This window comes from Pipistrellus hanaki (assembly GCF_964339955.1).
Source record: "Pipistrellus hanaki genome assembly, chromosome: 18".
Lineage (NCBI taxonomy): Eukaryota > Metazoa > Chordata > Mammalia > Chiroptera > Vespertilionidae > Pipistrellus > Pipistrellus hanaki.
In genome coordinates this window covers 25,936,557-26,165,771 of record NC_140520.1, presented here as the reverse complement: position 1 = coordinate 26,165,771, position 229,215 = coordinate 25,936,557, and the positions used below count along the sequence as shown (strand labels likewise).

The window sequence follows — 229,215 nt, the reverse complement described above, 5'->3', positions numbered from 1 at the left end:
AAACAATATTTAGGAGAAGAGCCCCCTCCAAGTGAAAGACAGAACTGCTCAAGAACAGAGCACCGTTTAACATGCTCTTTGGAGAGCAATAATGTCTTGGAAAGAGTTTCCCCCCCTCTTGGGTTAATAAGGAAATCAGATGCATTTGAAGAACTCCCTTTTCCTTCAGTATCACTATAGGTGATTCCCGTTATTTGTGCTAGTTATGGTCTACAAAGCTCCTGCCAACGCCGAATTAGCGAATACTGAACCATTGCTCCAAGGGGAAAACAGGGCTATTCCCCGTGAGCCATTCACTGGACACAACATGTTAGTCACCTAATCAATGCATAACCTTGTTTTATGGGTTTCGGCTTGAAGACACTTTATCTGATATATGTTTCCTATTCATTGACATCGAGTTCATGGCCATTAGCACTGTAACTCATGCCTGAGAAAAGCTTATCTACACATGCGTTTTATCCATAAGGCACCTCACAGAAGTTCTTGCACTTAAGAGCATTGGCTAGTACTTCAGCACTGCCCTTGGGGACCATTTTAAACAGAAAAATCACCAACAACAAAGCACAAAACGTGAAAAAATGTGGCACTAAATAGACTACTGTGAAGAGGATACTTGTTTATAGTGTGAGAACTGAAATGAGAAAGCAGAGCTTTGTTTCCTTTGACCTAAGTAGGGAACGTGCACTTTGGGCAACTAAATTTTTCACCACTCTACCCAGATCCATAAATGGAGATAATAGTAATTATGAAAGTGAGGATTTAATAAAGGTAGCCTTGAAGCCCTGACTGGTTTGGCTCAGTGCATAGAGCGTTAGCCTACAGACAGAAGGGTCCCCAGGTTCGATTCTGGTTGCGGACACATCCCCAGTTTGGGGGGTGGGGAGTTTGGGGATGTGCAGGAGGCAGCTGATCTATGTTTCTCTTTCATCGATGTTTCTAACTCTCTATTCCTCTCCCTTCCTCTCTGTAAAAAAATCAATAAAAAGTATATATTTTAAAAGGTAGCTGTGAAGATTCTGGTATAAGACACAGAGAGGCAGAAATGTTTTATTTTGCATCGACTTTGTATGCAAAACAAATGAATACATAAAGTTGGTTAAATAAGCCATCAGATATTGAATAGATAATACAACAGAATTGTATGCAGATCCTTTTGGAAACTCAGAGGAAACTGAAAACAAGATAAAAATGTTATAAAATAAAAAAGTAATATAGTGTAGATTCAATATATAAGGCATCTATTTAATACTTCAGGTATTTTAGACAAGAATGGGTATAATAACTTATTTGGAATTATATAATTCTTCTGTTCTTCAAGAAACCTGTACCATTGCTAATGTAAACCTTCACGTTAATGAAGTCATATAATCATATATACATGTGCCTAACATTCATACATAAATATAGAGTAAAAAATTATTTTTGCCCTTTTGCTCTTAAAGAGTAGAATTTAGCAACATGTGGACTGCAAGGAAAAGCTAAAAAATAAAGATCAAAATTCAAGTTTGAAATGTCTCTCAACACCTACACATGTTCTTATACTTCACACTCAACCTCCAAATTCTGGAAAATGTTTCTATATAACCTACTAACTCTCAGTAAAAATATCCCAGGTTGTCATGGAGACGTTGTTCTCTCCCCTGCAGAACCTTGTAGTCTGGTGCAGTGGTTTCCTAATTCCTTATGGTTGTGAAATCTTTCTTTCTCTGTGTTTCAACTTTCCAGCCTAATACTACATCTGAGCCCGCTACAGTAGCGGCAAATTAAAGATTTAATTTCTAATAAGGTAAATTTAATTAATAGTAAATCAGTCTGGAAAGCTGATGAAATCCTTTGTGGGTATATGTCCCTCAATGGTCCTTGATGAAAACATTACAGCACTCAGTCCTTGCTGGAATTTCTCGTTTATGTCTTAACCTGTATGGGCTGATTAAGTTTTTAAAATCTTGTCCAGGTTTTTAGAACAATGATGGGAAATTGGTAGTCAGGATATGAACTTCGGGTTAACCATTCTCTTTCCTTCACTCCCAAACCCTTTTTTTATTCCCATCTCTCAGGTTTGTGAGTTCCTATAGCACAGAGACTTGTGGATGTCTTGGATTTGAGCTCAATTCTGACAAATGATCCTGCTGCCTACCTTGGTCTGCTTCAGGGCTCCTAGAGTTGTCTCTCTGGGAAGGTATTCAAGAGCAAGGGCAGATCTTGGCAAGAATTCCTTGGACACGGAGGAGAATGAAGAGGCTAAGAAATAGAACAGCAGAGGAAACCAAGAGAAAGCTGCATGGAAGCAACAGCAAAACACTCTTTGTGGTTGTCTAATACCCACTTGAGGAGAGAAACCATATCTTCTGTGTGTCTACCTAATGAATAAATAAATGGCTATTTAGTGGTACCATTACCAAGTATTTTGACTTTGCTCATGCCAAAAGCATGTTCTTCACGAAGGCTAATATCAAAGTGTAAGGTATGTATCACTTTATTCTCTTTCATGAATCTTTAGTTCATAAATAGTTATTTAAACCTGGAAAGTCTCGCATCTTAGAGGTAAATTATACACACACACACACACACACACACACACACACACATATATATTTAAGGGAGTCTGAGCTATTACAATATTTTGAAAAATCTAATCAAAGTTGAGGGAAAATTTGCAACAAGGAAGCAAAGGTTTCCCAAAACCTTGAGTTTCCTTGCTTTTGGCTGTTAATACATGAGTTTAATATGGGCAAATATGTTATTTCATTTTGATCAGAAGCTCAAATCAGTAGTTATATATCAATGACTTTGGTGAAGAAGGTAAGATGAATAATTATAATTTAATATATTTAATTTTATTGGGAAGACAAACATCTTCAGAACCTTGGAGTTCAGGCATTCCACAAATACCTCTTATCTTTTACTCACTGTGGCACATGTGGAGGGTAGGAATACAAGGAAGACCAGTTCCTGCCTTTGAGGCACTCGCAGTGTAAATGGGATATCACAACCCTGTAATAGATGCTGTGGCTGAGAGGGGGAATAGAGATGTGGAGGCAGAAAGGAAGGAACATCTAATCCTCCTTGGGGGGAAAAAAGATGGGGGTTGTGAAAGAAGGCTTTGGAGAGAAATTAGTTGTTGAGAGAGCTGATTCCTGAACATTCAGGTTTTCAAAAGAAACAGAAGATGTGAGGTGCAAATTACAAAAGGGTTTAGCTGAAACACGGAGCAATGAGACTGACAGTTGACAGGACCAGACATGATGAATCCTAAAAACCATGGCAGAGAAATCATGGCAACAGGATCCACTGAAGACTTTTACAGAGGAGTAACCTGATGACATATGCTTTAAAAATGGATAATTTTAATGAGAATATGAAGGATGAATTGGATGGGGCTAGGAAGACCAGGCTCATTATTTTCTAAATTAAAAAAAACTTGTTAATTGGGTACAGCATACACACAGTAAAGTGCATAAATATTAAATGTTTAGCTTGATAAATGTTTTTATATATATGCATATATGAAATTTATGTAACCACTAACCAAATTAGGATCTTTTTCAGGATCCCAGAAGAGTCTCTCCCCTGTGCTTCCCAGGCAATACCCATTGTACCTTCCACTCCCTCACCCCACATTCTATGGAGAGCCTCTATTCTGGCTTCTATCACCGTGGATTCATTTTTCTTCAACTTTATATAAATGGAATCATGGGCTATGTAATCTTATGCCTGACTTCTTATGCTCAACATTGCGTGTGTAATTTGTCCTTGTTGATGAATGTAGCAGTTCATCCTTTTTAATTGCCATGTATATCCCATAATATGATTTTATATCACATTTAACTTATCCATTTTACTGCTGATTGACACTTGGGTTGTGTCAAATTTTTTGACCTTATGAACAATAGTGCTTAGAACGTTTTAATATATCTTTTGTTAATGGATATACCTACTCACTATTCTTGGACATATATATATGTCCAGGAGTGAAATTGCTATTATAATCAGTATTTTTACCTTTAGTCATTCTGAGACCAGACTCTTAGGTGGCATCAGGCTATTATGAATAAAGCTGCTAAAAATATTCCTATATAGGTCTTTATATGGACATATATTTTCATTCCTCTTGAGTTCAAGTACCTAGGATTGAGATTGCTGTGACATCTGTTAAGCCTATGTTTATAAGAAACTGCTAAACTGTTTCCCAATGTGACTGTATCATTTTGAATTCCCACTGGCAACTTATGAGAGTTCCAGGTGCTCCTGTCCTTGTCAATATTGGGTAGTTTTTTTTAAACTTTAGCCATTGTTATAGTTCTAAGGTCACATCTCATTGTTTTTAAAAAATTGAAATAAAATTTATATAACAACATTCATAAGTTTAACAATTTTAAAGTGTACAATTCAGTGATTTTTAGTATATGCCCAAGAATGTGCAATCATTACCATTAATTACTGATCCAATAGTTTTGTTATAGGCCTATTCAGATGTGTTTTTTTTTCTTGAGCCAGTTTTGTTTTGTTCAGTTTAGACATGTTTTCCTTTAGCTCTTTGAAAATATTTAAAATAGCTTCTTTAAAATCTTTGTCTAGCCGAAACCGGTTTGGCTCAGTGGATAGAGCATTGGACTGCAGACTGAAAGGTCCCAGGTTTGATTCCGGTCAAGGGCATGTACCTTGGTTGCGGGCACATCCCCAGTGGGGGGTGTGCAGGAGGCAGCTGGTCGATGTTTCTCATTCTCTGACCCTCTCCCTTCCTCTCTGTGAAAAATCAATAAAATATATAAAATATAAATAAAATGATAGACCGTGAGTGGATAAGGAAAGAAGATGCTCGGCTAGGGCATCCTCCCCTGCCCCCTTAATAATTGTGTACACAGGTGGGCAGGGGGGTGTGGGGGTCCCAGCTGTCACCGGATGTCGCGGCTGTCACAGCAGCTGTCACAAAATCTAGAAGGTGACGGAGCTAGCGCACGAGCAGACTCGGTAGAGAGACGTCTCAGTTCTCCGCAGGGACGGCCCTCGCCTCCTTGCCAAACCCGGGCCCGGTGGTGTGGTTCCAAATCTAAAAGAAAGTCTCCCTCCGGTCGCTCCCAGCAGCCTGACCCGGAAGCTCCTCCGCCGACCCGGAAGCAGAGCCGTGCGCCGCCCCAGGCGCCGCGGCGGAGCCACCGCCCCCCACCGCGGAGCCGCTGCCTCGCCCGCTGGGGACCCGGGAGCGCGGCGCCGGGCGCCCTGATGCTCCTCGGCCGGCGGCGGCGGCGGCTGCGGCGGAGGGAGGATGACCTCTCCTCGGGAGCGGGGTGCCGATCTGGCCCGTTTCTACACTGTCACCGAGCCCCAGCGACACCCGCGGGGCTACACGGTGTATAAGGTCACCGCCCGGGTGAGTGCCGCCGGTGACAGGCGGGGGCGGTATCCCTGACCTGGGAGACGGGGGTCTGGGGTGGGGACCCGGGAGTGGCGGCACCTGCTCCCGGCTCGGAGCTGAGGGTGGGACTGGGGGCGCCTGGTGCCGAGGTGGGGACGGGGGGAAGGCGCGGGGAGCGCGGAGTGGGCGATGCTCGGGGACTCCGCTGGGGAAGGTGGCGGAGTTGTCCCCCCACCCCGTCCCCGGGTAGGGGCACAGGTTGATGGTTTTTTCCGTGGATGACTCAGCCCCCATCCCATTGGAACTTTCTCTTCTGAGGCTGAAACGTGCAGAAGCGGTTTTGCTTGCTTCTGAGGGATGCGCAGGTGAAAGATGTAATTGATTGAATGGTTTTATTTATGTCCTAGGCCTTTCTCCTCTCTGGCATTTGTACAGCGTCATGGTTTGCACCGAGGCTCATGGACTCTCTCGAGGATGTCAATGTTAGGGTCACAGCCTAGGACCTTTTCCGCCTGTCTTTTTACCTTTTGAGTTTTTCATGGTTTACAGTAGGAGCCATAGGAGAAAGTCCACGGAGTTTGCATGGTGTACAGTAGGAGGCATAGGAGAAATTCCATGAGCTGTCTTGAGAGCACATGTAAAGGCTGCGAGTCTCCTTTATGTTAAACGGGTTCAATTTTTAGTACCCACTTTGGTGCTAAAAATCGCTCTTGCTCCTCCTTTTAAAGACAACCTGGAGCTCTCTTCTTGGAAATTAAGAATAGTAACATTAAGTTAAGTCTACATGTATGTGTGTGGATGAGTATGCATATGTATTAGGCGTTTTGTACACATCACCCAAGTTACTACTAATTTTAATGATGAGGAAACTGAGGTTGCCGGATGTTTTGTAACTTGCCCGGCTTTGCAAGTCAGTAGCACTTCTGGGATTTGAGGCCACTTCTGCCTAATTCCAAATTATATAAAAAGCTCAGAATGAACTTTATCGTTGCCATTGATTGTTTAAAAAAAGGAGAGGTACAGATAGTAGTAACACCACAGTATACATTTGGAGGATGTAGTAATCATGTGTGATAGCTCAGGAAGTAGGTCTTTGAGAGCAACTCGGCATGTGTTTTATAGAAATGGTGCACAATTGAGACAAATGTCAGAAGGTGGGATGAGCAAGTTTGCTGACAGATAAGACCAGGCCCGGCTGTACTGAGAATAGAGGGAAATTTGCTACTCCCTGTTTGCACACGAAGTTGTTATATAGGTGTAGTGTAAAAGTTTTTTTTTTTTTTTTTTTTTTTTTTTTTTTTTTTAAGATTAAGGGCCCTTATTATATAACTTTTGAAACCATTGTAGGCATTGGGACCTTCAAACATCTAGACTTAGTTTCCTAATATAATTTATGGAATTAGAACAGTTTTCAACATATATAATGTTTCCCTTATAGCACCTCGTTCATCCCTTATTGTAACCCCCTAGTTATATTGTCTTAATCTGTTATGTGTCTGTGTCTCTAGTATATTTAGGATAGGTCTTTATCATTGGTATTTGTTTCCTTTTATAACAGCTAAGGCAGTGCAAGGCACACAGTGTCTAAAAAACAATGTTGAATGTTTTCCTCTCCATTCTAGGCAACACGCTCAGTGAGAGTTTAGTTCCAGGCACTAAATGCTGTAAGGCACATGTGTCAAACACAAGGCCCACGGGCCAAATCCAGCCCGCCAGGCCTTGCAATGTGGCCCGCACCGCGCTGTCATTACTGCACTCCGCTGTCAGTTTATGACATTGTCAGTTTATGACTGTTCAGTAAACCATTCTGCCCGCGATTTAGGCTGGATTTTAGATTTTGGCCCCTTCTCTGATTGAGTTCGACACCCCTACTGTAAGGGATAGAGGCTGAATAAAGCATGGACCTTCTTTCAAGGATATTCATAGAAGAGAGTTTATAGATTTTTTGAAGAAGTCCAGTACAAGATAGAAAGTGTTAAATGCCACCAGAGAATAGAAAAGAGCTGTGGGATTTCAGACGACAGAGATTGCTTCTGGCTCAAGGGACCTGGGAATGTGTACCAATTAAGACAGGTGGTGAAAGATGAGAAGAACGCAGATAGGTGGGGGGAAAAGGGGAGGGCGTCTTAGATGGAAGGGTAGCTAGAAGGGAGAGAGCCATAAACTTTATGGCATAAAGGCTTGAAGGTATAAATGTGTTTGGAACCTGAATAGCAAACACTGTGTATGGTAATTGCTTGTATTCTTCCTTTACAAAAGGAGGGGTTAACCCAATTCAGCTCTTAAGTATCTTTTCTTAAGCTGTGAACTATTTACTGCACTAACTTTTACGACCACATAAATTAGAACACAAAGTAGCACATTGCCTCAGGACTAACCGAATCTATATAATAGGCAATGCTACGCATTGCTGTGGTTATCTGAACTACAATAGAAAACTGCTTACACTGCCTTTCTCCTTGTAAATTTTTATGTCCTCATTTATTGCTTTTGTGACAGATTGTAATGTTAATGTTTGAGGGTCAACATGGAGATATACTTAAAAAGTAACTACTTAATATTATAAAACAAGTAAAATATTTGTTATTTTTTTTGAGATTTAAGGAGGAAAAACATCTTTCCTCAGGAGAATTAACCAGGTAAGTAGTATTCTCCTGAGAGAACTTTATGAGATAAAAATTAGGAATGTTTTCGCTATGTTTCCTGCTACTGATTTACTTACAGCTTTAAAGAATAATTTTTATATTTTTGATCCTTGATTCTAATTATACTCCTTCACAAAGAATCTTCGTTGTTATCCTTCATAAAGAACGAGTAAAATTAGAATCACTAGTAGTATCTAAATTTACTAAATTTTGGTTAACATAAAAGCTCTTGCATCTTCTTAAATCTCCTTTATACTTAAAAAAAAAAAAAAAGTTTTCTGGAACCCTGTGGCCAGTTATAAGCTTGTTAACATACTTCTTAGTTAAACTCTGTTGCTTATTAATTTTTATCAAGAATAAGTACCTCTATTCAGAATTGGAAAATTCTTTTGTAGGTTTCTTTGATTCTTTAGTTGAAGAAGACAGGCAGTTTTGGGTTGTTTCATCATGCTAAGTTTACAAAATTCTCATACTGTAATACAGATTTCCCATCAACATAAGTGAATGGTAGTTCTTGCTTATATTCTTCCCATGAGTATAGAAAGCAGAAGGTATGCCTTTATGTAAAAAAGGCAGTGTTGCTTTATGACTTTATTTTGTATATATGGAGGCATACTTTATATACAATAAAATTCACCAATTTTAAGTGTACATACAGTTTGATGAATTTGGTCAAATATATACATATTGGGTGTCCCCCATAATATACACACACACTTTGAATAATTATAAAGGCAATGTGTATTAAAGTACATTTTATTTTCAAAATTGAGCTATCAGCCATAACACCCTGTAGTTGTATAAGCACCACCACAGTCATCATGGCAGAAGCTCCCTGGTGCTCCTTTGCAGTCAGTCACCTCCATTCCCTGTCTTAAGCAACCTCTGGTCGCCTTTCTGTGATAGATCAGGTGTGTATTCTAGAATTTTAAATAATTGAAATTACACAGTATGCATTTTTCTTTTTGGTGTGGCTTCTTTAACTTAGCATGATTATTTGCGATACATCTAGGTATGTTGTCTGCTTTTCTTTTATTGCTGACTGATATTCCATTGTATGGTTATATTACAATTAATCTGCTTACCTGTTGATGGACATTTGGGTCACTTCCAGTTTTTGGTTATGAAGACAGCTATTATGAACATTTGTATACAAATATTTGTATGGGCATGTGCTTTTATTTCTCTTGATAGCATATATACTTGTAAACTGTAGCTTAATGCTAAGTCTTTTTTTAAAAAAAATCTTTGTTGTTGAAAGTATTATATATGTCCCCCTTTTCCCCCCATTAACTCCCTCCAGCCTGCCCCAGGCTTTCACCACCAAATTGTCCCTGCCCATGGGTTATGCATATATATATATATATATATATATATATATATATAGTCTTTGGTTGATTACCTCCCACCCACTCGTTTTCCCCAACTCCCCCCCCCCCCCCGCCTTCCCTCCTCAGCTTATATCCTTGTAAACTGTAGCTTAATACTGTCTTTAAAAAATAATATTTTATTTTAAAATTACAGTTAGCATACAATATTATATTTAGTTGTATAACCCAGTGATTAGACATTTATATAACTTATAAAGTGATCACCCCGATAAATCCAGTACCTATCAGACACCATACATAGTTATAATATTATTGACTATATTCCCTATGCTGTACTTTACATCCCCAAGACTATTCTGTAACTACCAATTTGTACTTCTTAATCCCTTCACCTTTTTCATCCATCCCCCCAACCCTCCTCCCATCTGGCAACCGTCAAAATGTTCTTTGTATCTGTGAATCTAATTCTATTTTGCTTGTTTATTTTGCTTTTTAGATTCCACTTATAAGTGGAATCATATGGCATTTGTCTTTCTCTGACTTATTTCACTGTCTGATTTATTTCACTCAGCACAGTACCCTCTAGGCCTTTCCATGTTGTTGCAGATGACCATCCTTTTTTATGTCTGAGTCATGTTTCATTGAATATATGCATCACTTCTTTATCTGTTCATCTATTGATGGGCACTTAGGTTGCTTCCATATTGTGGCTATTGTAAATAATGCTGCAGTGAACATATGGATGGATCTGTATTTTTGATTTAGTGTTTTGGGTTTCTTTGGATAAATACCCAGAAGTGCAGTTCCTAAATTGTTTCTGAGCTTCTTATTAAATATTTGTTAAGTAGATAATATGATTTAGCACACTGGAGAGGATCTAATGACAGTTTGATCTGTTGATTACTATGGGCCTGGGGTAGGCCTAGCTATAAAGTCTGGTCTTTGTTTTAAGGATAGGCAAGAGGGCTCATTTTAAGATTTTTTTGTTTGTTTGTTTATTAGGGAACTGGTGAAAAAGCAGTTCATAGCTAGTGCCAGAGCTAGTATTCAAAACCCTTCATTCTTAATTATTTCTGTTCTGCCAGCGTGCTTCTTCAGCTTTTGATTGGCATTTCTTTATAAAGACAAAGTGGATTTACCTAACAGACAATTGGAATATTTCTCGCATCCTTGGGATTTTAAAGTTTAGGAGGGCTGGTTTAATTGTGTCCCTGAAAGAGCACATTGTTTATAATCACAGAGTTGTGAGATCAAGTACTGCCTGTTATCTATAATAATAAAAGGGTAATATGTTAATTAGACCAGATGTCTGGAATCCTTCCGAGTGTCATTCCTGACGTTCTTCCAGTTGAAGCGGGGGCTAGAGGGAAGCTAGTGCCAGCAGCGAGGGGAACGAAGGCCTACTCTTGCACGAATTTTTGTGCATTGAGCCTCTAGTTGATTAATATTATTAGTATTAGTATGTTACTATATGCTCTTGGGCCTTGATTGTCTCATCCTATGAGGCAGGGTTATGCTGAATGAAGGAAAATATTTCTTAGCAAAGTAAGAAATAGTTATCCTATTTGTTTTCCTAAATTGAGAATTTGCTTTTGACATTAATAGAGGTGGATGGACCACAAACTTCTGTTTGTGTTCAAATAGAAGTGTTCTACTGTGTTCAAAATTTAGTAGGTGTCACACTAAATAAAAAAATAAAAAACATGATAAAAATAGAAACTTGAGTGGATAGATGACCTTGGGAAATACTGTATAGCTTCCTTTTGGAGATTTACAAGGCATCATAATGTACGATGTGTTTCTTTTTTAAACAAAGGTAGATTGAGTTCATCATTAGTCTTTTGACATCACTGATTTTAAAGAATACCCGTATTCCATGCAGTGTGGTTTGTGAAGCACTGCTTTAGGGTAATACTTTTTAAGATTACTTGGCAATAAAATTCTTTCTATCTGTCTATCTATTGTATGTATCTATCAATCAATCATCTATCTATCGATGCTTCTCAAGTAAGTACTTACTGAGCCATTGGTAGTTATGCTTGCAACAGAAATTTATGAACTTTAAATGAAATTGCTTTAAATTACAACTTTTATGGAATTTGTTGGCTGAATGTTGTGACAAACTATTGAAATTCACCTCAGAAAAAAATTATAAAGTAGTAACAGTCTTTATCAGAGTGAATGTTGTATTTTTATTTTAGAGTTGATATTACTTGTTGAAATCATTGCTAATATAGTATTAACAGTTATAAATAGCTGGGTCTCAGAGTTCAACTTAGTTCATTTTCAATATGGTCAGATTCTAATTTCAGATTTCTGGTTGGTATTCTCATTTTTCATCAGTTTTGCTGAAGAGAATTACATAGTTAGAAAGAGTTGTTACTAATGGACATCTGGGTTCAGCCCATGTTATTCTAACCCCTTTGTTTTGGTGTCCATGTCAGAGGACACATTCTTAACTTATTTAAGTGAGATTACACATGCCGATCTACTGAACACCTCACAGTGAGTGTCATTTGGTTGAATTTGGTAAGGTATCTGGCAAGTGATTATGTTTTAATAGTGTAGTGGCATATACTCCATTATACTTCAGAACCTACCTGCAGAGTAGGCACTAGTATTTGTTGAATAAGTGAAAGAATAAATAAAATCTAATGGTTGACAGAGTTTTGTGGAATATTGCTGTTTTTGCTTTGGATTGCAGTAGTGTTGAGTGGATCCTTGTCCCCCAGTTCATGGTACTGTCAGTAGTTATCAAATTTTTTTCTTCCTTTCATCGATAGGCAACCATTTTTGTGTTTTATATATCTTTTAGTTTTTGCCAAATGCATATTGAAGCATCAAGCTCATGAATTTTCATTTACATAGATGTTATTATGTATTTAATGTGAGCTTTTCCCACTCTACGTTGCTTTTTGAGGACTTAGGCACCCAACCTTCCTCTTTTCTAGTTTTGTGAGGAAATCTTTGTAAATGGTGTTAGACTTTTTGGCTTTTATAATTAGAGGAATATGAAAGAATCCTTCCTCCGCCTCTTTGCTCAGAGAATGAAGATAGCATTGTCCTTGAATGCTGATTATAATCTTTTATATAAGCTATCAATACTTTTATTTTCTTCACCATTAGGAGATCAGTGATTACTTCTCATAGATATTGGTGTGTCTGAGGATTGTGGCTGTATTTTTTTTTCATTGAAATTTTTATTGAGCTGGTTGTAGATTCACTTCCAATTGTAAGAAATAATCCAGAGCAATCCCTGTATATTTTGTCCATTTGCAGCTGCTTTATATATTTTTAATTTATAGGGAGGTTGAGAAGTTTGGTAGAATAATGTCAAATGAAAGTGAAGGCGGAGGCATTCTCGTGCAAATGTAATACATGAACATTAGTATTTGTACTTTATTTCAGTTGCCTTTTTGCTGGATTTTTTAGTATGTGTTTCAGATAGTGAAGTTATATAGCTGAGTTCTGTGTAAGTGACATAATATGTTATTTCCTTCTTTTTTTTAAAAAAATTCTTATCCAAGGATATTTTTTCCATTGATTTTTAGAGAGAGTGGAAGGGTGAGGGAGAGACAAAGAGAAATACTGATGTGAGATGTGAGAGAGTCAGACACATCGATTGATTGCCTTCTGCATGCCCCTGACCAGGGCCGGGAGCCTGCAACTGAGCCTGCCCTTGACTGGAATCGAACCCAGGACCCTTCAGTCTGCAGGCCGATCGATGCTCTACCCACTGAGCAAAACTGGCTAGGACTAGTTCCTTAGTCTTTAAGCAAATTGAAATTTTATACAAATACTATTGAAAGTATACAAATGTGGAATCTTAAATTTTGATAATAATGAGATATTTCTGTGTATGTTTTGTTTCAGGTTATTTCACGAAGAAATCCAGAGGATGTCCAGGAGGTAACATGTTATATGAAGATTTTATTTTATGTATTTGACAAAAATTTAACTAAATGCCTGATTGAGCAAATTGAATTGTCAGTCTTTTTTAAAAAAAATATATATATTTTTTCATTGATTTCAGAGAGGAAGGGAGAGGGAGAGAGAGATGGAAACATCAATGATGAGAGAGAATCGTTAATAGGCTGCCTCCTGCATGCCGCATGTGCCCTTGATTGGAACCGAACCCGCGACCTTTCAGTACACAAGCTGACACTCTGTTCACTAAGCTAACCCAGCTAGGGTGTTTCTCAGTCTTTGTATTTGTATGTTTGTGTGGAGGTTGTCTTCAGCTCACAATACAGTAGCAGAAGTGTCCTAGTTCAGACCTATTAAGTATATTCTAAGTTGTCGTAGGTTTTAAGTTATATGACTAAGAATTTGAGGATTATTTAGATGTATTGTATATGTGTTAGATTTCAGTTGATGGTAAATTTTAAAAATAAGATTTTTTAGGAATTATAGTGCTATTTAATAATGTGATAATTTTTCTCATACTCATCAGATTTCAATATTAGTTAAGGGCTCCTATTTACCTATTTCTAAATTATGATGCCTATTTAATATAAACTTGAAAAGTATTTGGTAACTAGTATTAATTTTAAAGATTATTATATTAAATTGTGGGTTTCTGTCTGCTCCCATTTTTATATTGAGTTGATATGTTGACATCTTGAAAAACTGCTTTGGGTGTAGATGTTTCTTTTTTAAATTTTGTAGATGCTAAGTTTCTTTTGCCGACTCTCCCTCTCTCTAAAATGATACCAGTTTGTTATGATTTTGCTTAAAACTGTGGTTCTGTATTTGTTATTATTTTGTACTTATATACCTTAAGAATCCTATCTGAAAAGCTTAGTTATTTTAACAGTTTTAAAATTCATATTAGTGCTTGTTCATTTTCTTTAAAAAAATTTATTTATTGTATAATTACAGTTGATACAGTTTTATATGTTTAATACAATATTATATTAGTTTCAGGTGCACAACATAATGCGCCAGGGGTCTTCAAACTACGGCCCGCGGGCCACATGCGGCCCGCAGAGGAGTCTGATCCGGCCCGCCAGGTTTTTTGGGCAGTGAGCGCAGCCGAGGTGTTACAGTAGGAATTAGTAGTTCATATAGTCCGGCCCTCCAGCTCTCTGAGGGACCGTGATCTGGCCCCCACTTTAAAAAGTTTGAGGACCCCTGGCTTAGACACTTATATACCTTCCAAAGTGATCACCTTGATCTCATTTTCACTCAGATTAGAAGGACATAGCATGTTAGGGATTTTTTTTTCTTCTTACTAAAGAAACAGGATAAATGAGCAGTCTTGATTCTTCAACAGTGTTTTTCTTTTCTTTTCTTAAATTGAATTTTAATATCTTTAAGTGGGGTATATGTTTTCGATTTAGCCACAAGCCCCACTATTCCTTAAATAAAAATCTGGCTTGATTCATATATTTAAGTTGATTGTTTGGTACTGGTTGGTTTGTGTATGTGACATCAGATTTAGGATATATTTTGACTTTTATTCATTACCATTCTTACTATATCTAATATGGTATTTGTTTTTTCTCTGATGGTTAAAAATAGTTCAATAAAGGATATATATATATATATATATATATATATATATATATATATATTTTTTTTTTAAATATATTTTATTGATTTTTTACAGAGAGGAAGGGAGAGAGATAGAGAGCTAGAAACGTCGATGAGAGAGAAACATTGACCAGCTGCCTCTTGCACACCCCCTACCGGGGATGTGCCCGCAACCAATGTACATGCCCTTGACCGGAATCGAACCTGGGACCTTTCAGTCCGCAGACCGACGCTCTATCCACTGAGCCAAACCGGCTTCGGCCAATAAAGGATATATTTTTAAAAGATTCCTTATTATTTTCCTAGGGTTTTAAGATATCTAACTCCTCCCTACATCCCCTATCCTCAATAGACATGAAGATACTATTGTAATGTTATTTTGGAAGAAAAGAAGATGTATCTATATATCTATCCTTCTAAAATGGCAGAGAAAATTATTGCACCATTGATTGAAGTACTTTCTCTACTTAAGTGTCAGCTGATTAGTATGAACTGATCTTTAGGATTTAGAATTCTTTAGAATGTTGAATTAGTAGTCAATGTCAGGGATTTCTGCTTTTGAAAATTTACAACTCTGTTAAACCTGAAAATGGGTTGTGTTTCTTTTGAAATATTGTCTGATTGCTATGCTGTAGTTTGTAGCTTGATGTTCCCCTTTTTCAGGGAGAATCCTGAACCAACCTATCATGAACATACTCTCTGCCATTTCCTTAATCCTTTTTTTGGGAAAACTCTTTTATAATAACAACTGTTGGTGAACCATTCATCAGAAAACTCTTGTAAGTGTCCTTTAGTTAGATGATTGCATGGTCCTTTGTTAGAAATGCTTTAAAACACACACACACAAACACACAAAAAAACAACAACAATAAACAAACAAACAACAACAACCCAAAACAACCATGTCTTCTGTCTATCTAGCTTTTTAAAATATAGAATAACCTCAAAATTATAACAATACTTTTTAGTTTCCCATATGTTTCATTTAAACGTTGGGTTTCTCATTAGGAGAGGAATCACCTACTAAATTTGTTTCCATTTCCTTTTCTTTTCCTTTCTCTTTCTGTTAACTGATTAATTTAGTTATTGCTTTAGAATTTAGACTTTTCAAGACTATTGAGGATTAGTCAATGTATACTTAATCTAACCAAATAAAGGGCTAAAATTATGCTATTCTTATAAAATGAGAAACTTTGCTGTTTGTTTATATATAAATATATACCTACCTACCTACCTTAGCACATGTAGTGTTTTCTTCCCAATAATGCTTAAATATTAACATGGAATAAATAATTTTAAAATTATCAGCTTTTTTTTTCTTATCTGTTAAACTTTTTCTCTTAATTTTTATTTATTAAGAGCAACATAGATGAATCTGAGGGGGCACATCAATAGTCAATGTGGCCTCTTGTTCAGAAGAGTCTCTAGGGCATGAATACTTGTATCAAGTAAAGAGAGAGGTGGAAAAATGCCCTCCCTCTCCCACCCTTTAAAAAAAGTAACCTGCCTGGCTCTGTCTCTCTGTAGGTGGTAAATTTTACTGGTGTCAGAAATGTGTCAAGGGAAAGAAAATTAATAAGCAATAGTATGGTAGATGATCCAGCAGGTTCTAGTACTATGGAAGAGTAAAAAGGAAAAGTTAATTGAATTGAGTGGTTTTGTAGCATATAAGAGATCTAACGGTTTTTGATATCATTAAATGAAGTTATCTTAAACTTTTTAATGTAAAAATAAGGGAATGTTTTTAATAAGCTTTTATTAAATTTGTAGTCTATATATGATTGTCATTAAATTGCTATTTGAAGAATTTTACTCATAGCTAATGAATAAGAAATTTCTGCAGAAATGGTTCAATACAGCAATAGCTATTGTACAGTGATTTTTATTTCATTTCATTTTATTTTTCCCCATTACCATTTAATCCATCTATGTCCTCTCACACCTCCACCCACTCCCCTTGATTTTTTTCTATAATGGGAAAAATTTGATTATTAGAGAAATAATTTTTTGCATGTATCTGTTGGGCCTATGTATAGTCTAATTATAAACATTTATACTTATTGATATAATGGGAGTGTGCTTCTGTTTACTTTTCCATTTTTAAGATTTCTAGAAATGTCCAAACTTAAAAGGAGTAAGAAGAAAAAGAGTCAGTAAATGGTGACATTTTGTGATGCTTTGGTTTCTTGCATTTTTTGAGGTTTTACATTTGTTCTTAGGTCATTTAGTACTAAAGTTGTAGTGTGAGAATAAGGATTATGTGAGGAAATAAATTAGAGGACATAGTGAAGAAACACAGATTCTCACCTTGTGGAGGTGGTTCTTATTCTTTCTCTGACAATCTACTGGTTATTTACCATGGTATTATTATCATTACTAGAGGCCCAGTACATGAACTCATGCACGTGTGGTGTTACTCTGCCTGGCCAGCAATCAGGGCCAATCTGGACTGTCTTGCCCAGTCCAGATAGGCCTGACACCAGCAGCAAGCTAACCTACCAGTCTGAGCACCTGCCCCTGGTGGTCAGTGCACATCATAGCGACTGGTCAAGTGGTTGACCATTTAGTTGACTGCTCAGTTGGACACTTAGCATATTAGGCTTTTATATATATAGATTATGACTAACTTAATTTTTGCCCCTTAAATTACTCTGTTTTCATTTTACAGTGACCCTAACTAGAATATACATTTTATCTTCAGATTTGTTTCCATGAGCTCTATAGTCTTTTGAATAGCTCTAATTTCTAGTTTATATGGCTTTACATTTACCTTATGTAAGATTACTTTTACAAGTCAGTCACTCATTTTCTCCTTAAGCCCTTTGGCATAGTGGTACCACCATAATTTGATCTATTTTAAAAAATATGAAAGTAACATTGTTTTTTTCCATGGCAGAATTATGTCCATGTATTAAAATTAAAAACTATAGAGAAGCACTAAATAGGAAAATTAAAATCACTATAATTTTACTATTCCATGGACTTTTGCTTTTCAAGTATTGGGCTGGCTCTCTCAATTCCTCTTACTTTGTCTTTTACTGGAACTGTTGGTTCTTTGCCCTCAGCATTTGTCACATTCACTTCCATTTTAAAATAAAATTTCTTCTTCCATCTATGTACCCTCTCTCACGGCATAGGCAAGCTTTTTAAACACTTACTCTGCACTTGGTGGTCTTTTCCTTACTTCTGGCAGGCCCCTTGGTGTTCAAGTTCCCTATCATTCAGTTGTTAGGCTCCTCATCTCATTACAGACACTGAGCAATCTTTACTGAGTGAAATGAACACATCTTGCTTAGTTCTTGCTCTTGAACCACAAACCCTCCACCCTATGGGACATCTCCAGTTAGATGCGTCACAAGTACCTAAATTAAATGTGTCTACAGTTGAACTTCGTTCTTATCGCCAAACAGCTTTTTCTCCCTTGGCCTTTCACGTTAGGGAATAGTATCACATTTATCCAGTTGCAAAGCTAAAATTCTAGTAATTAGATTTGGCATCGTTCTCCTTTTAAAAACTTCATCTTCAACCCGTTCTTTCCATCTTTATTTTTGTTGGTCTCATCACTACTTCCCTTTAGGTCACTCACCTAAGGTAATACTTTCTGTGAAGCCTAAAGATCAAACCTGGTGGAGGTGCTCCTTACATATCGCCCTGGGCTGCCCTCTGGCATTGATCGTGCTGCTGTCTTGTGATGTGCTTACTGTGATGGCTTATCTTCCTCACTAGAGGGGAATGCTTTGAGGGCAGGGTTGTTTCTCATTTCTTCATTTTTTTGTGCCTACACAGTACCTAGCACAAAGTAGGGCCGTGGAATACTTGTTTTTTTGACTATTTTTGTTGTTGAGTAAATGAACAAAAGGAAGCATCAGGAGGGATGCTTTTTATTTTTTTATTTTTTAAATTAAATTATTATCTTTGTACATATACCATTACCCCTCTATTCCCCCCATAAGGAGGGATGCTTACTTAAATTAATTCACGTGGCAGTCTGATTAGCCCCCTAGGATTAGCCCACTGTGTTAGAAACAAGTAATTTATTTATCATGGTTGAATTTTTGGTAGCTTGACAAAGTTTAGTGAAGAATTTCACACATACATAGAGTAAATTTTTAATATTGACTTTGTTAGAACTGAGGTAAGGAGTTTTTTTTTTTTTTTTTTTTTTTTTTTTTTTTTTTAGCAAAGGCCCCAATATACTAGGTGATGGAATTTAAAATGTAGTTTACTTATTTTGTGGAGACTGAGGGGTGAATCAGTGATATCAAGGCCATGTTCAAATCCTTTTCCTTTATAACATTTTTTTCCTAATGTAATCTGAATGAAGTTAAATAATAATTAAAACTAATGAAGGTGTATTTACTTTTTATATGTTGTATAATCTAAATGAATATTGTTTTTGAAATATACTACTTTTAATGGTATTCTGATCAAGATTCACCTCGCTTCCAGAAATCTTATTACTACTTTAAATTGAGATTTATGAAATAAAAAAGTTCATGTTAATTACTTGCTACATAGTTATTTCCCCCTCAGTGTTATTCTCTTTGTTTATCCTTTTAACAAATGCTGAGTATGTACTTTGTATTTAAAAATTGTCTAAAATATTTTGTGTCTATAAATATGCTGTTTTTGAGACAGAATATATATATTTTGACATCTAGCTCATTTCCATGGCCAATAGTAATTGGATTTTGAAGAGGTTAAATGAGATTTTGTACCATGCTGAATGTTTTTCCAGTTTGAATAAGACAGTACTTACTAAAAGTTAAGACAGGACATTTGGAAGAAAAATTGCTGTTTCTATATTTTTAAAGCAAATATTAGTTAATTTTAGACAGTTAACCATATTGGTTAGAACAAACACTTGTTTTTCTTGGCATGACAATTTTGAATACTAATGAAACAATTATGTTCAGATATCTGAACCTAGATACACATTTTTTCTCTCTCTTTAGATAATCGTGTGGAAGAGATACAGTGACTTTAAGAAACTACACAAAGAACTATGGCAAATTCACAAAAACTTATTTCGACATTCAGAATTGTTTCCTCCATTTGCTAAAGGAAAAGTGTTTGGTAAGTGATTATTTTGACTTTGTGGTTTTTGATGATTAGCTAGTTATGCATATATGCTGAAATACTGTGCCATGAAGTCAGAGGCCCCATTATTTATTACAATAATTCATATCATGTAGCAAGCATCAGGTGTCTGAAGTTGTTTTCATGTTCTTGGTATAGTTTTTTTTTTTTTTTAACTCAGAGCACATTTACTCCTCTTTCCATGAAACAGCAGCACAGCAACTCCAGCCAATCAAGTAAAAAATGTGTGAGAACCTAAGAAAAGATGATGTTGAATTACTCTTCTAGTACTGACTTTTTAATGTCTATACTTTGTATGTTTCTTGCAAATGTTAGCCCATTTATCATATAATATAAAATGTTGTTAATATCGTAGATCTCTAAAGGAAATTAAAAAACAAACAAACCACAAACCCAACCTATATTTAGACTTGGATAGCAAGTCTCTTTAGTTACAACTTATTTCTCCCCACCCCCACAGATTTTAAAAAAGAAATGATCTCAAGGGTTGAGATTTAATAAATAAAATTAGAAAGTTTTCTGCGTTATCAAGTACATTCTCTCTTTTTTTTTTTTTTTTAAAATATATATTTTTATTGATTTTTTTACAGAGAGGAGGAGAGAGAGAGAGAACTAGAAATGTCGATGAGAGAAACACTGACCAGCTGCCTCCTGCACCCCCCCCACCGGGGATGTGCCCACAACCAACGTACATGCCCCTGACCGGAATCGAACCCGGGACCTTTCAGTCCGCAGACCGGCGCTCTACCACTGAGCCAAACCGTTTTCGGCATCAAGTACATTCTTAAGTGAAACTGGCACTTAAAGAAATTTTACTACGGGTGAGTGGCAGTAAAGAATATGATGATTAGTAGTAAGAGTAGTTTGGTGCCATTGTCTTGATTCCTGCTAAGAGGCCAGCAGTTTTACTGCCATTGGTTTTAGATATCAGTGCAAATGTCAGTGTGGTGAAAAATGCAACCACATTATGAAAATTGCTTTGACCTTGCTGATCTCTTTTAAGGCTCTTAGGGAATCCTCAGAAGTCCCTGGACCATGTTTTGAGAATACTTACATGCACACACAAATTTGTGCACACACATATATACATGTTCATGGGTGTGCCTTGCAGCATTTTCAATAGAATACTGAACATTGTATTTACACAATATGTGATTGTATGAATGTGCCATAATTTGGCCAATGTATAGAATTCTTCAGCTAAAATTTTAAATATACTGGTATGGAAATATGTCCAAGGTCTATTTTTAAAATGTAGGAAACAAATATTGCCCAGCAATGTGCTTAGTAAGATCCCATCTATATTTAAATAAACTTATGTATTTGTGTGAAGACACACCTACACACATTTGTTTAATGTGCAAAACCTCTCAGAGGGAGGAGGGCTACTTTTACTTTCTACCTTAAACCTTCTGAATTGTTGAATTTAACTGTGCACACATATCTTTAAATTCAATGTTGGAAGAGACACAGCCTGGGTTTTAAAACAATAAGCTTGTCTCTTGGTGAAAGGGAGTGGCTTCCGAATTGGTTCTTGGCCATTATTGTTTGTTGCTAATGGATTATCTTCAACTTTTCTCCTCATTCTTACATATTATAGAGTGAAAGTTTCTTATTAATCTTAATAAGGAAGTAATTTATCACTCTCAGTGAATGGTACAGTCCATTTGTAATACTTGATAACTGCAGTGAACCCTGCAGGTAGCAGCTGTGGTTATGTGGAGTGATTTGTTGGTTAATCACCTGTCTTTTGAACTATTCTCACATTTTAGTAAAGGAGCCTCAGCAACAAAAGACAGACCTGTTGTAATTTGCAGAACCATCAGATGTGTAATGTTCTAGTACTATAGTGAAAAGAACATACCTTTTGGAATCAAATAGCTTTAGGCTCAGGCCTTCTATCCACTATTTACTTGTAGTGTGATCTTACACAAGTTAACATCTGAACCTTCTTTCTTATTGGTAAGATAGGAATAGTACCTTCCTGTTTTGAGGATTATATCTTGTATGTGTCTAGTTCAGTGCTCGACACATTATCAGTTATTGTTAGCTCGTATATTAATAAATAAACTTATATTAATAACATATTAATTTGAACATATTCATCTGTTGTTCAGCTTACCATTTCTCTAACATACATACTCTCTTGTATCTCTTTCTTTAGTGTTGCACCATTCCACTGTGAAATGTTTTGCTAACCTTTCGTACTTTTAGATGTCTCCTCTTTTAGTAAGTTTTCTGTGTCTCCTTCAGACTGAGTTAGTTGTTTTCTTTCCAATTCTACATTTCACCAATGTAGCAACTGATTTTCCTTCAGTTTTTTTAATTTGCAAAATTTTCCAATTTATAGAAAAAAAGCCCGAAAGAATTCAGGTCTAACTCTAAAATAATTTCTTTTAGTTATCATTGTGGTTGACAGACAGACATGAGCGGAACAAAGATGGTAGGCCAGGTACAGAAAGTCACCAGGACAGAAAGACCCCGGTACTAGTAATGGGTAAACTGGAAAAACAAGGACCTTGCCCCCAGGGTAACTTTTCTTCTCCTAGCATATCACTGGTCATGTGGTTTACTCCCCCTGACCTTTCAAATAGCTGGTCATGCAGTTCGGACCCTCTCCTAATCTTTCCTCTCCTGACGTGTTGCTAGTCACGCAGTAGCCTTCCTGGGAGGAGGAACAAGGGGCTGAGGAGTGGCCTCATGTGACTCCCATCCAGGCCCTTGCACTACTACTCCCTTAAGCATTAACCCTTAGGGGTAACAGATTGGCCTCAGTTGTGGTTTAGCTCCAGGCCCAGAAAAGCAGCAGAACCAGAATGGCGATACCATGGCGGATATCAGGACCAGCTGCAGTGACCCCCTGCTCTGATGCTGATGAATCATTAGAGTCCATGACACTGTAAGGACACACTAGGTGAATATGCTATCGAAAACTTCCCCTGAGCCCTCCAGATAAATACCCTCAAGACCAGGACCCAGTGTGGCTCTCTCTCCTGGGAGCATGCCCACAGCTCCCCCGAAACCCTCTCCCTGCAGGTGGGTTACCTTTACCTTTCTCCTAAGCAACAAGGGCCTTTCTTTTGCCTCTGTAACTTGTTTCCTGAGCCTATTTCTTCTATTGCTTATTTCTTTTACCTTTGTGACTTTCTAAATAAACTTTCTCTTATACCTTGAGTCTTAGTTCTGAATTATTTCCTAGCTAAAACTCAAGTATCTTATACCAAAGTTGTTGATGCAAGATCTGGTCCGACTCCACTGGCCTAACGCCTGGTGTCATTATCGCTGCCAACATTATGAAGTAGAAATTTCCCTGTGAGCATGAGATACATTGAGCTTAAGTAGCACATCTTATAATTGGAATGATACAGAGGAGATTAGAATGGCCCCTGCATCAGGGTGACAGGCAAATTTGTGACATGCTCCATATATTTGTAAATATATGGTGATATAAAAAGATTTGACTTTGGGTGGTGGGCACACAATGCAATATACAGATGATGTATCAAGAATTATACACTGAAAATCTATGTACTGTTATTAACCAATGCTACCCCAATAAATTTAATTAAAAAATATACAGTAAAACCATTTCTTTCAATTACCAGGAAGTAGACATTTCACCATAAGCAGGAGACACGAGCTGAGTTATTTAGTGGTTTCAAATCCTTGCATTGGGCAGTATAACTAGGAATCTCTTTGTGCCTCAGTTTTCAGTTAACATTTTGCAAAGCTACTGGAAATGTTTAAGTAGGTGATGATGTTATTCCTAATAATTGTATTTTTTTAAACCTATATTGCCATCAGTATGATACATGGCATGTGACAAATGCCAAATGGTAGTCTGGTCTGAGAAGGGTAAAAATGGTCATGTTTGAAATACGTACCTCATTAGCATTCACACTGTATATATAATTAAAAAAATTGTATGAATACTTTCTGTCACCTTGTAAAACAGATCACTGGTGTTGTGTATTCTCCTTTTTCTCACAAGCATGTTGTCATGGGATCTAACAGCGTCATACATGGAGTTTGGCTGAAAGAACTTTCTTCAAACTGAAGTTTTTGACCCTGTTGATATACAGATGTTCTCATAATTTCCTCAGTTCCTTTGTAAAGCAAAAGTGGGAAAGGGAAATTATTTATGTAATTACATTAATAATTAGTAATTAATGTGTATTAAATTACTATAGAAAACCATTCTGGTTCTTTACAATTCTCTATTCAGTTTTAGTTTCAAATCACCAGCTTTTTAAGTGGTAAGTTGCTTATATTGACACACCTTAGATGATGATGGCACATTTATTTTTGAGTTGATATCTCTGTCTCTTTTTTTGTCAGAAACATTTTTTGTCAGAAACATTATTTTTCTGGTGTGACGGCTGCTGGTTCCAGTTGGGGAGACTAGATTTGACTTCTGAAGGTTGCATAATCAGCACAGCAAATAGTCCGTGATAGGTCTGCTGCTGCTTTCTGCTCTGTGAACATCAATTGTCATAAACTGGTGTTTGATCCTTCTTTATTTGTGCTAATTCTTATTTAATTGAAGGGCGATTTGATGAAACCGTTATTGAAGAGAGAAGACAGTGCGCTGAAGACCTGCTACAGTTCTCTGCCAATATTCCTGCTCTTTATAACAGTAAACAGCTTGAAGATTTTTTCAAGGTTTGGAGGTCTTTCTAAAATATTTTGTATTTTATTAAATACCTGTGTTTTCTAATGTAAACTTTTATTTTATTTGGAGGCTCTATTGGCATATACAATATATATATATATATATATATATATATATATGTATATATATGTTTATAATGGGTATGTCTTCCTGATGAATTGAATTGCTTAGTCTTATGCATTATCTCTCTCTGTCTCTGGTAGTACTTATTAAAGCCTTACTTTGTATGATTTTAATATTGGTCTCTTTCAGTCACTGTTTGCATCGTACCTATTTTTTCATTCTTTTGCTTTCTATCTATTTGTGTTATCAAATAAGGGTATCTCTTATATTCAGTGTATAGTTTGATCTTCTTTAAGCAGTCAGGAAATGACAATTGTTGATTGGAGGAATATTTAATCCTTTTTTTGTTTGTTTTGTTTTTGTTAATCCTCACCCAGGGATATTTTTCCATTGATTTTTAGAGGGAGTGTTAGAGAGGGGGAGAGACAAAGAGAGAGAAACATCAATGTGAGAGAGAGAATTTGATTGGCTGCCTCTCTCATAAGCCTGGACTGAGGCCTGGGACCAAGCCTGCAACCTGCATGTGCCTCCGCACCTCTGCCTTTACTTCCGCAGCTACTCTGAGTCTCAGTATGCTTTTCTCTTCCCTTCTAGTTGTACAATTTCCACTCAGCCAGCCTTCCTGTCATTCTGGATGATGTCCGTTTTGTCTTTTAGTTGTAGTTTTGAAGTAGTAGTGCTAGGCAGCAAGATCAGGTGTTTACCCATGCCGCCATCTTGGTTTCTCAAGTATTTCTTTTTCAGCCCCTTTCTCTTATATTGGATTACCCTCTCCTCCCTCCCCCAACCTTACATGTAAGTTGGTATGCTTGATATCATTTCATATTTCTCCCTGGTTCTCATTATTTGGTCTTTTTTTCTATGATCTTCATACTGGATAGTTTCTATTGATCTTTACATTCATTGGTTATTCTTTCTCAAATCTGTTATTGAACTCTAGTAAATTAAAAAATTTTGATACAATACCTTTCAACTGCAGGATTTCTATCTGGTTCTTTTATTTTTAATTGAGATTAATTGACATAACAAAACTCATCATTTTAAAGTGGTGTACAGTTCAGTGGCTTTTGGTGTATATTCACTATGCTACACAACCATTATTGCTACTGATTTCAGAACATTTTCATTACCCCATAAGGAAACCTCACTTCTTCTCCACCATGCCCTACCCCCTAGCAACTACTGATCTACTTTCCATCTTGATGGATTTGCCTATTCTGAACATTTCACATGAATGGAATCATACAACATGTAGCTGTTTGCATCTGGCTTCTTTCTCAGTTCAGCATTTTCTTTCTTTTCTTTTCTTTTTTTTAAAATATATTTTATCGATTTTTTACAGAGAGGAAGAGAGAGGGATAGATAGTTAGAAACATCGATGAGAGAGAAACATCGATCAGCTGCCACTTGCACACCCCCTACTGGGGATGTGTCCGCAACCAGGGTACATGCCCTTGACCGGAATCGAACCCTGGACCTTTCAATCCGCAGGCCGACGCTCTATCCACTGAGCCAAACCGGTTTTGGCTCAGTTCAGTATTTTCAAGGTTCATCCATATTGTAGCATGTATCAATACTTCATTTCTTTCTATTAAGTGGATTTTGTTTATCCATTCATTAGTTGATATACATTTGTATTGTCTCCACTCTGACTCTATGATAATGCTTCACTGTTTTTTCTTTAAAAAAAATAATTTCTACTTATTTATGTTTGCTATTTTATGAGTCATAGTCATTATATTTTCCTTTTTAAATGGATTCTTTTAAAAAATATATTTTTATTGATTTCAGAGAGGAAGGGAGAGAGAGAAATATCAATGATGAGAATCATCGATCGGCTGCCTCCTGTATGCCCCCTACTGGGGATTGAACCTGCAACCCAGGCATGTGCCCCTGACCGGAATTGAAACCGAGACTGTCTGCAGGCTGACGCTTTATTCACTGAGCCAAACTAGCTAGGGCTCCTTTAATTTTTTAATTGTTATTTCCTTCAGTTATTTGAACATATTTATAAATAGCTACTTTGAATTTTTTGCCTTCTAAATCTAACATCTTTGCCCTCTCAGAGTTAGCTTATATTGACTGTTTCCTCTCCCCTCCCCTACTGTATGGACACACACTTTTCCTGTTTCTTTGTATGTCTTATTATTTTTTGTTCAAAGCTGGAAATTTTGGTTAATATATATTACAGCAATTCTGAATTCTGATTTTTTTCCTCCCTGAGCATTGTTGCCATTGTTTTATTAGTATGTTTATTAACCTAGCTGTACTAAATCTGTGGAATTTGTTTAATGCAAAGTATGTGACTGCTGATACTTAAGGTTAGTTTTTAATCTTTCTTATATTTTTAAATCTGGTTTTGTAGGAATTAGTTCTATATCATCTTAGTTATTGGACAGCCAGTGTTTGGTCTTAGCTTATACTTAAACACTTTGTTTCTTATATTCTTCTCTTTATGCTGATGATTCTCTGTGTGTTTTCAAAGTTCAAGCAGTTTTTGAGTTTGCCCTGGGTCTTACTTCCCTTTGGGATGTCTTTCCTCTATGTATATGCACCATCTCGTGTTTTGCCAGGGATCTGTAGATAGTTTGATTCATCTCTGGTCTCTCCTGTAGGGATGGTTAGAATGCTTATTAAGAATCCCTATGGTTGTGTTATTTTCTGGATCTCCCTGGTAAATGTCTGGCTAATGTTCTGTCCTTTGCTTGCTGCAGCCTATGCTTGCTGAGCCACTCACTGTTTCTTGCCATTTGTATGGCACTAAGATTGCTGCTATTACTGATAATGCTATTTTGGGTAGATTTTTCCCCCCTGTGCTTCAATCAAAATCATGGCAACCTCATCTACAAATGAATCTGCTGGTTTTCAAGGCTTGTCTTGCTCTTATATAATTACCTTGACCACCCATCTGGGATGGAAGATGGGAGCAACCTCAGGCAAGAATGCCACCAACTCCCAGAGTGCTTACCTGGGGTTTTGTGTTTTTTCACGAGTAATCACGTCTTCACTTGCTTTATGTTTTTGATCGAGTTCCAGAATCTCAAATGGCTATTTCAACAGTTTTCTCTAGTTATTGTCTTTTGCGGTGAGCATTTGCTCATCTACTTATTTTACCATATCTAAACTCCTTCCCCTTCAGACTGACTTTCATTTTGAGAAACTATATAATAAGAGTTTCTTTTTACTCCATAATCAGGAACACTAAAAGGTTAATGTTTGAACTAGAGATTTAAAATAGAATTGTGGCATATTATTCTACTTCCCTTTAGTGCCTATAGAACACATTTATTTATTTATCTGTTTATTTATTTCTTCACCTGAGGATATGTTTATTGATCTTGGAGAGGAATGAGGGGAGGGAGGGAAGACGGGAGGGAAGATGGGAAGGAAGGAAGAAGAGAGAGAGAGGGAAGAAGAGAGGAAAAAGAAAGAAACATTGATGTGAGAGGGAAACGTTATTGGTTGCCTACTGTACTCTTCCTGACCAGAGATGGTCCTGACCAGGTATCAAACCTGCAGCCTAGGTATGTGCCCTGACCGGGAATTGAACCCGCAGCCTTTTAATGTATAGGACGACATTCCAATCCACTGACCCATCCGAACATGGCTGGCAGGAAGACTTTTGATTAGGTAAAGATAGTTGTTGAAATCTTTGTGCTGACAGAGATAGGAAATAGGGGTTTTATATTTCTCTTGGGTTTTGCTATCTGGGAAATAGTGTTTGGGGCCATAGAACTGCTGGTGGAAGGTAGAGAAAAGATGTTAAAGAGAAGAGCTATTATTTTAATTAGTTATACTTTTTCAAAGATTATAAGCCCATATATTCCTGATTGGAGCAGTGTATAAAGCCATGGCACAGAATCACACCACTATCACTTGCCTGATACTAGCATTCTCTAATTACATGTAAGTAAGAGAAAGTAGTCCTTTAGGCTTAAATTTGCAAACTTAAATATAGAACTAAAATGATTGTCACATTGAGAAATCAATTTTATATTAAAATTGTATTTTTTAATAAAAATATTTTAAACTTATTTAGTTTTACTTTATTGTATTTAAGTGGTTTTCAAATTTAAGTAACTTCTGGGTTTTCCTGAAGTGCTGTGTGATATATTGTAGTTTTTAATTTGACAAAACTACATAACTTTCTAATGGAGTTCATCATTTATCACTAATTGGAATGACTATGGATTCTGAACAATATTATTTAACTGGTGCATGTTTTCTTATTCTGTATTTTTAAATGAGTACATTTGAAAGATTTTTAAAAATTTGCTTTTATAAAAAGCCATGTATTATTATAAACATGATAGTATTCCTATTGAATTTTTAAAATAATTGACTATATTATAGAATAGTTTACAGAAAAATTGTGCAGAAAGTATTAGAGTTTTTCCATATATTTCCCTCCTTCCTCACAGAGTTTATTATTAACATATTGTATTGGTGTGGTACATTTGTAAACATTGATGAACCAACATTGATATTTCTGTTGATTTTTTAAAAAGCAATTGTAATCTTATTTAATAGATAATTAGTTTTTGTAATTCTTATACAATACCCTGTTGAGAAGTCTATAGTTCATTTATTACTGATTTTTTAAAATACTGTTATTGTGAATGACACACAATTACTCTGTTATTTTTAGGGTGGAATAATTAATGATGGTTCTGAATTGATTGGTCCTGTTGAAGCTTATTCGGATTCACTCACGGATAGTTTTCTTGAGTATAGTACGGAAGGTAAGAGATTTTTTTTTTTTTTCATTTCAGTGGTTTTTAGTGTAGAAGATTAAATCATATTTACGTTGCCAAAAAAAATGGATATAGGAATTTGGCAATACATAATTAATTCTAAGATTCTTTTTACTTTTTTTCACATTTATATCATTGTTATTGGGTGCATGATACTGGGATGATGATATCTTGCATTTAATTGACAGCTTTTTTATTTCTTAGTAATATATTGTATAAACTGATGATTCCTCCTACAATCAATGACATCTTCAATTTGATGAAATGTGGTATGAGTGTTCAGAATTTGTATTTTCTATAGTAAGAATGCCTTGGTTAAATTTATTCAGCATATGATCTTTAGACAATTAATTTTTTAAGACTGGCTTTAAAAGTTTAGTCATGTACCCAGAAAAATAATTTAAGGCAGTTTAGTGTTTTTGATATGTTTTATAATAATATGAGTAAAGAAAATCAATTTTTGTACTTATAATAATTTTAATTAAAGAATGCATAATCTCTTATTTTATTTTTCTGTTAAGCCATCCTTGATTTTTTAATGAAGATTTTAAACACTTTTTGGATTTTTGGATTTCCTTAGCTAGTTTTTTTTTTCTTTTTCCAGGGAAAACTTTGGAATTAAAAAAAAGAGATTTAGGAAATAGGGATGGGGAGAGCGTTTAAAAATATGTAATTAGATTTGGTTTTACTGTATTGAGAAGTAATTAACTTTTATTGTTTTTCATGGTGGCTCCTGTTGACTTAAAAGCAAAGTATCCATCGAGTCCTCCTCAATATCTTTGACTCCATCATGAATCAGCCAAAGTCAAAGAAAAATATTGTTGACAGTAATATTATTTTACAGTCTGTCATGTTTTTTTTGGAAAGATATATCTGTTCTCCATGACCTATTTTTATCTGAGATCCTGGTTAGGCCTTGGAAAATGTAGTGTCCGCTTGAGTTCTGAATGTGATTTTCTTTCTAGAACTGGATTCCTTGGGAGGTGACTTATGGGATAACCTGATCTGGCTATTGCCTCAGAGTTACTCTCCTCCTGAGAAAGAGGAAGAGTGTTTTCTGTCTGTAAAATGTGCTGATTTGATGATGTCCAGTAGAGGACAAGTAGGACAAATATTTGTATTCAATGAGGAGAATAGCTCTTGGAAATTGCAGAAAAGTTTCGTTTCTCCTTAAAAAAAAAAAAAAAAATATATATATATATACATATACATATACATATACATACACACACACACACACACACACACACACACACACACACATATATATATATATATATATATATATATATTGATTGATTGATTTTTTTACAAGGAGGAAGGGAGAGGGATATAGAGTCAGAAACATTGATGAGAGAGAAACATCAACCAGCTGCCTCCTGCACACCCCCCACTGGAGATGTGCCCGCAACCAAGGTACATGCCCCTGATTGGAATTGAACCTGGGACCCTTGAGTCTGCAGGCTGACTCTCTGTCCACTGAGCCAAACCGGATAGGGCTGGTTATATTTTTTTGACACCCATAATAAGACCTTGTTGCTAGGTGGGAGTCCGCCACGGTGAGAAGGGTGTTTCAGGAGCCCATTTTAGTGTAAAATAATCAGGGATGGGAGCAATACAGAGGTCTTTTGTCCCTTGCCATGGTCTAGGAGGGAAAGGAAAGTGCATTATTAGGAATGACTTTTCTGGGTAGAAAGGTGGCTGTATCCATGTTAAAAGAGACATCTAAAGCTAAGGTGAGTTAGTAATTTATTGTCCAGTCTGGTAGATATTTGAGAATTACAATAAAATAATAGGCATAAACCAAGGCTTCCTCAGACAAACTGGGAAGTATGGGCTACCCTACCTAAAGCAGTTAAGAGTTTGCCTGTGAAATTTCAAACAGATGGCTTTCCTTTGGAAGGCTTTATCTTTTAGGAATATGCTTTAAGAGAAAAATTAGGGGCAACATTTTTTTGTTAAAAACTCAGGAAAAGACTTATGATACCTGAGAGAAATTTTTATCCTTTCAGGGCATAGTTTAGTTTTCCAACTGTATTACCATTCTAAAATACTCTGATCCATTAAGAATGAAAAACACAGAACTGGAAATGTTGTTGATACTTATGTTTTTTACCTTCCCTTTAAACACCTCTATGTCTGATTGATTAATCCTGCTGAAAGACACTTGGTTGATAAATACAGATGGGAGTGTCAGACAACTTGCAAATTTATTACTATTTGAGAGGGGAAATGACTTAAAAATGTTTTAAATTTATTTTTTTAGGGAAACAGGAAGAGAAGAGAGAGGGATAGAGAAAGAAAAACATCAATTTGTTGTGTACTTCTTTATGCATTCATTGGTTGATTCTTATATGTGCCCTGTCTGGGATTGCACTCACAACCTTGGTATATTGGGACAACGTTCTAACCAACTGAGCTACCTGGCCAGGGACAGAGGAGAAATAACTTTTAATGTGTGTGTGTGTGTGTGTGTGTGTGTGTGTGTGTGTGTTTTATTTATTTTTCGCCTCGCCCCACCTCCCCTGTCGCTATATATGTATTTCAGAGAAGAAGGGAGAGGGTGAGAGAGAGAGAAACATCAAAGATGAGAAAGAATCATTGATCATTTGCCTCCTTCACACCCTTTCCTGGGGATTGAACCCACAATCGAGGCATGTGCCCTTGAGTGAAATTGAACCCGGGACCCTTCAGTTCTCAGGCTGACTCTATCCACTGAACCAAACCAGCTAAGGTATGGGAAATGATTTTTAAATATCATGAAATTGTCTGGCATACTGGGCAAGTGTAAGATTTACTTTTATACCAAAAGGTCTGCACACCCTAGAGACAGGCAAGGGAGAGGGCCTCCAGTACAAGGGCAGGGAAGCGGGCAGCCCGCCAAGCCCCGCAGGTCTGCAGGGAAATGGAGGGTTGTAGAGGGATTGTGGTTGGCAAGTGCTTTTAGAGCCAAAATGTGAGGAGGTGATTCAGTCAATAACAACTCCTCTGAGTGCAGTATTTTAAATGGTGTTTTGAAGGTGATTCATTTTTTATACTTCTGATTTAGTTTGCTGGTGGAATGAGGCAGAAGGGCACATCTTAATATATAATCTGCTGTTTCAAGGTCCTTCAGGTGGAGTTAGAATGACATGGCAAGTATATCACCTCTCAGAGAACAGATGTGGAGGCTAAGTGATCATTATTTTTATTAGTACCATAAAAATGCAATCAACAAGTTTTAAGTTACCTTGAAAGAAAGTTTTCCAAGGAAAACAAAAAGCTGGATTACTAGTAGTGGCTTAAAAAATTATTATTTTATAGTACAGTGGGATAGAGGAAACCCCTTTAAGGTTTTGTGAAACCAATAATTTGTTAATTAACTGGTAAGTACATTTTATCTAATATGAAATTGAAAATTATAAAGTTCTTCAGTAGGTTTTTAGATAAAAAGTTAATATCGTTTTATGTTTTTAAGATGAAATGCTGGTTACTCTTGATCTTCCTTTGTTCAGGGAAATTAAACTATATATTTTTTCAAAGATGAAAGGCTTAATTGATTAACATCTTATTTCCTTTTTAAACTTCCATCATTTGCTGTATTAAACTTAGCTATGAAGTTCCTGACATTTGTGGAAACCTGACCAAAACGATGCATGGGAATTGAGCTTCTTGACATGTTTCTCTCATCTGTTGGCCTGTTTGAAGGATGTAGTTTGCTTTACTGCCATGCTGGCCTTGATATTGGAGCCTTTGATGTTGGCATAGTCTCATCTGGTAACCTGTGTCATTTCCTCTTCCTAATACATTACTTTACTTCCTTTGCTGTTTTGGGAGGGACATTTTCCAGGTGTATGTAGCAAATAAGAGAAAATAATTAGGTGATCATAACCACAAATACAAATTGAGAGATCAACATCTTATATGTAGCAGATCTTAAACGTGAATATTTTTAAATGTCTCCTGGAATAGTTAAATCTGTATTTTTTTATTTTTTTTTTGCTTAAAAATTTTGAGTTAGAAGCTTCTAAGTGCTTATTCTAAAAATTGTAGATTCTAGAATGATTTATTAGGCTGTCTTGAATTAGCTATTTTAGAGTAAATGAGATGTGCATTTCAAAGATAACGGCATCTCTTGCTGGTCTATGTAAGAGAACTTGTAAAGGAACTCTTAGTTCAAGATTTGTGTGTTTACTTGATGGTAGGCTAATAATGTTTTTGCACTATGTAGATAAACATGAAAATTATAATTAATATGTGTTGAATAGAATAATGTAGATTATATTTGTCATTAAATGTAATAAACATTGTATTATGTTAGGGAGATAATTGGAAAGGCATGTAGTTATGTAAGCTTGAAAAAAATTCTGTTTTAAAATACCTTTTTTTTTTTTACTTTGTGTTATTTTCGCTTAGTTGATTTAAAGTTGATGCTTTGAGGGAGAATCATTTTTAAAAGTAATATTGTTCAGTTTATTGGCTACTTAATAACCTAAATATATTCTTAAGACAAACTTAAAGTCTATATACTACAAGTAGTGTAAATTGACAAAATATAGAAAGTCTAATTAAAAGTAATTTAAATTTGCGTAAAATTTATAGCAAATGTCCACTAGGTGGCACCATGAGAACTCCAAATCTTTTTTCTAGACAGTCTGGGTCCTCTATTATATTAGAGTATGCTTATTCAGTTTGAAGTTCCTTTTTCTTTTACGGGCTTACCTTCTTAACTTTTATTAACTGTTCTTTATTAGCTGAAATTTCTTTATCAGGGGACTTTAAAGTAAATAGGAAGAAAAGAACAGGCCATTATTCTCAAGATAACCACAAAGGAGAATGTGTCATTGTGTGTATGTGTATATGTAAAACAAATAATACAAATTATAAATATTGACTCTTAAATCCCTGGGGCTATCAAGGGTAATGCTGAACTTAGAACTTTAGAGGTTGGGTGAAGCAAATAAAGTTATGATATGTTGTGGGAATGGGTTTTAGAGTCGAAGGAACATTAAGGAACATATAGATGAATATCTTAGTTTACAATTAAAATTAGAATTTCAGAGAAGGTGAGCCATGTGCCTCTGGCAGTCAGGGCCTTCCAAGTATTTAACAGCAATCACAAAATGATTGAGATGAAGAGATTTAATTTTATGGAGATTTAATTTTAATAGCAGTATTTTATGAAATGAAGAGATTTAATTTTATGGAGAGGAAGGCTGTGGGAATGCTTATTTGGTATAGAAAGCTCAGTGTGAGCTGCTTGTGTGCTGGTAACAAACAGGTGTGATTTGCAGAGAAGATTCTGGAGAGGAGCAGCATGAAAAGTTCATTAGGTAAAAAGGGAAACCAACTCACAGACCTTTGTTGTTTGTGATAAGATAACAGTCTTAGGGTTATAACTGTGATGAATGTGTTGTTTTCTGAGTTCATTCTGTTTTCCACCAAATATACAGAAGCTATTCTGATGCTCTCTTCAAAAATTTCAAGGGTGAAGCATAGACATGTTCCAAGGATGTTATAAATGTGAATCATCAAAAGAATGGTTAGTTTAGTAACAATAGCTATTACTAAATGAGGAGTTGGTAATCAAGTACAGGAATCTTAACTGGCATCAGAATCTTAATTAGTTTTAGATTTAGGTTTTCACTTAAGTCATATTTATAAGGTCTTATTTCTTAATGGAGACAGATATATATTTCTTCTGTCTCAGGGTGACCTTTGTTCTGCTGGCTAGATCACTTGCTTTGTGTATAAAGCATGAGTCATTGCTACAAAGAAAAGCAGAAATTGCCTTTCCTTGACTCTTGCAATATGTGAACCTCAGGGCTCAGCGAAAGCTATCAACTAACAATAATGAGGCCATGTATTTTTATATATAGTCCACCATGAGGGACCACCTGTTGTTCTAAAGAAAACTGATATCTTTTTGCAGATGGTCTTCAAATACAGATTTCTGTTAGTTTATAGTATAAAGATTTATTCTGTGGCAACTCAACCTTTTCCCCTGGTGCTTGTCTTTCAGAGATGGTGTCCTAGACTATACTGCCTATCTGAGCAGTTCAAAGCGCAGAAAAGTGAGGGTAGGTAGGTAGACTAGGATCTTAAATAAAACCCTTATGTCTGTAGCTGCTTTTTAACCAGTCACCTGGGGCCCTCTAATGGCCCTGAGACTTGAATGTCTGTGAAATGAATCTGGAGGCAGAATGCTTTCATAGAACCTTTGACTCCCCATCCCACCCCCCTGCTCTCATCCCTTCCAGAAAAGGCTTAGGTTTTTGACTTGATGGCATTGGGTGAAGGTTGCACCTTTTACTCTTATGATGGACTGACTTTGACAAATAGTCTCTGTATTGTCAATTGTTGCTCTGTCTCATCCACAGTTTTCTTCCTGCTCACCTTAACTGAAAGCTTCTTGTTTCTGTTCCCTATATCTTACTCGCTAACTTTCCTTCTGGATTATAGAGAGCTAGTCTCCACTTCCTGTGATATTTAGATTTATATAAAGTAGGTTGAATGACAGGACTGATTTCCAGGACTTGAGCAGGCACTGTACGAAGTGGATATCTTAAGGATATTGGAGGAATAAGCTAGGTACTGAACATGCCCACACACGTTCATTGCTGTGGTGGTGAAAGGGGGTGTTGTTGAGCTGTTTGGGAAATACTTAATTGAGAAGAAGGGAATTTAGAAATTGCTTAAATATAGAAAAATATCAGAATATTAGAAAAAATGATTTGATACAATGCATGGGGAAGGACATATGATAGGCTTCAGCTTTTTAGGTGTGGTAGGGTGCATCCTAAGAGAGAATTAAAGGAGGAGGATAGTTTGGGGTTAGTTTGCTTTAAACAGATCTGTCTTTATATCATTTCTACCTTCTCTCTCTTAAGTTAGGAATTCCTGGGTACTGGCTGCTGGATATTTCATACAGGCCAGTACTTCATAAATGATGGCTGTATAACATAGATTTATACTCAGTTCGCAATTTTAGCCCTTACTGCATCTCCTTTGATATTCTCCATGTACAGAGCCTGGAGGGCTTCTCATACACATAAAAGATATATGATTAGCATTGCCTGTAATCCCACCATACTGAAAAAAATTACTTTTAGTGTTTATTGTACCTTTCTAGCTTCCCCCCAACCCCCCTGTGTTCTTAAAAATTGATTTTTAGAAAGGAAGGGAGAGAGATAGATATAATCATCCCGGAGAGAGAGAAACTTTATCGATCAGCTGCTCCTGACCCGCCCCCTACCGGGAATCCAGTCTGCAACCCAGCATGTGCCCTGACCGGGAATTGAACCAGTGGTCTCAGTTCCTGGGTTGATGCTCAACCACTGAGCCACATCAGCCACGTTGTATTTGTGTTTTTAAATTATAAAATGACACACACACACACACACACACACACACACATCCCATTTTCAGTTTGTCATTTTTGCATAATAGAGCATGAATACTTTAGCATTAAACATTCTTCTATACATACTTTAAAAAATATATATATTTTATTGATTTTTTACAGAGAGGAAGGGAGAGGGATAGAGAGTTAGAAACATCGATGAGAGAGAAACATCGATCAGTTGCTCCCTGCATACCCTGTACTGGGAATGTGCCCACAACCAAGGTTCGTGCCCCTGACCGGAATTGAACCTGGAACCCCCTCAGTCCACATGCCGATGCTCTATCCACTGAGCCAAACCACTTAGGGCTATATATACTTTTTAATAGCTGTATAATACTTTATTATAGAGACAAACCATACTCTTCTATTGATAGAAATTTGTTATTGCAAAATTTTCACTAATTTTTGTGGTAAATACTCTTATATAGAGATCTTTTTTTTTTTTTTTTTTTCATATCTCTGATTGTTTTGGTAAAAACTGCTGAATTGCTTGGTCAAAGTCATAAGCATTTTTTTGCATCTGATATGCCTTGCCAAAAGGTTAAACTAGAAGAAGTCTTTTTATTTTCCTTTGCTTCTCCCAGTTAGGCTAAAAAAATTCCTCTTCCTAATCTGCTTGTTTTTTATTTGCTTGCTTACTTTGAAAGATTCATTTAGAATTAGGTAGAAATTGAAATAATATGTATAGAATACTTATTTCTTACTTTATTTTGTTATCTTTCTTCCTCGGTACTTTGATGGTCTTACTTTTCTGATGTAATTTTATTTAACCATGGTTTCCTTTGCTAATAAAATAAGGTTGGAAAGGTAAGAGGAAATATGACTATGATACTAGATTTTTGTGGTCAAAAGAAACTGAGTATACATAACTTTACCCTCTTGCCCTTTGGTGTCATTGTTCTTGTAGAAAGGAAAATCAGGCAAAGCATGAGACAGTACAATGTGATCGATGATGTGAAGGTTATAGTGACAACGCACGGGAGAGCTGACAAAAGATCTCTGACAGCATTTCCTTTCTTTGTGATTAGCTGCATAAACCAGAAAAAGTTTTAGACTTTGTATTTGTTTATTAATTTCAGCGGACTACAATGACACCATTGAAGGAAATAAATTTTCATTGAAATGCATAAAATATTAAAAAATTATTTTAAAAGTCTCATAAAGTTTATATTTCTTAGAACAGTAGATAATTTTATAGATTGCTGGAAAAGATTTTGATTTTGAAGTACTGTGTACAGTTGAAATGTCATAGAAATGAAGAGATTTCTACTAGGTCTAATGAATCTCATTCCAGATTATGCATATAATGAAATCTATTATTTTTAAGGAACAAAATTAATTCTGTCTATCTTCCTGTATCTATCTATCTATCTATTTATCTATCTATCTAATCTATTTTATTGAGGCATAATTGATATAACATTAATTAATTTTAGTTGTGCAACATAATGATTAAATATTTGTATTCCTAGTTGACCCTTGAACAACATGGGTTTGCATTGCACAGGTCCACTTCTATGCAGATTTTTTAAAAGTAAATATACAGTTTTTCTTCATCTCCCATATGTGTTTTTTTAAAACATACTTTTATTAACTTTAGAGAGGAAGGGTTAGGGAGAGAGAGATAGAAACATCAATGATGAGAGAAAATCACCGATTGGCTGCCTCCTGCACACTCCCTATTGTGGATCAAGTCCAGTGGTTCAAGTCCACAACCCAGGCATGTGCCCTTGACTGTAATTGAACCCGGGACCTTTCAGTCTGCAAGCTGACGCTCTGTCACTCAGCCAAATCGGCTAGGGCCATCTCCCATACCAACTGCATATTGAAAACAGTATTTTTGATTGGAGGATGCAAAGAGCTGACTGTATGCATTATTCTGAGCCGTTCTATATGAGACTTGAGCATCCGTGGATTTTGGTAGTATTTGCAGGGGATCCTGGAACCAATCCCTCATGGATACTGAGGGACTGTAGTAAAGGTTTTTTTGGAGTCAATAGTTATATGTGCATTTTCAACTGTATGAGGATGAGGTTGGGGGTACCAACATTGTTCAAGGGTCAACTGTATATTTGATGAAATGGAAGTATACACAAAGCACTTCTGCATACTGAACTACCATAGTTGTCTTAAGGAAACATTCTTATACAGTCCCTTGAGCCATAAACTAGTTGCTTTTCTTTTCTTGGAACACCATATTTACTTGAAAGGTTGATTAACAGACAAACTGTCATTATTCAACTTGGGAATGTGGCACATATTTTTTTTGAAAGTAAACAAAGTGAATTAATACTTGAAGGAGAAAACAGCTGACAGCATGTGTTGCCCCTGATAAAATTCAGGTTTGCAGCCAACAATTAGAATTTTGGAAAACTTGTATCTTCCACTTTGAGCTTAACAGTTTTCCAATATTTAAAGAATTTTCTGGTGAAATTGGTGGTGATAAATAACAAATTCGGTTTTGGTGGTGATATTATAATATGAAATTTGTCACTGCTTTATCTAAGTAGCTATGGAAATCAATATTTTCAAAATGACCAATGTGTAATGTTACAAACTCATGATGGATAAAAAGATCCACTCAGTATGTAAGATGGATTTGTGTGTAACAAAAACAAATTTAATGCATAACCCATGGACATAGACAATAGGTTGTGAACATCGATCTGATGGGGCAAGGGTGGGCTAGAAGGGGTCAGTGGGGGGAAAAAGAGGGACATATGTAATACTTTCAACAATAAAAATTAACAAAATACACAAACACAAACAGAAATTGATTTTAATTGATAGAAATTTATTTTATGTTCTACATGGCAACTAAGCTTTAAGAAACAACCATTTGTCAAGTTTTATAGTATTATAAGACAGTCTCCACAATTATTTAAAAAGGCTACTAAAATATTTGCCCCATTTTCAATTATATATCTATGTGACATTTTATTCAAATCTTTCAACCCAAACAACATCTGACAACAGATTGAATGTAGAGAACAAATATGAGGATCTAGCCATATTTTGTTAATGAGATTTGCAGAAATTAAAACAGTGCCACTTCTCTGACTAAATATTATTTCTTTTGGAAAATAAAAATTTAAAAATTAAAATTATGTTAACTTGTAATGGGCTTTAATGTCTAATTAAAAAGATTATGTCTGTTTTTTAAAAAATATTAAGATTGGTAAATATTTACAAATAAGTACATACAGAATCTCTTTGAGGTTATCAATCATTTTTGAGAATGTAAAGGGAGGTTTTAAGACAAAAATTTTAGTAGCTGTTGTTGTAGATCATGCTCATTTACCATGATGTCAGTTATATGAAGTGGGAGAAGTAATTTTCATTACTAAAAATTTTTGCAGCACCTATTTTTCATTTTCTGTTAGAAAACTAAGATACAAATATAGACTAAAACTCCAAAAGCTGTGGAAGGGTCTGAAACAAAGATTTCTAAAAATTTAGTTCTTTCTTTTATTTAAAAAAAATTTTAGTATATATTTTAAAATATATTTTTATTGATTTCAGAGAGGAAGGAAGAGTGAGAGAGAGAATCATTGATTGGCTGCTTCCTGTACACCTCCAGTTATTGTATAACTCTAGCAATTATATAATAATTATTTAACTATTTAGACAATATATTCCCAGAAATGTGTTTTTAGATATGGATGGTGACCAAAAAACACACTTCTGGGAATATGTTGTCTAAATAGTTAAATAATTACTATATAATTGCTAAAGTTATATAATTTAATGATAGTCTATTATGCTTCTTATGTATTAACTCTGATCTCATGTAATGCCCTGCATAATAAGTAAAACTGTTAAGTAATTTGCTGTTAGTCACACAATAAGTTTTAAGAGCTGGGTTTCTAAACTTCTTTTGTACTTACTCTAAAGCTCTTACTCTTTTCCCTTCATCATAATATTATTGTTCATATCAGCTGTGTGTGCAAGCATGAGCTTGCTAAAAATGGTTTGTAAGATCTTGTGGTAAAGGCTCTTTTTGACAAGGCTAGATAAAAACATCTTCAGTTTTAGTTTGATAATTAAGGCAAGGATACGTTCTTCCAGAGTTGTTGATGATAGTGCAAAAATGAATGAACTGCCCTGGCAGGGTGGCTCAGTTGGTTGGGGCATAATCCTCTACACCAAAAGGTTGCAGGTTCTATTCCCAGTCAGGGCACATACCTAGGTTGTGGGTTCAATCCCGGTCCAGGTGCAGAGGGGAGGCAACCTATTGATGTTTCTGTCACATCTTTCTTTCTTCCTCTAAAAATCAATAAACATATCCTTGGGTGAGGACTAAAAAAAATAAAAAATACAAATATTGGGAAAAAAATGAACGAACTATGCTAAAACAAATTGCTAGACACTGATTTCATCAGTAGATTACAGCCTTCCTAATTGACTTTGATAGATGAAAAAATTATTAGCATGATTTGTATTGTTTTGATTGATTCTCAAGTTAATATGTTTACTATTATGATTGTATTTCCAGGCTTCTCCAGTGACAGTGACCTGATATCTCTTACTGTTGATGTGGATTCCCTTGCTGAGTTAGATGATGGAATGGCTTCCAATCAAAATTCTCCCACTAGAACTTTTGGTCTCAATCTTTCTTCGGATCCTTCAGCACTAGGGGCTGCTGCTTATGACAGTGAGCAGAACAAGACAGAAGAACGGGAAAATCGTAGCATCTTTCCTGGCAGTTTAAAATCCAAGCTTGGCAAGAGAAATTATTTGGAGAAAGCAGGAGAATTCATAAAGCTGGCTTTAAAGAAGGAAGAAGAAGATGACTATGAAGCTGCTTCTGATTTTTATAGGAAGGGAGTTGATTTACTTCTAGAAGGTGTACAAGGTACAGTTTTGCGTATATTAATGTTTCTTTTGTTGATATTTGGAAAAAACATGTATACATATAACTATTTGTCTTATATATAATTCTCTAAAAAAAAAAAAAGACTGAAAATGAGAAATAATGATTAAAAGGCCTAAATATAGATATGTCCTTCTGGTTACATGACAGTATCAGATACACTTAACTCTCTACTTTGATAAACTAAGCAACAAAACAGGATTAAAAAAACAAGTCTCTAAATCTCTAAAATGAATAATGTGTGTTTTCTCTGACATGGCCAATGGTCACTAGCCTTCACCTCTCTCAGGAGTGTTCACAGAGACTCTTTAGCGTACCTACTCTCAATGGCCTGAAGAGAGGAGATGAAAAGGGCTTTTAAACCAAGAGTGTAAAAGGTCCTTGGATTTGCCTACTATTTTGTTCCTCGTTAGTTGCAGTAAATTCTCAGCTAATGCATGAGAATCATATAGGGCATGAAGAGTTGAATGTTGCTGAATGTCTATAAGTAGAAAGTAGAATTTACTTTTTTTCTTTTTTCTTTTAAAGCATCAGTTTTTGTTTGATTATTTGCCGTTTCCTTATAAAACCAGAGTGAAGCATGCTGCAGTTAGTTACATGACTTCCTGGACACAATAATCTAAGGTTGATGAGACCTTTTTCCAGTGGTTTTATTTCTAGAAAATTATCATTTTCATACTTTTTTTGTGTGTGATCTTTGACTTGTTAATACCATTCAGATTACTACCATCTCCTGTATTGTTAACACTTTTCCTGCCCTCTCTGTGCCTGTGTCCTTTGGTTCAGAGCATTCTGCTGTACTCTTCCTACAGTATAGCCTTCATTCTTTTAATGTGGTGTAAAGATGAATGCTTGGCTGCATCGAGTGGAAGAAGAAGTGTGTGTAGTGGCATCCTAACTGCTTTTTAATGATTTTGACTAAGTTTCTTGTTTTTAATCCTTCACTCTCGTGTCCACAGCTACCTAGAGCCACCAGCTCCTGAACTTTGGGAGAGATTTAGTGCCATGTCAGTTGGGCAGTTTTCTGGAGTTTCCCCAAGTCTGTAACCACTCATCCATCTCCTTGTTGGCTTTTAAAATTGTGCTGCTATCTTTTCTCTCAGTCTCTGTCCTTGTGGGGTTTTGCCTTAAAAATAATTATTTTATAGTCATATAAATGGAGTTTCAGGAAGGAACATTTCTCTTGGTTTGACTGATAATATATATCATTTTAATACAAACTTGGTTTTCTAATAGTTTCAGAATCTATTGGAGTGTTTTTTTTGTTTTTTTTTGCTAATAGAGAATTCTGGTCTTAAAGATCTTCTCATTTTTCTTTTTCTTAACTGTTATTTTGGGTTGGGGGTTTAATATAGAGATGAGTTGCAAACAATCGGCTCTGATATTTTTCCCTTTTCTTTTTAGATAATTTTTGTGCTAAAACATCATTACTGTTTAATTGACATAGATATACGACATCATTGTGATTCTTTTGTCAAAGTTATTTGCATTTAACTCTAGAACACTTCATAATGTTACCACTTGATGGCACCAGAAAAATAAAAATCTTTGCTTCAAAATAAGAATTATAAATGCATATCAGGAGATAAAAAATATATCATTTAATTAGTTACTTTGTAATTATGGTGGTGAATTATTTTCCACTAGAACTAGACTTCTATCTTTTTTTTTTTTTTAAATATATTTTATTGATTTTATATAGAGAGGAAGGGAGAGAGACAGAGAGTCAGAAACATCGATGAGAGAGAAAGACTTCTATCTTAAGGAATGTTATTATTTATACATTTTTTCTATTTAACGTATGCCCTTCTGAAACCACAATAGCCATTACTGCCCTGGATTGTCTTTTTGTTGTTAATGTGCCATCAAATCCATAAAGTTATAATAAATTAATCTCTTATAGACTTTTAGTTTATTCATAATGTGATCAATTTTTGTTCATACAGACTGTGGAACTATAATCACAGAATTCTAATTTTTAACCAATGTGTAAAATAACCTGTGTTTTAGTCCTCATGGTTATACATTTAATTTTGTGTCAAAAGTAATGTCAGAGCAGTGCTTCTGGTTCATGGATTATATTTATTTTAAAAAAATATTTTTTAATCCTCATCTGAGGATAAGTGTTTATTTATTTTAGAGAGAGAGGAAGGAAGAAAGAGAAATATTAAATTAGTGAGAGAAACATTGATTGGTTGCCTCACATACGTGCTGTGACTGGGGATCAAATCCTCAACTTGGTATGTGTTCTGATCAGGAATCTAACTAGCAACCTTTTGGTATATGGGACGATGCTTCAACCAGCTGAGCCACTAGGCCAGGGGATTATATTTAAAAGTATCAGTCTCCTCTTAACAGACACATGGACATTATTTAAAAAAAACTTTCCCCTCAGTTTAATTGACATAATTGACATGTAATATCTAATTAAAGATATACAGTATAAGATTTGATATAAGTATATATTGTGCAAACTTTGCCAACTAAGTTAACACTCATCACCTCACATAGTTATACATTTTTTCTTGTGGTGAGAACTTTTAAGATGTACTTTCTTAGCAACTTCGCTAAACAATACAGTATTATTAACTATAGTCACCATGTTGTACATTACATCTCATAAATCAGAGTTTGTAACTTTTACCCATTTCACATATCCTCCACCCCCTGCCTCTGACAACCACCTATATGTTCTGTTTCTATAAATTTAGTTCTTTTTAGATTCCACATAAAAGTGAGGCCAGATAGCATTTATCTTTCTCTATCTGACTTACTTCATATTTCACTTAGCATAATGCCCCTAAGTTCTACTTATGCTGTTGCAAATGGCAGAATTTCCTTCATATTTATGGTCGAATAATATTCCATTGTGTGTATGTATGTATACATACGTTTTCTTCATGCATTCATCTGTTGGTGGATATGTAGGTTGTTTCCTTGGCTGTTGTAAAAATTGCTTCAGTAAACATGGGAGTGAAAATACCTCTTCAAGATAATGATTTGATTTCTTTGGTTATAAACTTAGAAGTGCAATTGCTGGATTGTACTATGTGGTAGTTCTATTTTAGTTTTCTGAGGGTCTGCCATACTGTTTTTCATAGTGGCTGCACCAATTAACAATCCCACCAACAGTGTACAAGAGTCCCCTTTTCTCCACATGCTCTCAAATACTTGCTACCTATTGTCTTTTTTATGATAGCCATTCTAACAGGGGTGATGCAGTATCTCATTGTGGTTTTGATTTGGATTTCCCTGATGATTAGTGATGTTAAGTACTTTTTCATCTTTGACTTCTTTGGGAAAATGTCTTTTCTGTTACTCTGCCCTTTTTTAAAATCGGATTGTTTGTTATTGTGCAATTAAGTTGTGTGTTCTTTATATATTTTGGACATTAACCTCTTACCAGATATTTGACTTGCAAATGTTGTCTCCCATTTGGTAGGTTGCCTTTTGGTTTGCTGGTGTTCTTTACTGTGTAGAGCTTTTTAGTTTGATATAGTCTTACTTACTTTTGCTTTTGTTGCTTTGGCTTTAGGTGTCAAATGAAAAACATCATTGCCAAGGCTGAGGCCAAGGAGCTTACTCCCCTGTGTTTTCTTCTCAGGTCTTATGTCCAAATCTTTAACCCATTTTGAGTTGATTTTTGTGTATGGTGTAAGGTATGGATCTAGTGTCATCCTTTTGCATGTGGGTGTTCATTTTCCCCAGCCCTATTTAATAAAGAGGCTATCCTTTCTCTAGTGTATATTCTTGGCTTCTTGTTATAAATTAATTAACCATGGGTACATGGGTTTATTTCTGAGCTTTCTGTTTTGTTCCATTGACCTTTGTGTCTGGTTTTATGTCACTATTATACTTTTCATTGCTATAGCTTTGTAACAGAGTTTGAAATCAGGCAATATGATACCTCCAGCTTTGTTGTTCTTTCTCAAGATTGTTTTGGGATCTCTTGTTCCATACACATTTTAGGATTTTTTTTCTATTTTAATGAAAAAATGCCATTGGAATTTTGATAGGTATGTTGCTTTGGGTAGTATGCACATATTAAACAATATTAATGATTCTAATTCATGAGCATGGAATATCTTTCCATTTATTTTTGTCTCAGTGTGTTCTGTTCATGATTTGTAGTTTTCAGTGTACTGATCTTTCACCTCTTTGGTTAAATTTATTCCTAGATATTTTATTCTTCTGGGTGTAATTGTAAATGGGATTATTTTTAAACTTTCTCTTTCTGATAGTTTTTTTGTTAGTGTATAGAAACAAAATTGATTTTTGTATATTGATTTTGTATCCCAAAACTATACTGAATTTATTTATTAGTTCTTACAGTTTTTTTGGTAGAGTCTAGCATTTTCAATATGTAATATGTCATCTGCAAATAGAGACAGTTTTATTTCTTCCTTTTGACTTGGCTGCCTTTTATTTCTTTTTCTTGCCTAATTGCTCTGGCTAGGACTTCCCAGTGCTATGTTGAATAAAATGGCAAAAGTGGGCATACCGTACTTGTCTTGTTCTTGATTTTAGAGAAAAAGCTTTCAACTTATCACCACTGAGTGTGATGTTGAGTATAATAGATATTATTCTTTGAGTTGGGGGAAATGGAGCTGACTTGACATTTATGAGCAGAAGAGATGTTTCCTTGGGGAAAGTTTGCTTTAATGTGGCAGAACTGTTATCGAAACATCACGGTAACCAGTAATACCTATGAGCCATTTAAAAAAAATATCTTATTGATTTTTTACAGAGAAGGGAATGGGATAGAGAGAAACATCGATGAGAGAGAAACATCAACCAGCTGCCTCTTGCACACCCTCTACTGGGGATGTGCCTGCAACCAAGGTATATGCACTTGACCAGAATTGAACCTGGGTCCTTTCAGTATGCAGGATGACACTCCACCCACTGAGCCAAACCAGTCCAGAGCCTTATGAGCCATTTTAATTTAACTCTTGCTGTAAGTTTGTTATCTGTGACCTTGGTTTAGATTGCCATGCTTTATAATAATGGGTATCTGATAATCCAGAGAAAGAAATCTTCAAGAGCTAAATAGGAGTACTTTTTATACAGTGTTCTTATGAGGTGGCAAATGTTGTTACTCTAAATATAAATTACTCATCCTAACTAAACTATTCATCCTAAAGGAGTTTATCTGGGTTGTTGTAGATCTGATAAAGAGGGCAAGATTATACTTAACTCATGTTTGCTTATTTGAGACTAGATGTAAAATACAATAGCAACAGTCTGTTTGGCCATACAAACAGTACAAATAGTGTTAACTTTGAATTCTCCTTTTGAATCTGACACTTTTCTTATTCAGACAGTCTAGAAATGGCTCTTAAAATTAAGGTGTTAAGTCCCCAGGTCTTTATGAATTTAAGAGAGAAAATCCAGAAGTCCAGATTAAAAAAATCAACTTGAATCTTTGAAGAGCATGTTTCAGTACATGTCTTTTAATTTCTACCTTGTTTGTATATTTCAGTAAGTGGCTGGTGTGATTGTTCTATATTCTCAGTGTGGAGTTACTGGAATAATTGTGATAATGTAGAGTGGCAAAAGGATGCCATAAAGCTATTAATGAAATGTTTCACAATAATTTATCATTTATTACATGCCTGTTCCTGTACAAGGGGGTTTTCCTAATGTTATTTTTAATTCTCAGAACAAGCCTGTAAGCTGAACTCTGGCTGATCATACTGGACTTTGTCTTAGGACACCAAAATTTAGAGGGTTCAAGCATTTAACATAACGATTTTGAAAGCTTGGCACCTAGTTAGCAAGAATAATTATTTAAACAGGAAGCTACCAGATGGTGAGCATTGTTAGTAACATCCATCTGTGGGCTACATTGTGAACTGCAGAGTTGATTTGAGATCTGGTTTTGTTTGTTCTAGGTGTGAAAGTTGCTGGTTTACTCTGTTTATAAGGTAGCTATTATAATCCTCATTGTACAGGTGGAGAAAACCAAGACTTAAGCAAAGTAAGCAATTTGCTCAATGACACAAGCCAGTAAGAGTTTCAGCCAGGATTTAAGTCTTAAGTCTTTCTGAGTTCAAATCTTGTCTTCTTTCCATTATGCCAAGCTGCTTCTCACACATTTATCCCCTAATTAGATTAGTGTTCATTTTAAAATGGAGAAGCAACAAGTCTTCTAGAATCTAATATTTTAAACTTTATTTTGAATAATCATTCTTTTTCTTTCTACCAACTTGTTTGTTTGCTCATTAAACCATCTATCCATCCAGTTGACCATTCAGCAAGTTTTTATTGTTTAGATATACAACGTGCTGTGAAAAGAAATATAAAATATTTCTTTTGTAAAAATATAAAATAAAATTGAGTGATGACCCTTTAAAATGAGATCCCTTCTTTCCCCTACCCTTTGGGGGAAAATATATATATATATATATATATATATATATATATATATATATATATATATATATATATATATATATATATATATATTTTTTTTTTTTTTTTTTTTTAATTGATTTCAGAGAGGAAGGAAGAGGGAGAGAGAAACATCAATGATGAGAGAGAATCATTGATTGGCTGTCACCTGCGCACACCTTACTGGGGATCGGGCCGTAACCCAGGCATGTGCCCTTGAGCGGAATTGAACCCAGGACCCTCCAGTCCTCAGGCTGATGCTCTATCCACTGAGCCAGACCAACTAGGGCTTCCTTACCCTTTCTACCTCTTGCATACAGTATGTCTCTCAAAATGAAAAAATTCGTAGGTGTTATGTAATTTTTTTTTGACAGTTTTGTTGATGTTTTTGGCCAGTAAACTGTTTCTGATATTACGTCTCAGCTAAGAGATACAAACAGTCTTCTACAATTTTCATCTTGGTAAATGCTGTAATAAGCAATACCAAGCTATGTTTTTATAGTTTACGCCATCCCTAGTTAAATATGTGTGCTAGACACTCAGGGATGTCTAGACATATTTCAAAAACTTTGACCTAATATGCTCAGGCACTACATCATTCTGGGTCTCTTACTGGGTCTTTACTATTCTTCCTCTTCCCACTAAGACTAGCTGAGAATTGTAGGGTTGGTTCTAGAACATGTCCAGGCACTATGAATATGGTTAGTTCCTGTACACTCATAGTCACATATACCAAAGTACTTTTAAAAGCAGTTTTGGGCCCTAGACGATTTGGCTCAGTGGATAGAGCATCGGCCTGTGGACTGAAGGATCCCGGGTTTAATTCTGGCCAAGGGCGCATGCCGGGTTGCAGGCTCAATCCCCAGTAGGGGGTATGCAGGAGGAAGCCGATCAATGATTCTCTCTCATCATTGATGTTTCTGCCCCCTACCCCCTTCCTCTCTGAAGTCAATAGAAATATATTTAAAAAAGCAAAAAAGCAGTTTTGGCTTATTCCTTTGAATGAATTAGTCAAATAGTAAGAAACCCAAAGGATCAACTTGTTTTACTCTGAAATAAATGTTTTAAGTTAAAATGCTTATTATTATAATCTTTAGAAAAAATACTTTGGAAATAAGAAACTCAAGTCCAGCCTTTAGACATGTCCATTTGAGGACAATTATTAATATGCAATTTTACTATTCTATATAATAAAGAGCTAATGTGTTAATTAGACCAAACAGCAGACGATTGTCCAGACGACCTTCCGGACAAAGCCGGGGCTACGAGGGCCGACCAAGGCAGCTGGGGCTGTGAGGGCCAAGCCCCTTGCACGAATTTTGTGCATCGGGCCTCTAGTATAATAATAAGTCATAATTATAATGATATTATATGTAGTTAGAACTCAAGCAGGATAAATTGAATTATGAAACTATTTTGGACAGGATGTGGTTCTTCATTCATTGGTCTCATGTCAAAGATATATGTGTTTGGTGGGTTTAGATGGAATGGATATTATACATGAACAATAGTAATGAACCTTTGAACCTTCTAAACTTCTGATATCCAGGAGGTTTAGCCTACTGCAGTTGATTGGCTTATGTGCTGTATTTCTTGCAGGGTTACAACTGAAGGAAGAAAGTCTGGCTGAATCACTTGCTGGCATATGTTTCTTGAATTGTTGACTATTTTGGTGTCAACTTTTAGGTTGAGAATTTCATGTTAAATGCCAAAAAATGTTTACTACAAAATATATCTTGGAAGAGACAGCCACTTTTTTGCTTTTGCAAAAAGCTAGGTAAAGCATTGCTGTGTGGGGTAAAGTAGCTGTGGAGTTTTTTAATTCAGATTGTATGAACAGTAAACAGAGCATCTAAAATAACCACTTGCACATTGCAACAAACACATCATCATTTGCTTAAAAAGAGTTATAATTACAGTTGACGAAGCATGGACACCATAAAAAATGCATTAGTTTGGCCTGACACATTAATTACCTGTTTTTGCAGATGTTTTTATGTATTGTTGTGTGAACAGTTTACAAAATAATTACAGGAAAGTCATATGGAAAATAAACTAAGTGGGTGGTTTCTCATCTAAATATTTTCATTCATGTGAATCTGTGTGAGGCACAGCTGCTCTATCGCAAAGGCAGAGAGATGGATGAGGATTCTCGAAGAGTGTTTTATTAGATGGGCTCTGTCATCAGTATCACCACATTTTTCTATGTTTAGCAACACAGTTTCGAAACATTAAAATGAGAGGGTTGGTTTAATATCTATGATTACTGAAAAAAACCTTGATTCTGATCAGAAGGAATGTTATCTCTGAGCATTTTAGAATAAACCAAAGGTAACTAAAACTCCCTACGCAGAAGGCTACTGCTCTTTTAGTGCTAGCAAGTTATTAGACACTTTGTGAAAGTTAATCATTATTATTGTTATTTTAAAAATTAATTTGAGAGAGGGACACACACGCAGAGAAACATCAGTGAGAGATATATGGATCAGTTGCTTCTGGTAGGCACACGAGGGGATCAAACCAGAAGCCTAGGTAGGTATGTACCCTGAGATTCATCCAGCGACCTTTCCATGCATGGGATGACACTCCAGCCAACTGAGCGACACCCGCCAGGGCTTGAATTACTTGAGTCACATGGTTCTCTATAAGGTACCTTAAATTAAATCTTAAAAATTAAACATTGAGTCTCGTATATAAAATACACAGAAGTTCAGCGTATCTATTCTCTTTTAGGAAGTTTTGACGACATCTGCTTTTCCTCAGAAACTTACTGTGTTGCCATTAGTGGTCTCAAAATATGTTTTATTTGAAAAATAATCAGATCATTGTATAGGTATACTGTATTTTTGCAAATGATTAAGAAACACATTTCCCAAGATTGTAATTATCAAATAATAAAGAGTTCATAGACTTCACTCTATTTTACACAATACTTTTTAATTACTTAAAATATCTGTGCTTATTTTCCTCATTTATATTGTTCTGACATTTAAAAAAAAAAATGAAATAAAAATGGATTCTCTTTTTTGTTTAACTATGCCACTTGTATGTTCTGTTCCGCTCTCTTTTTTATGCATTTGACCGATTACACAAATGATAAAGACAATAATTACATTTTCTGACATGAATTTTATGTAACTATTACATAAGTTAGAGAAATAGGTAATTGGAGCATCTCTAGGTATGAAGGTATTATTGTCTGACCATGTAATATTGGTGCAAAATCATTTAGTTTTCCATAAAATTTTTTTGAGGCTCTTCTATATGTAATGTTCTATGACAGCATTGAAATTAATAAACATTGAGATGACTATATGTCTGGAACATTATGCTCAGTAACTGCGGCATCTCTCTGAAAAGGGGTAGGAATAAGTGGTATGAAAACTCGGCTTTGCTGGCTTCCATAAAGAAAGCCAACTGCTGGGGAGGATTTCCTTTGTTATCCAGAAATGGACTCCTCTGGGAGTATTGCTTGACACATTCTTTGAATTGTTTAAATGTAGACACAAAGGAAGATGGGATGGATGGAGTCTTCTAATTCTGGTATTCACTAAGTCAATTTAATGTTTAAGGTAGAGCTGCATTAAAAGAATATATGAAACTTTTAGTATTGAGAAGAATTAACTGCTTATAAGCAGTAATTCGGTTAATCACTATATCCTCAAAAAAAGAAAAATATATGATTTGGTACGCAACATCAAGAAAAACAGTTGCTGGACTTTAGAGTCTTCCAGAGATTTACTGCATCTCTTAAGACGGCTCTCTTGTCCAGCTGATGTGGCTCAGTGGTTGAATGTGTCCCATACACCAAGAGGTTACCATCTGTATTTCTGGTCAAGGCACATGCCGGGATTGCGGGCTTGATCTCCAGTAGGAGAGGGTGTGTAGGAGGCAGTTGATTGATGTTTCTCATAGATGTTTCTCTCTCCCTTCTTCTCTCTCTAAAAAGTAATTTAAAAATTTTATTTTTAAAAAAGATGTCTCTCTTATAGCTAGTGAAAGAATGAGCACAACTTTTTGTGGGGGTTGGGGTCTTTCTATATTTACCAGTGTGGCAGATAAAAAGATTCTTGTTTGTGGAGGTGCTAACTTTTTATTTTATATCATAAAGTTCTCTGTTTTTAATTCTTTATTCCTTTTCCTTCATTATATCTCTAGCTTTTGAAAATATTTATTTATTTATTTATTTATTTATTTATTTATTTATTTATTTATTTATAGAGAGAAATTTTGACTTCTTGTTCACCTTTTAGGCATCTATTTGTTGCTTATTGTATGTGCCCTGACTGGAGATTGAACCCACAACCATGGTGTATCAGGCTGACCCTCTAACCAACGGAGCTACCTGGCCAGAGCCTTAAGAATTTTTTTATCTTGTTCTAGCTGGTTTGGCTCAGTGGATAGAACATCAGCCTGAGGACTGAGGGGTCTCAAGTTCGATTCTAGTCAAGAGCACGTGCCCAGATTGCAGCTAGTTCCCTGGTGGGAGGAATGCAGGAGGCAGCTGATCCATGATTCTCTCTCATCATTGATGTTTCTATCTATCTCTCCCTCTCCCTTCCTCTCTGAAATCAACAACAAAAAATATATTAAAAAAGTATTTTTATCTTTTAGAAGCCTAAAGGATTAGAACATAAAAGATTCTTAGGGGCTTATCTATTTATTTACTTATTTACTCACAGTGTTGTTTTGAAGAGACTGAATGATTAATTTTTTGGGTACTCCCCTTTAAAATTGTGAAACAAAGGAAAAGAGGTTAGGGAACAGAAAGAAATTGTTGCATGTAAGAGAAGGCTGTCTCTGTGGGCCTTTATTACTCTATGACCAAAGGGATGTGTCAGTTTTCATTTAGCATTATTGGTGGTAGAAAAACTGCTAAACAGCATTGAAAACAGTCATAATTGAGGTAATGTGTGGGTATGTATTTTACTATGACTTTGGCTTGTACTATTCTTTGGTGATTGTTTCGACTTGTGGGGGTCACATAACTTGGTTTTGTGGAAATTTATGGGGGTTTGGTTAAATGCAAATGGAGCAGATTCCCTGGCTGACCGTGCTTGTGCTTACACAGAGAGGCTCGTGGCTCCAGAGTGGTGGTAGACGTGTAGGACAATAAGTCACTGTTTTCTCAAGGTTTCCTTTTGTTGTTAGAACACTTAGCACGAGCCAGAAAGGTAGGCTATACCTGAAAAGAACAAAATACCAGTAATACAATAAGTCAGCACTTAAAAAATATAACCACCAAGGCCATCTCAAATACGCATATTTTTTCATGTGACTAAAATTGTAAAAAAAAAAAAAAAAAAAATACGAAGGGGAAGTGCCGACAAACACACACTCTAGCGGACTCAGATTGATTTGGATGTTCTTTCTATTTATTTATTTATTTATTTATTTATTTTAAAAATATATTTTATTGCTTTTTTACAGAGAGGAAGGGAGAGGAATAGAGAGCTAGAAACGTTGATGAGAGAGAAACATCGACCAGCTGCCTCTTGCACACCCCCCACCGGGGATGTGCCCGCAACCAATGTACATGCCCTTGACAGGAATCGAACCCGGGACCTTTCAGACCGCAGACCGATGCTCTACCACTGAGCCAAACCGGTTTCGGCTTGGATGTTCTTTCTAATGTGATAAATCTGAATGGAACTACGGGTGCTTGACCAGGAGTACAGTGGCCCAGGGCCTATTAGAGAGTGTTTGTGGGGTAGAACTTAAGAACATAAGATGTGACTGAGTAGAGTCTGATGTGGAGATTAAAATCAAGTACAGTCAAAAATACTTTTAAGATCCCTTAAAATTTCCCATGAAATACAGATGTAGATATACTGTCACTGAAGAGGTCTAAGGTGGTCAGTTCCTCCAGCGTTGATTTTACTTTGTTGAACCAGTGATGAGGCATCAGCTGTATTCAAACAGAATTGGAAAAACTACTTTTTATTCTGGTTTGTGCAACTGATTTTCATTAGTTCTAAGGGTAAGAATACCTCTTTGTAAATGATCAAAGGCCTTCGTTTTATTTATTTATTTTGTTAATCCTCACCGGAGGATATTTTTCAGTTGATTTTTAGAGACAGCGAAAGAAACATATATGTGAGAGAGACATCGATTGATTGTCTCCTGCACTTTCCCTGACAAGTGGAGATGGAGCCTGCAACCTAGGTACATGCCCCTGACGGGAATTGAACCTGAGACCCTTCAGTTCACAGGCCGATGCTCTATCCATTGGGCAAAACTGGCTAGGGCAAAGACCTTTGTTTTACAAGGAAATCCTTGGGTAAGGATGTTTGAGAGACTAGTTTTCTCTCAAAGGCCCATTCTCTTTTACAAGTGTGAAATTCATATGTCTTTGCAGCTCTCATTTTCCTGTATGCTTATCTGTCATCCTCAGTCTCTCCTCTCTGATTCTTCTGCTCTGCTCTGTTGTGTCTGATAGGCTCCTGTTTATTTTCCCTTCATTTTTGTTTCCATACTCATCTGTACTTGTCCTGTGCTCTATGTTTTGTTGTTGTTCTGCTCAATAACAGAAGAATAATGTCATTTAAATTCAGTTACCTGAAGTGTGGTGTCATAAGAATTGGTTTAAGTTTAGATTCTTTACTGAGAAAGGCATTTTGTATCCCCGAACCTTAGTTTCTTTAGTGATAAAAGGAAAATTGACATAGTGAAGGAGTGCCAAATCTTGGTGGCTTCTTGGTAAGTTAGCATTTCATGGTTCTGTTATCTATAGACTTTGTCTTCTGTAAAACTTCGCTTAGTAATGTGAGAGTTGGCACTCTGAGAAATGCAGGACAGGCAACCCAGTGTTTCTAAAAATTTCAGCGTCAACTGTGGTAGTTATCCTCAGTTTAGTTTTGGCTACATTCTCTTCCTTTCACACAGCACACTCAGCACCCTCTATCAGTCCTCTCTTCCGATCAGAAATTGGTAAGGTATAGAGTAAAGAAATACAGGCTGACCCAGTTTACAGGTGACATATGTTGTGCTGCACCAGAACCTGTTGACAGAAAAGTTAGTATGTAATGGAGCAGATTCTCTTTTGAATGCCGAAACCCAGTGGAAATTTTTGCTGTATCTGAATAACAGAAATGCAGAGAAACTTATTGAAGGTAGTGGTTTATCTTTAGGTAGAATGTAAAATATATATCCATTTTTAAGAGCATTTATTGCCCCAGCCAGGTTGGCTCAGTGGATAGAGTGTTGGCCTGCACTAACCGGAGGGTCCCAAGTTCAGTTCCAGTCAAGAACAAGTACCTTGATTGCAGGCTTGATCCCCAGTGTGGGAGGCAACCAATCAATGTGTCTCTCTCAAATTGATATTTCTTTCTCTTTGTCTCTCCTCCTCCCTTCCACTCTCTCTAAAAATCAATGGAAAAATATCCTGGGGTGAGGATTAACAACAACAACAAAAAGCATTTATGGATATATTACTGAAAAACAAAAACAACAACAGTCACATGACCTAGTATGAAATTAAAATTTGAATTCCAGATAACCTAGTTTTTCCTGAAGAATAATCCTTATCAGCTGTATGATTTTTAAAACGAAAATAAGAAATTAAGGTTAGAGTCGATTAACATTTTTAATCAATTAAAATCTGTTTAAAGTTACATCTATCTATAATGCTATCAGTTAGAATTGTCCAGAAATCTTGGTCTTTTATTTCTGGTTTGTACACACGAGCTTCAGTAGGTATCCAGCAGCAGAAATCTGTAAGAAGTAGTTGTCATCCTTGCTGCGGCAGCAGTGGTTGTGACCTGCTTTTTCTTTTCTAAATTTTTACTATTGATTGTAGAGAAAGGGAGAAAGGAGAAACAGATTTCTCGTTCCACGTACTTAGGCATTCATCGGTTGAATCCTGTATGTGCCTTGACCGGGGGATCGAACCTGTAGCCTTAGGGATGGGGACAATACTCTCATCAACTGAGCTACTCCACCAGGGCTTTTGGTTATGACCTACTTTTAAGATGCTGATAGGGAAGTGTTATAGTATGTATGTTTAAGGTTATGTTTTAAAAGCCTTCCAGTTTTTCCATCACTTCATTGTTGTTTCCATGGAAGCGGAATCACTATCCTCAGCAGGAGTCCATTTCAACTGCTGGCTTCCTGTTCTTGACTCTGTTCCTATGGAGACTGCCTAGAAAGCAGCAGAGATACCACAAGTTTAAAAAACAGTGGTTTGATCACATAATTTGGCGTTAACTCTGGGTTTAATTAGGTGGTCCATTTTCTTGGCATTTTTCACTCAAATTATTTTGGGAGACAAGTTGATATCTTTGAATAAAGCAAAATTTGAAGTTTTATTAAAGCTTATTTACTTCTGAATGAAAACACTAAATTGGCACATTTTCTATTAGAATTGAGGAATAAAAAATTCTAAAATGGGGATTTAAATTAGGGTTTAAAAGATATAAGCTGAAATGAGAAGAGCCAATGAAAATGCGAATAACAGCCGAGACCGGTTTGGCTCAATGGATAGAGCGTCGGCTTGGAGACTGAAAGGTCCTGGGTTCGATTCTGGTCAAGGGCATGTACCTTGGTTGCGGGCATATCCCCAGTGGAGGGTGTGCAAGAGGCAGCTGATCGATGACTCTCTCTCATCGATGTTTCTAACTCTCTATCTCTCTCCCTTCCTCTCTGTACAAAATCAATAAAATATATTTTTTAAAAAATGCGAATAACAGAATCCATAAACAGCAAACTCAAAATCAAGGGCTGGTAGTGTGTAGAAATATGGAATGTTTCTTATTTATGTGGCACACTTTATCCTCAAAATACATTACACTTAGGTGATTTTCATAGATTATGTCCATTTTCAACGGAGAAAAATACAAACCTTGGGTTTAGAAATTAAGTACATTTTTAGGACAGAGGCAAGGAGTATACTGATTATTTTAACTGAGGCTTCAGGAGCTGAAGTGTGCCTAGAAAGCAGCAGAGACACCAAAGGTTTAAAATAGATTGTTAATAGATTGCTCCGCAGTTAAAAAGCAAAAGAGAATTTTTCCCCTCACCAAGACCAGTTACATTTGTAAATTTTTCATGAAGGAGAGAAGAGATGGAATAGTAATGTAAAAGCTGTGAAAGACAAGTTATTTAGCAAAATTACAGTAACCTTATTGGAGTTCTATGTTCATTCAGGGTTCTTTGGTTTGCATGTGATAAAAATCGACTACATTTGTACTACCTTATGCAAAAAATGGCGGGAATGTGGATTCAGCTGAAATCAGGGACCCCAGTCACGCTCGGATTTTTCTTTCTTTCTCTCCTATCTGCTTCTTTCTGTCCAGTTCCTTTCAGATTGGCTTTGTGCATTGGCAGAAACTATGGCTGCTGGCAGTCCCCTCTCTTATTTCCAGTGTCAATAACAGAGAAGGCCTGATTGGCCCAGTTTGTGTTGGGCCAGTTCCTCTCTCCTCCAGCTGTGGCCAAGAGGGTGGGGTTCTGTGATTGGCTCAGCTTTCAACCCTTGGCTAACTAGTACTGACTAGAGGGACTGAAATCTGAACCAAGATAGCAGCTTTCATTCAGAGCAGTTGTTGGTAGGTAAGTGTTGCTAGTGGGAGGTGGGGAGAGGAGAGGTGGAGCAGTGTCAAGGGGAGGAGAAAGTAACAGGAGATACTGTTCCAGGCAAAAATAAGAAGAGTTTTTGCCACTAGTGATCTTTTTTGGGAAAATGTTTGCCTTACTTTACTAATTCAGTTCACTTTAATTCAGCAAAGCAGTTAACATTATTTTGAAGGATTTAATTCTGAGAGAAAAATGAGAAAGGTAAACCTTTAAAATGTAGTACTTCCTATAGTTTTGTCACTGTTGTAATGCATTTAGGTGTGTTGTCTTCCTTTCATCTTCATAACTGTTTGAGACCTATATTTCCATTTTAGGGAACGAGAAGACGTTCAGAGACTGAGATGCCTTGTCATTGGTCACATGACTGGTGAGAGGCAGAGCCAAAATTCAGATAACCAGGGTTTCTGGAATGCAATCCAGGACACTTCCCACTATATGACAACTTGCTTTTTTACTGACTTCATTCAGATGATGTATATGGTCAGTTATAAAAACAGTGCTACGTGTTAAGTGCTTTGATAAAAATGAGTCATGAAAAGTATGAAATATTATTTAGGAAAGGAACCTTAGAGATCATAAATAGTACAGTGGTTCTTAAAGTTTTTAACTTTCAGCCTTGAAATGTTCACAGTCAGGTATCACATAAAATGAACAAAAGCACAGGACCATCCTGCTCTGGAAAAGGGAGAGCTAGCTGGGTGCTCCATGGGCTGGACCACCTCTCTTTTGAGGTCTTAACTTCTTGGAGGCCACTTTGAAAACCTTTTGTTTAGGGGAACAGAGAGCCAGTCAGGGTAAATAAATGACCTGACACTTTCAGATAATTATATATTACAGGGATTTAAATCGTATTCTTGTTTTCATTTGTAAGGTGAGTGACAATGTGTTGTTAATGAAAAAGCCATGAAGCTTATAAAAATCAATTAGAGTGAATTCAGAGTTACCCTAAATAATTGTATTCTTCAGTTTGGTGGTACTTTTACAGCATGTCATATCCATGTCATAGCTCTTGTTAAACATACTAGAGGCCCAGTGCACTAAATTCGTGCACAGGGTGTGTGTGTGTGTGTGTGTGTGTGTGTGTGTGTGTGTGTGTCCCTCAGCCCAGCCTGTACCCTCTCCAATCTGGGACCCATCCAGGATTGGGCTTAAACGGGCAGTCAGACATCCCTTTCACAATCCAGGATTGCTGGCTCCCAACTGCTCATCTGCCTGCCTTCCTGATTGCCCCTAACTGCTGCCTGCCAGCTTGATCACCCCCTAACCACTCCTCTGCCAACCTGATTGATGCCTAACTGCTCCCCTGACAGCCTGTTTGCCCCTAACTGCCCTCCCCTGCAGACTTGGTCACCACTAACTACCTTCTCCTGCAGGCCTGGTCCCCCCAACTGCTCTCTCCTGCAGATCTGGGTTCCCCCTAAATGCCCTTCCCTGCAGGCCCAGTTGCCTTCAACTTCCCTCTGCTGGCCTGGTCACCCCTAACTGCCCTCCCCTGCAGGCTTAATTGCCCCCAACTGCCTTCCCTTGCAGGCCTGGTCCCTCCCAACTGCCCTCCCCTGCTGGCCATCTGTGGCAGCCATCTTATGTCCACATGGGGCAGCCGTCTTTGATCACATGGGGGCAGCCATCTTGTGTGTTGGAGTGATGGTCAATTTGAATATTACTCTTTTATTAGATAGGCTATGGCCCTTAGTACTATTTGTTGAGTTAGACAACTGTCTAAATAAGGGTAGTCTTTTATCTGCAGAGCTATTTTTATACTACATTTCTCATATCTACTATTATAAAATACGTTGAACTCTCTATATACATATTTCAATAGGAGAATTTCAGAATTTGGGTAAATAAAATTCATGTAGGTAATATTTAGACCTTGCTCAGGAATATAAAGTATAGCATAGAGAATATAGCCAATAATGTAATAAATATATATGGTGTCATGTGGTTACTAGACTTATTAGAGGATCACTTCCTAACTTTATATATGTTTAACCACTATGCTAGAGACCTGAAATGAATGTAAAATAATATTGAATGCCAATTGTAATTAAAAAATAAAAAACATTTAGACCTTGCTGATATTAATAACTTTGATGTCCATTCCAGTTTTGAATCTCTCTTCTTTTCAGTTAGAAATGTGAATAAGTGGTGCATTGGATAACTGGAAGTTAATCTTCAGATTGGATAAAGAAGAGCTTATTTATTTTTCCCCTGACCTGAGTTTTGTTTTCTCTTTGTAGGAGAGTCAAGCCCTACCCGGCGAGAAGCTGTGAAGAGAAGAACAGCAGAGTATCTCATGCGAGCAGAGAGTCTCTCTAGCTTTCATAGAAAACCTCAATTTGATGAAGTATCTCAGGTATGTCTTATGTTTCATTTGCATTTCTTTTAGCCATTTTTGCTGTCTTGTCTCTCACTTTATTTCTATTTAGAGTGTTTGAGAATTTTGGTCTCTGGAATTTTATCAATAATTTTAAGTTATTGGTGAAAGAAAAGCATTAAAACAACCACCAAAAATAAAATAAAATGGGACTTGCTTTCTCCTTCTTTCTTGGTCCTTTTTTCTTACTCTACTCCTAATAATCTAATTTATACTGAATTTTATTTGAATTTTTTTTAAAACATATTTTATTGATTTTGTACAGAGAGGAAGGGAGAGAGATAGAGAACTAGAAACATTGATGAGAGAGAGTCATTGATCAGCTGCCTCTTGCACACCCCCTACTGGGGATATGCCTGCAACCAAGGTACATGCCCTTGACCGGAATCGAACCTGGGTCCCTTTAGTCCCCAAGCCGACGCTCTATCCATTGAGCCAAACCAGTTTTGGCTTATTTTAATTTTTTAAAGTTATATTATGATTCTCCTACAATTCCTATAAACTTTTTATTGATATATGCTAAAGCTAACCATTTAAGCATAAGTCATATAGATAGCTGCTATTGGTCACCTAGAATTGTAAAGATATAATTCTAACAGTGATGTTTAGATTATTTAGGCCTACCCTTTGTCTTGTCTCAAGAGCAGGTAAATGGTTGAAATGTTAAAAACATTGTGGTTTAATATTATTGTTTTTATATCCTATCTATCTGTTTTGGCACATTTTGGGAGAAAATTGTTATTTCTTTCTTTATATTACACCAACTTAAAAAAAAAAAAGCAATTTAAGGATCATCTTCTGAGATGGGAGAAAGTATTTATTTTCTCAATTGATCTAAGAGGCAGGCTGGCTTGTTCAGACCTCAGCTCTCCATTTGAAGCCGTGAAGATTGGACAAGCTATTTAACTACCTCATAGCTTCAGTTGCTACATATGAATAATGAGGATCAGAGTAATTCCTTGCTGAATTCTTGTTAGGATTAAAGGAGTTTGAGAAAATCACTCAAAAAAACACACAAACACACACACACACACACACACACACACACACACACACTCACACTCACACAAATCAAGTGTCCAAGAGACTAGCCTATAAGCCAAACTTATAACTAGATTAATGAGTCTTAGCCTTATTTTTCATCTCTCCTTATACTGCTTTATAACTCTTCACTGTTGAATTGTATCTTTATAAAATGATATATTTATTTAAAGATTACTTTAAATTCAATTCTTACTGTCAATGGGGTTGGCAACGTTCCAGGTGTGCAATCCTAATAAATGTACATCCTTAATTTTGTTTTTGGGGACATTGATAAAAGTATTAAATAGGATAGGTTCGTATCAACTTACTTATTTTATTAAATCACCTTGTATATAAATATTCTAAAAGTTTCGGGGAGTCAAAATTATCAGTTCTTTCCATTAACAGTAATTTTGAATAATCTAACTATACTTATTCAAACTCCCTATTTGTGCATCCCCTGTTATAGTTGCTCATAATCACTTTTGTGAGCAGTAATTTATTAAGAAGGTAAACATAAAGCTAATGGTATAGCTTTTGACTTGGAGAAAGGAACCATGAAGTATATCAGTCAGTATGTCCCTTCAAGCATAGCTTTAAAAATAAATAATAATAAAAAATATATATATATTTCAGAGAGGAAGGGAGAGGGAAAGAAGGATAGAAACATCAATGAATCTTTGATGACTGCCTCCTGCCCGCCCCCTAGTGAGATCAAGTCCATAACCCAGGCATGTGCCCTTGGCTGAAATCAAACCTGGGACCCTTCAGTCCACAGGCCGATGCTCTGTCCACTGAGCCAAACCAGCTAGGGCAAGCATAGCTTTTAATGAAAATAAAACTAAAGAGGTATAATATAGAAAAGTTGATTATATTGCTATATATTAATTCCCTAGGCATCTGTTAAGACTCTGTGTATACAAAACAAACTAGATATATTCTGGAGTTATAGAAAAGATGATGACAGTCTCTTCTCTTATAAACCCTGTAGCATAATTGAGGACCCCAAATATGCACCTAATTCAGGAAATAAAATTGAGAATGGTTAGAGCCCTGTAGAATAATGGGAGTTTGCATCAAAAAGGGTAGAGAGGGGTACTATATTTGATATAGTAGGATTTAAAAAAAATATATATTTATTGATTTCAGAGTGGAAGGGAGAAGGAGAGAGAGATGGAAACATCACAGATGAGAGAGAATCATTGATTGGCTGCCTCCTGCACACCTCCTACTGGGGATCGAGCCTGCAACCCAGGCATGTGCCCTGGACCGGAATTGAACCTGGGACCCTTCAGTCCGGAGGCTGATGTTTTATCATTGAGCCAAGCTAGCCAGGGTTATACTAGGATTTTTTTTTTTTTTTTAGCGTTTAGGCAAGAAGACTGGAGGAGAGTTTTGTTTTTCTTGCTAGAGCAAGATGTTTTCTTTTTATAGTAAGCAATTGCTTTTTATTTTCATTTTGTATTTTATTCTATCAAACCTGGCCCTTATTTAGGTCAGGGACATGCTTGATTGTTTTCTTATCTAAAATTGAACTTAAATGTCTTCTAGATGTTTTTTTTTTATTATCTTGGTGAATTCATTATTTGTCTCCATTAACTTTCTTTGGGCGTCAATTTCAATGAGCACAATGAGAGGACTAGTATAAATGATTTCCAAGGCCCTTTTAACTCTTAAGTTCTGTGCAAAGCAGATATTCTCTTTTGAAACCATGTGTAAACACTTCTTTCCAGCCTGGTTGATTAAGAAAATAAAAGAATCCTTTCCAGTTTTAAATGTTTTGTTGATTACGGTTTTCCCCTGTGATCTAGGTCATGACTCATTCCACCTGAGTTTTCTGTGGTGGTTTAAGCTTTTTGCTTTATTGAATTTATTTATGAGACTCTTTGGTGGTAAATACAGAAGCTCTGAATTTCCCAGGCATTGTTGATAACATTCTTTTCAAAAAAGGATAGAAAGGAGCAAAAGCACTCTCCTTTTCTCCTTCTTCATTACTAAAAGGCCCCAAGAAAAGTACGGGTTTCAAAATAAAAGGAAATGATCTTTGTTTGAAGTAAAGGTGAAATACCAACTGAAGGAGACAGTTTTTTGTTTTTTTTTAACTTTAAAAAATTAAATTGTAGATAACCTTGAATGATTTAAGAATTAATATTAAAAGGGGATTTCCCTGGAAAAGATTGGATATAGCTTTTTTTTTCTTTCTATATTTAGCTCTAGGAATTTTAAACTCAAGATCAATGAAATTTAGAAAAAGAAAGTAAATAGTTTAAATTTAGGACATCAAAGACTGTGTAGTTTCTAGAGTGTAAATCCATTTTTTTGGTCATGCATTTACAGGGTGTGAGTGAAAATATGTAGAAAGTATACCTTTCCTGACTATAATGTAGATTTTGAATATAATTGCTGTAATAATATTAAAAATAGTTTTCTGTTGTGCATTTTGTTTGCTGGTGTTATTGGTATTTTTCAATTCTTTAGAAAAAAGTATTTTAAAATGAGTTTGTATCACCCTTAAACATGATAAAGCAGAGCTGGCATTCAGGGATATTCCAGATCAGGAATAGGACTGCAATTAAAAGCTGAGATATATTTATTTACACAATGGAATACTATACAGCCATAAAAAGGAGATCTTACCCTTTGAGACAGCATGGAGGGACCTGGAGAGTATTATGCTAAGTGAAATAAGCCATTCAGAGAAAGACAAGTATCACATGATCTCACTTATATATATGTGGAATCTAATGAACAAAATAAACTGAGAATAAAATAGACTCAGAGACATGGAAGCATGTAACAGACTGACCAATTTCAGAGTGAAGGGGGTTGGATAGGTAGTTAGAGATTAACTAACGAACCTACATGCATATGTGCATAACCATAGACACAGAAAATAATGCAGTAGGGCTGGGGGTGGGTGAGTACGACATCTGTAATACCTTCAACAATAAAGATAAATTTTAAAACAAAGTAAATAACATCATGCTTGAAATGTGATTTAAGAGAGTCTTAGGAGGCTGGTTATTGAAGGTTAATAGGTTCCTAATGCAGGTGTTGGCAAAGCCAAAAATCTACCGGTGAAGCCAATTTCAGAAACTATGTAGTTAGCTATTAGGGTTCGGAGTGTGGGTGCTGGGTAAGTGTTTTCCTTTTGCCCTTGGTTATTTATTTTCTCCCAAGTAATGGTGATTCATTCTCAGATTATTTAAGGAGGAGTAGCTAGTCCTACTTCCAATGTGGTGCTGGACCTATAGCGTCACATCACCTGGGACCTTGTTGGAAATGCAGAATCTTAGGGTCCCCCCAGCCTGAGTAAATCAGGATCTCCATTTTAACAAGGTCCTCAGGCAATGTGCATACAGGTTAAAATTTGAGACGTATCATACTAGCAAATTGGTAAGAATATATACAGATCACATTGAGAACAGGGAATCATATCAGCTGAAAAAGACGATAGGCAGGATAAACAGCAATTTAAAAAACCCATGAGACAAAAAGAAAGGTAAGCTTCACCCAGCCATTTAGAGAATGTAGAGCAGGAACAGAACATAGGTTTTGCTAGTGTGCTAACTCTAATCCACGGTGGTGGCTGCCCAGGAGCACTGTATGTGTTGTGAGACAGAGTGTGGAATTAACAGCAATGTCTGCCAAGGGCTTGAGCACCTGCTATATTTGGTTTTGAAGATTGTTGGGTCATTAGTATTCTTGCCTTTCTCTGCCCGCCTCCTGTATTTAGTTTTGGTATAGATGAATACAATTACTACTTGCTTCTCTAGGCATCTTCGGCTACAGTAACTAATACATATAATTGAAATTCTACTTTTATTTATTAAGGAAATCAGCCATGCTGCCTAAAATACATTGATCTCTCCCCACCCCCTTAGCAGTGGCTGAAGTTTCCCCAATGTCATGCATTGTTTTATAAATAAGTTTTAATAATCCCCTTTTATCTGTTACCTAGTTTTGTCATTTTGGACAAATTGCTTCACCTTGCTGCTTCATATATTTTTAAAAAAAGAGAGAATATTAGACTTGATCTCTGTCTCTTTCTGTTCTTAAAATTCTGTGGATTTACGTTTCATTTTGCTATCTGAGAAAAGGAATAGATCCATAGGGATTCTACCCAATTTAAACACTGCATATAAGAAATATAGGATTTTTTATTGATGATTTTATTTCATGATCTTTCTTTGTTCATTTCTTTGATCTTAAAGTTTTATAGATGGTTAAAGTAGAAAGAGAACTTTAATGATCACTTTATCTTTGGTCTTCTGCCATTACACCTTCACCATTCCTGCCCCCTGGTGTTCAGCGCATGTCATAGTGGCCAGTTGTTTGGTTATACCGCTGTTTGGCCTATTTGCATTTTAGCCTTTTAAAAATTGATTTCAGAGAGAAAGAGAGAAGGAGAGAGAGATGATAGAAACATAAAAAATGAGAGAGCATCATGCATCATGGATCGGCTGCCTCCTGTACACCATCCCTCCCTCTGCACCCCACTGGGGATCGAGCCCACAACCCAGGCATTTGTCTTTGATCGGAATCGAACCTGGGACCCTTCAGTCCACAGACCAACGCTTTTTCCACTGAGCCAAACTGGCTAGGATTTAGCCTTTTATTGTATATGATTATTTTTCCCCCTATACATTTTCCTCAACATTTCTTTCACCAAAACCACAAGCATTCCTTATTTTCCCTCCCTCTCTCTCTCCCTTACCAAAGGATATGTTTATTGATTTCAGAGTCAGGGGGTGGGGGAGGTTTGGAAAGGAAGAGAGAAACATTATCCATGTGAGAGAGAAACATCAATTGGTTGCCTCCCTCATGCACCCCTACCGAGGATTGAACCTGCAACCTTAGGTATGTGTCCTGACCAGGAATCGAACTGGCAACCTTTTGTTGTACTTGGAAGATGTTCTAAACAACTGAACTACCCAGCCAGTGCCTTATTCTTTCTTGATAATGGAGGGGGAAATGAATTTTTAATTGTCAGACTATGTTTTTATTTATTTTTTATGTCCTTTAATTCAGTACCTTATGAAATATTAAATAAGTATATTTTGAAGCGTATCTTAGAAGTATAAATTAAATCAATTTTAAATAATTTTCCAGCCCAATTGTATTATCATCAACATTCTCAAGTTGGGTGTTTTAAAAAAGTGGTCTGTTTAAAAATTTTAAATGTATTTTTATTGCTTTTAGAGAGGGATAGATAGATGGAAACATTGATGAGAGAGAAACATCAATCAGCTGCCTCCTGCACACCTTCTACTGGGGATAGAGCCTGTAACCTAGGCAGGTGCCCTGACCAGGAAGCTAACCAGTGACCTCTTGGTGCATATCTTCTTTTTATAATTTTTATTTTATTTTTAAAATATATTTTATTGATTTTTTACAGAGAGGAAGAGAGAGGGATAGAAAGTTAGAAACATCAATGAGAGAGAATCATCTATCAGCTGTCTCTTGCTCACCCCCCACTGGGGATGTGCCCGCAACCAAAGTACATGCCCTTGACCGGAATCAAACATGGGACCTTTCAGTCCACAGGCCGACACTATCCATTGAGCTAAACCGGTTTCAGCCATATCTTCTTTTTAAATCTAGCATTACTTCTTCAGACATATTGAAATTAGTATTTGCTTGCTGAACTAAAAACAAACAAAAAGGAGAGCAGCCTAGCCAGCGTGGCTCATTAATTGAACATTGATCTATGAACCAGGAGGTCAGGGTTTGATTCCCAGGTCAGGGCACATGCTCGAGTTTCAGGCTTGATCCCGGGTGGCGTATGCAGGAGGCAGCCGATCAGAGATTATCTCTCATCATTGATGTTTCTATTTCTCTCTCCCTCTCCTGTCCTCTCTGAAATAAATAAAAATATATTCAAAACAAAACAAAATGGAGAGCAATTATAATTGCTTTTAGAAAATTTCACAAGTAAGTTTTCCATTTGTAAATGACACCTAATTTATCTATGCAATCTCCTCTCTTTTGTTTTGCTCCTCTCTTCCTCTTCCTCTCTATTCTGTTCTTCCTCTCTCCTTTCAACTAACATGCTAGGCATTGTGAATCCAAAGATGAATAAGGCATATTTCCTCTTCTCATGGAGCTTCCTGTCTGGCGATGTTGGTCAGTATGAGGACTTGAAGTACCAAGAACGATGTCTCAGTAATTATTAATCATGACAGTTGATTAACCAGGATATTTATCTTCCTCTCATGGGGGAAACATGTAGCCTAATAGATTTTTGACAACAAAAAGACCTGCTCTGAGGATATAATAAAGCAAAACTTGTGTCTCCCGTCATTCTTTGCAGCATCACCATTTTAATATAAGGATTGATATAGCATTTCTTTCCGGTTATAAATGCAAAATGGAAGTGTCTTTGGAGTTTATCTAGTGTAATGTCTTACTTCACTGATAGAGAGAAACTAAGATCAATGGATGGGAAGTTAGGAATATTCTTTATTGTATGTAGTACTGATATGTGTTTTCCTGTGTTCCCTGACCTTTTTGGACTTTTTTTTTTGTTGCTAACAGATTAAGTTTTCCACATCATATATTTTCATATATTTAAAAAATGTTTCTTTCTCCTGTAAAACATCTTTTTTTTTTTTTTTTTTTTTTTTTTTTTTTGCTTAAACAAGTTTAGTTCTAATAATGTTTGCTTATATGATGGAGTTTTTAAGTTTTTTACTATTATTGGCAATTCTTCTGAAATCTACCAATTGCTCTTAAAATACATACCATGTATTTATATTATAGTTTCATGAAGAAAGAGAATGATTTGTGTGCCTTACTCCCCAAGTTTATCTATTTTTCCATTGTTTTTAGTTCTCTACTAGAGGTTTGGTGCATCACATTTGTGCAGGGTGGGTTCCCTCAGCCAAGCCTGCACCCTGTCCAATCCAGGACCTCTCAGGGGATACCTGACTGCTGGTTTAGGCTCATTCCTGGGGATCGGGCCTAAACCGGCAGTTGGACATCCCTCTCACAATCCAGGACCACTGGTTCCTAACTGCCTGCCTGCCTGATTGTCTCCAATTGCCCCCCCTGCCAGCATGGTCATCCCCAACTCCCCCCCCCCCAACTGCCCCCCCCCCCCTGCCGGCCTGGTTGCCCCCAACTGCCCCCCTCCCAGCCTGGTTGCCCCATACAACCTGCTGTTCAGTTGTTTGGTTGTCCCTCACTAACCTCCCTGCCAGTTTTGTCGCCCCATGCAGCCTGTGTTTGATCATCTGTTTTTTCTGTCGTGACAGTCCCTGGCTTTTTATATATTAGGATTCTAAATTACTCTTGAGCGATCTGGGATAAATATAAGGCTGTGTTAATTGTTGGCTCAGTTATCCAATTGTTATAAAGTTTCAGTATAGTTGTACAGTTTTGAACTGAATTATTGCACTAGAAACTATCAGCTCATTAATTTTTCTTTTAAAAATGTTATCATGATTTATTTACATGCAACTTTTTTCTTGCTTTTTCTTTTTGGTTTTCTTTATTTTTTATTTTATGATTTTTTTTTTTTTTTTTTTTTTTTTTTTTTTACATTACAGACAAACAGAAACTTCTTTCATCTTTCCATTCTCTGATTTATGATAAATTTAGTTTCCTTTGGCCTGGCATTTGCTTCAGCAGGCAGTCTTTCTTCAAGTACTTCCCTGATTGATGTATAATCTTTGATATCTTCCATTAGCCTCCAGGATCACTAAGTTCAAGGCCCCCTTGGAACCTAAGGAGCCCTGCCGAGGAGCTGAAGGCCTTCAGAGTCCTTGGGGTGATTGACAAGGTAATTCTTCAGTACCTCTTCAAGAGTTCAGTCATAAATCGACTGCATGCTGACATTATGTCTTTGAAGCTTTGGATCTTAAGGATATGAAACAAAAGGAGAAAATGACTCAAATGCATCTGCACTTTAAAATAACAAAAGCAGAAGAGAAAAAGCTTTTATCTAAGCAATTCATGTAAGGTCATGCAAAATATATTGGAGCAAAAGGAGAAGGTGCATATTTGTTGGCATTCAGTGGAGTAGGGGTTTGGTTTTTTAAACCTGTTATAACAGAGTAAAGATACACTTTGTTAGTTACAAAAACTTGGGAGTCAGTAGTTATTCACATTAACTGGTGTAGTCAGTATAATTAGTCAAAAAGAAAAATGGCATCTCCCAATTACTACTATTTATTGAGCACCTACTATGTGTCATATCTTAGGCATTTTATATAAAACAAATTATTTTCACAACTCTGTTATTTGCATCTTAGTGAGAAAATGATGTTTAAAAGAGGTTAAGTAACTTGCCCAAAGATCACATAGCTAATTTAGAGTAGTGTAGAAATTCAAACCTAGATCTTTGTGATTTAAAAAGCTGTGCTTTTTTTAATACACTTAAAATATGCAAACATGCCTAATACTGGGCCTCTTAGAGAATTTAAAAGTGTAATTTAAAAACTATACCTAATAAACTGTGTTTTAAATATATTTGATCAACCATTACTTTTACCTTTCAAAGTCAAAGAAAATGCTTTAGTTAATGTTAAGATGTACATTAATTTAAATCTTTTTTACATTAACCATCTTTTATGAAGCACCTTAGTGGTCATTTGAAACTTACTGAGTACTTTTTGTCTTCTAAAGTAGGCATGTGATTCCATGCTAAAACCGAACAATATGCAGGTAATTTATAGTTTGAGGTATTCCAAAAGTAACATTAGGTTGGATATTACATGAAGCTCTCAGTGTCTTATTAAATTCTTACAAGCATCATTTTCCTCAAATTCACATGACTGAATTTTGATCTTAAAGAATTCTAAGCAGTATGATTTTAGAGGCTGAAATGATGCCTTAACCATGTTTTCCCTGGCTTTTCAGAATATTCAGTTTAAGAGTACAGAGAGACAAAATAGGAATTGAGTAGTTTCCTGGTTTTTGGATTTCTGTGCATGAAAATAAGCTTTTTTGATGTACAATGTCTGTTCCCTCTTAGACTTGTTTACTTTGACAAAGTGTGTCCTTTCATTGCTTTGCTTTAATAATGAGTAAGTCACCTGACTTATTCAACTAAGAAATTTTAACAATGGAGGAATTCCTAAGTCTTTGCTGAAGCATAATTTATTACTGTTTTTACTCTATTAACTTATGTTTGGTGTTTAGAAGGTGACATTTAATTTTCTTAAGTAGAGATAAGGAATTATGTTTTGGAATTAAATAAGCTTTATATTATTTTATATTTTTATTTATTGATTTTAGAGAAAGAGAGAGAGAAGGAGGAAGGGAGGGAGGGAGACAGATTGAGACAGAAATAGACTGAGAGAAACACAGAGAGACAGGGCCATTGATTTTTTTATTCCACTTATTTGTTGAATTCATTGGTTGATTCTGGGAGTCATACCTGCAGTCTTGGTGTATCAGGACGGCTCTCTAACCAACTGAGTACCTGGCCAGGGTTGGGAATTAAATAAGTTTTGCAAGTAATCTTTAAAAATGTGTAACATAGTCTCTACTTTGCAAGAGCATCAATAGGTAAACTTTAAACAATTTGAATTTTTTAAAAATATAAATTTCTATCAATTGTACTGAGGAATACCTGAAATTTGGATTTTACAAACGTAAAGTTTGGAAGAGAAGTATTGAATAAATTCAAACAGCTAAAAAAATACACAGGATATGGTAATCTAGCCCATACAGGACCCAGTTTCTCTGATTCTCTTTTATTATAGTATTTGTTCTTTATGAGTTATTTTGAGTGTTATTGTCTATTAACTTAGGAAAATAAAATTTCCCTAGGGTAGGAGTTTATAAACTTTTATATAGAAAGTAGATAAAACAGATTACTATCTAGACCTTAAGTTCTTGAGAACAAGATTTTGTCTTTCTTGTTCATATCCATATTCTCAACACTTAGAAGCATGCCTGGCACATAATGGACACTCAATAAATACTTAATGAATTGAAACTTAAATAACTTTAAGTACTATATTATCTATAGACTGATACCTACTGGTATATTATGAGACTGCTACCTACTATCACGTTCAAGACACTCAGACGTCTTTACTCAGATGTATATTAATTCCAAAGCTGTATCTTGGTCTAGTATTCAAAGGTAAATAAGTGACTTTGTCCTTTAATTGGGATTAACATATATAAGCAACAAGAAAGTTAAGCATAGGGCTCTTGGATTCTAAATAAACTGGTGTGCATTCAGAAGCAAGAATGATAAGGCTGGTGAAGGCCCTCCAAATCATATATACAGAACAGCTGAAATATGAGTAATGGTTAACTGATAAAAACATGCACGGTGTTTATATTTTTGAGGGCTCTCCAATATAGAGGGACTGTATAATGTTTTATTCAAATCTGGGGGTGAAAAGGGATATTAATTATGCCAGAACAACATCTGGGACAACCTAGGATATCTGGTTTTCCTGGGAAAAGATAGTAAGGGATGAGACGTCAACTAGAACTAAATGAGTATAAGTTGGCAAAATTTTGGCCAATGATTGGAGATACTTTTCAAAAATTTGGTTTGACCAAAGGCAGACTAGATTCCTTCATATCCTATTTGTTTCATGTCATTAGAGATATTCAAGTAAAGGCTGAAGGATCATTGGTGGGGATATTGTAGAAGGAATTAAAGCATTGAATGGAATATTTTTTAAATTTAGAGAGTAAGTGTGGAAGTATAGGAAGGGGAGGGGAGGGAGGGAGAGAGAGAAGAGAGAGAGGGAGAAGAGAGAGAGAGAGAGAGAGAGAGAGAGAGAGAGAGAGAGAGAGAGAGAGAGAGAGAGATAAGGAATAAAGAAAGAGAAACATTAGTTTGTTGTTCCACTTATGCATTCATTGGTTGATTCTTGTATTCGATGCCCTAATCCAGAATCAAACCCAAAACCTTGATGTATCAGGTGATGCACAAACCAATTGAGCTACCAAGCTATGTATATTCAAAATGTCCAGGTTTCTATAGAAAGTTATCGAGAAAAGACAGTTCGCTGATACCAATAGTGAGATGACAGAGATGTTAGTTATCTCAAAGGATTTATAACAGCCATCATGAAAATACTTAAGAGAGCAATTGCAAACATCCATAACACAAAATAGAAAGTCTTAGAAGATGTAAAGAAAAACTAAATGAAGATTTAGAACAAAAAAAATACAATAAGAGGGGGGGAAAAAACCTCTCAATGGGCTCAATAGAATGGATGGGACAGAGAAAAAATAGTGCATTTGATTATAGAACAATAGAAACTACCCAATCTGAATAGAGAAATGGACTGGGGGGTAAGGGTGGGGGGGAGGGAAATGAACAGAGACCCAGGAACCTATGAAGCTAAATTCAGCAGTTCTAACACTCATGTCATTGGGGTTGCAGATGAAGAGGAGAAAGGGGGGAGCTAACAAGTGTTTGAAGAAATATGGCGAGACATAATCCTACAGATTCAAGAAGTGAATCTCAAACAGGATAAATCCAAACAAATCCATGGCAAGGCACACATCATAGTCCAACTTCTAAAAAGTAAAGATGAGAAAATTCGAAAGCAGCAAAAGAGAAGCACTTACAGAGGAAAAATAGTTTGAATGACAGTGGATTTCTTATCAGAAGCCATCAATGCCATAAGGCTGGCACACCATTTTTTAAGTGCTGAAAACAATGGCACTGTAAAGATCCTTAACTATCTCCTCCTGGGATCTAGTACCAGCAGCATTCTGGGAGCTCACAGGGAGAAGGGGGATGTCCTCATCAATTTGGCCTACAGGCTTTCATACAATGCTTCTGTTTTCAGTACAAACAGTTCCACCTTCAGCTGTCGGGGTTCTGATTTAGAAAATGAACCTCTCTCTAGTCTTTGGCTGGGGAGGAGAGGGCAGCTGCCTGGCTGTCTGTACAGCGGCCTAGAGTAGACATTTCTCCAGTCCTTCTGTTTTCAGGAGATTCCTGGTACCCCTCATTTCTGGAGTTCTGCAGGAAAAATTGGCTTGCTTTTTGTTGTTGTTTTCACCTGTAGACATTTGGCATCTGTTTTTTGTCTTCTAAAATTTTGCCCTCTTTTCACAGTGACTCTACATCTTTTAAAATCTGTTTACTATTATTCAGTGGGGTTTCTATGGGAGATTGTGATCTGTATTTAAGAGAATGTTAAATTTAACACATTATGTAGTCCTATCAGCTTCATGGCATCCATAATTTTAATCACATGTCTTTGATGATCTTTTTAAAGTTGTTAATTTTTACAAAAATCAAATGGTACAAAGAGTCCTGTAGGTGATATATGGCTAGAATAATTATTTCAAGTTGACCCACCACCCTCTGGGTATTGCTAGTTACATCGAATTCATCTTTCCTTCAACTGGGTTTCAAATTAAAATGTAGGTGTCCCCCTTGTGCACTGCTGGTGGGAATGCAGACTGGTGCAGCCACTGTGGAGAACAGTACGGAGTTTCCTCAAAAAACTGAAAATGGAACTCCCATTTGACCCAGTAATCCCATTCCTAGGAATATATCCCAAGAAACTAGAAACACCAATCTGAAAAGATATATGCACCCCTATGTTCATAGCAGCACAATTTACAATAGCTAGGATTTGGAAACGGCCTAGGTGTAGATGTACCATAGTTTTGGATCCAAAAACTATGGTACATCTACACTATGCTGCCATAAAAAAGAAGGAATTCTCATCATTTGCAGCAACCTGGATGGAATTGGAGAACATCATGCTGAGTGAAATAAGCCAGTCAATGAAAGAGAAACACTGCATGACCTCACTCATTTATGGATAATAAAGAACATTATAAACTGATGAACCAAAAGATAGATATAGAGACAGTAAAGCAACAAGCAGACTATCAAATTACAGCGGGAGGGTAGGGAGATCTGGGGGAGATAAGAGATCAACTGAAGGACTTGTATACATGCATATAAATACAACCAATGGACATAAAACTCTGGGGAGGGAGGGCATGTATGGGTGGAGGGGGGGCAATGGTAAGATATGTACACAGATAATAATTTAATAAAAAAAAAATGTAGGCATCCCAAACTCTTAAGTTAAAGGTGTACACTTTTCTTTTTCTAAAAAAATATATTTTATTGAATTTTTTTTATAGAGAGGAAGGGAGAGGGATAGAGAGTTAAAAATACTGATGAGCAAGAAACATCAATCAGCTGCCTCCTGCACACCTCCTACTGTGGATGTGCCTACAACCAAGGTACATGCGCTTGACTGGAATCGAACCTGGGACCTTTCAGTCTACAGGGTGATGCTCCATCCGCTGAGCCAAACTGGTTAGGGCTATACTATTTTCTTATTCCCCTTTAAAGATGTACTATTGTTTTCCTCTAGTCTTATTTTTCTCCAGTTCATCGTCAACACTGCTGGAGGATAATTTATAACAATTAACTTAAAGTGATCTTTCTAAAACTAATAACCCTTTGCTTACAATTTTTAATACCTTCACATAGCTTTTAGGGTAATGTTCAAGCTTCTTAGCTAAGCCTGTGGAGATCGTTGATTCTCAGTGTGTTTCTTCCTCCCCTTTTCCCAGACACCACAGCATGCTCTCTGGCCACAGTCCTGTTGAACCCATCAGGTACGAAAGGTGTCATGTTTAACACATGATGTCCCCCTCTGCCTGGAGTGACTTTTCCTTCTCTTTCTCACTTAATTTCTTAATTGTTGTCTTCTCCGGAAGCCTCCTTTGTTTTCTGATTTAAATATCTTTTGCTGTGTTCTTTTTTTGTTGTTAATCCTCACCCAAAGTTATTTTTCCATTGATTTTTAGGGAGAGTTTGAAGAGAGAGGGAAAGATAGAGAGAAGCATTGATGTGAGAGAAATACATCTACTGGTTGCCTCCTGCACAACGCCCTGACCAGGGCCTGGGCGAGGGAGGAGCCTGCAACCAAGGTACGGTGTCTGATCTTTGATTGGAATTGAACCTGGGACCCTTTTGTCTGCAGACTGATGCTCTATCCACTGGGCCAAACTGACTAGGGCTCTTGCTGTGTTCTTTTAATGCCTTGATCTTATGTGTGATAGCATGCATGTATAGTGTATGGAATTTTTTTCAGTTGCAGTGTATTTTGTATTTGTATGGTAACTTTTGACATTTCTATTCCTCCTACAGTAAGCCTTCATATCCCTCAAGTGATCAAGCATTTTTCTTCTTCTTGTTAAAAAATGAACATTTTTTATTCTGGCACTGTATTTACAGACATCTGTTAGACAGAAAAGATATTCTAAATCCTGTGCTTAAGATACATGTTTTTGGAAAATATGTCTCAGTAACATATCAAACAGCGGCTTAGTGACTACATCTTATTTAGTTTTGGATTCTTGGCATTAGCATAGAGATTTACTAATAGCAGATACTTAATATACAAGTGTTGAAACCATTTCTTTTAATTGGCCTGCCTCCTTGCCATTTCTCTGCATGTCTTTTCCATGTCTGTTTTCTCATTTATTCAGCAAATGCTTATTGAATTTCTGTGTGTCAGGGATGGTATTAGCCACTGGAGATACAATAGTGAATAAAACACACTTAATCTCTATCCTCTTAGAGTTTATAATTGAGTGGGAAATAGAAATGAACTGACAGTTACAATACAGCGTGAAAGTGCTTTGGGTGAAGGAAAAGTGTACACTAGGGTATTGTGAGAACATAAAGAAGGACACCTAGCTGGGGCTCTCTGGAGGCTTCGTAGAATAAGCAAAGCAAAGACAGGAGGGGTGAGTAGGATTTAGCTCAAAGAAGAGTGTTCTAGCCTAAAGGGGACCTGGGGAGAGACACTTGACTCAGAGAGGTTGCTCTCTGACTTCTTTAGCTTTTTCAGTGTATGTTTAGTCTGTTCTTTAAGACAGCTGAAAGCTTGCCTCCTCTTTAACTAATACCTACTCATCTTTTCTTTCTTTGAATTAAGTTTAGAATTCAATTGTGTATTATTTTCACTTGTATAATTTTAGTTGCCTTAAACATATTGTTAACTTGGCCAGAAAGGCAGGAACTATATTTTCTATTTATTTTTATTTTCTTTGATAATGCCCAACTGAATACAGCTCTGTCCATATAAGGATCTAATAAATGCTTGCTGAATAGTTATAAAGGGAACAAAAAGAGACAATATATGGGTTTTAAGATTTCAAATACTCAGTGAGTCTGCACCTCAAAATATACCACACCAGCAGGATCAGAGCAAGAGGGTGGTTGCAATGGACAACTGTCAGAATGTTCCACCTCCCCTTTCACCTTCTTTCACAGAGCACACCCATAGATTGTTGGCAGAGTACTTTGTTGCAGTCAATGAAATTGCCAGTTTGAGAATGAGCATTGTGCCTTGTGTTACATATATGCTTTTAAATATTTTGGAATTTTTCAGAACATGAACACATTGTATTTTTATACTAAATAAATTTTCCAGGTCATCTTAAAACACTGTTCAGTTTTAATCAATACCAGAAGTTCAGCTCCATCTGCTAAGAAAATACAAAACTCATTAAAACATTTAAAAGTAATAGCTTCAATTGCCATTGAGGCGTTTTCTTCTGAATTGCAATCAGGCTACCTTTGACACTGGCAAGTTGGATATGTATTGATGGACTTGAAGATGTAGCCTCTGTGTCCATTATCATTATAAGATATCATTTATTAACTGAGTGTACACTGTACCACTTCTGAACACTATATAAAAACTACTTGTAGACATACTTGCTGCTTTTTAAGGATTTATGTTTTCAGGACCTATAAACGATTCAGGTATATTTATAGAACACATCTAAGCAGCAGAATGAAAATATTAAATCAGAATATGAATAGACTTAGATTGTATCAGCACTAGAGTATTAGGTTTTTCTAGCAAATGCAAATAAAAAGAGATCTAAAGCTAAATAAAACAGACTCTACTTTTAATTGAATTGATTTTTTATCTAAATTCAAGTCGTTATTAAATTTTTTAAAAATTGAGTTTTTGGAGAGAGAGAAAGGGAGAGGGAGAGAGCGAAACATCGATCAGCTGCTTCCTGCATGCCCCCTACCAACTTGCAACTCTGGCATGTGCCCTGAGAATCCAACTGAGAACCTTTCGGTGTCAGGCTACGCCCAACTGTGCTAAAGAGGTTTTAACCTCTTTTTAGCACAATCTCTTTGTGGCCTTGGCAAGTAGCTTCACAGAAACCGAAAAGACAACCAAAATGAGAATGATAAAGTATAGAATGCCAACTTTTAAAGTCTTTGGATCTGAGAACAGCCTCCTAAGTGGATGTTTTCCTAGCTCTTCAGCATTTTTACTTTAAACCCAATTGTTTCTGTCTTATATTCTGCCTTCTGCTATGTTTATTTCCATTTTCCTTACAAAGACACACCATGTCCTTTGGAAGCGGGTTTTATGAAGTAATAGGTGTATAGGCCTAGGATTTGAAGATTATACAAAATAAAACTCTTTGTTGGGAGTATGTGTATAAAAGACATTTCTGTGTTAGTTTTATTGTTCATTAAATCATTAACCTCACATTCTAGTATGAGACATCATTGATATTGATGGCTTACATTCATTGACACTGACTAACAGGAATATAAAAATTTTTAAATTTGTGTTTGTGGCTGAAATAATTACTTCTTGGACTGTTTTTCTGGAGTATACAAGTATTTTGTATTGCTGTAGGGCAAGGCCTACATTTAGCTATTTGCCCAAAGATTAATATTCTAAAGGTTTGGCCAACTTTTAGATGGGAAATAGAGAAACATTTTTTAAATCTATTTTCTGATCCTGATATTAGTCTGTCAAAGAAAACAAACTTTGCCAATCATATTTCAGTGTACTTTGGAGAAATGAAACAATGTAGGCTTTAAATTTTGAGTAAATTATTTGTATTGGCAAGTTTGTTTTAGTACTACCAAAATATACTTTTCTTTTTCTAATCGTATAATTCATAATATGTTTATAACATATCTTAGAACATACACTCTGGTAGCATTTACTCTCTGTTATCACAATGAAAAGCTATGATTGTTAAAAAAAATCATCATAGTGCCCTAACTGGTTTGGCTCTGTGGATAGAGTGTCGTTCTGCGGACTGAAGGGTCCTAGGTTCAATTCTGGTCAAGGGCATGTATCTTGCTTGCAGCCACATACCTGGTAAGGGGTGTGCAGGAGGCAGCTGATCAATGTTTCTCTCTCATCAATGTTTCTAACTCTCTATTCCTCTACCTTCCTCTCTGTAAAAAAATCAATTAAAATATTTTTAAAAGATCATCATAGTTATTATTGAACTTACTAAGTATACGAAGGTATAAGTTGAATTCACATGGGGTACACACACACACAATACACTTGTATTATGTTATAGAAACCATCCCTGGTTGCATTCAACAGTTTATGATTGTATTCCATTTAAACAGAGGACAGGACAATAGGATTTACTGGCAGTTCTTATTGTATATGAATGCTTAATAATGCCCTAATTTTAAATTAATTAATAACAAATTCCCTGTGTAACTTAAAATCTGGCCTTAGATTAGAATTATGTAAACTAAATGCATCTGTTGCCATTTTCAAACCAAGAATAAAAAGATGCTTTTTGCATTATTTTCTAAAATTTTATTTTCTATAATTATTTTCTTTTAGCTGCATTTAAAATATTAAAGAAAAGCAGAAAGCAAAGCACCAGCCTGGTAGCTCAGTTGGTTAGATTATCATCCCCACACACCAAGGTTGTGGGTTCTTCCCCGGCCAGGCACATACAAGAGTCAACCAAAGAATGCATAACTAAGTGGAACAACAAATTGATCTTTCTCTCTCTCTCTCTCAAACTAATAATGAAAAATGAAAAATATTAAAAAAGCAGAAAGCAAAAATGAAGAATAAGAAAATTTCATATTAGTAAATTTCTTTTAAGATGATTATATGCCAGTTATTCAGTATCATTATCATAATTGAATATAGCAAGATTGAGATTCTCTTTTTTAAAAAATATTTTAAAACACACCACAGTATTTTGTTTCTGTATGAGGTGTTGTGGTAAATGTGATCATTACCATAAATAAATGGCATTTTTTGAGTAGGCAGAAATCAGAATTTTTAATTGGCATTTTGTGAATTTTATCAAACCTCTTCTCAAAGTACATTTTCCTTGGGTAACATTTGGATTGTGGGTGTGATGGTAACAGAAAACAAGCCTTTCAAAACAAAGTGTCTTATGACTACATAAAAACATATAAATTGTTATCCATAGACAGATTAAAAAACCTTGAATTTTATATTTTATTTTACTTGTATGCTTATTTTGAATAAAATCAGAGGGGATTTTAAATGGGCCTAGATCCCCTCCTTTTTTAAGAGAAAAATCATCACATTTAGTTAATTTACTTAAGTAAATTCCACTACAAGTAGTATTTCTCTTGTCTTTTTGAGTAGCCATTAGAGTCCCCTGTGACCTTGGGTACATATTCTAAGGGTTTGTGATGTTCTGTATTTTCTGGTAGCTTGCCTGTTGCCTGCCTCTGGGTCCATCATCCCCCTTACACTGACTTAGGCAGTATTTCTTCAGTCTCTTATCTTGGGGCTTTGATGCATCTGTTCTGAAGGTGGCCACAGTGACTTTGGGTAGCAGCAGATGGTAAACCTTCAGGCTGCCACCGGCTAGACTGGTGTTTAGTTGGAAAGTTAACGTTTGATGAAGAATCAGTAGTGCATATGAAAGAGCTTTCACTGATGAAATATCTTTTAATTAAAAAATTAGCATACTAGAACCTTTGCACATGTCTGGGCATTTAAAGAAATCTAAAATGAGTTGCTTTCTTATAGATAAATTAGTTATTTACCAGCTTAGTTTTGCTGCTTGCTTTTCCTAGTGTGGTTCTTTCCCTGCTGTCCCTGGGCCAATTTGCCTGTAGTAAAGACGGATAATATAATTAGCTAAACTTAAATAGGGGATGCTTTTTAGGAGTTAAGGTGTTTGGATAAACATTTAAAGTATACTTTGAATTATGGTATTTTGAATTTTAATAACTAGAAAGAAACGTGAATCTTGAGTACTATCTCCATGCATTCCTGTAAATTTGGCCTGTTGTTTCCTACCTTTGAAGATGTCTCTAAGCAAGGGCTGGGGAACCTTTTTTTCTGCCAAAGGCTATTTGGATAGTTATCACATCATTCGGAGGGCATACAAAATTATCACCTTAAAAATTAGCCTGCTGTATTCGGTCAAACATTTAATTAACTCACCCCTAATGCCTTGGCAGGGCCAGACCAAATCATTTTGCGGGCTGGACATTCCCCACCCCTGCTCAAAGAGATATATTTCATCTTGCTCTGAGCTGGTTGATAATTTTTTGACTGCCAGCAATCCACAAAGATTACCCTTTTTGGTTTGTTTGTTCATATCATGATAATGCGGCATATTGAAAGTTCTAGGACAAATAAGATTCCAAAAGATTTTTTTCTGTTCCCCTTAAATTCTAAGGTTACCTTTTATACTTTCCTCTACTGAAAAGAGATTCCTGGAATAGTTACAGAAAATATTTTTTAGACCAGAGTTTATAGGTATCCATCTTGAATTATACTTTTTGTATTTCAATTCTCATCAGTGAAATAACTTTTGTGAGCATATGACCACCAAGAACAGCTTGGTTTCATGGCATAGCATGAGAGAAGTGCCTCTACACAGTCTGTTCATGCTGATGATGCCACTTCTGATGCACTAAAGTTGGAGGCTCAATATCTTCTGCTTTTGCAGTTGCTGGGAACATTGCTAGCCTTCTGATGCCAAAGGAAGAGATAGTTAGACCCTAGTGGGGAGAATTATTGGTATTAAAAGTCACCTTTACTTTGTTTTCTGGGTGTTAACTTTTTAAAAGAGCTATCTTGTGAGAATAAAGTATGGAATTAATAATTAACAGTTTTAGAAATACATTTTGAATATGATAAGCATTCAAAATGAGAAGGGTATTTAGTAAATATAAATAACATTTGATTATCATCATGTATTGGGGGGGAACCAAAGGTTTGTTGTTCAAAACCATTTCTACAGAAAAATAATATTTCCAGCTCCTGTAATGCTGCCAACATGAGTTTAGTTAATAACATTTAATAACATTAACATGGTTAAGTGTAAATGATTTTAGCACAGTAAGTATAAGTAAGTATAATCTTATTAGTCTGAAACTATGTTGAGAAAAACTGTATTACAGTTGTACTTATATGTTTTCTTTGGCTTCTTTATTATTATTATTATGTTTATCTCATTCTTTTCTGGTATGTTCATTGATGTGTGGATTCCCAGAGTTATAATTTGCACAGTTGAAGTCCAGTTCGATTGTTTCTAGTAAAAAAGAATAGTGCTTTGACACCATTAAGGGAAGGCTGTGTTGGTCCAAGCTGACTCTGTCAACTTTCCTTAAAATTTTTCTAACTTTTATGAATTGTTGTGGAATTCTATGAAGTAACAAGCACCAAAGTAGAGATAGATATTCTCTCAAATTACTCAGGTAATCTTTCTTTTTATTTTTTAAAGCTTTTATTAAAAAATATGTAAATAATTGATTTCAGAGAGAAAGGGAGAGGGGACAAGAGATAGAAACATCAGTGATGAGAGAGAATCATTGATTGGCTGCCTCCTGCAAAGTCCCCCCCCCCCCCGATTGAACCCATAACCCAGGCATGTGCCCTTGACCAGAATTGAACCCAGAACCCTTCAGTCTGCAGTCTGACGCTCTATCCACTGAGCCAAACCAACTAGGGCAGTTATCTTTCTTTTTAAAGGCATTGCAGCTGAAGGTATTTTTAGAGACCTACAGATTTTGAATGTCAACATTTAAATATCTAAAAAGATTTGAAAATGGGTGGCACCATCTTCGGTGAAGGGAGTTCTCCATACTGCTTCACCACAGTCAGTGTCTTTATGGCAGTATCTCTTCTTCAAATTTATTCTTCATATGCTTAAAAAGTTATCATCATTTGATGCTTTTGATATGTTCCTCCGTCCCTCCTGTCTTTCCAAAGGTGGAATCTAGTTAAATATTAGTCCTTCCCTATTCTAGTTAATGGAGAGACCCACACTTCTAATCCGTTGGAGCTTTTCCTACCACTGTTGTGAAGAAAGAGTGGGCAAGTCTCATTGTGTTGGTGGAATTGAAGGACAGATGAGGCTAATCTTTTTTATTCCTTTTTTAAATTAAGGTATTACATGTGTATGTATCTTCCCATTCAGATGAGGCTAAGCTTTATGGGATAAGTTATCTGCTTTTTTCCCCCAGTGAGGAGCAGTCCTTCTAGATATTGCCACAGGCAAAGATGGAGTAATCTCTTCTTTTAGATCATATGCTAATATAATGCTGATAAGTAAGTGTGGAAAAATGAAAGGGAAATACATTAATTGTATTCTCTTAATAAGGTATGCTATCCAAGATAATTATTTCATGACCGTTTTAGTTATAGTACTTGTTTTATTATGAAATAAGAGATGGCTTTAGGAGCCTTTTATTGGAAAGACAATTGTATCAAATTAGTACCAAATTAGATTTTTGTCTTTATAAAGGTGAGCAAACCCATGAGCAGTTTTTAAATTGATGTGTTCTACGCTTCAAATGAACAAATTCTGTTTGAGGGTTAAAGAAGCTATTATTTTGTCCTTTATGCTGACAGCTTCATTACAGATTGGCCTACTATTGGCATTAAAAAAATGTTTGGCTCCTTATGATCTTTGTGCATGCAACTATAATATTAATGCAGCACCACAGCACTGTTCATTAAGGAATGACTTTAAATGAGGTTGAAGCGTGTACATTTGGAAAGATACAGATGTTAAATGCAGTCATTTCTCTTTGTATACAGCCGTATGGCTAATAATTTCCAAGTGGCTAAAGCTCTTGTTAGCAAGAGTGCTGGTGTGTTAAGAATGGCTCTATAAATAACTTTAAGAACTGAAGTTGAAGGTGCTTCTTTTAAAGACTATTGTTAACTAAACATTATTGCCAAACAGATGGAAAGCATTCACTGGCCTGATGTTTTTAGGTCTAATTATATTATCACCAGCCCTGTACGGCTCAGTTGAAGAGGTGTATCCAGAGGCCAATTTATAATCATTTAGCCAGCACCTGTTTGGGAGAAACTGACAGTCAAAGGGCATATTTTAAAAAAACCACATATGTTCTTGTGTTTATGGCCTCAATGTGAACGTTGTCTAGCTGCAGACAAACATGGTAGGAGAAGAAAGTAAATGTAAACAAAGCAGCACTTCCCAGGCATGTTTATCGGTCTTCATTTGGCCTCTTTATCTGATCCACTTTATGCTCCATGGCTAAGTGAGATGGCAAAGAGCTATCACGTCTGATTTATGGGCATAGAGGCAGTTTAGTCAATTCGGAAGCTTCGGGTAGAAGAAAGAAGTTCTTTCCTTTGTACAGCTTCCATACCTTTTACCCAGTGAAACATTTATTTCATAGAGATGTGTCTTGTTTAAATAGAACTGGCATTCTGGTGAGTGGCTTAACGGAGTCACAACTTGATATAAAAACAAATGAGATCTGAGGAACCCTATATGTCTTCACAGACCGGGTGTTCATTGAGTTCGTTCTGCAGAGAGAGGGCAGGACCCTGTGCCTCCTTTTTGCTCTCATGATATGTTACTTTAGCTGTCAAGGTTCATGTTCTTTGAATGTATTTCCATGCGGTGGAAGATTGGTGCAGAAGGTAGCTCAAAGGGAGATTATGGGGAGAATAGGTCTATCCTCTGAAAATAGTTTCAACCTGATGATCCTACCAACACTTCCATTTTAGTGTTTTTCCTTTTGATATATTTTTGTGTTAAAAGATTTATATATGTCACCTCCATTTTCTTATCACCCATTATTAACTCAGAGGAGTCTGGCTCCTCTCTCCACCAATTCACTGCATAATGCAATATCTATAAACAAGTTATCAGTGGCTTTCTATTGCCCTAGGCAGTAATTCCTTCTCCTTTCTCAGTCTTTGTGGCTTCTAGATGCTTACACTAATTTACAGCATTTTCTCTCCTTGACATGGTTTTATTTTTTTTTTGAACCTCTACATTTTCTGGTTTTCTTTGTACTTTTCTCACTACAATTTTGGTGGTTATTGCCTATATATATTCTCAATATAACAACTATGTATAGTATCCAGAATTTAGACACAACTAGTATAGCTTAGCAATTAAAAAGGAAGAACCCTGTGGCCCGACTGCTAGGGTTTAAATTTCACCTTTACCATTGCTTAAATTCTTGAGCATGAGCAAGTTAACAGCTTTATGTTTGGTTCCTCATCTGTAACATTGGTTAAAGTGTATCTATCTCATTGAAATAACTCACTGTTGAGTGCATTACATGATTTGATTCCTTAAAACGAAGTTTAGTGTCTAGGATAAAGTAAGCATTTTAGTGGGGCATGTTCTCCTGCCTTTAGCTACTGTCTTTATGGAGAATGCTCAAATATAAACCTTCGGTTTCAATTTATTTTCTAAGCTCCATTCCCATATGGCTGTCTACCTTCCATACTTTTATACCTGAATTCATTCACTTTGAACATTTATTATGGGAGACTCATGGACTGGAGGAGGCATCATTTCTGCCCCATACAGTTCTCCGTGGCTGCCAGAACAAAGTATTACAAACTTTGCACTTTAAAACAACTGAATTTATTGTCACATGGGATAGATGTCTGACATAGGCCATGTTGGGCTGTGTTCCTTACTGGAGACTCTGGGGAAAAACGATCATTCTGCTTTCAACATGCCGATACAAACCTTAAATTGGGAGAGAGATAAGTAAGCATAAAACCAAACTGAAGGATTAGAAATGCTGTATAGAAGTTGGTACCATATACACAAGAAGGTGAGAACAAAGGAATAAAAGACTGTTATTGAGAGATAAACATTTGGAAAGATGAACACCTGTTTGGTAAGTGGATGGGGGAACATTGAAGGGAGAAGAAGCAATAATAGTGATAGCAATAACAATAATAACAACTGGCTATACTAGTACTTTTACAGGATTATCTCTCACTAAAATTTTCACATGATAGACACCATTATAATCTAGCATTATAGCTCCTACAGATGAAGCTGTAATGCCTTCACAGTTAGAATAGAAATGGTGAAATTATCACATTGGGTTGTTGAAAGAATTAACATTGATCACACATGTTAAAGCACAGCACATAGTAAACACTTAAAGCCTGGTAGGTGAAGGACAGTAGAGGGTGGATAAGGAAATAGGAAGTGGAATTGACTGGCTTGGTCACTGGTTATGAAGGTAGGGGGCAGGGGATTTTTTATAGTGACTTAGGGAACTTTTTGGTTGGGGGGTTCAGTGGATGGTGGTATTATTCAGTTTTGTAGGAGGAGAAACAGGGTTTTGTTTTGTTTTTAGTGGGGCCAGGGCTTTGAGGAGAAAAAGGGGTGAGCTCAGGAGGTATTTGTGGGAATATTCAATTGAAACTAAATGGAGACCTACATAAGTATATCAAGCACTCAGAAGGGAGGTCAAAGATGATGTCACTATTACTTCAAATTCATCATGTTGAAAATGGAATATACCATCTTCTCAAATTGCTATCTCATCTTAACTCACCACCTTTTCTTCTGACCACCTATTTTTTTTTCATCCTTGACTCCCAGTGCTCTGGAGTTGGGGAGGGAAATCCCTGTTTACAGAGCTTGCTGATTCTGTGTTGTAAATACTGTCACTACACATTTCAAATGGTAGCTACTTTGGTGCTACAACGGTGGGATTGAATTGCTGCAGCAGAGACCTCCCTCATGGTCCCGCAAAGCTTAAAATATTTACTATCTGTCCCTTTGTAGAAAAAGTTTGCCAACTTCTGGTTATTTAATTATAAAATATTAAAATGGTAAGAGAATTTTGTATCCCTCTTTGCTCCTTCCATCCATCAAGAGGGTGGGGAGTGGGGAGTTTGGGTGGCAGTGTGTGAGATCATGAGGGGTCTTGAGATCATCTTTTGGACTTAGGTTTTTTATCTGAATGAGAAGAGTGACATGACCTACTTCGTTTTAAAAAGAAAATCCTGCCTGCTATTTAGAGAACAGACTAAGGGTAGCAAAGATGGAAGCAGAGAGATCTGCTGGGAGGCAGTTGTTTTAATCCAAGTGCCTCTTTGTTTGGACCAGGGAAATAGCCAGGAAGTGGTGAGGCACGTTCAGTTCTAGATACATTTTGAAGATAAAGCTAACAGAATTTGCTGATGGAAAAAGAGGAGTTAGGATGAGTCCAGAATGGAGAAGTGGGACCATAAGGATGCCTCAGACTGGAGCTTGAGTTATTGCAATCACATTATAATAGAAAGTGGCCAGGTAAGGGGCTTTAGAGAGAAAATCGAGATTTCGGCAATTATTGTAAAAAAAATTGTTCTTAATTGTAATGTTTCATGAGAAAAAATTCTAAAATAATTTTTCATTCACTTTGAAGAAATGTATTTTAAAATAAATCTAGGAAACATAGTAATGTTTCTAAAATATGGCATTTTTAATAAAGAAAACCATAAAAAAACCTTTTTTAGGTAAGATAACTTTAATCCTGTGATTTGGTGCCTTTAAAAAAACCTATTCAGAAATTAACAATTTTTGTGGAGTCAATTTAGCACTTTCCCTCAAACCCTTAGAGTGTAGTTTTAAAAAGCTACGAGTTAATGTTGCATTGTAATTATGAATAAATTCTCACTCATATTTTTTATGTAGGTTTTACTTGTAATGGACACAAGGACAGAACAGACATTCGTTTTAAAGGTAAGTAGACTTTGTATGTTTACTTATTTAAATATTTTAGTAATTTAAAAATTTTATTTATATGTTTAATGGTCTTGAAATTTATTTTCAAACTGTGCTCCGAAAGAAAAAAAATTAATAGTGTTTTCCTGGGTGTTTGAATGTTCTATTTTGAATGTTCATTTATATTTGTAGTGATCTGTATTTATTTTATCTTTTGTCCTTTCATTGCATACATTTAACAAGCATTTTAGATATTAGAGTATGGAGGAAATAATTTGGATAAGTTGAAGACTCATTTCATTTTGTTTAAATGTATAATATACAGTTTAAATTCATCTCTAATATTTCTTGTATAATTTGTGGAGATCATATACCATTTAACCTATGATTATGATTAAGTGCTGACATTTTACCTTAAAGTCTTTGTAACAAATATTTGGGAAAGTATTATCTACATCCCTGGCCTTTTTTATTTCTGTTTTAATTCTCTATATAACTCCATTTGTAACTAAATATATAAGGAAGGAAAATCCCTTCAGTTTTTAAATTTTAAAATTGTATTTGAAATGGATTGTGACAATACACATTCTACAAATATCCCAATTTAAGCATTTCCACAGCATCCAGAATTAACCAATTTCATATTAATTTTATATTTCTTTTTTTGATGCATGGCAGTAGATTGATCACATTGACATATACTGAAACAAATTTCTTTTTATGAATATATTTTATAACTGGCATTTCCCCAGACTTTTAAACCAAAGTATGACACCAGAAACTACACACACCTATTCCTTTGGAGAAAACTAAAATACTCTTGGTGCTTTTTTGGAATAGAATTTTAAAATTGCCTGTTTAATCTAGGAATACCTTTTGTGTCTCGGGAATTTGAATTGATTCACAATGTCTACTGCTTTAAAGATATACACAAGAAAATAAAACTTAAGAAAAGGTCATAGAGAAATAACTGTATGATCCTGATGACTTAGTTTGAGAGCATCTCTAATAAAAACACTGACCCACGTAATTGATTTTAATGGCAGCTTTGTGGCATCTTCTGTTCTCTGGATTCTCGCCAGATGCCATCAGCAGAGCCTCCAGGGACTGAGGGGCATAGAGCAGCAGATGAGTGGTTTCTCTGAAGCCCAGAGTAACTCGGATAGATTAGTTTGGTTGATAAACACAGAGCACAGCAAGCTCCAAAGGCAACTGAGGGTACAAGTGACCTTTTTGTTCTCTGTCAGGGTCTAAGGAAAAGCAGTGAATACAGCAGGAACAGAAAGACCATCATCCCCCGCTGTGTGCCCAACATGGTGTGTCTGCACAAGTACATCATTTCTGAGGAGTCGGTATTTCTTGTGCTACAGCACGCAGAAGGTTGGTTTGCACTTTAAATGTTTTTGCGAAGAATGTCACCTATTTAGCTTTTTGGCTTCTGGAATATCTATCCGTCATTACACGAACGGATAAAACATATGAAACGCACGCAAGAAACTGTTGCCTTCTTCCTCTGCCTTCCCTTCCTACTTTGAGTTGGGAGGGGAAATGAAAACCCAGATGAGCAGCAGATTTCACTGGAGCTACAGGAGCGTTCTGCTGATATACTTAACTCCTTGCTTTCTCTTAGACTTGATCTGAATGTGTGCTAAGAGAGCCAGGTTTAATTGTACAGGTTTTATTTTGTTCCCTTGTTCTCTGCTGAAAGGATACATTAATGTTAGATGACTAAAATAAAAAGCATCCCCTGAAGAATTAATTAATTACCTCCCTTTTTAGAAGGCCCGGTATTTGCTTGACATTTGACATGACCTAGTTATTCAAATGTAGGTTTTTGTGCATACAGCCATTGGCATCACATATGGGGACAAATCAGAGAGAAGCACACTACTTTGCTTTCAAACACTGTGAAATTTCAGCTCTGAGTTGAGCGAACAGGTGGCAAAAAGACTATGTTTTGATTTGTTTTTGCCTTTTAGTGCCTGAATTAAAAATTTTTTTCTTAAAGAGAACTGAATATAGCATATAAATATAAATCCACAGTATAAATATTGCCTTTTGCTTTTCAAAGGTGTTCTTTAAAATGGTAAATATATTAAATTTTCTGTATTTCACGAAGGTGTTATTATTATTTTTACATTACTGAGAATAGGGAACTATTGTGCTTTACTAATAGGCATAATATTTGAATTTAATGCACTTTCGCAGGAAAATGAGTCATTGCTTTGCAGAATGAGGTCTCTTATGAGAACTAATGCAAGATTTTTGATGGCACTAAACTATTAATATTATTTATTATGAAGTACAGCACAAGATAACTACAGATGGAGGGAAGACCTCCATATGTGGTACTTAATAGGAAATTCAGAAGGGGCTCCATGGTCTCTCAGGTATTAAGAGAGTTAATTGTGTGTGTGAATTGGATAACTAATTCACCTTTGTTCAGACATTATAGACAGCTTTTATCTGAGGATACCAGTGCATTACAGACATTATTGAATTAGAGGTCATGTCATCTGATAGTGGAATACAACCACCTCTGGTGTGGAACAAAAATAACTTGTGCAGTAATAATCCATAATAATTTAGAACAAGGTCAGTAGGATGAATGTAATTATAGTCAATGTTCTATTAACTGGGGTGGATTATTCATGTTGGAGATTATCTGTGGCAAATTTTTAATCCTATTTTACCCCTGTTATTTACAACTTCCTCTTCCTATTCTTCTCTTGCTTCTTCAACTCATACTTCAGTTTTTCTTTGGCCATTTTCTCACCTTTCCTTCTACTCTAGAGCTGATATTTGAACTGAATTTATTGCAGAACTATAGAAAGTCTTTATAATCTGTCTTAAAGACATAGACATAATAGTTTTCAAATTTTCCACTATTTTAGATTATCTTTACCAGGTCTCTTTTCCTTTGTTGTTGACCATGTCTGAATTTGAATAGTCACATGACCATAGACTTTGTCTTGGATTATGTAAACACTAAAGGCCTGGTGCACAAAATTCATGCACTGTTTGGGGAGGAGGAGTAAGTCCCCTCAGCCTGTCCAAGAGCCCTCAGGAGGCAGGAGAGGCTCCCACCACTGCAGCTGTACTCACCAGCCATGCACCTGGGTTCTAGCTGAGTGCACTGACCATCAGGGGGCAACTCCTGCATTGAGTGTCTGCCCCCTTATGGTCAGTGTGCGTCATAGTGACCGGTCATTCTGCCATTCAGTCATCTTTCATATTAGCCTTTTATTATATAGGATTGGGGGTAGGGATCTCTTTTTACTGTGTTTCTTAGGAGTCTATTGTTTAATTTTAAGAAGATTTTATAATGCAAAAATACTAAATTATAGTACAAATGGGGACTCTGGATTCATTTAACATTCAACAAATTTATTGAGTATATCTAGGTGAACAAGACAAGGAAAGAGCCTGCCCCTTTGAAACTTACATTCTTGTTGTGAAGAGTCAAACAGAAAAACTAAAAGCATGAGAATATTAGATAATAATAAGGACTATACTAATCTTTTACTTTTTATTTATTGATTTCAGAGAGGAAGGGAATGGGAGAGAGAGTATAGAAACATCACTGACCGACTGCCTCCTGCACAACCACCACTGGGGATTGAGCCCACACCTGAGGCATATATCCTGACCAGGCATCAAACTGTGACCTCCTGGTTCATAGGTCAACACTCAATGACTGAGCCATACTGGCTGGGCAATTCTATAGTAATCTTTAACAGAGAGAGATCCAGTAGATAAGGACTGGGGGACTGTTTTAGATTAGGTAGTCAGGGAAGTCCAGGTGACATTTAAGAATTCTGAACGACAAAAGAAGTAACCATTTGGATATAAGGGGGCAGCACATTCCAGGTTCAGCATCAGTGAAATAAATTGAAGGCAAAAACAAACTTGAAATGTTTGAGGAAAAGAAAGGAGATCATTTGTTTGTAGTGTAGTGGGTGAGGGTAATAGAATATGGGGCTATGGGAGAAGTAGCCAGGAGACTTCTATGACAGAGTAAGGATGTTGGCTTTTATTCAAGTGCATTGGGGTACATTGGACATCTGAAGCAGTGATCAGAACATATTTACATTAAGAAAAAAATCACTCTGGCTGTTGTTTGGGGAAAGGATTGTAGAAAGATAAGACAAGAAGCAATGAGAAGGCTAATAAAGTAGTCTCAGGCAAGAAATTATGATGGCAGGACCTTCTAGGCTTCTAGCAGAGATACTTTGAATCCATGGTACCTGTAATGAAATAAATTTTGGGAGAGAAGAATTTGGGGTAATTTCTTAGATTTGGCTTGAGCAATCAAGTGAACTAGATGATGGACAATGTGCTATCTTTTACATATTAGTGATACTTTCTTTGTTATCTCTGTGAATTAGGAAGTTGTGCATATAGCATACAAATGTCACTTTCATATGCTGGATAAACTGTTACTGAAAAAGTAAATGAGCAGTTTTTTTTTCCATAATATGAATATTTATGATTTGTGGCATTCGTTTTCCTCTGCTTACATAATTCACATGAGTCTCTTGGACTCATTTTCTTTCATTCAGTCAGAAATGTATTGCATGCTTACTGGGATACAGTCTTAGTTCTAAAATAGACAAAGACTGCCCACATGGAACTTACATTATAAAAGCCGGACAGACAGTAAATAAATACTTAAGTAAATATATGTCAGATGGAGATAAATAAAGGAAGGGATGCCAAAAGGGTGAGGTAGGGATTGCTATTTTATATAGAGTGGTCCCCTTAGTAAGAAGGGACATTTGGCCAGTAACTTGAAGGAAGTGAGAGAGGGAGCAGTGTGGATACAGGAGGGAACAATATCCTGGTAAGAGAGAATAGTACGTAGGCTTGGAGGCAAGAGTGTGTACTTGGTGGACAAGAAGCAGGAGTGTCAGTGTGGTGGAAGCAGAATGGGAAGAGTGGCAGGAAATGAGCCTAGCAAGATGGGGAGGCAGGTGGGCAGATCCTGCGTGGTCTTGTAGGCCACTTTAAGAACTTGATTTTTATTGTGGCAAGATGGGGACCACTGTGGCTGCTTTGTAGATGATAGAAGGACAAAGGCAAAAGCAGAACAGTTTGGAAGTTGTTGCAGCAATCCAGGTGAAAATGATCGAGGCTTGGACAAAGTATTAATGGTGGAGGTGGTGATAAATAGTTATTAGATTCCGAATGTATTTTGAGGATAGAACTGACCTGATTCTACCTTGCATGACTCCAGGGTTTTGGCTCAAAGAGCTGAAAGAATAGAGTTTCCATTTACTGAGATGGGAAAGCTGAGGGAGAGGCAGATGTAGAGGGAACAATCAGAGATTTAGTTTGGTCATGTGAGTGTGAAATGTTTATTAAATCTAGATGGTATATACGGAGTAGGCAATTGGATACACCAGTTGAGATTTTAGGAGAGAGGTTTAAAATGCTTGTTTTTGTTAATGAATCTCTTACTTTGACTCTAAGGAAGAAAAAGAGGGAAAACAATTGCATTCAATAAAGGCCATGAGTGTTGTTGAAACCTTTTAAGTTCCTAAGATTATGGATTAAATCATATTCATAATACATATTCCAGCATTTAGCAGAATGCTTAGTATATGGAAGGTGCTCAGTGTATATTTGTTGAATGCTGAGTTGGAGGAAAATTGAATGACTAGGTTAGAAGAAAATGTTTGGAAAAGACTTTCAATGTGCATCAAATGGATGGGAGATGGAAAGTAATTTCTACCCAAGTTATTTGGAGATCCAAGGAGTGAAATTATTATCTTTTCATTAACTAGTTTAAAAATTTATAAAACTACTATGTAAAGAAATTAATTTGAACTATGTAGAAGTATACAAAATAGAATTAAAACGCTCCCTTCCTATTCACTTTAATGCCCAGCTTCATTCTCTAGAAATAGCGGGAAATTTCCTGTGTATATAAACATATACTCCCTACCTGTCTGCTTAAAAAACAACACATAAATGAATCTTAAATATTGTTTTATAGCTCTTCCCCCTCCCCCATCTTAACAATGTATCTTGGACACCTTTCCTTTTCAGTGTATATAGGTTTGCAGTATAGTGTAATGCTTAAAAACAAGGATTCTGGAGCCGGTTCACCATTTACTAGTTGTATGACTTTGGACAAGTTACTTAACTTTTTTTGTGCCTAGTATGTTTCCCTATCTATAAAATAGGGGTGATAATAATTACCTACCTCATAGGACTGATGTGAGGATTAAATAGTTGATATGTGTAAGTACTTAGAACAGGGCCTAGTACATAGTAAACACTATGTGAATATTTGAAAGCATTGCTCTAATTTGTTTGAATAGATACAAAATATTTGGTAGTATAGATTTATCATAATTTATTTAATTACCCCGTTAATTGGTATTTAAATTGTTTCTAGTGCTTTTACTGATATATTTTTGAGAACTAATTTTAAGAGAAATTTCTTGCAGTAGAATTGTTGGGTCAAAAGATGATTTTGATCATTGGTCCAGCAATATTTTATCATACATATTAATTTAAAGTTGTAATTTTAGTCAAGCAAATTTAAATTTAACAATTTTTTTTGCAATCTCGCAAAAACACACACACAAACAACCCAAAACAAAAACAAAAAAACAAAAAAACCCCCACACATGCACAAAACCCCACAACCCCAATAGATTAAAATCTGATGAGATACAAAGAGAGAGTTTTAATTAAACCTTATGAAATACTATTTTCATAGCTTAACATAGCTAATATCTACTATTTTATATGCTTTAGTGGGACTTAAAAAGGTGTCAATTAGATTTTTAAAGTGTTAAAAATCGTAAGTATGTTTGGTATTTCTATTTCTATTTTGTGGTTTAGCCAATAATAGGATTTTTTTAAGGTTAATATTTTTTAATGTTACAACAGTAAGATTGACTTGGTGTACGTTTGTTGGGTCTGATCTTATCTCTATAGAAAATAAAGCCCAAATAGTTTTTGTGGGTGAGAAACTTCAGTAGAAATAATGTATTCTTGTAAATTATGTGATTTTCATGATTTCATAATTTAAAAAAAGTATGTGATAGAACCAACATGTTTGTTTCTATAGCTCCATAGTGAGCACTAAATATAAGTGGGCTGAAGGATGAAGAAGAGCTAAAACAGTTTATATCTTGCTTGAACATGCAGAATTTTTATAATTTAATTTGAATACTTGTTTAGGTTAAGAACAAATTCCATAAGTGCCAGCAAATACATTTAGAAATTTTACCTAAGAATGAAAGAATGGAAATTAAATAAGATGCTCTATTTGGTAAACGTGCAAATATCCAATAAAGCAAATTTCTATGAAGATGGCACCAATGCACATTGCTTGTAGGAGCAGATCCTGAGGATAAATAACAGCACATATCGGAAGCATTAAAAGTATTGATCTAGTACTGTCATTTCCGGGATTCTGTTTTGATGAAATAATCAGAGATGTCAAGTATTTGTATATAAAAGTATATATTATTTTAATTCAAAAAGCAAAAGCTGGAATAAATAAGTGTTCATTAATAGATGAGACCTGTCACATATGCTATATAGCCTTCAGGTTCATATTCTCATGGAAATTAGAAATTGTTTATGAAATGATGCTAGTCATGAATAAAATGACTGAAAATAAATGTACTAATAGTTAATAGTGATTATGCATAATTTATATATTCTGAATTTTTTGTTTTCTTGTTATTTATTTAAAAATTTTAAACACTAGAACCATATATTTGTTTTAAAATAGGAAGATTACATGATAAAAAATAATGACATTTTAAATATTTTTGGACCTTTTTCCTTGAGAGGGTTTCAAAAATTTGTAAAAGACACTATGTTTTTATAATCCACTCTAACACCTATTATTTTATATGCTAGTCAGAATTCTCTCCCTGCAGTTATAAAGGCCCTGGAGTCTGGTAAAGGAGATAATAAAAACATTAAAGTATTATTAGTATGGAATAGAATATTGTCTAGAGCAGTGTTTCCCAAACTTTTGACACATGTGTACCCCATCTATAATTTTTGTAATGCTGAGTATCCCTCGTACTCATGAGAACGTAGAATTAGGCACAGCCAAGCACTGTGCAGTGCATATCCCCACCAAACTCCAGTGCAACGTGTACCTCCACCAAACTCTTGCTGTACCCCTGGGGATGCGCGTACCACACTTTGGAAAACACTGGTCTAGAGGATAGAGAGATTATAGGAGTTGTGTCCAGTAAGGAGATATAAAAAAGAATGGTAAAATAAAACAAATTCTGAAGGACCTTCAAGAATGGGTGGGATTTTGACAAGCAGATATTGGGGAAACTAATAGGAAAGAAACTTCTAAGTGATAGGTATAGTTTGAAAGAAAGCCCAGCATGGTTATATGTAGAGCAATATGGTTCAGATGAATTTTGCAGTGAGAACTTAAGGGTTGATACTGTATTACTGAGAGTTTCAAATACCTTTATAAAGTTGGTATATCATTCAGTAGGTGGAGGGGATTTGATGAAGAATTTTTGAACATGCAGAATTTTTGAACATGCAGAATTTTTATAATTTAATTTGAATACTTGTTTAGGTTATATTGTCTAGAGCAGTGTTTCCCAAACTTTTGACACATGTGTATCCCATTCAATTTGTCATTGAATGGAAAATGACATAATAAGATCTGTGCTAAATTAGAAGCAATTATGGTAGCAATTAAGTTGTAGCTATAACTTTATTCCAAGAAAAAGAGTGGTCAAAGGAATTAAAAGAAGAGGAAGACTGTGAAAAACATTATGGATAGATCTTATAGGACTTGAAAAATTGTAGAGAGGAAAAGGAAAAGAAAAGTATCCAAGTTTGGTCTAAAGCTTCTCTGACAGAATGGCTCAGAAGTCAGAAAGAGGAAGAATTTTGGGGCCAAAAATAAAGAATTTAAGCACCTTGAATTTTAGATTTCAGCAGCTCATCCAGGTGGAATTGGCCTAAGAATGAATGAAACTTTTCCTGGAACTTGAGTACATGCTGTTTCCTGCTGATCCCTGGAGCTTCATGCTGAAGATACTGTCTGGTTTGTGATGGCATGTCTCCTGATGAGTTGCCATCTGAGTTAACAAGCATTGACTAAGTGTCTGCCATGTCCTGCGCACTGTATAGAAAGTACATATGCAAAAACGAAAAAGACGTGGTTCCATCCTTACAGTAGTCACCATCCAGGAGAATTGAAAATAGCACATTTTTTATATTGCATATAGGAATCCCAGCTGCAGGTTTAGGCATTATTGTTAGTGTACCACAGTAGAGCTATTTGTGACAAGAAGGATGTCGTTACTGTTGTCAAAAGACTAAGATGGAGCCAACGCACAGCTCCTTGTATGAGTGAGTGAGTTTCAAAGCCATATATGGATGTTTAAAATTAAGTTTTAATATGGGGACATAAGAAAAACTAAGTATAATCTAGTGAGAACAGAAAGTTAGCTAAGAAAAAATGAGAAGGTAATGTTTAAACTTCACAATGCACTATGTACTACTATTATCAAAATAGTAGTATATAGTGAATTATACAGTTTTTAGAAGACTATTAACTATGTCACTGATAGAGGAGATACATGAGTATTTTAGGATTAATACTATGACGGATACCCTTTATTGAGCAATTACTCTATGTGAGGCATATCATGAGCCTTTTATGTATTTATCAAATTCCTCTAAATGAAATGAAATGAGAAGTAGAAAAAGTGTTTTTTGGATGCTTTCATTCTAGTACTTTTTACACATGTAATTGACTGTCAATGATTATTACCCTTAAGATTTACTTACCCTTGGTAAATGATAATATGGTAATGCGTAATAACAGCATTAAAAAAGTGTTGAAAAAATTGCTTTCACCATATTAATAAAGAGTTTCATTTTTAAACCCGATTTCTCACTTTTAGAAGCCATAGTTATATCTTCACAAAGTATGCTTCTGCAATTACTGTTTTTAAGATTTCGGGATCAAATTTAATCTTGTAATACTGTTTCTAGTCAGTAGAGCTTTGGTAGGTTTTGGATGCTTATAGTTTATTTAATCAGTGATTCTAATTAGCAAAAAAGATTTAGTTTTTAATGATAAAAACAAAACAAATGAAAAATAAGGTGAAATAGCAACCTAACAAGTATTGTTAGGAAAACATTGGATTATTTTATTTCTGTGATTTTTGTGAAGTTGGTTTTTATGTTTTTGGCTTTTATATAGGTTTCTAATATATATATATATCAGAATAGATAATTAGAATTACAATAGCTTGCCTCATTAATGGCTGCCAATTAATATTCAGCTGCATTACTTAGTCTCATACTACACATGATGTGTATAAGGAGGGGAGAAAATGGGAAAATATTATTAATATGTCATTTATAATGGCATAATTATATACCAGATACCAAATCTCTCCTCTAATCTTGGACTGGGCATTTTCTAAATGCAATAATATTATTGACTTTTTTTTTTGACCAGTGAATTATACAGTTTTAAGCGTCACTTATTTATAAATTTCCACTTGACCAAGGGGCCATGCTTGAAAAAAAATTATTACATAAACAAATCAGAACACAATCAGCTATTTCTAAAGTTAAATTATATTTAACTTTAAAGCAGAAAGTCAGCTGTGAGATTTCATATTAGTATTTGTTATAACTAATTTCCCTTTAAAGGAAGAAATAGGTTGTCATTTCAGAAATAATTGATATTAGGGGATATGCTAACACTGTATTCACCAGTCAGCAATAACAAAAGACATTTTATTAAAATGCATGTCTTCCAGCATACTGGATATATTAATGGGTGGGTATCATTGACTGGCTCCTAGTTGATTATTCGAATACCTTTTGCTTTTCTAGTGACTTCAATAAGTATCTGTTAATTTAGGGATCTTAAAGTTTTTTTGTTGCACTTGTTCACAGGTGGCAAACTGTGGTCATACGTCAGTAAATTTCTCAACAGAAGTCCTGAAGAAAGCTTTGACATCGAGGAAGTGAAAAAACCTGCACTTAGGAAAGTTCACCTGCAACAGCCGACTTCCAGTCCTCAGGACAGCAGCAGCTTTGAATCCAGAGGAAGCGATGCTGGACCCACGCTTCCGGTTCTGCCTCTGAAAAGCAGTCTTACCCTGAGCTCTCAAGATGATAGCAACCAAGAGGATGATGGCCAAGATAGCTCGCCAAAATGGCCAGATTCTGGCTCAAGTTCAGACGAAGAATGCACTACTAGTTATTTAACATTATGCAATGAGTATGGGCAAGAAAAGATTGAACCAGGGTCACTGAGTGAGGAGCCTTTCGTGAAGACGGAAGGAAATGGTGTCGATACCAAAGCTGTTGAAGGCTTCCCCACGCACCTTGTTGCTGACAGCCACAGCCCCAGCACCCAGCTGATGGCACATGAGCTGAAATTGTCCCCTGGAAATGATGACCTGGAAACAGTTAGTTCTCCAAGGACATCAGATGCCCTCAGTAGATCTAAAACCAGCTCCATGGAATTCTTTAGGATAGACAGTAAGGATAGCACTAGTGAACTCCTAGGACTTGATTTTGGAGAAAAAATGTATAGTCTAAAGTCAGAGCCTTTGAAACCATTTTTTACTCTTTCGGATGGAGACAAGAGTTTTAATATTAGTGAAAGCAAAGTTATAGCTCAGGACACCATTAGCAGGGGCTCTGATGACTCTGTCCCAGTTATTTCTTTTAAAGATGCTGCTTTTGATGATATCAGTGGTACTGATGAAGGAAGGCCTGATCTTCTTGTAAACCTACCTGGTGAATTGGAGCCAACAAAAGATGGTGCAACAGTGGGACCTACTAAGTTTACACAGACTAATGCAGGCATAATAGAAAGTAAGCTATTGGAAGCCCCCGATGTTTTATGCCTCAGGCTTAGCGCCGAACAGTGCCAAGCACAGGAAGAAGAAAGCTCGGAAGAACTGAGTGACCCCTCTAGGCTTCCACCTGATGGTGTAACAGAGAAACACTACGTACAGGGGAGTCCTGGGATGTTATTTGCAGCTGCTGTTGATCATAGTAGTTCGGACATTTCCTTGATGCATAGCCCACACCCTGACTTTCAAGGACTCGGAGGGGACGAGTCGGCAGTGACTGCAGACAACACAGAGGAAAGCGTATTCCCTGCTTCTGACCCGCTCTCAGGTGCTAACGAATACGATGCAGACACGGACACTTTGAAAACTGAGGAAGTCTTGCTGTTTACAGATCAAGCTGATGATTTGGCTGAAGAGGAACAGACTTTATTTCAGAGAGTCTCTGTGACTAAGGGAGCCAGTGGGCAAGCACTAGAAGGAGACAAGGAGATACATCAGATTTTTGAGGACCTCGATAAAAAATTAGCACTACACTCCAGGTTTTGCATCCCAGAGGGCTGCATTCAGAGATGGGCAGCTGAAATGGTGGTAGCCCTTGATGCTTTACACAGAGAGGGAATTGTGTGCCGCGATTTGAACCCAAACAACATCTTATTGAATGATAGAGGTCAGGAACTTTTGCAAATGCATTTCTTTTTATTCGCTGTTGCTTCCAATTAACTGAGTAGGCGTTTTATCTTGTAATTAGTATCTTCATTTCCTATCTAGAGCTTCATTATCAGTGCAGCAAATTCACCCCCAGTAATAGCTTCTAGTACTTAATGATGCCATTATTCTTAATGATACTGTTTTTAGCTACAAAAGGAGTAATTACAGTTCACTTCTGCAGAAAATGGAAGAGAAAAATGTTTTGATTTCTCCTGTCGTTTTGTTTTTAGGACACATTCAGCTAACGTATTTTAGCAGGTGGAGTGAGGTTGAAGATTCCTGTGACAGCGATGCCATAGAGAGAATGTACTGTGCCCCAGGTTAGAGTCATCTCCTACAATGTTTTGCTTGCAAAAGTAGCCCGCAGCTCTCATTTCTTTATGGAAGTTGTATTTGTCACTAGCAGTTTACATATATGTTGGATTTGGTTTTCTCCTTAACCCTTCAAAAAAAGAAATTGAAACCATATATAATCCATAGGGGTGTGTGTGTGTGTGTGTGTGTGTGTGTGCGTGTGTTTATTTGTTGTTAAAGGGGTTTGTATTTTTTGTTAGAAATGTCTTAACTCCTTAGTGTTTAGAAAGAACTTTAGATACCCTGAGTCTCTTTAAATGGATGATTTTATTAAGATGTGAGAGGTAATTGATTAAATAGGTAAAATTCCTAAGGCTAAAAATATGGATAAAATATAGAATTAAAATTTTTTAGAGTAGATTTTAAAGAGCTCATTCCATATTTTGAGAAATTTTAGAAAGCATGTTCTTGTTTTAACACAGCCTATTTTGTTAAATATTTGACATAACAGGTTTCTCTTTCTCTTACTGTATTGTCTTTATTCTTTTAATTAGAGATTTATTTCTAGGGATGTTAGATCCTTTGTTGAATCTATAGGTCACTTGAGCATATGAATTGTATTTGAGTTAGTTTCTCTTTGTCTGAGTCCAAAGTTTGTTCACCTTTTGCCTATCAGTCAGCCTCTTTGGATAGCCAAAGCTGCTTCATTTGTCACCCCACGGGCTTTCAAAGGAGGTTCAAGCTGATTATGTTGACATGATCTGCTTAGTTGTTGATTAATACAGTATTTAAGTACTTACTAGCTAACCAGTGTATTATTGATGCTAACATTGCTTCACTGCATAATGGGAAATGATTATAATTAGGATTGAAGGAGCTATATTGTTTTAGTTACAACCTTCATTGTTACGAATGATTTCTGTAATGGGGAATTTCAAAGTTTTTCAACTTGCAGAGCAAATATCCTAAAACTTATGTTCTGAAAACAATGATTTGAATTTTCTTCTTACCTTACTCTCTTTCTTCTCCAAAATTAGGGCTCTTTGTTTCTATGTCTTCCTAGGGGCCATAGAGCATGCTTACATTTTCTTGTTTCTCTCAAATACATAATATTATGCTGTTTTTTGAAACCTTATTACAGTAGTATGATTTAGTTAATGGGATAACAAAAATGTTTTCATAGAAAAATCACTTTGTTAAGGTTATCTAGTTCTTTTTTTTCCCTTTTCTTTCTTCTTTTTATTTTTAACAGACTCTCCTCTTTTCTAATTTGGTAAGAAAATACACTTATTAGTTATAATGAATTTGAGATTTTAGAATCAAAATTAAGTCTAGGGATTTTTAAAAAGTGGAATCCTATTAAACCTTGAAGTCAAGTGCAGTGTAAACCTTAGATCAAAACCAAAGATTTATGGAGCACTGTTTAATGTTTATACCTGACTTATTATTTCCTGTTAGTGTTGTTACTTTCGTACTGGAAACTCTGTAGGGTTGTACTTTGGCATTCTAGCAGATTAACTTTCTTCAGTTTTAAGTACAGTCATGTTTTCTGTTATATTATATAGCATGTAGACCTCCTGAGAGTTTAAATATCTGTGGAACAGAATCATACCACACTCCATTAATAGATACAACTTTCAATTTTGTGTCCTGAAATACTGAATTTAATAGATCAGTATCCAAGTTCTATTTTTTAAGCTTTCCCCCCCCCCTCAGAAATCACAGTTCTTACAGTTGACCAGCAGGTGGCAGTCTACCATTAATGGATTTTTGCTCTCATCTTCCAGGTTGTCTGTCCTTCACTAACATTCAAAAAAAGCTATAGTCTGAAGAAGGGTTTTGTTTTAATTATTTGCATAAAAGAATCGTACTTTTAAGCTTTGTGAGTTGCAAAAGTATCCTAGTATTATGGCTTGCATTGAACAATGTGGAAAGTATCTTTATTCCTTGGGCTTTTTAGTTTGTTTTATCAATAGGATAAAATAAAACCAATACCCCTGTAATGGTCTTAGCTGAAAAGCAATGCTAGTGTTCTATGTTAGGTGATCTTAAATCTAGAAAGTTACAGGACTTAATGAAGTCTGTGTATTCCTTCCTCTTGCTTACAATGCAAAGGTAATTAGAGCAAAAATTTATAAATTACTGCGTCTCAAAATTGAAGGGCAGTACTACTGATAAAAACTACAAGTAGGCTTTCCTCCTTCTCTCAAAGAGGTGGGAGTAATGATAATATACTAGTATTTCGACACTCAAAAATCACAAATCAATGAATACAGGGTGACATAGAGAACGTAGTCCTCTTTTGATCTATCTACCCTTAGAAACATTAAGGGTTTAACTAATTCTTCTCCACCTCCCTGCCCTTCCTTTTCCCATCGCTGACCTTCATATTATTGTCCAAGTAACTCTAAAGCATATTAAGCTGATGATGTTTGCTTAGAAAGTGAAGTTGCCGCAAGATTACGGTGAAAACGATTCACTTCTGTTTAAACAGTGTGCAACCTCTACCCCTTCCACTCCTCCCTCCTGGGAATCCTTATCACATATTTGTCCTAAAAACATTACCCACCTGCCCTGTACTTTATAGTATCAGCAATGTATCTTTTTATCTTGTGGGTGATGTGCCTTTATATTTTGAGAAAAAATTTCCAGTAACAGATTCGGTTTACATGGACAGAAACTTGAGCAAATGCCAAACTAGCAGGGGGGCCATTATTCTGCTCTATAAATAAGTTTAAAAAAAGAAAGAAACACACACACAGAAACCTGTGAATCAACATGTTTTGGTCTAATTGAGGGGAAAAGCAAGATAGATAAATTTTGAAATGCAAATGATCACCTTCTGTTATTTAAGTATAGTTCTCTGCCAACTTTGTGATCTTAGATTTTAAAAAGTCAGTCATTTCAACAATGCATATATACTGCCAAGGATGTCTGATGTTGACAAGCTTCTATAACAAGATGAAGAATGATTTTTAAAAAGTTGCGACTTTTTATTTTAAAGAAAACAAATCTAACAACAAAAAGACAAAAACCACGGAGCATTCTCTGTCTACATCTGTGAAAAAGCCAGCAAATAAATGGCTGCAGCTGCAAGCCCATCAAGAGGGTCTTGAGAATACGAATTCACTGATCAAACCCAGCCCTGTTTTCAAAGTAGAAGCCCTTCCTTTTAGGTTCACTTTGTATCTTTAGATTATCTAGGATGACTCTCTAGAAAGGTTTTACTTTAAATAAACATCATTCATGGTAAATGGGTTCCTTTCATACCAGAGAAACAGAAAGGAGTTGAGGAAGAGCAAAGAGCAAAGAAATTGTCCCCAAAGTAGGAATAGATTACGTATATAGCATGACAATACCAATATAGCACCGTCCAGTTTCCATATTTGGAGACTTTTAGATGCTGTATTAAGAGACTTTTTGACAGGCTCCCCTATTTTCCATTGTGAGAGATTATAGAATAAAAATGGGAGTAAATTGATTCTTCTTCTTCAGAGGACTTCCTTGTAGTTTCTCTGATTTTATTTCTATTTGCACATACACAGGCAATCAAAGGATTTTGTGTGTTTTATCATTGCAACTATTTATCATAATATAGAATAATTTTTTGTTATAAAATTTCAAGTATGAAGAAAAACTAAAATGTCAAGAAAGTATTTTTCTTAGTCTTTTTTAGCAGTCTTGCTTGAGGACTTTTTAGACTTGAGGATTTATAGGTGAATATAAGTGTAAATTGACAAAGTCTAAAATGCTCTTTACTGCATCCCAGTCTCTATGCTCCCAGATGTCAAATGACAGCTTTGCTTCCTCTCGTAGGCGATTTCACACTTGGAAACAGCTCACAGCTGACAGGGAAAAGTGAAACATAGAAAAATCATGCCGAACACCATCTCTGAAATTCAGTTTTAGAGCATGACATTTATTTACTACCATCCTTTGCTCTTCTAGCCTGACTTTATCAAATAGTCCATGAATATATTTTTTGAGAGTAGCCTCCCATGCCCTTCTCCATAAACATGTTTCACACACAATTTGTTGCTTTTTAAGCATGGTGCTCTATGTGATAGTTACGTATTTGATAATTAGATCTAGGACTCAGATCATGCGTGGTTGAAAATATCATGAGGCTATCATAAGAATAAAAATTTGAGATGGAATTGAGAATTGCTAAACCTTGATATTTGTTCCCATATCAGCCATTAACTCATTGCATGACCTTTTTGTGCAAGTTACTTAAGACTTTCCAGGACTTACTTTACTGGTAGTAAAATAGATTAGTTGAGTATAAAAAAGATTACAGATGTCAAATCATCTAATTTCCTTCTTATACAAAATATAGTAAAAATTCAAGTCCATCTTTATTAAGGCAAAAGTTTTACCCCCAAGGGCAAATACTGATTTCTTGTCTAATATTGGTAGGGTTAAAATAATTATTTCACTTGGGGAACTTTCTAAGTATGTATTTTTACTCATAGAATTGTACATGAAGAATGTATTGTGGAGCCTGGCTGGCTGAAGTGGCTCAGGTGGCCGAATGTTGTCCACGCAATGAAAAGTTGCTGCTTTGATTCCCAGTCAGGATACATACCTGGGTTGTGGGTTTGATCCCCCATCAGGGCACTTACGGAAAGCAACTGACCGCCCTTCCTTCCCTCCCTCCCTTCTTCTCTGTAAGCATGTCCTCAGAGGAGGGGCTGGGGAGGGAAAATAAAATGCATTGTAGAAATGAGGGATTTATGGAAAATATTTAGAGCGAAAAAATCAAGACACTAAGCTTTTGAGTAGGGTGAAATTTGAATGCCAAGAGTCTCAGCAAACAAAATTACTTAAAGAAGAATCATTTAGATCTGAGAATTTTGGGATGAGGAGTCTAATTTTAGGAATGCAAAGTTGATAGAGAAAGCAAACAAATATTGATGTGTATTTTGCAATACTAATGATATAACCAGGAAATACAGGTATATCCCTGGTGTAGTCTCTCCCCACCTCCCATTCCCAAAGTAGAAAGAAGAAAAAGGGAAGAGGTAGCTTTTAGAAATAATTTTAAGAGTAAAATATTTGTGCTTAATACTTACACATTATAGTTTACAACAGTAACTCTTCTGTTTGATGCATCCTTAAACAAAACTTCAACAGTAGCTTTCTTGTTCATAGTAAATGTTTTAGTGTTTCCCTTGAATGATTACCAAGTACTTTTAATGTTTTGCCCTCAGTTGCTATTGTCATAAAAAATGAAATCTGTACCTTTGAAAGAGAATCATTAACTTTTCAAGTTTGTGACAGAGCAGTGAAAATTTTACACTAAGCATTCCCTGATGCAGTTCTTGTATATTGAAGAAACTTGTGCCGTGAATATAGAGCCTTATTAGGATAAACAAGAAGAGCTTCAAGGCAACTCAAGTCTTAATTGTTCTAAAGCCATTCTAAAGTAAAGAAGATTAAATATGCATTTGAGGTTCTAGACCTTAGGATCCATCCCTAGGTAGGATGTGTCCTGGAGCCCTCATAAACTGTTAGCTAGCTACTCTGACCAAATCACTAGTTTCTCTAGCATGTAAAATATTGTCATTTTGAATCTCCATGAAGTAGCCAGGGCTTACTTCTCCTAAGCAATTATTCACAAATACTTCTTCAAATAAATCTTTTAAAAAGCTAAGACTTAAAAAAAAAAAAAAAGTAAGTGAAATTGCTGAAGTTCCTTTACTAGCAGTGCTTGTAGGTCTGCCTGCCTAACAGAGCCTCAGAGCCACAGAGAGAGAGGGAGCTGCGTCTGTCATTTTCACAATGTTCAGTTAGCCTTTTCCCCATCCATCAACTTTAATGGTGTTGGCTGGGCAACACTGTGACACCCAATGACTATTCAGAATGGAGTTGTTGTTGATATGATCAATGGAAAATGGAGCATGCTGTTGGTTTTTTTTCCTACTAGAAATGCAGGATCAGAGAGAAGGCAAGATTGTATAGAGCTCAGAATTATAATTATAATCAGTCAACCAGAAGTCATATGGTAGTTACCCGTTTCTCATTTTATTTCACAAGAATACGGTATAGTAATGACACCTATAAACTATCTTGAACAAGTAATTCTTGGCCTGGAATGCTGAATCAAGTTAAATCAAGGAGTTTTGACTCAAGTTGTGAGATAATTGCAGGAAACCTCAGAACATGGCTGCCAGATCACCACGACAACAGGAAGAGTAGAGCTGGGAAGTGGGAGAAATGCAGAATTTGGTATTTTGTCAAGCCTAGACTGAGCTCACGGTGGTGTACACCTACATCCAGTTCCCCACGTATAACAAAACAGACCCAGGGTTCCAGGTAATTGAATTAATGTGGTGTCAGGAAGCAAGGCTAGAGGGTGGGATGAGCCAAAAAGCAGGAAAGGTGGACCCAGCCCACACCCCTCCCTTCACTTTGTGGCCACCTGGGCAGCAGAGCCCCAGCCTTGCAGACTTCTTTCTGCAAAGTGCTGGCCTCTGTCATTGGCCTTCTCTGAATAATAATCTAATGAATTGGTGATACAGGCCACTTCTAAACAGTCCAGATACCCTCCTTGACAAATACTCGTTTGAATGCAATGTTGGAGGACTTTATGAAATGTAGAAATGTTAATTGGGCAGCCAACATTGTTTGAAATAGGATAAAATTAGAAAATAGGAGGAAAAAGGCCATTTGAAATGCTAGGGTAGGAAATGCAAGATCCAGGTTCTAGTTAGTCTCTCACTCTGAGAATTGAGATCTGCACAGATCTTAGGCAAGTAAATTTCTTTTGCCTTTGACTACCTTGTTTCAAAGGCACAGTCTCTTTAGATGGTTTTGTACCAATACATTTTTTTTAAATTAAATTATTATCTGTGTACATTACCAATACATTTTAAAACTTTAAACTTCTAAACTTTGATGAGTTAGGTTATAGGTATTAGAGGAACAATCTAAACTTGGAATTAAAATAAAATTCGATTCTCATAGTTGGTGTGGATTTTAGTTTTGCTTTCATTCGAAACATTTAGTCTTGTTTGTGGAAACTTAAAAAAATATGTCTTTATCTATATAAAAGCCTAAGTGGCCAGCCGACTGGCTGACAGGCCTGTAGTTATGATGCGCACTCACCACCAGGGGGCAGATGCTCAATGCAGGAGCTGCCAAAGGACAGCAACTTTGTGGAGTGCCCTCTTGCACTCTGGGACTGTCGGTTGGACTTTGTTGGACTGCCGGTTTCTGCCCAATCTCCGCAGGCCAGGCCAAGGGACCCTACTGGTGCACGAATCCATGTACTGGGCCTCTAGAATCTAAAATAATATCTTTGGAGAAAACTACAGTGCACATAAATTAATTTGATTTTGACAACATTTAAGTAAAATTTCTAATGGATACTAAATATGTCACTAGGCCAGCAGCTAGATATTGGAGCCAGCTTACATCTTTTTATAGCACACTTCATGTCTTTGTGGGCCTGGATTCCTTACATTGAAAAGGGGCAGGGGAAACTTTCGGAGACGTCCCAACCCTGTCTACTTCCTGCTCCCAGGGCTTTTTAGCTCTTTCCTCTGCCATGTGCTATCCATGCCAGAACAAACTAAACGTAGGGATGCCGAGGGGAGCGTTGAAAAGGGTCCCTGCAGCACCCACTGTAAGCCACTGCCATGTCTTGCCTGGACTACTGCAGTCATCAACTGCCCGGCTCCATTCTCATCCTACTTTTGTTTCATCCAGCAGGCAGAGCACACTTTAAATCATCTCTGAAACTTTCTAGCCTGCCATATGTAAAAGTGCCCAATGGGACCTAAAGAAATGATTGTGATGAGGCCTTTTTAGGTGTTTTGAAAGCCTTGAATGAGCAGTGCTACCAAACACATGATTGATATATTTACTCAGCAAACATTTATTAATGGCTCCTGTGTCCCGGGCAGTGTGTGTAGGAGCTAGGAATAAAAGACATAATTGGTATAAGATTGACAGTTACTCTTGAAGATTTCTATAAAAAAAAAGAAAGTACCCAAACAGAAGACATATACTATAGGTTAACTAGGACATTAATAGACCTTTACAGGTGAATGGTTGTTTTTATAGAATGGTAATTTACCAACCTAACAAAAGATATGCTTAGCTGTCCCTCTTCTTGCGGTTTGGTTCCATATAATGTTGGATTCAAAAACATTCTTCTGTGTTTCTTTCTCTTTGCTCTTTAGTCATCAGCTGTAGTGGAAGACTAATGCTCGGCCCCTGCATAGAAAATCTTTATACACAGCAAGCGCTGGTGAGAGAAATTGACTAGAATTTTGTAATTCTAGTCCCTTTCAATTAGCAACAGATGCTGCAGGGAAAGGCTGTCTGTGCAGGAACACAGCACTAATGTTTCCATGCGCTAGCTGACGTGGAACACTCATTGCAGAGAAAGATGTGCTTTTCCTCCTTCCAAGTGCGTCAGTATGTCACTGACGATAGATTTTCTTTTTTTTTGATGGCACTCTACTCCAATCTAAGACTATTAATGAAGTCTGGCTCCCTTAGAAGCAGGCTAACAAATTTTTGATTACTTACAACAGTATTTTAAATCTTACTGAACACTTAGAATTTATAGAAAATTTACTCCATTCCCCCCCCCCCCTCCCCTCCCCACACACACACTATAAAAGTATACATGGTGTTTAGTTGTAAGGTTTATAAGAATGCGGCTTAATTTTCGTATTGTCTTATTCACTGAATTCCAAAAGCTACTGTATTTTGGTTACTTACATTTGTTTATTTTTTTCCAAAAGAAAGAGTTCTTAGGGTCAATTTTTTAAAATAAATTTTTTAATGTTTTTCTTTAAAAATTGATTTTAGAGAGAGAGGTAGGGAGATGGAGAGATAGAAACATGGCATCAACATCAGTCTGATGCCTCCTGCACACCCCTTGCTTGGGGTAGAGCCCACAACCTAGGGATGTGAACTGACCGAGAATTGAAATGGGACCTCCTGGTGCATGCGTTGACACTCAACTACTGAGCTACACCAACGGGCTTAAGGGCAGTTTTTAAAAGTCATTTTGGAAAAAATTTCTAGAAAGTATTTTGGGAAAAAATTCTGTGGCATTAGAAAAATGTATTTATCCTTCCTCACCAAAATATACTTACTACTGATAATTATTTTACTAGAAGGCGGTGCATGAAATTTATGCACTGGGGGCTGTCCCCTCACTCAGCCCAGCCTGCATCCTCTCCAATCTGGGACCCCTTGGGGGATGTCTAACTGCCGGTCCAGGGATTGGGCCTAAACTGGTAGTCAGACATCCCTCTCACAATCTAGGATCATTGGCTCCTAACTGCTCACCTGCCTGCCTGCCTGATTACTCCTAACTGCCCCCCTGATGGCCTCGTCACCCCCAACTACCGCCCCCCCCCCAGCCTGGTCGCCCCTCACTGCCCCGCCTCTGTCAGCCTGGTTGCCCCCCACCCCCTGCTGGCTGGTCTGGTCACCCCTAACTGCCCCCCTCAACCCCTGCTGGCCTGGTCACCCTACACTGCCTGCTGTTCTGTCGTTTGGTTGTTCCTCACTAACTCCCCTGCTTGCCTGGTCACCCCACACAGCCCTCTGTTCAGTCATTTGGTTGTCCCTTACTAACCTCCCTGCTGGCCTGGTTGCCCCATGCAGCCTGCTGCTCAATCATTTGGTCGTCCCTCACTGGTAGCCTTTTCGGTTATCTGTTCAGTTGTTTCAGTTGCGACGGTTACTTGCCTTTAAAATTGTTCTGTCATTATGACTTAGAGTGCAAAGTCATTTATGTGACAGATTCTCTCAGCATCTAAATATTGGTTTAATTTGACTATTATATAAAAACTTATTTGTAACAATTGCTGCTTTTTCATTGAGGTTTATATGACCTCTTAATAATAGTTCCACAGTTATAATTTCTTTGAAGTGGTTAAGGAAAACAGCTTAGGAAAAATATTTAAATACTTGTCCTAAATTAAAATAGAATTTCTTTATACGGGAAATTCTTGTCTAATAAATTCTAAGCTTCCTATGTGTTCTATCACGTATTGGAAGGAAGATAGCAACCGAACATACTGCCTGATAGAGGCTGTGGAATTGTCTTGAGATTTTTGGGATAGGTGTGGGCAACTGTATTGTTAGTATTAGTAGAAGTAAATTGAAGGATGAGAGGACCTGTGTGTCTCCCTTAGAAGAAGCACCAGGGAACAGAATCAAGTGACGTCACCAGTTTGTAGGTGTACCTGGACAAACCTGTCCAGGCCTGCCTGCGTACCACGAGGGTCCCTGATTTATCCCGCATTGTAACAGGAATGTCTCTTAAAGAGTGAGTTTGGGATGCCGAGGGCACCCCAGTTGCTTGAAATGTGAGATGATTCTTCTTCATGAAGCTTTGTAGAAAGGTTAGTCTTTATTTAAAGCTTGAGTCTGAGATGCATGCTCTAGCTTTTTCCATTTTCTATAAAATTCCCATCATATCAATAGTTTTAGCATTATCTTTGGTTATTTCTGAGTCATGTCTTTGACAGATCTATGTAATTTAAATCATGTAGTCCTAAAAGGCAGGGCCTAACCCTGTGGATACCCTGTATGATGTCTGTAGTGCTGAGATCACATGGTCTGTCCCGTGTCTTTCCTACTGCCTCAAGTCTGGGTGGATACTTTGTTTTTTCCCTTCACTTCTCATACAGATATAGACACTTTAGGATTTCCTGAGTGCAAGCTGTTTTTATACTCCTTTACTTTTCAGGAGTGAGGCTTATTCTAGTTACGGTTTTGGGGTCAGGTTAACATGATTATTTTGGGCTATAGGAGGGAGACTCAGTAAACTCTGATTATCATAAAGACTATAAAACTCTTCTGTGTTTTAGCAAGCCCTTTGACAACATGGGTTACCAAGGCAGCATAATTTTTTTTGAAAAATACCCTGGCTTGTTCAAGAGTGTTCTATGAGGTGTTGAACGTGAGTGAAGTCACTGTAGTCAAAGTACATTTTATGTTGTGATAGTTTTATTGTTATGTGAACTCGTTTATTCACTTGTGAAATAAGAGTATGAATCAGTAAGGTTCTTTGTTGTGTTAGAATATGATCATTGTACTAAAGGGAAGTTCTAGAATTTTACTAAACTGTTCACATGTATTTGATTTCCTTAAAATTCTAGATGGTTGGAAATTTATCCTGGAGCTGATTCTGTCTCCATTACATTGAAAGATAATAACAGGTTTAGTGACACTGATTCATTTCACTTGCCACCAGGTCTCTTAGAGAAAAGGAAGAGTGGTTGGGTCTAGAAAGGAGAAAGAGGAAAATCGAGCATTGCTAGCTCATTTTAGCATAATCCCACTCCTTGGGCATCTTAAGTTAATGGAGAGGGGAAAAGTCATGAGAAAGGCTCATGAGTACTTTTGAAAACACTTTCAGAATCATAAAATTACAGGTAGGAAGAATGTTAGAAGTCTGGCTGTCCTCATTTTCCAAGAAGCTTAGTAGCACATGGAGCCAAGCCAGGCTCACAGAGCAGCATAGCTCAAGCCCTGTCAATCAATACATTTCTTTGACTCAAAAGAAGAATATCTAGGATTCTTTGATATCACCATCGTTTTTTGAGGTTAGATGGGAAAAAATCTGGGAATTCGTTTTATTTTCTTATGGAATAGTTTATTTCCCCCCAATCATTTTGTTCGATGCCTGTAATACTGCTACACTTGTGCAGAATGAGGCCACTGGAAATTGCAAATGTAGAATGTAGTGGCGGTGAAGGGGACACGCATGGAAACTTAACACTTGGGTGTTATAAGAAAAATATTTTGAAAATTGACAAAACTGGTAGAATTTATCTTTTAAAATATTTCTGCTTTTTTTTTTTTAGGGTTTAAAAAATGTAAGGTAGGAGTTTAAAGGGATTTCTCAGCTTCACCATATTTTATTCTGAAAATAGCTTCACAAACTTATTTGGTCTTTATTTCTATAAGTTTTCTACTTTTGAAGTTAGTCACATCTACTGACTATTTGCCTGGTGTTTGTAGCAGCTATTGTGTAGCTTTATATATAAATCAGTATTCTTGGTTTATGTTTAAACTTTTTATATAGATTTTGCAAGTAAAGCAGTCTTAGAGAAGTGCTTCTGACAACCACACAGCCTCAGGCTTCTTTTTGGCAATTCAATTCCAGGGTATATCTTTACAATTTTAATCTAAGAATTAGAATTAGGGCTAATGTATAATAATATTATGCTAATAGGAAATATTCAGACACTGTGGCAGTTCACATTCGATGCAGTATGTTGGTCATTATCTATCTGTTTAAGGATTCGGGCAGAAAATTGCGAGGGATTTCAAAGCAGATAAAACCAATGAACCCAGTTCTCAGACTCCTTAGTTGAGCATGTTCACAGAAATCAATAAAAGAATATACCTTGTCTGTCTCCTGAAGTGCTTCTCAAACTTTTCTACCCAAGTACTTCTGACTGTAGAGGCAATATGATATGGGTACCCCAGGGGACTAGTGAAATATGATCCTGAAGTTCCTTTGAAGTCTTTTATCTTGCAAATCCATGTAAATTTTACATTATGTTCCATAATACAATAGATCTCAGTTTCTTTTAATGGTAAAACAATATCCAGCTCCTTTCCACACATATAAAAGGCTTTATGCTCTGGAAGATGTACTGTGCTTATTTGGTAGTTTCAAGTATCTCCCCCCCCCCCACACACACATTTCATCCCCACTCCCCCCACCTTCTCACCCCCAGACCCACTCCCAATCCCAGCAGTGATATGGGAAACTAGCATAACATATCCCCTTTGATGGTCTAGGCTGCACTGGTAATGACACTTGTACCTTTGGTTGAATTTAAAAAGATCTTTATAAATTGCTAGCCATCGATTACATTATGGAGCCTTATCTCAGTGGCCCTCTGCTCAATCCTAACAGGAAACCTTTCTGAGCAGAGTTGCATATGGCTTTAGTCTAGAGCTTTTTAGGGCATGCTAGACCCTATAAAATCATCTTATTAATTTTCACTTTTGATTGGGTCAGATGTTCCTCTTTTCCCAGGGCACTCAGTTACTATAGTCTCCAAAGGCACCCTACCCAAATAAGGTTTCCATAAACTTGCTTGGAAATGTTAAATAATGCATGCAAAATATTAGACATAGTTCCTTACATATAGTAAGTAGTCAATAAATGTTAACTGCTATTTTAGTGTTGCAATGATCATTATTGTGGTGTGTACCTACTATGAGCACAGCAACACAGAATGTGAGACTTATTGGTAGCATATTCAAAACAGGTGACTGACCGATGATTTTGGATCTTGACTAGTGAACAGATATCACATATATTATAAAACTAAGTGATATGTAGTACTTGCTGTATAATTAAAGAAAATGGAATAACTTAAATTCTTGAGAAAAAAAACCCTAAAAGATAAAATCACAACCTATGTCATTTTAGTTTCACATTATTTAACATGTGGCCAGCACATGGAGGGTTAATGCCTAGTGCCTAGCATAGAGTCTAGTTTATGCTGTTTATATATGCTGATAAGAGTGATACCTCATTGTGGAGGCCTGACTGTATACATGTGAATGTTATTTCATGGTCAATGAGAAGCCATTTCAGAATTTTGGATAGGAAGAGGATGATTTGACTGCTTAAACTGGAAAGAAATGTGCAGTGGGAGACTTGGGGATGGGTGTGGGCAGTGTATTTGAATCTTGGAGGGATACGATAAGCACTTTGAATGAGAGCCCAATGAACTTTTCTTAAAGTAAATCACTATTTTAGGAAATCCTTGAGTGTCCAAACTATAGAATGTAGAGCTACACTAACTGAGAGACCCTCAGAACTAACCTTCATATTATGAATGAGATCAAGTGAATTCCTCAAAACTCTTAGTCTAGGACTTCTGATTCCTAGTCCATTGCTCTGAAATGTATAGTAACATTCAAATTGTGGGGGAAACCATGTAGCCAGGAAAGTTTCGGGCAGGATTGACCTACTTATAGCTTTGTCATCCCTGCTTCAACAAGCCTGAATGTTTTCATGTCATCTGGTTATACATTTAAGTTGTACCACTTGTGCTGGCTAGTGTGGCTCAGTGGCTGAGTGTGAACTCATGAACCAGGAGTCCAGTTTGATTCTTGGTCAGGGCACATGCCCAGGTTGTGGGCTTGATCACCAGTAGGGGCATGCAGGAGGCAGTTGATCAATGATTCTCTAACATTGATATTTCTGTCTCTCTCCCTCTCCCTTCCTTTCTGAAATCAATAAAAATATATTTAAAAAATAAAATAAAATTGTACCACTTGGATATTCATGTAGGCTAACAAGCATGGAATGAAAGTAAAACTCTCATTAACACAGAGGCAATCCACTAAAACATTTTGTCATATTTTCTCACCAATTTTTAAAAAACAACAACATGATTTTAAAATTAGAACTCTGTTGTTTTATAGCTTGTTTTTTTTAAATTTAATATATCCAGATGTTGACTTATATAATATACTTAAACCTTGCACGAATACATCATTTTAAATGCTTATGTAGTAGTATTCTATCATAAGGATGTGCCTATATATATATATATATATATATATATATATATATATATTTGTGTGTGTGTGTGTGTGTGGCTTTGTAACTAACTGAATGTCATTAGGAAAGGGTAAAAATACATCAACATGACTTAAGGTCTAAAAGCCTCAGAAATGGTGAAATGAGGAGTTTTTGGAGATTTGAGGAGAAACCTGAAAGATGACACCTGAGAATTCCTATTACATTTAAAGAACTTGTGCTGATGAGAGAGGGATTAACACAGATAAAATTGTAATTTGTAGACACTCTAAAATTTCTTATCTTAGCCAATAGTTTCAGTTGTGGCTTAAAACAACATATCTCTCTGTACTTGTAATAACAAAGTGGGTAAATCTGCATTGCACATGCTCCTCCTTTAGTTGAAAACAATTATATAAGAGAAGGATGATACAATGAACTAGGTCTTAGTTCTGTTACTGATTTACTATGTGACATTGGACAAGGAATGTCACTTCTCTGGTTTCTATTCTGTGCAAGGATAATTAATACTGCTCTAAATGATTTTTGCAGTTCCTTCTGAATGCAGAGTCTTTGTTTTTAAATCAAAATATGACCTCTTAGGTAGAATTGACTACACTTTCTCAAATTTGAAAAATTAAGCAAAATGCTGATAATAGTATATTCATGTAACTTTTAAGTATAGTATCTTGAAGGTGTCCCTCTATCAACTAAAGAAAAAAATGTCTCCATTTAACATATGACTGCGTTAAAAAAAAAAAAAATGCAACCACAGTAGGTGATCAAAGGGATAAGTAACTTTCAGGGATTTTGAAAGCCCAGTAGTATTTAGTATTTGCTCTCTCAGCATTAAAAAGGTCACCTTGCTAATACATGTTAATTTTGAAAGTTTAATTGACCTTTGGAATTTTAATATCAACCTTTTTTGGTGTGTTTAGAGGTTGGAGCAATCACTGAAGAAACTGAAGCCTGTGATTGGTGGAGTTTGGGCGCTGTCCTCTTTGAACTTCTCACTGGCAAGGTAAGCAGTGACCTGGATGCTTAATAAGTTTACACAGATGCTACCTTGATTTCAAATTGAGACCATTTAGCCTTGTCTATAATTTTTAGATCAGAGACAAGGTAAGAAAAACTTTGATATATATATTCAGTAAATTTATCAAGATTTCAGATAAAAAAAATAGAGTTGTATTGCACTGAATAAATCAGTGGTAAAATTCTGTAAGTCACAATGTCAGTACACAATAAAATGTAAAACTAAACCTTTTTTCTCTATGATTCACTTTTAAATAGAGTTAATTCTGTAAGGTTCATATCAGAATGTATTAGAATTCTTTGGATGTTTTAAACATTTTGTTTGAAATTAGGAGGGAATTCTCATTTTAAAGAAAATTAATGTAGATATGAACGGTAACCTTTTTTTCCTCAATACTGTAAATTTTTCCTATCTGTTCTAGCTTTAGGTCAGTATTTATGCTCTCTCTGATCAATGACTTTTAAGTAAGATATTTGAGGTTAGTAAATTTTTAATAGAGTACTGTGCAGATTGCCTCCTGGGAAGCAGACAGAGGAAATGAACAGTCATAGTTTTATAAGTAGTCCTCTATCTTAAATATGTAGATAATACTGAATTCCCAAGATAGTTGTGGAATTTACAAATCACCTATACATAACATTTAAACCTTCAACATTAATTATTTACATAAAATTAATGTTGAAGGTTTTTAATACATTATAATTTTTTAGAGTTACCTAAAGTCCCTGTTTAGTTTTTATGTATCTATAAATATAAGCTCTTCTACTTATGGGCCACTTTATAACTAAGGTAAAAGGACTAGAAACATAAGTTTATGATGTGATTTATCTGATTGCCTTTATTCCAGTTAGAAGTTCTGTAGGCTTAGAGCCCTCGTTCTAAACTGCTTAGGTAGCACTGCTGATTGCTACACCTCCAGTTAAGACTATTGCTCAGTTCTCTGTACTCGCTGTCCATAAATCCTGGGTAAGAAGTGTACCTGATTGTTTCAGACGCTGGTTGAGTGCCATCCAGCAGGAATAACTACTCACACTACTTTGAACATGCCAGACTGTGTCTCTGAAGAGGCTCGCTCACTTATTCAACAGGTAATTAATTGACCTATTGGCCAAGTATGTCAAATGTGCAAATTAGCAGTCTGCAGCTCCAAAACCTTAAATTAATTTTGGGCAAGAAAGACCCATTACTGATTGCAAATTCAGATCTAGTACTGTGTATCTTCAAGTTTCTGCTATTATCTAAGCATTGGTAAGCTTATTGGTACTAAAATTTCTCTCTCTCAAAAATCTAGGCTAATATTGTATCTGTCTGTCTGTCTGTCTATATCTATCTATATCTATCTATCTATCTATCTACCTACCTACCTACCTACCTACCTACCTACCTAATATGCAAAGTGTCCCCCTAGGAGTTTTTTAAAGTATTGCGTTTAGCTTGTCTGGAGCTGCTTTATTTTTGCTATTACATTTTCTAACTATATATGAATAGCTATTTTCAATCTTTAATTCATATTTATAAACTTAGAAATAGACTCCTCAAGTTGCATAGGGGAGAAGTGGTGTTAGAAAATCTTGCCCAGTTAGATCATTCTTAATTAGCTTCATCCATTGATGGAACTTGGACATTGGTGTCAGTGCATTTTTTCGTGGCTTTGAAGAAAGAGATAGTTATAGTTGATAACTAAAGTTTAGTATCTCAGAGGTAGGCTTGAAACTCTGGTGAGCTTCTAAAATTGATTCCCTACATTTAAAATGTTCCTCTAGTTTTGAATAATGGATTTGGTGAGTACGCTGAGGATTGTCAGTGTTGTGGTATGATGGGCTCACAGCAAATCAGCAGTAACGGTCAGGCCTGGGATCTGTATGCTTCTAAGAAAATACAAAGGGAAAAGCTATTTGAAAAACCTAAGAACTAAAATTTTTGTTTAATGTACCATGAATTTTTAAAAAAAAATATTTTATTGATTTTTTACAGAGAGGAAGAGGGAGGGATAGAGAGCTAGAAACATCGATGAGAGAGAATCATCGATCAGCTGCCTCTTATACACCCCCTACTGGGGGTGTGCCCGCAGCCAAGGTACATGCCCTTGACCGGAATTGAACCCGGGACCCTTCAGTCCCCAAGCCGACGCTCTATCCACTGAGCCAAACCGGTTTCGGCATCCATGAATTTTTTTTAATCAGGGAAAATAATTTTTTTAAAAGGGGAGGAAGAGCTAATATAATATATTAAAAAGAGAAATACCTAGTATCCTCTTGAAGAGTGGCTTTGGTTCCATTCAACAGATGTAGGCAAGGCTGTAAAGGTAAGACATGAAAAACTGTATCCCAGATGGATGTGATAAAGGCTGCCATACAGGTTGAAAGAATACTTTAGCAAGTGAAAATACAGAGGGGTTATTGTTGATACAGGGGTAGTATTAGGAACATTTCGTGTAGTGGGTGTTATTTTTGTGGAGCCTGAGGTTTTCAGCATGACAAGGTGGGATGTGGGAGAAATAGGTCGGTGGGATAAATAAAGAAAAAAGTCTGAAAGACTCAATTTGGTGGGATGTATATAGTGATAAGTGTGGAAAGGTAAGTTGGGATTTTCCCATGGGGTTCTATTATCATGATTCCATGATAGAGAGATAGTATTTAATTTAGAAAAAAAATAATGAAGATTTTTGTACAGAAGAGTGAAAGAATCAGAACTGTACTTCATGAAGATTCTGAAAATATAAAGCAGCATAACCAGGTTGTAAATACTGAGATGAGAATACCCTAAGCATTTTGCAAAAGAACTAAGAGATAATGGAAAGATATATAAAACATTTAATTTCAATGGGAAAAGGACAGTTACTCATTTGATTTCATCTTATTGTGGCACAAAAAGGCAAATTTAAAATGAGGGTTTTTTTGGTAAATAATTTAAAGAAGGCTAGCAACTGCCAATTTTTGTTTCTCTTCTTTAAAGACGTAGTCATTATTATACAGTGTGGGGTAAAAGTAGGTTTACAGTTGTTCTATGGAAAAATAATGCAATACTTAATAACTAATACAAGAATAAACAATGTTTTACCTACTCACAACTATACACCTACTTTTCCCCACCCTGAATAACATCTAGAATAGAATTTCCCACATTAATTTATAAAGGTCTGTTGCTCCCATTTTTATTAGAAATTATAAAGGAGTTGTAAAGAAGTCTAAGCTTAAGGTATGTTAAATCCCCAAATGCGGATACTTACTGCTTATATCGTAAATCAGCATTCTGTCATCGCCTGCCTAAGGAAACTACCACTCAGGTTGGGGAAACATCATCAGGAAAGGGAAGAGGGGTCTCTTGGCATGATTAGCCATTTGTCACTTTGACTTTCCTCTTCCACTACCTCACAGGTCATAGAGGCCATTTAAAAAAACCCCACAGAATGATTTATATGGAAATAACTATTCTGCTTTGGGGAGATTGCCCCTCTTTGGTCTGTCACCTTCTTGCTTTTTTCCTAGCTTTCATAAAATCCATGGTTCAGTCATCTTAGTCAGGGCAATGGTACTAAAGTAAACATAGTAAATACAGTTTTTTAAAGAAGATACTTATATTTTACGAACCCTCAGAGCATGCATGTTAGTTGAAAGATTATCTTGGATTTGCCACTATTTGACATATTCTCTTAAGCAATGGAATCTTTGCATGATCTCTCTTGTGGCCTGGTATAGTATTTAAAATGGCAGAATAAACAAGATATTCATGAGTAAAACAGTTATACTTTTGCCTCTAGATTTATACTTGCAAATTTATAGAAGAATCCACGAACTAAGTAAATTGACTTCAGTAAAATGAAAATATGAACCTCTATTGGAATATCATAATTAGGTCATGTTTTAGAAAGTATGAGGGTGGACAAGCCAATTGTAACAAAGAAGAAAGGATTTACATTTTCTGAAATATTAAAAAACATGTGATAGTCATAGTTAATTTTTATTAATATTTGATATTTTATGCTAGACTGGTGTGGCTCAGTGGTTGAGCGTTGACCTATGAACCAGGAGGTTATGGTTTGATTCCCAGTCAGGGCACATACACTGTTGCAGGCTCGATCCCCAGTGTGGACTGTGCAGGAGACAGCCTATCAGTGATTCTCTGTTATCATTGATGTTTCTATCTCTCCCTCTCTCTTGCTCTCTGAAATCAATAAAATCATTAAAAAAATTTTGGAAATTAAACAACACACCTATGACATATAACCTATGAGTGAAAGGAAAAATATTCCAGGAGAAGCTGGAAAATGTTCTTAATGAACTAAAAGCAAATACAAATGTACAATATATAAAAATTTATAGGATGCACTGAATTAGTTTTTGAGGAAACTTTATGACTTTAAACACCTATGTCAGAAAAGAAGATCTCAAGTAAAAATCTTACCTTGTACCTTAAGAAGCAGAAACTATAAAAAAGCAAGCAGAAGAAAGGAAGCAGAAATCAATGAGATAGAAAAGAGAAAAATAAGAGAAAAATCAAGGTATTTACAAGTTGGTTCATTGAAAAGATCAGCAAAATTAGGAAACCTTTAGCTGACTCCAAAATGTACATGAAAAGGCAAGGGACCTAGACTGTCCAAAATAATCTTATTTATTTATTTATTTAAGTTTTCAGTTAGTAATAATGGCACCTTGGATAAACCTCATTGGGTATGATACTGCCACCGCGCAAAGCTGCAAAATAATTTTAAAGAGAACGGAGTTGGAGGACTCATATTACCTGATCTCGTCAGTATAAAACCACAGTAATTACTTATTAGAGCAAAGACAGGCATATAAATCAATGGAATGAAATTGAGAGTTCAGAAATAACCCCATACATGATTGTCAATTGATTTTCACTAAAGATGCCAAGATAATTTGATAGTGAAAAGGTCTTTTCAACAAACAATGCTGGGAAAATAAAATATTCACATGTAAAACCAAAATGAACTAAGACCCTTCATATCATATGTAAAAATTAACTCAAAATAGCTCATAGACCTTTGGAAGCACAAATTATAAAAATTGTAGAAGAAAACTGGAAAACCTTTATAACTTTGGATTAGGTAAAGTTATTAAACATGATAACAAAAAGGAAAATTGACAAGGTGGACTTCATTAAAATAAAAAACTTTTATACTTGAAGACATTAGTAAGAAAAGGAAAAGACAAGCCACAGACTGGGAGAAAATATTTGCAAACCATATAGCTGTTAGTGGATTTGTATTCAGAATTTATAAAGAACTCTTAAAATCTCAACAAGCAGACAACTCAGTTATAAAAATGGACAAAGATTTACCAAGGAAGCTATATGAAATGCTAATAAGAACATGAAAAATGCCATCACTAGTCATTAGGGAATACAAATTAACCCATAATAAGATACCACTAATATCCACTAGAAGGGCTATAATAAAATGATAGATGCTAGGAAGTATTAGTAAGGATGTAGAGAAACTGGTGGGAATATAAAATGGTATAATTACTTTAGAAAAGTTTGGCAGTAAAAGCTAAACATGAACTTACCACGTGACTCTATGATTGCACATCTAGGAATGCCCATAAGATAAATGAAAGTCCACAAGGAGACATATACACAAATGTTAACAGCAATTGTATTCATTGACCTCAACCTGGAAAGTCACATGTTCATTAACATGATGACTAGATTAACAAAACATGTTACAGCCAACAGTGGAATATTCAGAAATAAAGGGAATGGGTTATTGATACCTGCTACAACATGGATGACTCTAAAAAAATATAATGCAAAGTGAAAGAAAGCAGCTATAAAAGACAATGTATTTTATGATTCCATTTACATGAAGTATCCACAAAGGCCGAGTTTACAGATAGAAAACAGATCAGTGGTTGCCTAGGGCGGGGGATAGAAGTGAGGATTAACTGTAAACAGCATGAGGAAACTTTTTAGGGTGATCCAAGTGTTCTAAAACTGAATAGTAGTAACAGTTACGCAACTCTTAACTTTACTGAGAATCATTGAATTGTATACTACTTACAATAGGTGAATTCTATGCTATATAAATTATTCCTTAAAGCTGTTGAGACAAAAATTTGAGGATGTGTGAATGTTTCAAAACACATTCTTTCAGCATGCCTATGGTCTACAATAATTGTATATGACTACTTGTTTTTCCCACACTCAACAATTCTGATCATATAATTTTATTAACTTATACATAAATTCTAATATTGGATAAGTCAAAATATGTTTTACTCATTGGAGTGAATTATTCTATGTGGGTCAGCTATTCCAAGGAAAATAATTTTGGAATACGAATTGGCCAATTCAGACTTCAGGTAAAGTTTAGAAGTAGTACACATATAATCCACTAGGGGTTGAAAGACTTACTGTGTTGCTCAAACTTTCAAGTCAAGAAAGGAGTAACTGGACCTCTCGGAATTTGGTGCAATATCAAAATAATGTCTCACTGTACTTTTGGAATTGTAAATTCACAAGTATAACTATATGAGGATGAGAGAAACAAGGTGATCCACTCCAAGGTCATGTTTCAAATCAGTTGAAAAGCCACCACTAGAGTGATGTTAGACACCTCTCCCTTTCAAGAAAAAATAGTCAATTGGCTATTCATTTGCTGCTGGGGTTGAATTTACAAGTACTTTCCTTTCATATATTTTGTTTTCCTCATTGGATTCCTGTTAGTCACTAATCCTCTTTCTCAGCTCTTGCAGTTCAATCCTGTGGAGCGTCTTGGTGCTGGAGTTGCTGGCGTTGAAGATATCAAATCGCACCCATTTTTTACTCCTGTGGATTGGGCAGAACTGACGAGATGAACCTAATGCAGGTTATCTGCATGCATTTTAATCTTCTCTGGGCAGGCATCCCCAGCACAGAGGCAGCACAGCCTCCGCCACTTTGGAAGCACCAAAGCATTGGGATAAAGCCCTTTCGAGGAAACGGAGAATAAAAAGGCTAGCAGAGAACAATTCCTTACAAGCTGGACAAGATACCAGTACATTTGCAAGAGGTGGTTTTGTACAAATCTTTAACGAAGGTGTGACCTTTTTGTATTGACACTTAGTGTTGCAGATGAATCATAGACCCAACTGAAAGGAATGCCCATCAAGAACTTCCTCTGTTATGAAACTCCAAGTGTACAATCAAGTGCTACTTGACAGGAGGACCTTTACATGGCAGCTAACCACGCTTTCTGCTAACCAAGATTGGTTTATCTGACCAAATTAATGTGTTGAATAATATATAAAAAGTGCTTCGTGAATAATGTCATCTGTGGAGGTTAAAAACTGAGAGAAAAAAAGAATATACTCATCATGTCTGATAGAAACTTGCATCACCATGCTATATAATTAATATATGTTGAATATGATCCCAAATTTTTCATGCTTTCAGAAGTCCACATGGAAAGAAAACACTTCATGGGGTCAACTTTGTACTTGGTTGGTTGGTACTGCTTATGGAAGGATTCATATAAACACTCTCTTCTCTTTGACTATCTTTCCACTTCCCTGGCCTATTCTCTAATATTATGTTCTTCCTACCCCTACTAACACATATGCAACAAAAAAGGGAAGAGGGAGTATTTATGTCCCCACATTGTATCAACTTAATAGGGACTAAGAAATCATGATGTGAAATAAATGTGGTAAAAATTTAAATCTGTCTTTAATTTCATTGCTTAAATTTATTGTTTTAAAGAAAGGCTTCTCTCCCAATCATATTGAAAATTAGCAATTTTTATGTCTTATGCTTGACTTCATTTTAGTTTTTGACTTGGTATACTAAGAACCAAAGGATCTCATCTAAATGGAATTGAATGGCAATCTTATTTTATTACTTATAGTGACAGGATTTCCAGATTTGACCTCCTAATTTACTTGACATTGTGTAGAAAGAATCTGAATATTTGAACATATCCAAACATTTGTATTTTTTCTTTATGTTGCCAAGATAGGTCCTGTGGTTATACATTGTTTACAACTTATAAATGTTTTAAAAGTATTAATGCATGTTTTTTTTAACTTTATTGAAAGAAAAGAGAATAAATCACTATTTCCAAGTTAGCAGTTACCAGAAATAATGAAAGCTTTCTGTATGTTTTAATCCTTTGTATTTTGAGATATGTGTGAGAGCTCACCCCCATTCCAAGAGCATCTGCCATCTGCCATTGGCCAGGTCCTCCCATCAAATTAAATGGAAGCAGAAAATGCTTTAGTGAAACAAAGGAAATGTGCAAGCATTTTTCCTTCTTCTCTTATCCTACTCCCCCTTTTTCCTTTTCGGTCCCCTTATAACCTGAACCCCCGCTGAAGGGCTGCAACAACACCAGGATGGGGAACAGGTCACCAGGATCATAGCTCAATCAAGATGACATCAGTCCCTGGAACTGGATTTCAACTCACCAGTCCCCTGGCCTCATAACAGGAACTCATGCAGGTGAGACACAAGAATGACTTCCTGGGAGGATGAGTAGGAAACCTGCAAGTACTTAGAGCTGGCCATTACAGGGCTTCCTTCCAGAAGTGCCCTATGACATGAAAGAAGGGCTTCACAACTAAGGTGAAGCTCCCTGCCCTACCACATGATTTTGGTCCCTTGGATTCAGAGGACAGTAATGTCAACAGATGGTTGCTGTGTCAATATGTTGACACAATTCCACTGCTTCCATTTCTGTCTTTCTCTCTGGTTGATTGGAAACTGTGCTTAATGTAAATGTAGTATTCATAGTCTGATTTAATGGTGAACATTAATTATCTTAGTAATGAATACACAGGATAAATGGCTTTGGGTTGATGAACCAAAGTCTTTTTGTTTGATGGTGTATATTAGAAATATTAATATTTCTAAGGCTCTGGGGTTGATACTGCTTTTTTGTTGTTGTATTTTTTTTTGAACATGTGTCTTATGGGCCAAGATCATAAAAGAACTTGCTCATTAGATATATTTTTTTATTGATGTAAGATATACATATGATTAACCACTTTTAAGTCTACAATTTAGTGGCATTAAGCACATTCAGATATTTATTCAACCATCACCACTATGCATCTCAGAACTTTTAATCATCCCAAACTGAAACTTTCATACCCATTAAACAATAGCTTCCCATTCCCCCTCTCCCAGCCCTTGGTAACCATCATTCTACTTTCTGCCTCTATGAATTGGACTTTTCTAGGTCTCTCATATAAGCAGAATCTTACAATATTTGTTTTTCTGAGTGTAATATTTTCAGGGTTCATCCATGAAAGAGTGTATATCAAAATTTCATTCCTTTTTAAGACAGAATAATATTCATTGTATCTATAAACCACATTTTGTTTAGCCATTTACCTGGCAGTGGATATTTCGGTGTTTTTTTTGTGTGTGTGTGACTATTGTGAACAATGTCCTTATGAACATTGAGGTACAAACATCAGTTTGAGCCCATGCTCTTATTTGATTTTATATTTTATAATTTTAAATTATCAATGTTATTTACTATTATTTTACTATGCTTTTTATAAGAGAGCTTTTTCTAAAAGGTTGCCAATAATATGGTGTATTGTCACCTATCTTAAGATATGATAGGAAAATCTATCACAGATGGGTAAGTTAAGTTCTTTAAGATTAAAAAAGAATGCCATCATTTTAGCAATTTGTTTTAACTATGACAAGCGTTAAAACTTTTTGAGACAGATTTTTTCAACTTGTTATAATAATTGAACTCTTGGTAATCTATTTAAACCTGCCTTTTAAAATTTTTAAACAGCTACAATACCAGCTTTTCCTACCCTATTTTATTTCAGATTGTGAACCAAGTTTGAATTTTTATTTGAAATAATGCTGATACTGAAGAGTATAAAATTTATAAATAATATTAATGCTATGACCAGTAATACTATTTTAGGACCCCACACATAATATGCCCTAGTTGAAATCTCTTGCCCATAATTTATGAATCCAAACAAAGAAATCTGACTATAGTGTTGAAAGGCTCTTTGCCTCTCAAGGGGCCCCTTATAACATCTTTGTTGGACTCACCTAGGAATTATTTTATAGCAAAGGCCAAGGCTTAAGGTGGGTCATTTTACTTCTTACAAGTAGTTGATTTAACCTCTGGCGTATCTAAGTGCTCTGGTATTTCAGGCTGTCTTTTGAGGATTGTGGAATATAATGGAAAGTCTTAGAATGTCCTGATCCTATCTGCCTGACTAACTATACTTTAACCTTAATCAAATAACAGTATTTCAGACCTGTTCCTTACTTATAGAATGAGAAGGAAGGTGAATTCCAAGCTCCATAAACATATGATTAATTTTCTATTTTTCAGAGTGAACTAATTTGATAAACCAACATTGTAGAAAGACAAGGTTAATGAAAATCTAAAATTGATACTTAACTGTGTTCTTATAATTATTTTTCTAGTTATCCCAGATACTTGGGCTGCTGCCATATACCCACTCAGTAGCACAGCCCTTAGTGGTTATGTGGCTATAAAAATTATAAATAGAATGAAATATTAAAAGGTTATTTCTAAGTCAACTCTACACTGGAAAAGGAGAGTTGAAGGTCCAGATAGAAGTATGTAAAGGTGAAAGGAGGTTAGAACATACCTACCTTTGCCCACTTCTTAGACCTTTCTCAATAACTGTGATGGTATTCCTACCCTATTGCCCTCATCTATCATATTTTATGTGTTTATTTGTCTCAGTTCTTTGGCAGGCATAATCAGAGTACAAAATTGATACTTTCGGTTTGTATTTAATGCAGAACATTAACCTCTACCAGTCTAGGTAATTTGGACTTTTGAGTATTTGATGACTACTCAGTTCATTTTAAGGATTTCATATTAGGTCCTTATGTTGAAGGGTTACTAAATGGCAAAAGCTGTAAAGTCAGCTATTTCAAAATAAAGTTGTAAATAGAATAGCTGTAGGGAAATGGGAAGCAAAGTACTATAGGTTTCTGTGACTTGGCATCGCTTACTCTCTCAAGGACAGCAAACAGGAAACCAGAGCATAAGCTTCCCTTTGGGGAAGATTTATGATAGTGGTGATGCATAGTTAGTATAGCTGTGCATTTTTGTTCCTATCACCTGACTTCTTTCCTTGATTCAGGGGTCTCATTTCAGTAGAAAATCAAGGCAGAGAAAATGTGTAGAGGTGTTGTCACAAAAGTTGAGTGCGGTGGTCCAGGGTAATGCACTTGTCAGGTGTGTTGGCCCAGGTATCTGGTGCAATAGAGAGCCTTCTTTGTTGATCTAGGTTTAAAAAAAAAATTATCACATTTATTGGAGTGACATCTAACTATATATATAAAAGATTAATATGCTAAGTGTCCCTCTGCACTCCTGACTGGTTGCTATGATGCACACTGACTACCAGGGAGCAGATGCTCAACGCAGGAGCTGCTGTGACGTGCACTGGCCATTTACAGAGAAATGGCACCACGGAGCTGGTGCCCACAAAGCAACACTCAGTTTCCCCCCTGCCACCACCCCAGAGCGATAGCCCACCAAATCACATCTGACGCTGCCATGGCACAAAATGCGGCCCATAGCCCAATCCAGCCTGGAAATGGTTGCTGTGGCCACCAGGTAAGGATGTCACATAGCAACACCCGCTTCCTCTCCCTAGCAATCAGCCTCCTTGGAGTTTCTTCAGCCTAGGGACATGACTTGCTTTATAGCCAGGTGCAGATATTTTACACTTTAACCAAATATTTATGAAGGTTTTCCCATGCCTCATCTCAATTGATCCTCACAGAAGTCCTGGAGTAGGTAGACAGGAGACTCAGTAGAATCCTATTTTCTTTTCATTAGTTGGAAAACGGAGATTTATAAAGTTTAGAAACAACCCGACTGAAAAAAGAAGTAAGGAATGGTGGACCTTGAAAATGACTTCAGGATTTCTCGTTGCACAGAATATAGTCAAATAAGTGCTACAGTTAAATATTTTACCCTTTGTTCTCCCTGCATGATCTACAATAATAATCTTCGTGTTGATATTTATTTCTGTGTTGCTGACAATTACCTGAAAGAGAAGTTGGGGTGTTTCATTGGGCAGGAAAAAGGTTAGCTAAATCAGAAAGCAGGTCTAATTAAGCAAATTTATTTTATATATATATAAAAGGCTAAGTTGACTCACACATGTGCGATACAAATAAATCTCTTGCTGGCACCAGTCACATGCATGCGTCATTTTTGATGGTGAATTTGGTTGACACTTCTATTATAGAGAAAGGATGAATAGTAATATTAAAATATTTCTTCTAATTAAATTCCTTTCAGTGTGCACAAATTTGTGCACTGGGCCACTATTTGGTTAATAAAATGATATAGGTTTCAAGTGTACAATTCTATAATATATCATTTGTATATTGCATTGTGTGTTCACTATCCAAAGTCAAACATTTTGTCACCATATATTTGACCTCTTTTATCCTTTACTATACCCCTCTCCCATTTTGTTTGTTTGTCTTGTTCATTTGTTTATTTCAGTTTTATAACCCACATATGAGTGAAATATGTTTCTTAACTTTTCTGTGGTACAAATCTTTGTTCTTCTTCCAGGAAGAGTTAGGCAGAAATTGAAACTATTTCTACTATCCTAGGAAATAAGATGCTGTCTTTTTTGAAAAGATTAAGTGACAAGCTTATCAAGAGTCAGTTCTATCTCCACCCCCTTGGTGAAGACAGCTATTGGCAAAGGAAGAGGCCATGAGTGTCTGTAAAGAGATGCTGATTCTTTGGGCAGAAATATCTCTTACTGAATGTGGTAAGGAAGAATGATGAAGGAACCAGGTTTTGGTTATACTTAGAATTGCAGGCATTCTTTTGTAGATCTTAAGAATTTATATCAGAAAGGTAACTCTTCGAGGAATGTTAATCAAATTCCTCCTAAAGCTAACCCACAAGGTAAGAGTTTGACCAAACCCCCCCCCCCCCATCAATATAAAAGGAGATTTGAGAGATTGAAAGGGATCTAAGCCAGTTTCAGTGGCAAAATAATGACCACAAGGTGATATGCCCTGATTTGACTCAGTAGCAACACAGGTAGAAAGTAAGAAGAAAGGGAGGCGTAGTGTTGGCAAAACAAAAGAAATGTTGTACAGCTATTCAGTGCTTTGGGATTGTTCTGGAAAGAAAATGTTAGATATTTGGAGGATCTGTTTTCAGCCAAAAGTTTCTGAATGACCAAGAAAACTTTAAAACTGAACTTTCCCCCTCACCACGCTCTCCTACTGTTTTCTCATTTCTTCTTCTTCCTCTCTTCATCTTCCATTTATCTACTCCCCTCCCACCTATGTGCTTCTCCGGTCACTGAACAAAAGACATGGTGCCTGCCTCCAAGGACCTTAGAAAACCCAGGGGAAAGAAAGCATAAATAATAAGTAGGGCAGACTGTTGTGTTACAAGGAACAAATAGGGTATGGTGAGCACACAAAGGAGAGATCTGAGGAGCTGCAGGAAGGCTTCCTGTATTGGGGCAAAACCTTGAAGTTAGATTCATATTTTTAAACACAAGGCCGCCCCCCCCCCTCCCCCGCCCCTGCCCCAAGATTTTGTTTGGGGAGAAGGAAAGTATCCAGGGGAACAAAAACCCAGTTGTGTACAAAGGCATGGAGGTGGGCAAAGGTAAAGCTGAGTGAATTCTGTTTCGGCCAGTTCAGAGGTACAGGGATTTGAAAGATAAATTGGGGCCAGATTAAATGCCATACTGCAATATCTCTAGGTTGTGGGGAACTCGTGAAGGCTCTTAGAGAGCTGACAGTATTGCATCCTGCTGTTAAAAAAAGATAATTTTAGGGTTAGAATGGAGAATAACTTGGAAAGAAAGCAATAGAGGCAGAAAGATCAGTTAGGAATTATTACAGAAATTCAGGCAAGAGATAAAGCCCTGAGTTAAGGTAAGCATAGAGTCATCCTCCTGTCCAGGTCTCTCAAGTGTACAGAATAGTTTCCCTATCAAATAATTGCTTTCCCCTTTTCTTGAAGCCATTTTATACCAGGAGATGATGGATTTGTTGTTTTTGTCAAATCCCCCCCAAAGGAAGCACCGGAGAGCTTATACACTCCCCCATTGACTGATAATGATACTTACTATTCAGAGCTTAACTTAAAACTCCTGGCTCCCAACTCATGACACTTCTTCCCACCTCTTGCTTTTTTTAGTTGGTTTGCTTTCGAATTGGAGTGTTCCGCTCTCACTCTCAGAAGGCATTGCGTCCTGCCAGGTGATTGTTCTCTTCTTACCAGACCTCTGACATACTTTGCTTAGCTTAGTGGTTCTCAAAAAGTGGTCCCATCTGGGTCAGAAAATAAAGTGGTTTTTATTCTTCTTGCAACTTTAAGTTTGAAATTGTTCCCAATTAATAAGGTGTCAGGGAAATAGGGGGGGAAAAAAGTGATTCCCCAGACCATTACGGTTAGCATCACTTGAGAACTTGTTGGAAATGCATATTCTTGAACCCTGTCCTGAGTCTATGAATCAGAACTCTGGGGCCTGCACAACAATGTTTTTCTAGCTCTTCTAGGTGACTCTGATGTGCAATCAAGTTTGAGAACCACGGGCTTAGTTTAATGTCATCTTATCACCTCTGCCTTGTATGAACATGAGCATCCTTCCCTGTGGTGTTTTGAGTTTGAAGACTTAGCATATATTCCAGGAGGCCATCCCAAGGAATCCTCGTGTCAGTGGGAACAAGTGACGGGAGAAGATAGATAATGAGGACAAGGAGGAAGGGGAAGGGCAAGGGGAATAGCCAGTTGGATAAAGAGGGAAATCAGAGGAGGGGCAAAAGGAGGAGAACATGGGGGGCGTGGTTCTCTTCCCCAAGAGATGGCCACTTCTGTCATAGTTCTCTGAAGTCAAATAACCCATAGGCAGAATAAACATCAAGTTACAATTATAACTATCTTGATTACGTGTATATTGTTGCGTTTTTCTCCTCAAGCAGAGCTACAATGGAAATTTAGTATTTAGTCCCTGCATTGTTCAAAATCTGAACTTAAAGACTCTAATTACCTAAGTTTGGGAAAAATACCAGAATGTTCTCCTTGGATTCTGAAGTGCAGCGGAGCTGCTCTGTGTTCTCTCTGTAACCGAGGGACTGGGTGTGTGTGTGTGTGTGTGTGTGTGTGTGTGTGTCTGGGTAGCCTTGGTTTTGCCTTTTGAAAATGGGCATCAAGCTTCAGGGAAGCAAAGTGAAATGTACTAGATATTCCCTGAAGTTTAAATGTGTGTGTTGGAGGTGGTGGTGAGGGGAGTATGGGTGACCCATTGTCTTTTTATTTTCCACTTTGTTTATAAGGTCATAAGATTATTAGATGAGATTATGAATGAAATAGATTTTGAATATATATGTATATATATTAATATATATACACATTAATACATATTAATATGTATATATATTAATATATATTATATATATTCAAAATCTATTTCATTCATATATATATATATATATATATATACACACACACACACACCCTCTCTGTAAGCATCTGCAAACCGTGTGGATACTTTTACATTTTCAGTGGGTGGGATTTCAGTGCAGTTGCTTCCTCTCTCTGTGCTCTTGCTATGCCTTGACTCACCCTCAATAGTCATGTGCTTCCTTCTTCTTCTTCTTTTTTTTTTATGACATTAGTGCTTGAACCACCACCAATAGGGGCATGCTTTGCACAATTTTTTCTAATGGTGGGCAGAGGCTCCCATTAACATCCACACTGATGATGACCAGAGGCACACCCGCGTGGTTTGGCTAGGGAATACAGTGTCTGCTGAACAGAGAGAAGCCAGTTTGCATGCCGGTAAATGACCGTTGAGGCTGTTCCCTCAGTGGTCCGACTGCAGAGGCCAGGACTCTTGACTATGCAGTCTCTCATTCTCTTACTCCTATAACCTGTCTTTCAAGTGTAAGGCCCTGAGCTACTCTTGTCAAGCATGCCGTGGGCGAGGGGATGGTGGGTGAACTTGATATTTTGAGAAAGAAGAACTGCTGCTTGCTTTTCATCCTCTCCTTGACTTCCAGCCCTTAATGCCTTCAGTTCAACTCACCCCACCTGGGCCGTATCCCACCTAATATGCCTCCAGCAGGACACGAAGCCTCACGCAGGCAGGTATGGCCTTAGCATCCAAAGGCACTTCCAGGCCCAGGGCTGCCTTTTGCCTGAGCCCTGTCACACCTGGTCACACCTGTCTCAACTAAGGATTTCCGTGAGACTGCTGGTCGGGGTCTCCCTCTCACCATTTAGTTGGCCTTCCTGGTGCTGTAAATGTAGGCACACCTCCCCTTGTGCCCACACTCTGTCCCTCTGCCACAGATTTCAGCTCTATCCAGTAGCTCATCTCCTCCGGGGGCTCTCAGGGCTTAAGGGAGCGGAGGGGGAGCAAGCGCTGCCTGCTGCAGCTGTCTCCTTTTGAATCAACCACCCCCACTGCCCAGGTGCCAGAACAGCTCGCTGGTCTCCAGTGCTCCCCATCTCCACCTCTCCCGCCCATTGCGGCGCTGGGAGCAGCTTTCCAACCAGCCTTTTGTTGCGGGAGCTCTAAATCCATGGTCGTGAAATTACCAGGAGACTCTTCCGCAGGCTGCCCTCCCTCCCCTTGCTCCGTCTCTCTCTCTCCTTCCTTTGTCTCCTTTCCTAGTGAGGGTCAGAATCCCTAGCCAGACTGAGAACATGGTTGCTATTCCAGGACCCAGATGCCAATATGTGGCAGCATCTGGCTTATTGGCAAGCGTCGCCGGCAGTTGTGCTGGCTGCTCCTAGGCCTGTCATGTGGCTGAGCCTGCTAATGGGGCCCTGTCACAGAACAGAGTTTCTTTGAGAATATGGTTTCAACCAAGGAGCCCCAACCCCCTCTCCCCAGAACACAATGAGCGGCACGGAGAGGACACGGATTGCTGGACAGTGTGGCTGCAGGCTCCGACTTTGATGCTGATCCGGGGCCCGTTTTGCAAAGATCCCTGTTTCCCGTCGCTGGAGTCTGCCCCTGCCGTAACCTCCCCTTCTTGTACTGTTAGTGTTTCAGGCGCCTTAAGGCATGGAGCTCCTTGAAAGAAAAACACAAATCACTTAAAAAAACGCTGAGATAAAATCCTGCTCCTCAGAGGCGCCCAGTTGGCACGGGGAGCGCATGATAACAGCTTGCTTCAGAAAGGTGACATTTCCGCTGAAGGCTGAATAATAGAAAATGCATTTTAAAAACTCAGCCCTTGCGTGTCTTCTGATGGCTGACACTCGGAGTGAAGGCCACTCCTTCGATGTGAAGGGTGTCTCTGCGGCTCTCCTCTCCAGCCCCCACACATGGGCACATTGACTCTTGTCATCACTGATGACGCCGAGGAGCTTTTAAAATTAATTATCACATAATAGGGCTGTTGGTGCTTTTTTTTGAAGGTGCCAATAAAGAATATGTGCTGAGTGTGTGCGAGGCATCGAGGGGGCAGAGACAGATGAAGAACTCGGGGTTCCTGCCCCCATGATGCACACAGGTCATGGCCCACAGATGGCGTGTGCTTCCCATTATCTCCTTTCCTCTCCACAACCGATGCGGATGGACAGGGCAGAGGATGTGCTCTGCGCTCTGCCTGTGGAGGGACTGATGCTCCAAGAAGTTGACTCGCCCAGGCGGCACGGCAGGCCAGTAAGACCTGGGACTGGCGACTGGGTGGGGCGGGCCTGCCTCCCTGAGCGACACGTGTTGGCTTCTTAGGTCATAAGCTCCCCCAGGCAGGGACTGTGTCTCACTCTTTGCAACTCTGTCCCCCACTTAGCAACCTCACCTCTGATCCCTTTCCCACACACCTCTCCCCACCACACACAGACACACAAATATATGAACCGTACAGGGACTCGCGACAAGCCGAGCCCAGGTTTTTCCTGTGTCATCTGAAGGACGGAACCAAGACAAAGTACAGAGGAAAACCAGCTTGAATTAAAAAGAAGCTGATCCTTCCCCTGGCCAGTTTGGTTCAGTGGATAGGGTGTTGGCCTGGGGGGCTGAAGGTCCCTGGTTTGATTCTGGTCAAGGGCACATGCCCAGGTTGTGGGCTCGATCCCCAGTAGGGGACGTGCAGGAGACAACCAATCAGTGATTCTCTCTCATCGTTGATGTTTCTTTTTTCCCCCTCATTTTTTAATTAAGGTATTATAGGTGTACATATCTTACCATTGTCCCCTTCCCCCATCGTTGATGTTTCTATCTCTCCCTCTCTGAAATCAATAAAAATATATTTTAAAAGATAAAGAAAAAGATGCTGATTCTGGGAAGGTGGTGATGGCGGTAGCATGCCACCCACCTAGACGGTAAAATAAAAACAAAAATCCATAAACAGCATTACAACACAACGAGGTGACAAGATGACACGAATCCCAAAATCCAAGCAGTAGGGGACAAAATACCAACGACCACAGGACTTGCATGAGACAGGAAGACGAAAAGAAGCAACAGTGTGGCTTCTGACTGAATCTGAGCACAGGAGAGCCCCAAATAGCCAACCGGAGCACTGAAGCTCAGTGGGCCAATTTGAGATCAGCAGCCGAAGGTGAAGGCGCTCTGCCCACTCTAACACCTGGGAAGTGTAAAGAGCTCGAAATAAGAGGGATTAAAGGCTCTGGCCCTTTGAACTCTCAAAATTGACCTGCCAGAACTGCCTTCTAGGACAGGGCCCTGCGTGAGGAGAAATTGCTGGGAATGGATCAAAATTGAGCAGGGTAGGGACAAGGAAAAGGCACAGTTCAAAGGAAGGGAGAGCAGCCGGGAAATCTCAGAAAGCAAGATGTTGTACTTTTTTTCTTTTTTTTTAACACTTCACAAAAACAACAGAAGAGGGAGCTCTGTGAAGTTAGAGCTTTTTAAGATTTAACCTGTTTCAATTCTCACCGTTTAGGAAAACGAATGTCACATAAAAATGCACGACAGATAAGAATCCACATCAAGTCCCCTACACAGTTATTGGAAGAAAAATAGAATTAGGAATGAATAGAGTTATATCCAGAAAAGCATTTCTGAAAGATGTCCTTACAAAACAGATAAAAACGAATCCACCGTTTCCAAATGAACCGAAAGACATTAAGGAAATTATATAAGACATGAAAGAACAACATACATCGTAATTAGAAAACTCAGAGATGAGGTGACACTCGGGGAAGAATTAGAAATAAAAGAAGGAAATGAGAAGCGAAGACTAGGAGGAACAAAAGAGTGAACAAACAACAGGTAATTTCAATTTTAAAATATTTTAAAATATTTAAAATTTAAAATATTAAAAAAAAATTTTGCATCAAGGCTTTTAGTTCAGTTTTAGGTTCACAGCAAAACTGAGGGGAAGGTACAGAGAGTTTCCACAAACCCCTGTGCCCACAAGTGCACAGCCTCCCCTGCTATCAACATCTCTCGCCAGTGTGGCACCTTTGTTACAATGAACTTACTTTGATACATAATAATCACCTAAAGTTCATAGTTTGCATAATGGTTCACTTTTTTTTTTTTTAAATCCTCACCTGAGGCTATTTATAAAGAATGGAGGGGAGAGGAAAGAGGAGAGGGAGAGAGGGAAAAGAGAGAGAGGGAGAAGGAAGGGAGAGATCAACATGAGAGAGACACATCAATTGCATATACACTGATCAGGGCCGGTGATCAAGTGTCCAACCAAAGTATGTGTCCTTGCCTGGGAATCAAACCTGTGACCCTTCGGTATGCAAGTCAATGCTCTAACCACTGAGAAAAACTGCCAGGTCATAATGGTTCACTCTTGGTATTCTATGGGTTTGAATAAATGTGTAATGACATGTAATCATCATCCTATATAATAAAAACCTAATATGCTAAATGTCTGACAGTTTGACCATTTGACCAGTCACTGTGACATGCACTGACCACCAGGGGGTGGACACTCCCACACATAGGTTAGCTAGCTGCTGGAGTCCAGCTGCTGGGGGCTGGGCGAGACTGGCAGGAAATGCCTAGAGCCCTCCTGCAGTCCCTCTCTGGCCCTGATCATGTATCTGTGAGGTTCCCCGGCTTGGCCTGTGCCCTCTCGCGATCCTGGAACCCTCAGGGGATGTCAGAGAGCTGGTTTCGGCCTGATTCCCACAGGCCAGGCTGAGGGACACCATTGGTGCACAAATCCATGCACCGGACCTCTAGTTATGGTATAAAGAGTATTTTTACTGCCTCCCGAATCCTTTGTGCACCACCTATTCTTCTCTTTCTACTCTGCCCCAACCCTGACACCTGGCAACCACTGAACATTTTATTGCTTCCATAGGTTTGCTTTTTAAAAGAATGTCATATAGTTGGAATCATACAGTATGTAGCCTTTTCTGATTGGCATCATCTACTTAGTGATATGCATTTAAGCTTCCTAGGTGTCTTCATGGCTTGACAGCTCTTCTTTTTAGCACTGAATAATTTTCCATTGTCTGGATGTACCACAGTCTGTCATCTGCAAAGGACATCTTGTTTGCTTCTGAGTTTTTGGTAATTACGACTAAAGCTGCTATAAATATACATGTGAAGGTTTTTGTGTGGACATAAGTTTTCAACTCATTTGGGTAAATACTAAGCATGATCGTTGGATTGTGTGGTAAAAGCATGCTTAATTTGATAAGAAGTTGTCCAGCTGTCTTCTAAAGTGTCTGTACCATTTCACATTCCCACCAGCAATGAATGAGAGTTCCTGGTGCGGAATATCCTCCTCAGCATTTGGTGGTGTCAGGGTTCTGGGTTTTGGCCATTCTAATAGGTGTGCAGTGGTACCTCATTGTTGTTTTAATTTGCATTTCCGTGATATGTGATGTGGAGCACCTTTTCATATTTTCATTTGCCATCTGCGTATCTCTGATGGTGAGGTGTCTGTTAAAGTCTCTGGCCCATTTTTTACTTGGATTGTTTATTTTCTTTTTGTTGAGTTTTAAGTGTTCTTTCAATATATTGGATTAATAGTCCTTTATCAGATATGTCTTCTGCAAACATTTTCTCACAGTTTGTGGCTTGTCTTCTCATTCTCTTGACACTGTCTTTTGCAGAGCAGAAGTTCTAAGTTTTAATGAAGTCCAGCTTATTGACTCTTTCATGGGTCATGCTTTTGGTGTTTTATCTAAAAAGTCATGGCCATACCCAGATTTATTTAGCTTTTTTTCTTATATGTTATCTTCTAGGAGTTTCATAGCTTTCTTATTTATTTTATATTTAGGTCTGTATTCTGTTTTAAGTTAATTTCTGTGTAAGGTGTAAGGTCTGTGTCTAGATTTACTTACTTATTTTTGCATGCAGATATTTATTTGTTCCAGTAGGTTTAATTTGCTCTTCTTTTTCTAGTTTCCTAAGATGGAAACTTAGATAACTGATTTTAGATATTTCTTCTTTTCTAATATATGCATTCAATGCTATAAATTTCTTACTAAGTATTTTTTGGTGCATTCTACAAATTTTGAATAATTGTATTTTCATTTAGTTCAAAACACATTTCTCTTGTGATGTCTTCTTTAACTCATGTGTATTGAGAACTATTTTTGTTTCCTTCATATCCATGTATTTTATGATTTTTTAAGTTATCTTTTTGTTATTGATTTCTAGCTTACTTCTATAGTGGTTTAAAAGTAGAAATCATATGATTGTTAAGATGTGTTTTATTGCCCAGAATATTGTGTGTCTTGGTGAATGTTCCATGTGAGCTTGAGAGAAATGTATATTCTGCTGTTGCTGGATTAAGTAGTCTATAGATGTTCATTATACCAGTTGTCTGATGGTGTTGTTAAGTTCAATGGTGTTCTTATTGATTTTCTGTCCATTTCTTATAGAGGGGTTTTGTATTTTCCAAACATGTTAGTGGATTTATCTACTTCTCTTTGCAATACTGTCAGGTTTTTTTTCTTTTCTTTTTTTTCTGCCTCGTATAGTTTAATGCTCTGTTGCTAGGCACATGCACATTAGGATTGTTATGTCTTCTTAGAGAATGGACCACTTTGTCATTATGTCATGCCTTTCTCCATCCATGATAACTTTTCTTGCTTTTAAGTTTGCCTTGTCTGAAATTAACCTAGCTATTCCTGCTTTCTTTTAATTAGTGTTAGTTTGGTATATTTTTCCACTTTCTTAGTTTTAATCCATATGTATCTATGTTTAAAGTGGGTTTCTTGTAGACAATATATACAGTTGGTTCTTGTGTTTTGTTTTATTTTATTGACTTTGGCAATTTCTGTATTCTAATTGGTACATTTAGACCATTGATCTTCAAAGTGATTATTTATATTAACCATATTAATTACTTTTCTATTTTTGCTCTGGGTTCTTTATTTCTGTTTTTGTCTTTTGCTCTTTTTCTGCCTTTTGTGGTTTTAATTTGGCATTTTATGTGATTAGATTTTTCTCTCCTTTATTAGCATATTGATTATACTTTTAAAAAATATATATATTTTATTGATTTTTTACAGAGAGGAATGGAGAGAGAGAGTTAGAAACATCGATGAGAGTCAGTCATCGATCAGCTGCCTCCTGCACACCCCCTACTGGGGATGTGCCTGCAACCAAGGTACATGCCCTTGACCGGAATTGAACCTGGGACCTTTCAGTCTGCAGTCCGATGCTCTATCCACTGAGCCAAACCGGTTTCGGCTGATTCTACTTTTTAAAAAACCTTTTTGAGTGGTTTCCCTAGAGTTTGTATTATACACTCACAGTTAATTTAAGTCCACTTTCAGATAATCCTGTATCACTTCACAGGAAGTGTGAGAATGTTTTAATATCCATATAATCCTAATTTCTCCCTTTGTCCCTGTCATCATTACTGTTATTTATTTCACTTATATATAATCATAATATGTAACCTATCCATAAGCATGCATAATCACATACATTGTTGGTGTTATTTTGAACAATGTGTTGTCTGTTAGGTCAATTAAGAATAAGAAAATAAAGTTTTAATTTTACCTTCTTTGATGTTCTTTGTTACTTTATGAATATCTGAACATCTGGCTAATGTTGTTTTCCTTCTCTCTGAATAACTTCTGTTAGCATTGCTTATGAGACAGGTCTGCTGGCCACAGAGTTCCTTAATTTTTGTCTTAGACAGCCTTTTTTTTCTTTCTTGAATGCTAATTTCTCAGGATACAAAATTCTAGGCTGGTGGTTTTATCCTCCACACTTTAAATATTTCACTCTACTCTCTTCTTGCTGGCATAAGTTTCTGAGGAGAAATCAGATGTGATTCTTACTGTTATTCCTATGTTGCGAAGGTATTTTTTTCCTCAGGCTTCTTTCAGAAATTTTCCTTTATCTTTGATTTTCTGTAGTTTAAAATGATAACCCTAGATGTAGTTTTGTTTTGTTCTTCCCCCCTTAGACCTGTAGTTTGATGTCTGACATTAATTTGGGGAACTTCTAAGTCATTATTATTTTAATTATTTCTTTTGTTCATTTCTTCTCCTTCTTGTATTCCTGTTACATGTATGTATCTTTTGTAGTTGCCCCATGATACTTGGATATTCTGTTCTGCTTTTTTTTCATCTTTGTTCTCTTTGCTTTTGGGTTTTTGAGAATCCTATTGCCATATTCTCTAGCTCAAAGATCTTTCCTCAGCTATATTGAGGCTGCTGATAAGCCCATCAAAGGTATCCTTCATGTCTGTTAGACTTTTTTTTTTTTTATTATTTCTAGCATTTCTTTTTGGTACTTTTCTCAAAATTTCCATCTTTCTGCTTACATTCCCATCTGTTCTTGCATGTTGTCCCCTTTATCCTCAGAGCTCTTATCATATTAACCATAGTTGTTTGAAATTCCCAATCTGATAATTCCAGCATTCCTGCCATGTCTGTTTGTGGGGCTTGCTCTGTGTTTTCAAATTGTGTTTTTGCCTTTGGGTATTTTTTGAAATTTATTCTTTTTAAAAAAATATATTTTATTGATTTTTTACAGAGAGGAAGGGAGAGAGATAGAGAGCTAGAAACATCGATGAGAGAGAGAGACATCGACCAGCTGCCTCCTGCACTCCCCCTACTGGGGATGTGCCCACAACCATTGTACATGCCCTTGACCGGAATTGAGCCTGGGACCCTTCAGTCCTCAGACCGACGCTCTATTCACTGAGCCAAACTGGTTTCGGTGAAATTTATTCTTTATAGTTGGACATGATGTGCTGGATAAAATGACCTGCTGTAAATAAACCTTTAATAATGTGGGGGTGAATTGTGGGTGAAGGGTAAGTGTTCTACAGTCCTGTGACTAGGTCTGACCATTTCAACAAGACTTCCCTTGGACTGTGAGCTTCACAAGAATTTCTTAGTTATTTTCTAGCCCCTTATGTATGTAGGACAGGTTGGCTAGAGTGGGCTGGAGTTGAGCATTTACCTTCCCCAGGTCAGTTAGGCTCTAATAATACCCTGAGGGCAGATCTTGTTAAAGAGAACAGAGTGCTCGCACATATTTAAAAATGTTTCCCCCCTCCCTTGCAGGAAGCATGGAAGCACGAGGGGATTTTTCTCCAATATTGACTGTGGGAACCTAAGGTTGAGCCCCTGGAGGCAAATATCACATACTGTGGAGCACCCTCATGACTGAATTCCCTGGAGCTTCTAACTCTCTGATATGTCTGCACTGAGCCTTCATCAATTTATCAGTTACAGTTCAGGCTTTCTTACTTTAGCCTTGGTTCCCATATGATTTTACACCTGTGAGTCTCTGTTGTAGTAAATCACAATTCCCTCTGGAAGGCGCGGCTCCCTGTACTCTCCTGTTTGTCTCTCCAATCTTGGGGGAAGTGGCTTGCCTTGTGTTTTATTCACTCTTCATGGATCCAATCTGTTCGAAATTTTACTTATTGTTAGGATAGAGTAGCAACATCCAGACTACTTATGTGCAGAACCAGAAACTGGAAGTCAGGAAGTTTTTAAAAATAAAAAAAATTAAGAAATAAATAAATAAAAAAGATTCGATAGAAAGTGCCAAATATTGAAGTAGGCAGAGAAAATCAAACATACGATTGGTAGGAGATCACAAAGAAACCCAAAGCAAGATAACTGATCTATAAAAATAATTCAAGGAAACTTTTCTGAAATTAAAAAAAATATTGAAGCTATAAGTTGAAAAAGCACACTACATATTTAAGAATGTTGACAGCATGACTAACGCAAAGAAAAGGGGAAAAAAAGCTTTGAGCTTCTAAAAGAAAAAGTGCATATGACTTACAAGGTCTAAAAGTTTATCATGCTATCAACATCAGTGCTGTCTTGAGGGTGGGTGAATCAACATGTTTAAAACAAGGAAAGAAAGAATGAGCCAAGGATTTTATACCCAGCAAAGCTAACTGCTTACTTAATAATAGAGAAACATGTAAATTGACTGTACCGCCACTACGCCCACAGCCAACCTGACAAAGATGGTGGTTAATTTGCATACATACCCGGGTCCCAGGAACCTCCTCGGCACCCAGATCACTCCCAGCCAGCCATCGGATGTGCTGGGAGGTCCCCCTTCCCAAGCCAGAAGCCTGGGCGGAGGCTTTAGGCTTGGGAAGAGGCTGAGCCTGCAATCAAAGGTGCTCGGGGTGGGGGAAGGGGGTCCTCCTTCCCAAGCCTAAAACCCAGGGTGGAGGCTTTAGGCTTGGGCCAGGGCAGAGCCTGGGATGGAAGGGAAGGGGAAACAATCAATGGAAATATATCCACAGGTGAGGATAAAAATAAAAATAAAAAAAGAAATGTCATATCCTACGAAAGACACATCTTGAAAGTGCTTAAAGAAAGTTGCCATTTTTTCATGGTGAAGGGACTGGAGTCTAAGTTGATGAAAAAACCTTGGTGGCTGCAGTGACTAGCAGTAGCTGCAGCAGTGGGGTGATGGGGCTGGTGCCTTTCCCTGATCAGCCCAGTTGCCTCCCGCAAAGGGAGGCCAGACTGGGGTTTAGGCCCACACCCAACGGGGAGCAGGCCTAAGCCATCAGTAGGACATCCCCTGAGGGCTCCCAGTATGTGAGAGGGGGCATGCTGGGCTGAGGGACCCCTCCCCAGTGCACGAATTTCATGCACCGTGCCTCTAGTTTAAGTATAAAGGGCACAGGTAGTTAGCAACAAGTAAGTATTCAGGCAGTATTGTTCCCATGAGCTCTTTCTGAGAAATCTAGCAGAGAATGAATTGTAGATGACTCAAGTGATGAAGAAGCCACAAGCATAAGAACATAAAGACTGCTGTAGAACTAGGACTAAAGGAGGACTAAGGGGGAGAGAGTGTAGTGTATAATGGCTGTATGCTCTGACAATGAAGATGTAGTGGAACTATATATTTTTTAAATGGAAAGAAAGCAGGGGAGAACATGTGCAATTTTTTTTAGATATCTTTGATGATCATATTGGTGGTGATATGAGTATTGCAATTTTGAGATAGTTGCTGTGTAATGTCAGATAAAACAAGTAGTATTGGAATGTTCCAATCCTGTCATCCCCTCTGCTTTTAGGAACCATGATTCTCAGAATGGAAGAAAAAAGGTTTTGATGTTATAAGGAAGTGGCTAAAAACTCTCCAGTATTGAATTTGAATAGAAAGTATCATTATGCATTTATGAGATGTTTTGTGAATATTTCATCCTTATGTTCTTATGCTGGTAGCTTCTTTATCACTTGAGTCATCTACAATTCATTCTCTGCTAGGTTTCTCAGGAAGAGCTCATGGGACCAATACTCCCTGAATACTGTGCCTTTTATACTTAAAAGTCAGCTTTGCTGGATATAGAAACTGTCTCAGGAGAAAGCATCGATAGCAATTAGATTGTGGCTTTTGAAACACTATTTCTCTGTAAGATAAATTAGGGCTTCTTGGAGAAATAAGTCAGAGGCAAGAAGTATACGAAATGAAGCTGGAACATCTTAATTAACAAGGAAACTATGAAAGATTTGACTTTCAATGATGATAAGAATCAAAACCCTCATATATTTTTAAGCCATGATTTAATAATGATATTAAAAAGACTTGATCACTTTCATAAAATTATAGGGAACCAGTTTATTATATTGGAAACTGGGAAATTAAGGAAAGAATTAAGCATTTATCCTGATGTTTATGTGAACTGTACCATTGGGTATCCAAATAGTAACTAAGGGGCAGAGTCTATTATAAAAGTATTCCAGGAACAGAATGAAAAAGTGACAGAATTAGAATACTACCATTTTGTTCTTTTATTACATGTATGCATCTGCCAGTCTTTATTGATACTTTTGTACAGTTTATAAAAAAGTAGCATTTCTTCATTTATTGCTACTGGCCATAAATGACAACATCTAATGCTGATGATAATATGAAAGGTGCCTCTCCAATGGACAACCAGCATAACTGTGAGATGACCCTGAATCTCTACATTGGTTCAAGCCCATTTCTGTTCAGTGCTATTAAGGAAAGGGACTTTTTTTTTTTTTTTTTGCAAGCACCATTTTGTCCTTTGAGGAATTTCACTTCAATACAATTTATCAATTCAATGGGATAGAGAAAGTGCTATTCTAGGTACTATTTCTCTCACTCATTTTAGCATGAAGTATTCCTAAGGTAGAATTAAGTACTTCCTGAGATGTTATATAGTGTCAGGAATTTTTAAGAGGGCTGGCTGGCCACAGAGGCAGGAAGTAATATGGCACATATCCCCGTGATAGCTAGCACAATTTGGGCCCTTCATTCAATCTTGACCAGGTCCAGAACTTGATTCACCATAATTCATAAAGTTCAGGGGTAGACCCACATTAGCAAAAGTGCAAAGACTGTGGTATAAATCAGAATGTCAGTTTGTTAACTTTTCCATAATTGGTAACTGCTAAATGAATGAGAACACTCACTTTAGCTCTATTCTTTCCCAACTCGGCAGGTACATTTGAAGCCAGAAGGTTGTACGGTTTGAAAAGGGAGGTGGATGATTCTAATGGTTGGTGACATTCTCATCACATTCTGATCCACCCATCTTCACTCCAGGGAGATACCTGCCAGCTGGACCAAAGCACTTATGTAAACCATGTCAACATCTTGCAATATACACACTTCCAAATTCTTGCTTTCTAGCTTATCTTTTCCAGGCTCCATATGCAGGGAGAAAGGGAACACCTTCCCAGTCAGCCAGAGCTTCTGGTCAACCCTAGTGATGAGTGTCATGATATTTAAAGCAGCCAGCTCACTTCACATGCAAAGAATTTCAGACAAATGGATCTAACAAACAAACATGGAGCATCTTCCATGGACGAGACACTAAGAGTAATCACCAGGGATGCCTGGTCTTAAGTCACATACAGCCTGGTAGGGCCAGATTTAAACATTCTTTGCCCACTCATACTAGTAGTCATGCATAGTATGACTGAATCAGAGAAAGCATCAAAGTATGAACTTCAACTTGTATAAGAGGGCTGAACTATAACAGAACCCATTCCATACATTTTATTAGGTGAGATTGGAGCTACTGGATGCAGCCTTTTCAGGCAAAAGCCTACTGTTTGGTTGCGTGTTTAGGGAAATAGCAGTGACTTCCTCTGAGGGTGGCTAAGTACTGAGAAATGGGACTACATCTCTCCAGCATTCCTTTAATGCTGTAGGTCTGGCAGGGCGGGGGCGGGAGTGGGGTAGGGGGGGAAGGGAGTTGTGTTTGGCTGGTTCATTCGTCTGTTTTTTAATCTGGGATAGAACATAAAATGATTGCTGCTGCTTCAGGGTTCCGGGCTCGTTCTGCTCTGAGTTCAGGTGATCACGGTGTGTGAGCCCCTGCTGTTCCGCAGGCCCAACAGCCACACAGCCACTGAATTATCTTCTCACAGGCCTGGTGCCAGGACTGGAAGCATAGTGTCTAAAATTAAAGACTTCTTTCCATTCTGGAATTTAGAACTTATCTTTAGAACTCAAATGAGAGTATGGTGATGACAGCGAAACAGTTAATCTGGAGAGTTGGCTATTCAAAAAGAAGCCCTGGCTGGGTGGCTCATTTGGTTGTAGCATTGTCCCATACAGCAAAAAGTTGCCAGTTCGATTCCCAGTCAGGGCATATATAGCTAGGTTGCGGAATCCATCCCCAGTCAGAACGTGTATGGGAGGCACCTGATCGATGTTTCTCTCACATTGATATCTCTCTCTCTCTCTCTCTCCTTCCCTCCTTTTCTCACTCTCTAAATCAAGAAACATATCCTTGATTTAGGTAAAAAAACAAAAAACAAACAAACCACAAACAAACAAAAAAAACAACTTAAAGGCCTTATCCCTTAAATATATTGGACTTGAAGTGAAAACAATTGTGTATTTTGGATTTAAGAGAGTTTTGGGAAGGAACTTCCCCCTCCCCCCCTACAAGTTTTTGGTTTAATTGCCTGGCAGGGTGAGAAATCCCAACACAACAGCGTGGAACTGGGGCATGAAAAGCAGCAAGTGAAACGGATTTATGAAGCCCATAAATAAAAATGAAAGTCATTTCATTGTCCAAATTGAGTGGAAAGGCACAATCTATCCCAATTCTGATAAATGGAAGAGTGGGACACACATAAGGGTAAGTTCTTTCCATTTTAATAAAGCCAGATGATGGGTGTAACATAACTGAGGAATTTCAGAAAAAGGGACATTTCATTTTGCCAGACTTGACCAAGGAAGCATGTTACCATAACTACTCTATGGGGAAAAATGCTTTTTTGGAAAAACACTTTTCCAAAAAGAAGTACAATCAATTGCATGCTTACCCAGTGCCCAAATGAGTGCTTTCCCATAAAGCCAACAGCAGTGAAAGGAATGACAAACAAGGTCAAGGTTGTGGCGGTGTTTGACAGGAGATTTCCATATTTCTGGAATTTGGGGGTTTGTCAGCGTTTTACTATTTTTGACTAAGAAGAGCATTGGTACCTTATTCTTCATTGAAACTATTTATTCCTGTACAAATGGACCGGATAAGACTGAGGTGGGCGCCGACAGTGAACAGCTCTATTGAAAGAAAGGGATGCCTGCAGTGTGAATGGTGGGGTCTTTGTGCTCCGGCTCCTCAGGTTTGGGCTACTGTCTGCTTCTTACTCCTCACAGATTTCCAGCCCCACCTTCTCGGGCGTGTCAATTCAGCCAGTTCTCTTTCTAACTAAATTCTTGTTTCCTTCAAATTTTTGTTATTAGTTTTTGTTTTTGTTAATCCTGGCCTGAGGATATTTTTCCCATTGATTTTTAGGAAGAGGGAGGGAAAGACTAAGAAGAAAAAAGTAAAGACAAAAATTATGTACAACAAATACATATCTATCAACAAGTGAATCTAAAAGTCAAGTGAATTAAAAATCTAAGGAACAGAATAAACTGGTGAATATTAATAGAATCAGGGGCATCGAATGGGAGGGTATTGATAATTCTCAGGGGGAAAGGGGTGTCTGTGTGGAGGGTACGGGAAGAGACTGGACAAAAATCATATACCTATGGATGAGGACAGTGGTGGTGGAGGGGGTTGGGAGGGAGGAGGTAAGGACAAAGGGTGGGGTGGGGACCAGGTGGAAGGGAGCTATGGGGGGGGGGGAGAAAGGAGAAACAATTGTAATAATCTGAACAATAAAGATTTATTAAGATAAATCTTTATTGTTCAGAGAGAGAGAAATACATTGATTGGTTGCTTCCTGCATGGCCAACCAGGGCCGGGCCTGGGAAGAGCCTGCAACCAAGGTAAGTGCCCTTGACTGGAATCGAACCCAGGACCCTTTGATTCACAAGCCCATGTTCTATCCACTGAACCAAACCAGCTAGGGCTGTTTGTAGTTTTTTTTGTTTTTTTTGTTTTGTTTTCTTTTTTTTCTGATTCATTATCAGTCTGTTTCTGGACATACTTATGAAAAGGGCAAGTATGCAAGTTGGTTGGTCCAAATTAATAGCACAGTCTCTAGTCATGAAACCAGAGAGAAGCCAGTGGGCTGATAAGAGAATCATAGCCAGGCATGAATTTATCATCTTTAACATGGAACTAAAAACTCACTTGACATTCATTTAATAAACATGTTGAACACTTGTCTTGTCCCACTGATTCTCCTAGGCACTGTACATGATTTAAAGATAAATTAGACCTGGGCCCCAATAATCTCACAGCAAATGTCAGAGTCTTTCCTCCCTCCCTCAATTTTCATCAGCACCCCCAGACCCCACAACTCCTCCCCCCAAGATACAGCCGATCTAGATAAAAATTACATGTTTGCTTTGCAAATACGGCTTTCAGACAAGTTTTTTAAGCCCTTTCCAACTGGATTGCTCCCTAAATCTGTCTCTCTCCCCCCTCCTGCCCCCCCAGAAAAGAAAGTCAAATTAATTTAATGAAAAACTGGAATTAATAAAAATTAGCAAATACACACAAAAATATATATACACACAGAAGCACTATGTATTGACTCAAAAGAGGGGAAGCAGTGGCCCAAGACCACTCAACATGGCTTGTCAGTTAAAAGAAGAAAAAAGCCCAAACACACACGCACCCACACACTTACACCCAGAAACAAAAGTATTTTTCAACAGTACACTCAATCTACAACAAACACAAATCCAGAATTATTTTATAGTGATTCCTTTCTTAATACAAAAGTTGCTCATCCTAAATCTGTCTTAAATAGATTTTCTGAAGCTACCACAGCCTCCCAAATAGTCACTGAAAATGCGCTCTAGCAACTAAAGGGCCAACTAATCATAACATCTCTAAATCTCTTCATCTCTTTTTTTTAATTAAATATATTTTTTATTGATTTTTTACAAAGAAGAAGAGAGAGGGATAGAGAGTTAGAAACATCAATGAGGGAGAAACATCGATCAGCTGCCTCTTACACACCCCTACTGGGGATGTGCCCGCAACCAAGACACATGCCCTTGACCAGAATCGAACCTGAGACCCCTCAGTCCGCAGGCTAAAGCTCTATCCACTGAGCCAAACCAGTTAGGGCCATCCATCTCTTTATGCATGTATCTTTCAAGATTTAGACTAAGGCTATGAAGAGGGTAGATTCCCTCCCACTTGTTTTTGTGAACTACTGGGAGCATCTTGCTGTCTCTTCATACACTGAGGTGAAACCAACCCATTCTCGGAGATGAAGTCTTTTCCACCGCCTCCTTTATCTTCAGGAATTAAGTCTATGGCACCTTGGGAAACTTGACTTCAAACATGCCCAGGGCACATCCTGGAATTGATATTTCTTGTTTGGTGTCCTTGGATCATTAAAGACTGTGACTGCGAAGAGCTTCTCCCGTGGTGAGAATTTGACTAATTAAATTACCACAACTGGAGGAACTTCACTGCCTGATAAAGCAAAATCTATCACTGAAAATTGGAGTGCAGAGAGAGTAAAGTCCTCATATTTGCAGCACTGCGTAAGGGAGAGGCCCTGCGTGCAAGGATCGGAGTGCTTTGAGCACACAAAAAAGGTTCCCTGTTGTGTGGAGGGAGGATTCCATTGGGCAGAACCCTCCCACACATTCTGCCTCCCTGTCCTGATTTCAGGTTCACCAAGGAGGCTTCTGATGAACAATTCAGCTTTCCCTCTCTTAAACAGTTTTATATTGGAAAGGGGATCACCTAGATAAGGAAGCGCGAGAATTCCAAGCTCTAGGAAGGAATTTCTGAACTCCTCCATGATAAATTATGATTTATTGGTCAATTGTATGTTAATCTGCTTAGAACAAGTTCCAATCTCTGGAACTTGTTTCCTTGAGGTGCTTGAGAACCCCTTTTCCTGCGAGTGACCACCCTATGGCATCTTCCCAGATGCCCCCCTGAATTCCAGCACACTCCCCCCATCACTTTTCACTCAAGGACAAGACCATCCATCAGACCATGTGCTACTTAGGTTGAGGGTTTTAAAGATTTTATGTCTTTCTGCCTCTTACCACCTTATGATAGACAATAATTTTCTAAAAGGAAGTAGAGTAGCGGGAGTAGGAGTATGCAAATTAACATGAGTATTAAGAAACAAAGGAAGACCTGCAGGCCCTCTTCAATCACGATTGGGCAATTGTTCTGATTTGCTGCTGTGCACTTGAATAACACCTCTCTGACAACGAGTGCTCCCCAACAATGCTCCTTACAAAAGGGGGGAAAAGAAAGAGCAGCTCACCATTAAAATCAGACTAGGTAGCCTCCTCTTTGAATAACTCTGACCTGGAAGAGGGATGAGCCCAGAAGGAAAAAATTTGAAAAGTTTACTTCAGGTTGAGAATTTCTAATGCCACCACTTTTGTGTGTGTGTGTGTGTTGTTGTTTGATAGACATGACAGCATCTCCTCATTATTATGGAAAATATAGGGTTGGTGGTAATTACTATCTGAATATGAATGGGAGCAGAAGTGGGCATAGCCTGCACTGGCCTTTCTTTGACAAGGTATAACTTTCTTCTGAATTTCTGTGTTAATTAATGCTTATTTAAAAACCACTTTAATTGGTAGTAAACACCTCAACTTTTTGTACTCATTAAAATGCAGCCATTGATGTGTGATGGTTTTTTTTTTTTTTAAAGCTTAATTAACTTTCCTTCTGTATATGTAACCTATAATAATGACAAACATATTGGGAAAAAATCACCCCAGCTTTTTCCCCCTCTCCCTCCCAGCCCCCATTATAAAGACATTTTTGGCTGTGGCTGTCTCACTTTGTTAGGATCAGATGCCATTAATTTGGCATTTTGGAGAGGAGTAGGTGGCAGGAAATGAAGGCTTTTTGAGACATTGGCCATTTCTAAACCAAATATTCATGCCTCTTTGGGAGAAATAGTAAATTTTTTTAAAGTAAAGAAAAAGTTTTACGAAACCAATACCTCATGCCTCAATATATGTCTTGAGTATCTTTGTGGAAAACATCAAATTCTTAAGATGTTCTTGGAAATCTTTTTTTTGAAATGGTTATATAATAGTTGTGTGGGAACTGAGTAATGCACCCCTCCCCTTTTCATTAGGAGATATAATTACTATTGAGGTCATAGAACTAGCTTAGAGAAAATTTGGAAAATAGGAAACAATTATTTATTATTTTATTGATTTTTTACAGAGAGGAATAGAGTGTTAGAAATATCGATCAGCTGGGGATGTGCCCACAACCAAGGTACATGCCCTTGACTGGAATCGAACCTGGGACTCTTCAGTCTGCAGGTTGACACTGAGCCAAACCTGTCAGGGCAGGAAACAATTCTTAATAGCCTCACTACCCTAACACAACAACAATTTTTCATTTTTCATTTTAATACCCTTGCATTCTTTGTCTATAGTTGGCACAAAATTGTTAATGGTAAAACCACAGTCAGTAGGTATAGAAGGAAATGAATCAAGTCCCAGTTAAAAGATGAAATTGAAGGAATGAGGAAGAATTGATCTTGTGGTTTAACAGTCATTGGATAGGAAATTTGGGTTTATCAAGGGGGAGTGCCAAGGGGATGTGGCTGGTGGAGGGGAATAACAGTTATGGGGCCAAGTCATACTGGTACAAGGGAAATTTTCAGTCTTAAAAGTCCCTAACAGCCCCTCCTCTTGGTCAACAGGAAAACCAAGTCTCATCATCGGATCAGAGTCTGATTTATTTTTTCCTTCAAGTTATATAACTTAATGTTCATTCCAGTCTCAGACTCATTGGTAAGAACTGCTGTCAGAGTTTTTGTGTGCGATTTTTTGTCTTAGAAGTTGAATCCGGTATGTTGGCTTTGTGTCTCAGACAAAATTTGTTGTTAAGAAATATGTGAAGCTCTATGCCTCATGGTGAAAACAATTGCATCAAATTAACCTTGATTTCAAGATGGAGCTTAAGGTAACCTAAGAGTCTAATCTCGTTTTTAGGTACAAATTGCATCACTCAAAAGCAAAGGTGGGGAATGTCTGGCCCCTGAAAGCATTTGATCTGGCCCTGCCAAGGCATTAGGGGTGAGTGAATTAAATGTTTGACCAAGCCCTAACCGGTTTGGCTCAGTGGATAGAGTGTTGGCCTGTGGACTCAAAGGTCCTAGGTTCGATTCTGGTCAAGGGCATTGTACCTTGGTTGTGGGCACTTGCCCAGTAGGTACATTTTAAAATCTAGTCATCGATGTTTCTAACTATCCCTCTCCCTTTCTCTCTGTAAAAAATTAATAAAATATATTAAAAAATGTTTGACCAAATATAGCAGGCTAATTTTTAATTTGATAATTCTGTATGGCCCACAAATGATATAAATATCCAAATGGCCCTTATCAGAAAATAGGTTCCCCACCCTGACTTAAAGGAAGAGTTTAAGATTTAGTTTATTGAGAAGGGATGGTGAGCAGGTTTCAATTTGTGAGCCACGGCTGCCTGATTTGTTAGTAAACCCTTGGGACTCAGCTGCTGTGATGAGCAGGACTCTCAGGCAGCATCTAGGCGCAGTGGGGAAGAGGTCAGTGATTCATTCACTCAACAGGTTGTACAAAGCACTTACTAGGTTGAGGCGCTGTACCAAGTGCTGATGCTTGCAGCTCACATGGAAATTACCACTTAGCGATGCATGTATTGTGCGTACGTGTGTGTGTGTGTGTGTGTGTGTGTGTGTGTGTGTGGCGAGGAAAGAGGAGGCACATTGTTTTCTTCATACTTCCATCTCTAAGCTAATGGGACTATTCAGTTAGTGCCAGATTAATTCAAGCAGTAGAAGTAACTGCTAATTAGCTGTCTCTCACACGCTTTCTTACAAGAAGGATGTAGGTTCTGAAGTGTTTTCCCCTCATCATGATGAGTCCTGCAGAACTAACCATATGCTTCTTCCCTGTGACATGTGTTTTCAAGAAAACTAAAGGTGTTAATGGAAGACCATCTTCTTTTATGTCTCTTTCCCTGGCTCATTCCTCTGGCTACCATGGAAAACTTGGCATATTCTTGTTAGGCCCAAGATTCCATTCCCTTACACTGAATTTTCTATTTTCTTAAACAGCTTAAACTAGCCAACGGGAATGATATTAACTCTCCTTCTCCGTTCCTATAAGTGTTCGATTGCACCCAGCACGGAGCAGGAGGATGCCGCCTTTCCTTTTCAGTTGCTTCAGCGGAAGTGATGGCTAGAAAGATGAGCTGGATTTCCAGAGGGGCTCATTCTTAGCTGGGGCTCTGGGATGGTGTCTCAGTAGAATCAGTACCATGAAACTCAAGTGAAATGGTAATCAGCACAAAGAGACCAACATAGTCAACTCACTGGTTTCTTGTCTCTGTGAGACATATTGGGCTACTGCCAAAATTAACAAGAAAAAGAATTTATTTCTAGAGAACAACAGGAAATAAGATTGTTAAATATTTTTCTTTTTTCTTTATTATCTCTATCTATGTAATAAATGTTGTAAATCTAGTACCAGGTTTCTAAAATATTTTCTCTGGGGGCACACCCATTGAATATTTAGTACTCATAATTATAATGACATATAATACATAATGATATATATCATACATATATATAATACATATAATACATAATACATAATATATAATATATAATATATAATATATAATATATAATATATGTACACACACATACACTAAAAGACATTTCAGACTTTCATATCTATTATGGGAAGCTTTTTGAATCTGTGTTATTGATATAAGGATCCTTTCATTCTCCGAGTACTCATTATCTGAGTCTCCAGTTGCATAAGGAAGGAAAAGTCATTCTAACAAGAAAATTCTCAGTAATAATGTGACCACTTTTAAGATCAGTCTCCACTCAAATACGCCTCCCTGTTTAACACTGGGGCTTTAACCCTGCCCATTGGGTCAATATCATTAACATTTTTGGCTTTCAGTCCATCTCCGCTAATTTCAGGGTGTGGGAGACATTTGACAACATTAATGAAAATAAAATAGAAATCGATGGCACAATGAAACCGGAAATCTTTCTTCCCAACCCCAATGACTCAGGGTGAGCAGGACTCCCAGTGCCCATGGAATCAGAAGATCCAAGTTTTCACAAAGTGTTGATAGTGATATGGTGAACTGCTCTAGTCACAGGCAATGCCTTTGACAGCGGGGCACCTGGCAGAGCTGAATTAGTTAGACATGGAAAAGGAGACCATTTAGATGACAGGTATTTGAAAAGAGAATTGTTTGAACTCGAAGAATCCTGATGTAAAACCCGAGTATATAAACAGTGATCTGCTTTATAATCTTACTTCATGACAAACATGAGGTAAAAAATGTCAGCGTCCACGAGAACTTGAGAATTCTTTAGTCTGGCCGTCGCTGCAGGGATGAAGGAGAACCAGAGAGGCTGAAATGTTACACAAGGTCACGTTGCTGGTACAGGAGCGGGACTAGACCTTGGATCTGCCCACTTTGCCAGTTCTTCTGGCCACTCCAGCTGCAGGGGTGTTTGACTCCTCTCTTCTCACACCTCACATCCCACCCACAAGCAATTCTCACATCCAAAGCATCTCGAACTCTGACAACTTCTTCTCGTCCCACCATACCATCCTCCAAGTCCCTCAGCTGGATTTCTGCTGTGGCTTTCTCACTTGTCTCCCACTCCTACCCAGTCGCTGAGTTGTCTGGTCTCCACATAACAGTCATTGTGATCCTTGTAAAAGCAGGCCAAACTTTATTCCTCCCCTGGTCAAGCCTTCCAGCAGCTTCTCACCTCCCTCAGAATAAAATCCCAAGACCTCCCTGGGGTTATTCGGTCCAACCGACTCTTGTTCCTGTCGACCTCTGTGCTGTCATCCATTCACATCCTCGGCCCTGTGCCCCATTTGTCTACTGTCCCTCAACTCCTTAAGCACACTCCTTGCTCTAGTCCCCTCTGGCTTTTGCCCCAGACATCCCACTTCTTTCTGGTCCTTTGCCCATGACCTGAACCCTTGTTTAAAAGAGCACTCCAACTTATCATCCTTTTCTACTTAGTTTTTCTTCATAAGAAAAAATCATTAAGACCTGACAATATGTAGTTATACCTTTATTATCCACCTTCCCATACCAGAATATATGTTGTTTTCCTTGGCGAAGTTTGGAAAGTGGTGGGAGAACTCATTCTCTTGCCCTCAGCTTCGCCCCATAAACACTTGCCTGTAATGTTCTCCGGTGTGGAATTTCCCTTCATTATAGAATGAGAGCAAGCCAGGCCCTTTCCTCAAACCTCAGTCTTGATTGAAAGACGAGTGAGCCTACGAACTGCCATCTCGAGCAGCTTCCCCGGCCCCACAATGTGAGGACAGGGTAATGATGTCCAATTTTGCACACTTCAGATCCATTAGTAGCAATTACCTTCCTCGAGGTGTTTTGAGTTAGTTTTAACATGGCATTCTTACAGTTGGTGGATAATGACAGTAATAATGTACACAACATTTTCAAGTCGCTGTTTTTAGCTACAATAACACCATTAGTAGGTCTATTTAACAGATGCATTTCATGCTAAAAGTGAAGGTTCTCGTGATTCCTCTCCCTTCCCCCACACAAACCTTAACTGCTATTTTATTCAACAGAGATTTTTACTCCAAAGTTTCAGAGGTATATTTTTAAATTCTGGGTCTTCCCATTGAGACAGGATGGTTGTGTAACTGGTCTGACCTAGAATTATTGTGTAGTTATTCTTATTTAGCTCTTCTTTTAATGATATGCACGCTGACCCAGAAATCCAAAGCTTGCAAAACAATGGGGATGTATGTGAGAAGTTACTGGGTTTTACATGATGACTTCAAGACCAATGGGTGACCACTGAGCTGCCCAGGGAGAAATCTCTCAGTGGGGAAGTGTCAGTCTATTCTAGTGACTCCATCAAATCGTGTGTGTGTGTGTGTGTGTGTGTGTGTGTGTGTGTGTATGTGTTTAACTCCCCCAGTAATTCAGAAGATCTGTGTTACTCCTCCCCACTCCTCTAGCCTCCTCTGGAAGCCATTGCTGACAGCTCTTCCCTCTCAGGCCCTGTGTCTGTTTTTCACTCACTTTTGGACACTTTTCTACATGGCTTCCTTCCACCCTCAGCTCTTATGTTTTTATTCAGTCTGCATTTTCCAGTCAGTCATTCACATATCTCACCATCCTAAGGTATTAGTGTCCTAGGGCTGTCATCACAAAGTGGCTTCAAACAACAGACATATATTCTGGAAACTAGCATCTGAAATTAAGGTGTCGGCAGGGCCACGCTCCCTCCAAAGCCTCTAGAGATGCTCTGCCCTTGCCTCTCCCAGCTTCTGGTGGTCCCGGGCTTCCTTGGTTTATAGAATCGTAACTCCAGCCTTTGTCTCTGTCTTCATGTGCCTCTCTCTCTTCACATAGAATTCTTTCTATCAGTACACAAGTCTTTTTTATTTTATTTTTTTTGTTAATTCTCACCTGAAGATCTTTTTCTATTGATTTTTTAGAGACAGTGGAAGAAGGAGGGGGAAAGACAGAGAGAGAGAAACATCAATGTGAGAGAGACATATTGATTGGTTGCCTCCCGCACACACCACAACCATGGTCAAGGATGGAGCCTACAGCCAAGGTATGTGCCCTTGACCAGAATGGAACTTGGAATCCTTCAGTCCATGGGCTGATACTCTATCCACTGAGCCAAACCGGCCAGGACAGGACATGAGTCTTACTGGATTAGGGGCCCACCCTAATGACTACATCTTGACTTGATTCCATCTGTGAAGACCCTATTTCCAAATAAGGTCATATTCACAGATAACATAGGTTAAGACCTCAACATATCTTCTTAGGGGACTCATACAATTTAGCTCATGCTATTCCTCAAGTAAGTTGTAACTTTCTTAAAGCCTGGAGCGTTTGGGGTAGCCCCTTGAAGAATGTTTCCTAAAACCTTGCCTATGGAACAGGAATCCTTATGTTCTTGTTAAAAAGAATTGTCACACACATTAGAGAAACACGGCATGTGTCCCTGATCCAGAGACCTGAGATGCCTATTAGCATATTAAAGGCTTTGAGAAATCTTGCTATAAAGATAGTTGCTTAAATCAAACTTATTTTCACTAACTTTTTTGACCACCGAGGCTTTTCCTCCCTCCAAGTTTTCTCCATTAATAGCAATGGAATGTAATTTGGGGGAATATAGACCCACTGACTATTTTTTTCTGCCATATGAATTGTCCCAAATGACATCAGAATAATATGGCATTCAGTGGGTGGTCTTTTTCTGTATGGCACGAAATGGGCACTGAGGAATACGAGCAATTGTAGACTCAATGCTGAATGACACTCGAATCCAGCCAAGAGTTGGGCAGAATGTCTGTGAGTTGCCTTCATACTCAGTCTGCTCACCTGACCCCTATGTGGTTTGAGAACAGCCTCCTTCTGGCTGTCCCTTCACATGGTGGGGAGGGAGATAGTCACAGTCTCTTCTTACCAGCACACTAATTCTATCAGATCAGGGCCCCACCCTCACAGCCTCATTTAACTTTCCCTGCCTTCAAGACTGCTCCATCTCTAAATACAACTACATTGGAGGTTGGGGCTTTAAAATATGAATTTTTGGGGAACACAAACATTCTGTTCATAAAGGAGGAAGCCGCAGTTTAAGAGTTTAGTTCTGTTTACCAGAATGGAGAGTAATTTAACGGGAATAAAGTCTGTCACTCCTCTCTTAGGAGAGACCCACAGTCACAGTCATTTGTCATTCTGAGGCATAATCTTGCGAAGTTGCCCCAGATAATGGTAACACCTGCCGGGGGATTGAGAGCTGGGGACCAGGGCTGCATCCCAGCAGCCTCCAAGGGGATGACTTGATCAGATTTCACTTGAACTTGAGAAGCTTGAGGAAGAGACAATCACCTGTGTCTCTTCAACAGGGCCACCCTGGGATTGTGCAGGTCACGTTCTGTGCATGATCCCACCTGAGGGGGCCTGGGAAGGCCAACATCCAGCCGGGCTCCTCTCACTGAGCCCTGTGGCCTCGTGGGCTGCCCTGGCCTGGAGAAGGGCACCCCTTTCTAGGTCACACGGAAGCACCTGTGGGCCTGCTGCAGTCATTTGTCATACTGAGGCATACCCTTCCTGTGCAGTTGGGACTGTGCATGGAACAATGTCTAATCTGTCCTCAGAAGAAATGTCTCTCCAGTGCGAGTGTCAGAGAGAGTTGCTCTTTCCCAGGGCTGTGGTTAGTTTTATCTTATGGGTGCTTACCACTGTGCTTTCCTCTTCCCATGGCCCCTGAGAAAGCTTAGAATCAGGCTGGAGCCTCCCCTCTAGCAAGGAGATGGGATTTCATGGTAGGCACTCAGGTGTCACTGGTCTTTGCCTGGGACTGCTGGCCTCACTGAGTGCTGTGGGTACGGTGGGTTGCCTTGTACATTCAGTAATTTGGGAACATGTTTCATGCACTGGTTAGGAGTGCGTCATACACTGAGTCTGGTGTGCTTACTTTTAGGCGATTATTGTAAGTTTGCATTCATCCCATAAATATTTGTTAGGTATCCTACTCTGTGCTGGTCTCCTAGTCGGGCTGAAGAAGACAAGCTAGAGCTCTGTACTCAGGAACTTGTGTGCTAATTAGGGAGCAGGCAGGTAAACAACGGAGCCTGGTGATTCCAGCAGGGGCAGTCCCATGGGGAAGCAAGCAAGGGGGTTTCTCACGGAGAGCAGTGCGCGGGGGCAGGGGAAGGTGGGTTCTTAGGAGGAGTAAGCGGGGAAGGCTTGAGCATTAATGTAGATAACGCAAGTAAGTTAAGTCCTGAACTTGTGCCTGGCACACGGTGAGCTCTCCATCCATGATAACTGCTGCTCTTATTATTATTATCAACCGTCCCCCCTCTCTCATCGTATGCTGCTCATGTGTGAAGGCAGAGGAATACACTGCCAAGTTTGAAGAAAGGGTGAATGAAGCCTTTTGGATGTGCTGGCTCTGGATGGGCGGGGAACTCCAGTTCATAGCCAACGTCTCCTTCCCTCTTCCATCTTGGAAGGCAGGCCTCCCGGATGGGTGGTACTGAGCAGCTTTGCTGTAGGTCTCACCTTGGGCTTGTCATGTGAGCCCTCTCTCCGAACCATCATCCCCAACCATTCCTCTGTTGCAATGGCCTCATCAGCGGGGAAGGCTTGAGCATTAATGTAGACAATGCAAGTAAGTTGAGTCCTGAACTTGTGCCTCATGGTTATGGGGGTGCAAGTTCCAATTCATGCCCATTTATAACTGAATGAAATGAAATCCTGAATTCATTCAAGGGCAGTGACTAGCAAAAGGCCTTCCTTGCAGATATAATATTCAGTGGATCGGGTGCCGCTAAATGGATTGAAATACACCCCCTCTAACTTCATGTTTTTGAGCACTGTTTGATCTCAGGATATTTGGCCTATGTGGTAGAAGAGGAGAGAAGGATTGGGAATTTGGGTGAGGGCAACAGTGCCGTCACCGTATTCCCAGGAGGGATGCTGGGCCAATGTAAGTCCTGAGCTAACCCGGTGGAAGAACAGGAACGGCGGGAGGCCTCCATCTTGCCCACAACTCCACTCCTTCCCTCGGCTACCTAAGGGAATCTACTTACAACTCTATTACCCGGTAAATGAGCAGAGCGATTCAGTCAGGTGTATTTATCATGAGGAGGACTGAAGATAATTAATACACGGCATTGAATGCAAATTGCACCCACAGCACTTATCTCATTTTCAATTAGCACAAATGTTACTGCGCTGCAGGCTTGTTATGGTTTTACCATGGGCCGGGTAATTAATTTCTGTGAGCCACGTAGCAGGCACCTGGTAATGCCATTTATTAATAAATGTCACCCTAGGTATCGGTTTGTTAGAAGAGGTAATAAATGGAATGTGCAGTTGTCTGCCCTGTGCAAATCTATTTTTACACCTCGCTGCATCTTTTCACTTGTTTGTTTATTGACTAGTGTGACTACCGAGATCACAATGGCAAGCAAAGGAAAGCCTACTCCTTCTGTGGCTCCAACGGGGATTCCTTTTCCTTCCCTCTCAGGCTGGGTCAGCCCTGTGAGTGGAGTTGTCACATGTGAGTTTTTGGTGCTCCCCAAAGCGCCTCCCGTTGCCCCATGTGAGAGTCAGAAGCTCTCAGGTCCCCATTACCAATTTGTAAATTCCTGCTTTGACCTGGGCCCATTGAAAACATCTTGGGTCGTTTGTACCAACTTTATCTGTTTATTCCTTTGTCCATTCATTCAGCATTCCCTGGGCATCTGTTAAGTGTACCGCTCTGAGCTATCTATGGACAAGTGGAAACAGAAGATGTAAGAATCACCATTCTCATCCTTGGGAGATAAGGATCCATTCGCAATTTCTTTAGAAAGACTCAAAGAACAATTAGAGAACTAAATATAAGTGAGTGGAAAATGAAATGCAAGATGTTAGCATCAATTACCAAGGGTGTGAGGAAAATGAAGAGGCTTCTTGGAAGAAGCAGCAAGTCATGGATTTTTGTTTCTTAATTGGGGGTCAGAGAATTGCCAGCTTTTAATTTTGCGGAGAGTAGACGTTAGGAACATGCTTAGCATCTCTTATTGCCATCATTTTATAATAGGTAGAACATTTAAGCAACCAAGGTATACAAATGACATGATCTCAGGATAAAGGGGAATTCTTTGAATTAAACACATTTAGCTTTATAAAAACTCAATGCTCTGGCTTTATTATTCTCATTTCCCGACGATCATTAAAACTCCATTGTGGATTGGCACAGGTCTCCATACATCAGCCTAGAGACAAAAGGCTGTTTGGGTTGTTCATAGTTTGGGATTCTGACTTTGTTGAACATATATTTCTTCGGGCTCCTACATCAGAAAGCTGATTAGAGGACTAAGAATCTGGGGTCTTACTTGTAGATATTCTCAAATCTGTCACTGCTCATTGGATCCTTCACTAGAGGGCAGTTTGGGAAGAGAAATACAGACCAGCTTGTGTTGGGGCATCTGTGGGCATCTTGTGTTGAGCCAGTGGTTGGCTGGAGTGATAATCTAATTCCACATGAAGATTTTGGGATTTTCTGTGGGTTTCAGTCATTGTGCCTGTGCTTGTTTCCTGTGGCTGCTATCACAAATGACCACAAAGTAGGTGGCTGACAACAACAGAAACTTACTGTCTCACAGTTCTGGAGGCTGAAGTCTGGAATCAAGGTGTCAGCAGGGCCATTCTTCTGCGGAAGGCTAGAGGGCAGACTTCCTTACCCTTTGTAGCTCTTCCTGGGCTTGTAACGGCATCACTCCTACCTCTGCCTCTGTTACCACATGGTGTGTTCTCTATGTGTCTGAGTTTGTTTGTCTCCTCTTTGATAAGAACCCCTAACATTGATTTAGGGCCCGCTTGAATTCATCTTTACTAATTACATCTGCAAAGACTGTATTTCCAAGTAAGGCCACATTCTGAGGTTCTAGTGAATGTGAATTTGGGGGGAACCCTGTTTTGGGCTGAATTATGTTCCCTTAAAATTCATATATTCAGAAGATGGCTGTTTTTGGAGATAGGGCCTTTAAAGAGGTGTTTAGGTTAAAATGAAGCCATTTAACAGGCCCCAGTTCAGTCTGACTGGTGTCCTTATGAGTAGAGGAGATCAGGACACATAGAGACACCAGGGATATGTAGGCACAGGGGAAGGAACTGTGAGGATCCAGCAAGAAGGCAGTCATCTACTTGACTGGTGTTGTTCAGTGGTTGAGCGTCGATCTATGAGCATGACCAGGATGTCATAATTCTATTCCTGGTCAGGGGCACATGTCTGGGTTGCAGGCTAGATCCCCAATGGGGGGTTTGTAGAAGACTTCCCATCAGTGATTCTCATCATTGATGTTTCCATCTCTCTCCCAGTCCCTTTTTCTCTGGAATCAATAAAAATATTAAAAAAAGAAAAAAAGAAAAAAGAAAGAAAAAAGAAGGCAGCCATCTGCAAGCCAAGTAGAGACATCAACTGATAACCTTGAGAAAATAATCTATTTTCTCACAATATGGATGCTAGAAGTTCTATATTATGAGAAAATAGACTATTGTCATTTAGACCAGTGGTCGCCAGCTGGTGCTCCATGAGGTTCAAAAGGTTGGCGACCACTGATTTAGACCACCCAGTCTGTGGTATTTCGTTATAGCAGCCTGAGCAGACTAATACAGACACTATTCAACCTAGGACAATGCCCAGTAGCCTTTATTTTTTTTAGCTTAGACAACCCAGAGTGTAATGGAGGGATTCCAAAATGTATTTTCAGATGTCTGTGTTGTACCTGTCCCTTTGGTTGCCAATTTCTCTGCATTGATTCTGACACATGGAATAGGCATGCTGAACTTGGAGGATGGGTTTGGAGCAAAGGAATGAGTGAGCACTTTTACACGAGATGCTGTGAGATGGTGGCACCCAGATAGACAAATGGAGGCCACCGTCTCAGGGGAAATTCTGCCTAGGTAAAGTGTGGATTTGCCACATTGGGGGTTCTCTTTAGTCCCAGGTTCAGCTGCCATATGTACCCAATAGGGGGTGGGGTGGGTTTGTATGGGGAGGGCTAGGCTGGGGGTCTGACAGCACAGGTTTCCCTGCTCCCAGCCTCATTATGGCTCTCCAGGGACCTCATTCTCAGCCAGGCCAGCCCTGCCCCCTCTTTGCACCCAGTAAACAGTTGCTGTTTGCTTCCTCATGAATATGGATTTCCATCATCCCTCCCTGTAGGGATAGATGTTGGGGGCAGAGCTGTTGAGTACATTTCCAGCCAATCACTGCCCATTAGCGGGGAAGAGCAGTGGGCATTATGCCTCTTCAGCGAGGAGCCATTTGCATTTGGTTGGGCCCAGCTTTCTTTCTGAGCATCTCCGGACCCTCAGTGCACTCAATCACTCCCTGTATCCGGCTCTTCCTCTGCAATGCTCGCTCGCTTTCTAAGTCTCTTGATTGGATCCGCCAAATAGCTTGGTGCTAACTATAGCTGTTTAGCATAGCCCTGGGTGGCTCCTGAGAAGGCCATCAAAGTTTGGGGTGGCGGTACCAGCAGGAAACAAATACTGTCCCCTTTCTGCCCATACCTTCCCCCCCCCCACCCACTGAAAGAACCCCCAGTTTGGAGGCAGCAGCCGCAGCAGACAGTGGGGACATGCTCATGTACTTTGCATCTTTGTAGAGGAGGCTGGAGGCTCTTCTGTGCCCAGTGACTGTGTTGGTTTCTTGACTGCTTTGTGTGTGTGTGTGGGGAATCTGTGGGGTCTGGCACTGATAGAAACTAAATTTCCCTTATCACGTCCACTGCTGAGAAAGGGGAGAGGTGGGCCTAAGGATAGCCCACTGGGAAAGTGCTCTCCTCTCCTGTCCAGGACATGCCATGGAGTGACTGGGGAATGAGGGAAAAAAGAAGCTGACCTGGGAACAGGCATTTTCACATCCCGGCCACAAATCCCCCTAATCCTGTGAAGAAAACGTGGGAAGAACTGAGGGTCTCTCTCTGGCAGGATCACATCCATGGGGAGCCCCTCTGCTGCCCACCGTCCTCTGGAAAGCCCTTGCCCAGAGTCACAAACATTTGTTTGCTCTTGTTAAGGTTGGAGACATTCCCCCTCTGTCCTCTGGGCATCGCCTGTGGGCCCCTCTCCCCTCTGCTAGGTTGCCAGCATGCTGTTTTGTTTTGTTTTCCTCTTTCCTTTAGCCTCTTCAAGAAAATGAAAGTGAGCACCTGAGAAAGAAGAGAGAGAGAGGGAGAGGGAGGCAGAGAGGGGGGAAGAGGCTGTGAGTACCTAACAATCCGAGAACCATAAAGGAAGGTTACCTGTATGTTTGTCAACAAGACGAAATAAATAAGGGAAGAGGAAAAAAAAAAAAAAAAAAAAGGGACAGCAGTCAAAGGCAATCAAATATGTATTTAATTAAAGCAAACATAAAAATAAAAGTTGCATGTTGAATCAATAAACAGCACTTTTTTCTACATGCATTTTGAACAAGACAGATCAGAATCTTGCATGATGAAGACATAATGTGTCATAATAATTAGGAACACAGACAAAAGAACAGCTAATCAGCATGCAAATGTATGCGGTTGTGGTGATTCAGATGAGGCAGATTTCTACCTCTTTTTTGCTTGATTCATCTTCATTGCTAATCATCTGAAGGCTGCCAAATGTTCACTGACACTAATGTATTATAGGTCAAGAGAGGCAGGTCTTCACCTATTACCCCCCCTCCGAACAATGCGCTTCCCTTCCCTGTTTCCTCTTCAGGATTCTCAGCAATCACTGCCAGATGCAATCAGACTCCTTGAATAGGAGCAACTGAGGCTTGTTTGTGGCTCGGATTCATTAGAATCAGGAGGCTGAAGAAAGGAATAAATTATTTAATTGCGCAAAAAAGTTGCAGCCAAAGTGATGGTGAGAGAAAGTGATTGTGTAGCTACGCATTAGGCCACTCTTGGAATGGGGCGTCTTAGAATAGCTGGTCGTTTGGCCTCACAGATTCAGACAGATTTGGGTGTCCTCCAAAACAGATGGCTCCTCGTACCGTCTATTCTTCTCTTTGTCAGGTTGCACCATTTATTTGATCTTGGTCCCTCTCTGATGCTGGTTGTATTAGTTGTAACACAAATATGCATTCAGATCATACCCGTTTAGTCTGGCCTCTTCCAACTTTTATTCTTCTTCATCCTTTTTTTTTTTTTTTTCCTTTCTCTTTTTAATTTTGAGGAGATGATCAAGTTGAATGAAAGCCTTGTTGTCACCTCTTGAATGTTCCTTCGCATGAGATGCTGGAAATGGGGAGATCCCACAAGGCAGAGTGCAGGGACGTGAAACCCAGCCTAAGCCGAGGAGGGAGGAGCTGCCCACTGGGGCAAAGAGAGAAAGAAGTCGCTCTGCTTTTCAGCCACCAGGATACCTTTCTTGCCTCAGAATAACTCTTAATCTGTGTAGTTTTTTTAAAAAAATTTTTATTTATTGAAAAGCTCACTATTCATCAGCGCTGCTCACATAGAACTGAGGAAGAAGAAACAAAACCACACGGGACAGTCTCACAAACACGTCCCTCTTTTCTCTGACGCTCCGGCCTGTGTGACCAGCCCTGGGGCCGCTGTCTCAGGCCTCGCACTCAGGTTGTTGGTCATGTGCCCAGCTTGTGGGTGGTCTGAAGGTCTCGAAGGAGGAACTTCCTTTTCTCTATGAAGTCCCTGTATGCCGAGTCGTTGAGTGTCTCCGTGTGTGTCTGTGTGAGTCTGTGTGTGGGTGGATGTTAGGGGAAGAGGCCCTGGCAGGAAGAAATTGGGAAAGAGATCATTATGATTTTTCTATTTGAGGAAAAAAAAAAAAAAGAATTCAGGAAGGGAGGGAGGGGATTTTTCTGGTACTGAGGAAAGAGTAATTGGCAAAAGTAATGGGCTAAACCCAGGTGAGTTCTGACACTTCTCCTTCAGCCTCCATCGCTCTGCTGTTCCCTCTGCCTGCCAGTCCCTCCCCCAGATCTCTCTGAGCTGGTCGTCTCATCACGTGGCCTCACATCAATTCCATGTCCTCACAGGGGCCAGCTCTGCCCTCCACAGGTCAATTAGTGGTCGCCCTTCCACCTCCACCTCTGTCTTGTTACCATGCTTTTATTTCCTTCATAGTTTTTTACTATTATCTGAAATTTCTTCGCACAAGTATTATTTACTTTTATTTACCTGTATATTATCCACTGACTCCATAAGAAGGTGGGTTTTGTGAGGGTAGAACTATTATCTCTCTCTGTTTTAGTCCCATATCCCCAGTGTCTACAGCTGGATCTGGCCTTCAGAAGGCATGTGATCCAGCCTGGCTGGTGTGGCTCAGTGGTTGAGCAACGACCTATGAACCAGGAAGTCACGGTTTCATTCCCAGTCAGGGCACATGCCCTGGTTGTTGGCTCAATCCCAAGTAGGGAGCATACAGGAGGCAGCCAATCCATGGTTCTCTCTTGTCATTGAGGTTTCTATCTCCCTCTTCCTCTCCCTTCCTTCCTGAAATAAGTAAGAATATATTTAAAATAATAGAAGGTATGTGATCCATATGCTGCCCAGAGGTCAGAACACATTAATTGTCAACTCCAAGAGGTTGCTCAAGTTATCTTCCTGAGCTGTGAAATAGCAGCAAACTTTTCTGGTCCTTGTTTTTAAAAATTTTTTGTTAATCCTCACCTGAGGATTCCATTGATTTTTAGAGAGTGGGAGGGAGGGTAGGGGAGAGAGAGAGAGAGAGAGAGAGCGAGAGAGAGAGAGAGAGATATCAATGTGAGAGAGACACATTGACTGGCTGCCTCCCTACGCTGCAACCAAGGTATGTGCCCATGACCAGAATCGAACCTGGGACCCTTTAGTCCGCAGGTCGGTGCTCTAGCCACTGAGCAAAACTGGCCAGAGTGCCCAAACCCCTTTTTAAGTCAAGGTTCATTTGATGGGTAAGTGAGACAGTGAATTCCTGGAAAGGAAAAAAAGCCATTTCTTTTTTCAAATTCATCGTCTATGCTGTGTCCACTTTGTAGGAGCCAGTGGTCAGCCATCTCTATGCTTCTGTGCTGAGCTCTGGGTGGGAGTGGGACTGGCTGGGAAGTTGGGAGATATGAGTAGAGTGAGGAGCAGGGGGAGTTGAGAAGAGAAGGGAGATAAGGAAAGAAATACATTCTAGACGGGGAGGGTTAGAAGGCTCCTGGAGGCTTGCCTCACAAACCTTAAAAGAGCACGTGAGTTAGGGACCCTGCCCATGGACCCCACAATGGCCAGAGTACTGAGTGAAGTGCTGGGTTGATTTCTGTTAAATACTAGTAAGTGGACTTGGGCTAACTGCCTTTTTCCAGGAGCTGAATAAACCAAGACAGTCACATACAAGGAAAGGCATTTCCTCCCCTGCTGGGATCATGCCCTTTAAAAATCTGCATGACACTGACCAGAGTCCAGGTGCTGAGTCCATCCCTCAGCCCTGACCTCTGGCAGTCCAGGGGTAGCTGTTGCTTTTCCAGGGAAGTGAAGGAGAAATAATTTTCTGCTTGTTTAGAGTACCACCTGGGCCATTCAAAGCAAAATTAGTTCCGTGTGTGTGTGTGTGTGTGTGTGTGTGTGTGTGTGTGTTTTCCGTGTGTGTGTGTTCCGTGTGTGTGTGTGTGTGTGTGTGTGTGTGTGTGTCCGGGAGGGCCTGCCATGACTGATATAGATGGAAATTGGATTCATCTTGGGGCTTGTTTGTCTTTCTCCCTGCTTCCAGTTGGAAGGATTCCTTTCTCCCAGGAAGCTCAGCAAGGCAGCTCCCAATGGCCTTGATCTCATTTCCAACTTCAGGGAACCCAGGGGGTCACAGATTTATTGGGAGTGGGGAGTGGCGTGGGGGGCGGGTCTGCCATGGGCGGCTCAGCTCCGGGCATTTTAATTCCATGCGGAGTTGGCAGGGAGAAGGCCAGAGCAGGCCCCCAGCCATCTAATCCCTTATCGCGAGGGCCCCCCGCTCCATGCCAAGAACTCGACTTTCTGAGAATGGCTGTCGTCTTGGGGGCGGCTCTCATCTCTGCAGGAAGCCAGCAGGCAGAATGGACACCACCAGATCAAGCCTTCTGTAGCCAGTCCAGAGGCATCTGATTTTTTTTCCCCCCCGGGTCCACATAAGCCTCCAATCCCTTCATCAGAACAAAGCTGAACTTGCCCACTCCCGGCTGGCGGAGATCGCTGTCTTAGGCTCCTTGGAAAAAGCTCCATGGTTACCTTTCTTTCCCTTTTCCTTAGATCTTTTTGTTTGTTTGTTTGTTTTCTTTCTCATAAAGTAAGAAAGACCTTCTTCTATTGGGGTCTCCCCGTTGGAGCCCCGGCCTCTCCCTCCTGCTTCGCCTTTCACATCCGCGTCTGAGGGAAGGAGCCGATCTCCGTGCCAGCGAGCGAACCCTTGGCACCCTCTCAAAGGAACCTGAAGAGAGGAGGGTTCAAGAGGGAGGTCACTTTGTGCGGAAAAGCGCCCGCCACAGACCCCTCCACCAGCCTGTCTGAGGCCCTCTTGTGGGCATTGTGTCCCCCCTGGCTCCCTTACCCATTACTTTAAACGGACCCAAGGAAAAGGTTTCTGGGGATGTAGGAGCGGCCTAACCCCACTCCCCTCCCATGGTGTCCGTTCTGGATTTGGGATTTTAGTCTCAGAAAGTCCCATTTCCCCTAATGGCTATGTGAGTTCACCAAGCCTTTGCCTGGGAATGCCATAACCAACTGGCCTCTCTGTTCAGGTCTCAGGTTAGTGTTGCTTTAGCGCAGATATTATTTGTTTTTCAAAAAATTGAAAATTACTTATTAAATTTATTTTATTTTATTTTTTTGCCAGAAACTGGGGAATCAGATAATTAAACCATTAGCCTTTTGGAGTCCAGTAGGGAAGAAACACATAAGCAATTAACTTACTGTGTGGCGTGCTAGGTGGCTGTCTGTCTGTGGCTTAGACTGGAGGTGTCCAGAGAGAAGCTCTTTCCGCCCAGTACCTGGTCCACATGCAGTTGGTGAGGATCCTGGGGATGGATGGCCCCACCCTTCTCAGACTCGGGGGTAGGGCAATTGGTGGTGCTGAGGCCCAGTTGGTGTGACTATTGTTTTTTTTAATTTATTTTTTTTATTAAATATTATATATTTTATTGATTTTTTACAGAGAGGAAGAGAGAGGGATAGAGAACTAGAAACATCGATGAGAGAGAATCATCGATCAACTGCCTCTTGCACAACTCCTACCGGGGATGTGTCCGCAACCAAGGTACATGCCCTTGACCAGAATCGAACCCAGGGCCCTTCAGTCCACAGGCTGATGCTCTATCCACTGAGCCAAACCGGTTTCGGCTGGTGTGACTATTGTAAGAACAGAGATCTACTCCGAACCCCTTCTGATTCCACGCATACAGGGCGGGGACCAGTTTGGAGGGTGGAGAAGGAAGTTTCCATGACGTCATGGGAACAGGGTGCTGTCTACTTCCACCCCTCCTTCTCTCGAGAAGGTGACCGGTGAGGACTCCATGGCTTAAATGTCCAGCTCTTGGGTTTGAATATTTTCATTTTCTCCTGGGAGTAGGAGAGTTTTTTTGTGTGGCATCAGCAGCTACTTTCAGAAGTAACTGCTAAAGCGAGAGGCGGTCAGATTTCTGTGGAGCAGTTCACAAGCCAGGGAGACTACTGGGGAAGCTGAATCAGAAGGTGACATTTTCTCTTGGCACCTGGAGGGAGGAACGGAGATGAGGTGGTGGATTGGAGGTTGGTTTTTTTTTTTTTTTTGTCATTTGAAGAAAAAAATTAGAGAAATAAGCATTTAGCCATTGCGATGCCCATGTGAGGAGGTGAACCAGTGTCACTCTGTGGGGGTAGTGTCCTGGCACAGGTGACTCATGAATTAAAGTTTCTCTGTTTTAAAAGAATGTTTCTCTGTTTTTCACGATGGTTGGAGGATTCATGACTTGAACTCTAGGTGCCCATCCAATTCTTAATGTTCTACTCGTCCATGGATTAATCAACGACATTGACTGGGCGCCCACTCCATGTAGGAGGGTCCTCTGGGTGCTGCCCCTCTCCGCTGTAGGTGGGCACTTTTCTCTGGTTGGAGCTGAAGACTTGGACTAGAGAGCGATGTGGTAACAGTATTGGGTGGTGGGTCAAAGGCATCTTAAATTCAGGCTGGGCAATTATTTTTTATTTATTTTAAAAATATGTATTTTATTGAATTTTTACAGAGAGGAAAGGAGAGGAATATAGAGCTAGAAACATCGATGAGAGAGAAACATTGACCAGCTGCCTCCTGCACACCCCCCTACCGGGGATGTGCCCGCAACCAATGTACATGCCCTTGTCCGGAATCAAACCTGTGACCCTTCAGTCTGCAGACCGACGCTCTATCCACTGAGCCAAACCAGTTTTGGCGAGGCTGGGCAATTATTAATTGAACAATCAAATATCACGGGCCTCGCCCAGTGTCAGTGCAGAGTGAGGGGATGAAGGAGACGCACGAGGGCCTGCGGAGGGCCTGTGTGATGAGGCTGGGCAGAGTTAGAGCAAGGCCTCTGCACCTGAGTCCCCTCCATATTCTCTCGTGTCTGTTACTGTTTGGAGGCTGGTATGTCAGCTGCTGGGGAGGGAAGTTGATGGTGTTATTTGGTTTTGAAGGGGGCCATGACTTTTGTGTAAAACGGAGGTGAAAAGGCTGTGGTCCTTTTGTGTGGCCCAGGCACTACGTCACCCGCCAATTCTCTAACGGCTCCTGAGGAACTCCTGCCGGCCAACGACCCCGTGGCCTCTCTCCTGGCCCCTCTCTCCCAGCCCAGCCCGGGCTGCCTTTGTTTTGACATCTTTTTACTCTCCTCTCCATGTTTCCTGTTTTCATGGATCTTCCCCTTCTGCTGTATTTTTCCTGTGTCTGTTTGGTCTCCCAGATGTTGTAGCCACTGGTTATTTTGGTAGCTCTGTGGGCATCACAAGATCTAAAAAATAAAAAAGACAATGGAAAAGTTTTATGTTGGAAAAAAAAAATTTCCGTACACGTGTCCCAGGTTGCATAATGGACCATCCCAAGGTTTCCAATGCATAGCCTGGGTGTTCTAACGATAGAAACCAATCAACTGAAGTGCAGTGAACTCAATGGAAATGTTCACAATTCTTTCGCATCAGGCTGCTTCCTTGAAGGACATCCCAGTACCCCCGCACATGGTTGGCTCTCATTAAACATCGGCTGAATTAAATTTATTAGGTATCCCTGGAATTGTATAGTTAGGTGTGGCAATTCACAGACCTTTCTATCACTTTTCTCTACTTTCTGTCGTACAGGAGGAAGCCATTCATGCAGCGATCCAGTCAGATGGCGGTGGAGGCCGTGCTTGTAGAAACGCGCAGAATAAAGGCAATGCCACAGAAGACATATGTTGCTCCGATGGGGACTCTAATAGGTCTCTGGCACTGGGACGGCCAGAAGCGCCTGGGAATCTGGCCTGAGAAAGGCCTATAGGAAGAGTCTCATTAGTAATTCTGTGTGGGCCAGCTCCTGCAGGTAGGTGAACTCTTTCCTCAGACACCATTTAGTCAGCTCCTCTGCGGGTAGCTGTGTTGGTGGCATGGCTGGCCCGTGAACTCCTCTCTGTGTGAAGGAGTGTCTTCTCTCGGTCCTGACCACAGCCCACATGCCATTCCAGTCGGCCGGCCTCTGATGGTGTGGCAGGACACCTTGCTCCTTACATCCCACTCTTTCATACCCACTGTGGGATGGATCCAGCATAGCAGTTGACATGTAATAATTGACAAAAAGACACCAGTCCCTCTGTAGATTTTCCTACTGCTCCATGGGCTAGGTAGAAGAGGTATTTTATCTTGTTTGGTTGGAAAGAAACTCAAAGCTCCAAGGGGCCAAGTGGCACAGCTGAAAGAGAAATGACTGAAAGTCAGGCCTTGGGAGTTCTAACTGGGTCTCTTCCTGTTCTTGAACCCCTCACCTCACTTCCAATCAATGGGAAAGTCTTATTCATTCTATCTCCCATGTTATTTCTATAATCCATTTCTTTCTTTCCATTTCCCAATCACAGGTGACCCTTATTTAGGCCGATAGTTACATAGTTAAAGAGAAACAGCTCTTCTGTCATTAGGTGTAGACCCTCAAATCTCTACAAGGAGACTTTCCCAGTAATTGGAGCCAGACCACTGGTCCTGCACATATATTGTCATACTAAAGGCCCAGGTGGGATCCAGCTGGCTTGCCCCAAATGGGACTGATGGGGGCCAGCTGGCCAGGGGGAGAGACCATGGGAGGTTGGCCTGCTAGCCCCATCTCCAACCGAGGTAGGGGGCCGATCGGGGGCTGGGCCAGCTGAGGGGAGGGGCTGCGGGAGGTTGGCCAGCTGGCCCCACCCCTGGTTGAAGTGGGGGTGCTGTTGGGGGACCAGGCTGGCCGGGGGTGGTGCTGTGTGAGGTTGGCTGACCAGCTTTGCAAATTGGACCCATTGATCAGCACAGTGCAGTTCATAGTGATTGGTCATTCTGGTCATTCTGGTCGTTCTGGTTGCTTGTCATACACACACACACACACACACACACACGCATGTGACCATAATTCTTGGTATTTTTTTTTTTTCATTACATGGAGATCTACAGTTCCTAAAAGTGAAAAGCTGAAGTTGGTGGAAAGATGCCATGAATTAAGGGACAATCCTGATGCATCACTATATTAAGGGTATAAGACTTACTGATGTGGTAATGGTCTCATGTTTAGTGAAAGCATCCATGTCTGTCATCTCATATACATAAGAGACTTCAGTTGATCCTCAAAGCAATCAACCTCAGTGAATTATCTAGCTGTATCGAAATATCTTGTGAGGTGCTCAGGGTGAGAGTTTGGGATGTGTGTGCACGTGGTTTTTGTTTTGGTTGCTTGGTTTTCTGCAGCTTCATGAGAAGTGTAGCTGAGGGAATGCTCCTGAGCCCTTGTCCTTCATCCCTGTGATGCTCCATGTGCAGATCAGGGACATTTTGACAACAGAAAGGACTGGCTTTTTAATGGTGAATAGGAGACATTTGCTGGAGAACTTCAAGAACAGGATTGACACATCTTGGGCTCCAAAAGGGAAGCAGACAAGACACTCTTCCAGTTTCAGGATGATAAGAATAGCAGGAGCATTTACTGAGGCTCCTGTTCCTCTAAATCATCTTCTTTACTCTTTACAACCACTCCATGAGGTAGACTCTATAATCTTTATTTTATAGATGAGGAAACTGAGGCACAGAGAGGTTGATCCCCTGGCCCAAGATCACACAGGTGGTGCTAAATTTTCTCACATTTGGGAGCACAATGATTACATTTTTCTCATATCTGATTCTTACATGCTCTATTAATTGAGTATTCCTGGCAGCCATTCCTACACTAGAATTACTAGTAATAAGTGTACAGGTGTCACAAACCACACAGATATACCCTACAAAACCCAAACTAACTGTCGGAAGGTGTCTGATGGCTATCTCTGCAACCAGTCCTTTGGATATTGTTCTGATAGGGACCATCTTCACTTGAGATAACATGAAAAGGCTACATTGGAAAACATTTGTGACGTTAAGGGTTGGATCAAATGACTTTTGTACCCCACCTCGCCTTCAAACATTAGACACTGATTATTACCCCATCTTGCATACGTGGGAGCTGAGGCTCAGAGAGATGTTAGGGTGAAGAACTAGCTCAATAGTCACTTTTTACTCAGATGAACTAATGATGGCCTCTGTCAAAAGCACAAATGAGGATCACATTTCATGGCCTCAAGAGGATGGGATGGAAGAGAGCTTATTGCTCCATAGCGGGAGTTAAATACATAAGGATAGGTTGTTTTATTAGTTAGGATTAGTTTTAGCTGCAAGTGGCAAAAAGTCCCTAAATAAAAGTGGTTTAAATCAAATGTATATTTATTTCTCACTCACGTGAAGGTCCAGGTAGCTGGCCCACCAGCAACAGGACTCAAGTTCCTTCTATTTAATTGCTCTGTCATTCTTCACATGTAATTTCTAACTCATGGTCCAAAGTGACTGCTAAACTCCAACCAGGAGGTCCATATTCTAACCAGCAGCAAGGAGAAAGGGGCAGAAAGAAGACAGACTTGTTTTTAAGCACACTTACTGAGGACTTTGTGTATACACACATGCATACAATTTCCACCCATACCTACAGTCCCATTGGCCAGAACATGATCATATGACCACACCACAATGCAAAAGAGACTGGGAAATGTAGGTTTTATTCTGGCAAACATGTATACAGATGACACTGTGGGGGAAAGGATGGGAATGAGATCAGAGGGCAGCTGTCATATCATAGTTGTCTTATGCTGTATTTTATCATGTTTTGCTTTTTATCTTCTCAAGAAGATTGCATTCTCTTTGAAGGGCAGGGATTCTGTTCTGTATTCATCTAGAATCAGAGATATTTTAGTCAGAGAGGGCTGTAGAGATCAGCCAGTTCAGTGATTTTTATTTTTATTGATTTCAGAGAGGAAGGAAGAGAGAGAGAGATAGAGAGAAACATCAATGATGAGAATCATTGATTGGCTGCCTCCTGCACACCCTCCCACTGGGGATTGAGCCTGTAACCCAGGTATGTGCCCCTGACCAGAATCGAACCCGGCACACTTGAGTCCACAAGTCAACACTCTATCCATCGAGCCAAACTGGCCAGGGCGAGTTCAGTGATTTTTAAACTTGTATTTATCAGTATATTTTCTTTTTCAAAAGAAATTCTTTATGGGATCCCACTATGTAAGCCATAAAAGCAATATATTATAAAATAAATTTCTTAAGTTCAAAGTGATAAGATTTTATTTTAAAGTCAATAAGTAAAAGTATCAATGATGTCTAATGTGCTAATATTTGATGCATGATATATTAGAGTGTGTTTTTTTCCCACTGGTTTATAAATAATTTAAAATTCCATTTTATAATGAAATTAAATTCAAGATTTCAGACCTTTTCAAACTTGATCTTGAAAATGATCAATCTAGCCAGACTTCTCATTGTATAGCAAGTATTGTGAAACTCAAAGTAGTGAGGTGATTTGGTCACATCCCAGAACTAGGCAGTGGCAGAATTAGACTAAAATCAACAAGTATGGGCTAAGGTGCCAACATGGTGCCAGGTGCCAAGTACTTGTTATTAAATCCCTTGATATTGCCTAGGAGACTATTGGGCACAGAGCGGCTATGTGATACATATTCGTTGTAAGAGAATAACCTATTCTTACAACATGTTATGTCCAATTAAGAGAGTGGAGACCCTCAGGATCACAGTCCTTCTTCCCTGTGAAGGAAATAACAAAACTTAACATTTGTTTGGCTCTCTACATATTTACAAAGTGCTTTTACATACCTTTTTCTCATTTAATCCTCTTCAAAACCTTTTAAAAAATTAGGGCAAATATTATTTCTATTTTATCAATGAGGAAACGGAGGCTCAGGCCATTGAGTGACTTGCCCAAGAATACAGGGCAAGTGAGTGATGGAGCCAGGAGTGACATCCATATTTTCTGTCTCCAAATTCAAATCTCTGTTCCTAGTTATCACCCTGCTTGTTTGTGGAGTTTTTCACATACTCACTGTCTTTTTCTCTGTTGCACAGCTCAGGTCACCATTCCCACTGCAGTCCATGGAGTCACGGTCCAGTATTTTTACATAGACTACCTGGTATTGCTACAATGCACAGGGATGAACCTTACCCTTTACCCCATTTAAGTCCTGTCCGCCTCATTCTCCCTGGCTTAATACAGGGTAGGGCTCAGAGTGCTCACTCAGCCAGTCCATGTATCGCAGCAGCAAGTGTGGTGGTGGGATAGGCTCTGATCTGAAGCCAAATACCTGGGTTTGAGTCTCACCATCATTAGTGAGCGATGTGGCCTTATCTTTCTGAGCCTGAGTTTTCTCTTCTGTAAAAGTTGAAGATGCTCTGCCACCATTTTGGTTAAGGTAATACTTTATGTATCCAGCTCTGTGTCTCCAGACAGCATTGTTAACATGCTACATGCACCCCACCCTGCCAGCCCATAGAGGATATAGGTGATTGGACCCGTGAGTGGAGAAGGAGGCAGGTGATAGGAGCAGTGAGCAGGGAAGCACTAACCTGGGTTGATTTTGTAATGCACTCAAGGAATGGTTATGAAATATCATGCCATTTCTCCCAATATCTCATGATCACTATGGTTATTGATTTTGATGCTGTTCCTAGTGAAGACTGGACCTAGATGATTGGCTCCTGGGATATAGTGTACATTCCTTGTATCATTGGTTCAGTCTGCTACATGCCAGGTACATTCAAGTGGCTGGAGATGATAATCCTCCACACAAAATGGATGAAGTCCTTGCCCTCAGGCAGCTTACATTCCTGTGGGGGAAAGGACAGATAGACTGGAGGCAAAGACACAGAAGTATGTAATATGGTATAAGGTAGTGAGTGGCAGTTTCTGAAGACAGTAAAGCAGAGTAAGGGATTAGTGAGGGGGGACCTTTTGTGTATGAGTGATATGTGTGTAAGTGTGTGTGCGCACATGTGTGTGCATGTGTGTGTAAGCGTGTGTGGGACAGTTGGGAAGACTTCCCTGAGAAGGTGACCTAAATGAAGAGGAGTGAACTGTGGGGTTACCTGGGGGAAGGGCTGGGTTCTTAGGTTCTTGGGAAATGTTTGCTTAATGTTAAATAAATAATTACAGTATTCATGGATCTGTTCAAACCCACTTTGCCATAGACCCATATCAAATTCAAAAACTGCCAAGGGCCTTTCCAACATGAGCCTCACTCTCTTCTTTGATTGTCTCACTGCTTCCTACTATTCTTGGCAGTCCATTCATCAGGTCCATTCTCACCACCCTCCTTTGGCCCAGCCTATGGCTGCCTCCTCCCCTTGACTGCTCCACTGGTCTCTCTCTTCTCAACGTTTTCATTGAACCCCCTCAGTTTGCGTGTACTTTGTTTTGGTTTCATTTTTGTTTGTTGACTTTGCCCCTTCAACTGCTGTTCAGTCGCTTGGGAGTGATCTGTCTAAAACCTCTGGGTCCCCTGTGAGTTCTCCCACAGTGCAAAGTCCATAGCAGATGCTCACTAAACCTTTGGTTATTGATTAATTGAAGATTTAATTTTCTTCTAGGAAATAGATTGGAGGTCAGCTTGGAACGATACATTGCAAATGGCACAAACTTTTCCCTGTGGGGCGTGGTGTCTGTTTCCCCTTGAATCTGGGCTGCATTGGTGAGGTGCTTTGACCCATAGAATGTAGTGGAAGGGACACAGTGTAAGTTGTGGGTCTAGAAACCCTGTAGAGTTTGATCTTGGGCTGGAAATACTTTCAACACTGAACATGTCAAGGGCAGCCTGGTAGAGGACAAGAGGCCATGTGGAGAGAGGTCTTGGTCATCCCAGTGGTTGTCACAGGCCTGGGAGTGAGCCTAACCAAGAACAGCCGAGTCTGGTTCAGCCCGGAAAGATCACCCAGCTGAGCCTGGCCCAAATTGTCCATCCACACAATGATGAATTCAATAAGATGGGGTTGTTTTAAGCCACTGAGTGTGGGTGGTTTGCTCTGCAGCACTGACTAGTCAGTGCATTCTGTGAGACCACTCAGGTAGCAACACAGAGTCGTTCTGGAAAGATCCCCCTGTGTTCATGCAATGCATTCATTCTATATTTCAGATCGCTCTCATGTACATCACCCCATTTGAGCCTTGAAGCACTCTTTGAGGAGACAGGCAGTTGTCATTGTACCTATTTTGTGGATCAGGAAACCAAGACTTAAAGAGGTTGCCTCCGACAAGGCTAGCTGGAGGAGGAGATAGGACCCGTGCTCAGGCCACTGTCGTGCACAAGTGCCAGGACATCTGGTGGCCTTCCCTGCTGAGGGCAGGTTAACGCTGAGGGCAGTAGTCTGAGTCAGACAAGGAAGCTGAGACCTGAGGGCCTCACTCTGAGACTGCCTGTTCTAATGAGCCCTGCCAATCCCGGCTCCTCTAACCTCCAGGTAGGAAGGTTGTATAACGAGAAACTCATAATGAGGCTTAGCGAGTCCTTGTTTTTTTTTTTTTTTTTTTTTCCAGAGTAGCTCTGAGCCTCTGCTTTGCTGCTGGATTCTGCTTGTGAAGGTTTCTAATTTGGGGTCTTACTTTTTGTAAAGCGTGAATTACAAGAAGTCAGAAGAATGATGCAAAGAGCATTTAATAATGCACATTCACAAAAGAAGTGGTGTAACTACATTAATTAGGCAAGTCTTGCGTAAAGATGCAATGTAATTATATATTTGAGACAGTTAATTAGGGAGCTACTTGGAAATTTCAGTGAATATTAAGGTAATTATACATAAATACTATAACCATTAAGGCTGCACCCATAATGAAAGCAATAACTAATTACATAAATAACAGCATACTTATGTTTTTACATTACCAACACCTAACAATGCTTCCTCTCCCCCGCCTCCCTTCACCATGCAAATGACAAATCTTCCATTTTTTAATCTCAGATATTCTTGCAAATGGTTGGGAACAGTGACCTTTCCTCTTCTTTCCTCTGTTTTGACAAATCTGGGCCCATTGTGGGAACTCCCAGTGAATGGACAGGAAGGTGAGATGAGAGGGCTGGTCAGCCCTGGCCGGCTCCATCTGAGTGGTGGAGGATGGGGGTAAACCAGAGCCATGACTGAAGAACCCACAGATAGTCAAGCTGTGGGCTTGGGAGACCTGGATTCCACCTTGTCCCTACCCTTCATCAGTTGAACCACCTCAGGGAAATCACTTAGCATCTCTGAGCCTCGGTTTCCTCACCATAGCAAATGGGATGATAGTAACCCCTCCCTTCCAGGGCTGTGCTGGAGAGCAGGTGTGAAACTGGGAAGCACCATCCCGTGAAGTTGGCTCAGGTTTGCCTCAGAAGCTCCTGATTGCTGCCCGGTGGGCCTTTGGCTCCTTTCAGCATGCCCCCTTTATCTTCAGGGCTCTCGGGTAGTCCTTCAAGCTGCCGACACCCCCGCCCCCACCTCCACCCCCACCCCCACCCCCAATTAAGAACTGCTTTTATGAAAGCTCTGGAGCTCATTCACACTTGAGGGTGATAGACTGATGATGTAAAGTGTGGGGAGGATCTGGGGGCTGGGGGAGTATAGTTATATTTTAAAAGAGAGAAACTCCTCCAGCTTTGTAGAAGCCCAGTCACCAGGTAGTTCATGTGATGTTTGAGCTGGAGCATGTCTGGGCCCTCCAGCATCTGATCATATAGGCCTTTGCTGTTCCTCTTGAGAGGGGCCACCCACCCAGAGTAGTGGGTCAGAGTGGATTCAGGAGTCTGAGATATCTGTAATTAACATCTTGCTTCCACCAGCTTACAAAGCGCCTCTAATAATAATAAAAAATTTAAAACCCACAGACCAATTCATGTTGTTTAAGGGTCAACTGTATTTTTGATCCATGGTTGGGAATCAGTGTAGGAGGGTCGACTAGTAGTTATACTTGGATTTTTTTACTGCATGGGGGTCAGTGCCTCTAACTCCTGTTCAAGGGGTAACTTTCCTGTTTATTTTTCAAGAATAAATTATTTTATTAAAGTGTAATCTATAGTCACACATCGAAGGGTACAGATTGATGAATATTATTACTCAGATCAAGAAGCAAAACACTACTAGCATCCTAAAAATGTCCTAATGACTTTCTCAGTTTGATGAAATTATAGATCTTTTCTTCTCCTTTCTTAAACATAAAAATAATAGTTATTTCAAAGTTCTTATCTGAAATTCCAATATTTGGTTTTCCTGTGGGTCTGTTTTGTTTCTTTTTTTTTTTTAATAGACTATTTTCACTTTTAGGTTCACACCAAAATGGAGTGGAAAGTACAGAGAGTTTCCATATACCCTCTTCCCCCCAATACCCACAGACTTGCCTGCTATCAGCATTTGGGACCATAGTAGTACCTTTCACAGAAGTACATTCAGTGAATCAACAACGACACATCATCATCACCCATGTTCATATTCACCATTATAGTATCATGTAGAAGGGTTTCACTGTCCACCTATTCATCCCTCCCTCTCTCCCTCCCTCCCCACAAGCCCCTGGCAACCACTGATCTCTTTACCATCTCCATAGTTTGGCTATTCCCAGTTATTCTTAGCATGAGGGTTGATCTATTATAAGCTACTATGACATGGCTGGAAGCAAAATTCCTGTTTATTGTTTTTAATGTTTTATAGTATCAACTACTCTTATCTATTAAAAATGAGAACATTTAACTCCCTTACTGGGAATACATGTGAGGTAGGAGGTAGTCTAAGGGAGTTAAATGTTTTCATTTTTAATAGATAAGTGTAGTTGATACTATAAAATTCATGTCATGTCACAGAATTATAAGAATTATGATGAAAATGATTAGAGAACAGAAAATAGAAAGAATTGGTTAACTCTGAGGAATGAGACAGAAAGTTGTGAAGGCATAAAAATGAGCTTTTTAAAAAATTGAATTAACTTGCTTAAAATTGTTCTCTCCTTAAATCATATGGAGTAGAATCTATGTATACCGTCAGAGTGAATTATAATGTTGCATATCTGAAACTTACATAATGTTATTAACCAATGTTACCTCAATAGAAATAAAATAGCCATAACTGGTTGCTCAGTGGTTAGAGCATCGGCCCTCGGGCTGAAGGATGTTTGGTTTGGTTCTGGTCAAGGGCATGTACCTCAGTTGCAGGCTTGATCCCCATGCTGAAAGTAACCAATCTATGGGTCTCTCTCACATTGATGTTTCTCTCTCGGTCTCTCCCGCTCTCTTCCTCTCTCACTGAAAATCCATGAGGAAGAGAAAAAAAAAATCCTCAGGTGAGGATTAACAAAAACAAACAAACATAAATAAAAGCAAAATTAAAAAAAAAAACATTTCTGGGCCCAAGAAATTCTTCTTCCAGAGTTCTGAGGAAAAGCCCAGAGATGGACACTTCTAAAGCATCCCAGAGAATTTCAACAATGGCTCCAGGGACCAACCTACTTGCTCCCATTGAAAGCATCACAGAGGGCTGTGTGATAAACTCCCTCCGTCTAACGCTTCCTCCTCTTCTTCATCTCCAAGGTTGCCTTTGTTTCCACTGCCAGGGACAGGTTTTGGGAAGGACGAGACCTAATTGTGGCCCGGGAGACATGGGGAGACGTCTTTCAAAGGTGCCTCTACAGAACTCGTCCTTTTCTTTTAAGATAAAAGAAACACTGCCTCGATATAGCAGCCGCCATTCTGTCACCGTGAGGGTGAGGCCGACCCCAAGGGCGGCAGGAAGGAGAAAAAAAGAACCCGCACTTGGATCTATCGAGCTGCTGAATCCACCCATTCCAAGTGACTCTGCCCCTTGGATGCTCTGGGTGAGAAATAATTCACCCCCATGTTGCATAAGGCAGTTGGAGCTGGTAATTCTGCAACCCGCAGTGGAAGTATTCCTTGCCGATGTAGCAGGATCAGGCTTTTCTCGGCTGTTCCATATTTCTCCTTTTGGGAAGAACAGAAAAGCTATAGCTTTTTGCTTCTCTTCCTCTCGTATAGAACAGTAAACCCTGTTGGGTAGGCTTATGAGAGGATGCGATGAAAGAATATCTTTAAGGTGTTTACCACAGTGTCTGGCAGAGAGTAAGTGCTTGGATTGATTGAATTTGTTGAAGGCTTTAAGGCTGTTGCATAGAAGTAAAACCACCATACACTAGTTTTCACTCTGAGATTCCTTCTCAAATCAGGATTGAGATTTCTTTGGCTTTATTTGGCAAACGTCCTGTTGTACTCATGACTTTTTTTTTTCTTCTTTTCTTTTTTCCTTTACTTTAAATATATGTTTATTGATTTCAGAGAAGAAGGGAGGGGGAGAGAGATAAAAACATCAAAGATGAGAGAGAATCATTGATGGGTGCCTCCTATACTCTCCTACCCCCCACTGGGAGCCCACAACCTGAGCATGGGCTCTGACAGGGAATTGAACCGTGACTTCCTCGTTCATAGGTCAACGCTCAACCACTGAGCAACACCGGCCTGACACTCATGATTCTTTTATAACAAATTTTCTCTTAGAAAAGATTTATTAACCATGTGCAGGTCTTGTGGCTGTTTTTACATACTAACTCTGCCCACCCTGTGCCATTCATTGCCACCAGACTGACCTATTGGAGAGTAGCACATTACCACTGGGGTGCACTGGGGTGAGCAGAGATAGGATGGATTTAGGCCAGCGGTTGGCAAACCTTGGCTCGCGAGCCATATGAGGCTCTTTGGCCCCTTGAGTGTGGCTCTTCCACAAAATACCATGGCCTGGGCAAGTCTATTTTGAACAAGTGGCATTAGAAGAAGTTTAAGTTTAAAAAATTTGGCTCTCAAAAAGAAATTTCAATCGTTGTACTCTTGATATTTGGCTCTGTTGACTGATGAGTTTGCCGACCACTGATTTAGGCCATGTGATTCTCGGGTGCATTGTCCAGATGCTTATGGAACAAGCCTGTTTTTCCACCCTAGGTTTCTCCAAGTTTCTGAACACGTTGCTGGCTTTCGGTAGTCATAGCAGACCAATTCAGCCTGAAGCCAGATGCTACGTTAATCAGACCTTTTGAAGGATCATAGATTGACTAGATCCCTAGGACAAAAGGAGGGGGGTCTCTTAGGTGATTCACAGTCATTTCCTGTTTGAACCCAAATTTGTAAAACCTGAAAACCTTCTTGAACACAAAAGCAGAGACCAAATGGGAACAAAACAGTATTGTATTTCAGTATTTAAAAATAAAATGGGAAAACAGGCCACCTGTCTTTTAGAGTAAACTTGCTGAGCATTAGCTGTGCCCCTGGACCTGACCATGATGACTTGACAGGGCCACCAGCTTGTGGTGAAACACGATGTTGTTAACAGTTCTGTCCCCAGAGACAGAGAATGTCATCATGGAAAAGATAAATGTTTATGTTGATGGTTAGACTGTTTTCTTATCGAAGGTTATGACTCTAAACTCCACCTTTACCCAGATCCTCACCCAACTCCTGGCTGACCCTGGGTGGTCTGAGTGCTCTGATTAGTCCCCGGGGATTTGGGAACAGGGTAACTTGGGGGGTGTGGGTTTAGTCCCCCAGAAGTTATGGGATGGCATTGTTACTTCATCCTGCCTGGCTACAGCCTTGATCCTGGGTCTGCTCTCTTGAAGTAAGCTTGGGGATGGCATGATGACTCAGGGTTTTCCTCCTTTGTGTTCCCTCTCCCTTTTTCCATCATCGAAGTCCTCCATCTCTAGGGTCACATGTGGATGGAAAGTTAACCAGAGGCTAGTTTTACAGCTTTGCAATCAGAACTGACCTTGTTCTTTCTTTTTATCGTGTCCATGTGCACTGTGAGATTTTCATCTGGGTGCAAATAGAGCATTCTCAGTTACCAGCAAAAGAGCATGTAAGGGTCCTGGTAAGTAGGATGGACACTTTGGGGTGAGAGGGAGAGAGAGGAGAGGGGAGGGAAAGAGGGAAGGAGAGAGAGAGAGAGAGAAATGGAGGCAAAGCTACCCTGTTTCCCCCAAAATAAGACAGTGTCTTATATTAATTTTTGCTCCCAAAGATGCGCTAGATCTTATTTTCAGGGTGATGTTTATTTTTCCATGCGCTAGGTCTTATTTTCAGCGGATGTCTTATTTTCGGGGAAATACATTACTTCTGAGAGTATAAGAAATAAGATTTGCTCAAAGCAGACCCTGGGCTGTATTGGCTACTGCTCCTTAAGAATGACATAATGGAGCTAGAGGAGAGCCAGGAAAGGGTAGCTGAATTAATTGAAGAGTTGAAATGGTTTTAAAAACACTTCTATTTTCAAATTATAAAAGTAATATGTATTCGTTATAGAAACTTTGGACAATATTCAAGGCAAAAAGAAAGCAAAATTATATAGTATTCTACCAACTAGAGGTAACAGGGTTTAACATTTTCTTGTATTTCCTTTCTGTCTTTTTTTTATGTACACAGACATACATCTTACAAAATTGGTATATACAAAGGATGGGGCAAAAGTAGGTATATAATTGTTCATATGGAAAATAATACAATAGTAAATAATAATACAAGAATAAACTCTGTGTGTTCCCAAGTGTGAATCTACTTTTATCCCACACTGTACATGTATTGTATATCTATATCTATATCTATATCTATATCTATATCTATATCTATATCTATATCTATATCTATATCTATATCTATATCTATATCTATATCTATATCTATATCATCTATATATCTATATCTATATCTATATATCTGTATCCTCTATACATATATATGTATATTTATAGTTTCTGAAACATTTTCATGGCTGTATAATATAGCAATTAATGCTTCTACAAAATTGAATTTGACTATTAAATAGTTAGATTTAATTTATTTTTAGATTATATGTAAGAAATTAATTACATATTTCCTTTCTTAATGAAATGTTTTCCACCCAATCCTTCATGGGCATTTCTGATTATTTTCTTAGGATAAATTCTTAGAAGTAGAATTCTGGGGCGAAAAGTTTTGAACATTTTTAAGGTTCTCACCAGATTGTAGTACGGACACACGAAATGAAGTTAGAAGGTGAGGACTTGTCAGCATGAAAAGTTAAGTGCCAAGTGGAGACATGAATGAAACCCAGAGGGTTTCAATTGGTCAAGTAGAGATTTGCTAAGCAAATCCTGAAATATTGCAAACATACAGCAATTCTGGGAATTCAGGGAGCATAGCTTTGGAGCTAATACAAAGAAGGTATGGTTCGCTCAGCAGCCATGCAATTCTTTGCCTTGGACTGTGGCTGAAAGAACAGACTTCGTAAGATTTTAGATGCTGGTTATGGGAGTGGAAGAGTATTTTGGTGGGCCTGTCATTTTTAGGCAGGGTCGACAGCTGTCATTAATGTGTGTTTTGACTGCGAGGTGTGCTAGGTGAACGGCACGGGGTCTCTGTGCCCTTGACATCTGGCAACGCTGCAGAGGGCTCCGAGACTCCCGCATGGCTTCTGGAACTTTCGGACTGGAAGCAGAAGTGGGGATTTTCCTCTGGGAAAGATTCTTTTCTTTACTTTTGGGAGTGGGTCACTTTTGAGCAGATGAGATCCAATTTATTTACCCTATCTTTTCAGGGAAAAGTGATCAAAATGTAGATATTGGCATGTTAAGTATTCTGTTTATTACCAATGTTGGGGATGGGGGTTAGAAAAAGCGCCTCTAATTTTCCTAGCTTCACAAACTTTCACTTTTGCACTTGGTTTCACCTTTGCTAGAGGAGAACCAGCATTGAGACAGTATGTGTTATATAATCTCACATCAAGCCTTCGTGTTTATCATTAAAAATACGGAAACATCATTTCGGTTATACACAGTTACCAAGGAAACCAGTTTATCATAATTAGCTATTTATTCTGTCATCTTTCTCTCTCTCTCTCCCTTCCACCTGAGCTTTCTTTGGGCTGAAAGGTGTGATAAGCGGTTATCAGCCTGGGCTCAGTGGCTAATGAGGGTCCTAATATTGACTCATGGAATTACACTGTTCTTTACCATAACTGTGCTGTAGTGTGCATTGTCTGCACTTACTACAAACAGACATGGCGATGGAACAATTGGTTTATTCTATGTGTTTTAAATAGTCATAATAGCTGTCCCCAGGGCAGAAGTATATCAAAACCCAACAGATGGAAGATAAAAACTTTGGAAGATAAAAACTATAAAAGACTTGTGGCTCTTTTCTTGCATTAGGAAATGGTTTTAGAAGGAATTGCTTCCTGGATGGGGCTTCCCAGTCCTGCAGGACCTTTCTTATGTTTGGTGTTCATTACAGTAGAGGTTTGTGGGTTGGGCCATGAGAAGGGAAGAAACACGGAGTGAAGTTTCTATTCCACGCTGATGTCCTAGAGCAGGGGTTGGCAAACGTTTTCTGTAAAGGACCATGCAGTAAACATTTTAGGTTTTGAAGGGCTCCTGCCTTTTAGCAGGAAAACAGCTATGGACCAATAGGTAATGCATAGGCGAGTCAGTGTTCCAATAAAACTTTATTTACCTCAACAGGCTGGGGGCCATATTTGGCTCACTGAAGGTAGTTTGCTGACACTGGTCTAGAGCCTCAGTCCCTAATGCAGGGAATGAACTTCCAGTTGGGTCTCTGAGAGTGAGAACGACACCTGGTGAGCCACCAGGAGCCAATGTGCTCCTACTCAGCTGTCCTCTGGCACGCCTCTTCCTGCTTGTCAATCTCTCATCGAGAGGGGCGGTTTCTCATAGCGACCTCCTCCCCACAGAGGGGTGGACTAGGGATCAGTAATCTGGGGTGTGTCCTGACTTAGACGCTTAATTGGATGACATCTTCTCATCTGTAATCCATCCTACCTGCCCTAAAGAGCTGCAATAGTCAACAGAAACAATGAGTGGTCAATTCCACACCATATAGCCAGATAAGGGGTGACTGTTAAGATTTGCTTTAAAGTTGATGTCACAGATATGATGGGAATGACCCTCCAGGTTTTACCCCAACTGTAATTTTTGAGCCTTGAGCCCACCCTGCACCGCACTTTTGGGAAACTGTCCAGCCCGAGTTTTAATCCGCCTAGCAGCTGAGTTCAAGGCCTCCCAAGATAGCCTGCTCCATTTAGAGACATGTCTGGTTGTCAGAAATGTCTTGATGATACTGAGCACGAATCTGTCTTCCTAGACCTTCTGCCCCTTGATTCTGGTTCTGTGCCTTAGCGTTTTCCAGAATAAGATTCACCTCTTTTCCTGGACAGCTTTTTGAGCATTTGAAGATAGTGGACATGGTCTCCAAATTAAAGATCATGTCAAATGAAACTAGATGCCATGGTTTTGAAGCCTTTCACCCTTCAGGTTGCTCTTCTTTGCACAAGTTTTGTTCCTCAATGATCCTCCTGATTGGTATATCTATAATTTGACACAACATTCCATGAATGTTCTGACTAGTACAGAGTAGAGTACCATTATCATCTCCTTTGTTCTAGATTTAATGCTTCTGTTAACATGGCCTAAAATCACATGTGACCACATAACAATGTTGGATTTTGAGTTGACCTTTGTGTTTTTTCCACATATTTATGAACTCATGGCTGCCCCGTCCTGACCAGTACAGAGTAAGGTTTGCCTGGATTTCCAAAAATATTTTTGGAGCTGGATTTGACTCTTTTTAACACAAGGTCAGAGTCCTTCGAATTGTGACTATATTTTTCAATTTGGGTAGTGTGTTTAAATGAATATGCTGTCTGGTATGTCAACCCTGTCTTTACACAGCCTACCATGGTTCTGCTGTAGCCAGAGATACAGTCTCTGAATCAGTGTTCTTCAGTTTTTACAGGTCTGTGAAACCATAAGAAGCTTATTCTAGAATGCAAATAGAAACACTGCATCGAGGAAGTCTCAGCTGAACTAAATACCGTGCTTAGTGACAGAGTTGATTTGCAGTTTGCAGATAGGCGGTCGTCTTTAGACCACACTTGGACTAATGTGGCTCTAAGTGACACTCTTGGATCTTGATTGGAACCCTAGAAGCTGGTTTAAGGAGGGTTGATGAGAAGAAAAAAAACATCTTCAGAAAGAATAAAAAGGATCACGATGATTAGATGAAAATTATCCTCGAGATGCAGTCTAAGTTAGGGTCCTAATGGAAAACCTCTTCAGCCTGGATTTCAGTGATTATTCCATGCACATTTGTTGATTTCTCAATCTGTGAGAGGCATTGTGCTAAGCACTGGGGGTTCCAAAATTTAAATACAATGTGGGCTGAGCCATGGTAGGGGAGCCTTCAATGCAAACAAATACCAAATGGTGGTATGGGCTGCTGGTGGCCCCCTCTAGCATTCTCTCCTTTCATCTTAGTGAGATGATTTTTTAGAATTCTGATTTTTTAAAATTTATTCATTGCAGCAATGTCCTCAGGTAAAAGACCACATCTTCCATCATCCCTTGCAGTTTTACTTGTGATCATGTGATTTCCAGCTCTGATGGCTCATAAGGGGACCTTATGATGGGAGTTTCCTGCCATAGGGATATGAGAGCAGAAAGACAGAAGGGATCTGTGTCTGATGACTTTGGGGAGCTCCCAGCCCTACCTCTCTGTGGACTTCTTTTACAAGAGATAATAAATCTCCATTGTGTGTTCCAGCCTTTGCTACATGCAGCTGAACCTCATCCTTAGTGGTAGAGAGTTAGACCCTCAGAAGGTGGTTGAAACAGCATTCAAAGTGCACTATTGACTGAGCAGAGGAGGCGGCAAGACAAATATTTGGAGCTCAGATTTCTGCAAACGGGAAAGCCAGAGTCTAGTTATGCATTGGTAGAGCATTTGATTGCATCGCTCCTGCTCTACCCCAGAAAACAAACCACGCGTTGCCTGAAGCCCTTGCTGTAGGGGAAACGGCAGGAAAAATCCAGAGTGCTGGTTTCCTGTCTCCTTCTTGCCACTTCCAGCAAAGCCCTGCGAAGGAGAGTTGGCCAGGCAGAGGTGCCGATCACGAAAGCACGCCACTTCGCTTAGGAGGTGCGCTCTGCCCAGAGGCCTGCATCAAAGTTGATAGAGAAATATGAAACTTGGCTGGCTCTTTAGAGTGGCTACCACACCAACACCTTCGCCGCCACAGTGAAGACGAGAGGAAGGGTGCTGTCTTCCATGGTGGCACTGCCTGCATCTGAACTTATTTCTGTTAGAGACCAAACTCTTGTCTTTAAGCTTCTGAGATTTTGCCTTCTCTGTTTATTTAGTGGAACTTAATCTTATTGATACTCCCATAGTCTGGGGGCCGAGGACTTGGTACATTATTATCCTCTGGGCAGGGCCAGTCCTGACAAGACCATGGTTTAGGGAGGTAAGGAGCGGGCAATCTCTAAGATGCTATAGCTGGAGGGTATGGGCAAGGCCTGCTATTTCATGTCTTCCTGCACCTCGGCTTGTAGGGCTCCTGGCATTGACCATTAATCACACTTTTCATCCTTTCATTCTGAAGGCATTTCCAATGTTGAAAGTGTCTTCTTTTTTATTTATTTTTAATTTTTATTTTTATTAATCATGGTATCACATAATTATCCTTATCCCCCCAATCCCATCCCTACATATGCCTCCCCCCCCCCGCCCGTTGTCCATGGCCACTGGCTAGGCTCATATGCATGCACACAAGTCCTTTGGTTGATCTCTTCCCCTTACCCCCACCCTTCCCTACTTTCTCTCTGAGGTTTGAAAGTCTGTTCGCTGTTTCTCTTTCTCTGAGTCTGTTTTTGTTCATCAGTCTATGTTCACCATTTCCTCTAGATGTGTGAGATCATGTGATCTAAGAAATAATGACTTTAAATACTCAGAGTAGGGAGGACGCAAGAATGCCACAGCCCAGGCAGTTGCCAAAGACCCTGGCCCTGTGGGCTGAGCTCCGAGCTCCGGGAGGGAGGCAGAGATGCTGGGAGCGGGAAGGGCCCCCCAGGGAATGGAGAAGGTGTCACAGGGAAATGTGGCCATGCTCACAATTCTGCTCAAGGCCAGTGCCACCTGGGATGAGGGCACTGGAACCTAGTTTTTGGTGAAATCCATTCCCTAGTCTAGGCTGAACTTGCACTAGAATTGGATTTGGATCCACGTAGACAGCCTGTCCGGACCTTGTGGGCCTGGATTATTTGTTTGGCCTTCTCCACTGATCAAATTGACGTGGTTTTTGCCAAATCTCTTCTCAGGCGTACTCCCTGAGGCAGCTGATGCGGCCAGAGGGAGGGGTGGGCCTCCAAGGACAAGCCAGATTGGAGACTTAGCACATGCTCACTACCTGGTCGGCCCAGGGAGCCAGCCATTTAATCAGAGCTCAGAAGGGAGGGCCCCGGTGGGGGAAGTGGGGATAGATGGGCCTCAGCTCTGCTGGCTTCAAGAAGACCTAACAGTGATGCAGCTGGCGCTGCCCCAGGCCACCCTCCAGACCAGCAGATAACACGGTGCCTGATTACGTGTAGGGAGCCGCCTAGTTCTCTCCTCACTGAGGTGTGCATTTTGAGGATACCACAGAGTCTTATCTCAAAGCAGTTATTGTGTGGAGAGGTGAGTTTCTTGAACTCCAGGGCCACGAAAAGCTTAAAAGAGGCAGCAAAACAGGGAATGGAGTCTTTCTCTTATCCCTTCTCGGGATGGTTGGGATCCCAGCACGCTCTGGACCTCAGCAGTTTCTCTGATTACTTTGTGTGCCTCGTCTCCTCAACCAGGTTACATTTTCTTTCCTTTTCTTATTTAAATATATATTTTATTTATTTTTTTACAGAGAGGAAGGGAGAGAGAAAGAGAGTTAGAAATACCGATGAGAGAGAAACGTCGATCAGCTGCCTCTTGTACACCTCCTACTGGGGATGTGCCTGCAACCAAGGTACATGCCCTTGACTGGGATTGAACCTGGGACCTTTCCGTCTGCAGGCCGACGCTCTATCTACTGAGCCACACCGATTAGGGCAGGATATGTTTTCTTTAAGAGCATGGTTCTTTACTGGTTTCCTTAGCACCAAGGAGAGTGTCCAGCATATGATCAGTGCTCAGAGAGCTGTTGGTCTGTCACGTAATGCCATAAGATGCATTGAGCACTTATTATGTGCTTGTGCACTTTGGGGAAAACAAAGATGGCTGAGGTTAATTTAGGAGGAGCCCCTTGGTTTCAGGGGGTGACAGTGCAGGGTATAGAATGCAATGAATGCCAACACATTCTCACTGAGCAGGAGCCCTGTGAGGGCTGAGGAAACAAGGAAGGTGTTATTAGCCCCATTCGACAGAGAACAAAACTGAGGTTCAGGGAGATGAATGACGTGCTCAAGATTATGCATTAGCAAGAGCCAGAGGTGGATTGAAGCTTAGGTTTGCTGACTCCCTTGCATTTCTAGACTGGCCCCCTTTTAATGGATTGCATCTTAGTCTTGGGGGGTTGGGACAGGGGCGTTGGGTGAGGCTGAGATCTCAAACTTGTGTCCTGTAGCCCCAGGCAGCCTGCAGATGGGTTTGTTGCTTCAGGCAACGTTGTTCTTTTAAATCAAACCAACATTTAAAAATCAGGATATTTCAGATAAAGATTCAGACCTCTGGGTTCGCTTTTTAAAAATGAGAATGCTGACATAATACTCCCGCATGACCACAGTTTGCTGGTGCCCAGCGGTGGCTGTTTGCCCTGAAGTGGGACCCGGCTTTGCATTAGCTGTGGCACATTGCCCCTCTCCCTTCTTCCCCTACCCCCCAACCCCCTCGGCCCCTCTCCCTTCTGCCTGACCTTTCAGGCCTTTGAATTTGGGAGCCTGGGGTTGAGGGATCAGAATGTCAAACCCACCTGTAACTCTTACCCCTGAATACTCTTAGATATTCCAGTAGAAAGAGCACTGGGCCAGGAGTCAGAGATCTTGGGCTGTCGTTCCCTCTGCGATCATTTCCTCTTCCTCATTGCAGAATGAGCACAGCTATGGTCTGCGTAGCCCCCTGCATTTCTGTGTCATGCTGACAGGCAGCAGAGGGAAAGCCATTCACAAACTGTTGACAAAGAATAAAGGACAGGCAGGAGGTTGTGATGAATGAATAGTTGGGATTTGTGAAGGTGGGTACTGCAGAGATGGGGGTGGGTGGGTGTCTGCCTGCACCCCCACAACCCTTGGGCCAAGGCCTCCAGCCTGCCTTCAGGTTGGGTACCGGGAAGTGGATGTCGACAAGTGTAGGCTCAGCTTCTGATCCAAGGACCCAAATGTTGCATCAGACCCACCGAGAAGCCACCGGCCAGGGGCCAGGTGGTGTAGGAAGCTCCCAGAGGCTTTTGCCCACAGGATCCTTGGTCCCCAGGCCCGTGCACATGGACCAGCCTTGAGGGCCCGTCCTGGCAAGCGGAGCAGCTGGGTGTCTGCCTGTCCATGTCCACTCCAGCTCTGTCCTCTTTCGCCCTCAAACCATTCCGGTGGGACTCTCTCTCTCGGGAACTTCTGCTCTGTCATTTAAAATAGTTTGGGAACTTCAGATGCAACTGGGTGTCAGAGCAGTTTATTTGGTCTGTAGGCGTTTTTGTTTTTAAAATTCATGGCATGTTCCTTGCAACATGTTTTATTATATTTTCACCACCTGTTCTACCTTGGGGGTGGTTTTAAAATCTGGGACTATCTATCTATCTGTCCTTTTTTACGTTTCCTTATTTGCCATTTGTATGTGTCTTACACACACACACACACACACACACACACACACACAATGTGAATTTAAATATGGGTATGGAATATATTATCCCTCCTCCTTTGTGGCTCGATTAGCTTTCAACTCCGGTTGTACTGTTGAAGGTGTATGTTTTACCAGGCTAATTATGGAGTTTTAAATGATACATTTGCAAAACAAATAAATACTTGGAAAACCCTTTGCCAGTGTGAAGTGCTATTTCTCAGAACATTGAGAGCAAAAAATATATCACAATATTTAATCCTCTAAGGAAAAAAGCCTTTGAAAGCTTTGTAAGTTCTTCCCGCTGAAGTGGGGATGGGAAGTAACGTGCCTGTTTTTACAGATGGGAGCTAAATGTCTGCAAGAGGAACTGGAGGACCAGTGGTGAAGCTGGGGAGTAGGGGAGTGTCCATCCTCAAACTTACAGCACCCATGTAATTATTTGTAGTATTTCTCGATGCCAACAGGACAGGGGACCAAGATATATTTCTAGCACTACATCCCATTTTCTTTTTCTAAAAATACAAGTATGGTATGTTCAGTTTTAATGGTGGTCTCATTTGAGCCTCTGGATCCCACTGTGCCTGAAGCTTGGACTTTCTATGTTCTGTGAGCCAAGAAATTATCTTTGGGCTTGTTCTACATAAAACTAAAGAAAAAAAAATTTAAAAACCAAAAACCAAAAAAAACAAACTATGCAAATCAATTAAACTTTGAACATATTATGACATTAAAATGTAAGATGGTTATTATTCCCCCCTCCCTTTTAAAAAATATTAGATAAAAAAACCACCATATATCTCTGTGGAATATCCTATTGCTTATAAAACCAGGTCAACAGGTATATAAGACTCAAATGAAATCAAGCTTCTTTTAGGAGAAATAAAAAAGGTGGTGTCCTGTATTTTCCATAATATCATTGGGAAAATATTTAGTAGGGTCCCTGACATAGTGCCCTTTTGCTGAGATTTTTTCCAGAAGGATTTTGTTTGTGTCATTGAGATAGTGACTCTCTCTTTGTTGCCATGGAAACTAAAGCTTCCCCTGGGCAGTCAGGAGCCTCCATATCCTCAGTGGGCCCACTCTTCCTGTTGCACTGGGACGTGATCTGTAGACCCACATGACTGGTCAGATGGGGAGTAAGTAGAGCAATGTGCACAAATTCCATAATTTATGCAAGTGGAATTTGCAGAGTAATGTCCTGGAACTAATATGAGGCTAGGATCTTGAAATGGATAAGAACATGGACTTGGGTGTCATAGAAACCTAACTAAAACAAGTTATTTGACCTCTTTAAGCATTAATTTCTTTACCTATAAATGGAATACTATGATTGACAGTATGTGCTCAATAATTGGCAGCTATTCCTATTATTTCCTAAAAGTCTGACCAAATAAATCTGGGATTCATTGCATGCTAAAATTGTATCTTGAGATTCATAATGCTCACTAGCATATTAAAGACTTAGAAGAGTCCACCAATAAAGCAAACTGATTTTTTTTATTTATTTTTATTTATCCAAGTGTTTTTAAACCAAACTAAGGCATAAAAACTTCTCTGCTGTTTTCCTGCAGAACCGGGATCCCATGGGACACACTTCAAGAAACCCCAGGGGTGAGTAACCTATAATAATTGGGGGGGGGGGGGGGGGGGATTCATTAGGTGACCACTAGGGGGTGTGCCAGCCAAGTTTTCGGATTCTCAGTCAGAAAAGAGGGTTTGCTTTGGGCTTCCAAAGAAGAGAGCTTTTGAAGGCTCTGCTGGGGAGGAAGGAGAGACCAACATGGCAATGGTTTACAGAAGCAAGGGGAGAGAAGCGGTCATACCATGTAGAAAGATGGCAGCAGTTCTCTGCCCTTCCTTTCTGTTAAGACATGCAAATGGCTGGCCTTTGGAAAATGGACCAGTAGAGACCCCAAAGCAGCTGAAATGGGAGGTGTGACTTGGAGGCCAGGCCAAGGCAGGGGTGAGGACCGTGAAGGCCCCCCTCTCCCCCCCCACCCCAGTAGAGCAACCGAGGTCTCCAGGAGGGGGCATGTCAAAAGACTATCATTTTCCAAGATATTGGATTCTATGTTGAACAGGAAGATTTTTTAATATGTAGATATACACACATATGTCATCCATAGATCTTATATATACACTCAGTGGCCAGATTAGTATGATCTATGAACACATAATAATCTGGCCACTCAGTGTACCTCATCTATTTGATATCAAAGATACTATAAATTGTGCACCTGATCAGTTTTCCCCTTTGCACTGGCAGATAGAAAGCTCAGGGCAAATAGGTGGTTGATCTCCAGGTGGTTGAATCAAACATTCTGTCACCCACATTTCCTTCATCCTCAAAATCTTGGTAAATAGCATATTAAGTTATTGTATGGTATTCAATTATTTGGATTTACTTAGCCAATTTCCAGTTGTCACATATTTAGATTATTTCTGTTAAGATTTTTTTGGGGGGCTATTATTAGTACTAGAAGGAAATCTCCTGACTAGAATACTTTTGGTACCCATTTGAGGTACAAATACATTAAGTGGCCAGATTATTATGCGTTCAGGGATCATAATAATCTGGCCACTCAGTGTGTGTGTGTGTGTGTGTGTGTGTGTGTGTGTGTGTGTGTGTGTATGATAAAGATTAGACAGTGTGTATGTTTAATACATATATATTTTCTGTTAACTATACGTTTTTCCTTAACCCTGTGCAAAGTATGAGCTTCTGTGTAAGTGAATTAGAGTGGTAGATTTGAGGTGGACACTGATGATAAAAATGTTTCTAGTGGAAAATCTGGGAAGTTCTGAAGAGCCATCCGACACCCTCCCCATAGCATTTGGAGGTATGTGGGCAGATGTCTAAGTAATTGGGTACTTGAGGAGCACATGTCGGTTAGGATTCTTCTGGTTACAATGACGGAGATCCAATCCCCACAGCTTGGGTGAAAAGGAGGCATTATTAGGAGGACTGTGGACTCTCCAGGCCTCAGGAGCAATGAGACCCGCAGGGACTCACCTGCTGTCAGGACATCCTCTTCCTCTTGTTTCCTCCTCGCTTACATCGGCCCCTCAGCTTTTCTCTTTGGGGGTCTGTTGCCAGGGTCTCTGGCACACAGGGTAGGACACGTGGGCCCACATCTGCTGCTCCTGGGCACACTGTCCTGTTGGTTCTGCTGCTGCAGGGACCGAGTCCTTGAGTTCCAGATCCAGAATTTCTGGGGAAGAAGAGGCTTGTCATGGCTGGGTCAGATGTCCACCTGGACCAGACAGCTGTGGCCAGGAGCCAGACATCCTGTGCTCATGGGTTCTTCTGTGCGAGTGTGTGTGTGTGTGTGTGTGTGTGTGTGTGTGTGTGTGAAGTCCCCAGAAAACCTGGAAGTGGGAGGAGAGAAGGAGATACTGGCAGACAAAACATTATCTAGTACTGGGTATATTTTCTATATTTACATAGCTGAGATGAAACCTTATGTAAATAAATCCTGTTTTGAATCAAACATTCTGTCACCCACATTTCCTTCGTCCTCAAAATCTTGGTAAATAGCATATTAAACTATTGTATGGTATTCAATTATTTGGATTTACTTAGCCAATTTCCAGTTGTCACATATTTAGATTATTTCCATTAAGATTTTTTTGGGGGGCTATTATTAGTACTAGAAGGAAATCTCCTGACTTTATGCGAGGATTAACTACATTATTGTGAACAAAAATAAATAGGATTTGGCCCCATAGTCCCCCTCCCCATTTCACGGGTGACACAGACTGTTCTGGATCTGACCTTCTACTGGGCTTCAATTTTCTTTCTCCTCTTCCCCCAAGTCAAAAATGGTGGAGGGAGTTGAGGGTTGCCGAGTGTGGAGGTGAGAGGGCAGGAACACCCTTTGCAGGTCCCCGGGGCCTCAGGTCTGCCTTGTCCCTGCCTGCTATCCTCTAGAAGCAGGTCTAGATAAAGTGACTGAAGTGAATGAACCCTTGCACCTGTCACCAAGAGGTCAACAGTGCCCAAGCCAGGCATCTCAGGAATGAGGCTGCCCTCCGATGTGGCTGGGCTGGCTGGGTTCAGGAGAATCAGGAAGGCGGGCATGCGGGGCACCTGAGCGCAGGTTGGCTCCTCAGCCTCTGTGGAATTCACAGCCTGCCCGGTCTGGGGAACAAACAAGAGTCGCCCAACCATTAACCTGCCACATTCTCCCCCTGGAAGGGCGATCTCAGAGTGGTTGTGGTTTTTCCCAAGTTGGGGTTAAACATTTGCTCGGGTTGAACTGTGGCTGTAGAGGCCCTTTGTGGAATAATGAGATCTCCTGGTCCTTGGACGCTTTCTCGCGGAGAGCAGAGAGTGCCTGAGAGCGGTACCCTTTGCTGGAGCGTTCAGACTATTTGAAGGAGCACCATTGAGATGCCGCTAGGAAGGGAGGGAAGCCAAAAGTGATGTCCCACTGTGTTGGGCACGTCTGAGGTTGTCAGTGGGGTTAGCCTGGCCAGTCCTCTCGTGCCCATTTGCCTGGCCGTTTAGAGCTGCTCTATTATTTCAGGTGACCGCTGTTGGGGGGAAGGTTCAGAATGTCCTCTGCCATTGTTTGTCTGCATTTTTAACACTTTCTATTTGTGGAATACTATGATCTTTTTATTAGACATTCTAGTTCCTTCTGTCCTGGGGTGGCTCCAACTGATGTTTTATCACTCCTATTTGTTTTGAATAATAATAAGCTCATAATAATACTAAATACCGTGACTCCAGGAGATGGAACATTTTTCAAGCTAGGGCTGTATTTAATTTTGTTTTGGAAACTGCTGAAATCATTCAGTGCAAGAGGGCCAAGAGACACTACATTTCTGATTCGGGGAGCAGCAGGGCCCCCCCATCAGAAATGTAGTATTGCTGCTTCATTTGGGAGGAAGGGAGTTTGATACCTGAACACGAGGCTGACCTCCATAGTGAGCCAGACCTGTAATTCTGAGAACAAATCTGGAATGTAGATTTGGACTTTCTACTATAAGTTAGCATTTAATGACATTGCTCTGTACTTTTATACTATGTAGGGAGGAAGTGTTGGTAAGCAAGGAACAAATAGGATATTAGGAACCATATTTACCTGCTAGGAAATAACTACATTCGCATGTCCTGTTAGGGACCGTGGTACCGCCAGGCTATCATCTATCTGGTGAACCCAGGGGTTGCTGCCTGAGGTTAATTGAGGTGTGCTGTTCCTGACCAGTAAAAGTCCATTTTCTACAAGACACCCCCATTACGACTCTCTCCTAATTCAGTAAGTAACTCTAGCCAGTAAAACAACCAAAGGGCTCTCTGTGTTAGTTGGCTTTGTCCAAGGCATTACAGCAAGCCGCTTAAACTTTTTTGTCTCGGTTTCCTCATTGATAAAGTAGGGATAATAATGGGCCCTCCTTATGGGGCTGTTGGGAAGATTAATTGAGATAATTAGTGCAAATTGGTTGCACAGTGACTGGCAAAAAGTGATCAATAAATGCCATTTATTTACTTAGGTGACTGTAGGTACATAGCGTTGTGTGCTGCCTTGTGTGGGTGTTCTGCCTGGATCAGCATAACCAGGAGCTGTGTGCTCTGAGCGGACGGCCATGGTAGTGGGAAAAGTCCAGAGGCATGCTGAAAAAGGAAAGGATACACTGACATGTATGGACCCCCAACCATGTAGCAGGTACTGTTCCCCGCCCCCCCCCCCCCCCCGTTATTTTACAAATAAGAAATGAATTCTGAATACTGCATGAGTGAACGCTCATAAAGTACAGAGTGTTTTGTCTCCTATGGAGCCCAAGGGAAGCGCCTCTTGCCAAGCAGGGGCAGCATGTGCGTGAGAGAGCCAGGCTCTGTGCAACCCACTCACTCCCACGTGCACGCACAGACCACCTGCCGTGTGCACTCTGGAGGAAGCATGTCCTTGTGAGTGACTGTGTTAGACTCTGAGGAACCAAGTGGTCCCAGGCCAGGCTCCTCCAGGCCCATCAGGAAAAGGCCGACCATCCCCGGTCCTAGGGGAGAGTGTGGCCGTGGCCCATCCCACGTTCTCAGCAAAGGTTGGGGGGTTCCGTTCCATGGCCCTCTTGTCGTCTAACCTCAGGCAAGTCCCCTGACCTTTTGGAGTCCTGCCTCCATTCCCTGTAACATGGGGGCCGTAACATCTACCTTGCAGGATTGTTAAAGGGTCAGAAATAATACCTCCAAGTACAGTCCATGCACACAGTAGGTATCCAGCTGTTACGGAATGAGTTGTGTCCCTCTGTTGCATATGCCGGTCCTAACCCCTAGCTCCTCAGAACGGGATAGTTTTTGCACACAGGGTGGTTACAGATATGCTATTAAGGAGAGGTCATAGTGGAGTAGGGTGGGCCCCTAGACCAATATGAACGAAGTCCCTATGAAAAGGTTCTCCTGTATTTGTCAGACACAGAGACAAATACCAGCCTGGGGAGAATGCCACGTGAGGATGCAGAGAAGTCAGGGCTTGGCTCCTGCACACCTGGGACTCCAGAGTCTCAGGGCAGCAAACCACCGGGTGCCAGGAGAGAGGCCCGGAGCATCTTCTGCCCTGCAGCGCTCAGGAGCCACCGCTGATTTCCCGTCCCCAGTCTTCTCACCTCCGGGACTGGGGGACAGCATATTTCTGTTGCTTAAGCCACCCAGCCTCTGGAACGTCACAGCAGCCTGAGACAAAGAATGCGCCCACCCACAGGGCTCCCAGCACCATCCGTGGTGATCACCGTGACTCCTCTCCCACCGCCTTCTGTGCTTCCTTCGAGGCCTCCTCAGGCAACCGGAGCCACCGTTTGGAAGGACGCACAGGGGACACGCAATGGGGAGGGATGATGGGCGCTGAGACCAGAGAAGTGACGACTCTCCCTTTGCTTTGTGTCTGAATGTCTCCGCTGCTCGCGGCCTAGCTGGGCAGTGTCTACCCGCCTCCCTGTTCTCCCCTGTCCCTGCGCTCATCTCCTGCTCCTCCTCTGCCCGCGTGCCCGCTTCATGCCCATCTGTGCAGTGGGGTCTTAGAGAAGACTGTTTTTCCAGGTCTCAGCAAGGCTCCTGGGGCCGCCCAATAGGGGGGCTGGCTTGGAGGAGGGATCACTGAGGATTGTCATGACAAGTCCCTGGGCTTGGGAAGTGCAGCTCTCACGTGCTCTCTTAGCTCTTGGCTCTCAGGGGGGCGTCCCGCAGGGCAGGGAGGTACCTGGACCACACTGGGCTTCTGGGAACCTGGGCAGGGGCTTGGCAAGCGTGACTCACTGGAGTAAGAGTGCAGAAAGCAAGATGGTGGTGTCCTGATTCCTTTAAAATTCTGTGAGCCCAGGGAACCAGAACCGGGTCTGGTCAGGTGTGGGAGTGGCCCTGGAGCACAGGGTCTCTTTCTCTCTCTGCTTTTTCCTCTCCTTCCCTGTCTTCTATGCATTGCTTTTCTCTCCTCCTATCTGGGTGATTCTGGGGCCAAACTTCTGATGCATCTCCCCCCCCCTCCCCCCCAGTCCTCCCATGAATCTGGTCTGGTTCCCAGCGTGTGATTTAGGGGGTGCTGTGTGCCCTGAACCAGAACAGGGGGGTGGCAGGAGGGGAAGAAAACCCGCGCCCCCCCCCCCCCCCCCGCATGATCTGCTAACACGCACCTTAAGAGCAACCCTATGCGCATGACGGAAGGTATCAGCTGGGCCCTGCCTACAGTTATGTCAAACAAAGTGTGCTGCGAAATGCCAACTCCCCCTTTGTGCTGTGACACCGCGAGCTGCCAAAAGATATTAAAAAGCTTGCATGAACTAGGTGATGGCAGCTGTAACTATCTAAGTTATTGCCTGGCAGCTGCAGCGCTGCCTCGCTGCTGCTGGCCGCCTTTACGGCTGGTTCTCCATTTGTTTGCCCTTTCTCTAGCAACCAGAGTGCAGAGCCCACGGTGGGCCTCCCTCGAGGCTGCAGGACAGGCGGCTTGCAGCTCCTGGCCCTGCAGACACCCTCGTGCAATTCCTAGGAGAAGTTGCGTTTCTCTTGGCCTGGCCCCAAGCCTGGTTTTGTATGGGGTCAGCTCAACTCCAAGGAACCTTGGACCAGTGGATGGCACAGAGAGAGAGAGAGAGGCGAGCACGCACACCCAGGCGCGCACACCAAATGCAGCTTTTTGTGTTTGTGTGCGTGGCTTTTTTCCCCCCTTCCTGTTGGCTCTGGGTGAGCTAGAACAATATCGCCAGCTCCAAGCCCTGCCAGTCCTACATCTGCTCCCTAAAACCTCCAGCAAATAAGAATACGGTGGGGTTGTTTAACCAGCACTTACAATACACACACTTTGCAGCTTCTCTCCCCCCCTGGGTTGCCCAGGCTCGGAGATCTGGATGCTGGTGGCAAAGGGTTGAGAGATAAGGAGCTAATGATCCCTGTGGGCACCTGTCTCTGAAGCCTCCTTCTCTGGCACGTGGAGTGGTGGCATAAAATCCATTTCATTGTCATGGGCTTCAGGGAAGGTGTCTGTACCGAACCGTGTTTTTTTTTTTGTATTCTGTTGAGTTTGGTCTTTTCAGCTGTCTGTTAAATAATTCATACGGCTCATGAAAGTAATATTTCTGGGATGTAGGGGGTTCCATTTTTCCAATTCCCTTTCATTCTATCTTTTTTTTTTTTTTTTTTTTTTTTTTTTTTTTTAAGTGGTTGTGGGGAGAACTTGGCAGGCGAGGCCTGAGTGGTATAATAAAACCTCCTGTCTTTTCTTCTCACCTCTCCAATTCGGGCAAGGAGGGCAGGAGGGGCCGCTGACCTTCAGCAGGCCAAGTCAAGGTCAAGGTTGAGCTCTGAGGTTGGTTTTCATGTCAGAGTTCAGCCTTCAAGGGCATAGATCTTTTCATTGCCGTTAGAGTCATTTTTTTTTTTCTTTCTGCTGGAGGAACTTTCGTTTCCATATTCTCCCTCATGTTTGCCCAGTGCCTAGTGTGGGGCGTTGGCCCTGGTAGAGAGTCAGCGAGTGTCCAGCAAAATGGACTGAACTGAGGCCATTCGGGAGGAAGGCAGGACTCGGCATTTTTCAACTCTGTTATGGTCAAATCAATCAAATAACTGGACTGGCCATTTGCTTATCTTCACCTGTCAGGTTGGTATTAAGGTATTGTCACTGCAGAAGCAAAGCCCCTTCGTCCTAGCCCCGCAGAGCCCCAAGCCTGGCCTATTGGGGTCTATTCATCTGTAACCCCCAGGTGCACTGAGAGTCCCCAGAGAGCGAGGACCACGTCTACTTTGTTCACGTGGATGGTTGGCATCAAACATAATGTTGGAAGCATAGCAGGTGTTTGCTAAGTGTTTGTTGAATGAGTATGTGAAAAGATATATATTTTTTGTAGACAAAACAGGTAATACAACCTTCCTGGAAGTCTGAGATGAAGGGAGATTTCTCGGAGACTTCCCATCCCACTGGAGCCCCCCTTTTTCCTGGGTTTCCTCGGGGGGGCTCTTGGGGGTTTTGTGGCTGGGCGCTGTGGCCTGCAGGAGGCCCTGCTCTTGAATGTGGACTGTAAGATGAGCTCTGGAGGAGGATGATCGCTCGCTTACTGAGTACGTGACCTGGGCAAGGACTTCATATCCTCATCGGTAAATTCTATACGCACCTCAGAGAATCACTGGGCAGTTGTGGACCGAATGCTTGTTTCCTCCCGACATCCATTTGTTGAAGCCCTAGCTCCCAGGGTGGCTCTATTTGGAGATGGAGCCTCCAAGCAGGCCATTAAGGTTAAATGAAGTCCTAAGGGTGGGGCCCTGATCCGATAGGGTTAGTGGTCTTATAAGAAGAGACAACAGGGAGCTCCCTCTCCCTCTTCCTCCCCTTGCTCAGAGGAAAGGCCGTGGGAGGACACTGTGAGCAAGTGGCCACCTGCAAGCCAGGAAGAGGACTCTCCCCAGAACCTCAGTCAGCTGAAACCTCGATGTTGGACTTCTAGCCCCCAGAACTGTGAGAACATAAATTATGTTGTTCAAGTCACCCAGTCTGTGGGATTTCGTTATAGCAGCCTGAGCAGAGGTTAACTGATGTAAGAATAGAACCCTTAGCACCGAGTATGGCACACAGTAAGGAACCCAGTGAAGGTTAGGTGCTTCTCTTTAGTATTTGTGGTCTCTAGGGGTCAGGGCACATGGCTGGGAGCAGGTGAAGAGGAAAGAGCTCGAGGAACTCCCATGTCTGGGGAAGGCTGGCGTGTTTTTAGATGAATCTTGCTGGGCTTGTGGAGAAGTGGGATTTTAGTGGGTCTGAGTGGTGGTGAAGGAGTCTTTGGAGGGTGGAGGCGAAGTGAAGCCTCCCTGATCTGCGGTACAGGCAGAGATCTGAGGGCAGAGCCAGTGCTTATATCCTTCCCCCCAAAACACCTTTGGATTAGACAACTCAACTATTACTGGAACACCTTTTTGCAAGGCCCCAAGAATCAGACACGAACAAGCTGGGCAGTCTCCACCCACAAAGGGCTCTGAGCCCTGGAGGGGCAGTTCAATGCGTATGGAGAGGGTCTGCTAGGAGGTGCATCAGGACGGCCCAGGCGGAGCTCTGCTGACGGCACATCTGCACCAGGCTGGCTAGAGGGCTTTGCACCCAAGGTGATAGGCTGACCAATGTCTGAGGGACTCTTAGAGCACTTCCTGTCTTGGCATTACTAAGGGAATTGCAAAGTTTAGTAATAGATTTATGTTTTTCATTTTATTGCCATTGTCTGGCTTAGGTTGGCTGCAGGTGGATAATCCGCTTTGTAAATTGCCCAAGGGCAGTTTTCAGCCTCAGACTGACCTGTTTCTGCCACTTCAGTGTCCTCTAGTCACCTCCCCAGGGACCCTACTTAGCACATCAGCTTTGTCCCCTGCAATCACCATGACCCATGATGAGCCTGCTGTGCGCCAGGCACTGTGCTGGGCCTGGGAGCTGAAAGTGGAATCAGACACAAACCAGCGAACCGGTCCCATTCAGTCCAAAGGACTTGCAGTCTTTTCCCGAAAAGTTGGGCATAAGTTGATTTCTGTAAACCCGATGTCCACTGGATTCAGAGTGTTTACTTTTTAAAGGAGCCTCCAAATTCGCTGTTTGCGTTTCTGTTCATCGATGTCTTTGGAGTGGGATGTATTTGACCTCCTACAGGCTGAAGCTAAAGACCATGAGGAAGGCAATGGCACAGGCTTCTAGGACCGAGGGGACCCAGGCAACGGTCCAGCCCAACTTTAGGGTTTTTACCGATGAGACCACTCAGACCCTGAGATGTGACTCCAATGTCTCTGGTGGCTGAGTGGGCAGGGACTGAGCCTTCTGATGCCGCTAAGCCAGTGATCCAGGCTTCCGGGGATCTGCTGGTTTCCACTGTCTGCTCCAGATTCCCTCCCCGCATTGTAAAGAACCGGCTATCTAATGTGTCCATAAAGCTGGATGGGACTTCCTAATCTTGGGCCAAATGACTCCCCCCAAACATTTGTCTTTGCGGGCCCAGGCTCAGGCCCTCTCCTTTCCAATGTCAGCCCTGCCGCCACATTTGGCTCCTCGCGTTCACTCCACTCCAAGACCGCGTGCGATGCTGACAGACCTCCCCGTGCCCAGAAGCCCCACTAAAGGAGCAAGGACAGATGCAGCCATCACTGCCCTTGGTGGGGAGTTCCATCGAACAGAAGGGCACGGGAGCTGGGACATGGCACGGGAAGCCTATTGTCCCGGCCACGGCAGCCCTGGGCACGTCGGCGCCTGTGCTCCTGGGCCGCCACCGATTGGGGCATGTGGAGCGAGGACGGAGGATGGGCATGTGGCCTTGGAGGCTGCCCCTGCCAACAGCGGCCCTGGGGGTGGGGGGGAGCAGGGAGCAGGGCGGCGCCCAGGATGTTCTCCAGGCGATTCCTTGCCTATTCTGAGTAGCCAAGCACTGCCTTGGGGAGAGTGACTCTTCTTGCAAAGGAGAGCCCGGGGGCTTTGGTAAGATGAGAGACGGAGCAAGATTCAGGGCCTCTCTTTGGAGCGGCCCCCATCTTAGGGGGCAGCTTGGATTTTGGCCTAGTCCTTTGTCACCCCCACCAAGTGTTTCCCCGGCTGGAATCCTTTGCTGGTCCTGGGAAAGGCAGTGTCCTTACCACACACATCCCGAGCAGAGCAGGGGAGGGGTCGCCCTGGGAACATCTCGTGGTCATCGGGAAGATGCCGATCGATTGATCTTCAGCCGAGCGCCTGGGGAGGAGGACAGGGGACCGAACCAGATAAAACATGGAACAAAGAGGGTGCATTTCGGCTCCTCTCTCTTCTTGGGGAAGGGGGGTGCATGGATGGACTACACGATCGTTGTGAACTAGAGTGAGGACCCCGGGGACCGCCACATTCTCTGCCGATTTCTCTTTCCTCTGTTTACACGGAGGGGCGTGAGGAGGAAGAGTGGGCGCCGCCGAGAAACTTGTTGAAGGGGCTGTGCAAACAATGGCTGGTGACTGCCAGGGCCGGCAGTCCGTGGTTCTTAATGTTTGAATGGAAGTGGCTGGAGCTGGCTTTCTTTTTTTTTCCCCCCCCTCCCTCCGCAGTCGGTGTTGCCAAGAAAACAAGGAGTAGCTGTTTTAAGCATTTACAAATGTTAATGTACCAACAGCTGGTCCCAGTCCAACTGAGCTATTGTAGGGGCATTAAAAAGACAGGCCAGAGTTGGAGACGGACTGCCAACCTCCCTTGCAGCGCTGGGGAACATTTTCCTTGGAAAAAAAAAAGGTCTTATATTCCTGCCGAGATCGACAGGACGGTTCTCCCGCGGAGTCAGTGCCTCGCTTGGCAGAGGAGGCCGTGTGGGCTGGCGAGCCAAATGCTTCAGCGACAGGGAAGCGTGGAGTCAGTGGGGGTGGGGGTGGGGTTGGGGGGAGGCTGAAGGCGGATTTATCAGTGCAGCCATGCCACCTCCCCGCCCGCGACATGCACATGCATGGGGACGAGACAGTCCCGCGTGTCTGGGTCCCCGTGTCCCCTGACGGCCGGCTCTAGATGGGCAGCAGCTAGACCGGCGTCCCTCTCTTGCTCTGTGCCTCGGCTCTTCCCTGTCAACCCATCCCTCCTTCCCTTTCCCTTTCACTCAGGCCAAGAAGAGGAAAGAGAAAAGCCTCCTGAAAACCTTGCCTTCTCTTCCCTCTCCCCTCATCCCCTGCCCCTCGATGGAGCAGAGAGAGAGAGAAAGAGAGAGAGAGAGAGAGAAAGAGAGAGAGAGAGAGAAAGAGGGAGAGAGAGGGAGGGAGAGAGAGAGAGAGAGAGAGAGAGAGAGAGAGAGAGAGAGAGAGAGAGAGAGAGAGAGAGAAACGGTCACCCCACTGCTTCCTCCTGCTCTTCCTCTCAATCCCCAGTCTGGGGTTTTGCTCATCTCAGGAAATTGTAATACACAGAGCATGCTTCTTCGCTAAATGCAATTACCCGCGGCCCTGTGTTTATGGAAGAGGCATGGTGGAAAGTAATAGAAAATGATTATTTTTCATTCTGAAGGCCTTCTTTTATTAGTGGTGCGGCGGGGACGTCAGCTGCCTCCTCTGAATGGCAATGCCATGTTTTGCTTTCCCCGGCAAGATAAACGATCTTATTTGTTGATGTTTTGGTGCTTTGAGATGACATTTATGTGAAATAAAAGAGACCAAATTAATAATAAGGAAAAAAATGATTAGCCAGACACAAATGAAAAATGTACATGGCTCCCCCACCCCAGTGAAGTTGTTTGTATTTACACGCTATTCACAAATAATGGCAGCGTGCCCAACGCGGGGACGGCGAGCCTTTTTTTCTCTCTCCCCTTTTACAATCATATGGCTTTATTCCGTTCTCCAGATCTTGTCTGAGGGCTGCTATTTGAAATAAAAATGTTTGCATCCATTTCCTCATGAATCCTTCCGCTGTAATACAACCTGCTGCAGAGAAATGGCAAAACAGATGCAACAATGAAAATTAAAAGGGATGGACACTTATCTTGGGCTATAAAAGCTGCTAACCATGTAGGAACGAGAGAGGCTGTTTTTTTGGACAGAAAATATGGCAAAACGATAGAAACAATCATCGGACGAAGAGTTTTGCTATTTGGGAAAACTCTGGTGGGACATTTCCCCGCTCGTTAGCGGCTGGAGGACCACTCCTGAGTTTAGGGCCCACCGGAGAGCACGTCTGTGTGCTTTGCCTTGAGGCCTGTCTTCAATATGTGGTGCATCTACCCATCTGGTTTCTCACTGGGCTGGAATTTTCTCGACGCAAACAAGCACTTTGCAAAGGATCTACGGACCTCATGTTTTGAGGGCTCGCTATTTTGCTAGGAAATACTGCTTCCTGCCCCCTCTGGGAATCGTGGGTTGAGGGAAAAGCTACAGTGACCTTGATCTTTCCTTTTTTTTTGGCAACCGAATGCATTCTATACCGAGGGTGTAGAGATTGTGTGTGTGAGGCAGGGAAGGGGTGGGCGCATTATTCCATGTTGCTCAAACAACATGGGGAAAAGGAAAAAGAAGGCTCAAAAGCACCTTTTGGGGGATATATGGTGCAAAGCTATATGTCGTGCTAGGCTTTCATTCCACATTTTTTTCCTTATAATTGTCGGAAGCTATCTCATGCCTATGCTCAACTCCTGAAGTCACTGAGATGTAAGGTCCTAAGTAGATTCAGCCTGTGTGTGTGTGTGTGTGTGTGTGTGTGAGTGTGTGTGTGTGTATGTGTGTGTGTGTGTGTGTGTGTGTCTGTTCAGTGAGCCTCACCTGCTTGTAGTCTGGGAGTAATACAGAAAGACAGAGAAAGGCAGAAATGTGGTGTTTGCCCTTGGACAGATGATCGACTTCCTGGCAGAGATGGGATTGGCCCAATTAAATACACATGAAGACTAACCATCAACCAGAGTCGTCCACCTGGAGGTGATGCGTGGGGTGAGAGCATGGCTTGGGCGGGAGGGTTATTGTGCTGTAGAGCCCATGCACGCGGTGCTGAGAGCATGAAGCCAGGGCTGCTTGCTAATGGCCTGATCAAATGAACCCTCAAAAGTGAGCTCACTAGCAAAGGAGATGGGCCCATGCACACGAATGTTTGTCCAAATGCCTCAGGCCTCTGTCACTGGCTCCTGGACAGTCCCACATGGAGTTCCTCTTTTGGTCAGGATGGCAGTGCATGTCAGATCTGTCTAGCATAGTGGTCGGCAAACTGCGGCTCGCGAGCCACATGTGGCTCTTTGGCCCCTTGAATGTGGCTCGGCGTTAGAATCACTTCTTCAAAATAGACTCACCCAGGCCGAAAACCGACTTCTGTGCATGGGCCACGAAGTTTCAATTGCAGTGTACGTGCATGCCCTCACATTATATTTTGTGGAAGAGCCACACTCAAGGGGCCAAAGAGCCGCGTGTGGCTCGAGAGCCATGGTTTGCCAACCACTAGTCTAGCAGGTCTAATAAAGGAAGATTAGTGCTGGAGGGTCTGAACCTAAAGCAAGTCTTGGCTCTACTATCAGCCCTACACCCTTGGCCTTAATACTTTAGTGCCTCCGTTTTCAAATCTGTGAAATAGGTAGATTTCATCGCACTACTTTCTAGTAACATTATGAGAATTAAATGATAGAATATAGCACAGTGCCTAGCATCAAATACAAGTCCATTGAAAGATAGCATAAACAAAGAATTATTTTTTATTTTATGTCTACCTATGCTTTATTTGTCTTTCTGTTCTGTCTAAGATGCAGTGCTGAGTGTGTGTTAACTGTTCTACGTAGGATCATCGCTCGACAACAAAGGTTCTTATCTTTTCACTATAAAAGCGGTCCACTCCACAGTCTGTAGCTAAAGGCAGGAAGCCGGGCTAAAGGACCTCTCCTAGTCACTTGTAGGAATTTGCCCCTCAAACCTGGTGAATTCTTCTGCTTCAAAAGCCTTAACAGGGCCTGGCCACGGGGAAGCATGCCTTTTGGTGAGTGGTGAGCAGGCAGAGGTTAATGTGGCACTGCCCCCAGTACAGAAACAGCCCCACCCGTGCTGTAGTTTGGATTCTATGGAGCCACAGGATTTATTTAGATTGTTAAGCCATCTCATCCCCAGCACCGGCGCTCTGCTCACGGTGCTGCGGAAACTCACCGCTGCTAGGCAGACACCACCCCATCCCCACAACTGCTGAAGAGGGTGGCAGGGAGGGAGAAGCCTGTCTCGAGTTGTGCAGGGTGGCAAACAGTGGCAGCAGAAGGACCAAGCTGGCACAGGGCACGCAGAGATGGCCCAGGGCGGGAGGAGGAGGTTCAGGGCTGGGGAACACTGCCCTTGCCCAGCTAAATCTCAGGTGGCTCAGAGGGAAAGGACCCGAGTAAGGTCCTCCTGTCACCAACATGGACGTGAACATGAGCTGGTTACCCCTGAGTTATAGCCTCCCAAATGTTGGTGGGCACTAACTGATGAGCTCCTCCAGGGCAAAGGCCACAGCTAACGCATCTCTGTGTTTATTTCAATGCCACTTGCAGTCCTGGCCCAGAGTAGGCTCTTGCTGTACATGTGATCAGACGATCGCCATGCGAGCATCGCACACGTGTAGGGCGATCGTCTGATCACATCCACAAGCCGACACCATCTTGCCAAGTTTGGATGCAATTCCAATGGCTTCCACAGGCAGAAAAAAATTCAGGAAGTCCGATTTGGCTTTCATTTTCTTTGGTTCAGGAACTCATTTCTAGAGCAAGTGTCTGTGCCTCAAGTGTGGATGTCCGTGTACGAAAGGGCTGGCTAGATCTTTCTTTTCCTTCTCAAGAAGGGAAAGATATGTGAAATTCAATGACATCTGCTGAAATTCAAACATATTTTTATTTATTCATGGCCATGATCAGGGCAGAACCTCTAATTTCAACCAATAATTAGACTTGACAATAGATGTGGAAATAAAACATTTTTGCTGAATTCACTTGTCATTCCTCCCTGCTGTAGCCGGTGTAACCCAGATGTCAGCTGTCCCCTTATTTTCCTCTTTGAGCTCCCCCCTCCCTCATCCACTCATATTAATGCGTCCGTAAGCCTGTGGCACTTACCGAGGGTTCCATGGGGGAGATGGGGTGAGGACCAACATTGCATACTTCACAGTCACCCACTTAAATATTTCTGGAGGCCCCGGAACAGTTTCCTGGGGGCATTTCTATTGTCTCTCCACCTAGAATCTCTTTTTCTTTCTCCCCCTCACATACCCAGAGCCGCTCTCTTCCTCTACTTCTGACCTCAAATTCCTGCCTTGCTCCTATGCAGTCTTTGACTCTCTTCTCGATTTAACGCCGTCCTACCTGCTGCTGTTCACAGCTGATTTAAGGGCCTCTGAGCCAAAAGGTCCACCAGCCTTTGCAGCTTGCATAGTGTTCCTTCTGGACGTTCTTGGATCTCTGCCAGTCTTATAGCACATGTGCTTGCTTATGCTTTTTGCTATTTGGTCCGTGGGATGAAGGTAAGGATTAGGAAACGGTCAGATCTGCAGAGAGTCCTTGCTGGAATTTCCTCACTGGAGCTTTTGGGGGATAGTGGGGCCAGGAGGGAGGGAAACGGGGAGTGCATGGCGATGAGGAAGGACAGACAAGGAGACCAGACAAGGCTCTCAGGAAGTTTGCTTGTGAAGGAGAGGAGAGATGGGGGGCGGGAAGAAGGGCCAAGAGAAGTTTAATAGAAGAGGAAGGTACCTCTGCATATTCAAAGGCGGGAGTAGAGAGGGAGAGATTGAGGTTTAAGAGGGAGATGGCATAATCATGGACAACTGTTCCTGAGAAAGTGGCAGGGCACAGGGCCCAGAGCATGGGAATTAGACGCAGCAGAAGACACAGGTGATAGAGGAGAGGGTGCAGGGGATGGGCCTGCAGACAGGTTGAGGGCTGAGGCGGGGTGGATGGTGACCTCATGGAAGGCCATCTGCATGCAGAGTTTCCAGGTAGGTGCTCTGCTGGTGGTGGTTGTCACTGCCCACGTGCCTTCCTGGATCCTGGCTACAAACCTGGCCTGCAAGTTCCCTTTGGAGAAGTGTCTTTCCAGGAGTCTGCTGGATCCAGCTCCTGCTGGTGCTGAATGCTAATGCTTAGGAAGTTTGCAAGACAGTTGTCAAACTATTGGTAGCTTGAAATCAGCCGCGGCGAGAGAGTGTGTGCACTCCAGAAACCTCCTTTGGAAAGCTGGCTGGTCAGCATTCAGCCGCACACCATTGCTCTAGACCTGTGGTCAGCAAACTGGGGCTCGAGAGACACATGCGGCTCTTTGGCCCCTTGAGAGTGGCTCTTCCACACAAAATACCACGGCCTGGGCGAGTCTATTTTGAAGAAGTGGTGTTAGAAGAAGTTTAAGTTTAAAAAATTTGGCTCTCAAAAGAAATTTTAATTGTTGTACTGTTGGTATTTGGCTCTGTTGACTAATGAGTTTGCCGACCACTGCTATAGACCTTGCTCCCCACCATGCTCTTCTTGTGTGCGGCTTGCTTTCGTCCGCCCTCTCCCCCACCCCCTGCCACTCCTCTGCTGGGGGCTTTGCTCTGCTGGGCCCAGCTTCCTCCTCTGTCCCTGGAGGATTTGCAGCCTGCAAAGCCAGGTAAAAACAGGACACGTGTGGAGCGGAGCAAGGCCTCTGAGTGGCATGTGTGCTCGTTGCTGGGGGAATGAGTGCACTAGGTGTTCGTGATGATCTCCTACGAGAAAGGTCCCTCTGCGGAGATGCTTCAGCGAGTCTGGCAAACTTTGGTCTTAATTATTGATTTCTGTGCTCCCAGGCTGGCGGGAGAGGGATTTCCTCTCCTTCCCGGCTCCATAAAACACACACGCAGAATCGAGCAGTGCAGCTGCCCCCCTTGCCAAGGACGAGGGCGTGAGTGCGGTGGCAGCTTGTAACTCACCAGCAGAGCGGCTGGCAAGGCCTCCAGGAGTGGGGTCTTCTTCCCAGTCCTCCAGCAGAACAGCTGTGCCCGCCCCCCATCCCCTCCCCACCACAGCGTCTCCCAGTTGCTCCCGCTCTGGCTGCCGCTGGCCAGGAGCACATGCTGGGGAATTAGAACCCGGGACCTGACGTGCCCTGGGTGTGGAGTCCAGGGGGTGTGACGAGGCAGGGAGAGCCCGAGGCCTGATGGGTAATCTCCCAGTGACCTTGGGAAAGCTATTGAACCATCCCATCTCAGAGTTCTCCTCTGTGAATGATGGAATGTGACCATGTTCGTAAGGAGTCTGGCACAGGGTAGAATCTCGAAAAGTGATGGTTGAAGGGACAGCGTGGGACTGAGAAGATTTATTATGAGTTCCATATTCCCTTCCTGCAGCAAACCTCCCTCCTCTGGTCACTGGTCACCAAAACTTCTGATGAAGTCTGCATCTACAAGTCTCATTGCGGGCTGCCACTTAATGTAAGGACAGGCACATTTTATGGTGCGAGAAACTGGTCAGGGAATGAGGTGGCCAGCAAGGGCTTCAAGCAGTGGCCAGCTTCAGACCTTTAACAGCGCACAGACACCATTTACCTCTGAGATGTTCCGAGCCAGGGATGCAGTCCAGGTGAGAAAGACTTTGGTGGAGGGACGGTGGACCTTTCATAGCGGGCCAGAGACATTGGTGAAGGCTCAAAGGAGGAACTGGAGGCAGGCTCAGGGGGCAGATGGGAACAGCCCAGAGGAAGAACTAGGGTGAGTTGGTGGCTTGGATCTTAGACTCTGCGACCTGAAAGAGGTGATTTTGAGTCTTGGTTCCACCATTAACATAGGACCCTTATCCATGAAGTGGAGACGTGGTGAGGATTAAATGAGATAACGTGGGTAAGAGGATTAAATGAGATAACGTGGGTAAAATGTTGGTGTAGTGCCTGGAGTTAGTGAGGGTTCGATGAATGGTAGGCGCTCTTATTACTATGGGCCTGGACTCTCTTTCTATGCTCCAGTGCCCTTGAGAACAGAAAAGTTGTTCTCCACACTCAGCGGAGGGTGTGGCATATTCTTGGTGCCCACCCTTAGGACTCTGTTTGACTGATAACATGTCGCTGGGCCAACTACATGTTTCATACATGTTTACCAAGCACCTGTGCCTGGCACTCTGCTAGTTACTGGGAAGCAAGATGAGGAAGACTGTGAACAGCTACAGTGTTTGGACAGGTTCAAGTCTCGGACTAATGAGAGGGCACACGTGGCCACGTGCAAGTCCCAGCTTGGGGGGGGGGGCGGGCAAAGCCCTCCCAACACAATTATAGTCAACAGCTATAGTTGTGAGCTTGAACCTATGGTCCGAACAAATGGCCCCGTGTGCCTGAGTGATGTGGGCTTGATAGAGTTTAGATGCATGCAATTGAGTAGAATCTAAACCCACGAGAATGTTGTAAACATCTTGCTTCGTGGAATCTGGCAAATAAAGATTCGGCTTGTCCATGGTGCTGTCGCTAGCTCTCTGTCAGAGAGGACAGCATGCCACCCAGACCCAGCTTTTATTCTCTTGTTTGTCTTTTCTCAATCCTTCAGGCTCAATGAACTAGGCTGAGCTGGTGAGGCACATATGGTGCCCAATTTGGGGCTGAGTATGCCATGGCCGTGTCTGCTCACCACAGAAGACATAGACCTGCCCCCAGGTCTCAACTGATGTTGGGAGGGTGGGGGGACTCAGTTATAAGTCAGTGTTACGTGCTGTGATGGGGATTCAAGCGAATCAATGGGCCATCTACCTTCATCATTTGGAAAAGGATACGGAAGTGTTGAGCACATCAGATACGATGTTGGCGCTATGAAATGGTTGAGAGTTGCCTTGGTACGGCAGGTTCCCCCGCCCTGCCTGCCTTCCCTTCTTCTCATCTCTGTGGACTATTCCGCTGCATGGGAGGCTGGGCAGCACGTTGCTCAGATGATCCAACTCGGCCCTTAGCCTTTTGCAGGAAGACTAGACCCCTACTCTGTCTTCTCATCTCTCCCACTTTCCTCATTTTGTCCTACTCCCCTTCTTTCTTTTTATCAAAATTTCTTCTCCCACAAACCTTCAAAGGGCTCCACCCAGTCCCCAGTGGTCCGAGGTTAAAGTAATTGTTCATTGCCAGTTAAAAATGTTTGTGCTGCTGTTGAGCCTGTAGATTCTGAGCCTGTAAACAAAGCATTGGTTCTGACTTAGTAGAATTCCACTGGGAACGAGTGAAGTCCTAGAAGGGCAGGGAGTCTAAGGTTCCAGGACTTAGACTGGAACACACACACACACACACACACACACACACACACACTGACTATGTCGTCTATGTTAGGGTGAGTCAGAATCCAGGAATACTACCAGCTGATCTGAAATTCTGGAGGTCAAGACAGGGAGGTAGCAAAGCAGCCAGAAAGGCATCTAAGAACCAAGCTCCAAAGAGCTAGGCAGGGTAAGAGCTAATGGGTACTGAGGAGTGAAGGGGCAGGGCCAGGGGAGGGAGAGGACACACTGTGCTATGGGGAGACTTTCATACCAGTCCAGGTCCCCTCCCTACAGAGGTTCCTCTGTGCATCCTGCTGCAGTGAGTCTGCTCAAGGCCACCGGGAAAGAGGGCCACGGGCAGTGCTAGGAGAGAGGGGACACAGTAGCAAAAATCGTCAGGGGGGCAGAGGGACTTTCCTCAGCCTTTTGACTGTTATTTCTGACTCACTTTTCTTGGTGGTTGACTAAACATTTTTTTTTTTTTTGTCATGCTTTCAATAGAGATAGGAAGAGACCCTCTATCTCATGTTGGCGAAGACATGCACTTTGACCTCTGTTTCCATTCGTGGGAATGAGTGGTTTTGCTGAGCTACTCATGCTTCTCCCTAAGATGTGTGTTTGTGACATTAGATTCAAAGGATTGCTGTTAAGTATGTTTGTATGGATGCATGGATGTGTTTATTTCTACATTTATTTATTTGATGTTTGGACTTTGATATGTGTGAAATTGTCCATGTTTTCTTCTTTTCTTAGCAATTCAGAACCAAATTGTAGCCCATTTCTTACTGTGTACCTCCTAGGGTACCATTTATTTATAATTCACTCCTTGCTTCATTTTATTTTCCTCCCTTATATTTTTCTCACCCTTATTTTTCTTATTTCTCTGTGTTCATAATCACCTTAGTTCTTTATTAAGAAATCAGATTTAGAGTTGAATAAGAGTGATTCCTATAATATTCTGCCTCTGTGTTAAACAAGTGTATGTATATCCAGAGTCCACAGAATGATTTGCTCATTGGTGCTTGAAAATTCAACAAACAACATTGAGCCCCAGGGGCTATGTATATGCTAAAGAAAAGACAAGTAACCTGCCTCAGGGAGATGCTAGTCTGAAGTTGGAGACAAAACAGATAGACTCAAGCTAACAGGACTGTTTAGCTACAAAATCATAGAGGCATTATGAATAGAAATGTTTTACTTGGTCTTTCATTCATTCAAAAGACATTGCTGAGTCCCTAAAATGCATGAGACAGCAGGCTATTCCCTGCTGTAAAGCTGGTGGTCCACGTAGACAGGATGAGCTCAGGCACAGAGGGCCTTGCGGGCTTGCTGGAGGAGTTGGCTGTGAGGTTGTCCCTGCAGGGATGGAGATCCCTGGACATCTTCCTGGAAGATGTGAACCTTAGCCATTGTGCTTGGTGTGAATCCAGCATTTTCTTCTTCCCCTTCCATAACATGGCTTCTCACTTTAGTTAAGGAGGTGAAAGTTACTTCAAAGATTGCCTAAACTCGCAGACTTCTGTCTTTGGGAGGCAGTACGCCTTTCCCAGGTTGCTCTGACAGCCTTCCCCTTTCCAAATGATGTCCAGACTTTGAGCCAGATAGCCTGTGGACCTGTGGCTGCTGGAGGCAGCCAACCCTCACCTACCCATCACCCTAGAAGCCCATCGGTGGGCACTGAGATTCCCCTCGCTGTTGGGAGAAGGGAGCCGGGATGGGCCAAGATGGCAGATGGCTGAGCGGGCACGCTGCTTGCAGACCCCTCTACCTTTGCTGCCCGTGCCATTGGAAGCTGCTGGTGACTGTTTTTAGCTTGGCTGTCCCTGGGCTTGAGGAGAGAGCTTCTGTAGCTACGCAGGAATGCAGGGTATTTTTAGTGGAGAGGTTCTGCTTCAGGCACGTGCATTGTGGTCTTTCAGACTCAGGCATGGCAGGGGCTGGGGCCTGAGAACCTGGGGTGGGCTGACTTGCTAAGAAAATCTTCGGAAAAAGAGGCGGGGGCAGGGGTGAGGAACCTGGACATTCTGGCCCCTGTTTTTTTTTTTTTTTAAATATGTTTTTATTGACTTCAGAGAGAGGAAGGGCGGGGGGGAATCAATGATAAGAGAGAATCACTGATCTGTTGCCATTGGGGATGGAGCCTGCTACTTTGTCATGTGCCTTGACCTGGAATCAAACCATAACCTCCTGGTTCATGGATCAGTGCTCAAGCACTGAGCTATATCAGCCAGGCTTTTTATTTATTATTATTTTTTTTCAATCTTGTCTTCTCATTCCTCCTCAGAAGCTGCTGCCTAGGTGATAGGGAGGCAGAGCCAGGAAGAAAAGGAGGCTGGAGGGCTGTCCTGAGGTTGAAAAAGCACCGGAGAGGCACTCCTGAGCCATGGGAGCCAGCTATTGGGCCTGATGTCACCCAACAAATTTAATAAAAGAAGGGGGAAAAAAGAAAATAAAATAGGAGATATTGAAGTGAAAACTCATTGAAACCTTTCCCTTGAGTTTGAAATAAATTTGTAGTCATTTTTTTTTTTAAGTCATAAGAAAGAAAGGATAAAGAAGTATTTGTCCATTCATTTATAATTCATGCTATAGCAACATGCACTTTTTAATTTGGAAAACTTATGAGTCAGCTAGCTTAAACCATTACCTTACTTCTCCTTCCTGCCAGACAGTCCCCGCTCTCTGCCCTTTTGAGAGATGAGGAAACTGAGGCTCAGTGTAGTTAAGTGACTTGCCCAAGGTCATACTAACTAGCAGCAGCCTTGGGACTGAAACCCAGCTGTCCCAACACCAAATCATCTGTTTCCTATATTGTTTATACATTGTCTGTTTATTACATTATTGGAAACATCTATTACCCATGTTTTGTTCTTATTTTAATGAACATGTTAAAATGAGAACTTAAAAGACTATTTGAGATAAGGGTGGGCAGGGGCCATGCCTAGAGTCTTGGAACTCTGAGCATTTTTTTAAAAAATATTTTTTTAGCTTTCTTCTTGGCTATTCTTTTTGTTTTCCTTCTGCTCAAGTAGGTCTTGTTTCCCTGAGCATGTACTACATAGAAGGCACGGTGCTGGGTACATCCATGTGGATTATTTTGTGAACTTATCAGCTTTCAAGGAAGGCATCAGAGCCATCTTTTCAAATCCAAAGACTCAGATAGAGAAGGGTTAAGTGGTTTGTTCAAGATCAGATACCAGTAAGTGACAGAGCCAGAACTAACAGCCAGGCCTGTCTGCCACAAAGACCAGAGCTTTTTCCGTGACCCCAGCTGCTGGTGCGGCACCTCAGGTGCTGTGTTATCCTGCGTGTTGGGCACGATGGTGGCCGCTGGTCAGTGGATGAGCTGTCTTTGCTGACATGCAGTGTGGATTTTCATGGACATGTAGGAGGAGATGGAGCCTGTTCCTTCCCACTATTACATCACTAATGAATGAAAGATCTCCTTCTCCCCACCCTCTCAAGTGAGCCCAGCCTGTGTAGACCACCTCTTTCCTCGGACTATCAACTTTGCTTTACAGCTGCTGTAGAGAGCTACCTGAACTCTTCCCTTTGTTCCAGAGCCCCCCTTTTTGTGTGTATGTGTTTTGTCTCCCCGGTGGATAATAAAAAGGGTTAGTATAATTGAATGAATGCTTATTGAATGCTTCCCAAGGAGCTAGGAGGTGGGTCACAGAGGTGGCTCTGGGCTTCAGATCTTATGACAGGACTGGGCCCTGAGCCATTTATCCTTTTTACAAATACAGTGCCAGACAGCCTCAAGGGGCGAGCAGTCTAGTACGGAAGGAAGACAAGTACACAAGGTACCCTGAATGTCCCAACCCCTCCAGCTTTGAGGGCCAACAGAGTTCACGCTGACATTGACAGCTCAGTGGGACCTAGCTCCTGGTGTCTGTCTCCAGGAGGTAGCTCATCTGACTGCTCAGATGAAGCAAGTTTCCACCTTAGGCTGTCTTGCTCCTTAACTTACCTCTGCACAGAGATTTCAGCCCCCCATTTGGAACACCTGACATGAGTAATAACAAGGAGAACTGAGGATTAATTTCTCCCAGGTGGGTGAGGTTCCCAGGTTGGGCAGGAGGAGGGACAACATAACCTCCATGGGTTCAGGCACCTATTGGTCTTGTTCATCTTTGTATCCCCAACTCCTACTGTGGTCCAAGATACATCCATGTGATGCTGAATGAATGAGTGGATGTATGAGAATTGACTTACTTAGTTACTTCCTCCCTATATACTCATAGGGAGAACTCTGATAGTTTGAACTTGACACAATAGAAAAGAATAGAATAGGCCTGGGATCATTCTACATTGAGAACAGACCATGGGCCAATTAAAATATATTTTTAAAGTTAAAAATATTTTTAAAATATAATTTTTAGAGACATGCTGCATGTATCCTGTTTATTCTTCCAGAGGCACTGTCACCATTTCCAGCTCTGCCTCTCTCCCTGGGAGGCCCACCTTTTACCTCCCCAGTGGCTCTCTTGCCCTCTGGCTTCTCGTAGGGGAACCCTGGTAGGAGGCAGAGAGAGGAAGAGGGTATTTCCCCTTTGGCTCTCTCCGTGAGGGGTGCCGTTGGGCTGTCTGTGTCTGTGACTCTTCTTTCTTTTTGTAGCCATCCTCCCCTGTGCGTGCTGACACCTCTGTTTCTAGCTCTGGATACCACACCTTGTGATTTCCCTATACATTGCCCACACTTTTGAAATAGGCCCCATATTATTCTAGTTTGAGTATACCACCTGTTTCCTGCTTCCAACTAGATACATAGGTGCAGCTCTCCAGATATTCAAAAGCTGTTAAGGTTTCTTCCAGCTCATCCTTGTTTGCATGTCTTTTCCTTTACTTTTGTGATAGGTATGAACTGGTGGCTTCCACCAAGTCCGTCAATCAGGATGGAGATACTAGTTTATTTTAATCGATGTGTAAGCACTGACCTGGGAGAAGGGGACTGTATGTCACGCAGACTCCACCGCACAGAATTAGTGATGTTAGTAATGACCAGTGTGTGGGGCAGCCTTGCTCTGCATCTCAAGAGAAAGATAAACTGGAAGAGAGAGAACCTTCTGGTCTCCCTGACCTGGCCTCTCCTATTTTGGATTTCCTCGAAGCACAGCTAGAGATAGGGGTTTAGGTGTCTGTGGCTTATGGAGGGAGAACCCTTGGGAGAAAGGAGTCAGGAAGGTGGGTAGTGCTGAGAAGCTACAAAGCAAGGATGTGGCCCCCACTAGAGTCTGGCCTCAGCCTGGTCCATAGAGAGCTCTGGGTTTAACCTGCACCACAGAGTTGATCCCACTCCAAGGCTAAGGGTCTGCCTTTGGACCCCTGGGTAGGTCAGTTATTGGCTGTAGGCCGACTTCAGGGTGGTGAATATCACCTGGGGGTGAGGTGGCTGCTGTTCTACTTGAAGGCAATTCTTTGAAGAAGGGGGAAACTGTGAGCTAATATTCACCTGCCTGGTGAAGGGCATCTAGGTGGGGTCCCAATAATGGGGCCCTCCATAGTCTGGTTCAGTGAGTACATTACTACCATTGTATTCATTTTGCTAGTCAACACACATTTTTATACCCTCCCTATCTACCTACCTGCCTTCCTCCATCCCTCCTTCTCTCTCTCCCTCCCTTATTTCTTCCATATATGTTTAGTGAGCCCTGCTATGTCAGGACCAATGGGATATTCAAAACAAATATGACACAGGTTCCCTCTTGGAGGCTCTTACTCTCCTACTGGGTTGAGCTGACCAGCCACATAAATAATGTTTGAAGCGCATTTGATTGAATATTAACTCATATAGGGGAGGGAAACGTTCCCTAGGAGTCTAGAGACAGACAGTAGTGATCCGTGAGGACTGTGATCATCAAAGAGGATTTGAAAGTGAGACCACAGCACCCAAGGCCACTGGTGTACTGACTGGTGCCAACAATGGCGCCCGGGGTCTCTCATCCCCCTTCCTGGGCTATCCCTTTCTCAAGCGATACCTGTGGAAACCAAATGCCGTGTTCAGTTCACACCTCTACTTAATCCCCTTCCTTTTAGGCCGCACAAAGTTTCTGTCTCAACAAAAGCCTCCTTAGGGGCAGCTCGGCAGATTCCCTCTTGTTCTGCCCTAAAACAATGGGGCTGGGACAGATTGTGGTGGAGAGAGGCGGAGGCTGCAGCCGGCCAGCCCGAGAGGGACAAACGCTGCCTTTCAAGTCCCTGGCCGAAACCCAATCCCCCTTTCAGGTCTATTTGTGGGATGAAACCAGGTGGAAACCAGGGGGAGGAGACCGTGGTGGTTGTGACCTATTCAGAGTGCGTGGAAAAGGATTCCTTCTTCACCTGGGAAACAAACGTGCACTTTTGATGCTCCCCATGTTTATCTCTGCCCATCGCTCCCTGTAGGGCCACCCCTTTGGGCACCAGAGCTCAGGCCAGGCTGATAAGGATCGGGATACGGAGGACACAGTCCTTCTGCGAGAAACAAGACTTCTCTCCAGGTTCTCTGGCTCCATTCCGCTGAGCCCGAAGTCCACATCTCCATATCCCAAAATGTCGGGTTGGAGCTGCTGTCATCGGAGAGAAGGGAAGCTGGCACTCGGTACTTGTCCGTGGCAGTGATCCTGGAAGGTTTCCTGTTTAACATTTTCTTTGCATTAAAAGAAAATAGGCAGTCTCTCTGAGCTGGAGAGGACTCAGGGTGTGCGCATGTGCACCGTTCTGGGGTGAGGGTGGTGTGGGATACTGTTCGCACCACCCCAAAACCAGCTCCTCCACAGCAGCCATTTTCAACACCATCCTTGTGTTTGCTTGGCAAAATCCAGGATTGGAAAAACAAAAGATTTCCCTGCCAGTTTCCATTAATTTCAGCAGTGGCAGCAGTAGCAGCGGCAATCTGGTTTTCCTCGGATAAATGTGGGACAAGGAGGGCCAGGGTGAAAGGCTAGGGACACGTAAGAACATGTGGCCAGACTGAATGATGGGCAGAGGAGCTGGCAACGCACCATAGGTCGGTGGGAGGGAGGACAGGGGCCTCTGGAGGGAGTGAGGATGTAGAAGGAATGGACAATGGGGGTCATGGCGGAGTGCCTCCTCTGACCCAGATGAAGGATGGGTCAAGGGTCACCCCTCACCTGCTGGGGCTGGAGAGCGTCCAGGGGGCCTGATGCCGGCATGTGAGACCAAAGGATAGGTCCTGAGGTGTCTGCTGTCTGGGGTCACAACACCCGGCCTGGAAAACAGGAGCTGCCCAGTTACAAAGGATGACACAGGTGGAGGGGCCAGTGACCCAGAGGGAGCAGGCACGGGGCTGGGGAATTTCCACTGGTTCCACAGGGAGCTTGGTGTGTGTGCCCCGCCTGGAATTTTTTAGGAATCCTGCAAGTAGACTGGAGACGCCCCACTCGGGTGTGGTCCTCATAGCTGGTGCTGCAGGTTGACGATGATAGTGGAAAAAGGGCTTTTGTAGTTGTATTTTTTTCCCCTCTCCTTAGATTTGATTGTTTGGGAAGCAACTTTATGGAATTGGGAGGGACATGTGACCCACAGAGTGAGCTTCTCAGATTGGTCACCAGCCTTCCCAGCCTTCACTTGACCTTCCCTAACCTCCTAAGGTCAGAGGAAAGGTGGATGGTGGCCCCTAGAGAGTTAGAACTGCTCACCCTCCTGTGTAAAGAGCCCATTCTCATCTCAGTATACAGGGCACCATTGGATGCGAGTCCTCCTTTGCCCAGTTAGGCTGGAAGCCACGTGCTGAGATGTTAGTGTCACAGATGGAGGTGAGACTCACTGATCTACTTGGAAGGAGCAAGAACCAATGTGTAAAGCCTCTGAGATTTCAGGGTTTGTGACCACCACATAGTCTAGCCCAGTGGTCAGCAAACTCATTGGTCAACAGAGCTGCAAACCGTGGCTGGTGAGCATCCAGGTTGGTAGAGGTTGCCCCCAAGTGACTGAGTGGGTTCGTTGATAATACAGCAACTCTTGAAGGTGGCAGTAACCAATTGCTGACGCTGGTGGCACCAATGGGCAGTGCAGTGGGCTACCAGGCTGATGTGGTGAAAGAGGAGTCCCTGGTGGAGCTGGGTCATTAAAAATGGGTGCATTTCTGCATCTCTCCTGGGAGTGGAGGTGGCATTGGGCTGAGCTCTGCAGGGGCAGTGATTGAGAGAGGTCAAAGACTGGGTCAGATGAAAAGGCCTCTTAGCTATACCTGTAGGCATGGGTGAGAGAGTGCGGCAGGCATCTTCAGGAGAGAGCAATGGGCTTGGGGAATTGATTCCTTGGCAGATTGGCACAGTCTGTCATACTGGCCTCTTTACATGCTTTGTGGGTGTTCAGAAGCCTTGTTGCTCAATCTCAGTGTTTCCACTGGTTTTCACAGCAGGTGAATTACATTAAGCGAATGATGTTATAAATATCCAAATGGCCCTTGGCAGAAAAAAGGTTCCCCACCCTTAAGTTAGAGGAACCTGATTCTGGGCCTCTCATCCCAGTAAACTTCCCTCATCGTTTACCCCTCTTACGATTGCACTAAGTTCTTCTTTTGCTCTAAGAAGGTGGAGTTCATTGAATGTGTCCCTCCCAAAGTTCCTGTCTTTCTGGAACCTCAAAATGTGGTCTTATTTGGAAATAAGGTCATTGCAGATATAATTAAAGTAAGAATTGAGATGAGACCATAGATTAGGATGGGCCCCAATTCCAGTGAAAGTGTTCTTATGTGCAGTGTTTCCCAAACTTTTGACATATGTGTACCCCTTCTATAATTTTCGTAACACTGAGTACCCCTCATACTCATGAGAACATAGAATTAGGCGCAGCTAAGCACGGTGCAGTGCATATCCCCACCAAACTCTTCCCGTACCCCTGGGGGTACGTGTACCACACTTTGGGAAACAATGCGAGACAGAAAAGGACATAGACACAGAGAGGGAGGTGATGTGACAGTGGAGGCAGAGACTGGAGTGATTCATCTACGAGCCACGGGATGCCGAGGATATTGGGCCAGGAGAGAGACATGGTGGTTTCTCCTTCAGGGCCTCCAGGAGCGACAGTCCTGCCAGCACCTCACTGTTGGACTTCCGGCCTGCTGCACTGTTGTTTTGAGCCACCCAGGTTCGGGAAGATTTGTTACAGCAGCCCTAGGAAACGAATACAGAAGGAAAGAGCAGGTAAGATCTCTGGAAGACATCCTGAGGCTGAGCATGGCTTACAGTGGGAAGGAGGAGGGGGTTAGGCAGGTGCTCTGGGGGGATGAGGGTTCTTTCTTCCTGAGGGGTAAAACCTCAGTGAAGGTCATCACCTCCGGCTTTAGGAGCAGGCATTCAGCTGCCTCCCCTCACCCGATGGTGCTCTGCCTGGTGAGGCCTTGGGATTGTTGATCCTTCGGGGTGGTGTGAGGTGCTCTCCATCTGAAAAGGTAGAGTTGCAAAACAGGACCTGTGCTATCTTGTAGAGTGGCCCATTCATTGACTCAACAATTCATGTATTGATTAATCCATTAAGTACATTGTTAATTCCAGGCTGAATGGGAGCAGAGCTGTGCCGTTGTTTCCGCCCTCTCCTCTAGAGTTTATTCCCACACCCCACCAAGAATCAAATGCCTTCCCTAAAACTGAAGCCCTATAAACTAAAGAAGCTGCTATACTAATTCATACCCACTTACTCATACCATTAGTGATTTAATGGATTTTCCCTTAATAGGGCGTTTGCATTTATTTTTATTACTTTTTGTTATTGTTGTTAATCCTCACCCAAGGGTATTTTCCCATTGATCTTAGAGAGAGTGGAAGAGAGAGGGAAAGACAGAGAGAAACATCGATGTGATGTGAGAGAAACACATTGATTGGTTGCCTCCTGCAGGGACCTTGACCAGGGCTGGGCTGGGGAGGAGCCTGCAACCAAGGTACAAGTCCTTGATCAGAATCAAACCTGGGACCCTTTGGTCCACAGGCCAAGATGCTCCATCTACTGAGCCAAACTGGCTAGGGCTTAGGATGTTTGCATTTTAAAAATGAGATCTGGAAAAGTCAGCAATGCCTACCCCCGCGGGCCATTCTCCTTGTGTTGTGATCGAGGTAGGGCTTCCTTTGTCCTACAGCTCACCCAGAGCAGTGATTCTGCCTGAATTCCTGGGTGGCAAGCTAAGAGAGTGGGCATCTCTGTGCAATGGGGTGGGATAGCACTGGGGCTGGAGGCAGGAGAAATCGAGGGAACCCTCTCTGTTCCTGGGCAGATTCAACCCCAGACCCTCAGGAGGAGGCTGGAGGTGGAGGTAGCTTTCTTAGCCCTGGGCTTCCTCCTTGGGGTAGAGTTGACCTTGAGAGGGGCAGTGGCATCCCCCATCCCTTCCTCTGGGGCTCTTTCCTGCCAATCTTACCAGTCTGGAAATGGAATCCCTGGGACCCTCCCCATCACCATTATTATAATAAACTCCAGAACTGTAGCCACAGAGCCTCAGAGCCTCGAGCTTCAGGAATGCAGCCTGTAATTACCTCGCTTCTAAATGCTCATGGTAATGGACGATGACGCCCCGTGCATCAAACCCGTTAAATTGCGACTCAGACAACCTGCTCAAACCTGGCAGATGGAGAGAATGTGAACTCTTTGGGAATTGTTAACTTTCCGAACCACCCAGAGAGTGCCAGGGACACCTGTGGAAGGGAGAAGGTAAGTCAGTGAAGTCTTGGACCTCCAGTCGATTATCCATGGCCACCTCCCTTTACTGCCCACCTGGACCCTAAAACCAGGATTAGCCTGGAGCTGCTGGATGACCCCATGATCTGATTACACAGTGTGCCGGGCACTCTGCTGGATGCCGGGATAAAGGAGGCCGAAGCCAGACCCCGCTGGGGCTCTGTCCCCAGGAGTTCACATCCCTCTGGCAGGGTCAGACCCATGCCCAGCTGTTTCAAGGGCCACGTTGGGGTGCATTCTGTAGAGATACAAACTGAAGATCTAGGGCTTCATGAAGACTGAGTCATCTCAAGTGGGGTGTGGGGAGATTGTGGAAGGTGTTAGAGGGAAGGTGGTATCTGAATTGGATGCTGAAAAATGCGTAGGATATGGGCATGCTGAAGGGGGTAGTTAGGGAGTGGCCAAGCTGCCATCTAGGCACTGAAACGAGGCTGTGGCAGTGTGGCCAGGTCCTTAGGTGGGAGTGCCAGTAAAAGGGGAGGGAGAGAATGAGAAGGGGCACTGTTTCCATGAGGTGCGGAAGACGGGCTGTGAGGCCAGAGTCACTGGGCAGGCACCATCCCATTCCCAATCGCTGAGGCCGAGCCTCGGCTGGAACTGAATGCAGGCTGGTGAAGCCGTGGTCCATCTGCATGTAGGCCAGGGGTAGCTCAGTGCTAACTCAGTGCTGCTGCAAACCAGCTGGTGGCACAGAGCACCAGGCACTGGTCCCCCCACTTCCTGCCTACCACGTCCTTGAAGAGGGACTGGGGTTGGAGCTCATGTCCACCAATGGTGTGAGCTTCTCCTCTCCGCCCTGCTCCCCTTCGCTAGCTAGCTCATGTTCTGAATGGGTCAACCCAGCTCCAGAGAATGTGACTTTGGGGTGAAGACCCGTGGGCAGCAAGGTTTGGGGCGGTCTGCAGCTGGCCGTGCAGGTCTGGGGCGCAGCTCTCCCCAGGGCCTGTTCTGTCTGCCAGGACGGATATAGGATGCGGCACTTCCCACCCCTGGGGACGGGCTGCCGAGCCTGTGCCTAGGGGCCATGGGCTCCTGCTGACTTCATTCCCACTGTCATCCTCCTCCAGCTGTCTTCCTTTCATTTCCCAGGCCCCACTGCCTCCAGAGCGCCTTCTCCTTTTGCTGTGAATCTTTATTCCCAGATTAGCCTCCATGCACACAAAATGGAGCGTCCCTGATTTGAGGAGCAAAAACAGTGATTACTAGATTGGTTCTCTCCCGCGGAATGTGGAGGAACAAACAATGCCTCACAATTTTAGTTTGTATAGCGTCTTTCAAACCACGCGATGCCCGGGGCACCGCGAGGAGTTGCTGTAAATAATGCAATCGCCCAGATAAACATTCTAAACATCTTTGCATCGAGCTGAGCTCCGTTTTGTCCTGCCCTATGGGGCCAGGGAGGCTGGAGGAAAGAGATGGGTGGCCACAGCCCCCAGACCCATGGGGGAGGCCAACAGGGGTGTGGCTGGAGGGGCATCAGTGGAAGGGAGGTGGGGACTGAGGACAGGAACCACTGCATTTAAGCGAGGTCAGGAACAGGCACAGTGTGGGGAGAGGTAGGAGGGGGTCACCGAGAGGAAGCGAGCCAGAACATAGTAGGTCTGCTTCTGCAGGGGCCCCTCCACATGGGACAGGACTAGGAAGAGGCTGTAAGTGGACTACAGGATGGGTTGATCCTTTTATGGAAGTTTCTAGGGCATCATAGAATGAACACAGGGTGGTCTGGTCCTGGCTGTTTTACTAGTGTCACCTGAAAGTTGGTTTTTCTATAAGGGGCATGGTTATGGGTCATTGGATTTCCCTCCTGACCTCACGGTCTGAGTCATTGATTCTGTGGTTCCCCCGCACCCCCGGAACCATCAGGGGTTCAGCCACTTACCCTCTCCTCTCTTGCACCTGGTCCCATCTTCCCCTCCCCCAGCTTCCATTGGAGACCCTGGCATGCACTCCTGGGCTAAATCTGGAGAAGGGGAGGGTGGGCCTGAGGAACCAGACTTTAATTGAATAACAAGCTTGCCTCTGAATCTTCCCAACTATAAGTAGGCATAAAGATACCTATTCAGCCCTAGTCGGTTTGGCTCAGTGGACAGAGCGTCGACCTGCAGACTGAAGGGTCCCAGGTTCCATTCCAGTCAAGGGCACATGCCCAGGTTGTGGGCTCAATCCCCAGTGGGGGGATGTGTGTGTGTGTGCAGGAGGCAGCCAATCAATGATTCTCTCTCATTGTTGATGTTTCTATTTCTCTCTCCCTCTCTGAAATCAATTAAAGAAATTGATTTAAGAAGATACCTATTCCCAGAGTTTGGGTGAGGATTAATAAAATAATATGTACAAGGCACCTACTACCTTTCCTGGGGCATAGCTCCTACACAAGAAATGGTTCCATTTCTTGGCGATGGTGATTTCACCCACTGAGAGGACACATGCGTTGCCCAGGGGGGAGCATCTTGGCACTGAGGGGGCGGTGAGGAGCCGGGAGAGGTGTCAGACACCTGCCCTGCTGGACCGCCGGGCGCCCTGCTGGGGCTGCCTGTGGGATGGGCTCCGGGAACTCGCTCTCGTTTTCAAGTTGCTGGAGTTTTGTTCAGCAGTTCCTCCTAATGTGAGTGAGGTCCGCCATATGGAGAGCAGGGAACAGTGTTAGAAAAGCTTTCACACATAGATAGCACAGCACTTTCTCTGCTAAATGAGGACTCTCTTCCCCGTGCAGATTTCACACGCCGATCTCCAGGGTGTTGAGTTCCCTCCTCAACAGGGCTGGAGTTGTTGAGGCTCGTGGAGCCATTGTCTCCGGCTGGCGGGGTCCTGTTCCGACCCCAAGAGAAATCCCATCTTCTTTTTCCTCCCCGGGGGCGGGTTTTCCAGCCCTCTCAGGTGACCCGGTTTTGCTTCCAAGACCAAGCCCAGCACGCCGGCTCCCCCTGCCCCAGGCAGCTCTGCCGGGCTGCCAGGCCTGCGCGCCAGGGTCTCCCGGGATCCCCTCTGGATGCTGCTCTCATTTCCCGTCTGGAAGGGAGCTGGGCTGTTCTGAAATGAGCCCAAGCCCCTTGCTCCCCAGCCCAATGCGTATTTTCTAGAACTTTCCCTCCCAGCCAAGGCATCTGCCGCCGTGTGACTCCCTGCCTCCTCCCCCTACTTCTCTGGTCCTGACTGCTCCACTGAGCCTGTTTCGGTTGTTACAAATAAACCTCTCCGCTCGTCTATGGGAGGCTGCACTGTGCTGCCCTTCACCTCCCAGGGGGCACCTTCCTTCCTGCAGGTGCTCCTGGGGCCCTCTCTCAGCCAGCGGGACCGCGTCCCTCCCAGCTGCCTCATCGTCCAGTTTGCCTGCCCAGGTGGGGCTGCAGTGAGCTGGGGGTACGTGGGCAACCTGTTAAGCCTCAACTCCTTTTTAAAAAATATATATATATTTTATTGATTTTTTACAGAGAGGAAGGGAGATGCATAGAGAGTTAGAAACATGGATGAGAGAGAAACATCCATTGATCAGCTGCTTCCTGCACACCCCCCACTGGGGATGTGCCCACAACCAAGGTACATGCCCTTTACCGGAATCAAACCTGGGACCCTTGAGTCCGCAGGCCAACACTCTATCCACTGAGCCAAACCAGTTAGAGCTCAATTCCGTTTTTTAGGGATAAAAAATGGTTGTAGTCATCAGCCATTTAACGTGCTGGTATTATATATTATTATCTCATTTCCTACTTACAATAACCAGGCAGATTCTGTGTGATATCCTGACTTTAGAGAAGGGGAATCTGCAGCTCAGAGAGGTTAAGTGATTGGCACAAAGTTGCACAGCTGGCTATTAGTAACAGAGCTGATGTTCAAGCCCAGATCTGACTTGTACAATTTCCATCATCTCCCCTCCCCGCCTCCCGCCACTTTACCCCTTCCCCTTTGTCTTAGTGCTAACATCCTCCAAGGATACCCCACATGTGGGTTGGGTCGGGGCAAACTGCACAGCAGTGCAGTTGAAGATTGTACCTGAAGGGCTGTGGGAAAAGAGCCAGCATTTTTGTAGGCTTTATGGACCGGTGTCCTGGGTGAGGACAGAGATGCAGCCCATCAGTGTCTAGACTCTAGACTCTAGAGTAGGGGTGTCGAACTCAATCAGAGAAGGGGCCAAAATCTAAAATCCAGCCTAAATCGCGGGCCGAATGGTTTACTGAACAGTCATAAACTGACAATGTCATAAACTGACAGCGGAGTGCAGTGATGACAGCGCGGTGCAGGCCACATTGCAAGGCCTGGCGGGCTGGATTTGGCCCGCGGGCCTTGTGTTTGACACATGTGCTCTAGAGCTTTGGTGGAACTTTGCCACCCAAGTGGGTTTGGCTCTTCTTGGGGCCCCTGCACAGCCCTGTAGGGTCTGAGCTCATCTCACCAACCTGGATAGCAGGAGCTTTGCATTTCTCTGGGTAACTCCCCCCTCTCACCCCTCAGCCAGCCCGGAACACACTCAAACCCCAGAGGCAGCAGAATGGGAGCTGAAGGCTTCTTTCCATTTTGTCAGCTCTTCACTCAGATTTGGCCACCAGTTTTTTATTTTTATTTTTCAAGTATATTTTTTATTTAAAAAATATATTTCTATTGATTTCAGAGAGAAAGGGAGGAGAGAGAGAGATAGAAACATTAATGATGAGAGAGAATCATTGATCTACTGCCTCCTGTCAGCCCCCTACCGAGGATGGAGCCCTCAACCCCCACATGTGCCCTGACTGGGAATCGAACCGTGACCTCCTGGTTCATAGGTTGAAGCTCAACCATAGAGCAACACCGGCCGGACATTGGCCATCAGATTGCCAAGGAGAGTCCCCAGGAGGGAGGGCAGCACTGGAGGTTAGCACTGGGAATGAAGAAAGAGCTTCGCAAGGCTCAGCGCTGCCAACTTGACCTCCTCTCTCCAGGTGGGTGAATAAGAAGCCAGTGCAATGGAGGACATCTTTTCTCCAGCAGACTTCTGTCAGATCCAAATGAAAGGCCATCTGGAGGCCCCATTTCCTTCTTATTTTGCTGTTAAAGTGGGAGAGTCGGTGGGTGAGTGGCAGGGGTCTGGGGTGGGGAGGGGGAGGCAGACCCAAAGGAGAGGCGGCGGGGAGGAGGGGCGCGGGCGGGCTCGGTGAATAGCGAACTCAAGAGCCCTTCTGCACAACGAGATTAGCGCGATGTGAGCGTTTCCATGCCAAGGTGCTAACGCAATAATACACGCGAATTTGCCAACTTTTCAAATTGAATGTATTTGATTATTTGCTTTTAATTAGTGTGAGTTTTGGAGTATGTACAGGATTGTCAGGGATACACGCAAAGCCTCCTCCAGCCCGCGGAGCCTCCCCTCGGCAGAGGCGTCCGGATTGTTCTTTTTGAGCTGTGGAGAATGAGATTTAACTGCCATGTGAAATGTTTTAGCCCATCTCCATTGTGCCTCTGTTTCAACCTATTGGCAAGACCAATTGAAGTGAGAAAATAAACCTCTTATCTGATCTGAATGCCGAGAGCGGCTCCCGAGAAGGCTTTTCCAGCCCAACTTTGGTTTTCCCCAACACCTCTGTTTTGTTTTGTTCCGTTGTCTTTTCTTTTTCTTCCTACAGCTGGCTGTTACGCTGGGCTTTTCTTTTCTCCCTTCCCTGTAAGTGCATTTTATGAAACATCTACACACGTGGATAAACAAGTGGGCCGTGAGAGGCAGAGGAGATGAAGTTTGTTTATCTAACTTGGAAGCGTTTTGACGGCTCTGTCTGCTGGGGATGTGAGCATCCTGGGTCTGGGGCAGCCCCAGTGGGCACTGCTCGGGCCATTGGAGGCCCTGCCGCACCAGGGACAGCGAGGCCCAGGAGGGGCTGGTCTCGCCAGGCCAGCTAGCTCTGTGCCTGTGCTGCCCTTGCACCTTGGGGACCATGCGGTCCCGGCTGGTGTACCAGCTACGGCATCTTTCATGTTGTTGTTATTTTACCCAGAATGCTCCCCTTCCCCTTCCCACGGGAGTTTTGCAGGCTGTGGTCACGGTCATTTACGAAAACAAAACAAAGCTTGCCCTAACCGGTTTGGCTCAGTGGATAGAGCGTCGGCCTGCGGACTGAAAGGTCTCAGGTTTGATTCCGGTCAAGGGCATGTACTTTGGTTGCGGGCACATCCCCAGTAGGAGGTGTGCAGGAGGCAGCTGATTGATGTTTCTCTCTCCTCAATGTTTCTAACTCTCTATTCCTCTCCCTTCCTCTCTGTTAAAAAAAATGAATAAAATATTAAAAAAAAAAAAAACCACCACAGAAAACCAAGCCTGTGTTTAGCTCTAAGCTTCAAGAAGCAGAATGAGGTGGAGAACGCAGTACAGCTGATTTATCTTCTCTCTCTCCATCTTTTTCTATCTGCTAACGAGGAGGAAGCGGTGGGGAGAGGCATTTTCCATTGGCTTGGCTCTCTTCCCTGCCTTTTTAGGCCTGTCCCTTGGCTTGCCTCTGCCCCATGACACTGGGGACATGAACAGACACGGAATCCTACCTTGGCACAGCCATCCACTTTGTCCCTTGCTGTCCCAGCAACTCGCCCCGGGGCCATGGAGGAGCCCCCATGTAGCAGGGAAGCAAGACCCCTCATAGGCATTCTGCGGACAGCCGCCCGCTCGCCCATTACCTACACAATCTCCGTTACATTAAAAAAAAAAAAAAATCTTTCCCCCCCTTAACAATAGAGAGGAACAAATGGTTGACAAATAACAATAGCAGCAGCTCTCCAACAAAAGCACGCAATTATTACAATTATACTATCCTTGATTAGGCTGCCATGCATTGCATTTCAATGTAATTGATGTTGTAGGTTGACACATCGGACACCAAATATTCTCGCCTGTCCCTTCTCTCTTTTGTTTCAGAAGCTGATTTGCATTTTCTATGCTTTTAGTAATGAAGACTTAGCACTTTTCCTCCATTAGAAAAAAAAAGAGAGCTACAATAATCTGCAACTCGGCACTTGTTTAAGGATTCTGACCCTCGCAAATACCACTTTGCTTCACACATTAGCTGCTTACAAAGAAGGAAGCTAATGTATCATCTAATTGGGCAAACCACTGCATCTGATTTCTCTCAATCAGACTATTAGCTTCGTAATTACCCATCTGCCTCGTGTGGAAAAACGGCAAGGCGCGCACCCAGCTAATAACGTTCTCAAGAGCCCTCCACCACAATGAGAGGAGGCGACGTGGAGGGAGATGGTCTCTAACCATTTCGGTGCCAAGGTGGTCGGTCACACAATGCGGTGGGGCTCTGCCAACCTTCCCCCGCCTGAATGTGCTTCATTATCTGTCTTTAATTAGTTGGAGGTTTGGGGGTCTGTTCAGGATTGCCGGCCTGCTGCTGCTGCTGCTGCTGCTGCTGCTGCTGCTGCTGCGGTGGTGGTGGCGGTGGCGGATGCTGAAGGATGGTGACCATGGGAAGGTGAGGAGGAGGCTCCCAGTGGCCTCTGTAGGAGACGCTTGGGTTGAGGGAGCAATGCCACCTGGCTTGGCAGGTGCCCTCAAAAGGCAATCAAGAGTCCTCCAAGATCAGAGTAGGGTTTCACTCATCTTTTTTTACCCCATTATATTTTTTATTGATTTCAGAGAGGAATAGAAAAGGAGAGATAGATAGAGATATCAATGAGGAGAGAGAATTATGGATCAGCTGCCTCCTACATGCCCCCACACTGGGGATCGAGCCCGCAACCCAGGCATGTGCCCTGACCAGGACTCAAACTGTGACCTCCTGGTTCATA

At 40.5% G+C, this 229,215-nt stretch overlaps 1 protein-coding gene across 2 annotated transcripts; it reads left to right on the top strand.

Annotated features, from left to right (window-relative positions):
- Positions 1-5,122: 5,122 nt before the first annotated feature.
- RPS6KC1 (ribosomal protein S6 kinase C1) lies at positions 5,123-122,153 on the top strand. Of its 2 annotated transcripts, XM_084865528.1 has the most exons (15): positions 5,123-5,374; positions 13,209-13,244; positions 19,826-19,946; positions 24,517-24,632; positions 29,354-29,447; positions 41,339-41,698; positions 59,923-60,038; positions 68,773-68,865; positions 86,772-86,819; positions 88,049-88,181; positions 97,731-99,308; positions 99,580-99,669; positions 115,112-115,194; positions 116,202-116,297; positions 121,917-122,153. In XM_084865528.1, exons 1-15 carry the CDS (start codon positions 5,270-5,272, stop codon positions 122,025-122,027), a joined length of 3,180 nt encoding a protein of 1,059 aa, XP_084721654.1. In that variant the 5' UTR covers positions 5,123-5,269; the 3' UTR covers positions 122,028-122,153. The 2 variants fall into 2 exon arrangements, with proteins under 2 accessions (XP_084721654.1, XP_084721655.1); XM_084865529.1 differs by lacking the exons at positions 5,123-5,374; positions 13,209-13,244 and adding an exon at positions 15,614-15,649.
- Positions 122,154-229,215: the final 107,062 nt, after the last annotated feature.

Coding starts and splice junctions, on each gene's coding strand:
- RPS6KC1 (XM_084865528.1), top strand. CDS start 5,270: ATGACCTCTCCTCGGGAGCGGGGTGCCGATCTGGCCCGTTTCTACACT. Junction 86,820..88,048: donor AACAGACATTCGTTTTAAAG/GTAAGTAGACTT, acceptor GTTCTCTGTCAG/GGTCTAAGGAAAAGCAGTGA. Junction 116,298..121,916: donor CTCGCTCACTTATTCAACAG/GTAATTAATTGA, acceptor CCTCTTTCTCAG/CTCTTGCAGTTCAATCCTGT.